The following is a 288,358-nucleotide window of genomic DNA, read 5'->3' as shown; positions in this document are numbered from 1 at the left end:
AGCCTATGATCATCTCACAGTCTACCAAACTTGTCTCGAAAGGAATTTTCACAAGAAGATGCTTCCACAAAACTTTCAGCCAGGCGACATGGTCCTCAAAGAAAACATGAAAGTCCAAGCAGATTGAGAAAATAAAGGTAAGTTTGAACCTACATGGCTTGGCCCTTATGTTGTCACTACTTCCTTCGGCTCCAGAGCCTATCAGCTATCTACACCAGAAGGAGAACTCTTGAATGATCCTACTAACATCATTCATCTCAAGAAGTTATATGCTTGAAGATCTTTGGTATACCCAGCTTTTAAAAAATATAAAAAATAGTAAAGAGAAATAAGTGTCCAATGGTGAAAACTTGGCAATTCAAGCGCCTTGGATAGGTACCTTGGTGAAAACCTGGTAATTCAGCCACCTTGTGTACTAAAGACTAATCCATTATCTATCACTATCTTATCCCTCATTCATCCACTCACCATCCAATAAAACACCTGCTTGTTCCCTTGGTGTTCCAACCAAATATCCAAAATCTAATGAAGCTTGTAAATACCTCCTATACAGCTTGTAAATCTTGTACCAAAGCTTGTATCATACCTTGTATATCCAAATCTCATCCACAACTTGTACCATATTCCAAACTTGTATTATATGCCATCTTGTGTCCCCCCTCTTGTAATTATCCTTGTTTATATTCTCGCTTGTACCATATTCCAGCTTGTAAATAATCTTGTATCCTAGTTTTTACCCTATCACGTGCACACACAAATCCTACTTCACTTAAGCTTTTCACAAAACCCTCAAATTATCCAACTATCCATCTATCACACATTGCAAACATCCAACACACTCTGAAACATTTCCATCTCACAAAACCAACACATGAACAACCTTGTACATTTGTAACATATCTTGGTCTATCAGTACATCCTTTTTAGCTTAGTACCATTGTATCTATCCATCTTTTGTGTCAGTTCATCCTTGATCAGCATCTTGCACAGATTGCACAAATCTTGGTTAGCTATTCCAATGCATCCTTTAGCTAGATCTCCTATCATCAAAGTGGTATCCTTCTCTATTCAGCTTGCCCAATGCATCACTCATCCAAATCCACCAACTTAGGTACTCTCTGATAGATCCTTGCAGGATATAGCTTTCCTCATGTCTCATCTTGGTTCATTAGTACCTCGTCCTACCCATCTCATTGGCAAACGGTTCTCTTTTGGATTTTCACTTTCTTTTGATTTGGAATCTTCCCTTTTGGGTCTTGAAGTATCTTTTCCAAGCAATCTTTTTGTTCCCTCCTCAAGTTTTCCATGATCTTCCATATCATGGTATGCTGTGAATGGGGCACTCTGAGCATCTAGTTTTGATCAAGTCTTTCATTTGTTTCTTTTTTGCTTGTGGGTTACCCAGTGTCGGTTCCACGTTGTTTCCTCCGAGTTTCATGTGTGATGCTGGGGCAATCCTTGTGTGTTTTTTTCAAGTCAGTTTGTCATTCCTTTGGACGGTTGGTGACATGGCCTTGATGCTCTTGGTAACCTAGGAAATTAACCAACAATCCTATAGAAAATCTAGTGCTCAACTACATGGTGGTACTTCTCTTTGAAGTATCCCCCCACTCAAAAAGATTCAATGGATTCCCTTCATCTCCATTATCCCCCATCCATATCCAGGATCTGTCTCTCCTACCCCAGCTTATGCATCAATATCTCTTTGAATCAATCTTCACTTTTAGCTTTAGGGATCCACAATCCTAGTCTTAGGGATTCACCAATCCAATCAATCTACCAAGCCTCATCTTTTGAGATCCATAATCCTAGTCCTAGGGATCTCCAAAGCCCATCTTCTGCCAATTTGACTCTTTGAAATCCTGTTGCATCAGCTTTATAATCCCCTCATCCTTCTCCCTATCCTATATTTATTTTTATAGTGCTCCACTTCTTCATCCTCCACCTTCCCTAAAGTCTAAAGCTTGCTTCCTCTTGTGCATCTGATTCTCCTTTATCATTCTCTTATAGTGAGAGTTTGAGCTAATTCAGCCCCTTCTCTTTGCCAATCTAAGTCTCCTTGCTTATCTTAGATTCTTGTATTTTTCAAGAAGCCGTCGAACCTCATTTTCTCTCTCCACCGCCTTGTTGAGGGGGCATCCCATAGTCTAGTCTCTCCTTCTTATCCAAGACTAGGGCAACTTTGTTGCTAAAACATCTTCCTTATGTCGTTTATATTCAAACTTCTTTGAAATAGTGTTATCTCAACACTATGTCAAAGAGGGGCAAAATGTAGACACCTAAATCCTTTAAAAAAAAAGTATTTTTATTTTCTAAAAAAGTCCTTGATGACATCATCATTTATTATTTATTTATTTATTTAATTAATTTATTTATTTTTATGCCATTAAATCCCTTTATCTTATTAAAAATATTTAATTAAGGAATCCCTCCCAAAAATGTTTAAATCTTATTTAAACATTATTTCCTTATTTATTAATTATTTAATTAATAAATTGACCAAAAATCCCAAAATAAATAATTTATTTATTTTTTGCCCAAAACTTGGCCAATTTTCTTAAGACCACTAACCTCTTCCAAAATCTTCTAATCCTTCTTTAATTTTGATTAAAGGCTAATCCCATCATTTCCTACCCCTAATCCCAACTCAAAATATTTAATTAAGATTAAATTTTAATCCTCGTGTTTATTAAAAATACTTTAATAAATATCTCCTCAATCCAAACCCTTGAAATAAATAAAACTTTATTTATTTCCTAAAAACCTTATTTATCCTCATCCTAAGAAGTTCTAGACTCTTTTAGAAAGTCTTCATCCTCATCCAAAGCCTAGACTCTTCTAGAAGATGTCAATCCTTATCTTTGACCCTAATCCTAATCCCCCCCCTAACCTTGTCACATTCCCTAAACATGGGTTAAGACTTGCTAACCCAAGCCAAAGCCAACAAATATCTCCTTCTTCACCCACCCTCATTAAATGCCATCCACTTGCCCATCTCTAACAAGCCTAATCTAATCTTAACCCAAGCCTAATCCAAGCCTTAATCATTTGCACATTCCTAAGTCAAGCTTAAGACTTTTTTAATCCAACCCAAGTCAAAATATCTCAACTCTCTCACAAATATCCCAACCATAAAACTTTATGAAGCCCACAAAGCCATAAATGACTCTTGCAAGCCCATTCATTGCTCTTACAAGCCATTATGAGGGTCTTTATGAGCTTTGAGCCTCCTTTGTTGACCCCTCAACCCCTCTTGCTCTAACCAATGACCCTGTGACATGTGTCACTCCCCGATTGGCTGTAAGGAAGCACAATTCATGTGCTCTCGTCTCATTCAATCTAAACCTTCCATAAGCTTTCTCCCATCCTTGCATCCTAGCCCTTGATCCCTCAAGCCCTTTGCCTATTCAAGGAATCCTCTCCCAAGCCATTTTAACACAATCACCCATAGTAAAGCCATAATGCCATTTTTGAGATCAAGTTTTTGCATCAAAAATCCATCCATCCACATCCAAATTCCAAGAATCCATTGAAGCTAGTTTGAGTACCTTGAGCATACATCCTAAATCCATATCCAAATTAGACACATCCATAAATCAAGAGAACAATCTCATTGAGAGAGCCCCTTAATGGCTCATATTCTCATTTGAGGGCTTCTCTTTGTCTATCTTGAAGTTTATGTTAATATAGTTAATGTTAATGCTTTTGTTTCATTAAGTTAAGTGTTTCCTTGCCATACTAAATTAGTGTAAACAGTGTCAAAGTGTTGTGAATGTTTTAATTTTTTCAGTTTTTCATGCATACAATTAGATCAAAATATATATGAAGGATTAATTGGTGAAATAAGAATAAGTTTTATCGGTTCGTGATTTGTTAGGAATAAGTTGTCTCAACCTTGGATAATTCCTATTCTTATTATTTGTTTTGTAAAATGTACTTCTTGCAAATAATGTTGATGTGTCAGCATCTTGAATTGTGTATAAGAAGATCATAGCTAAAATGGTTATGATAGATTCCTATGACACGTAAGAGCTATGTTAGGAAGATTCAATGACAAGTGAAGACATGTGGTAACTAATAAATTTGAGTACTGTACACTCTACCCAAATAGTGGAAATTTTTTTAGGGTTCCTAATTTCTCAGAGAATGGTTAAACCCTAATACAGTTACCTATGGGAGTAGCCCTAAAAGTGAAGTGCATGTTATAAGCATTTTTAGGGTTGCAAAGAGGTTAGATGCGAAAAAGTGTATTGTTGGTACTATGAGTTGCTACTAGAGTCTTATGTTGTCATTGTTGAACTTGCATTGCAAGTGTATTATAACCTTGTGTTGAAGATAATACATTGTGCAGGTTTTGGAGGGGTGGGGTTGTTTTATCAAAAGGTATTTCCCCATCGGCAAATCTTTGTGTTATGTGTTTCTTTCTCTGTCTATTTTCTTTATGCTTGCTTGGCTAAAATATTGTTGTTTACATGATATTGAATCTGTAAGTGTAAAAGATTTTAATAGGATTTTCACCATACTTCTCTTAAGAGATTAGTGTAGGAAGCTATTTTTGCACCTGAGTTTCCTTACATGATTCACCCCTCTCCTCTCAGTAACCTAGCCTATCCTATATTTCCAACATATGCTTGGTATTTATGCACATCACATGATTTTTAGATATGTTTATATAACTTGTGTTATCATAGAATACAACAATAGGTTTAGTGATCTCTTCCTTCATTCCTTTCAATAATTTCTTTATCCACACTATGTTATAACAATTAACTATTGCTACTACATATTTAGGTTCAGCTGTAGATTGGGAGATGCAAATTTTCTCCTTTCTTAACCAGGAAACTAGTCTCTTTCCTAGAAAGAAATCTCCACTACTTGTACTCTTTATATCATCAACATTTTCAGCCTAATCTACATTAGTATACACTTTAGTTCAAACTTTTCATTCTTCTTGTAGTACAATTCATAATCCTTTGTTCCTTTTAGGCATCTTAGTATTCTTTTTACAACCATCATGTGATTCTCCTTAGGATTTGTAGAAAGTCTAGCAACAATCCCAACTAATAGTACAATATTTGGTTTTCTATGAATACCATATTGTAGCTTTCCAATCATTGATCTATAAAAGGTTTTATTCACGTCAGTAGAATCATCATTCTTTGAAAGTTATGTCTAGTAGACATGGCTTTTCCTACTGGTCTTGTGTCTTTGATACCAAAAGTCTTTAGTATCTCCTTGATATATTTTTATTGAGTAATGTAGATACCTTTCTTCATTTGATACACTTGCAAGACAACAAAAAATTTGATCTCTCCAAACATAGACATCTCAAACTCTTGCCTCATTTGATCTATAAATGACTTACACAATGCATCCTTTCCTCCAAATATGATATCATCAACAAATATTTTTTCTAATAATAACCTTTTTTTAGATTCAATCTTCAAATAAATATTTCTATTGTCATTTGTCCTTGCAAAACCAAACTTCACTAGATATGTGTGCAACCTTTAATACCATGCAACTTACATTACATATCTCTTTTTTGGGTCAAAAAATCCTTCAGGTTGTTCAATATAGACTTCCTCTTCTAGAATTTCATTCAAAAAATGTAGCCTTGACATCCATTTGGTATACTTTGAATCAATTGTAAGCAACATATGCAAGTAGAGTTTTCACTCCTTCCAATCTTGAAATAGTGGAAAATGTCTCCCCATAGTCAATACCTTCTTCTTGTGCATATTCCTTACAAACTAATCTTTCTTTGTTTCTTGTGACTTCACATTTTTTATTCAGCTTCTTTCTAAATACCCACTTTGTTCCAATAACATTCTTGTCCTTTGGTCTAGGTACCAATTACTAGTTTTGTTCTTCTCTATCTGCTCAATCTTGTCATTCATTTCTTGAATCTAGATTTTATTATCCAAAGCATCCTTCACTGATTTGGGATCAAATTCACATTGTAGACATGTATCATTCCTTAGTCTTTTTTGTGTCATAACTCTAGAGTCTTTGTCTCCAATGATTTGATCAAGTGCATGATGTCTTCTCACATATTTTTCTAGTGTAGGCTTAGGTCTTCATACTTCTTCTTCAAGTTCATCTTGGATATTAACTTTAGGTATCACTTCTTGTATTCTAGCTTGTTCTTTTGGTTGTTAGGAAATCACTTGCTAATGCTTGAAAAGTTCTTCCTTACACTTGGCTTGCACTTTTTGACGCTTGGAACCAATTCCTAATGCTCAATATGCTATCGGTGTAACTTGACATGCACTTGTTGTTGCTTCCTAGAAAATTTCTTATTAGGTTTAGGTAAGGTTCTTGGCTCATCTTTATTAATGTATATAAAACTTCTCTAGTCTTAAGGTTCCTTCTTATATTCAATTTCATTCTTATCTGCATATTCATCAACTTTCACATTAGCACTTTAGAAAACTTTGTTAGTGTTAGAATTCAATCACTTATATGTTTTTCTTTTAGTGGAATATCCTAAGAATATGCCTTCATCACTCTTTGCATCAAGTTTTCCATTCCTATTATCTTGAACAATATATAACACTTTCTTCCAAAAACTTTGAAATATTTCACATTAGGTGCACAATTGTACCATGACTCAAAAGGTGCAATAATTGTACCTTTCTTGACTTATGCTCTATTCAAGATATAAATAGCTATACTTACAACTTCTCTCTAATATTTAGGTGCAACATTATTCTCCATCATAAATGTCCTAGCATAGTCCATGGTTGATATGTTCCTCCTTTTAGCTATACCATTCTATAGACGGGTCCTTAGTGTAGAAATTCATCTCTTGATTCTTCCATTATTGAGAAATGTGTTGGATTCCCTAGATATGAATTCACCTCCTCTATGAGATCTTAGACACTTCAAGATTTTACTTCTCTCCTTTTAAACTCTAGCCAAATACAACTTAAACATTTGAAATGCATCATATTTTTCTTTAAGAAACATCATAGTCATCATTCTAGAGTAGTCATCAACAAATATAATAAAGTATTTGTCACCATAGTATCTTTGTACACCAATAGGTCCACAAAAGTTAGTATGAACCAAATCTAAAATAACATTAGAAGTATAAGTCTTTCTCTTGAAACTCAACTTTTTCATTTTGTAAAAATTTATCTCTTGATTCTTCTATTATTGAGAAATGCGTTGGATTCCCTGGCTATGAATTCACCTCCTCTATGAGATCTTAGACACTTCAAGATTTTACTTGTCTCCTTTTAAACTCTAGCCAAATACAACTTAAACATTTGAAATGCATCATATTTTTCTTTAAGAAACATCATAGTCATCATTCTAGAGTAGTCATCAATAAATATAATAAAGTATTTGTCACCATAGTATCTTTGTACTCCAATAGGTCCACAAAAGTCAGTAATGAACCAAATCTAAAATAACATTAGAAGTATAAGCCTTTCTCTTGAAACTCAACTTTTTTATTTTTCCCAATTGATATTTTTTACACATCATATTATTAGGTTTCTTCAATCATGGTAATCCTCTTACTTTCTTCATCTTACTAATTCTTACCAAATTGTCAAAGTTCACTTGACATTGTGTTTATAAGCATGTATCATCAGATAGGTCTAGATAGAACAAGTTAACTATTTCTCAGTTTTCACTTACAATCAATTCACATAAATAATTTTAGATCTTAGCCTTCTTATGTTGAAATTCATTTTTTTAGCCTAAATTGTTCAACTGTACCATACTCAACAAATTGTAATTAATTCCTTCAAACCAATAAGAATTATCACATCTAATCTTATTAGTAAATTTTATTGATCATTTATCTTTGACAAGACATGGTGCATCATTAACAAACTTAACTCTAGCCAAATACAACTTAAACATTTGAAATGCATCATATTTTTCTTTAAGAAACATCATAGTCATCATTCTAGAGTAGTCATCAACAAATATAATAAAGTATTTGTCACCATAGTATCTTTGTACACCAATAGGTCCACAAAAGTTACTATGAACCAAATCTAAAATAACATTAGAAGTCTTTCTCTTGAAACTCAACTTTGTCATTTTATAGAAATTTATCTCTTGATTCTTCCATTATTAAGAAATGTGTTGGAATCCCTGGCTATGAATTCACCTCCTTTATGATATCTTAGACACTTCAAGATTTTACTTGTCTCCTTTTAAACTCTAGCGAAATACAACTTAAACATTTGAAATGCATGATATTTTTCTTTAAGAAACATCATAGTCATCATTCTAGAGTAGTCATCAACAAATATAATAAATTATTTGTCGCCATAGTATCTTTGTACACCAATAGGTCCAAAAAACTTAGTATGAACCAAATCTAAAATAACAGTAGAAGTATAAGTCTTTCTCTTGAAACTCAACTTTGTCATTTTTCCCAATTGATATTGTTTACACATCACATTATTAAGTTTCTTCAATCATGGTAATCCTCTTCCTAATTCTTACCAAATTGTCAAAGTTCACTTGACATTGTGTTTATAAGCATGTATCATTAGATAGGTTTAGATAGAACAAGTTAACTATTTCTCAGTTTTCACTTACAATCAATTCACATAAATAATTTTAGATCTTAGCCTTCTTATGTTGAAATTCAATTTTTTAGCCTAAACTGTTCAACTGTACCATACTCAACAAATTTTAATTAATTCCTTCAAACCAATAAGAATTATCACATCTAATCTTATTAGTAAATTTTATTGATCATTTACCTTTGACAAGACATGGTGCATCATTAACAAACTTAACTCTACCTCTTTTTATAATGTTCTAAAATGTCAAGCTTATTTTTATTACTAGTCATGTGATATGAGAAACCATTATCAATTATCTATATATCAGCTTTACTCACATATGAAATAAGTGCATTTTTCACATCTTCATTAGAATCATCTTCCACAAAAACATAAACAACTTCTTTATCATTACTATTGGACTCATTATCAATCTCTCCTTCATCAATGTAACAAGACTTCTTACCATTTCCTTTCTGGTATTTGTATCTTTTGTTGTCTTTTCCATCTCTTATTCCTTTGAACTTTTTGTCTTTTCTTTCATCCTTGTCATCCTTGTCAAGACATCTTGCAACAATATGACCAACTTTATTGCATGAAAAATAGATTATAGGGAGTTTACCTTTGAATTTTCCTTTGCTTCTTGGTAGTCTCCTAGCCATTAATTCTTCAAGATCCTCGAGACCATCATCAAAAAATTCACTCTCACTATCCTCATACTTTCCTTTCTTCTTCTTAGACTTTTGTAAAACCAATTGTGACTTGAAAGAAGATTCAATAGTAGGGGTATTGAAATTATCAAAATTTGGCAATTCAAAAGCAGTAAGTCTACCAACCAGAATATCCAAGGTTAGATCATTACCAAGAGTACATCTTAGTACTCATATTTTAAACAACCTAATATCATAAATAAGAAGTAAAGTTCTCAATACCTTTTTGATCATAGTCTCATCACTTATCTTTCCATTAGCTCCTCTAATAGCATTCACAATGTCTTTGGTTCTTCGAACATACTAAGCAATGTTCTCACCATCTACCATCTTCATGTCATCAAAATTTCCTCTCAAGCTTTTTGATTTGGCTCTTAGTACATTCTTATCTCCTCCATAGATCTTTGCAAACTTTTCCCACATCTTCTTTACAGTATTACAGTCCTTTATGTTATTAAACTCTGAGTAACTTAGAGAAGATGCAATCTCCAACATTACATTATTGTGCTCTTATTTCTCCTTTATCTAATAGGTTGTCATAGGATCATGTACTATCACACATTAATTTTGTAAGTAGAATACTACTCAATCTCCAATTCTAGAAATGCATAACTTCATCAAACTTTTCCATGTAGGGAAGTTCTCCTTGTTTAACTTGGTATCTCCATTCTATACATCTTTATCTTTATCTTTAAGTACCTTCAAACTTTTCACTACAAGCATTACTTCTTTGATACCAATTGTTAGACTAATTTAAAATAACTAAGAGGGGGTAGGGGGATGGGGTAGGGTGAATTAGTTATCCTCAAGTCCAAATGTACCAATTAAACTTTTGAACTCATCAAATAACTTAGATCTAATCTTTAATCTGCTTGGTCTCTATCCAAATTATCAGTAACATAAACTTGCAATCTACTATCCCAAAAAAAACTCTCAACAAAACATCTCAAATAACATCCACACAAGTAAAATACTAGGATTAAAATGGAAACCCAATTTGGGAAAAACCACTACTAACATGTCACCAGTTTTTCACTCTTTTAAAGTGATCTCTGTTAGGAGCCTACCTTGTTAAAGGTTACAATACACACTATTAGGTGTGACCCTATTAAAGGATTTAATCATCTTATTAGGAGTCCCCTTGTTAGAGGACTTAATAATATTACAATAGAATGTCACCTTGATTAAAGGATTTACAAATGATTTCTAAGTCAACCTTGATTAAAGGATTTTAATTGATACAATGGTTAGAAAGTAACATCATTTTGATCTGATAAATAAAACCTGCTTTGAAAATACACATCACAATGTAGCTCATCTACTAACCCTCTAACTAAACTCCATTCATGTCTCCATCACTCTCTCTGATCTTTTTGGAAAATCCTTCAAGCAATCACCCTTCACCTCAACTTCTCCTTCTTCTTCAAAACCTTTTGCTCTGATTTGCAAAACAACAACTTCTAATCTCTATTAGGTTAATCCTCATGCCTCCTTAAATAGGAAACTTTGATCTTTTTCCACTTAAATACCACTGTTGATCTTAGGTTTAGGTCAAATTCATCGAATCCTTCCATAATTTCATTTCATCCATTTCTTTCTAGAAACTTATCACAACTTCTCTTTGAATCCATGACTAGAAATGCTCAAACATAATTTCTCTTGCATCAAATAATCCATCTCATCAATCCTTATCTTCAATATGCTTTACATGTTTCAAGAATTCAATTGTGTTGATTGGGAATTTTGATTCCTTGACAAAATATCAATGTTGTCACTCGATCAATATTGTGTCCCTCAACCTCGATCATCATTAGATAACTTGTTCATCACTAACCATCTTTCTTGGCTTACACTAACTTTTACTGGTCCAACTTTTTTGATACTCTATCTTTATTGGTGCTCAGTCGATGCTATATTTGCTTAGCTTCTGTTGTTCACTTGGTTGACATTATCACAACTCGACTTCAAATATAAGTTCATTAATATTTTTGTTTGAATTTCAATTTAGCCTATTAATTTGATCTTTCATTGATCATATCTTATAGGCTTCAACTCAACTATCATCTCTAGGGTATGTGTAGGATCATGGTGTACCAAAAAGTGGCAATTTGAAAAATATGTAGTTCTAAAATGCCTAAAAGCATTTCCAAATCTATTCCAACTTTTTTTCCACATATCATAACACCAAAAAAGAAAATTAATACCTTTATAAGGCCTAGTATATCTTTGGATACTAACCCTACATGGTCAACTTAAAAAATGTCCCAAAAATGTACTCTTGGCCTATTCTTGTGTGTTTTTTACTTCAAACATGTATCTGACGACTTTTTTCTTACCCAAATTTGATGAAACAAAAAGGGTTTCTTAAGAATGCTCTTAGATTTCCATAACTATATTGTTTGTCAAATTATGAGTTTAGTAAGTAATTATTACTTATTTTATGATGGTATTATGTATAAACTATTGATTGACACACTGATAGAAAAATAAATATAACTTTCAAATGATACAACATTCTTGAAATCCAAAAGATGCATCACATTCTATGTCTCTTTTCTACAAGGAAATAAATAAAAATTAAATTTTGTTGAGTTTTGAATTATTTAAGATGGTTAGACATGAGAGTTTTTTATTCCAAAAATAATATAGTAGAAAATTCATAGTTAATTAATTATTTAGAATAAAAATACCCAAAAATATGTGTCACATCGAAGCATGAGTCTACTTCTTATATCTAGAATCTTATTGAAAAATATTATTATTTGATTTTGATTAGGGTGGTCTGACATACATCTACTTCTTATTTTTGTCCTAAAATTTTTGTACTGTTGCATTAAATTTCAAAATTTTGACCAATCAATTTTTTTATTTTTTAAGATAAGGCCTAGTATTTTAGAAACTAAATTCAATTTCTTATAGATTCTTTTCTCTTACCTTTTTGATAGAAATTTTATAAAAAGTTGAAAATTGTACATCAAGTTGACATAACCTTGATTATTTGACTTTGCATTACCACTTAAGGGCATAGTTTGGTTGATCATGATCCTACACATACCCTCCACCTAGTATTATGATTAAACAACACATTATTTTCTCAAAGTCCAATTGATCAAGTGCCCATTGTAACTTCTTGTAACTCAAAATTTCCACTATGTCTTTTCCTTATCTCTTCTTTTCGAATCCTCTTCATTGATCATCTTGATATGACACTCTACTCAAGTAGCAACTGTCTCACCAATAAGGTTTGACATCAATGAAAACATAATTTTTTTTCCAATTTTAGTTTCCAACATTTGCATACAAAGTCTTTAATTACAACAATAAGGCTACATAAATTCTTTATCTCATGAGCATATTGTATTTGTTTATTTGAATGTTGTGTTTTGTGCAATTTGGTATTTGTGTTTTATCTTCTACTTTACATAACATAATAAATATATATTAATTTATGGTATTACAAGAAGCCTATACATATTTTAGAGGCATTATATATATTTATATTTTCCTACGAGGATTTAATGATAAAAAGATCTAATTATATATTTTTAAATATGTCAGTGACTTAGAAAATGGGGAGTACAAAAACCTATGAGTCATTGATATTTTAGATAAAAGTAAATTAGTTTCATGCATTCACCTACCTTTGAGCTATCCATAAACTTTTTTCTTGAATGGAATATAGCAATAACAATGGAGTAATTGATACGTACAAACATTGTTTCTCAAAAATATTAACTCACAACCTTTTTGGGTTATTGAATTTTCCTAAATATGGATGACACATGGGTGAAATTTTAAAGTTTCATCACACAACAAATCAACCTATCAATACAATTGTATTCAAGTATTTGCAACTAATAGTTATGTTGCATCAACCATAAATTCATTATAGCTACATTAGATATTTTGTGTAATTTTTTAAACTAAGATTATCCACTAAATACAAATGTAACATCACTTTAGAGCCAATTTATCTTACAAAATGGAGAAAAAAATGCTTGCACAAGTCCATATATAAATGATGATTTAAAATTGTAAAAATACATTTTTAGATCTAAATACTACTTTCAAAAAATATGAAGTTTTGATAGTTTATTCAATATTTATGTTTATAGAACACTAAAAGTGGGTCATCGACATCAAAATATAGAGTTGATCATCATGTCAAGAAAAAAATTTAAGTTTCTTAAAACAGGATGCACCAAAGAGCTTAAATGACAACTAACATAATTTTTTTCTAAAAAATATTCAATAGTTATAGTTGAGACTAGCAATGAAATCCTATCAAAATAGTTATATTTTTAGTAATTATTAAATTAGGGAAAAAAATTCTCCATGCACTAAAGTTTCAAGTTTTAAAAATATATAAAAGTTGAAGGAAATAAATTACTATACAAATAGGGGCATTCCACTTTCTTCAAATTTTAAAATTTAATTAGAAACTAAAATATTATTTTATATTTTAATTGCACATAAATATTTTTAAATCTTTTTTCAAAATGTAAATATAAAATACACTAAAATATACATTTAAATAACTTACATCATTAAAAAATTAATCATTCTAGGATAATTCAAGTTAAAATGTTAGATTACTATTGATTATTTCCTTATAAAGTGTGATACAACTTTGAACTTTTAGATTCACATAATTTATATTGTTCTTACCATTTAGTGAATGCAATTCATCATAGTTCATAGACTCAAACTTATTTTATACATGAACAATTAAATGTCATGTCTTAAAGCACTAATAGTTAAACATAAAAGAAATGATGTTAGTTATTTGATACATTGGTGGATTTATGATAGTTGGCAAGGCCAATTCCGTTGTAATAATTTTGGAGCTTATCACACCATTAAACTAGCTTATATATACTTTTATATATATATATATATATATATATATACTTGAGAAGGATGACTCTCAACATTATATATATATATATATACTCGAGAAGGATGACTCTCAACATTTTATATATATATATATATAAGTATATATAAGCTAGTAGCAGTCGCCACGAATATGGAAGATATGATAATAATTTTAATATTATATATATATATATATATATATATATATATATATATATATATATATATATATATATATATATATATATATATATATATATATAAAAGTATATATATCTAAGTTTAACCCTAACCCTAACTCTAACTCTAACTCTATCTCTAACTTTAATTCTCCCCCTAACCCTAACCTTAACCCTTTATAATCCTAAATTTAATGCTAATTCTAACCCTAACCCTAATTCTAGCACTAACCTTAAGCCTTCCTATAACTCTAATCCTAACTCTAATTCTAACTCTAATGCTAATTCTAACCCTAAATCTAACCCTAATTTAAACCCATATTCTAACTCTAACCCTAACTCTAATTCCAACTCTATCTCTAACCCTAACCCTACCCCTACCCCTAATTCTAACCCTAACCCTAACTCTAACTCTAACTCTAACCCTCACTATAATTATAACTCTAACTCTAATTGTAACCCTAACTCTAACCTTAATCCTACTCATAATCCTAATCCTAACACTATATATAATGCTAATACTAACCCTAACACTATATGTAACTCTAACTCTAATCCTAACCCTAATTCTAATCATAAACCCAATCCTAATTCTAACCCTAACTCTAACTCTAAACCTAAATCTAACCCTAAAGCTAGCCCTAACTCCAGCCCTAACCCTAAATCTAACCCTAACCCCAACTCTATCTCCAACTTTAACTCTAGCTTGATCCCTAACTCTAACTCTAATTCTAACCCTAACCCTAACCCTAACCCTAGCCTCAATTCTAGCCCCAATTATAACCCTAACACTAACACTAAAACTAACAGTAATTATAACCCTAACCCTAATGCTAACCCTAACTCTAACCATAACCCTTATGCTAACCATAATCCTAGCCCTAATTCTAACCCTACCTCTAACTCCAACTCTTGTTCTAATTCTAATTCTATCTCTAAATCTAGCTCAAATCCTACCTCTAAATCTAACCCTAACCCTAACCCTAACTTTATTTGTAACCCTAATTCTTTCCCTAACCCTAATTATTACCCTTACCCTAACTCTAGCTCTAACTCAATATGTAACCTTAATTCTAACTCTAACTCTAATAGTAACTCTAATTCTACTCCTAATCTTAACCCAAACCTATATAACCCTAACTCTAACCCTAATTCTAACCCTAACCCCAATTCTAGCTCTAACCCTAACCTAATTGTAAACCTAACTATAACTCTGTTCCTAACTCTAACCCTAACTATAACTCTAACTCTAATTCTTACCCTAACCCTAACCCTAACCCTAACCCTAATTCTAACCCTAGCTCTAACTCTAATGCTAATTCTAATCCTAACCCTGATTCTTACCCTAAATCTAACTCTAACTCTAACTCTAACCCTAACTCCAACTCTAACTTTATCCCTAATTCTAACCCTACCTCTAATTCTAACCCTAACTCTAACTTTGACACTTTTTGTAACCCTAACCCCAATATTAACCCTCACCCTAACTTTGACTATAAACCTACCCCTAATCCTAACCCTAACACTATATATAACTCTAACTCTAATGCTAACCCTAATATTAATCCTAATCCTAGCCCTAACTCTTACCCTAACCCTAAATCTAATAAGGTAACTTTAACCCTAACCCTAATCTAACCCTGATCACAATTCTATCTCTAACTTTAACTCTAACTCTAACTTGAACCCTAACTCTAACTCTAATTCTAACTCTAACTCTAATTCTAATTCTAACTCTAACTCTAATTCTAATTCTAACTCTAACTCTAATTCTAATTCTAATTCTAACTCTAATTCTAATTCTAATTCTAATTCTAATTTTAATTCTAATTCTAATTCTAATTCTAATTCTAATTCTAATTCTAATTCTAATTCTAATTCTAATTCTAATTCTAATTCTAACTCTAACTCTAATTCTAATTCTAACTCTAATTCTAATTCTAACTCTAATTCTAATTCTAACTCTAATTCTAATTCTAATTCTAACTCTAACCCTAACTCTAATTCTAACCCTAACCCTAATCTAACCCTGATCACAATTCTATCTCTAACTTTAACTCTAACTCTAACTTGAACCCTAACTCTAACTCTAATTCTAACTCTAACTCTAATTCTAATTCTAACTCTAACTCTAATTCTAATTCTAACTCTAACTCTAATTCTAATTCTAATTCTAACTCTAATTCTAATTCTAGTTCTAATTCTAATTCTAATTCTAATTCTAATTCTAACTCTAACTCTAATTCTAATTCTAACTCTAATACTAATTCTAACTCTAAGTCTAACTCTAATTCTAATTCTAACTCTAATTCTAATTCTAATTCTAACTCTAACCCTAACTCTAATTCTAACCCTAACCCTAATCTAACCCTTATCACAATTCTATCTCTAACTTTAACTCTAACTCTAACTTGAACCCTAACTCTAACTCTAATTCTAACTCTAACTCTAATTCTAATTCTAACTCTAACTCTAATTCTAATTCTAACTCTAACTCTAATTCTAATTCTAATTCTAATTCTAATTCTAATTCTAATTCTAATTCTAACTCTAATTCTAACTCTAATTCTAATTCTAACTCTAATTCTAATTCTAACTCTAACTCTAACTCTAACTCTAACTCTAATTCTAACTCTAATTCTAATTCTAACTCTAATTCTAATTCTAATTCTAATTCTAATTCTAACCCTAACTCTAATTCTAATTCTAACTCTAACTCTAATGCTAATTCTAACTCTAACTCTAATTCTAACTCTAATTCTAACTCTAACTCTAACTCTAATTCTAACTCTAACTCTAATTCTAACTCTAATTATTTCTCCATGTTGATGTGAGAACATTATATATTGTTGAATTTTTAATAATGCTAATGCAATTTTTATTGCAATGATTAAGAATTGTAATCAATAAATCTCCCTATCATTCTAACCCTAACCCTAATTTAACACTAATTTAACTCTAATTCTAACCCTAACCCTAATTTAACCCTGATCACAATTCTATCTCTAACTTTAACTCTAACTCTAACTTGAACCCTAACTCTAACTCTAATTCTAACTCTAACTCTAATTCTAATTCTAACTATGACACTAATTCTAATTCTAACTCTAACTATAATTCTAATTCTAATTCTAATTCTCATTTTAATTCTAATTCTAATTCTAACTCTAAGTCTAACTCTAATTCTAATTCTAACTCTAATTCTAACTATAATTCTAATTCTAACTCTAATTCTAACTCTAATTCTAATTCTAACTCTAATTCTAATTCTAATTCTAATTCTAACCCTAACTCAAATTCTAATTCTAACTCTAACTCTAACTCTAATTCTAACTCTAACTCTAATTCTAATTCTAACTCTAATTCTAACTCTAACTCTAATTCTAATTCTAACTCTAATTCTAACTCTAATTCTAACTCTAACTCTAACTCTAATTCTAACTCTAACTCTAATTCTAACTCTCATTATTTCTCCATGATGATGTGAGAACATTATATATTGTTTAATTTTTAATAATGCTAATGCAATTTTTATTGCAATGATTAAGAATTGTAATCAATAAATCTCCCTATCATTAAGGAATCCATTTAGACTTATGATTTTCTTTCTTAATTAATATATTTAGTAGCCACATATATAATCTAATTAAATAATCACAATATAAAATAAATATATGATTCGTTTATTTTAAATTAATCACTAACTTTAATAAAATAGAAATTTTATTGATAAGGTGAACTTCTTGTCCGCATCAACGATTAAATTTAATCATGAAACATTAAAAATATAAATATTTTGAAACATGCAAATATAAAACTATTATGAAACATACAAATCTAAACATGGAAACCAAAAGTATTTTGAAATATGCAAATCTAAAACTAATTCTTACCCTAACCCTAACCCTAATTCTAACCCTAGCTCTAACTCTAATGCTAATTCTAATCCTAACCCTGATTCTTACCCTAAATCTAACTCTAACTCTAACTCTAACCCTAACTCCAACTCTAACTTTATCCCTGATTCTAACCCTACCTCTAATTCTAACCCTAACTCTAACTTTGACACTTTTTGTAACCCTAACCCCAATATTAACCCTCACCCTAACTTTGACTATAAACCTACCCCTAATCCTAACCCTAACACTATATATAACTCTAACTCTAACACTAACCCTAATTCTAATCCTAATCCTAGCCCTAACTCTTACCCTAACCCTAAATCTAATAAGGTAACTTTAACCCTAACCCTAATCTAACCCTTATCACAATTCTATCTCTAACTTTAACTATAACTCTAACTTGAACCTTAACTCTAACTCTAATTGTAACTCTAACTCTAATTCTAATTCTAACTCTAACTATAATTCTAATTCTAACTCTAACTCTAATTCTAATTCTAATTCTAACTCTAACTCTAATTCTAACTCTAATTCTAATTCTAATTCTAATTCTAATTCTAACTCTAACTCTAATTCTAATTCTAACTCTAATTCTAACTCTAATTCTAATTCTATCTCTAATTCTAATTCTAATTCTAACTCTAACCCTAACTCTAATTCAATCCCTAACCCTAATCTAACCCTGATCACAATTCTATCTCTAACTTTAACTCTAACTCTAACTTGAACCCTAACTCTAACTCTAATTCTAACTCTAACTCTAATTCTAATTCTAACTCTCACTCTAACTCTAACTCTAACTCTAACTCTAACTCTAACTCTAACTCTAATTCTAATTCTAATTCTAATTCTAATTCTAATTCTAATTTTAATTCTAACTCTAACTCTAATTCTAATTCTAACTCTAATTCTAATTCTAATTCTAACTCTAATTCTAATTCTAACTCTAACTCTAACTCTAACTCTAACTCTAACTCTAACTCTAACTCTAACTCTAATTCTAACTTTAATTCTAATTCTAACTCTAATTCTAATTCTAATTCTAAACCTAACTCTAATTCTAATTCTAACTCTAACTCTAATTCTAACTTTAATTCTAACTCTATTTCTAACTCTAACTCTAACTCTAATTCTAACTCTAACTCTAATTCTAACTCTAATTATTTCTCCATGATGTTGTGAGAACATTATATATTGTCGAATTTTTAATAATGCTAATGCAATTTTTATTGCAATGATTAAGAATTGTAATCAATAAATCTCCCTATCATTCTAACCATAACCCTAATTTAACCCTAATTTAATCCTAATTTAACTCTAATTCTAACCCTAACCCTAATTTAACCCTGATCACAATTCTATCTCTAACTTTAACTCTAACTCTAACTTGAACCCTAACTCTAATTCTAATTCTAACTCTAACTCTAATTCTAATTCTAACTCTAACTCTAATTCTAATTCTAATTCTAATTCTAATTCTAACTCTAACTCTAATTCTAAGTCTAACTCTAATTCTAATTCTAACTCTAATTCTAACTCTAATTCTAATTCTAACTCTAATTCTAACTCTAATTCTAATTCTAAACCTAACTTTAATTCTAATTCTAACTCTAACTCTAACTATAATTCTAACTCTAACTCTAACTATAATTCTAACTCTAATTCTAACTCTAACTCTAATTCCAACTCTAACTCTAATTCTAACTCTAATTCTAACTCTAACTCTAACTCTAATTCTAACTCTAACTCTAATTCTAACTCTAATTATTTCTCCATGATGATGTGAGAACATTATATATTGTTGAATTTTTAATAATGCTAATGCAATTTTTATTGCAATGATTAAGAATTGTAATCAATAAATCTCCCTATCATTAAGGAATCTATTTAGACTTATGATTTTCTTTCTTAATTAATATATTTAGTAGCCACATATATAATCTAATTAAACAATGACAATATAAACTAAATATATGATTCGTTTATTTTAAATTAATCACTAACTTTAATAAAATAGAAATTTTATTGATAAGGTGAACTTCTTGTCCGCATCAACGATTAAATTTAATTATGAAACATTAAAAATATAAATATTTTGAAACATGCAAATATAAAACTATTATGAAACATACAAATCTAAACATGGAAACCAAAAGTATTTTGAAATATGCAAATCTAAAACTAATGTAAAACATGCAAATGTAAAACTAAATTGAAACATGCACATTAAAAATCTGCAAAAGAAATGTATTATCAAATATCTAAATCAAAAAGTTTTTGAATCCTAAATCTAAATCAAACATACAAGGCTAAACTATATGAAACTTTAATCTACTCCTGTTAAAAAACTCTAATTGCTCCAATAATTTCTATCTCTTCCTCTCTGCAAAAACACAAAATGAAAATGAAATAAAGAGCATTTGTTTTATAATTTATGAGAGAACCCTCATATCTCCGAATAGATTTCTTTTGACTCTATTATGATGCAGATAGAAGTAGGAGGAAAATTGGCAACAAGTAGAGTATACAATGTTTTGGTGACTTTTATACTAAGTAGATGCTCCTAACCCTTTTATTGTACAAATAATACTATCCATGTAGTTTATTTTGTAATTTGAGAATGATGGGTGTTTGAGGCTATTAAAAAAATGGCAAGTTTCCCCTTTCAACTATGTACATTCACTAAATTTTTAAAACCAATGAAAAGATATTAGTTTTGGTATATTGATACTTTTGTTTGCACATATACAAATTATAGTGTATGCTAAGTGTTAATATTCAACAGAGATGTTTAATAATGCTACATATGATTGAATTTATCAAATGCAACTAACATTTCTTAATTCATCTTATGTCAAGCTATTTTTTATTTCAAGATAATTAAAATATTAGGTTTGTGCGTTAGGTAATGCATGACTAGTTTATGAAATTGTCAAGTAATACATTGCATCTTTATATATACATATATATATATATATATATATATATATACATATATATATATACATACATATATATATATATACATACATATATATATATATACATACATATATATATATATACATACATATATATATATATATATACATACATATATATATATGTACATATATATATATATATGTATGTATATATATATATATGTATGTATATATATATATATGTATGTATATATATATATATGTATGTATATATATATATATGTATACATACATATATATATATATACATACATATATATATATATACATACATATATATATATATATGTACATATATATATATGTATGTATATATATATATACATGTATATATACATATATATATATATATACATGTATATATACATATATATATATATATATACATGTATATATATATATACATACATATATATATATGTATGTATATATATATATATGTATGTATATATATATATATGTATGTATATATATATATATGTATGTATATATATATATGTATCTATCTATATATATATGTATATATACATATACATACATACATACATACATACATATATATATATATATATATATGTATGTATGTATGTATGTATGTATATGTATATATACATATATATATATATAGATACATATATATATATACATATATATATATATATATATATATATGTATATCTATATATATGTATACATACATATATATATATATACATACATACATATATGTATATATATATGTATATATATATATATATATATATGTATGTATATATATATACATACATATATATATATATGTATACATATATATATGTATATATATATGTATACATATATATATGTATATATATATGTATACATATATATATGTATATATATATGTATACATATATATATGTATATATATATGTATACATATATATATGTATATATATATGTATACATATATATATATATGTTAGGTAATGCATGATAAGTGTTTGAAAAAAGGAAATAACATACATTTTTTATTAGTAAATGGCCGTTTCAAAATTTTATTAAATTATAAAGTTATTACATAATTTTTGCCATGTTCAAAGTGTAGGCACTAGGGGAAAAGAATAGGGAAGAAAACCCCTAGTCTAGCCTAGGAGAGGGGAAATTTCCTCCAATACAAATATTTAGAGGGCGTACCCTCCATTTATAGTGGCCAAAATAGATGGTAAATGTGGCATACCAAATTTTACAAGTGCCTCTAGGTGAGGAGTTGTAGCTGACATATAAGCCCTTAAAAAAAGTTTAAAACAATGGGTTGGAGAATAACATAAAGAGTAACTAGAGAGCATTGGGTGACAAGTGCCTATTTGATGGTATAACATATATGGAGCCTTGCAAAACTAAGAAAAAAAGAAGAAAAACACATCCATGGTGGAAGGGAGGGTTAAAGGTTTCCCCTACCTAAAAATTTTGAAATCATTTGTCAATGTAGATAATAATCGAAGGCCTAGAACAAAACAATAAAAATGATATGAAACAAAATATCTCCATATCCATATTGGCACTTGAAATGATGTTTCTCATAAGGGGATATACTAGCATGTCCACATTATTGGGGACATACTTCAAAGAATACATACACTCAATTCAACATCATAATTATGATATAGAACTTAAAACCTAGATGAAAGCAGAGAGAATCTCCATTGAGAAATCATAAAACTAGGCCCAACTTAGTTCAAAGTATCACATACTAGGATAGAAGAGAAATAATTATCACAACCTTACAAAATATCCAAAAATAAAACCAAAATATTACTAAGAAGAATATATATTTTCAATATATAGCAAGAAGATATTAGATCTAGCGTACTCCAAATCTATGTCATAGAAATTGAGCCATTATAAACATGAAAATACATCATCACCTTAGGAGTTTTAATTTAAATTAGAGCTATACTGAACGTCCTTAGCCTTTTAATAAATCAATAAGAAGATTGTATTGTTATAACGGGACCTAGTTCCCATAAGATATATTCTCATAATCAAAGCATATAACAAGAGGACTTAAAATTGATGCATAAGAGCCTACCTAGGGGAGGAGAGGGGGAAGACACCCTCGTGCTTAAATATGGACATAGAAGAATCCTTAGGGGAGGAGCCTCAATAGGAAGACTCCTAAGTGAAATATCCAGGAGTATCTAGAATGTAACAAGGTGAAAAACTAATGAGAGCATTCTTCCTTTATAACAATTCAATAGATAATTCATAACTCAACTAGGTCCTAAATTTAAGTAATGCAATTGATATGGGGTGTGGAAAGGGGTATGGGGATAAGGGCTCCTTATGAACCAATATTCAAATTAAGGGATTCAACTTTTTTTTAGGATGACCAACATTTCTTCTAAGAATCTACCAAATCCCCACAACAATGAATATATAAATTTATAATGAAACTCATAAAACTTCATCCACAACAAGGGGATCCATAAAACATTTCAGTACTAGAGAAAGGCCAAAATATATAGCTTATTTTGATAACAATAAAAATAATAGGGCAATCTAATCCAAAACTGAAGTACTTGCATCAAAGATGAATATATAGACTTTGTTGAACAAGGAGATATAAAGACATGCATACTTCCATAGTTGAGTTTAATGCCAATTTTTTTTTGTAACGTAACCCAAATATAGAGGCACCAAAAGATGACAATAAATCTAAACCATTTATCTTTTAGGTAAAATGATGCAAGGGAAGGTAAGAAACAATTAGGGCTAGAGGCTCACCTGATTTATCATCCACCTTGTTGAGTTAACAATATGGAAGAAAACACATAGAACAACACCAAGGAGAGAGAAAACAAAGATCCTTATTGATTCATAAAATATCAAAAAATATACCTAGTTGTAAGGCCTTTTGAGTTACAACCAATGCAATGATAAAAAATACATCAAAATGTATCCAACATGATCAAGTTACGATCAAACATCTAGACTCTAGCTCACTAACTTCTACAATCCTCCTACTTGATCTCTTTCCGAAACCTAAACCAGACCCACTACTTAGACTTGCCAAAACAACTTACAAAATGTTCTAGATATTTGCATAAGAGAAGGTCAACTTCATAATATCCTATATGCATCCCAAGGCATGATCCTTGCATTAAATTTACAACACAAACTAAATAAATAAGTCAACTTTCACTAAGAACCAAGCATAGACAAAATCGATCAAAGAAGGAACTGAATATCAAAAGAAACCACCAGGACCACTCAGAACATGAAAGAACTCAATGATCATAGGATCTTGACCAACATAGGAACTTGGTCGATATTGAAGCTCAACAATACTGATGCTTGACAACAACTACAACTTGGAAAAAACTGACAGAAAGAAAAAAATAAGCATAATCTCAAGACAACCCAAGATGCTCTTGTATTAGATAATCAGAGTTGAATGAAATGATTCTCCTAAATCATGAAGACATCACAACCTAAGATGAATCCAACTCATATTGAGAAATCCATGTAGCATCTTCAACTAGTTTGTTCTTCCACTTTACCAAATATTCATCATAACCTTTTCCTCTTGTGCTCTTACCAAATCTTTGATCCAATACATGTTCAATCTCTTCAATCTATTTGTTAGGATAATCACATGGTGCAACAACTTTATCTTCTAATTCATAATACTCATATAAATTAGAAATATTAAATATAGGAGACATATCCATGTAATGAGGTAACTCAATTTCATAAGTATTACCAATGTCAAACTTCCTCAATATTCTACAAGGACCAAACTTCTTCATTTTCACATTATTGTATGTACCAATAGGAAATCTACCCTTCTTCAAATGAACCATCACCTCATCACCAACTTCAAAAACATGATATCTTCTAGACTTGTTTGCACTCTCCTTATAATTTGGATTACTTTTTTCCAACCTCAATTTAGTTTTCTCATGTAAAGACTTCATAACATTAGAAAATATTTCTCCTTCAACAATTATTTTCTCTTCACCAATGATATCCCTCAGATATGATATACCTCTAGGTTGTATTCTAGTAACAATATGAAAAGGTGTCTTCCTAGTAATCTTACTCATAAAATTATTATATTCAAACTCAGCTTGTACCAATACCATATCCCATTTACTAAGTTTTATCTCCAACTAAACATCTTAGTAAATTACCCAAGCTTCTATTTACAACCTCCATCTGTCTATTTGTCTAGGGATGGAATGCATAACTAAACTTCAGCTCAATATTCATTTTCTTCCACAAAGTCTTCCAAAAATAACCAACAAATTTGCTATCTCAATTAGAGATAATGCTTCTAACAACCCATGCAATCTAAAAATATTTTTGAAGAAAATCTATGTAACATGAACTCTATCAAATTTCTTCTTACATGGTATGAAGTGCACCATCTTAGAAAATCTATCCACAACAACGAAAGCAGAATCATACCCTCTTGCTATCTTAGGTAAGCCAAGAAAAAAAATCCATACTAAAGTCACTCCAAGGTTTCTCAAGAAAAATAGGTGTATATAATCTAGTATTCTGACTTACTCCCTTTGTAACTTGACAAACTCCACAAAAATTTACAAACTTTTGAACATCCTTATACATTGGTGACCAATAATAATCATCTTTAAGAAAACTCAATGTCTTATCAATACCAAAGTGTCCATCCAATCCACCATAATGCTTCTCCTTAATATATTAATTCTCATATAACTTCTTGGTATACACAACCAAATTCCTTTGAAAAAGATAACTTCATGATTAAAATATTTTTTATACTTAGTTGATTTGATAGATTTTTTGCTCTACACTCTCTCTACTCCTCAAAAACATTAGGGTCAGTATCACAAAAATCCTTAATCTTATCAAAGAAAATAAATTCATCCTTCATCTAGGTAAATAAAGAACACCTTCTTCTGAATGCATCTACAACATATTTAGTGACTCCACTTTTATGCTTTATCACAAATGTGAAATTCTACAAGTACTCAACCTATGTCATATGTCTTTGATTCAATTTACATTGACTTCCCAAAATACTATGATACGTTATGATCAGTATAAAACACAAATTCTTTAGGAAGAAGATAATGTCTCCACTTCTTCAAGGCTTGAATAATAACACAAAACTCTTGATCATACACATAATACTTCTTTTTAGTATTATTCAACTTCTCACTAAAGAAAAAAATAGTTTTACCTTCTTGACTCAACACAACTCCTATTGCACTACCACTTGCATCACAGTCAACATGAAATACCTTATTGAAATCAAGTAAAGCTAATATAGGTAACTCAACAACCTTTTGTTTCAAAGCTTCAAACATCTTATCAGCTCCATGTGTCCACTTGAAATTGTTTTTTATCTCCTCTCATAATGTCACCCATAACATTACAAACAAAACTGAAATTCCTTATGAACTTTTTGTAGAAACTAGCTAACCCATGAAATAATCTTACCTCACTCACATTCTCTAGTTTAATTCATTCAAGAATTTATTTAACCTTCTTAGAATCCATCTTCAAACCATCAACTAAAATCACCAATCCCAAATACACAATCTCCTCTTGCATGAATGAAAACTTCCTCAAATTAATCAATAATTTATCCTTCTTCAATCATTGCAACACTTGCTTATTATGCTCAAGATCTTATTCCTTAACCTTATTGAATATTAGAATGTCATCCAAATAAACAATCAAAAACTTACCCAAGAACCTCTTTAGAAGCTCATTCATCAACCTCATGAAAGTACTTAGTGCATTAGTAACACCAAAAGGCATAACCAACCAATCATACAAACCATATTTTGTTTTAAAAGAAGGCTTCCACTTATCACCCTCTCTAATTCTGATATGATTATAACCACTCTTCAAATAAATCTTGGTAAAGTATTTTTATGCTCTCAAAAAATCCATTATGTCATCCATCCCTAGAATAAGAAACCTATAGTTCACTGCCATCTTGTTTTTAGCTTTGGAATTAGTATACATTCTTCATTCTCTATTCTTCTTAGATGCTAATACAATAGGTACAATGCATAGACTCAAGCTTTCTCTGATCAAACCTTTATGCAATAACTCAAGCGCTAGTTTGTTAAGTTCTTCATTCTCAGTAGTTTTTAATATATATGGTGCTTTATTTGGAAAATTAGCTCTAGGAATCAGATCCATACAATGACTTATACTCCTTGTGGGTGGTAAACATCAAGTATATCTTTGCAAAAATCTCCTGGTATTCATTAAGAAAAATTTCAATATCTACTAGTACTCAGCTATCATTTTCATCTTTTTTTTACACTTGACTTCTACTATATTCTATCACTCGTCCATTACTATTTTATGTTACTTGGCCATTACTATCACAACTCGATCCTCTAGGAATTACAAAAAAGAAAACTTTGTTCCTCTTCATGTCTTTCTCAAATTCTTTCCCACTAATAATGCAAACTCTAACACTAGTTCAATTTACCTCATCTAGGAATTCAATCAAAGAAAACAATGTTTTCTTTCTTCTATTCACCCAAAGAGTATATTGATTCAATCTGCCATCATGCACAACATGTCTATCATATTACCAAGGTTTACCCAATATAATTTATGACAACAATCCATAGAGATAATATCACACAAAACTTTATCAAAGTAGTTTCCAATCTTAAATTTTACAACACATTTCCCACTTACAAACAACTTATTTTCATCTTTGATCCATGAAACATGATAGGGTTTAGGATACCTCAATCTTTCCAGATGAAACTTTGTAACTAGCTCCTCAGGTGACAAATATTTTGAATTGTCACTATCAATGATCAATTTGCAACATTTTCCTTCCATCTTACATTTAGTTTTGAAAAATGCTTCTCCTCATAAAAGTCCTTCATCAATTTTTGCATTGCAAAAGATTCTCCTTACCATAAAAATTTCTCTATCCTTAGGCCCACTAAGAGAACTCATAAACTCACTTTGAACTACAAAATTTCGATGACTACCCTCTAATTTACTATAATATTTACACTCAAAAGCTCTATATCCTTCTTCACCACACTTGAAAGAAGTACCATGAAAACCTCCTCTAGTGTAAGAATTGCCTATTCCTTGGTAAGAAGTAGTACCTCCTCAGTAAGATCTACCACCTCTCAACCTTGTTTTGCCTTTATCTTCATTTTTCCACTTTTTTTTTCCCTTTATCTCTCATGAACTTGTTAGATATGCTACTTTCTCCATAGGATATACCTTTTCCTTGCTGAAAGCTATCACTTCTACCTCTATCTCTTTGCTCATACTTCTTTGTTAAGATCTCCTTGACCTTCAAGGAATATTGGTATAATTCTTCCACATATCCAATTTAACAAATATGATCTCATCTTGAATTGGATATCTCAAACCATTTAGGTACCTTGTAACTATCTTAAAAACATCATCCAAATGTCTAAATATGATATTCAATTTGTAGAACTCTTTAGTGTACTCTTTCAGACTCATGTACTTTTCTCTCAAATTTTGCATCTTCCTCAATAGGTTCACTTGATAATTAGAAGTGAGGAACTTCTTCTTCAATTTATTCACAATTTTCATCCAGGTCATGTTAATTCTTTTTTATTTCTTTTCCTATCAACTTGCAAATACTCTCACTATAGTGAGGCATGACCCTTCAACTTAGTAACAACTATTTTCACCTTGTTATAAAGAGTGCCTTTAGACTCAAAGACTTTCTCCATCTCATAGATCTAATCCATTAAAGAATTGGTGTCCAATCATCCATCATAACTTGTCACTTCAACAATAGGCTTTGAATGTGCCCTAGATAGGACTAGCAACAATATTTCCTCATATAATTCCACCTCAAGATCAATATTAGGGTTTGGTTCTCTAGGCACTCCTTTTTTATCACTAACATCATCAAGAGATACTCCTCTTATATAGTTTGTCTCAAAAACATCTAATCTAGCTACAATTTGTCTTAACATATCCATTATGGTATTATCAACATTTTGTTTGCGTTAAACCATTTTGACAGATAGGTTCCTACAAGATTGTAACCATTTGCAAGTTATAAGTAAAATCTATAGATCTATTTCCCTACAACCAAAATCCATTAGGGTTCTAAATGAACCAATATCCACAAGGATGAACCTCACTCAAATACCACCTGATGCAAGGGAAGGTAAGATAAAATTAGGGCCAAAGATTCACCTAACTACTCATCTACCTCGTCGAGTTAATAAAATGGAACAAAACAAAGAGAAACAACAAATATCCTTATTGATTCATCAAATATCAACAAACAATCCTAGATGTAAGGCCTTCTAGGTTATGGCCAATACAAAGATTAAAAATACATCAAAATGCATCCAACATAATAGAGTTGCGATCAAATATTCAGACTCTAGCTCACTAACTTTTGCAATCCTCCTACTTGATCTCTTTCCAAAATCTAAAGTGGACTCTCGACTTATGCTTGTCAAAATGGCTTACAAAAGTTTCTAAATCTTTACATAAGAGAAGGGAAACCTCATAGTGGTTTGCACACATCCCAATGCATGACCCTTATGTTAGAGTCATAAAACTAACTAAACAAACAAGTCAGCTCTCACTAAGAACCAATTAGAGACAAAAATGGTCAAAGAAGGAATTGAGTATCTAAGGAAACCACCAGGCCCAATCGGCACATGAAGGAACTTGGCAATCATAGAAGCTTGACCAACATAGAAACTTGATTGATATTAGAGCTTGAAAACACTAGCACTCAACAACAACTACAACATGATAATAACTAATAGAAAGAAAAAAAGATGAGCAGGATCTCAAGACAACCCATGATGCTCTTGCATCACAAAATCCCAACTAGAGATCATGGAGAACCCAAAAAGAATAAAAATATTAAAGGAAAATAATATTGAATCTTCTCCCCAAATTTAACCATAGATAGGGGATGGGAAAATACAGTGAGCCATAGATAAGAAAAAGGAGAATCAATCACAACTTCATGCAAGGAAATCAAATATGAGACTAATGGGTTTGTTGCAGAACTCTAAAAAATACAAAGCCATTTCAAAAGTTAGAAAACAACAATAAGCCCCATGACTACTTAAAATGATAACTCCAAAAAAAATTAGTATAATAAGTGCATTTATTTAGAACTTAAAATGAGGTGGAGATATAATATCAAGGTGTTAATTAGTATCAAAAATGCTATTATTAAGAGGTCAAAAGGAGTTACATAGATAGTTTCAAAAGACAATATTATGTCTAACAAGAGTACAAATTTGTTGAGAGTTTAACCAAAATAAAATAAAATTAGCTTCTAGGTCACTTTACTTGTCATCCAAAGATGTTTTGCCCTCCACTTCATTGTCACCATCATGATCAATGATTAGAAACCAAGAAATCCCATGCCATGTAGGAAGGTTGCAAATGTTCATAACATCCAAAAGAAACCACTAGCTTAGGTGGATGGAAGGGATTCTTGAGTTAAATTCTACCTCATTCTTGATAATGAGGATGAGCTTGACTTCAACAACCCTATTCAAAGTGCTAATTTTGCTATGGTTTAGAATGAAAAGTTTGGCATTGATTTTATTTAGGATTATATCCAATTTGGCCACCAAATGATCCTTGAAGAGACTATTGTAGTGCTCTAGAATAATCATTTTATCCCCACTAGCATGGAGAATGGTTGAGACAAACATTGCTACAATTTCTATGTTGGATTTAGGCCTTTCCTCTAGCATGGAAAATTTATTTCTGACTATCTTCCTTACATCACTAATAGTTAAACCATTGAAAAAAAAATTATACAACATCAACCTAAGCTTCCTCTCTAAAATTCTTCCTCATAATTGCAAGAGGCACTTAATTGTCTTCATCTTAATGTTAGTGTCCATTTTTAGAGGTGAGCATAGTAAGAATGAGAAGAGCTATATAATTTATTTTTTCCACAAAGTGTGAGATTTATCTAAATCAATTAAAAAACCAAGGGATATGACATCTTGTAAAATGATCAAATAAAAATGGTAATGCTACCAAAGGTAGGGATCACATAGATCTTTGCACCACTAGGAATAAGAGTAAGAAACAATAATTCCCAAAAGAAATGAAAGCCTTTCACTTAAATGATTGGAAATAATTATGAAAAAAGATGGGAAGGAACAAGAAATGGGCTAAGGATAGGGGTAGAAATTAGGTAAATCTTTGGAGACTATAGTTAACCGAAATTTGAATAGATGGGTGTCATTGGCCCCTAAATGTACGAGTCCACTAGAGAATTACCTTCTTGATAAATATTGATGATTTTGTAAGTGTTGGGAGGTCTAAGAAAGTTAATTATTTTTCTAATCTAGAGTTAAGGGACCCATTGGGGGTCAATCATTTTTGGAGGGCATTTAAAATGATATGACAAGTGTCAAATTTTCAATTTTTAGGATCCTACAAGTTTCTAAGCCTTTCAAAAGAGCTCTATTTCAATAAAATTATTAGTGAAGGGAGATATAAGTTTAGCCCCATGGGCACAAACTTTACCATGTAAATCATGGAAAATGAAGCCAATTCCAATAGTCTAAGGATTAACCATAGATGCTCCATTAAAGTTGAGTTTGAACTATGAGGAGGGAGAAGGAGTCTATATATAGTTCTATTGGTTTTCTTTTGTGGAGGAACCACCCTTTCCCATACAAATTGGGGTAATGAGGCCAAACCATTCCTTCTTCATGAAGGCATCCCACTCCAAAAAAAGGCATTCATGATTGGTAATAGAGAGAAGTCTATTTTTAATGTTCTCCACAATGATAGTTGCAATATTGTTACATGGAGAGGAAATATCCATTGCAATGTCTTGAAAGATTCTTTAATTATGTTCCTTCCATATTCCCATAGTAGGATTGACATTGCCATTTTCTAAAGAGCACCATACGTATTGTTGTTGGACTTGGTGGGGCAAGCTTTGAGATGGCTAAAGAGATTAACTAGGAATATTGATTGATAATGCAACATTTTACAAATCCAAGCCCATGATCATTGGGTAGAAGGGAAATGAAGAAATAGGTGATCTATTGATTTTTCATCCTTTTTACAAAGGACACAATAGGAAGGCCCTTCAAAGCCAATTATCCTGAACCAATCTTCTATTATGATTCTATTTTAAGTTTCATTCCAAAGAAACATTCTAACCTTTGGGAGGCATGCTTTGTCCCAACATAGGTTCAAAAAAAGCTTAGTTTGTGTCCAATGCATTTGAGAGGATATAGCTTTATATTCATCTTTAACACTATATATTCCAAATTTAGCAACTGACCAAATTAATTAATCATTAGATACATTAGGGAAGACTTGCCTACCCTTGAGAGTATAGACAAGTATAGATATTTCCTTTGGGGAGATGGCTGCATTTTCCCATGATTTCCATCTCCAATTGAAGACATGATAATTGATATTTATATTGATATCATCAATAAAATGAGGCCCCAATTCTATTGTCATGGAGTTGATGATATTGGCAGGAATTATTGATTTAAGGGGACAATAGTCTCCCCAAGAATCTTCCCAAAATAGAATTGATTAGCCATTCTCAATATCCCAGGTGAGATGTTGGCTAATGATGTGTCTATTATCTAGCATGAAATTCCATACTCTAGATTCTTTAGGTAGAGAGTTTGTTCTAAAAATGCAAAGGGGGTCTAGTGTGGAAAGCTACTTATGATAGATAATTTTAGTGGATTTCCTATTGGATTTTTTGAATAGTCTCCAAACCAATTTAGCACCAAAAGATTTTCTTTTCCATAGTAGATTTATGATTCTAAGAACCCCATAAGAGATTGTTTTCTAAATGATATCCCACTTGATAAGGGCAAGCTTCTTTTGGTAGGAGACCCCCTACAAAAAGAATGTTCCAGTCTTCTTTTCCAATTTCACACTAGATTTGGAGGTGAAGGGGAGGCATGAAATTTGGTAAGAAGGAAGGACCAAAAGGAGAGATTTGATCAATGTCAAATGACTTGCATTGGATAACCATCATGATTTCCAGCTATCAATTTTGCTATCCATGTTCAAAATGATGTGGGACCATGCCTTTCTTGACTTTGTACCCTTATCCAAGGGAATTCTAGGGTATTTACAAGGGAAGGACCCTCTTCTATAGCCTAGGATGTTGTAAATATTATTTTCAAGATGGGGGTCTAAGTTAATGATAAAGACTTCAAATTTATCTAGATTGATGATCTATCCAGAGGCCCTCATATACATCTCAAGAATGTTCTTAAGAGATGTGGCTTCATCTATAGAGAAATGGGGTGGCATAACAATGTCATGAAAAAAAATTTGGTGGGTAATATTAGGGATCCCGTTAGTAACTTTGATTCTATGTAAGGTGTCTAATTTATGAGAAGAATTGTTGAGTTTTCCAAAGGCCTCTACCATAATTACAAACAAGAAAGGGGAGATATGATCTCCTTGCCTAAGACCTATGGACACATCAAAGAAACCTTTAGGTAACACATTAATGAGAATAGACATATTGGGGGAGGAGATTGAACTAAATATAAGATAAATACATTGTCTAGAAGATCCAAATGCCTCCATGCACTTACATAAACATGTCTAGTCCACCTAGTCATATGCTTTTTGAATACCTAGTTTAAATAAGGTATAAGGGGTTTTTTTGGCTTGCACTAAGTGGATGATTCCATGAATGATGATAACTCCATCAATTATGTATTAGATAGTCATAAATCATGTTTTTTCTTTTAAGATAAATGGAGGGAGAATTGGATTCAACCTATTGGCCAAGGTTTTGGTGAGGATCTTGTAGATTGTGTTACACAAGGCTATAGGTCTAAAATATCTAAATTTCAGTTCTTCATTATTTTGCGGAATGAGGGTAAGAGAAGTATGGTTTATTTCTTTTAGAAGATTTCCTAAATTTATGGTACTCTTAATGGCTTTCTAGGGCTCATCACCCATAAAATGGCACCACTATTGTAAGAAGCCATCTTGGAAATTATCAAGGCTAGGGGCCTTATTTGGGTCCATATGAAAAAGAGACAAATTTAATTCTTTTTTAGTAAACTTCTTTTTTAGAGAAATATTGTGTTCATTTGTAACTAAATGGGGAATATTGTTCAACAAGGTTGATTGGGTTAGGAGATCTAAAAAATTATAATTATTGAGAACCTCCTCAAAATAGTTAATAGCCTTAGAAGCCATGGATTTAGGTTATTCAACTAAAATTCCTTGTGATTTTTTGATTTCAATGATTTTGTTTACTAACTATCTCAATTTGGAATAATTATAAAAGAACTTGGTGTTTCAATCCCACACTAAAAGACAAGATTCTTTGGATTTTGCTTCCAGAAAAAATCTTATTTTGATAAGATCTCATCTTGTTTTATCAAGATTTATTTTTTAGGAAAATAAAGATGATTATCCATGCCTCTAATCAAAACTTTCCCATTTAATTCCATGATATCTATTTCTATTTTATTAAGTTTTTTAAAAATCTTGTTGAAGGGGTGTTTATTCCACTCTTTGATCTTCAATTTTAGGTGTTTTAGGTTTCATACAAAACAAACCATTTTGGATCCTTGGAGAAAAACTTCATTCTACCATATTTGTAGAAGGGAAAGGAAGTTCTTGTATAGGAACCACATTTTTTCACACTTTAAAGGATTTCTACTTAGTTTGGCTTCTCCAAAGATACCAAGCCTAATAGGGAAGTGATCAAAGCTAGAAAGATGCATTATGTCTACTAAAAAATAGTAATTAAAGGAAGCTAGATCTCTAAAGAAAAAAATATTTTCACCCTTTGTGCTATGAGGTTCAGTCCAAATCTTTTATTATTCCAAGTTCAAACCCCATTGGTTGTGTGAATATATATGAGGTTACAAGACAAGATCCTCTAGTTGAAATTACATGATGCTTGGTTTAGGGACCTAATACCTATATTTTCTTCCTCTAAGTTAGAGATGGCATTGAAGTCTCCCCCCAAAATGATGTTATAATCCTAATAAACCAAGAGAAAGTTGGTTAAGTCCCCCTAAAGCTCAGCCTTCCTAGAGGATGAGATGGTGCCATAGATATTGAGAAAAATAAAGGATAAGGGGGAGGAAAATATCTTTACCCACCCACTCATACAGTTTGGATTTCTTTCAATAGGGGTGAAGTGGAATGGTTTAGGTTTTGATAATCAAGAAAGGCTTCTAAAGGTAGAGATGATAGGATGACCCCATACCTTCTAGATTCTAATTCTCTATTCAAGTCTTGCAAGTTCTTCTACTTGCAGCTTAGATTCTTGGATAAGGATAATGTCTAAAGCAAGAAGTTTAAGGCAAAAATGTAGTAATTATTTCTTGCAGGGGGTGAAAAAAGCCCTTATATTATAGGATGTGATCTTCATTGAGTAGGTGGAAGGCCCTTCCCCTTTCCATTTTTAAAAAGAGATGTGATTTTGGCCTAACTCCTAGCTTGACCGTCTTGCTTCCTTAAATTTGGTATAGATTTCCTACCTCCTTTCTTTGTAATTTTGCCATAGTTAGGATATTTCTCTCCTTTCAAATTATAATTAAGCTAATAAATGGTAGAGGATAAGGATTTTTTGAATTCATGGATCCTAAATCTAATTTGAAGCCAGATGGAGAATCCATATCAATATGATACCTATAGTTTAGCTAGGATTGGGATGAGGGGAACACATAAGTTATGAGTAATCATCCATTTGTTTGATGTGAAGCACATTATAGACTGATTCTAGTTTCATCAAAAAAATTTCATTGTCAATTTGATTATGAGAGGGAAGGTTGATCATAGGTTGGGCCACATGCATGTGAGATTCAAGGTCATTCGATCTAAGAAGTTCTTGTTGAACTTCTTTATGGGTGTATGTGAATTTCCCCATTAGATCATTGAGCTACACCACTATTGTTTGAAGGGAATTTCTAATGTATCTAGCCTTAAGTTTAGTTACAACATCCAACTTATTAATATTTGGTGGAAGAGGAACTTGGGTGGGATTAGTTAATGGGGGAGGAATAAATTTCTCCACATCCAATAGGGATAGCCTAAATGAGAGGGGCTAGAGATGGGGCACTGAGGAATGTTTGCCTTACTATTTTTAAGATCATGAGAGGGGGAGGAGAGGGGGTTGATTTCTCTAGGTTGGGATTAGAACTAGTTGAATTGTTGAGACTTCTTGAGTTGGTGATGGGGAGTGGATGTGAAAACAAAGGAGACATTAGGAGGAGATATAGGTTCTTGGATAACAAACCCTCATGTTAAAATAGATTTGATCATTGGGACAAAGGTTGAGGATGTCACTTTTGGAGGTTTCAAATTCAAGGAGTGTAAAATTTTTTAAGGGGAAGTAAATTCCTCCAATAATGATACCCTATTATCATCAATATCGCCAAAATAAGGTTTTGAGAAAATGCAAATTATTTCATTGTCATTTGTTATGGTAATCTTTGACCACTTGAATCAGTAATTAATGAGAAGGAGAACTTTATATTCTTTATGCTCAATATTAGGGGTTTTGAACCCTAAGAAGGAGCCCAAACAATCCTTGATGCTATGAATTGAATTCATATTAAGAACGTCAAAGGGAGTATTGAAACATTGACATTTGTAGAATTTAATGGTCTTAAATATCATGGCATACAAGACTTTTCACATGTAATTAGGTCTTATTATCATACTTTTGACATGTTCTCCACTGGTTTTGAAGCCAAGTGACCAAATCTCAGGTAAGTATGTGCTCAAAATAGCTTTAGGGATGATTTCTTAGAACACTAGTTTCTTTAAATTTGATATTTTTCTATAAGAATACATTTTTCTAAAATATTGTTACCTTAAAGAATTGTCAAATAATCACCAATTTGTATTCTTCTTTGGTTCTATCACTTTTTATTCACCTAAAAGATATTAGTAAAAATACATGGTATTTTATGAGTGAATTTACAAATTTGAAGTTTACATTTACCTAAATAATGCATTCTATGATTATATTCAGAGCTTTGATGGAGTATAAATGAATTAAAAATGGTACCTTTTTCTCATTAATGTCGAAATATTTTAAAGAAGGGATATATTTGTGGTGGAAAAATATAAATTAGAATTTCCAATATAATGGAGCAAGATCCATTCCAATTCCAAATTGTATCCTTTTTCTAAGTCAATGATTTAAAATGTGCACTATTTATTAGTTTTCATTACATTTTCACCATGGTATATAAGTTTTCTTATACACAATGATTTTGATATTTTGTGGGGACTTCAAAATACACTAGTGATATGGAGAAATTATGGACTCATACATGGAAGCTTGTTCACATCTTTAAGACCATGTTTCATTAATGATTTCTTGGGTAGTTCATTCATCTCAATTTTACATTTGAAAATTGACTATGCAAATTGAGGAGTCACATGGTAAGTTAGAAGAGCTAGTGTAATAAAAGGATTGAATTATGCACAAGTATGGGGCTCTATTCTCACATTTGTTTCATTCCTAAATGTTACAAAAAAAAATAAAAATGTATAAAATGGAAGTCATGTGGATCCTAAAGGCTTGTATAATTTCACTTCTTATCCTTCGTGCTAGTAGTATTATTAACCACCAAGATTTTTTGACCAGTCTATGCAGTGTTCCAACTTTGAGAAAAACTTTGAACTATATGCATTATGGTGCATACAAATAAAATGTCTCAATTTTAAATAAAAGAAAGGCTTGAATCTAGAATTTCTACAATGACTTTATAGGATGGATTTCTTGAATGGATGAGGGTAGATCACACCATGATATCCATACTTGTGTCAACATTGGGACATGATTTAAATTCTAGTTATCACATAGGAGGCCTAAGTATTTTGGCATTATAAGAAGCATCCGGAGTCATCTTTGAAATTTTGAAGAAGATTTCATTTATCATTCAATGACTTGTGTCTCCTCTCTACTAGAGCAATCATATGACCTCTAAAATGCTCAGCTTCCAAGCTTCCATGTGGACATTTCTTCTACACCATCTCTAATAATAGATAAAGGCTGCACATTTAGTATGATTATTATATGATATGTTGGAATAAGTATATGAGAAAAAAGATACTTAGAAGAGGGGTGAATTAGGATCTTAAAATTTTATCTTCAAAACACATAACATAAATCCACACATAATTCATCTCATAGATCTATCATTAAAACTGAAATGTTGAAATATAAATGAAATACATCACATTTATAAAGAGTTAAACACATAACACAATGATTTGGTAATCCATAAATACTTCAAGATGTAGGTAAAACTGGGGTGGGGATGAAACCCACAAATCTTCACTATTGCAACAATAAAGTTAACCTATTAGGGTTACAATATTTGATCATAAGATATGATCTACCCTATGAGGGGTCTTCCCTATTAAAATATTAAGAGACTAGTAGGTCTCACCTTGATAACAGATTTTACACTCACAATGAAGTAAGGACTATGTTAGGAGGTTTACATAGGCCTATTAGGACCACTCTATTAAGAGATTTACCCTATCTGAATTAACAATAATTGTTTCACTACCCGACCCTCAGTTTTCTTTGTAAGTTGATCTTTGGTCTCCTCTTTTTTATAACTCTAATTTGATATCCTAATCTGATAACTCTATTCAATCCTTTACTACTTTGATTTCTCTCTATTTTCTCTACTTTTAGACTTTGCCTTCACTCCTTGACATGCACATACACTCCTACACATCTTGACAACCTCTATGTTTGTAGGGTTAGAATCCTCCTTAATTAGACATTCTATGAAGGTTCTAGATCTTGATCAATGGATTATACTTCATCATCTTTTGTCATTTCCATCTCATTTTCTAATTGGTTGAATTGCACACTTTGTGATCATTATCTTCTATAATGACACATGATCAACATCTTAGTTGGCTCTTCAAATATTAAATGTTATGTAAAAGTCAGACAAAATGGTTTACATATGTGTTTTCTCCATTACAAACTTATATGTCAACACTGAACTACTCATCACTTGAATGCTCTAATGCTTGGTCATATAAACATCTTCATGTTGTTACTCAACTTCTATATATCTATTTTCTTAGCACTTAGTAACTTGTCAACATGCTTCGTCTGTACTATATTTCTCATCTCATTCATCTTCTTGGTCATTATTGAATACTCAACAATCACTATCCTACTCTATATAAGCTTTGAATGCTCGACCTTTACTAGATAACTCAATTACAATGATGACCTTGTAATCTTTCCTAGTAAATGACTAAGTTTTTGGACACTAATTGAAAACATAGGCTTAGAGATAAAAATATCCCCCTTTGACATTAGTGGCAAAAAAACTTGGTCTTGAATAAAATAATCATGTCTATAAAAAATGAATACTCCTCCTAAGACCATGATGTTTGCATTGACTTATTCTTTATCCATATCCCCTCTTATTTCATATCCCCCTTCTTTTCATTATTTCATATCCCCCTTGGTTTTTGCACTCATGGAACTTGGGACTGGAGAGGGTAAATGATACTTATCAAAAAATTTCTAATGATTTACCACAATATTAGCATAGCCTTTATTCCATTTTCCCTATATTTGTTCAAAAATTTGAAACTGAATCTCTAGTTTGACAACTAGATCAATTAATCCTTCAATATGTGAAAAATTTGTCTCTTTCTTCAAAATGTCCTTGGCAATAGAGACTACCTTCTCAATGATCTCTATATGTAGCAATAACTAAAGTTTAATCAACATGAACTTTTTCTTGATCTCAATATCTCTAGCTATGAGCTCAACTAACCTCTTTTGACTGAATGTTAGTTTACTGTAAGAAGATGAGATTGGACTTGTAATCTTTCCCAATGTGATAAAATTTTCTCCTATGTCCACATAGAATATCTCTGATGAGGGTGTATTATTTTCTATAAAGAAATCAATAGCACACAATGTCAAATATAAAGAATTGATGGTAGTCAAAATTGTTTCTAGCTTAGTGATTGTTGTAGAAATTTCAGCTTGTTTTTGTACAAGTTCTTGTGAAACTTTATGTAGAACTTTGTGCTCCATTATTCTCTTAGACCATTGTAGTAATTTTTTATTTGTCTCTATGTCATTTGTCTGGATTTTATCAACTAAATAGACTAGCTGATCCAAAATTGTATGTTGATTGTTCACATCTATGATCCCAAATGCATTTGTAAAAATATCTTTGATAATATGTAGTACCTATCTTCTCTTCTACTCTCTTCTTCTTTGTTGTTCTTATTTTGCCTTATAAATTAACAAGGGTTTCAACTCTTGTATCTACTCCAATGTATGATTATTTAAATCATACTTAGGTAATGTAATTACTAGATCATCATCTTCCTAACCTGCATTAGTCACATCTTAAGATCATGAGGGTGTATCACTTGGTAGTGATAATTGCAATTGTTTACCATTTCACTCAATCTTGACTTTGGCTATAGCACTTGTGTAGAATCACCTATTGCATAGGTGTCACATTTGTAGGTTTAGAGCCTTTGCACTCAGCAATTAATAAGAGCTTGAGTAGCTTTATGTTTTACTTCATCTTCTATCGATTTAGTGCATGAGTCTTTATCAAAATTTTCCTCCTGTTTCAAAATAGGCATACAAGTTTGTGATGTATATTTAATTAAAGTATTGCCAAGTTACTTAGCACTTGTATCCTTTATAGCTAATATGACATTAACATCATTAATCTTCTTGACTTCAAGCTTTGATACTCAACTATCTTTAAAAAAATTAGGTTAGTAAAAAGTTTTCTTGAGTCATTTATTAAGCCTTGAATTTGCTCTTTTTTTAGTGTATTTGGATTAAGTGGAGAGGTGTCAATGACATCTTCAATCATGACAACCTCTTTCTATTCACACCTATTGAAAAGTTGTTGAATCTCCTTAGTTATCTTGGCAATTTCCTATTTGTATTCATCCTCAAATTCTATAGCATCTCTGCCTTTCCTTACTTCTATAGATGGAGTAAGAACTTCAAATTCTTCCTTACATATTTGAATACACTCTTTCTATACTTTATGAGCTTTATTTTTCAAAACTTTGTATTCCATGTCCCTTGGTATAAAATTTTTGACAAAATATTTAAGGGTTATAGACATACAAGTCTTCCCTAAATTTGGCATAGCTTATGCCAATGTTGTCTCTCCAATTTGATTCTTCGTGGAAAATTCCCACTTCCACTTAGCATCCACTCTTTTATACAATCCCATTGGAAATCTAGTTCCTAATTCTAGGGATGTGCACTTGAACTTGATCATCATGTTAAACTTAACTTGATCATCATTATTCAAGGAATTTTACAATGTCTTTGAATCCAAAAATACTTTTAGATTCTACCATTTTTTTCCATATCTAATCCACAGTCATTGGAGGGAGTCTCTTCACTATGCGTAATTTTCTAGTTTTATCAAACTCTATCGTTTTATCATCTTCATCCCCTTCTTGTGCATTGATCATCTTTCTCTTTGGCTTTATATGGATTTCAATTGGTTTCCTCTTCTTGGATGGAATTCCAATTAATATCTTGGTAGAGGGTTGTGTAGTCCTTTTTTTGGTGATGATCACCTTTCCCTTTGGCCTCTAAGGTGTCACCATTTCTTTCATGTTCTTCTTTAGGTCAACTTGCACCTTAGATTCTATAACAATGACCTTTTTCTATTTGGTGACTCTTGGCTTGACATTAGCAAGCTATTTTCCTTTGCATTCCTTAGCTTCTATAGGTTGTTCAAACTCTTCTCCTTATTCCTTAATACTAACCTTGGCAACCTTTCTCTTTTTCTTCCCTACTTTAGGTGTGCCAAATTTTTTAGTCATCTCAGAAATTATAGTCTCATACATGCCAAATTTCTTGGCACTAGCATCTATATCTTTTTCCAAAAGTGTAGTAACTATTGTCTTTACCTCATTTACATTTACTTCATTGGGAATTGGCCTTAGCCACCCTACCCTCAAAAAAATTATTTGTACATACACAAAATTTGTGTCCACAATGAAACATACTTCATCATAATATTTTTCTACAACTAACTGTGTAATTCTCATTCTATTCTTCATTTTAACCTTGAATTCTTCAAATTAGTTGTCCATTATAGCTTAAAAATTTTCTCCCAATCTACTTATCAAATCACTTAGCTGCTCCACAAAAGTTCTATTCCTATGCCATGAAACTATTCCAATAGTAGGAGAAAAATTATGTACATAGAAAAATATGCAAACTAATAGGGATCCAAACTTACAAGAGGTTTTCTATTCTTTTCTTACTACTTCTAGGTTATCTGTAAGTTGGTGAAGTTAGAGCTCAACAAGATCATATGAATGATCCTTCTTCACAATTTTGTAGCCCAAATCTACCACTACATAGGGCATAATTTTCAATCTACTAGATTGATAGAACTTGTGTGCAATCACATGAATAGAAAATTCAATTAATGGGTCCTCAATTCCATCAATTAACATTCCATGACCATTCTAGTTTGCCTTGGTTATATTTTCAATTTCGTTCCTTAATCTGCTCCTTATGCTCTTTGGTTGATCCAATGTAGGATACTCAGTTCCCTTGTGAATGATTTTCTTGTTGAATTTAATTGGCCTACCTTCTAGCCAAATTTTCATGTCATAAACTTGGCTAAGTACAATCTTAATTCATTCAACTTTAAAAACTTTTAGAAATCCTAGGGCATGGGTAAGCCCTTTCTCAACAATGATCTTATATTCTTCGTTTAGGCTCCCATCAACACATACCTTCTCATTAGTTGTTCTAATAATGAAATATTTGATTTATCCAACTTTACATTGATAGCACAATCTGAAATCTTGAATGATCAAGACTCTGGGTGGAATTGATGATAAAGCTTCGATGTCATCAATATTGTTTTCAATATTAATTGAATTTATGAAGTTGGGTGAAGGAATTTGATCATTCCTAATGATTTGAGCACTACTATCCTTCATCATTTCACTTCTAGATGTCATTTCAAGATAGGATTTTGAAAAAACCTTCACAAATATCTTCACTAAATATTTAACTTGGCACTAAGAATGATGCTTACTTTGTTTTATATATTTATTGTTAAATTGTTTTGATGCTTTTGCTTTTTTTGCTAAACTTTCTTTGATCTCCTTGAAATCTTCTCATAAACTCTTTGATCACTTGGTGAGTGCAAATGAATCATCAAATTTGATAAATTCCTTTAATCTTTTAATTTAGGTTTGCAATTAATGTCTGTGTACTTGGTGTATGACAACTAGCTTAGTCTACATTTCAACTTGGTCAAAGTTATTCACTCGGTCATATCTAATTCACTTGGTTAGTATGTTATCTTCCTTGATCACTCAGTCTATACTGCAAAGCTCAACCAATATAGACTGTACCACTGATGCTTAGTACTTTACTATTTTCTATTTCTGATAGTTCTTAATGCATCTTTTCTTATGAATATATGAACCTCTATCACTTTTATGCTAGGATCTGATGTAAAATATAACATTGAGTATATATTCCCTACATACCTTCTTTCTTTAGTGAGATGTAGTGTAATCAGATGATCCATTAGATTGGGTGACTATAGTTTCATCTTCTCTATTGCTTCTAGCTCTTACTATCTCCATCCATGTTTTCTTTCCTTTAGGTTTATCACTTCCATTACTTGGTGTTGGTGCTAGTGTTTTATTTTTGTAGTTTCTACTAATGTGTCCAACTTTGAGACAATTAAAACATATTATCTGTCCATTTAGCCATTTCTTGTAGTTACCTCTAAAATGTGCTTTGATGCAATTCTCTAAAATGTGTCCATATTCTCCATAATAGTGACAACTATACCATTTATTGTAATCCCAATTGTAGGAATTGTCTGTTCTTGTTGTATGATCTTGTTTTTCAAGTAAACATTTTGACTTTTTCTTAAGTCTACATGTTGGACTAACCACCAAAATTTCTCTTTGGGATTCATGACATGGCTTAACCACCTCTTTTGTTCTATAAGTTTAGTGGTTGTATTAGGCATTAACATGTCGATCTTTTGGTGCAATGATAACTTTAGCTCATAACAAGTGGTATCAAAGCTTGGTCACAAGTTCAAATTGCCTTGGGTAATGCTAAGGGATTGTTGGACTAATTTCCAATGTTCCCCTTCGGGATTTGTGACATGGATTAACCACATCCTGTGTTGTATAAGTGTAGTGGTTGTATTGGGCATTGATAGGTCAATCTTTTGGTGCAACATCAACTCTAGCTCGTAACACTGCACTCATGACCTCTATGTTCATTCTTTTAAAAATTATATCAATGACCTTGGAATTTAGATATATTTCTAGATGAGTCACTATTCTTTAATTAACACTCATGTCCTTCATGTCCTGCTTTCTTGCAATTAAAACAATTACCACTTGGTTTAGGTTTGGGAATTTTCCTACCATTTTTTCTTCTATAAACATTGTCTGTGTGACCAATTTTCCCATAGTAATGGCATGTAGGATTTCCTTTATATTTTTCATTCCTCTATTCTCCACTTTTGGATGATATTTAATAGATGAAGATTCTTTGTTGTATCCAAGTCCAGAGGTGTCTTTTGTTCTAGGTGACTTCATCATGTCTTCAAAGTGCTTTGTTTCTTCATTTGGTTTTTTTAATCTCTCTATGAGTTCCTTTTCATGCCTTAACTCACTTTTTAATTTCTCATTCCATAACCTTAGATTTGTGATCTCCAACTCTTTTCTATTTGCTTCTTGATTTGAAATTACTAACTAATTTATCATGTCCAACTAGTTATTTGTAAGCTCATATACTTAAAATGATATTTCTTCAAGTTTTCTACCCATCCGTGTTTTGTCTTCTTCATCCATAATCTTGTCTTCCATTTCTTTCTCCTTTTTTTTGATTGCTTCACAAAGTGTAACTAATTGAATTTCTTGTTCTTTCATGAGATCTTTTACTTGTTTTACTAGGGAACTGTTCTTCTCTAGCAATTCTATCATTGCTTCATCATTATTACCATTCTTTCCAGTATCCAGCAGTCCTTTTATGCCAACTTCTTTGTATTGAGTGTCATTTAGATAAATCACTATCTCTTTTCTTCTTTTTAGGGTTTTCCTTTACTCCTCTTTTGTTTCCAATTTTTGCAATATGATCTAGATTTCAATCATCTGATTCTCAATGATCTTTCAAATCTTATACACTTCCATCTCCATGATATTATCCTCTCAAGATGTTAGACTTACTGACAATAGAACTGATCTCTACTAACAATTTTTGGAATACTTATATTGGAAACAAGATATTGAGAGGGGGGTGAATCAAGATCTTAAACTTTTAGCTTCAAAACACATAACATAAATCCACGCCTAATTCATCTCATAGATCTATCATTAAAACTAAAATGCTAAAACATAAATGAAATACATCTCATCCTTAAAGAGTTCAACACATAACACAATGATTTGGTAACCCAAAAATACTTCAAGCTGAAGGTAAAACTGAAGTGGGGATGAAACCCACAAATATTCACTATTACAACAATAAAGTTAACCTATTAGGGTTACAATGTGTTATCATAAGATATGATCTACCCTATGAGGGGTCTTCTCTTTTAAAATCTTAAGACTCTATTAGGTCTCACCTTGTTAAAGGATTTTACACTCACAATGAAGTAAGGACTTTTTTAGGAGGTTTACATAGTCCTATTAGGACCACTTTGTTAAAAGATTTACCTTATCTCAATTAAAAATAACTGATTTAGTAATTAACCCTCAATTTTCTCTACAAGCTGATCTTAGGTCTCCTCTTTGTTGTATCTTTGATCTGATCTCCTAATCTTATAACTATGTTTAGTCATTCAGTTCTCTAATTGCTCTCTATCTACTCTACTTTTAGACTTTTCCTTCACTCCTTCACATGCACATATACTCCTATGCATTTTGATAGCCTCTATGATTCTAGGGTTAGAATCCTCCTTAAATAGACATTCTGTGAAGTTTTTAGATCTTGATTGATGACTTATACTTGATCATCTTTCAACATTTCCATCCCATTTTTTGATTGGTTGAATTGCATGCTTTGGGATCATTACCTTATATAATTATGCACGATCAACATCTTAGCTAGCTCTTCAAATATTAAATATTATGTACAATTTGGACAAAATAGTTTACATATGTGTTTGTGCCATTACAAACTTAGATGTCAATCCTAAAGTACTTAGAACTTGTATGGTCTAATGTGTGGTCATATAAACATCTTCACGTTGTTACTTGACTTCTATATACTTGTTTTCTTAACACTTAGTAACTTTTCAACATGATTTATTTGTTATTAATAATATGTAACTAGCTCAAAACATATATCCACATTCATCAATTAAGCATCTCAAGCTTCTTTTTAGGTATTTTCTCAAACAGTTGAATGCCTTTTCTATTCACAATCTGGTATCTTAGGCTTTGTATTAGATGGTTCATCAAAAAACTAATGGCCAAGTGTGCATTCTTTATCATTCACAACTTTACCAACTGCATTTCCTTCTATGTATGAGGCTTATTACATCTCACCCATTTCTCATTCTACAATGGTGACAAGGAGTGTGATCTACGAATTAGGTCCATCTCTCATAGAAATGGGTCATGACCAATTGTAATGACCTAGTTTGAATCATTCTAGATGAAGAAAAAAAATATTTGATAAAAATCCCAAACCCTTGGTACTTTAATGGATGCCCCTTCACTATTCAAAAAGTGCCCATTTTGTTATAGACATGGAAGATGGTGGTTTGGTTCTATGCCTCTGCATTTCATATGCCTATCTAGGCAGATCATGTAATGGCTACCATACTTTAAGCAAACATTAAAATGAGACAAGATAGCTTTTAATTTCATACCTAGCATGAAGAGAAGATGTTGATTGAAAACACATATTAATAGGTTGTAGTTGTGTTTAGAGGAAGATTTATGTTTATGTTGTAGCTTGAGTACATACTGAAATCTTCATTGAACTATTACACAAGTCTTAAAATTTGCAAGATGGTGATGAATTACATCTTCTCCTATTGTGTAGATTGTTGATATTTTAGTGTTAAATTTTGGTCTAGTGGTTGTAGTTTTTTTATTGAAACAACTACTAGACATTAAGTAGATTGACATATTTATTGAATCTATCTACTATTATGTAGATTACTTCTTTTTGGGTGTTAATTTTTTGTCATGTTGGTTGTAGTTGTAGTTTAATTGAAATAAATGTTGGGCATACTTAATGAAGAATATATTTTAGATGGTGCCATCAAAATTATTTTTCCTTATCATAGAAATGAGTGGCACTTTAGACTTGATTGTGCATCTATTTTAACCTCTGACGTTTTGAAATTAGTAGGAATATTGCATCAATTTTATCTTCTTGCGCAATGCTTTTCTTCCTTTTGATTTTGTCTAAATACACAAAAGAAATATAGAATTAATGGTAAACCAATGGAATCTTGATGATTGGCAATGTTGTGCATTGGAAGATTATGTTAGATCCTATAGTGTATCTTTGTGGCTAGGAATTGAGAAGCAAGTTTAAATGAACTTCTTTTTATTTAGTCTAAATATGCAATCTAAAACTTTTATTTGATTTGGTTTTGTTTACTTAAGTATAGGCTATGGATATATTGTTGTCTCTATACCAATGGTGGTGTACCCTTTCTGGACAACTTTTTTTGCTTCAATGATGTTTTTGTGCTATTGTCTTTGTTTAACAATTTCTCAATATTGTCCATGACTAATAAGTCTACTACTCAAATAGAATGTCTAAGTTGGAATTAGTTATTAGAATAAAATCTTCCACTTCCATAGTTTTTCTTTCGATATAGTAGCTGCAAGCACTAACTCGATACAAATATTTTTCATAAACTTCTAAACTACTTTCTTTGGTTTCAAAAATAATTTTATATACCAATCTTCAAATGAGTTGGACTTACACTAAAAATATGTGACTTTATGCTATTGGCTCCTCAAGAAATATTCCTTTAATTTATACCAATGTTATATGCCCAACATAATCTTTCTTAGAAATAACAAATGCTCTAGTATTGCCTTTTCACATATAAAAAGTATAAAGCTTGTAATAGCGTCCCAATTTCAATAGATTAAAATACCAGCTTTAGAATAGATTACTACAAATCAACTAGTTTTTCAATGTACTAGTTATCCTTCCAAACTACAATCTATCCTCTACTCCAAACAAATGAACTACATTTTTTTATTGCTCAGACACACTCTCATATACTAATAGGAAAACTAGCTTTGATACCAATTATAATGTTCCCAAATAAGATCCTTATATTTTGGAGAGGAATCGAAAATATTTTGTTTTTGGATACCTCCTCTCTCCTTGCTTCTCCCTTATTAAATATCTAATATTCCTAATGGTCGTGTCCTTTGAAACTTATTTTAATAATTAGAATATAATTAATTTAATAATCTATTAAATTTCATAAATTTATTGTTATTAGTTATGTTCAATACATTAATATTATAGTATATGATCGTTATATGATATATTTTTTATTATTACATCAAGATAACTATAGTTATTATTATTTACTCATAATATAATTATATTTTATTCTTTTATATTATTTTAATAATTACTTATTATTTAACCCTATTAAAGTGGGGATATCAATATTTATTCAATATTGTTTTCTTACATTACTATATTTAATAATTATTTAATATCAAACCTTATTTTAGTGGGGATATAATAGGATAAAACCCACAAATCTTCATTATTGCAACAATAAAGTTAACCTATTATGGTTACAATGTATTATCATAAGATATGATCTACACTATGAAGGGTCTTCCCTATTAAAATCTTAAGAGTCTATTAGGTCTCACCTTGTTAAAGATTTTACACTCACAATGAAGTAAGGACTTTTTTAGGAAGTTTTCATAGGCCTATTAGAGCCACTTTGTTAAAAGATTTATCCTATCTCAATTAAAAATAATTGATTCAGTACTTGACCCTTAATTCTCTCTACAAGCCAATCTTAGGTCTCCTCTTTGTTGTATCTTTGATCTGATCTCCTAATCTTATAACTATGTTTATTCATGATTATGATATTACTATCAGGATTTAACTGTCTGATTTTGAGTCAAAATCATTGATCCATGATTCATGAGTGGTGATTCAACATGAATCCATCTCTCATGAGAATAAATGGAACACTTAGGACTCACTGGATCTAGGTGATGTACCAGGACTTCTTGGGAGGTCACCCATCACAAAGTTTCTTCCATGGTTAAACCCAAAGCTTGCAACCCCATTTACAAAACCTTCTCTAATTTCTCTCTATCTACTCTACTTTTAGACTTTTCCTTCACTCCTTCACATGCACATACAATCCTACGCATTTCGACAACCTCTATGATTCTAGGGTTAGAATCCTCCTTAAATAGACATTTTGTGAAGGTTTTAGATCTTGATTAATGACTTGATCATATTTTGACATTTCCACCCCATTTTTTAATTGGTTGAATCACACACCTTGGGATCATTACCTTCTACAATGATGCATGATCAACATCTTAGCTAGCTTTTCAAATATTAAATGTTATGTAAAATTTGGCCAAAATAATTTACATATGTGTTTGTGCCATTACAAACTTATATGTCAATATTGAACTACTCAAAGTTTGTATGGTTTAATGCTTGGCCATATAAACATCGTAATGTTGTTACTCAACTTCTATAAACTAGTTTCTTGACACTTAGTAACTTGTCAACATGCTCGGTCTCTACTATATTGATCAACTTGTTCGTCTACTCGATCGGTACTAAATTCTCAAAAATCACTATCCTACTTGGTATAAGATTTGTATGGTCTGACTTTACTAGATAATTTGATCACATTAATGACCTTGCAATCTTTCCTAGTAAATGACTAAGTGTTTGGACAATAATTAGAGACATAGGTGGTGCAACAGCACCTAGGTAAGCTTGTGAAAGACCTAGGGATCCTAGAGTATTTTTGCTTGTAGTGGTGTTAGCCAAACCACTAGGTGAATTATAGGTCTAACCTAGTCCTAGGTTGAGGTTAGCTAAGTTGAGCAAGTTTTAAAAGGTCTAAATTGCTAATAGTTGCTTAATTAGGCTATTTGGAGAATTTTTGTGTTTTGGAGGCTAGAATGGTAAAATAAGAATTTGAAGGGCCTTATTATACATTTTATAGCCATTTAAGGCCTTTGGTAAGGTTTTACATCATTTGGAGCAAGTGTGAGAGTCAAATGCTAAAAACTGCAAAACTTGCTCAAAATTTCTCAATGTTGTCATTCACAACATTGACAACTTTTCTTACAATCAAGAAACTTTTCAGTTGGATCTTTGTAACTATCCAAAGTAGTTGGGATAGGTGTGGGGATGTGTTTATAAGGCCATCCTTGACCTCTTGGTAGGGTTGGAACTTGGAGAAAATTCTGGTTGTACAAACTAAACAATAAGTTTAATATCACAATTTTATGCTTTTGAGTTTGTTTGGCATTCAGTGGACTAGATTAGGATCTTTTGTGCTTGGAAGTGTTAGATTAGATTGATTTTGAATACTATACAATGCTAGTTTGTGACTTTGTAGAATTTTGGTTACTTGAATAAATTATTTTGGTTTTTTCTATTTTGTTGTTTTGAACCTAGTGATTGAGCAAAATGGAGTCATAACTCCCTCTCCCACTGAAGGATCTGTATGACCTCTTGGGATTTGGGAGATGACTCCTTTTACATATTGTATAGAAAAGGAGGGCCCTTGGAAAGCAAGGCAAGTTATTTATTAGTGATACCCCAGGTGAGCCAATGATGCATGGCTAGGGATTACAGTCAAGTGCAAAGGTGTTTGGATGATTGAATGTGCATTATAATATTATAAATAGATAATAATGAGAGGGGAGGAGGGGTGAATCAGTATTCTACAAAATTTTTCCCACAAATGAATATTGTTAATTACTTTATAACTTTCATATGAAATTAAACCAACAATGTTGAATAGTAAATATAACCATGCACATAGAGAACTCATAACACCATGATTTGTTAACTAGGGAAACCCTGGCCAAAGGAAAACCTTGGTGGGGATGATTACCACTAAATGATTCATTAAACAATAGAACCATGTTAAGGATATTGACCCTTTTAGGAGTTTATGACATATAGTGTCTCAAGTCCTTATTAGAGAACTAGGACTTGTTAGAAGCCTCAACCCTATTAGAAGTTCATGGATCAAATACAATGTATGCTAGAAGAGTCCACTACCCTAATATGAAATTATACAATTTAGTTCTTCACAGGAATAGATATACATACAATACTCTCTATCTATTGTATTTCACACTTGCTTCGATCATACATTAGATGTAGTTCATATATCATCAATCAAAAATCTTGCATAGATCATACATATGTCCCATAGTTCATCATATATCACACACTTATCTTTGCAAGATAAGATCTTTACTTATATCTCTCATATTCATAATTAACTTCTTAGTTGGACTTCATGCTTTCAAATGCTTGACATAATATGTAATAAATTATGGAATAATATCTAGATGGTCAGCTCATCATGACTTAGTAATTATTTTGTTACCAAAATAATTCCTCAAGTTGTGCAATCCAATTCTCTTCTATGCTTTGTTTTGCTCTACCAAATACCCATACTGTTATTTCAATGATATATCACATTGTACTATCCATACACACCTATACACTAGTATACATCATCATGAAATTGTCATATATCTTTTCTTAACTATGCATAAGCTAACTCTCAATGAGTCATCTATACACATCACATCTTCTCTCTATGCTACTATAATCTATCTAACACTTAGAAAATTTTCTATCTATAAATGCATAAATGAAATATTCAATATATGTTGCAATAAATGACAACACTCAATAAATCTATCTAATTGTATTGCCAACAATCTCCCCCTTTGGCAGTGATGGAAACATTTGGAAAAATTGGCTAAGTCCCAAAATAGTGTCATATATAATAAAAAACAAATAAAAGTAACTATAAAAAATTTCTTTCAAAACATAACAATTTTATTCATGTTTTGATGGATCATTAAATTCCTTATATCTCCTTTATATTGATAAATAAATGCGTAAGTGTAATCCCCCTTACATATACAATACATAAAATTCTCCTTCTACATATTACTACCCCTTTGACATCAATGGCATAGGTGTCAAAAAATTGTATTCTCAAAACTAGGTGATCTACTACTGATTATCTTGTCAATTTGGAAAAACAATCTGCAAAATTTTTTATAGCCTATCTACTTCCTTCTTCTAGTTTTCCTTTACTAAATTAGAAATTCTGATCAGTGTGCATAGTGCATAGAATGCCACTTCAACTACACTCAAGTTAGTATATGAAAACTTGTCATAGGAGGTCATTGCTACAAGACATTCCTCCAATTGCCTCTATAAAGTATTCAACTTAGTTGAAAAAATTTCTCTAAGACTAGAGAAACTCTTTTCTACCTTCTATTTGTCATATTCCAAGCCTCTAATCACACTATGGATCTTCTCTACTTATGTTCCGAAAATCTTCAATCCTAGTCTCTAGGAGTAGTAACTTCACAGTGAGTGATTCAAGTTCACTCATCTTACCCATGATTTGACTCTCAAAGTTAGTTAGGTATTTTTATGATAGCACACACTATCCATACAACCTCTTCCCTTCATCAATGTATTTTCTTAGCTCATTTATGCTTTCTTCAAGCGCCTTTAAGTCATTTCACATATTGGTGCATACTATATCAAAAAATGATGCATCATGCTTCACCCATACTTGCGCTAAAGCTACTTCTACTAGAGTTGTGAAATCTTCATCAAAGATCTTCACCAACTCCTTGCCCTTTACTTGCAAGTCTAGATTGGCTACAGTTGTAATAACTATCTTCTACATTCTATCCAAGACTTTAGTCAATGTCTTCTCCAATGACTTTATAGATTTTTTCTTTTCAAACAACTTTCTCAGCAAGCTCATTAAACCTTTCTGATCATCATCATCATTTGATGGAACTAGTATTGATGTTTCTATTATTTCTATTATTGGAGTTACTATAGGAATAGGTGTAACTACTTTTAATTCTACCTTCTTCTTCTCTTCCTCAACTTTCTTTTTCTCTTCTTCCAATCTTTTAGCTTCTTTCCTAGCATCTTCTTCAACTTTCTTCCTTTCCTCTTCTTCTTTCTTCTTCTTGTCTTCTTCTTCTATCCTCTTCATCTCTTCTAACCTCTCTATCCCTTTCTTCTTCTCTTCTTCATCTTCATTAGAGCTAGAGTGAATTGTTATATTGTTGATATTGCCAACAATATTTATTCTATATCCTACACAAGGATTATCCTTTGTATCTATAGTTTTGTGTGTATTGTCCACTTGCATGGATTTAGTACCCATAAAAATATGCAGTGGTGAGAATGTTTGTTGTTGCTCTTTTTCTTCTCTCTCATCATTGGATGGTCTGTGTGCTTCTATACACATTGGGCTATTAGGCTTAGATTGTGCACTCATCTTAGGCACTATAGTCATGAATTTGAAAGTTGCCTCTATTGTCTCGTTCCTAACATCCTCATAATTGCCTCCCATTAGAATAATTTCTCTTCTTTTGTTCCTCAGCAAAAGCTCAATACCCTTCAAAATTATGTTTGAGTCCTCCTTAGAGTTAACTTCACAAATTTTATTTATCATAGTGATCCTCAAATTCAGATCTTCTTCTAATACTCTCTTCTTCCTATTAATTAGACTATTAAATATGCCTTTAGGTATCTAATTTTGAATGTTCTTAAACTTCTTATTCCTCAAAAACATGTTTCTTACAATGGCATTTCCTAACTACCTTCTATCCATACTATTATATAGATTATAATACTTATTTAAATATACAAAAATGTCATCACTAATGATTTGCATGTTTAGGTTATGTACCTTTGGTTTCCATGCCTTCTTTTCAGTTGCATTTTTTCCTTCAAATGCATCTTACACTACTGGTCTATCTCTAGCTTCATCCTCAAAACTATTAGATTCACAAACTTGCATCATTTTCCTTCTCTTTCCTAATTCACTAGTGGTCTACTTGACCCTTTTCTTTGGTGAAGGCATAGGTTCTTGCTTCACCTTTACTAATCTCATAGATTTCCTTTGTACTATAGGTGCTTCCCCCTCTTGCTACTTCCTTGTCTGATCACTTATTGTTCTCATAGGTCACACTTGTGCAACTCCTACATATGGTGCAATAGGGGCCTATGCATGAGGTTGTGCTATTGTCACACCTTTCGAAGGTCCTACTACAATAATTGGGGTTGCTACTAATAGTTAAAACTATCATCTTGCTCTCATTTCCATCACAATTCCTTTGACCTCATTGAATTCCTCTATAGTCATGCTAGATTCTTTAAGGATAAAATACATCACCTTTTCCACTTTCTTCTTGCTTTCCTTGCTATGTAGTTCAAAGTGACCTATTCTTATTTTATCCTCAAAGGTTCCTCATCCAAGGCACTCTATCTCCTACTTAGATTAGAGTATGATCTATGCATACACTTCTATGAGATTAGTGCTCATCTCATATCCTATGGGTTTGACATAGTTCAAGAGAGTAGAATCCCCAAAGGAGATATCCAAACCACCAAAAAATAATCACATAGTGGAAACAACACAACAAAGCAACAACAATGCAAGATCTGATACCAAATCAATACTCTTTATTCATAGATAACTGATTACATGTAATATGCCTAGTTGTAAAGCCTTTCAGGTTAGGGCCAAATACAAACAACAATTACAATACCCGTTCTACAAGATCTAGATACCACACACCAATTCTAGCTAGTCTAGATACACAAATGGATAAGAACACTAAGAAGAATTCAAACTTGTACCCTTAGGTGCACCAAGCAATCCTCTAGTTCCTAAGCCGCTACTCTAGCTCTTCAAAATTTACATCTACACTTCATCCCCTTCTCCAAGTTGGATGATCACTATTGCCTAAAGACTCCACAAAACCTCTTAATTATACCTAACTAAGCCACAAGTCAGCCCAAATCATTACAAATTAAATTAAATCCCTTACATTAAATATAGGCTGAGCCACAAGTCAACTACAAACTAAATTAAATACCCACACAAATTAAATTCCAAAAGTCAGCTCATAGACAACTTGGCACCAATAGAAACTAAGACCAAACCAAGTGTCAGTAAAACTAAGATGAGCACTAGTAAATTCCCAAGCATTTCCAAGCTCCAAAGACCATGTCAAGTTCTAGAGACCATGGTGAGTTCCTAGACCATGTTGAGTTCCATAGACCATGCCAAGTTCACAGACCATGCTAAGCTCCATAGACCATGTCATGTTCCTAGGCCATGCCGAGTTCCTAGACCATGTCAAGCACTAGTATCTACCAAGCTCCACAACTTTAAGCTAAAATCTCTCTAGACATGTAAGATTGCAAGAAAGCCTAGGATGCTCTCGCATCAGACACCCCAAGTTTGAAAAGATGTTCTCAGTAGCTGGAAGAACATCTTTTGGAATTCAACACATAAATCTCAAATTGGATCTTCACATACATATCCTCCAAGTCTTCAACTTGTACATTCTTTCCCTTGTTCTTGTTTTTGTTCTTCTTTACATCCATCCTCAATATGCTACAAGACTTCTTTCCATGCTAATCTCTAACCTTCTCATAATTTTTCAACTCAACTTGAGTGTCGATACTCAAATTCCTCCTACCAAGTTCTTCTTTCTATAAAGGAATCAGGAAAAACTTTCAGCCACCTTTCTCAATAGTAAATACATTCATGACACAATCATGCACATCCCTGCAATCATACTGCCAAGGTCTACCAAGTATCACATGACAACTATTCATGTCCACAATATCACACAACACTTGATCCTTATACTACCTAATTTGGAAATCAAAAAGACATTTCTCCCTCACTTCCAAAACATGTTCACCTTGCAACCAACCAATCCTATAAGGATAAGGATATCTCACTCTCTTCAAACCAAGTTTCTCAACCATCTCCCTAGCAACAAGGTTATTGGTACTACCACCATACACAATCACCTTGCAAACTTACCACCAAAATTACAAGTCTTAAACAAACTAGTCCTCTAACAAGAATCCAATATCCTTTGACCAACCAGTACTCATCAAGCCAATAGAACCTCCCCTTGCTTAGGCTAACTATCCTAGACTACAACCTCATTCACAATAGCAGTTGTCCTACCAATCAAACATTCAAAAGATCTATTCCCTTCTTTACCACATTTGAAACAAAGACCTCTGAATCTACCTCCACCTATTCTTCTTTTCTTCTCAACAATTTTTAGTTCACCTTCAACACTCAGTTTAGCTTGTGCCAAGTTATCCTACTTCTCTTTCCCTCTAGCATTACCTTGATTGTTCCTCTTTAACTTATCCTCTACCTTTAAAGCATAATGATAAGCATTCTCAATTGAAGAAATATTCATCATATCAACCTCATGCTAAATATTGAATCTCAAACCATTAATGTACCAAGCTACCTTTTCCTTTGATAATTCTCTATGACTAAAATAAATAGTCAACTTGTAGAACTCCTCAGTATAATCTTTCATAGTCATATCTTTCTATTTCAGATTGTACAATCTTTTAAACAACTCAAGTTCATAATCAATAGGAATGAACTTAGCCTTTAACTTAGTCACCATCAACCTCCATCTAGAAATCTTCATTTCACCTTCCTCATTTCCACCAAAGAGGAACATGTCCTTACAACTTAGTTTGTGTCAACCTCACTCTAAGTGGATCCTCAAGCTCAAAGTAGTCTTCCAACTCACCAATCCAATAAATCAAGTCTCCAGGACTCAAAGTTCCTGAGAAATTAAAAATGCTTCAACTTCAACTATGATCCAGGTCTAACAAACTCACCATCCCTAGTTCTAATAGGTCTCTCCACATGATCAATTTTTTCCTCACCACTAGATGTAGCAACTTCATAGTCTTCAAAAACTTCCTCATAACTACCTTTAACACCCACATGCCTAGGTACACCATATAAAGAACTTACAATTTCACCAATCATGTAACTCTTCATCAATGCAATCTCAAATCTGAACTCTACACTAATCTTCTCTAAGATCCTTTATTTCACAACATCACTAAGATCATAAGTTTCCCTAAGGTCCAATCTTCTTGGAGGCATCATCCAAAATTTTAGAAAGCCAAGCAAAAGATCCACCAATCTCAAAGATCAATCAGCCACAAGATCAACCTTCTCAACAAGTCTTGGTGTAAACTACATTAGCTTTGACAATCTGTCCACACACTTAGGAACAAACTTTTCTCTAATACCTCCTAATGAGTGCAAGGCAAGAGAATCCCCAAAGGAGATGTCCAAAAAACTAGCAAATAACCACACAATAGAAACAATAGAACAAAGCAACGAAAATGGAAGATCTGATACTAGATCAATACTCTTTATTCATAGATAACTGATTACATGTAATATGCCTAGCTATAAGGCTTTTTGAATTAGGGCCAAATACAAATAACAATTATAATACTAGTTTTGTAAGATCCAGTTACCAAACACCAATTTGAGCTTGTCCAAATCTACAACTAGATAAGAACACCAAGAAGAATTCACACTTGCACCCTTAGATCTACCAAGTAATCCTTTGGTTCCTAAGCCCCAACCCTAGCTCTTCAAAATTTTTATCTACACTTCATCCCCTTCTACAAGATGGATGATCACTACTACCTAAAGACTCCACAAAACCTCTTACTTATACCAAACTAAGCCACAAGTCAGCCCAACTCATTAAAAACTAAATTAAATCCCTTATACTAAATATAGGTTGAGCCACAAGTTGGCTACAACACTAAATTAAATACCCACACATAAATTAAATGCCAAAAGTTGGTTTACATACAACTTAGCACCAAAAAAAACCAAGACCAAACTGAGTGTTAGCAAAACCAAGCTGAGCACTGTAAATTCCCAAGCATTGTTGAGCTCCAAAGACCATGCCAAGTTCCAGAGGCTATGTTGAGTTCCCAGACCATGCCAACTTCTATAGACCATGCTAAGTTCCCAGACCATGCCAAGTTCCATAGAGTATGCTGATTTCTTAGGCCATGCTAAGTTCCCTGACCATGTCGAGCACTAGTATCTACTGAGCTCCACAACTTTAAATCCCTCTAGACATGCAGGATTCCAAGAAATCCTAGGATGCTCCTACATCAGGGTTCAATAAACTCAAACATTGGTACCATAGCTTCCATATATGTATTACCTATCTCCACCATGAAACATAACCCATCTTTATATTTATCTACCATTGAAGGAGGTATCCTATGCCTTCATTTTATCTTCAACTAGAAACTTTTCCTCATTCTATCAATGTTATCATCTCTTACATTTTCCAACTTTGATTTGTAGCATTGAGTTACCATCTTCATTGTTCACTCATTTCTATCCCAATTCATTACTCCGAGAAACTTCCTTGTAGCATAGAAAAACAAATGAGTTAGCAGGGACTCAAATCTAAAAATTGTGCTCTTTGTTTTCTTCACTTTGCCAATGTTGTCCAATAATTACAATATGATAATCTCACATAGATTAACTCTTCTCTCTTGAACTACCATAACATAAGCCACATGTGAAAATCTAACTAGTACTAAGTTAACCCTTGATCCATCATTGAACTTGTACCCTAATATGTTGCTTAATAGCTTTATTCCTTTATCTTGAATGGAGTCTACCTTCATGTTTCTTCCATCAAACCTAGTATTTAGGTTCATCTCAACCATCTTTCTTACATTCTTATCATTGACAAGGTTACATCCCTCATTAAGGTAATTGTAGATAAGTATTTGCACATCACCTAGCCATAAAAAATCATTGTGTACCATACTTAGAATAATTTGGGTCCAATTGTGATTATTGAACTCTATATAAAACATATACTTAACTAGATTCAACTTGCTTAGGTGTGCATACTCATATTTCAAGGATAGGTCACTATTAAATGTGGTTCCCAAGTATTTGTGAATATCTTCATCTCCTCTATTCACAATCTTATAGTGGATATAACTTATGATATCCTCAACATGAAGAACATTCTCTAGAACTTGAAAAAATGCACCCAACAAGTCATCCAAAAGTGATACATATGGATACTTCTTGAATAGTTACCATGGCCTATCACTCACATCATAGATAGTTTGATTGGCTATTGTAATTCTATTGTATTTAATGAAGAACAACTTACCTTTAGCTTTACAAAATACCTTAAAAATCATGTTCAGGGCTTCTGCAAATTTATGCTTCACGAACTTCTCTTTGCACTTCAATTCACTATCAAATTTCTCCTCAATTTTCTCAAGACACTTTGGATGAACAATTGGTACACACAATCTTGCTTCATGTGATCCTTAAATCATTTCAAATCACACTATGCATTAAATGTGTATCTACCACAAATTCAAATACTGTCTATGTTTACCAGTAAGCTTGATTTCTAAATTCCTTCTTACTGAGATCATATCTAAACCTATACACTTGACCATAGCTTTCTCTCTATGTCCTTAACCTTTGTTAACTATGCAACTTCCAATTCTCTCTAACATCAATTCTAGCCAATTAATGCACTGCCTCTTCTAAAATTTCTTTATTTTAGTAGTATGACTTTAGTATTGTATTAGGTGCATCAAACTATTGTTCCTCCAAAATTGTATAAGAGATTTCAAGATCTTTAGTTGTCACAAATGCTTCTTTTCATTCATCAACATGTTCCTTAATTGCTTCCTTCTAACTGTTGTCACTACCATTATCATTCCTTCTATCATTTATGTTTTTTTTCCTTCTATTATTAGGATTCCTATTAAAATTCCTTCTATCCATTCTACAATATCTCACTATGTGTCTAAAGTTATTACGTAATTGACATACAAGTGCATTTTTTCTCTAAATAGTTCTATTCTTATTCTTAGGTGCTCTTCAATTGCCTCCAATGTATCCAAGATTGTTACACTTGTAATTCACAAAATGGTTCTTCTCTCCACCATTGGATTTGTTTTGTGATCTCCTTCTTTCATTACCTGTAGGGTTAGTATTATAAACATTCTATTATTTGCAATATTACCCTCAAACATAGGTTTCTTATATTCTACTACTTTATGTCTATAACCATGACAATAATAACAATAGAAATTAGTAATAGCTTTAAAATATTTACCTGTGCAATCTCTTTTCATATGTTCAACTTCATTACATATGAAGCATCTACCTTTGAACTCACGTCTTACTTTCTTGGGTGGTTCATCTTGCTTAGGTTTATCAACTTTCTATGTTATCTTAGGTTCATCATGTTTCTTTGATAAATAAATTGATTCTACTTCCTTTGATACTTTAGTAGATGTGCTTGATTCAACCTTACTCAGTTAGATTCCTTAGAGGATTCAATAATTGGATCTAGTTCTCTTTTGATTTCAACTTTCTTGGCTAATTTCTCTCCAATCAGATATCCAAGACTTGTCTTTTCATAAGAACATCTTTGGTGAAATATTTGTTGATCTATCTTCTCACTACTAGAGTAAAGTTTCTCTTAAGTTTTTCTTAGCTTGTGTCAATTATCCTTTCACAATGATATTGTACTTTTCTAATTCTACATGCTCAATCTTGATAGTATCTAGTTCAAATGTAACTTGACTTAAGTGTGATCTAAGGTCTGCATTTCCTGTTTTTAGTTGAGGTTCATTCTTGCCACCATTTTTCTTAAGACTCAGCTTAAGTTCAAAGATTTTCAGTTCATGTTTCAAAATCTCATTTTCTTTTTGAAGTTTTCCTACTTCATCATTGTCACTAGTTTACACTAGTTTACACAATTGATTCCTTGCTAGATTTTAGATCATCAATTATGTCTTTTAGTTTACCAATGAAAAATTTTGCATCTTGATATCTATCTTTTGAGTTATTGTTGTCACAAAAGTTTGCACCCATTCCTAAAGTCTTACCTAAAGACAACCTTGTGAAACATGGAAACAATCTCCAAGCTATGGGACTTGAACTATGAGATTGAGTCTCCAGAGAAGGTTGGCTTCCTTACTATCAGGGTGCACCTAACTACTCTTTGAGAGGAAAAGGGACAAGGAATGCATGAAAATAAAACTACCTAACCTAATCTAAAGGGTGGTGATATACCAAAATAGTTTTTTTAATCACATCTCTACCTAAGAATGCACTATTTATCAATATAATCTCAAAATATGCTGATTCAATGTTTATTTTGACTCAACAACCACATATAGATCAGAAATCAAGTTGATATTACGAGGAAGGGACTTTACTCCATAACATTCAAAGGGGCAATAATAGATACTTGCATGCAGATGTAAGAATGAAAACAAATACATCAACAAAAGTAAGAATGTTTTGCACTTATATTGATGGAGAATGAGGCACAATAGAGATTACATTAATTCATAGACAAAAGGGAATTACAGTAGAATACTACCACTAGAGAATCAAAAAAAATGAATGACCCTAAGAAAGGTTACGAAATCTTCTTTTATAGTGCAAGCATAACTCAAATAGCCTCTATCCTAAGGCAAAACTCAACAACTACATTTAAGTTTGTAGAGAAAAATCACTAAAAATCTAGGAAAGATCTAATCATGGTACACATCTAGATGTAGAAAAATTATTTTATTTACCAAACACAATCTTGAGGAGATAGAAATGAGAGCCATTAACGTCCTGACTAGGTAGATGGATAACTAGTCAGTTAGGGGAATATCCTTTGGATTTGTCAGGCATGGATATTGATGAAAGTGGTTTTGAATGACCAAGAATATTAGATTTTCCATTAAAAGTCTATCTTCATTATTAGCATGCCAAATCAACCATGTCATTGGTCAATTAGAGTCAACCCTCAAGATCTGCCATGTGGACCAATCATATTTTATCATTTTTCCACCTAGCCATTCAAACTTATGTTGACCCATGTCTTACCCTAGTCACATCTCCACCTTTTTACCTTTATTAATTTTTTACCTTGCAAAACCATGAGCTTAGTCAAACTAACTATTGTTATTACTTCATAACTTGTCTCCAACATTTCTTACTAGCTGTTGTGACCCAATGATTGCATGATTCTAAGCCTTCACATTGTCACCATGGTTTTCTTGGCTAACAACAAATGTTAGTGACCCTGTGAACCATGGGGACCTAACTACCAACATAAAATTCATGTTGTTGTAGTTTGAACCTTAACTAACATGAAATGCTCATGACTTTGTGAATATGATCTTAACTACCATCGTTAACTGCTTACTCTCCAGCTAGGCCAATTGAGACACATGTCCACCTATCATTATGTTACCATGGATAATGACCTCACATCTTTGGTTAGCAACATAATGATAATGCTTGATTTGCATTCAATCTTATGGTCTGAAAGATGTATTGACCATTGTCAGTTCCTTGACTAATGAAAACACTACCCTATGCAAACTCATCTGACATTATTTCTTTTTCCTATGGGCCACAATGGAAATAGGACTCACACATCCATTTACAACATCATCTCTATCTCAATATATATTTTCATTGTACATTTTTCCTTAGCAACATAGTGACATGCATTGATCTCCAAAAGATCAGTCAAATGAGAAGATGTGAGCTTGATAAAATTTGTTTTAACATGTGATCGCTTAAAGAATTAGGAAATAAAGTATAACCTAAGGTTTTAAATATATTTTTCATAACATTAGGGTATTTTAATGTTTTAATAAATATGACCATTGGGCATGTTTGATAGAAAAACTTAATTTTTGGTGGGAGAGCAAAGATGACTAACAATAACCACACAAAAATACTTAGGAAAAGTCCCCAAGTTTACAAAATTGATTAAATACACATAGGAGAGATAAACAAGACCTAACACAAACTCCTAGATTGATCTACATCATGATCACATGCTACATTCATTGAATGCACCAAGTCAGCTAATCCAACCTACAAGAACTCTATCCCTCAAGCCATAATACCAAACATTAGAAAAAACTAAAAGCATTGTTGAGCAACATAGTACATGTCAACAAATAGTATATTCTAAGAAACATAGTATATGCCAAGAAATAGTATATGTCAAGCTCCTTCAATGAATGAGGACTACAATGACCAAGTACCTTGTTCAACACTACACTTAGTGATGATCGAGCATCCACCCTTCTTCTTCAATCAAGTTTTCCATCTCCAAGGCCAAAATTGGTCCAATATAAAGGATTTCTAGATACCCTAGGATGCTCTTACATTAATTTACCACCTCCTTGACTCATCCACAATATTGAGAAATAGTTTCACCTTTTATCATTCTCATTGCATCAAACTTGCCTTCAAGCTTTTTGATTTTTCTCTTAAAACATTTGTGTCTCCTCGATAGATAATCTATAGTATATCCCACATTTTCTTGGTATTAGTGCACTCCTTTATGTCATTAAACTTGTTATATCTTAGGACTAATGCAATCTCCAAGACTACTTGACTGTGGTCATATTTCTCTTTCATCTATTTAGCTGTTAGAGGTCTTGCTATCTCTACATATGCATGTTTAGCATAGTTGTAGACACTTAAAATTGTCCCAAACACTATATTAATTTATTTAATATTTCCTTTGACATTATAATTAATTAATTATATTTGTCATATTCTTCTACTTATTTAATTAAATAGGTTCACTTTCCTAATGTATTTAAATTTAATTTAAATACTTCCCCCCTAATGTATTAAATTTATTTAATGCATAGTGCTCCATAAATCCCCTTTTAAATAAATTCTATTTATTTAATTCCCTCCATTCCATTAAATTCTCTAATCCTATGATTAAATTAAATCCTATCTAATTTAGTCTTAAACCTATCCTAAAACCTAGTCTACACCTATCACTATCATCCTTCTAAGCCTACCCACTACTTAATCCCACTTATTTATCCTAAAACACCTTGCTAAACCCCTTTTATCTCCTAAGTGTGTGCTCACACATGTGTGAGAAACCCTTCAAACCTTTCACACATCTTACACCTTTTTCCCCCACTCCTTCCTTTAAGTTTGTTCACACATGTGTGAAAAACTTTGAATGTTGACCTTTGCATGGCTTGTCTCCTTAGCCCATGTTTTTTTCTTGTGGCACCTATGTGGATGCCACCTCCCCAAGGCATCTCTCAAACCTATAAATGGAGCCCTTATCTCAAGCATTTTTTATCTCCCTCATTTGTATTGTTATCATGCTAGTGTGATTCTAGAGCCTTTTAGAGATTTGTATGCCTAGAGCTAACCTTTGGTAGTTGTTTTCATTACTTAGATTTCTAGTTTAAATTAGCTTTCATGGTAGTATGATATTCTAGGTTTCTTTCTTACATTGCATTTTCATCTCACATCTTAGAATCCTTTGAGGTTTGGCTCATTGATAGCTATTTCCTCAAGGTATTCTCCATACATTTAGTCTTAGATTCATCTCATTTTCCATATCATTTATTACTCAAAAGATTCAATAGTTGTGTTTTGGGAGAGCACATTTACATCCCTCACACTTGAGCACACCAAAAAGGCCTCTTATGGGCACCCTTGTTGGGTTGCTTTGAGGTTATGTGGGGACTTTTATTTGTGGTTGCACAAGTAGTTAAACTCAATTAGACTTAGTGGTTTTATCAATCTTATTTGAATCTTGAATGCATATGCTACTAACATTTTCTTGTTTATGCATGCTTTCGATAGGTTAGGTTTTCCCATATACAATAGTGTATTGCTCCTTCTCCAATTCTTGCCAGGTGCAACTTCATCAAAATTTTCCATTCAAGGAAAGTCTCCTTGTTCAACCTCGACACTTCATTTTTGTACATCTTGATCTTTAGCTCCAAGTACCTTCAAAATTTTCTTTTGAAGTACTAGGCTCTAATACCAATTGTTAGAATAATTTAGAATAATTGAGAGGGGGGTGAATAAGTCATCCTCAAGTCTAGATGTACCAATTCAATTTTTAATCACTTTAAATACTTCATGTATAATCATTAATTAACTCAGTCACTATAGCAAATAATCCAAAACATAAAACTTGCAGTCCATTGCCCTAGTAGTAACAAACTTGCATATGTAAATCATTAACAATAAAACATCTCAGATAAATCCACACAAGTATGACACAAAGATTTAATGTAGAAACCCAATTTGGGAAAAACCATCAGTAACATGTCACCAATATTTCACTCTATGGAAGTGAGCTCTATTAGGAGCCAACTTGTTAAAGGTTACAAAAAAAGGTTGTTAAATATGACCTCATTAAAGGATTTAACAACCATGTTAGGAGTGTCTTGGTTAAATGGATTTAAAACATTCCATCAGAATGTCACCTTGAGTAAAGGATTTTAAAATTATTGTTAGGTCAACGTTCATTAAAGGATTTCAAACTGATACAAAAGTTAGAAAGTAACAATAGGTTGATCTTAATAATTACAACTCACTTTACCAATACAGATCACAATGTAGCTCATATGTTGATCCATCGATTGAGCTCCATTATCATCTTTGTCTCTAATCTTCTTGGAAATCCTCCAAGCAATCACATTTCACCTCTTCATAGCTCTTCTCATCCTCCTTAAGTTCTCTAGTTAATAGCATCAACAAAATATCTACTTGTGAATCTTGATTAGGTCACCCTTATGCCTCTTTAAATAGGTAGTTTTGATCTTTTTCCACTTAAACATCATCATAGATCTTAGTATTGGAAACAATTCTTCAATTATATGTTGTCATTGATGTTACACAAATGTAAAATTCTTAATTCCTAACAATTGGTATCAAAGAATTTTGTGCTTGTACGAAAGGTTTCAAGGACTTAAGTTAAAGATCAAGATGTCATATAGAAGGGAGATTCCCAAGCTTAATAGAGATAATATTTCAGCATGGTGAGAATTGATGATTCTACACTTATTAAGAATTAATGATATTAGTATGTTCTACTTGGATACAAAATATGTGCTACCACCTAAACCTATGATTATGGAGCAGATAAAAGAGGCAAATGATCACAATATAATGATGATTGATATAGCTTCTTCTCTCAATTAATTTGAATTTAATGATGTTAAAGATTGTCCTACTACATTTGAAATGTAGAAAAAACTACATAAAGCCTATGGAGGTGATAAAAATGTACAAAGAGCCAAGGAAGAAAGTTTAAGAGGAAATTTTCATGAAATGAAAATGAAAGAAGGTGAAAATATTGTCCAATACCATTAAAGCATCATAGAAATTGTGAGTGCAATTAGAGCTACAAGAGGAACAATAACTGATGAGACAATGGTCAACAAGGTACTGAGAACTGTTCTTCCTATTTATGCAATTAAAGTTTTAACAATCCAAGAGATGACATGCAATCATAAGAATAATATAACTTTGGATGCACTTGTGGGAAGATTAACTACTTTTGAATTCAATAAATTGGATAACTATGCTCCTAATTCTAGCAAATCTGAATCTGCATTCAAAGCCAAACTAATTCTTGGTAGAAAAGGAGAAAACTCAAAAGGAAAACATGAAGATAATGAAGAATAAGATGAATTAGATGAAGACCTTGAAGTCATTGGAGCCCTACTTGCAAAAAGAGTATCAAAAGGGAAAGAAAAATTTAGAGGCAAAATTCCATTGATTTGTTTCTCATGTGAAGAGGTTGGTCATATTGCTACAAGATGTCCAAAAAATGAAGAAAAAGATGAGAAAATAAATAGTAGGTCCAAAGAAAAGAAAGACTTCAAGAGCTACAAGGACTACAAAGAAAAAGGTAAGAAAGATTGTTAAATTTCTAGAGGTTTTGATAGTGATGATAATGAAGAAGAGGTAGTTTACAATGTTAAGGATGAATCTAGTAATGAGGAAAATGAAAAGATGTCACTTATTTCTCATGTTAGAAAAAATGATACATGGATTATAGATAGTGGTTATTCTCATCACATGACTACTAAAAAAAAATTGAACATTTAGAGCACTATGATGGTCGAAGTGTCAGATTTGGAAACAATGAACCATGTTATGTAAAAGGAAAAGGAATCATAACATTAATTAAAGGAATCAAATGTGAAATGCCTACTAGGTTGAAGGATCAATACATAATATATTTAGTGTAGAAGAGTTGAACAATATAGGATACAAGGTAGAATTCATGAATGGAAAATCTAAACATGGAACAAGAAACTTGGTTGGGACTGGCAGTCAGACAAAAGCTAACTTTTTTTACCTAGATCTCACTAAAAATACATGTTTATTAGCTCAAATTGAGGAAATTTGGTTATGTCATAAAAGTTTGTGAAATGTTAAATTTGATAACTTGCTTACCATAAGAAAGAAAGAAAAAAGTAAGAGGCATACTATTTGTGAAGAAACTTGAGATGGGCATGTGTAAACAATGTCAAATTGGAAAGATGAGCAAAAAAGGTTATAAAAGTATTTCTTTCAATTATAAAGAAGTTTTGTAACTAGTTCATATAGATCTATGTGGACCAATAGGTATAGAAATCTACTATGGAGACATATACTTCATTCTATTTTTTGATGATTATTGTAGGATGATGACTGTAATGTTCTTAAAAGATAAATCTAATGTTTTTTGAAAGTTCAAATGGTATTTGGCAAGAGTTAAGAATGAAACAAGAAAGAATATGAAATGCTTGAGATCATATAGAGGAGGTGAACTCATTGCAAATGAATTCAATGAGTTCTATAATAAAGAGGACTCAAAAGACATGTATCAACACCTAGAACTCTAGAGCAAAATGGTATAGAAAAAAGAAAGAAAAAATCTATCATGGAATGTGCAAGAACACTAATTACTAAAAATAACATTGTACTAAAATACTGGAGAGAAGCAATCAATGCAAAAATTCATAGACTTAATCAAGTTCAACTAAAGAAAGTTACAAAAAACCCTTATGAATTGTGGTATGGTTACAAGCTTAATGTTTATTATCTAAGATTATTTGGAAGAAAATTCTATATCTTGAAAAATGAAAGGAAATGAAATCTTGATGCAAAAAGTGATGAAGGTATATTCCTAAGGTACTCCAATAAAAGTAAGGCATACAAATGCTTGAATCTTGCTACTCACAAAGTCATAGAAAGTACAAATGTGAAGATTGATGAGTTTGCAACATGAAGTGAAGAATAGAGAAACAAAGAGTTTGAAGACTAGAAATTTTGTTTACTATGAGGAGGAACTTGAGACTTTACCATAGTCAACTAAAGCCAAGCAACAACAAAGTGAACCTAGAAAATCCCTAACAATGCAACCCAAGTCACAAAAAAAGGCACCAAAGTCATAAACAAAGGCAACCAAGTTAGACACAGAGGTACCCAAGTCACAGATAGAAGGTACTTCAATAACAAATAGAGGCACCCAAGTTATAGCCAAATCAACTAGAGGATCCTAAGAAAAAGATAGAAGATCATGGAGAACCAAGTGAACCAAGTTTAGATTCAAGAAAGAAAGATCCAAGACTTGAAAAATATGCTAGAAGACATCATGCACTTGATTAAATAATTGGAGAGACAAAAGGTATATTGACAAGGAATAAATTAAAAGGTAAATGTTTTCTTAGTGAATTTAAACCTAGATCTATAAAAGATGCTTTAGAAAATGAAGGCTGGATAGAGAAAATCAATGAAGAAATTGAGAAAATAGAAAAGAATAACACCTAGTCTATTGTACCTAAACCTAAGGATAAGAATGTGATTGGTACAAAATGGATATGCATAAATAAGCTAAATAAAAAAGGAGAAGTAACAAGGAACAAGGCAAGGCTACTATGCAAAGCTTATGCTCAAGAAGAAGGTATAAACTATGAAGAAACATTTTCTTCTTTTGTAAGACTTGAAGGAGTTAGAATACTTCTAGCATATGTTGCACAAAAGGGATTCAAAGTATATCAGATGGATGGAAAATCAACTTTCTTGGAATAAGTCTACATTAAACAACCTGAAGGTTTCATTGATCCAATCGAAAGAGACATTGTATGTAAACTTCACAAAGCTTTATATGGATTGAAGCAAGCTCCAAGAGAATGCTATGGAAGGTTGCATAGATATTTGGTAAGAATTGGTTTTGAAAAGACAAATGATAATAGTAATTTTTAGATTAAGGAAGGACCACAAGACAAGATATTACTTGTAGAAATATTTGTGGATGATATCATATTTGGAGGACATGATGTGTTTGCAAGTCATTTTCTGAAGAAATGAGGAAAGAATTTGAAATTTATTTTTTTGGAGAGATAATATACTTTTTCGGTCTACAAGTTCATCAAATGAAGGATGGCATAATCATTACTCAGTCAAAATACATGAGGGAAATATTAAAATCATTTGGAATGGAAGATTCCAAACCAATTGGAATACTTATGTCTATTAGATGCAAACTTTCAAAGAATCATGATTCAAAGGAGGTAAGTTAGACTACTTATAGATCAATGATTAGGAAACTTTAGTATGTGGTACACATCAAACCTAATATTTCATTAGCAATTGGCATAGTTGCAAGGTTCTCTAATAATCCTAAACAAAACCACATGATGGTAGTAAAATCAATTCTAAGGTACCTAAAAGAAAGTAAAGATTGTGGTTTATGGTATAAGAAAGGAGGAAATTTTCAGTGAAAAGCCTTTGCTAATGTAGAGTGGGCTGGAAGCATCGATGATAGAAAAAGAACTAGTGGAGGAACATTCTTTCTTGGAAATAGATAGTATCTTGGACAAGAAAGAAGAAGATTGCATTTCTCAATCAACAAAAGAGGTATAATATGTTGATGTAGAATTCAATTGTTCTAACATAATACGAATCAAGAGATTATTGTCAAAAATGAAGGAGGAAATCAAGGAACCAGTGGTTATCTATTGTGATAGCATAAGTGTAATCAATATATCCAAAAGCCCTTTGATGTAGACAAAGACAAAACACATCATAATTATCATTTCCTAAGGGAATTAATTCAAGACAAAGAAATGAGATAGGAATATCTGAACACCAAGGAGAAGATAGTAGACATATTTACTAAGGCATTACCTAAGGATGCATTTATATGTCTTTTAGTGAACAGTTTTTCCCATAAAGTTTGTATATAAAAATAGAGAAAAGAATGTAAAGTAACAAATGAATTCCTATCTAATAAGCTTAGGAATTCTTTACCTAATATTTTCTCAATGAAAATAGGCACAACTAGCTTTATTGCAAATGGAGTTTTCAGTTCAAAAGGATTTAACAGAAAGATCTTTGCAAAAGAAACTATCTGCTGAAAGTGCTGAAACAACTTATTTCACTTCATCAATATGAAACAAACTTTAATGCAAAAGAACCACTCAACTTTAACTATCAAAATGATCCACATAATTGAGAATTAAAGCATCAAGTAGGCAATATAAATCCACTAGTTTCTCATAGCATTTCCCATACTCAGAATTCACAAACTCAGAATCGATAACAAACATAGCTCAAATCTTTAACTAGCATTTATAGAAATACTAACTGAAATAAGCAGATAACAGTATCTACTCACAAAACCTTCAACTGAGATTCAAACTATAGAGTTTCAATACATCTGCATAAATCCAGAGTTGCTACTTCTAAAATTGAAACCAAACCATAAACAAAAATAGTTCTGTTTATTGGTCTGCCTGAGAGAATCTAACCCTTAAAACAATACAAATTATTACATTTATAGGCAAAGGGACTGGACCAAAGCCAAAATTACCCCGCCACGAGTAGATTGTCTTTTTTTGCTAAGTTAAAACTAATCTTTAAAAAAAAACCCAGAAAAATGTCCAAGAAACTGTAACCAAACATTTTCAAGCGTAATCGCTTGTCTTGATCATGCCGAACTGTCTCCACTGGCTATGTTTCTCGCAGTCTTCCATGTCTCATAGGTAGTTGAAAAGGCTAAAATAACTGACTAATGTGGCAAGCCGATGTAGGCGAATCTCTGTTTCCAAATCTCCTTTATTTTCTTTAGCTCAGCGGCCTTTTCCTCGTGCATTTCCAGGTGTTTTGAGTTGATAATCAACATAGCTTCCGTATGTACCACGTTGGAGAAATCCTGCCTTACTGGTGTCTTTTTATCCTGCCATTCCTAAAATCTCTTCTGCACTTCCTTAATTATTTCATTCGATTGGGCCACGGAGTCATCATCCTTTCCCATAAAATGTTTGGCAAACCATTTTAAATCATTTTGGATGATCTGATGAATAACTTTCAATTCTTGCAGAGCTTCCTTGACTTCAGATATTCCCTAAATTAATGCCTCATTTCTCCATTCAATGCAGTCTTTAATGACATATAGAACTTTCTCATCAAGACCTACTACTAGACATTCAGTGAGAAACTTTTGCAAACCAAGATCTTGCACATCTTCCAACCATATGACTACTTTAGACCAATTATTCCTTTCCTTTTCATACACATCATTGCTTGTTTCCACCTTCTTGGTAATATTCAATATTTCCTTTGATGCCTGGTCTAAATGGCCTATATGTTGGACAGTGTTATGCAGAACATCCAGCACCCACTCACCTGCTATTTTTTCCACAACCTTGCACTTATGCAAATTTTTAAGTGATTGCTGATTGACCATAGAGGATACGTTGACAATTGTGGACATCTCGCTTATAGGCTTGACTTCGGGGTGAAGTGTGGCATTGATGTACTAGGCCATGCTCTTGATTTTTTCTTTCATCTCCTATTTGTCCTGGCTATCCTTCCATACTCTTTCAACTATCTTTTTATTAGACACCTCAAAGAATTTCATATCCATCTCACGGTTTGCCTTTCCAAGGTCAACCTTGGTTATCGAATAATCTTGAGGAGCCACAAAATTGCAAGCACTTCCATCAGGTGGTGTGGCTATTTCTACTGTCCATCGCCTTGAAGCTTTGTCAAAGTTGATTCTCGACTCTGTCCTTGCTTTCTTCACTTTAGGTGTCTTACCTAGGCATTTACTAACCAGCTCATCAATTGGCATGGAGATGGCAACAATGCTTCTTTTCTTCTCCACAGACATCTCTAGCCATTTGGGAGTTGCCTGTTCTTTTTCTGCAGTGGAGTGACATTTGGCCAGAACAAGTTTACCCTGTTGATTGTTGGCAGTCGCTGCCAAGCTCTGAGACTCTGGTAAATTATCTGCCATGGGTGGGTCTTCCACTGCTTCGAGGTCCACAGTTATGGTGCTTTGGCTTTTAGCGATCCATGCCTTCTTTGTACTCGAGCGAGTTATCCTTTTACTTCTCAGAGTTTCCTCTTGAACCTAAAGTTGAAGTGTTTTCGGGGCTGCTTCAAGTTCGGCTTCAAGTGGACCTGCAACAAATTCAGGAGCACTTTGATTAGTTTGCGTTTGGGGAGTCTTTTTATCTTTGTTCCTTGAAGATTTCTTAGAAAAGCTGGGAGTGCTTGCCGCCTTCAACTTTATCCATTTGGCAGTTCTGGCTATTACATCCTTGGAGCAAGCATACACATCATTTTCTTCTCTTTTCTCCCAGTCAATTTTTGGAATTGGCATGCATTCAACTTGATCTAAGTAAAATTGATCAACTATTTCGTTTGAATCATCATCTTTCAAACCATAAGTATCCAGCTCTATATTGAACATGATGACTTGCTTGATGGTTAAGCGTGACCACAGTCTCTTCCTCACCTCAAATTCATTGTGACAATTTGCCCAAAAGTCCTCTAGCTGTGGGGAGTGAAACAGAGCAAATGCATTTTTGACATTGTCTCTAATAAAGCCAGTGTAGTCAAAATCCAATCGAGGAGTGAAAGGTTTAAGACACAAATGGGTCAATGACTTGGTTGACAATAGAGCTTCTTTCACACTAGGGCATCTATAATGTCCAATCTCAATTGGGAAGAAAACTGAAGAGGCCTTCTTTGAAATTTGAAAGGATTCAACAAGAGAAGCAAACTGTCTACACATTTCTACTAGCACCATGGAGTCTGAACAGTAGCGAGGCAATTTCAAGGGTTCACCAAGAAATCCACCTATTCTAATATATGTAAATCTAGGAAACTGAATAAAATAACATCCATAAATCTAAACAGCTTGCATGGCTTCCTTTGACATTCTATCACTTTCCCACCCTTGCAGCTCAAATACCAACTTCCCCAAAAAGGCATCATTTATTTTCTTAAATTCTTTGCACACTGTGTCATCCTAGAGGTCTTTATAATATTGATAGATAGGCATGTCATCAACCCTGGGTGTATGCAGAAGATAATCCCAATCTTTGGACGCTTCCAGAATGTAAATTAGATAGGAAGACAGAAAGAAAGGACCACAGTTGGTAACATTAATCAAGCCTTTATGCAAATTCTCGGCTATGAGGTCTGACCAATTGATGAACTTGACTCCCTCAACTATCTTCTGAATAAAGAAATACATCCAGGATTCCCAATAGAAAGCATGCTCATTTCCTTTAATTCTATTCAACGAGAAGATAATATCTGCAATCTCCTTGATAAAATGCTCGATCGTCAATGGTTTAAGCAGCCTAGAACCCCCTTCTGCAGGCTTCAAGAGCTAGGACTGAGCAATCTTTGTGTCATAGCTGGTTTTATTTGCTACATATAGGCACTCAGCCTCCTCAAATGTCCATGGCTCATAGGGTTCTTTATGAGGAATCCTGAGGGAAAAATTTACATTGTTTCTGCTAATTTTAACAACTACTTCCCTCGATGATTTTTTAACGCACCCAAAAACAGGGTCGAAATGGTTCGCACACTCAAGGATGCATTATGGTTATGGGATAGCAGCAGGAAAAGCAACGGCCTCTATCAACCCACTCTCTACTAATCTCTGGTAAATAGGGCTTAATGGCATGTTTCTAGCTCTCTCTATTATCTCAGATGGGTTTCTATTTTCTAAGAATGTGTCTCGAATTTCAGGGAGTGAGCTGAGCAAAGGTGGTTTTTCTAACTTAGGAAACTTTGGACGAAAGAGTGTCATGACTGTTAAAATAGGCTAAGGCTAGAGGTGGCCCAAAACAAAGCAAATACAATTGAAATGTATAAGGGAATGAGAAAAAAAAAATGCACTTACAATTCAATAGAGACTCAGCCTACAATTCGCCCTTCCTACCCAGTATGCTGAAATTCCTATGAAGAAATTGCAAAGAGTGAAAAAAAAGGTCAAAAATTAATGCATTTAAAGGCAAGCTTGTGCAAAATATTACAGAGCAGATTCAGTGAGTAAGGGCAATAATTTCTCATTAATGTGGCATGAGCAGGGAAGGACGCCGCGTGTGATTCGATTTACTCATTCCCTCAAATCCGCACGTACGTAGCTCAATTGGATAATCATGTCGTAACAATATTAGTCTTTTCTAATTTTTGTCGTAGCTTGAGCACGTACCACCTTAGATATTTCTATTTATGACTTGGCATGCCTCGGGAAGTGTTGTAATGGGACCCACCTTAGATCTGATTCGGCGACTCAAAACCTGCAAACAACTTATGTTAGTGCACAAAATCAATACTAAACTTGAAGTTTAAGTTTTGGAGGGACGGGTTTCAACTTCTACTTCAGCTTAAAAAAAGGGAGGCACGGGGGAAAGAAAGCTAGATTGGTAGATGAAAACTATCACTGATCTGAAGTTGAAGTCGAAGTGAACAAAACTTCAAGTTCAACTTCCATGATGAGAATGAGACCATGACAGCAAACTGCGTTAAAACTATAAGTGCTAACAATGTCTAAGAGGTAAACTAGGGGTTATTCTCCTATCTGATGCACACTAAAGAAAAAGATGGTGATATATCAACAAAATTTCAATGAAGATCTATCAAGTTGATGTAGTTTTTCACACTTCAAGTGTGAAATGCAAAGCATATTGCATATGAATTAGTAAAAAAGGTACATAGTAACTTTGAAGTTTGTATCCTTTGGCATTTGATGTCAAAGAGGGAGAGTTTAGTATAAAAATGGATATTTGATTTAGTGTCAACAAGGGAGAGTTGATGTAAAGTAGAAAGAGAAAGAGTTTTTGTATCTTAGAAGAAAAATATTCAGATGATGGAGCATACAAAAAAAAAGGAGAAAATAACAAAATTGTTGAAAATAATTGTGTATTGTGTAATTTCTTTGATGTTACACAAATGTCATATCATTACCAGTCAATGTATGTTAGGCTCACTTGGGCATTGAAGATAGTTTCTTATGTTTGCCGAGCATTCCAAAGTTTTCCTAGCTCAGAAGGCAATATCTACCAAGTTCACTCAGTTGTCAAAGGAAAGTTTGTAGAAGTCAAGTGTTAACCAAGCTCACTTAGTTAATGATGGAAATGATGGATAAAACTATTGTTAACCGATCTCACTCAGTTACCATAGGAACTTTGTGGATATGTTAACCAAGTTCACCTTTTTAACACAAGAAAATCATTTCTAAGTTAGTTTCTACTGGGCATTGTTAACTAATGAAAGATTTTCTTGTTTTGGTATATTGAGTTTAATTGATTTATTTGTTGGTTCTAGCCAACTGAGGAGATGAATATTAAGTATTTTAAGTTGTATTCAAGCTGACTTGACAATGTGTAAAATATAAATATAAGGTCAACTTGAGGATTGAATGTGTGGAACATAATAGAAAATTTGAAGATGCTTAGAGGAAGTGAACTAGAAGGATAAGCAGAATATCCTTGTTGAGCTACCAAGATACATTTGATCATGAACGATCAAGTGTGCAAGCCAAAATTGAGATATGTAATTAGAAATTTAGTTGCATCAAAAATTAGGTTATCTCATTGTTACTTTATAACCATCATAGCAGTGATATAAATCTCTTAACAAAGTTGGCTTAACAATTATTTGTAAATCCTCTAACAAGATGGCATTTCTAGATTGAAGTGTCTAAAGAGATATCATAAGGCCACTACTAATGGGGTGATAAAATAATCTAATAGGGCCACACCTAAAAATGTGATTTTTAACCTTTAACAAGGTTGGCTCCTAACAGGGCTCACTTCAGAAGAGCAAAAATTGGTAAGTAGTTGCAATTGGTGGTTTTTTCCAAATTGGGTTTCCACGTTAAATCTTGGTGTCACTTGTGTTCATGATATTTCTTTTATGTGTATGAAACTAAGTTAAGTAATATTAATCATAGATAACATCTTAAGATTTTCATGTTAAGTAGTTGCTGAGTTATTTCAATGTTTACAGAGCTACAACATTTTCTAGTATAAATCGAGTGTGTATGTGTTTGTTGGGTAATAGAAGAATTCGATTTAATCAGAGTTTATGTTTTGTATTAAAATCTAAGGGATATAGGATTCATCTTAGTGGTAACTTATTCATCCCTCCCCTCTCAATTACTCTTATATTTCCAACAATTGGTATCAGAGCTTCTTGGTGCTTGCAGATAAGGTTTCAAGGACCTAAGCTAACGATCAAGATGTCTTATAGAAGAGAGATTCCCAAGTTGAAAAAAGACAACTTTGTAGCATGGTAGAAGCTTATGAAGTTGCATCTAGAAACCATTAGTATTTAAGCTTTAAAATACTTAAACACTACTTACACAATTCCTACTAGTACAATGACTATAGAAGAAATTGTTTAAAAGAAAAATCATAATATCATGATGATTGACATAGCATTAGCTCTTAACTATGTTGACTTTGATAAAATCCAAGGATGTGCTACTACTCATGAAATGTGGACCAAACTGAAGAATATCTGTGGAGGTAATGAAAATGTAAAAAAGAGCCAAGGTAGAAATCTTGAGAGGTCAATTTTATCAGATGAAAAAATTACAAAATATGTTGAAAGAATCAAAGCCTTTGGAAGAACAATTGAAGATGTAATAGTGGTAAGAAAGGTACTCAGAACCTTTCTTCCTATCTATGCAATTCAAGTGTCTACTATTCAAGAGACAAGATGTGATCCAAATAAAAATATAACTTTGGATGCTCTAGTTGGAAGATTGACAACATTTGAACTAGATAACTATGATAATTATACTCCTAGTTCTAGCAATCTTGAGTCTATATTTGAAGCCAAGGTATCACTCAAGAAGAAAGTTAAAAAGCCTAAAAGAAAACAATCTGAAAGTGAAGAGGAAGATAATTTTGATAGAGATCTTGAATCCATTGAAGCATTACTTGAAAGAAGGTATCCCAAAGGCAAAGGAAAATATAAAGTTAAAATTTCTTTAATTTGTTTCTCTTCTGAAGAAGTTGGACACATTACTACAAGATGTCCAAATAGAGAAGACGAAGTTGAAAAGAAGTGCAACAAGTATAAAGGCAAGAAGGATTTTAATAACTTTAAGGACTACAAGGACAAAGGTAAGAAATCTTGTTTTATAGCTAAAGATTTAGATAGTAGTGAAGATGATGAAATGGTATTTATTACTATACAAGATGAATCTGGTGATGAAGGGGATAAAATGGCACTTATCTCTCATGTTAGAAAAAATGATACATGGATTATTGATAGTGTTTGCTCACATCATATGACTAGTGATAAAACATAATATGAACACATGGAACATTATGTGGGTGATAGTGTTAGAATTGGAAATAATGAACCTTGTTGCATAAAGGGAAAAGGTTGTATCTCACTAACCAATGAACTTAGATATGACAATGCTTATAGGGTTGAAGGACTGAAGCATTATCTACTGAGTGTGGCAAAATTGAATAACATTGGATTCAAGGTAGAATTCATGAAGGAGAAGGTCAAACTACTAGATGGAAAAAGAATTTTGGTTGGGTTCGGCAAACAAACAAAAGGTAACCTATTCTATGTAGATCTTAGTGAAAGATTATGTTTTATTGCTCAAGTAGAAGAAAGTTGGTTATGGCACCAAAGGTTATGTCATGTCAAATTTGATAATCTAATAATGATAAGGAAAAAGAAAAGAGTAAGAGGTATTCATAGCCTAAGGAAACCTAATTTGGGTATATGCAAAAATTATCAAATGTATGATGGGAAAGACAAGTTTTAGAAGCAAGAACTATCATTCTAAAGAAGTCTTGGAGCTAGTTCATACAAACCTATGGGGACCTATTGGAATAGAGAGTTATAGTGGAGATAAGTACTTATTTTTTTTGTTGATGATTATTCTAGAATGATGAATGTAATGTATCTGAAAGAAAAGTCTAAAGCATTTCAAAAATTTAAGTGATATATGGTAAAAGTATAGAAATAAACTACAATGAAGCTAAAATGTTTGAGCTTAGATAGAGGTGGTGAATTCATTTCCAATGAGTTCAATGAATTATACATTGAAAAGGAATTAAGAGACAAGTATTAGTCCCTAGTACACCTTAGTAGAATGACATAGCTAAAAGAAGGAATAGATCCATCATGGATTGTGCAAGAACCTTAATGATAGAAAAGAGTGTTGTAATCAAATACTAGAAGGAATCAATTAGTATTATAGTGTGTACCTTGAATAGAGTAAAACTAAAAAAAGACTCAAATCAAACTCCTTATGAACTATGGTATGGATACAAACTTGATGTAAGTTACATGAAAGTATTTGGTAGCAAATGTATATCTTGAAGGAATCTAGAAAAAGGTAAATTTGATGTCAAAGGTGATGAAGGCATATTCCTAGGATACACCTACAGAAGTAAAGCATACAAAATTTTGAATTTGTCAACTTATAAGATCATAGAAAGTACACATATGAGAATTGATGAGTTTGTTGAAAAAAGTGAAGAAGAAAGCCATGAAGATCCTGAGGATTACAAAAGGTTTGTTTACTATGAACTTGATATATTGCTAAATCTAATTGAAAGTTAGGGGGCCTCACCTCCCAAGTTCCCAAAATATCCAAAAGCTATCAAGTTACAACTAGTGCAACCCGAGTCACAGTCTGAAGGACCCAAGTTGTAGTTAGAAGCTACCAAGCTAGTGGCAGAGAAAATCAAATTAGATGGAACTAAGTCATAGATAGTGGGATTCAAGCTTGATATAGAGGCTCATAAAGAGGTTAGTAGAATGAATTCACAATCTAAATTACCTATGTTAGCAAGATATGTCAAAAGGCACCATGCACTTGATTAGATCATTGGAGACAAGTTAGGTGGGACAATGATAAGAAACAAATTGAAAAGTATATGTTTGCTCATTGAATTTGAACCTAGAAATATTAAAGATGCTTTGGATAATGAAAGTTGGATTGAAGCTATGAATGAAGAAATAGAATAGATAGAGAAGAATAAGACCTGGACTCTTGTTCCTGGACCCAAGGATAAAAATGTAATTGACACAAAGTGAGTATCTAGAAATAAGTTAAATGAAGATGGAAAAGCTTCTAGAAATAAAGAAAGGTTAGTTTGTAAAGGTTATACTCAAGAAGAAGGTATTGATTATGGTGAAACTTTTCCTCCTGTTGTAAGATTAGAAGATGTTAGAACTTTACTGGCTTATGCAACACACATGTTTAAATTTTATTAAGTGGATGTAAAATCTACATTCTTGAATGGAATTCTTGATGAGGAATTCTACATTGAACAACCTAAAGGTTTTGTAGATCATAGAAAAATAGACATGGAATGTAAATTACACAAGGCATTATATGGTCTTGAGAAAGATCCCAGAGCTTAGTATGAAAGACTTCATAACTACTTGGTACAGATTGGTTTTCAAAGAACAAATGCTAACAGTAGTTTGTATATCAAAGAAGGACCAAACAAAAGGACCGTGTTGGTAGAAATATTTGTGGATGACACTCTATTCACAAGAAATGATGACTTCTGCAAGGAATTTTTAGAAGAAATGAGCAAAGAATTTGAAATTTCTATGTTTGGAGAGATAAAATTCTTTGTTGGATTGTAGTTCCAACAGAAGAAAGATGGTATCTACATTACTCAATCCAAATATATCAACGAGATGCTAAAGAAGTTTGGAATGGAAGATTCAAGACTAGTTGGAATACCTATGTTTACTAGATATAATATTTCCAAAAATGATGATTCCAAAGAGGTAGATTAGACCACATACAAATCAATGATTGGAAAATTACACTATATAGTGCACACAAGGCTTGATATTGCATTAGTAATTGGTACGGTGGCAAGATTCTCAAAAAATCCCAAAGAAAATCACACGATGGAAATCAAGAGAATCATGAGGTAGTTGAAAGGTACTGAAGAATATGGATTATGGTAGAACAAAGGAGGCAACTTGGTTTTGAAAGCATTCACAAATGTTGATTGGGCAGGAAGTGTTGATGACAGAAAGAACACCGGTGGTGGAGCATTATTTCTTAGTAAAAGACTAGTCTCCTAGACAAGTAAGAAGTAGAATTGTGTTTCTTAGTCCACATTAGAGGCAAAATATATGGAAGTAGTAGTTAATTGTTCAAATGTTGTTTTGTTCAAGCAACTGTTGGTAGTTATGAAGATATAAATCAAGGATCCAATGGTTATATTATATGATAACACCAGTGTAATTAATATATCAAAGAATCCTGCGATGCATACAAAATCAAGTAAATTGCTATAAAATATCATTTTTTGAGAGAATTTGTACAAGATAAAGAGGTAATATTAGAATATGTGAATACTAAGGATGCATTTTTGTATCTAAAAGGTAAGTTAGGGGTCATTCCCCTATCTAAAGCTCACTAAATGAAGTTTAGTGATGCATCAACTAGAGCATGTTGAAGATCAGTCAGTTGATGCAGTATTAATAAGGGCACATTGCAAATGAATTAGTACATGAGGTATGTTGATATTTACTGAATATTGTCTTTGGCATGAGATGTCAAAGAGGGAGAATGTTGTTGTCATATATTGCAAAATTTTTATAAAGAGGGAGAGTATATACTTCCAACAATGTTAGAGAGGAAGAAGTTGGTATGATATCAAAGAAGGAAAGTTTTCTATCAAAAGAAGATGTTGAAGATAGAGTTTTTCTAATAGAGGGAGAAACTGAAGGCAAAGAGGGTTCACACTGATAGAGGGAGTTCTCATGGATGAGAATCAAAATGAAACTAAAGATATGTTACTTACTTTATTCTTGTTCTAAAAATTTCATTGTGTTATGACATGTTGTGTTACCATTAATGCCCAAGAGGGAGATTGTTGAAAACAATTGAATAATTATATATTATCTTTGATTATATGAAAATATCATATCATTGCAAGTCAGTGTACTCTAAGATCACTCAAGCATTGAAGACAATTTCCTATGTCTGTCGAGCATTTTAGAGCTTTCCTAGCTCAAAAGTTAGCATCTACCAAGTTCACTTGATCATCAAAGGAAAGTTTGTAGAAGTTGAGTGTTAACCAAGCTCACATGGTTAATGAAGGAAATGTTGGATAGGGCCAGTGTTAACTAAGCTCACTTAGTTACCAAGGGAACTTTGTGGATATGGAGTGTTAACCAAGTTCACTTGGTTAACATGGGAAATAATACTTGGTTAACATGGAAAAATTATTTCTAAGTTAGTGTCTACTGAGCTTGGTCAGCTAATGAAGCATTTTCATGTTTTTTCATATTGAGTTCAATTGATTTGTTTGTTGGTTCTAGCTGATTGAGGAGATGAACATTAAGTATTCTAAATTATATTCAAGCTCACTTAACAATGTTTAAGGTATAAATATAAGGTCAAGTTGAGGATTGAATGTGTGGAACATAATAGAAGATTTGAAGATGCTTAGAGGAAGCGAATTAGAAGGATAGGTAGGAAATCCTTGTTGAGATGAAAAGATACATTTGATCAAGAAAGATCAAGTATACAAACCATAATTAAGATTTTTAATTAGTAATTTAGTTGCATCAAGAATCAGGTCATCTCATTATTACTTTCTAGCCATTGTAGCAGTGATCTAAATTTCTTAACAAAGTTGTCTTAATAGCTATTTTGTAAATCCTCTAACAAGGTGACATTTTTAGATTGAAGTGTCTATAAACCTCTTACAAGGCCACTCATAATAGGGTGATCAAATATTCTAATAGGTTCACACATAATAGTTTGTTTTGTAACCTTTAATAGGGTTGGTTCTTAACAGGGCTCACTTTACAAGAGTGAAAATCAGTAACTAGTTGCAATTGTTGGTTTTCCCAAATTGGGTTTCCACATTAAATCTTGGTGTCACTTATGTTCATTCTATTTATTTTATGTGTATGAAACTAAGTTAATTAAAATTAATCACATATAATATCTTAAGATTTTCATGTTAAGCAGTTGCTGAGTTATTTCAATGTTTATCAAGTTAACACATTTGCTAGTATAAACTGAGTGCTTGCGTGTTTGTCAAGTAACAACATAATTTAGTTTAATCAGATTTTATGTTTTGTATTGACATCTAATAAATATGGGATTTATTTTAGTTGTAATTGATTCACCCCTCCCATCTTATTTACTCTTATATTTTCAACAAAAATTGCACAATAGAATATTGACAAATGTAAGAAGGATATCTCATGTGGAAGAAGTTGAGATAAATCCAAGCATAATTTTAGAGAGAGTTGGTATGGATGAGAATCAAAATGAAACTAAGGATATTATCTAATTTCTCATACTTTTATTATTATATGGTGACATTTTGTGTTTCCATGAATACCAAAAAGGAATTTTGTTGGAAATAATTCTTCAATTATATATTGTCACTGATATTACACAAATGTTAGTATTAACTAAGAAATGAAGAGTTTTGAGTGTTAACCAAGAATTTTTAGTTTTACCCAAGCACTTAGGTAATGAAGATCATTTTAGTGTTAACTAAGCATTAGGTTAATGGAGGATATCCTACTAGCACTATTAATCAAGTTGTTGGGTATCAAAGAACTTGTAGTGTTAACCAAGCATTTAGTCCTAGTATTGATTAAGTGATAACATAATACAATTGTCAAATAATTAATTGTTTGAGGGTGACCATTTGGATTTTTATTATTTATTTGAAAGGGTATTCAAGCTGAATTATATTAGTTTATTAAATATATGAAAGGTCAAGTAGTGACAATAAGATGTACAAGTAGAATGTGGACTAAGATGAATATGTGAGAAAAGGAAAAATATAGAGCAGGAAAGTGTGGAATATAAGCTACAAAGAACATATGATTAGTAAGGATCCAGAAGTCAAGCCAAAATAGAGATCTAAATCTGTAAAGAAATTTTATTCATAAATCAGGTCAAATTGTTGTTACCTTCTAACCATTGTAGTAGTAAAGAAATCTCTTTAAAAAGTTTACTTAAGAGTCATTTTAAAAATCCTCTAGTAAGGTGACATTTCAAGATTGAAGTGTTTAAAGACCTATATCTAGGCCACATCTAACAAGGTGGTGTAAATCCTCTAAAAGGGTCATACTTAATAGTATATTTTGTAACCTCTAATAGGGTTAGCTTTTAATAGGGCTTACTTCATAAGAGTGAAGAATATTGTGACTAGTTTCATGGTGGTTTTTCCAAATTGAGTTTTAATGTTTAATATTGGTGGTATCTATGATCATTTTGTTTACTTAATGATTTATACTTATGCAAATAAGTTACTAAATGATCAAACATATTAATGTTAGAATATATAGTCCACCAATATAACTAGGGGGGTGAGTTAATTATCCAACTAATATCACAATAATCAACCTTATTAAACTTTAACCATATGAGCAATATAATTAGAAACCATAACAAGATGCTTATACACAATAACACCAGATATGTTAACTAGGGAAACCCTTGATCAGAGGGAAAACCTTTGTGGGGATTGTCCCACAACATGATGTAATAATATATATATATATATATATATTCCTTGATAGAGGATGGACCTTGTTAGAAGTATATAACAATATTCAGTACATATCGTTTCCTATTAGGAGACTTTGAATCCTTTTTAGGAGATTCCAACCATGTTAGGAGTTGTGGAAGATAGATGGACCTACTATCTAAATAGCTTTAGGGAAAGACCAATGAGTCCACTATCCAAATGATGTCTATATTATTCCTTGTAGAATAATAGAAATGAATATTATTGCTCCTTCCTCTTTCTCTATCCTATCAACCAGACTTTTGCTCCTTCTAATCATCTAACTAGATCACAAATCTCATATCCAATAATCCTTTGGATTACTTACACTCACCAAATACTCTTCTCCTTGTTTCACTTTGTACTCAATACAATGATCACAACACTCTACAATATATTTTGCAAACAAGGAAAGAATCTTTTCCTTTATACTACATCTTCAAAATAATTCCTTGAGTTGGCCTTAAGGCTTTCCTAATTAATTAATTCATAATTAAAATTGCACTGTCTGCTCATAGTCTACGAAAATTCTTACACATGAAACACTAGGGCTTGCACATTTGTTGATATTATCATCAAAATATCTTATGGCACTAGTTGACTGCACATCTCCATATTATATCTCTGTCATATGATATAATACAAACATTAGAAATCACTTCTTAGGTACGCTTTCTCTATATTGCTCTCTATAAATCATACATATCTTCCATACATATTTGACTAAGGTACGGTGCATTGAACCATAACATTAGGACATTGTATTGAACATTTCCTTGAATGTGTATCATCAAAAAATCAAAACATTGTTTGTAAAACTAAGATTTTTGTCTGCTACTTTGCCAGTCTTCAAATACTTCTAATATGTTGACATCAATGACAAATACATCATGAATGCAATATGTCAATACTCTCCCCCAATGTATTATCATCAACATTCATGCTAAAAGTATCCCCCTTTAGCATTGATGAAAACATAAATGAAAAAAATCTAAGTTCCAAGAATACCAAAATAGTACTTTGTTGCTGCTACAGTTGTTTTCATCTTTTCAAATCCTCTTCATCAATAAAATCTGAGAACCTCTGGAACACTACTCTATTCTACATCTTCTTAGGATCAACAATAGTTTTTCATGGTAAATAACTCACAACACATCATAATTTCTCATGTTGCATATCTCCTCCATAGAGATATTCCTCCTTTCTTACATGAATTTTTCTAAATCTCCCTAATAAAGTAGATATTTTCATGCACTTTTCTCCCCCATATGCTTAGAAGATGTTTCTTATGCATAGTCTCCCCCATTGACATCAATGACAAAAGTCTCATTATCTCAATTTACTACTACTACTTCAAGTATTCATTTGTCTCAAGTGTCCAAAGACACTATTCAAGACCAAATACTAAGAGTCCTTAATGACTCAACTCATCATAGATACTCCCCCATATAGGAAGCATGAACATTCAATCTAGTCTAAAAATAGTGCTCTATACCACAAGAATGATGCAATCTCTACATCATCTACTCTAAAGTAGGTAGGGGCATAACCCCAAGCATACTTCTCAAGTACTCAAATGTACCTTTAGGTAATGGATTTGTAAATATATCTACAATATAAGATTCTTTAGTAGTCATACACTCAAATCTAATCTCTTTCTTGATTGCCTTCTCTCTCAAGACATGATACATAATAGATTTGTGCTTAGTCTTAGAATGCAACACAAGATTATTAGGCATAATTAATGTACTTGTGTTATCATAGTATATGATAATAGGTTCTATAAACTTAATCCTAATATCCTTCAACATCTATTTCATTCACATAACTTGATTACAATTATTTGCTACTACAACATACTCTACCTTAGCCATACTCCGCAAGTTATAAACTTATTTCTTTCTTATCCAAGAAACCAATCTTCCTCCAAGAAAGAATGCTCCACCACTGGTGATCTTTCTTTCATCCATACCACCTATCTAAACCGCATCTATATATGCACAGAAAGTGAAATTACTCAATCTTTCATACCATATTCCATAATCACATGTTCCTTTCAAATATCTAAATATCCTCTTTATTTCTATATAATGATACTCCTTAGGATCAGCTTGAAATCTAGATACAATCCCAACTATGTTTTCTTAGTCTATATCTAGTCTTGTGTGAGTTAGATACTACAAACCTCCAATCATAGATCTATACTTCTTCTTCTCAAATATAGGTGTCTCATCTTTGTTAGATAACTTCTGACTAGTTATCATGCATGTACCAACATGCTTACAAATTTTCAACCCAAACCTTTTCAACAAATCTTTCAATTACTTAGCTTGTGAAATAAAAAATACCATCACTATTCTACACAATCTGCAACCTTAGGAAAAACTTCATTTCTCCTATCATGCTCATCTCAAACTCATTCTTCATTTATTCAAAAAAATTATCACTTGCTTCATCATTACCTCCAAGTATTATGTCATCAAAAAATATTAATATTATCAACAAAGCATTCTCAATTTATTTCAAATACAAGTTACTATTTTTCGCACCTTTAGAAAATCCAAGGTTTACCAAATAGTTGTCCAAACTTGCATACTAAGTTATAGGTGCTTGCTCTAGTCCATGTAGAGATTTCTTTAGTCTATATACCATATATTTTTCTTCTATTAGAGGGAGACTATCAGGATTCTCAATGCAAACCTCTTCTTCAAGTTCTCCATTTAGAAAGGCTAATTTAGCATCTATCTAATGTACTTTGAACTTCTTATTCACTGCATAAGCCAAGAACATTCTTATTTCTCCCATTCTAGCTATAGGGGCATATGTCTCTTCATAGTCTATTCCTTCTTTCTATGAATATCCTTTGCACACTGTAAGCCTAGCCTTGTTTCTTACAACTTCATCTTGTTTCTAAATACCCATTTGGTTCCTATAACATTCTTGTCTTTAGGTCTAGGAACTAATTACCATGTTTCATTTTTTACAATCTATTATAGTTCTTCATTCATTGCTTGAATCTAATGATCATCTTTACATGCTTCATCTACAATCTTAGGTTCCACTTGAGAAATTAGATATAATTCCTCATTAACTCTTTTTCTTGTCATCGCACCTTTGTCTTTGCTTCCAATTATCTACTCTATAGGGTGATTTTTTATCATCTTTCCATTAGACGTAGGAGTTTCCAACTCAACTCTTATTTCATCTCTTGGTTCAAATATTTTTTATCCTCTTTTCTTATAAGTTTGTACATCATTTCATAGATTATTATTGGTCTCAAAGAAAACTTCCACATTCTATCTAAGAATTCTAATATTATCTTCTTCATTATTTGAATTGTAATCTAACATCTTTTCCTTGGTTCCAAACTTTTCATCAATCTTTACATTTACACATTCAACTATTGTCTTAGTTCTATGATTAAAACATTTGTATGCCTTTCTTTTCAATGAATAGCTAAGAAACATACCTTCATCACTTCTTGGATCAAACTTGCCAATACCATCAACTATCTTAATGTAACACTTTCTCCAAAATATTTTGAAATACTTAACTAATGGTGAATAACCAAACCATAATTTTTAAGGTGTTGTGTTCATACGTTTTCTAGCTTGTAGTCTATTCATATTGTATACTATTGTATTGATTTCTTCTCTCCAAAATGTCTTAGAAACATCATTCTCAAAAAAGATTTCTCTTCCTACCTTTTCTAATAATATGTTTCTTCTTCCCACAATCCCATTTTGTTCAGGTGTCCTAGGTGAAGATAATTGTCTCTTGATTCCATTCTCTTTAGAAAACATGTTAAAATTTCTAGAGGTGAATTCTCCTCCTCTATCTAATCTCAAACATTTTATCTTAACACCATATTCATTCTCAACTCTATTCTTAAATATCTTAAACTTCTCAAAATCTTTATACTTCTCTTTAAGAAATGCTACCCACACCACTCTAGTGAAATCATCAATAAAAATCATGAAATACCTTTGACCATAGAATCCTCTTATTCTAAGAGGGACCACTCAGATATATGTGAAGAACCTCCATCTTCTTTGTGCTTGTGAACTTCTTGCTAGGAAATGATATCTTCTTCTTCTTCTTAGCCAAAATACATTCTTTGCATATAACATTAGTAGGATTTATTATCTTGGGCAGCCTCTAACTCCAAACATGCTACTAAATTTCACAATATTATCAAGTTTATATGAAAAAATATCCTATGCCATAACCAACTATTATCTACTTTTGCAACCAAACATGTTATTTTAGTAGAATTCAACTATAATACATTAGCTCTAAACCTAGTTCTAGTTCCAATATTACCATCTTTATCATTGGTAGTGCAAGTCTTTTCTATGAATTACAATGGATATGCTTTATCCACCAACTATCCAACACTAAAAAAATTATGCTTTAATCCATCAACAAAGTAAACATAATCAATGTTAGTCTTTCCATCTAAAGTAATGAATCATATTCCTATAATGTGATGGGCTACATTGTTACCAAGTCTAACAATACCTCCATCATAGTTCTTGAATTTAACAAACTTATTCATATCACCATTCATGTGATGTGAACATCCACTATCTATTATCCAATAATATTTCTTTTCAACTTGAAAAATTAGAGCCTTTTCTTCTCTAATTTCTTTATCAAGATCATCTTTCTTAATAGCTACAAGTCCTAGCTCAACATTACTTTCACTCTAACATTTTTCACCAGATTCCTCTTCTTCATTAACATAAGGACAATTCCTAGGTCTTCTAGGATTAAAATTTTCCTTATACTTTTTCTCTCTTTTAAGACACTTAGATGCATAATGACCAAACTCATTACAAGTCCAACATTTAAATATATTCTTACCATCTTTTTCTCTTCTCACAAGAAGGGCTATACCTTCTTCAATCTTCTTATCTTCATCATATTTGGTTAAATTTCTACTAGAAAAATCTCCATGTACTTATGCTTCTAGAAAAACTTGGTCAAATATTTAAGGCACTAAAATTTGTCTCCACTCTTGTCAGTTCTTTTGATTGTCTCATACCTACTTTTATTGCTTTCAATCTTCCAAGCAACGTTTCCCTAATAAACTCCTTAGTACAGGTTATAAGTAGCTGATTCATCTAAGATACTTTCTTGAATGATGGTGTCAAAGTATTTGTTGGCTCCTAATTTAAAAGATTTAAAAATAACCAAGAAACTAGACCAATACATCTAAGGCTAGTAATTTCCTATAATGGATGCACTTGATTGCTGATCTTGGGCCAACTATAAGGTACAATTTATTCTTCTTCTTTAGGCTCAGCAAGACCCAGGCAAGTGGACCTCAAATTCTTTATATGGTACTAGTGTAAGGCATATAACTGAATGTAGATAATAGATAAAATCCCTTAATCTTCTATGTTTATCCAAGCATTCATGGTCATGAAATAGTTAATAATAGAGTACATGAACCTAATAAACCAAGTGAGGGAAACTCTTTTAACTCTTAAACATAAAGGGAAAGATATTTGATTAATAATTTGGATCTCAGCATAGCCTGAGTATGCAACAACAGAGAACATGCAACCTCTATGCGAACCAATCCCTTATCCATTGAGCATCAAATAAACCTTAACATAGAGATGGATATCCTAATATACTTGTATATCTAGACATCTGATCTATCTATCTAATTTGCAAATAGACATCAATCTTCATAAAAACTCTCATACTTATGGTAATATCCTCCTGGTGTAACCTATAACCTTGTCAATGTAAACAAGCATTTACATGGATCTTTGTTCCACTAGAAAATTTATCTAGACATACAATAGTAAAGGATTGCAAATGAGTTTAAGCTCTTCATTCTAAAACACAAAAGATTGCAGATAATAGAGGAATGAGATGTGAATCAGAATGAAACTCAAAGAAATGAAGTTCTTGTATTAATTTCCTTGAAACCAATACATCATTTGTATATCAAAACTTAAAAAATACACAAAAAGATGACTGTGTAGTATCAAATGCTTCAAAAGAAATACAATACTACTATTCATAATAGAAGAACATTGAGAATGGTATCATAGTAGTTAAGAAATTCTCCAACTCTAGAACCTATTTGGTCTCACAATCCTAAGAAAATCTCAAAAAATTGGAACCCCTACAATGAGTAGAGAGGAAAAATATGTAGAATAGAAGATATTTTAGGATTTAGAAACTGAAATTAACATGTGTCCCACTAAGATGTCTTCAATTTGATGTTGTTGAAACTAATCTTCCCTCATCTTCCTTTCATCAAAAACCATAAATGATGTGAAAAAAATCTAATATATCCCTTTAAGTACTCTACAAAATATGTCTTGAAGAAAATATCAGATACATCATAAACTATGCTAGAGCTTCAAATCTAATCTTGGCTTGTCACTTTTGCTTTTTGCTGACAAAAACTTCATTACTTCCATCTACCTTCAAATCATTCAATTTTACTTTTACAGCTGCTCAGGGAGTCAAATATGATGTAATTCTAGCTATATTTGATCTAATTTCATATAAAAATATAATTTTGCATTTTTCACTAAGAAGCCCCCAAAATTACAAAACCTCTTCTAGCTGCTTCCAATGAGTGCCTATGCAAAAAATGAAAGAAAAAATGGAAAGTTCATTTCTTCCCAGTTTCGATGGTATATTACACTGCACAATTTAGACAAAAATTGTGCCCTTGAGGTTGATTCAAAATTCTAGCTCCTGAACCATGAACAATCATTAAAATGAAAAATTTAAAAGTCTTTATAGTCAAAACTATAATAAAACTTAAATTCCTTTTAATCTTCAAAATTTGAACTTATGCATTGAAATCTTTGATATTTTCATTTTTTATATTCATTTTATATTTCCCCAATCCACAGCCTCCCAAATGTCAAATCCTAATTCAACAATCACTATTCAAGGTAGGCCCCACATCCATCTTCCTCATTTGAAATATTTAAACATTATTATAAGTCAAATGCATTTCTCATAAGGTCTTACCCTCTCATTTTAATCGTCCTGATCACACAAAGGGCACATCATAGCATCGAAGACTTCAATGTTGCCATTTCTGAACTCACGACAAACTCACTTTTCCATTTTCATTTTCGTAATACCACAGACCATCAAAAATTATCCCACGACCATATGCCAATCATAGTGTTGGGGCCTCAAACTTTCCCTCTCATGATACTATTATTGTCATAACATTGAAAACCCTCCATCTCCCACTTCACAATCCGATGATGAGCACTTGGAAACCCAAGTCAAAACTTTGTTTGACTTTACACACAAGTTGGCCAAATGGGCCCCTCCAAGTGTGCATCCACATCATCCTCAAGTGAATTGCTTTAGTTACTTAAAAACTATGCTTTTGAGGTTATAAACTTAAATGTTCTCTCCCACCCATCCAATGTGGGACAAACAAAATGAGCAATCCACTCACATTGATGCTTCTCCTCTATTTTAAACAATATGCTGCTATGAAATGTGAGGTGTTCTGCACTTACATGAAGGTGGGTGCTATGTTGTTTTCTTATGCTAGCTAGCTTCCTCTATTATTAATGTCACCTTCCAACCTAGAGGATTTTGCTGTGTCCTCCCCTACCTTCTACTAGTGCCCTTGCTCCAAACAACTCCCCCTCCTATTGCATGTGGAGCTCCTCTCTTCTTGAAATGACCAACAAATCAAAAGGCATCCCTTCATTGCAATGGAATCCTCTACAAGCAGCTATGGATGTCTTTCTTAGCATGGACATGGGCTTCCTCTCTAATGTGGGGCTTTCTTGAATGTTGTGGTGGTCTTCATCAATGTAGAGAAACTTCAAAACATAGGTTGCTCTCTCCATTTGTCATGGATGTTGCCTCCATTTCTCTTGTTGTAGGCTATAGTTCCTCTTTCCTACACCTTGTGTGGACTACCTAGTATCCCTATTTCTTTGCATGGACTGCCCTGCATATGGAAGTCACCTCAGCTCTACAATGTGGGGGCTCCTTTTATTTATGTTAATGCATCATGCATTTAATGCCTAGCTAGTTGTAGGTTACTCCTTTGGTAGCTTAAACATGACTACTCCCATATTCTATTCCTATGTTGTGGTGGTGGTCCTTCCTGTGAAGATTGACTATAAATCTCCCTCCACCTTTCAATGTCGTGCCTTGATGTGGGAGTTCTCATATGCCATGGACACTATGTTTATATGCTTTGGTGGTCATTGTTTGCATATGAAAACCTCATCTTTGCCTTTCAGCCATGGAAATATGTTGCTGAATTTTAATTTTTGTGTCATTATATGATCTAGAATGTTACAAAGTGTCAAAGTTAGTGACAACTTGTCACATATTGTTTGCCTTGTATGTAACACCACATACCCAATTGATATCGAATGTTGATAAGTACATATTAGATGTTAGCACTCTTCATCCTTTTGAAACAAGATGATAAATATATAATATGCATTATATTGATTAACAATATCATATTCCCTCCTCTAAAACATCTTTAAATTCCCTCGAGCTCTATCAATCCTAGTGGATTCAGTCAGGCCCAAAAGTGGCTCTGACTAAAAAAAATTTGTTTTCAAAAAAATGATATTGTAAAGTGATCCAATGATCACCTCATACTAATTGAAATCAAAATTGAACACTGAATCATCATTTAAAACTCATTTTATCACTTTAGGAAAACTTTTCTTCGCTAAAAAGAAGGCCTAAAAACTAGCTATAAAAACTGACCCAAACAGATAATAGGACCCTGAAAGTTGATACGTTGTTAGTCTATTCTACTTTCTTACATCCTACCAAATATCATCTCATGATGACATCAGGGTCAAAAGATATCGACCTCCAAAGTTACCTAGTTAAAATTGTTTGCAAATCAACTCGTCAAAAAACTAGAAATTGTGTTTCATTTGAGCCTTAAAAACAGGGCAAACAAATACTTGAAGGCTTGAAAAATAGGGAACTAGTTCATTTCTATGAGGGGAATATAATTTTATGATTTGGACTTATGAAAAATCACAAGATGCATTTGGCGAGCATGCAAAGTGGGCTTCTTAGAATTGTAGGACATGAAACATCAGTGGAAAAGTAATTTTTGCAAATGGAATGGCCCTGGAAAAGTGTGCAAACAGATTCACAAAGACTTGAAAACTAGAACACTTGAATTATTTTTGGAGTATAATGTAGGGGTATAAACTATTTGATCCAAGAAATCACAGATTCATAATTGTAACATCCCAAATTGGGGTATTGACCAATCTGCATTTCATGACATCAGTAAAAAGTTATAAATTACATTCAGAATTACATTTGAAAATTGATCAAATAGATTCTTAATAAGCTCAAATATGGAGCATAGCAAGTCTCTAGCCTCTAGAATATGATGCAAAATGAATTTTCTTATTTGGGTCTTATAACCAGTCAAACAGGGCTACCCAGAAATATGAACAATTTGCAGATTTACAACAAAGGCAATTGACCAAATTTGAGACATTCAAAAGCTAGTCAAAACATGTCAAAATGACTTGAAACTTGGAACATAGGTTCTCTCATATGCATACTAAACATCCTCAAAAATTAAAGTCATGAAACATTACCGGGTGAAAGATATTCAAAGGAAAATTGGGCTTTTAGTTGTTGTTTGACACTTCGGTAGAAAATGTAGAACTGAAGACTACTCAAAATGGAACTTCGCATACTAGCTCAGAATGTCAGTTTATCATCATAGAATGCATATGTAGGTTGAATGCAAGGTTTTAGAAATATAAAACACCTCTTAGACCTTAATATGAGAGCCAGGTACACAAGAAAGAAAATGTGTCTTTAGGGCTCAAAGCAACCTAAAATTTGGAGTGGACACTCAAAACATGAATGCAAATTTGAGTCCCATCAATGGCTCTATCTGGGGATACATGCCCCTTGTGGGCATGGCAAGAAATAAAATCTCTAGAGGAAGCAAACCACTTCAAAAACTTTCTCGAACAACTTGTAATCACCTAAAAATGGTCATCTAGACTATTAGCCCCCTTTTCAACATTTTGGCTAAATTAATTTAATCATTTACCTAGACCAAATTGCTAATAATTAATTTATTTGATTATAACCTATAGTTTGACTATGCCATCTTAAGTTCATTATTTGATTAAAAGAACATGTCCCCTTTTAATTAAATAAAAGACCCCATTCTTCTAACCCACTTAAAGTGCACACATAAAGTCTTTTTTCTATTTTACAATTAAAAGAAAAGGCTTGTGAGACTTTTGTCTTATATGACAAGTTAACTTATATTCTATTGGTTGACTTGTGTGTGCACATGGATCACTCCTCTTTTCAAATTCCACCGTTGATCATTCACCATCTTCATCTTGATCTCTACCATCCATACATCTTTCAAAGGGAGAGAGCTTTCCCCCTCAATCCATCCATCTTTTGAATATTGTTATGCTGCAGGTTTTCTAACAGGTTTCTTGGGAGCTTTGTGGAGAACTTCTCACTCCTTGTCTAAATTCTCTCATTCCATCATATTAACATAAGATCATATGGAATTCTTAGCATAGTTGCATGTTAGTTTAGTTTTCATTCTTGCAATAATATCACATAGCATAATATTTGATTTTGTAATACTCTCATTCATGCTTAGCATAGCTGCATTTTGCATTATCATCTTAGCTTAGTTTCCATACTTGCATTGCATTCTTGAGGGACTCCTTGGGACATTTGCATTCTTGCATCTTGTCTTTGGAACCTCCCATTGCATGGTTTACTAGCAAGAAGAGTATCTCTAAGGCTCATCTGAGAGCCCTTGAACTTGAAATACACTCTCTTGCACTCCGTAGATAGGGAGCTCTAAGCTACCATCCAAGAATTCCAAACTCATGGAATCATTTGGATAGAAGGGTTTAGAGTGGGACACTTTCGAGTGTACATTTTTGGCGCCCACCATGGGGCTTGAATCAAGTTTCTAGCTTCATTTGCTTTTATATTTCATTTTTAATTTTTTACAGCAGCATATTAGATCTAATCAAGTGCTTTTGTAGAATTATCACTTGGATTTTAAGGCCAACCCATAAGTAGATTGGTTTGAAGGCCAAAAATCTAGTTGGTTTAAAGATTTGATAATATATTTTAAACCACTTAGAGTTTGGTTCTAAATTTTTTTTTGCAGGTTAAGTATATGTTCAAAATGTCTCAGTCTGTTTTCAAAGAATTTTGACATGATTTGTGGAAGTTATGATTTTTTCTTTATTTTTTATAAAAAGCTATTTCTGATTGCAAATCAGCTCATTTTTTGCAAAAACTTACATTTTCAAAAAGCCTTTTGAATTCTAATGGGGGTTCTTTCTTTGTGTTTTGAATTTTGAGGTGGTATTAGGGATCAAAAACTCGATTTGATAAATTTGGCCTATTTTGACAAAATCTATCTCTAGGGAGCAAATGAAGAGATTTTTTTGAATTTCTTGCATTTTTGGAAATCTCTCTAATTTTTAATAGGGGTTTATTCTTTTCATTTTTATTTTTGGATGCGAAATCATAGCAAACAAGTCCAATATTGTTGACTAGGTCAAAATCAAAGAGTAAAAATGAGAGCATTTGTGATTAACTTGCACTTTCTTTACATGCACTTGGTTGGAAGATAAATTGGATTTTTGAGGCAACTCACCACTTTTTATTGCCAATTTTTATGTTATTTCACACTAACTTTTGGTGCTAACAAGTTGTGATTACAGGTTGCCATCCTTATGAAAAAAATTTTGAAACATTGCATAAAAAGAACGCATGTCAAAGCTTCAAATGCACAAGGGCTACTAATAATTGTTTGCAAGGCTGCCCAATGCATAAAAACCCAAAAATTTTTGCTTTTTTGTTTTCATGTGTGGCATTGACTAATTTTTCATTTTTCATAGGCACATAAAACATGTGATTGGAGTCTTTTGGTAATAGGAGAGTATGCTCTTCACCCTTGTGGTGAATCAAAAATCTTGACTTGCCATTTGGTTTCAAAAGAAAGGGGTAACTAAATCTTCTTGATGTGTTTGGAAAAAAATGATTAGAATAGGAGAGTATGCTCTTCACCCTTGTGGTGAACCAAAAATCTTGACTTCTAAAAGTTGATCCACTTTGTGTAGTTAAAATCTTTTAGAGGGCCTGCTCTCGGACAACCTGAGAGGAACGACCCAAGTGGGGACAAGCCGATTACCTAGCTCTTCCAACCCACTATAAACTCAAGGCTACCAAGGATACAAAATTTTGGTAGACATAGTATTTGTCTTTTCCAAGTGTGATTACTTACGGGATTTCAACCATAGGGAGATCACTAGGCAAGAATGCTTAAGGTACTCTTGTGATCGCGAGATCGGTTACTCATCACAAGGTGAGGTGTCCCGTAATTGGGAGCAAGAGGAACAGTATGAATGGAAGCCTGATCTAAAAACTGTAAGTTAGTAACTACCTTTTTTTAGCCGCTCAACTTCTTGGTGCAAGGATCGATCCTAGTGGACTACCCGGATCACCCCAAGATTTACACTCACCATATGTGTTCCCTTGGTTGTGCTTATGGCACTTCCATGAAAAAGCCAATATCTCTTGTGGGAAACCACTTGGTGTGAGGCAAAGGAGCATCAAGCGTGGGCCAAGTTGTTGATTAATGAACCATGACTCTAAGGTAGATTGCTTGGCTATTGTTTTCAATATTTTGACTAGTGTGAACGTTCTTACAACATAAACATTCTGATAAAAAATTGTTAGGAAGGTCATCCTGATATTCCAAATGCGTATTGACAAGGTTGTTTTTACCCTTGATCAATTGTTTTGAGACATGTTACAACACTTACTATTTGCAAACCTTGCTGTTTACTGATACGAATTGAAACAAAATGCTATCTGGTTGAAACGACTATCTGATTGACAAATTGAAATGAACTTCAAACCAAAAATTGACTTTTTTTGCACAAAACTGGCACTCTATCGCACGCTTTCACGAGAAATATCGCACAACATTTTTTTCAAAAATTATGTCGCATGTTAGTAGTAAATTTCTATCGCACTCAGTTCAAATATTTGTCGCTTAGATAAAAAGTGTCATACCCTTGTTGAAATTCTGTCGCGCGACACTATTTTTGAACTTATGTCGCCCTCCTTTTGAGAAAGTATCGCCTAGAGTCATTTTGGGTCAAAACAAAGTTTGCAGTTGGATTTATTTGGTCTAAGGAGCATCACACTGGTCACCCTTGATCTTGGCTACGTATCAGTGTGTGAAGAATTCGTCCTAGGTTGAAAAGATGGGTTTAGTTCATCAAATGTAAGTCTTGAAACATCTTGATGAATCACTTGTCAAAATTCAGCTATCCGCTATTGAGCTTCTTGCTCATCCGCTCAGCTCGAGTCACCTGTGCTGTAAGATCTTGAGCACTGTTTGACAAGCCATCTATCACATTTTGACAAGTGACTAGTCTTGGTCGTAAAAGCTTCAAATTTGGCTCGCTTTTCATGTCCTACTAAACAAAGGCAACTCTTTACATGCTGATCACAACTAGATATCAAGTTGGTAATGGTAGCCACACACCTTTCATTTTCAAGCAATTGGAAACACCACCCAAACATCCTCTCAAATAACCTTGTGATAAGAATCTTGAATTTTCTCAAACAAAAATGGCCAACGTTCGACACAACCCACTTTATAGTTTTGAAAATCCATTTGGTACACCTTTTGAGACACCCCAGGATATGAGTGGTATAGTCAATATGGTGCACCCTAATGAAATTAAACGTCACTTAGAAGAACAAGCACGTGAAACCCAAAAGACTTTGGAGGCTATATACGCTAGGGAGAGAGAAAATCAACAAGTTGAAACTGACAATCAGGCACGCTATGAAGGATACAAAGGAACTTGTCCTCAAAATCCTTTTGAGAACAATGATGGTAATCACATGCCTCCAAGGACTCCTAGAGCTGCCACTGGAGCATGTCCTTCACCTAAACCATCTCATCATGATAGTGATGAAGAAGTAACTAGCGAAGACTTGATCAAATTTCAACAAGATGGCTTCACCCAAAAACTAATGCTCAGAGCTTTAGAGGAAAATGGAGACCAATACTTCCGATACATGGCAGCTAGGGGATGGAAACTCCCTCAAGGTTTTAATGTTGAACATATTATTCCAAGATGAGAGCCCACTGAGGCTGAAATCTTAAGTGAAGAAATACATGAACTCAGGAAACAATTTGCACAATTGCAAACTTCAAAAGAGCCTCCTAAGACATCATTTGTTGAATCAATTTGTGCTCTTCCATTTGATAGGAGTCTATACAAGCTGCCATTTCCTAAGGATATAGAGTTTCTAAGTATGACAAATATGATAGAAATGGTGACCCTCACGACCATGTGAGACATTTCTATGCTATTAGCATGGACTTTATCCATGAAGGCACCTTTCTTATGCATTTTTTTCATAGAAGTCTAAGAGGAAAAGCTATGGAATGGTTCGCAAAATTAATTCCTCCTCTTAAAACATTTGACGAACTTGTGCAATGCTTCATCCAGCAATATTCATACAACATTCAACATCCTGTGACTATGCTAGACTTATACAACATCAAACAAAAACTAGGAGAATCTTTTGCAATATACCTTCAATGATGGAGATCTTTATACTCTTGGTATCCTCGGCAAGTGCCTGAGGCTGAAAAAATTGACATTTTTGTCAATACGCTTGTACCCAAATTATACTTTGATCTAAGAAAATAGTTATTCACATCCTTCAACGCCATGGTAGAAAGTGCATATCGCATTGAGCATGTTGCTATTAAAAGAGGTGACATTGCCATAAACAAGGATAGAGTTAACAATGGAAACGGTAAAGACAAAGGAAAACCTTGGAACAAAAATAAGTAAGTTGTCAATGACGAAGTAGTAGACACTCCTAAGACTAAGGAGCCTGTGTTTAACCTTTCCAATGCCATCTATGCAGCAAAGCAACAAGAAGGTTGAAAACCACAACCCTTTGACAAAGGCTCTAAATTTGCGAAGAAGCGATGTGTTTACACACCTATGGTCAAACCTTATGAAGTGGTTTTAAAAACCTTAATTGCAAACAAATTGGTTACCTTACCAGACAACTCATGTCCTTACGATCCACTCGTTAGACCTCCATGGTGGAGAGAAGATCATACTTGCAGCTATCACCAAAGTAAAGGACATAACACAGAGAATTGCTTCAAACTCAAAGATGTAATTCAAGACCTCATCGAAGCTGGAAAAGTTGTTATAGATGGCCTTGTTAAGAATACTGATCATAAGGCTTTCCAAAAACCATTACCTGAATATGAAAAGGGTGAGACCTCAAGGACAGCTACCAAAGAGAATCATGACGCCAAAATCAGTTATGCTTACGCTAACACTGATAATGTTATAAGCATGCTTGAGCCCATTGAATACATATGTATGGCAAGCTCCAAAAATGAAAACTGGCCAAATTATGATGCTAAAGATGAAAGACCAAGAGTGGTCTTAAGGACATGATCCACTCCTCAAGATCATACTGATACTAGACCCAAGATGGTACTCTAAGTGGCTGAGTCTTCATCTTCTCAGGGTGAACCACTTAACGCTGTCACTAGGGGGCAATCTAAGGTTGTCCTAAAAGTTGCTAATGATCCTAAAAATTCTTCATCATCTAAGCAAACAATTACTTCCAAGATCTCCAACTATGATCTTGTTAGCTAACTGCAACGCACACAAGCACAAATCTCCATTTTTGAATTGCTAGAGTTATCTCCTTTGCACAAGGATATCCTTGAGAAAGCTTTACGTTCTGCCAATGTTCCCATAGATATTGATGCAAAACGATTCCAAGCTATGGTGAACCACATCTCCTCAGCTCTATCTCACCTTTTTTGAAGAAGATGACTGAGCTCTTAGTCATCCTCATAATCTTGCTCTTCATGTCAAAGTTCTAATCTTTCGTACCCGCGTCCGTCGAGTCCTGATAGATAATGGTGTAGGGTTAAATATCATTTTGTTCAATGTAATCCAACAATTGGGCATGTCTAAATTTGCTATCGATCCTAAGCGCAAGATCGCTATAAAGGCCTATGATGAGGTGGAAAGGCCTTCTAAAGGTCTAATTGTACTTCCAATCAGAGTTGGTCCAGTTGAGAAGAATGTCATTTTTCAAGTCTTAGACATACCACTTACATAAAACTTGTTGTTGGGATGGCCATGGATTCACGATATGCAAGCAGTACCCTCTACATACCATCAGTGCATTAAGTTCCCTTTTAATGGTACTGAAGTAGTTATCCCCGGTGAGAACTCCATGTCTATCAACACATTATCTTCTGTTGAAACACTAGTCCTGCACAATCGCTCTTCTCATGGGCTAGCACCATCTTTCACAGAATGTGAACAAAAATTGAAAATGATGAGCCTTGGTATGGGCGAGTACACTTTGGACTCTATTGCTGCCTTACCAATTTCCCCTCGGTCCTATGGGAAACTAACTATTGCAAAGAAGTTTTTTGCTTCTGCTATGACACTTTTTGGCACTTTTGTGCAATCTTCCCTACTATTGAAGGTAGAGAAGGAAGAACAAGCCATTAGGGATTGGATCTACAGAGAAGAGGAAGACAAGGAGGTTACAATGAATACCCCTATTTCTCCCAAAAAATATGGAAAAGGCTATAAATTTCTGACAAAAATGGGCTACCAGGGCCACGGGTCCTTAACTGGTTGTAAGAATGCTCTAGTTAAACCTTTAAGTCACACTCAAGGTCATGATGCTTGAGACACTACTGTTCTAGGCTTTGGGCTAAATAATAATACACCAAATTGTGATCAAAGATTGCTCATGTCTAGTGAATCGGAGGATGATGACTCTCCCGTAATTGCTACTACTGCACAAGACAAAGACTTTGTTCCTCTCACTTCCCTCCTTTGGGGAGAAGAAATAGTGACTGCTAATAATGAAGAAGCTTCTACCTCCCAACAACGGGAACAAGAAGGGTCTACTTCTGAGATCATAAATAGAGGATGAATTAGGTAGAATATTGTTCATCTCATAGCTAGGGGTCAAAGTATAGATTCTCATGAGTATGAGTGGGAAAGCCTCTCTGATGCATCTTGCGAGCTAGGGGTGGATTTCATTCATGCCTATGCAACCCAACCCGATGTAGTCAAATGGTCTAGTATGGGGTCGGATGAGTTTGACTCACAACATGTCTCAATGGATCACGCTAGTTCCTCCAGGACTATTCCTGAGCTAGACTCTTTTGTGACATTTTCTATAGGCTCAACTTCAAAGGTCACCAGAGATGACTCCTTCCATATCAATCACATTGAAACTTCTCCCTCACTCTCACTAATTTACCCAGATCTCATAGATTGGTCTATCCAAAATCAAAGACCTGAAATATGGTCTTTCCAAAACGACTATGAGATCGTTTGTTATCTAAACACAATTGAACCTATAATTTCTTCCACCAGTGAACCCACGGTTAACATGATAGAATTAGATATCAAGTACCTCAGTCAAAAAATTAAAAGGAAAAATAAGCGATCAGATGGCAAAAACCACATTGTGGCAGTGTTTGATCCTCAAAAAAGTAAAAATAAAGGCGTATATAATGGTGAAAACCTCTCTGAGGCACCTGCGGATGAGGTACTTGGTAGTCTTCCAAGCTATTTCCAGGATAGATCTTTGGTTCTAGTTGAACCTACATAGCCTATCAACATGGGAATAGAAGAATGTCCTCAGATTATCCATGTAGCTCAATCTTTTTCAGATGAAGAAAAGACATAGTTTGCTCAATTCTTTCAAGACAAGAAGGTCAAATTCAAATGGACATACTCTGACATGCCAGGGCTTGATACAGATATCATCATGCATCACTTATCAATCTCACCAGATGTCAAGCCTGTCAAACAGAAGTTGAGAAAAATGCATCCACATGTGGCCCTACTAGTCAAGATAGAGTTAGAAAAACTATTGAATGCAAACTTTATTAGGGCCATTGATTATGCCGAGTGGATTTCCAACATTGTACCTGTCTCCAAGCATGACAAATCCATACGAGTTTGTACTGATTTTAGAGATCTCAATAAAGTGTGCCCCAAGGATGACTTTCCACTACCAAACATCGATATGATAGTGGACATGACTGCGGGTTATGAGATGTACTTGCTCATGGATGGATATTTTGGGTACAACCAAATAAAGATAGCTCCAGCAGACCAAGAAAAGACAACCTTTACATGTGCATGGGGTACCTTTTGCTGGAATGTCATGCCTTTTGGGCTCAAAAATGCTGGCGCTACATATCAAAGAGCAAGTACAACCATCTTTCATGATATGATGCATAAAAATATGGAAGACTATGTTGATGACAGATTGGCAAAATCAAAGAAACGAGACACACATCTCAAAGACCTTAGTTTGATATTGGACCATATGGAACAATTCCAACTTAGGCTGAATAAAAAAAAGTGTGCCTTTGGTGTCACTTTTGGAAAATTGTTAGGTTATATCATTTCAGCAAAAGGCATTGAGGTTGACCCTGAAAAGGTCCAAGCTATCATGGATATGCCTCCACCAAAGACTATCAGTCAGCTTAGAGGTCTACAAGGACGGCTACAATCCATAAGAAGATTTATCTCTCAATTAGCTGATAAGGCTCAACCTTTCAATAAAAATCTGCATAAAGGATCTACCCATATTTGGAACAGTGACTGTCAACAAAGCTTACATCAAATCAAAGGCTACTTGGAAAAATCACCAGTTTTGATGCCACCCATTTTGGGAAAACCTTTGATTCTATACATTTCAGCTACAGATTCTTCTCTAGGAGCACTCTTACCCCAAAGTGATGACAAGGGTAAAGAAAGAGCCATATACTATATCAGTCAAACTTTGGTGTCTTATGAACTAAATTATACAAGTATAGAGAAGGCATGCCTTGCTGTAGTTTTTGCCTCCCAAAAACTCTAACATTATATGTTGACCCATACAGTTCACTTGATTGTCAAGATAGACCCTTTGAAATATCTATTAAGTAAAGCTGCACTTACTAGTCGCCTTGCTAAATGGATGATGATTCTTTCCAAATTTGACATTCAGTATGTTGAACGTAAGGCAATCAAAGGACAGGCCATAGCTGACCAGTTGGATGACTTCCCACTTGAAGATGTAACACCTATGCAAATTGAGTTTCTAGATACCTTGATCATGTACATTACTGACAGAACATGGAAGATGTTTTTTGATGGATCCTACACACAGAATGGAGCTGGAGCAGGGATTTTGTTTGTTTCCCCTCATGGTTATACAATTCCAAAGTCCTACAAACTATTGTTCCCATGTACAAACAACATTGTAGAGTATGAAGCATTAACAAATGGGATCAAAATGGCCCTTGAATGGCAAATAACTAAGTTACACATCTATGGAGATTCTCAACTGGTTGTAAACCAAGTGAATAATGAATATCAAACAAAGGATGACAAGTTGATCCCTTATAAAAAGTTGATAGATGCTCTAAGGAATTATTTTACCTTTGTAACATTCCAACAGATTACTAGAGCAGAAAACAAGGTTGTTGATGCTATGGCCACCTTAGCATCTATCCTCCAATTACAAGAACATGAATCACAATTTGAGTTCCTGGTGGAAGAATTGCATCATCCAGCCTATGATTCCTTAGATAACCAGGTGATCTACACTGTTGTGGGTCATGATTCCTACCACTATGCGGCTATTTTCTCCTACTTACATGATCAGGTTATTCTTGAAACCCTCACGCGCAACCAAAAATGCCAACTCCTTCGTAATACCTCACACTACACTTTGGTCTCTGGTGACTTGTATAGGAAAGTCTAGATGAAATGTTGCTTAGATGTTTAGAGCTAGAAGAGTTCGAGAAGGCACTTACTGAAGTCCATGATGGCATTTGTGGGGCACATTCTAATGGCCTTGCACTTGCTCAAAAACTGCTTAGGATAGGTTATTATTGGCCCACCATGCAAGTTGATGATGTGCACTATGCAAAGTCCTATCAGAAATGTCAGCTCCACGAAAACTTGATACATGCTCCCAGGCGAGAGTTAATCCCTTCTGTGACATATTGGCCATTTCAAAGATGGGCCTTTGACTTGGTAGGAAAGATTCATCCAAACTCATCCAGCGGTCATAAATTCATCATCACAGCAACGGAGTATTTCACTAAATGGGTTGAAGCTGTACCATTATCTATTGCTATAGGCAAACATGTTTCCCTATTTATATTGAATCACATCATTTGCTGATATGGTATCCCATCCTCTATTGTTACAGATAATGGAGGGCAGTTCAAGAATAAAGACTTAAAATAGCTATGCAAAATGTTTCAAATTAAGCAACACTGGTCCTCCATTTACTATCCCCAAGGGAATGGCCAAGCCGAGGCCTCTAATAAAACACTGCTGAAAATCCTACACCGCACAGTTCACAAGTCTGGGAAAGATTGGCACTTGCAAATAAATTCGACACTTTGGGCCTATAGAACCTCTATTCTTACTCCTACAGGGGCTACACCCTTTTCTCTAGTCTATGGCTCTGAGGCTATTCTCTTGTTAGAAGTCGAGATACCTTTCTTGTGTGTCTCCTTACATGAGTTAATAACCGATGAAGACCATAGAGCTATGCGAGTACAGGAATTAAAGACTCTGGATGAATGTCGCAAGGCTGCTTTTGATCACATTAGAGCTTATCAGAAGCTCATGTCTACACAATATAACAAGAAGGTTCACCCCCGTGAGTTCCAAGTTGGTGAACTCGTGCTTAGAGAGAATCCCAAAAATTAGCAAAATCGAGAACATAAAGGGAAATTTGAACCTAACTGGTTGGGTCCTTACATTATCATAGTAGCATTTGGGTCTGGTGCTTACTAGTTGTCTACTTCAGAGGGAGAAGAACTTGCAGAGCCTATCAACATCCTACACTTGAAGAAGTTCTATACTTAGAGGCTTGTCGATCAACTATCTTGTATATATCTATGATCCTGAAAAAATCCTAAAAATCAAAAAATGTCCTGAAAAAATGATCATCTTAGTGAAAACCTAGCAATAGGCACTTTGGTGTATCAAAAAAAAAAAAGAAAAGAAAAGAAAAGAAAAAAGTCCTAAAAAAATCTATCAAGTGGTGAAGACCTAGAAATAGGTGCTACTTGAAACCCTTGCACCTATGTCTATCAAACTCAATCATCCACTTCGCTACACATTTTCTAACTTGGAATTATTTCTTGTCCTCATCTTGGGGGCATAGCTACTTAGCCTATTGAGGTATCCTTGTGCATTAGGGTTTCTTTGACAACTCTCAAAACAATGTTTCTCAACACTACCCCCACCCACTTTGACATCAAGTGTTTTTCAACACTTTATAGATAGTTTACCTACGGTCTCCAATGTCGTGATATTTCTCACTATCATAATCAAATCTAGAAGAAATTGCCAAGTGACTTACACACACTCAATTTAACACTTCAATGATTGAGCTATGCTGATCTTTATCTACTTTGTGTGTTGTCTATGATGATTTCTTTGCCATGTGTTCCCTCCCTAATAGTCTTTCGAAGATGTCATTGACTAGAAGACTAGGGGCATGGGGCATGTCTTCTTGATTTCTACTTGTGGGTATAATTTGTTTGTCTATAGTGTTGTAAGCATTCATGCTTGTCCTATTCAACACTTTGACTTATAAATGTATCATCCTTGACTGTTTTGCAAGACCACACTCAGGGTTTATCTTGGCACTTATGCCTTGATACAGGTGTAATCTTGCTAAATTAAACTTAGGGAATCTAATCACGTTGTTATCTTGACTTACATGTCTTTGATGCTTAGATTGGATTTCCACATACCTATCTGATCTCAATCATATTCATATCCTCATAGTTATACTAGTGATGGTTGTATGATCCCATGATGTCCCTAATAAATGCTCAATGATGAAATTAAGAGTCTAAATGTTATGCACTTCTTGCTGGTAAACCACTTTTCATATTAGCTTGCATTTTAGGTTCATTTTCTAGCTTAGTCTTACATTCTTGCATATGGGGAGAGCTCTCTCTTCATCTTTTCATAGACATATCGGCTAACTCCTTTCATATATTTCTTTACTTTGTTCTTATTCATGTCCTTTACCTTCTTAATCTTTCACTTCATCTCTTTTCTATCTTATCATCACATTATATAAAGTTTTGACCTATTAAATAATTTCAACGTCGTAAATTCATTTTCGGGATCGAAATCCAAATTCGAGTTCATCTTGATGGTCAAAATTGTCTTTTTAAAATTCTACTTTCTTCTGAGCAGTTAGCTGACCTTTTGAGGTCGAATCTCTGAATCATCATTGGGGCATCTTCATTTCTTCATGTCTTCATCATTTCCATACTTCATATCTACTTCAATTCATTGTTTCATGTCTAAAATCACCTTTCTACTCATTTCAACCTAATTTTTATGCTATATCCTTCAAGGTCAACTCTAGTCAAACTGGGGCATTTTATCAGTTTCTTATAGTCATTCTTGGGTTCTAATCATCTATCTGTCATCTTGGACATTGCTATATTCTAATTTTCTCATTTCTAGCCAATTTTTTGCATCCTCTTACCTCATTTTCATTTCGATCTCGAGGGGGCAGAAATACTCTATCATTGCTTAGGAGCATTTGTTTGATCTTCTCACTTGCTCTCACTCTATCCACTTTTCTAAGTGTTAGCATTCTTCTTGAATTTTGACATCATCTTTTCCTAGTGTTCAATACTACCACTATCAAGCTGTGCATTTAGGACTTGCTATCTTTTTCTACATTTCGTTCTTAAAAATCAGATATCTATATCTATCACCGCCTACTTGGCTTTTTATTTTCTTTGACATAATGTGTTCCTAGATCAATCACGCATTAGTCAAAGAGGGGAAAATGTAATCACCTAAAAATGGTCATCTAGACTATTAGCCCCCTTTTCAACATTTTGGCTAAATTAATCTAATCATTTACCTAGACCAAATTGCTAATAATTAATTTATTTGATTATAACCTATAGTTTGACTATGCTATCCTAAGTTCATTATTTGATTAAAAGAACATGTCCCCTTTTAATTAAATAAAAGACCCCATTCTTTTAACCCACTTAAAGTGCACACATAAAGTCCTTTTTCTATTTTACAATTAAAAGAAAAGGCTTGTGAGACTTTTTTCTTATATGACAAGTTAACTTATATTCTATTGGTTGACTTGTGTGTGCACATGGATCACTCCTCTTTTCAAATTCCACCGTTGATCATCCACCATCTTCATCTTGATCTCTACCATCCATACAATTTTAAAAGGGAGAGAGCTTCCCCCCTCAATCCATCCATCTTTTGAATATTGTTATGCTGCAGGTTTTTTAACAGGTTTCTTGGGAGCTTTGTGGAGAACTTTTCATCCCTTGTCTACATTCTCTCATTCCATCATATTAACATAAGATCATATGGCATTCTTAGCATAGTTGCATGTTAGTTTAGTTTTCATTCTTGCAATAATCCCACATAGCATAATATTTGGTTTTGTAATACTCTCATTCATGCTTAGCATAGCTACATTTTGCATTATCATCTTAGCTTAGTTTCCCTACTTGCATTGCATTCTTGAGGGACTCCTTGGGACATTTGCATTCTTGCATCTTGTCTTTGGAACCTCCCATTGCACGGTTTACTAAAAAGAAGAGTACCTCTAAGGCTCATCTGAGAGCCCTTGAACTTGAAATACACTCTCTTGCACTCCACGGATAGGGAGCTCTAAGCCGGCATCCAAGCATTCCGAACTCATGGAATCGTTTGGATAGAAGGGTTTAGAGTGGAACACTTTCGAGTGTACATTTTTGGCGCCCACCGTGGGGCTTGAATCAATTTTCTAGCTCCATTTGCTTTTATATTTCATCTCTAATTTTTTACAGCAGCATATTGGATCTAATCAAGTGCTTTTGAAGAATTATCACTTGGATTTTAAGGCCAACCCATAAGTAGATTGGTTTGAAGGCCAAAAATCTAGTTGGTTTAAAGATTTGATAATATCTTTTAAACCACTTGGAGTTGGGTTCTAAATTTTTTTTTATGGGTTAAGTATATGTTCAAAATGTCTCAGTCTAATTTTCAAAGAATTTTGACATGATTTGTGGGAGTTATGATTTTTTCTTTATTTTTTATAAAAAGCTATTTTTGATAAAAAATCAGCGCATTTTTCAGAAAAACTTACATTTTCTGAAATCTTTTTGAATTATAATGGAGGTTCTTTCTTTGTGTTTTGAATTTTGAGGTCGTATAAAGGATTAAAAACTCGATTTGATAAATTTGGCCTGTTTTGACAAAATCGATCTCTAGAGAGAAAATGAAGAGATTTTTTTGAATTTCTTGCATTTTAGAAAGCTCTCCGATTTTTAATAGGGGTCTCTTCTTTTCATTTTTATTTTTGGATGCAAAATCATAGCAAACAAGTCCAATCTTGTTGACTAGGTCAAAATCAAAGAGTAAAAATGAGAGCATTTGTGATTAACTTGCACTATCTTTGCATGCACTTGGTTGGAAGATAAATTGGATTTTTGAGGCAACTCACCACTTTTTATTGCAGATTTTTATGTTATTTCACACTAACTTTTGGTGCTAACAAGTTGTGATTACAGGTTGCCATCCTTATGAAAAAAAATTTGAAACATTGCATAAAAAGAACGCATGTCAAAGCTTCAAATGGGGACAAGCTAATTACCTGGCTCTTCCAACCCACTATAAACTCAAGGCTAACAAGGACACAAAACTTTGGTAGACATAGTGTTTGTCTTTGCCTAGTGTGATTTCTTATGGGATTTCGATCATAGGGAGATCACTAGGCAAGAATGCTTAAGGTACTCTTGTGATCGCGAGATCGGTTACTTATCGCAAGGTGAGGTGTCTCGTAATTGGGAGAAAAATGAACACTATGAACTGCAGCCTGATCTAAAAACTCTAAGTTAGTAACTACCTTTTTTTAGTTGCTCAACTTCTTGGTGCAAGGATCGATCCTAGTGGACTACCTGGATCACCCCAAGATTTACACTCACCATATGTGTTCCCTTGGTTGTGCTTATGGAACTTCCATGACAAAGCCAATATCTCTTGTGGGAAACCACTTGGTGTGAGGCAAAGGAGCATCAAGCATGGGCCAAGTTGTTGAGTAATGAACCATGACTCTAAGGTAGATTTCTTGGCTATTTTTTTCAATGTTTTGACCAGTGTTAATGTTCTTGCAACATAAACATTCTGATAAAAAGTTGTTAGGAAGGTCGTTCTGATATCCCAAATGCGTATTGACAAGGTTATTTTTACCCTTGATCAATTGTTTTGAGACATGTTACAACACTTACTATTTGTAAACCTTGCTATTTACTGATACAAACTAAAATGAAATGTTTTCTGATTGAAACGACTATCTGATTGACAAATTGAAACGAACTTCAAACCAAAAATTGACTATTTTTTGCACAAAATTGGCACTCTGTTGCACGCTTTCATGAGAAATATCACACGACATTTGTTTCAAAAATTATATCACATGTCAGTAGTAAATTTCTGTCGCACTCAGTTCCAATATCTGTCCCTTAGACAAAAAGTGGCGTACCCTTGTTGAAATTCTGTCGCGCGACACTATTTTTGAACTTATGTCGCCCTCCTTTTGAGAAAGTATCACCTAGAGTCATTTTGGGTCAAAACAGAGTTTGCAGTTGGATTTATTTGGTCTAAGGAGCATCACGCTAGTCACCCTTGATCTTGGCTATGTATCAGTGTGTGAAGAATTCGTCCTAGGTTGAAAAGATGGGTTTAGTCCGTTGAATGTAAGTCTTGAAACGTCTTCATGAATCACTTGTCAAAATTTAGCTATTATTTTATTCTAGCTATCCGCTATTGAGCTTCTTGCTCGTCCGCTAGGCTTGAGTCACCCGTGCTGTAAGATCTCGAGCACTGTTTGACAAGCCATCTATCACATTTTGACAAGTGACTAGTCTTGGTCATAAAAGCTTCAAATTTGGCTCGCTTTTCTTGTCCTACTAAACAAAGACAACTCTTTACGTGCCGGTCACAACTAGATATGAAGTTGGTAATGATAGCCACATGCCTTTCATTTTCAAGCAATTGGAAACACCACCCAAACGTCCTCGCAAACAACCTTGTGATAAAAATCTCAAATTTTCTCAAACACAAACGGCCAACATTCGGCACAACCCACTTTATAGTTTTGAAAATCCATTTGGTACACCCTTTGAGACACCCCAGGATACAAGTGGTATAGTCACTATGGTGCACCCTGATGAAGTTAAACACCGGTTAGAAGAACAAGCACGTGAAACCCAAAAGACTTTGGAGGCTATATACGCTAGGGAGAGAGAAAATCAACAAGTTGAAATTGACAATCAGGCACGCTATGAAGGATACAAAGGAACTTGTCCTCAAAATCCTTTTGAGAACAATGATGGTAATCACACACCTCCAAGGACTCCTAGAGCGGCCACTAGCACATGTCCTTCACCTAAACCATCTCATCATGATAGTGATGAAGAAGTAACTAGTGAAGACGTGATCAAATTTCAACAAGATGGCTTCACCCAAAAACTAATGCTCAGAGCTTTAGAGGAAAATGGAGACCAATACTTCCGATACATGGCAGCTAGGGGATGGAAACTCCCTCAAGGTTTTAATGTTGAACATATTATTCCATGATGAGAGCCCACTGAGGCTGAAATCTTAAGGGAAGAAATAAAGGAACTAAGGAAACAATTTGCACAACTGCAAACTTCAAAAGAGCCTCCTAAGACATCATTTGTTGAATCAATTTGTGCTCTTCCATTTGATAGGAGTCTATACATGCTACCATTTCCTAAGGACATAGAGGTTCCTAAGTATGAAAAATACAATGGAAATGGTGACCCTCACGACCATGTGAGTCATTTCTATGCTATTATGATGGACTTTATGCATGAAGACACCTTTCTTATGCGTTTGTTTCCTAGAAGTCTAAGAGGAAAACCTATGGAATGGTTCACAAAATTAAGTCCTCCTCTTAAAACATTTGACAAACTTGTGCAATGCTTCATCCAGCAATAGTCATACAACATTCAACATCCTGTGACTATGCTAGACTTATGCAACATCAAACAAAAACTAGGAGAATCTTTTGCAATATACCTTCAACGATGGAGATCTTTATACTCTCAATATCCTCAGCAAGTGCCTAAGGCTGAAAAAATTGACATTTTTGTCAATATGCTTGTACCCGAATTATACTTTGATCTAAGAAAATAGTTATTCACATCCTTCAACGCCATGGTAGAAAGTGCATATCGCATTGAGGATGTTGCTATCAAAAGAGGTGACATTGCCATAAACAAAGATAGAGTTAACAATAGAAATGGTAAAGACAAAGGAAAACCTTGGAACAAAAATAAGTATGTTGTCAATGACAGAGTAGTAGACACTCCTAAGACTAAGGAGCCTATGTTTAACCTTTCCAATGCCATCTATGTAGCAAAGCAACAAGAAGGTTCAAAACCACAACCCTTTGACAAAGGCTCTAAATTTGCGAAGAAGCAACATGTTTACACACCTATGGTCGAACCTTATGAAGTGGTTTTAAAAACCTTAATTGCAAACAAATTGGTTACCTTACCAGACAACTCACATCCTTACGATCCACCCGTTAGACCTCCATGGTGGAGAGAAGATCATACTTGCAGCTATCACCAAAGTAAAGGACATAACACAAAGAATTACTTCAAACTCAAAGATGTAATTCAAGACCTCGTCGAAGTTGGCAAAGTTGTTATAGATGGCCGTGTTAAGAATACTAATCAGAAGACTTTCCAAAAACCATTACATGAATACGAAAAGGTTGAGACCTCAAGGGTAGCTGCCAAAAAGAATCATGACGCCAAAATCAGTTATGCTTACGCTAACATTGATAATGTTATAAGAATGCTTGAGCCCGTTGAATACATATGTATGGAAAGCTCCAACAATGACAATTGGCCAAATTATGATGCTAAAGATGAATGACCAAGAGTGGTCTTAAGGACATGATCCACTCCTCAATATTATACTGATACTAGACCCAAGGTGGTACTCCGAGTGGCTGAGTCTTCATCTTCTTAGGGTGAACCACTTAACGCTGTCACTATGGGGCAATCTAAGGTTGTCCTAAAAGTTGCTAATGATCCTAAAAATGCTTCATCATCTAAGCAAACAATTACTTCCAAGATCTCCAACTATGATCTTGTTAGCCAACTGCAACGCACACAAGCACAAATCTCCATTTTCGAATTGCTAGAGTTATCTCCTTTACATGGGGATATCCTTGAGAAAGCTTTACATTCTACCAATGTTCCCACAGATATTGATGCGGAACGATTCCAAGCTATGGTGAACCACATCTCCTTGCCTCATAGAATATGTTGAGATGCATTAAACACTTCTCCCACTTAGTGCAAAAATATCACTGGATGGAAAAACCTTTTCTATAACTCACTTTCCTAAAAAGGAAATCTCAAGCAGTGGAAAATATCTTAAATGTGATGCTTACAAATCTCTTCAGTGATATGAATAAGAGTAGATTCAACTCTCATCTTGGTTTAGTAACACTTGCATAACATCACACACATTTTTTACAACCATTGCCAAGGGCCCAAGATGACTTCTTCAAACCTGCATTGCAACTATTGCAACCTTCACAATACCCTCAACTTCACAATTACAGTAGTACAGAGATATAACTTTGAGTCACCACTCACTAAGTGAGAAAAGATTTTTCCAGCTTGCACAAAACAACAACCTGCTCCAAAATTTACAATAGGTATTTGAAAACTCGCACAACCTTGGAATTTCACACCCTTAACAAAGTGAACAAAAACTTAATCTTGACCCATAGATTCACAACAGTGACTCTGTGTTCACTTATCAATTACTAATCTTCAAAGTTACTATTGTCAAGAATAAGGCACAATTGAGAGACAAAAATCTAGTAGGGAGATGAAAAAAAACATACAATTCCTTACATCTGTAATAATTTCAATATGTCTCTCCCTAGCAGAGTCACCATTTTGTTGGCTCCTAATTTAAAAAATTTAAAAATAACCAAGAAACCAAACCAATACATCTAAGGCTAGCAAATTCCTATAATGAATGCACTTGACTACTAATCTTGGGCCAACTATAAGGCATAATTCCTTCTTCTTCTTTAGGCTCTATAAGACCTAGGTAGGTGGACCTCAGATTCCTTATATGGTACCAGTGTAACACATACAACTAAATCTAGATAATGTAATACCCCAAAATTGGCCCATTGCCATTATACCAATTCTAGTCTATTCTAACCAATCCTAAGACATATTCTAATAGGCAATTTTTATTCTAATTATCACTACTTGACTTGATTGTCAGATGGAAAAAACCCTAATATGCATTTATCATATTTTCTATTTAATCCCTATAGTACTCACTCATATTAGCCACATTAAACCTATTTTATTTAAATTTAATTTAATCAAAAGTATTCATACTTTATTAAATTAAATTATATCCTAAGGCTAATGTCTATGGGGTTAAATTTATTTAATTTAATAAATATGCTTATTTTAATTGATTAAATGAAGTTATTTAATTAAATAGGAAGTCATTCTTAATTAATTAAATGAAATTATTTAATTAAATAAAAAAGGTATTTATGAGAGAATATCTCATTTTATTAAATTAAATATTATTTCTAAAATCTCCTCTTCAGTTCTAAATCAAAACTTCGAGTGAACTACTTCTCAAAATTAGAATCAATCCAATTAACTTACTCTCTCACTCATGGAAAGTTTAGTTAAGTGCTCATCACACTCAGATTAGAAACAATTCACTTCACCTGCACAAGGAAGTTTCCATCTTAACTGAATCTTTGCTTCAATCCTGACCATTGATCCAAGTTGATCTCACCTGTTGATGGATTCCAGGAATTCTATTTAAGGGACTCATAATTCCTCATTACAGAGGTTGAATCTTTTTGCTATCGAATTGCTATTAAATTTCATGCTCACTTTTGCTCACACATTTTCATACATTCATTCTTTTAGCTTAATCTCATCTAGTTCTTAAAAATGCATATGGTTAATCTAGTTTGATTTACATGTTCTTAGATTAATTGCATCTTTCATATAGAGTAATTGCATATCATATAGATTAATTTCATTTCTTTAAATCCTTCATTCTTAGAGGGTCTAGTTGCTTACACCTCAAATCTAAGGATATCTAATAAGAAAAATCCCTTTAGATAGAAGGCAACAGGTCACCTTGTTAGACTATTCTTCGGTGAACAATCTCATGTTCATTCCGAGATGAATCTGCAAATAAGGACCGTGTTGAAGTGTGTGTGTTAATAGAGGCCACATATTCATGCATACATTTATGGCGCCCACTATGGGGCCGAGAAAATCAATTTCTTAGGCCTTCTCTTCAATTTTTAAATTTATTTTCAAGCTCTTTGTCCGTACAATTTCATACGAAATTCTCGAATCTTTGCATGAGATAATTCATTTTTGTGCAAGGATTCTAAATCTTAGCATGAAGATTCTTTTTCGGTTCATGCAAGAAAGTGCCCAAGCACCCGTGTCTTTGCATGACACCTTATTTCCTCGCATGGGCCATAAAAAGATTTCACACTGCTTTTCTAGAGATCTCGTGTGAGATCTTGTAATAGCAGTCTCTGTTTCAAGCATTTTCACTTTACGATTTACTCAATTTCCTTAACATACTTTTCTTGGAATCTATGTTGCTTTGTTTATCTAATCTTTTGCAGCTTAACTCTTGTCTATAGAATGATTTGTCAAAGATTCCTTATACAACCCACTCAAACATGGACTAACAGTTTGCCTGCAGGACGATTTCCAAAGACATGTTTGACGAAGACCAATTTTAAAACCCATGAAACAACATGTATTATTTATTTCTTTCCAAACATAGATTAATTAGGGGCTTGTGAACTTTCTAGGGTGCAAGATAGAAGAATAGGGGATTATGCTCTTTACCACTTGGAGGTCATGACCAAGGGTGAATTAGAAACCTAGACACTTCTGAAAGATGGTATTCTGGAGAAGGCAAGTAGCTTAGTGATTCTCTAGTACAAGTCCTTTTCTATGAAGAGATGATGATTTCCTTTTAGGGAATTAGAATCTTGAGAAAGGAACAGTCTATATTGATTAAGCTAAGTCAATAAATCAACTTGTTTTGTATGTTTCGGCAAGAAAGTAAGGCAGAGGAGTATGCTCTTTCCCCTTGAGTGAAATCAAAAACCTTGACCCTTGTGATCAAACCACTAGTTCGAGTCAATCCTTTAGAGGGCCTACCAGAGTTATCCAACCTCTAGGAATGACCCAAGTAAGCACACTCCTTTCGCCAGAGATTCCAACTCACTATAATCAAGATGCTTTGTAGAGAAAAAGACTCCAAAGCCGGATTAATTTCTTTCCCTTGATTCTTGATGTTGCATATCAAGGGCAAGCTCTATCTGTTGCACTGGCCGGCACTGGCCCCAATCTTGCTAAGCAAATGTGTGTACTTTTAGATGCTAGTGTGGGCTACTAGTCTCAACTTTTCTTGTAGATCCATTGGGAATTAATATGAATGGAAGCCAAGTAAAAACCTTGTAGTTAGAAGCCACCTAGTTCACTTCTGAAAGAAGGCATATTCTTTGTGCAAGGAGGGGGAAGAATCTCTCTTGTAGAACTCACCATAGGCATGCTACTAGATGTTTGAAGGTGGTATATGTGCTCATCCCCTACCACAAGGGTGCTCATTCAACATATACTATTAAGTCCTTTGAATATACTAAAAACACCAGTGTCCTCTAGGGAGTGACACAACTATGTGAGGTACACGCATGCGCATAAGATGTGGGACAATGGTTTTTCCTTCTCTACCAATTTTTGTTTTTAGGGATAAAAACATGTTTTTTCTCAAGTCATAAATAAGTCCAAAAATATCTACAACAAACATAGGTCAAGACTCCCCTATCCTGTCGAGTTACTTTGCCCTCGACAAGACTATTTTCGACTACTGTTTGCTTCCCACTATCTTGTTCAAACACATTGCCTTGATTGAATCTTGAAATATTGTCCAAATGTCTTACTATTAACCTCACTATCTATCCAATCAAATTTTTCTGACAAATCTATCCAATCTGTCTGAACAATTTGAAAATCTCTTCAAAATCCAACGCTATTGTTAATCTAGTCTTGATTTTTGACCATAGACTGGTACTTTCTCACACAAGAATTCATCTCTTAGCATGAGATCTTTTGTATACCCACATGAGATCTTGCCACTATCTTAGCTGTCCTACAACTTCTTCATGCGAGTCATAGAGAGTCCTCATGTGAAATTAAACTATTATCATGAGTCTTCACGTGACCTAGTGAGCTTACTCACGTGGCTTCTAGAGAATCTTCATGCAAAATCTTGCTCTAAAACTGTCAAATTAGTCAGTTTGACCAATTTGTGATCTTTATCCAATCAATTTCCTACACTGAGTTTTCCTTTTTTGTCTATGCACAATCCTGAATAGTGGCATTTAGCTGAACCAAAGATTTGTGATCTGCATTTTGACTAGTCTTATCTTTTACTTCTCCAGATTCTTGTTCCTTAATGCTTGTCATAATTCATGTTATGATAGTCATAACCTTTGGCTATTCTAGCCTTCAAATCAGACTACCCATGCCTTAGTATATAGCATGTTTTTCTTACCCTACTGAGACTCAGTCTTAGTGCAGTCCTTGTCTAGGTTCTTGCTTCTTGTCCTTGTATATGACTATCACAATTAGGAGTGACAATGTGTTTTATCCTCTTAGACTTAGAGGAGGTCATGCTAGGGGTCATAATCATGGAAGAGGTCACTTACCTTTTGTTATAGAATCTATATCTAGTTCAGGTAGTGAGGCATCTTCACGATCTCCCTCACCTATTAGGTCACCTTGAATTCAACGAACATTTTCCATAAACTTACAATAAATTAGGAATCCTTTGTACCAAGAGGACACTGAGATAGGTAGAGGTCCTATATCACAAAACATGATGTCTAACTCCTTTTTCAAAGGACCTTTTGAAACACAACACACTAAAACTAAACACATTTCAACAATGACTAATCGTAAACCTAAACATGGTAGTTATAGTTGACATGAAGAACCACCTAGGAATGACAAAGAGAAAGAGAGACCATGACACCAATGAGGAATAGGAAGAGGTGGAAATATTCCCTAAACACATAGCAAAATGTCAAAGAGACAAAAACTTTCAAAAGGCCATGGGAATCTGAAATCTCCCTTTTCTGATTTTATATGATATTTCAAGCCTCTAATCAGATATTTAAGATCAAACAACCAATCTTTCAAAGATCCACCAATTTCTCAATAAACCCCAAATCGGGTATGCTAAAAATAGTGCCAAAAACTTCACAGCTTCACATATTATTAGTAAATCTGAAAGTGGAAATTTTTAAAGAAATTTCAGCAGCATAACAGCCTAAAAAATGACATTTTTACATCTATATAATATTTACACAACAGCTCCCAAACAGAGGATAAAAACAATGCTCATCGAGCTCCCGAAAACAACATAGAATAGCCCGAAAACACCACAAAAACACTAATAAACTATCTCAGAAGTTGAACCACATCCCAATACATATATTCAACTCTATTTTAAAATCTTAAATTATGAAATACAACAGCAAACCAAACTGATATGAAATACTCAACTGAAAACACCAAACTCTTACAAAAAACACACTTGAAAACCCACAAATCTGCACTGTTCAGCACAAAGGAATACTTTGTATGAGCATGCACATGGAATGGCTTCAAAATCCCATCCTTAGCCTTCCTGGAAACCTGCAAACTCCCATTCTTGGGTCTCCTTCTCCATAGGTTTGGCAGCCTCTGAAGAACAACAAAGCAATGTGCAAAAATCAAGTTCTGGAATCCACCCAAAATGCCTCCAAACCCCTTAAAAGAGGGAATAACCCTAACTCATGTCCAAGAGGGCTTAATAAACATATTTTAATAATAATCTTCATTTATTAGTCCATTAGCTTCCAAATATTATCCTTTTTTTCCAAAACTTCACCTTTTTGGGCCTGCCTGCCTTAGCAAAGATTATTATTTTCAATTATTTGAAAAGGGGACATGACAAGTCCTCCCCTCCCAAATATTACTTCCTCTCAAGCAATGGCTAAACAATAAACCAATCAATCCACTTGGATCCCAAATGTAGTTATGAACTATACTACTGCCAATTAACATAGGCTCCTACAATATCCTCTACAATATGACCAAGAGGAATCCATAATCAAACTGACAATTACAGCTCAACCAAACTCCAAAATCACCACTGCCATAGTCAGAAACCCATGAGACGCAAACTCTTAGAACATCAAAACCCAATTAAAGTGGACAAATCAAATTACCAACATAGTAAATACCATCAACGCATCCCACTGGCCTATATAGAATGTACAATCCAACTCTGCAATAATGGTGAATGCTCTTGAATGAAACTGTACCAAGTATGGAGAATCCACATGCTGTACAACTCCTACAGTCAACACAACTCTGTAAATCATCAGCCACTATCTCATAACCATAACTCCCATGCATTGCTAATGGTGAAAAGACATTACAAGATAAAGAGTAAGAAATGGAACCCAAACCAAATTTTCCATGAACAAGTGATATAGCCCACTGTGACTGACTACCAGCTAAGTTAGGAGATGTCATAGCCAAAGGAGTAGAATTAGTAACAACAACTGCTGAAGCATCACTCCCAAACTCTTGCTCTAAGTCATGTATTATCAAGCTGTCAACTGCAGAACCTATCACCATGTCATGCCCATCACAACTCTCATCCCGAGGCATCAAACTGTCCCATAACTGATGACAAGCACTAGGAACCAAAGTACATCTTTGTATCATCATCTCATCAACATGGTCATCAAAGGTAAATTGATGAGCATACCTCATAGTGTAATGCCAATAGAATGCACCAATCTCAATCAGTGGCTTAGACTGTAATCCAAATGAAACTAATTGCAATTGATCATTAACCATGTTGGAACTTACTACTACCTCCAAAGATATCACCAAGGGAGTAGTATTACTAGCAAGAACCATGCCAATTTCCAACTCACCAACATCACACATGATCTTTGATACATCTCTAGTCTCTATGCCATCAGTACTAGAGGCCACCACCATGTCAGGCATACAACAATATGCTACAACACCCAACTCAACTGAACCTGACTCTAGTGGGAATGAACCTGATATGCCAATGTTAGTATCAAGGATGGATGCATCCCCATCTCCACTATCTCTGACAATCTCAACCATGGACATCCTCGGATCACCAAATACCATAGCTTGTGACTGTATAGAATCAAGTAAAGACTGTAGTCACTCTAACTCCATGGTCACCTTAGCCAAATGAAACTATGACTCCTTGAAAGCCAACTGCGTACTCTCAAGAGTCTCAGAAGTCACCTCAAGCTACTCAGTAAGCTCACTCACCTCATCTTCCTTGGCCAACAATGCATCATATGTTGTACTGCCCCACTCCATAAGATAATCTCTGTCGGCTACCAACTGCATATAATCCTGTCTCAAAATCTAGATAGCCTCCCATAAAGAGTGGAACTCTATCAAGGAAAGATAACTGCCTCCCTACTCATCACTAGTAGGAGAACCCCATCCATAAACTGCTAACAATTGATGAGCAGCATCGAAATGTTGGCAAGCGATAGCAATGTCTCGCTCACTAATTCTCAACTGATTAGGCACATGATGGCACTAGCTTGACTGTCTCCTAAAAACCTCCTCTGATGCATTGTCTAAAGGAGTATCCTCAAAGTTACTAGTCTCTAGATTATTACCATCCATATCCTGTGAATCAACTCTAAAGCTCATATCAACAAACAGAGTATCAAGAACTATAGCACTGCTATCCAACTCCTCTGTACCAAAAGAAACTGCCAAGGAAACTAAGTCTTCAAAATTGCCCACTACATCCTCTTGGATGTCATCAATGCCAATATGACCCTAGGACTCATCTATACACACTACCAAATATGAAAGATCATCAACACATTCCAGAAAAAATGGTCGATTGGATATATGAACAAAGCCCAACACCGGTGTATAAAAACTAATACCAACATTGGACAAGCTGCTATCACAAGAAAAGACAACACCGTGCAATCTGCTAATCAAATCCATGATAGCACCCAAACAATCACTGGTACCAAAAAGTGTTAAAGATTTCCAGTCAACTGAATCCCAAACACCAATATAACAATCTTGAGTCCATATCCGTAAACTAGAATCAGCTAGTAACTCAAGCAAACTCCTCACCTGAGTAATATGACCAATACCAACTAAATCCACATACATGTCATGATGAGATAATGTAGTCACAATACTGTCTTCACTCACCTTTAGCTGGTGGGATAAATCATGTGAAGTACTATTAGCCTCAACCTCATGTGACAAAGTATCTAACTATGCCTGGTACTCTCTCTCAGAAAAGTCATGAATGCTCAATGTCTGCTCATCTCTACCAAGTATCTCACCATCATGCACAACAACATCCTCATAATCATCATCCTTGAGGTCAAATCTATCTATCACTCTTTGACTAAAATCATCAAATGTAGTTACCTGATCATGACCTTGAGTAGTCTTTCCATGATACCACCAATCATAGGCTGCATCTTCCAAGTGTAGACTTGCAATTAGAACAGCATCACTCTCCTTCGTGGGGTTAAGTGTGAAGAAGGTCTATAATTTTTGTAGCCATGATCTAGCTGAAATTTTATTTGTTCCATCAAAAGTAGGTGCTATAAACTTGCTTATTTTATTTTTGAGCTCTCTTCCACTTATGTCATGCTCCCTTTTGTACTCTTTCTTGGGCATCAAAGTGTTCATCATATCCACATATTCTCTAAAAGGAACTAAACTATGAAAGTCATCATCTAAACCATTGTAAGTAGCTCTTAATGCAATCAAGTTACCTGTAACCTCTTCCATTGGATTAAGGGTTGGATTTGGTACTGGTGGCTTATCTGCATGTAGAAAAATATTTTTTGTTGATTGAGAGGGTGTGATTTTCAGATTTCTTGACTCCTCTGAAGTGCTCCCTTTCTCATTAATAGATGCAACTCCTTGCAATTTTTCTATCAATATTCACAAAGCCTCTCTAGTTTCTGCCAAACTATCCACTGTTTGCTTCTAAGTATTTTAGATGTCTTGGAAGAATTTCTTTGCCATCTCATCTGGATCAGCCATACTTTTCCCTTCCTTGGATTTTGTACTTTTACTTTCAACTGGAGGTTTGATCAAAACTTCTTTATTCTTTTCTTGCTGCAAATATCTTTTTTCTCTTTCACTTAGTTGCATGCGACCATAAATTTTGACATGCAACTGATTAGAAGTAACATGCAATCATAAATTATGACATGCAAGATCTGGGTAGTTGTCAAAACTGACATGCAAGCTTCTACAAACCCTTAGGCTGGCAAGATCATGGCTCTGATACCATTGAAATATTTCTTTTATGATTTTATATGATATTTCAAGCCTCTAATCAGATCTTTAAGATCAAACAACCAATCTTTCAAAGATCCACCAATTTCTCAATAAACCCCAAAAAGGGTATGCTGGAAATAGTGCCAAAAACTTCACAGCTTCACATATTATTAGTAAATCTGAAAGTGGACATTTTTAAAGAAATTTAAGCAGCATAAAAGCCTACAAAATGACATTATCAGATCTATATAACATTTACACAATAGCTCCCAAATGGAGGATAAAAACAATGCTCATCGGGCTCCCGAAAACAACATAGAATAGCCTGGAAACACCACAAAAACACTAATAAACTGTCTCAGAAGTTGAACCACATCCCAATACATATATTCAGATCTATTTTAACATCTTAAATTCTAAAATAAAGCAGCAACCCAAAATGATATGAAATACTCAACTGAAAACACCAAACTCTTACAAAAAACACACTTGAAAACCCACAAATCTACACTGTTCAGCACAAAGGCATACTCTGTATGAGCATGCACATGGAATGGCTTCAAAATCCCATCCTCAGCCTTCCTAGAAACTTTCAAACTCCTATTCTTGGGTCTCTTTCTCCACAGGTTTGGCAGCCTCTGAAGAACAACAAAGCAATGCGCAAAAATCAAGTTCTGGAATCCACCCAAAATGCCTCCAAACCCCTTAAAAGAGGGCATAACCCTAACTCACATCCAAGAGGGCTTAATAAAACATATTTTAATAATAATCTTGATTTATTAGTCCATTATCTTCCAAATATTATCCCCTTTTTGTAAAACTTCACCTTTTTGGGCCTGCCTGCCTTAGCAAAGATTATTATTTTTAATTATTTGGAAAGGGGACATGACAGAATCCTACTCAACAAAGAAAAAGAAAAGTACTTTCTCAAACTTTCCCAAGAGGGAGCTAAGTTGCCTTCTTATTTCAATGTGGAAACCATTATCACGCCTGAAGAAGAAACTAAGACTTCTAAACTCCAAAAACAATTGAAAATTATGCAAGACCAACTGGCTCAGATGATGCATGAGAAAGAGAAACCCACGAAAACATACACATTGGATGCTCTTTGTCCATTTCCATTTGACAAAAGCATAAACATGCCACCTTTCCCATGAGGTGTAGAGCTACCCAAGTATGACAAGTACTTTGGTACTACTAATCCCCAAGATCACTTGTTAGAATTTGGTGCTTTTTCTATGGAGTTTATACACGATCAAACATACCTCATGCATTTATTCCCTAGAAGCCTAGGTGGTTAGGCTTTGGAGTGGTTCCAACATTTACCTCCTGGTATAAAGATGTTTGACAAAATTGCTAATCTATTTGTCCAGCAGTATTCTCATAACATACAACACCCTGTCAATATTTGAGATCTATGCAACCTTAAGCAGAAAGTTGGAGAACCTTTTCTCACATTTCTCCAATGGTGGAGACAACTATACACTAAGTATTCCCATAAAATTTTAGAAATGGAGAAGCTTGACATTTTCATTGATAATCTCCTACCTGATTTTGGATATAGAGTCCAACTTCAAGGTCCACATACCTTTGAAGACATGATCACACAAGCTATCTGTATTAAGGAATTTATGGTCAAGAAAGGTGAACTTGCTCTTTAGAAGGATGCAAAACAAAGTTCTACTTCCAACAGGGATAAAACCAAATATGTCAACAAGAATCAAGAAATTGTACATGATGGAGTCATTGACAATGTCACTCCGAAACCTGCTAAAGCTACGTTTAATCTCACAAATGGCCTTAAAGTGGCCAAAAACATTGAGAAACCTCCTCCTGACAACAAGACATCTAGGAAAAAATTGAGAAATTCTTGGGCCACATGCCCTAAGTGAGAATACACACCCTTGTGTGAACATCTTGATGTGGTTTACAAAACATTACTACAACACAAGCTTATTTCCCTAATGGACATTCCTCATCCCTATGATCCACAACCATGTCCACCATGGTGGAATGAAACCTCATTCTATGAGTATCACCAAAATAAGGGACACAAAACTAGCAACTGCATAAACTTGCTCCATAAAGTCTAGGACATGATTGATGCTGGTGATCTTGTGTTAGATGGACATAACAAAAACTCAGACCATAAGGCATTCAAAGAGCCTTTCCTAGCTTATGAAAAAGGAGAAACTTTGAAACCACAATCCAACAATAAGGTCAACTATGCATATTCCAATAATGACAATGTCATCAACATGGTTGAACCTATGGATTTTGAATACTGTGACATTATTACCATTAAGGAAAAATAAGATAACAAAAAGCCTAAGACGCTATTTTTCTTGAGGGGCCCTACTCTCAATATAATGGATAATATGCCCTCACAACACTATGCTAATGTTGTCACTCAGTCTCATGCCAAGTTGGTGCTCAAAGGCCCTGTGCCTTTTACTTTTGATCTTGAACAACACAAAGACAAAGCCCTTACTAGTCCATCTAGTAAAGGTGCCAAACCCATAACGAACTTGATGACAACCAATTATAGTGTTCTTGATCAATTGAAATGAACTAATGCTTAGATTTCCATCTTTGAGCTACTTAAAATCTTGCCTACTCACAGGCAGATTCTGGACAAAGCCATCGTTGAGGCAAATGTTACTCAAGATCTTGATCTTGAGCAATTCCAATCCATGGTAGGTCACCTAACCTCACCTTATCTTATGACGTTCTCTGAGGAGGATGATAACTCGCTGAGTCACCCACACAATCAACCTCTACACATCAAGGTTATGATCCATCAGACACATGTTCATCAAGTACTCATCGATAACAAAACTGCCCTAAATATTATCTCTGCTACTCTCCTTAGACAATGAAATTTTTTTGAGGACTCTATTGATCCTTGACATAAGATCACCATCAAAGTGTATGATGAAGTGGAAAAAAAGTCTCTAGGTCTATTGGTTTTACCCATTTGTGTCGGTCCTATAGAAAGGGATGTCACCTATCAGGTGCTAGACATTCCTTTACCATACAACATTCTCTTAGGATGGCCATGGATACATGAGATGCATGATGTGCCATCCACATACCACCAATGCATCAAGTTCCCATTTCATGGCTCTAAAGTTACTATTCCTGCCACTACTAGCTATATCTATAATATGCTCAAAGTTACTAAAATTTTTGTCCTTGCTAACCATGAGTCCATTAATTATCACGACAATAAGCTGAAACAAATTGACCAGTCATTCAAAATGAAAGAAATTGGCATGGGAGAGTACCACATTGAACCAGTGCTATCATTAACATCTCTCCCAAAGTCTCCTCGGCATTATGGGAGACCCTCAGAGGCAAAGAAGTTGTTCGTGCTGACACCCCAGACTAAGTATAATGGCACTTTTGTCAAGGCTACAGTTCCCTTAGAATATGAAAGTGAAAATAGAGCCATTGTTGCACGGATTTACAAAGAAGAGGCTCCAATAGACTTAACAGAGCAAGCTCGAGAAATAACTCCTGAGAAATATGGGCCTGGTCTTAGGATTATGAAGCATTTTGGTTACAAGGGAACTAGCCCTATTGAATGCAATAATAATGGCCTAATTGATTCCATCAAAGAAACAACTCCAAGCAATAGTGATACAACTAGCCTAGGATTTAAGAAGGTCCCTTTCCATTTGGGACCAAATAAATTCATTCCAAAACCTGAGAGTTCATCTGGAAATGAGTCACCAGCTGAGTTAGGTACTCGAGCAGAACAATCTGATGATGAGGATTCTTATCCTCATCCTATTCCTCATGACCTCACTAAATTCTTCGCTGAGCTAGATGACTTCATGCCATGTATTAGCACTGTAGATGATACTAGTGAATCTTCTAAGGACAATACTGAGCAACTCAAATATAATTTAGAAAAGGGAAAATCTAGTTAGTCATTCCATATTGAGTATTTGTGTAAGAACCCAAAGGATGAAGGTGAGTATGCCCCTATCACTATTGGGGAGTTCTATAGTCTCTCGCCATGAAACACTGACTCTAAGGAATATGAGTTTGACTCTCTTTCAGAAGCAACTATTGATAAAGACATTGATCAAGTGCATGTCTATGAAAACCAAATTGAAGTGGATGAAATGTCTAGGGTTAGGTTGCATAGGTCTAATCCAACTAGTTTCCTAGAGTTGCCAATTGTTGATGTTCATACTCAGAGGCATTTGAACACACCTATGGACGAGGTCGCCGTAGGTCTCAAATTGGTGGTCCAAGCACTTAATCACTATACTTTGAACACAATTGAACTAGCCCCTACTCTCTTACTCACACATCCCAAGCTTATGGATTGGAACCTTAATGCATCTAGTGAAGTCCTCACATTTCAGAATGACTATGCTCTTGCTTGTTACCTAAACGCTATTGAACCTGTAACATCTTCCACCAATGAGTAGAGTGTCAATATTACTAAGGCTGACATCAAATATCTTAGTCATATAATTAAAAAGAAAAATGCAAAAGGTCTGATGGTGAAAACCACATTGTGGCAGTGTCGAAACCCAAAAAAGTAAAAAAAAAAGACGTATCCAAGGGTGAAAACCTCCCTGAGGTGCTCGTGGATGAGATATTTGATGCACTTCCCAGTCACTTTTAGGAGAGATCATCAATGTTAATAGAGCCAATGCAGTCAATTAACCTGGGCACAAAAGAACATCCTCATATGATACATCTAGCACTGTCACTGTCACCTGAGGAAAAGGAAGAATTCATTACTTTTTTCAAAGAAAAGAAAATAAATTTTTCTTGGACATACTTTGACATGCCAAGGTTGGATCCTGATCTTATCATGCATCACTTGTCCATAGCACCAGGCATCAAACTAGTTAAATAGAAGCTTCAGAAAATGAATCCTCATGTTGCATTGCTTGTCAAAGTGGAACTGGAGAAACTTCTAAAAGTTAGCTTCATTTTCCCAATTGATTATGCTAAATGGATATCCAATATTATTCTAGTTTCCAAGCATGATAAATATATCAAGGTTTGTATAGACTTCCGTGATCTTAACTTGGCATGTCCTAAAGATGACTTTCCACTCCCTAATATTGATATGATCATGGACATGATGGTTGGCTATGAGATGTACTCACTTATGGATTATTTTTATGGATACAATTAGATAAAAATTGCACCAGAAGACTAGGAGAAAATAGCTTTCACATGTGCATGGGGAACCTTTTGTTGGAATGTGATGCCATTTGGCTTGAAGAACGTTGGTGCTACATATCAGCGGGTTGTTATTACAATTTTCCATGATATGATGCTTAAGACCATGGAAGACTATGTTGATGATACCTTGGTCAAAAGTGCTAAACAAAATACTCATCTGCAAGATTTGGGGCCCATCCTAGATCGTATGGAAAAATTCAGTCTTCGGCTCAATCCTAAGAAATGTACATTTGGTGTCACATCAGGGAAGTTGCTGGAATACATCATTTCTACAAAAGGAATTGAGGTAGAACTGGAGAAAGTACAAGTAATAATGAACATGCCACCACCTCAAAACATCAGCAAGATGAGAGGACTACAAGGAAGGCTCCAATCTGTTTGTAGGTTTATCTCACAATTGGAAGATAGATCACAACCCTTCACAAAAACCTTAAATAAGGGTGTAAAATTTAATTGGAGCCAAGATTGTGAGCAAAGCTTAACACAGATCAAACAATATCTTGTCAATCCGCTGATCCTGATGCCTCCTATTCATGGGAAGCCTTTGCTTTTATACATTTTAGCCACTGAAATGTCTGTGGGAATCCTATTGGCTCAAGAAGACAATAACAACAAAGAAAGGGCTATTTATTACTTAAATCAGACATTGATCTCTTATGAGAAGAACTATAGCATTATTGAGAAAGCTTTCTTGGTAGCTGTCTTTGCTTCCCAGAAGTTGAGACACTACATGCTTGCCCACACTACATGACTCATGGCTAAAATAGATCCACTAAAGTACTTGCTCAGTAAGGAAACTCTCACAAGAAGATTGGCTAAATGGGTTATGATACTCAATGAGTTTGATATTCAATACATTGAACACAAGGCTATAAAGGGACAAGCAATTGTAGACCAGCTGGTTGATGCACCCATACAGAGGCTTCTTCCAATGAACATTGATTTCCTAGATGAGTCGATTCTAACACTAACGCACCACATATGGGTTATGTTCTTTGACAGGTCCTTCACACAACAAGGATCAGGTGCTAGATTACTCTTTATTACACCACAAAGATACTCATTGCCCAAAGCATACAAGATTATAATTCCTTGTACAAACAACATTGTTGAATATGACGCTTTGATCAATGGCATGAAAATCACATCTGAATGGAGATGGATCAGTTAGATATCTTTGGTGACTCTCAAGTTGTCATCAACCAAGTTAATGATGTGTACCAAACAAAGGATGAGAAACTAATTCCTTACAAGTGCATGGTTGATGACTTAATGAAGTATTTTTCACACATCACTTTCCAACAACTTCCACGAGTAGATAATAAAGTAGTTGATGCCATGGCTACTTTGGCCTCCCTACTACAAATGTCTAAAAATGATCTCCGATATGAGTTCTTGGTGGAAGTGTTACACTAGCCAGCCCATGACACCCCTAATTCTAAGATGATATGTTCTATTATAGGACAAGAATCATCCCACTACCATCACATTTATTCCTACCTTTGCAATCAAACCATTCTAGAAGGTCTAACCTAGAATAAGAAACGTTATCTAATCTATAATGCTTCACACTATGTCATTAATTCTAACGATCTATATAGGAGAGGTCTCGATGGAACACTCCTTAGGTGTTTAGAACCTGAAGAGTCCAAATTTGCACTAATTGAGGTTCACGAGGGCATTTATGGAGCTCATTCCAATGGCTTGAAACTAGCTCGCAAACTCCTTAGAGCTAGTTACTACTAGCCCAAAATAGAACAAGAAGCTATCAAGTATGCGAGGTTCTGCAAGCAGTGTTAGCTACATGGGAATCTAATCCACACTCTAGCTCTCTCTACTATAATATCACCATTTCAACAATGGTCCTTTGACTTGGTGGGAAAGATCCACCCAACCTCTTCTAATGGGCATAAGTTCATCATTATGTCTACAGATTACTTCACGAAGTGGGTAGAGGTAGTACCTCTCACAATTTTTGATGGAAAAACTATAGCACTTTTTATCACAAACTACATCATCTATAGATATGTTGTGCCATCCTCAATCATTACTAACAATGGAGGAAAATTCAAGAACAAAGACCTCAAGGAACTATGCAAGAAATTCAAAATCACACAATAATTGTCTTCCATTTATTACCCCCGAGGTAATGGCCAGGCTAAAGCATTCAATAAGATGATCCTCAAAATCCTTCATTGCACAGTCAGCAAATCAGGGATAGACTAGCATCTCCAAATCAATCCAACCCTATGGGTATATAGGACAAGCATTAGGACCCCAATGGGCATGACTCCCTTTTCTTTGGTGTATGGCGTGGATGTTATGCTTCCAATAGAGATCGAGATTCCTACCTTGCGAATCTCTATGAAGGGCCCTATTATTGATGATGACTACAGGATAGCTCGGCTTCAAGAGCTTGTGTTACTAGATGAATGATGACAAGTGGCATGTGATAATCTACGAGCATATCAACAATGAATGGCAAGAAGCTACAATTGGAGAGTCAAGCCATGTGATTTCTAGTTGGGTGATCTCATCTTGAGAGAGAACCCTAAGAATCAACAATAGCGAGTCCAAAAAGGAAAGTTTGAACCGAATTGGCTTGGTCCTTACTTCATTACTACAATATATGGATTTGGCACCTATTAGCTTTCCACAACTAAAGGAGAAGTGCTTAAAGAACCTGTCAACACTCTCCACCTGAAGTGGTTCTATAGTTGATCTAACATCAGTAAGCTCTTTGTACATATCTATATGTCCTGAAAAAAATTCTAAAAATTAAAAAAAAAATCCTAGAAAAAAATTGTTACCCTAGTGAAAACCTAGCAATAGGCACCTTAGTAGCACCAAAAAAAAGTGAAAAATCTCAAAAATACAAAAAAAGTGCCATTGGTGAAAACTTGGAAATAGGCATCATGGTAGCAAGAAAAAAAAGAAAATCCTACCAAGAAGGTGAAAACCTGGTAAATAGATGCCTCTTGTTCCCAATGCTCCATCTGGCAGCGCATCTTCTAGCTCTCTGTACAGTTGCTTTACTACTTTTTCTACTTTTCGCTCATATATCCATGGATTGAGTCATCTCATAGCTCAAGAGCATTCCCCTTCAATGTCACTATTTTTGAGATTCTCCTCATAGAATCTCCTTCGCGATAGTCACCAGTTATTCTGGCTGTGTCTTCCTACTGTCGCTAGTGTCATTATTTTTTGAGATTCTCCTCATAGAATCTCCTTCGCAACAATCACCAATGGTCCTCATTGCATCTTCCTACTATCGCTAATGTCACTATTTTTTGAGATTCTCCTCATAGAATCTCCTTCGTGACAATCACCAATGGTCCTCACTGCATCTGCCTACTATCGCCAGTATCCCTCATTTTCAAGATTCTCCTCATAGAATCTCTTTCGCAACAGTCACTAGTTGTTTTAGCTATTTGCCTACTATTGCTTGGGTCACATCTCTAGATTCCTCTATGGAAGATCTCTCTGGCATCAGTCACCAGTCATTCTGGCTATGTCTATCTACTGTTGCTCAATCTTTCTTAGGTTCTTCATTGTGAAGATTCCCCTTTGACCTTAGTCACTAGTCGTTCTAACTATGTCTACCTACTGTTGTCACCCTACTAAAGAGATTTCTTTCAAACATGTTCTAGACATTGACACTTGACATCAATCCCAAAAACATTAAACTCAAAAATGTTATACTCGTTTGGATATGCTTAGCATTTTCTTTATTTTCTTTGTTTTGCTTTATCATATCTCCTTGAGCAACTCGATAATGTCATCTTTGACTAGAGAAGTAATGACTGGGGGCATGATCTTTTCTTTTTTTTTTTTCTGGTAGTTTAGCTCCAATTAGTTGACATATTCCTATGAGAGTGGTGTCCACTATAAGAGCCTCCATCTCGCATTGGATGGCCAAGTGTACCTCAACTCCTTTTATATGAGTACATCAATAACATTGGTACTTCTCCTTGTCTGTTGGAGTGAACTCTTAATGCTATAGTAATATCTAATACTCATCCTACTAAGTGAATGCAAGGGTAACTATGAGTACAAAGTATGAATGTTGTCCTAGGATATAGATGTGAAGGCCATTGCAGACATACTATTTATTGATTTCTTAGCATAAGAAGGATCTTCCATGTGTTTGGTGTGCCTTTCATGCAAGCAACATTCAGGTCATCCTAGCATTTATGCTTTGATGCTTATGTTAACTTGCTACATTAAAAGGGACAAATATTCTAGTCATTCTGGCTTCTTGTGCCTCCAATGCTTACATTTAATCTTGGCAAACCCATAACATATGGTCTATTCATATTCCCATGATTGCAATGTCAATGGGAATTGTATAACATATGAACTTTGTTCTATATCCAATGATGATAAATTGTTAAGGCTTGGTAACCAGACCTAGGGTTGCATTTAATATAGTGTTGAATTACATAATTGACTTGCATAAGTACGCAATTCAGTTGTGATTTTGTCTCTATTTTTCATGATGAGGGGTTTGGGGGTTTCTTCAAATATATCTAGATCCTGCATGACTACACAAGCATTTGGTTCATTGATTCGTGCTCCTCAATGGAATACTTGTCACTATCAAGAAAAACACGCAACACCACATGAGATGTCAATCCATTTCCATGTGCATTGTATCCATTTACTCATAATATCTACTCTACATGCTCATAATCACATCATATAACATCAAAATACATATGCATTCATATCAAAGTAAAACATACATCTCATAATCATCATATTGACATCTCATGTACATCAAAGTGAAGCAAACACAGACAACGACATGTACATGATGATACTCAACTCAAAATCTCATATATATATATATATATATCAAAAAAATGGGTCAATACAAAAATGGGCACTACTCAAGTGCTATCAATCAAAATGATACAAAATGGTGCTGGCACACCAATCAATACATAGCTAGAGATCGAAAATTAAGATTTAGGCACACAACATCTAACTCTATTATATACTCTCATCTCCATGAGGAGCAAGAGTAGGAGTAGTAGGCAGAGGAGGAGGTGGTGGCATGTTAGGTCTCGCATGAGGTCGTGCACCTCCCGACTCTCATGCATACTAAGAAAACCATTGTACCTACAGAGCCTCATTAGGCACCACTATCGAATATGCAGTAAAATAGTATGTTGCTCAGACTGACTGTAAGTGGACCTCATCCTATAACATCTTTTCTCTCTACTTAGTAGTCTTGGCATGCTCTCTCCATCAATCGATCTCCCATTTCCACTCCACCAGTTGTGCATCACGGATAGCTACCTGTATCTATAGCTCTCCTAACTATCAAGAGGCCTGATGAATCCACTCTTGGTGGTGTTGCACTATGTCTTGTGTTCCAATGGTAGGCTGATTAGGAATATCCTCATCTAGTATCTCAGGTGGCTGCTACTATGGTGGAGCTTGCTACTATGGTGGTGCTTGCTACTATGGTGGTGCTTGTTATTGTGGTGTCTGCTCCTCAGTCCTTGGCCTCCATCACCGATCGTGCTCTACCCCACTACCTCCAACCCCTAGGTCTAATCTCATCTATCATGTAGGGATCTCTACCTGCCTCACCCTATGTCACACCTTTGGTAGTGGATCCTATGGTCCCTATGATGGGGGAGCCTACTACTACTACATTGGTACCTACTCTAGAACTGGTTCTGCTCTCCCCACTGGGTCTGTGAATCATGAGAAAGGATGACTGATCAAATATGCCTAGTATGTAGGTGTCATCCCTACATCAAAAATCTTAGGGAGATAATCCCACTGTGTCACAACCAAGTTGCACACATCTATCATGGATCGGCCTAGGTCTAGTCGTGGGGGCCACTGTTGCTCTACATCCTTCACTAGTCTGGTGTAGGTGCATTACTCATGTGAGATGTTCTGTGGTTAGCCATACTGTCACCACACCCATGAAATCACAAACCACTCTATGATCTAAGATGTCTGGCCCAACAATGGCCACAAAAAACACATCTAGCCTAGCTCCCTCAGGGCATCATCACAATCCTCCATCTCTCGCCAAGGCTACCATAAGATGAAGACTAGGTCATCGAGATGTGCCCGCTAGTGCTCTGTCTTACCCAAGAAGAAAATATGCCCTTGATATGTGTAAACATACTTCCCCATAGGCTCTCAAGCATCCTCATGAATGGGCCTACATACAAGAAGATGCTCCCATGCCTAGATTTGCAAAATGTAGACTCCTGCTGCCATAGTCTTCTTCCCATGGAAGACTATCTCATGCATCTCGTGGAACATATGGGCCAGTATGCACTGACCCCACCCAAATATCTTAGGGGCCTCTACCATCCATCGAAGCATGACCCCCCAACCACACTCTAAGATATGATGCCCCCTATCTAGCACTAAAAAGTAGCTCAAAAATATTGCCATCACTGATGCCAATCTATGTGTCCACCCATAGGTATGCACAAGCCCATCCCAATGGATGGCTTGACTGCTCGATAGATCCCTCTTGAACACAATAGATAGTGCCTCTATACTTGCTTGGGGCACCACATCATAAATCACACGTGCTCCATGGAATGGGATCCTAAGTATCCTCCATATGTCCTCTGGGGTGATGGTCATCTCCCCCACTGGCAAGTGAAAGTTGTTTGTCTTCGAATGGAAATGCTCCACCAAGGCTATGAGCAAGCTGGGATTCACCAACACTGCTAAGATCCGACATAGAGAAGATAAACCCAATCGAGTGATATGTTCCCTATCAAAATCATCAAAGCTCCGCAACAAATCTCCACATAGTGGATAGTGCGATCTAAATGAAACATCATCAAAAACCTCCTGCACACACACAAACAACAACGATAAGAAAATGATCAATACTGGGTTGAAATGACAGCAAAATGAAAACAAAAATGCAAATTTCATGCCTAAAAATAAAAATTCACCTCCACTATCACAAATTTTTGCATGCAGATCTTAAGATCTCATGCAAAGATATCAAGATCTCGCATGAAGTTTCATTTCTTCGCGTGAGCAATCTCTTCATTGTGTGAAGAACAAAAGTCTCCCGCACAATGATTGAGCAAGACTTCTAATTCTTTGTGTGAGAAGTGGGTATCTCCTATGCGAGAACAACCACCACCACTCACGAAGAAACAATTTGTCTAGTTTCTTCATGTGAGAAGAGATTGTCTTCATGTGAGAAAGGACAGTCTCACACGAAGATCAATTGACCAAGTCCTAAAACATGCTACAAATGCAATAAATGACATCGTAATGAGTGAAAATAAAAGTACAAAGGTGGGAAATCGATGACTCACTGGAGGTCCATGGTCTATTGGCCAATTGTGTTGTCAGGAGTGCTCAAAATGATGATCTCTCACATTCACTACCATCTTCCTCTCAGAGCTACTATTCACAAAAGACAAAATGCACAAATGATTTGAAAATGACCCCTTGGGCCCTTATATAACTGTTGACCTAATTTTTCAAAGTGCTTCGATTTGCACAGAAATCACCCCCTAACTAATTTGACCATTTTGAATCCATTTTCAGGATCAAATTTGAAATCTGACACACCTCAGTGCTTAAAAAATGCATTTTAAAATTTTGAGACTGACGCGATCGAATGCTTGTGCAGTCCAAATTTTTCTAATACTTTCTAATTATTAGAATCTTTTCAACTTAAAATTCTTCATGTCTTCAAAATTTATTTTTGAAAAAGTCAACTCAAGTCAACTATGGTCAAATTTGGTCAACTTTTGGTCAAACTTGGTCTTCGAGACCTCAAAATCATTGCAAATCAACTCTAAATTTTCTTCTGATCATTTTGATCTCTTCTATATTCCACTAAATCTTGAATTTCTTCTATATCTCTCAACATATTACTTTACATCATATTTCTGGTGTCATCTTTCAATTTCACTCCCAAGGGGGTAGGATGATTACATCATTGAACTTGAAATTCAAATCAATCTCATATCCTTATTTCTCAGGGCATCTCGTTCCCATCTCATGTCCTCATCACTTGGGGTATCTCATCACTTAGGGCATCTTATTTCCCTCCTTTTGACATCTTGTTATCTATTTCATCTTGTAATCAATTGAATACAGGTATCGGGACAATCTAAACCTTGACTCCTAAGGATCAAGCCTCATCCTAGGGATGGTCCTATGACTCATAAATCAATCTTAGGCATCTAGATGTTCTATCTGGATCCTTAAAGTTTAAGCTCCGTTCTAGAGATAATCTTTTAAATGCTATCAATCTCATGTATCTAGATGTTCTATCTGGACCCTTAAAGGTTAAGCTCCATTCTGGAGATAATCTTTTAAATGCTATCAATCTCAAGTATCTAGATGTTCTATCTAGATCCTTAAAGGTTAAGCTCTGTTCTGGAGATAATCTTTTAAATGCTATTAATCTCAAGTATCTAGATGTTCTGTCTAGATCCTTAAAGGTTAAGCTCCATTCTGGGGATAATCTTTTAAATGCTATCAATCTTAGGTATCTAGATGTTCTATTTGGATCCTTAAAGGTTAAGCTCCATTTTGGAGATAATCTTTTAAATGCTATCAATCTTGGGTATCTAGATGTTCTATTTGGATCCTTAAAGGTTAAGCTTCGTTCTAGAGATAATCTTTTAAATGCTTATCACTCTCAGGTATCTAGGTGTTCTATTTGGATCCTTAAAAGTTAAGCTCTGTTTTGGAGATAATATTTTAAATGCTATCAATTTTAGGTATCTAGGTGTTCTATTTGGATCCTTAAAGGTTAAGCTCCATTCTAGAGATAATCTTTTAAATGCTATCAATTTTGGGTATCTAGACATTCTGTCTGGGTCCTTAAATGTTAAACTTCATTCTGAAAAAAACCTTTAAAATGCTTATCAATTTTAGGTATCTAGTTATTCTACTTGGATTCCTTTGGATTAAGCTCTGTTCTAGAGATAGTCCTTAAAAGCTTATCAATTGGTCTTTGTATCATCAACTTCAGAACCAATCTTATCTCTTGATCTTCACATCATGCTTTCTAATTTTCTTTGAATTGAATGTGTTGCTCACACATTCATTCAAAGAGGGGCAAAATGTAATACCCCAAAATTGGCTCATTTCCATTATACCAATTTTGGTCTATTCTAACCAATCCTAAGAGCTATTCTAATAAGCAATTTTTATTTTGATTGTTGCTACTTGACTTGATTGTCAGATGCAAAAAACCCTAATTTGCATTCATCATATTTTCTATTTAATCCCTAAATTACTCACTCATATTAGCCACATTAAACCTATTTGATTTAAATTTAATTTAATCAAAAGTATTCTTACTTTATTAAATTAAATTATATCCTAAGGCTAATGTACTATAGGGTTAAATTTATTTTATTTAATAAATATGCTTATTTTAATTAATTAAATGAAATTATTTAATTAAATAGGAATTCATTCTTAATTAATTAAATGAAATTATTTAATTAAATAAAAAAGGTATTTATGAGAGAATATCTCATTTTATTAAATTAAATATTCTTTCTAAAATCTCCTCTTCAGTTCTAAATCAAAACTTCGAGTGAACTACTTCTCAAAATTAGAATCAATCCAATTAACTTACTCTCTCACTCATGGAAAGTTCAGTTGAGTGCTCATCACACTCAAATTAGAAACAATTCACTTCACCTGCACAAGGAAGTTTCCATCTTAACTGAATCTTTGCTTCAATCCTGACCATCAATCCATGTTGATCTCACCCATTGATGGATTCCAAGAATTCTATTTAAGGGACACATAATTCCTCATTACAGAGGTTGAATCTTGTTGCTATCAAATTGTTGTTGGATTTCATGCTCACTTTTGCTCACACATTTTCATACATTCATACTTTTAGCTTAATCTCATCTAGTTCTTAAAAATGCATATGGTTAATCTAGTTTGATTTACATGTTCTTAGATTAATTGCATCTTTCATATAGAGTAATTTCATATCACATAGATTAATTGTATTTCTTTAAATCCTTCATTCTTAGAGGGTCTAGTTGCTTACACCTTGAATATGAAGATATCTAATAAGAAAAATCTCTTTAGATAGAAGGCAATAGGTCACCTTGCTAGACTATTCTTGGGTGAACAATCTCATGTTCATTCTAGGATGAATCCGCAAATAAGGATCATGTTGAAGTGTGTGTGTTAATAGAGGCCACATATTCATGCATACAGATAATAGCTAAAATACCTTAATCTTCTATGTTTATGCAAGCATTCACAGTCATGAAATAGCTAATAATAGAGTACATGAACTTGATAAATGAAGTTAGAGAAACTCTTTTAACTCTTAAACATAAAGGGAAATATATTTGATTGATAATTTGGATCTCAATATAACCCAAGTATGCAATAGTAGAGAACATGAAACCTCTAAGCTAACCAATCCCTTATCCATTAGGCATCAACTAAACGTTAACATACAGATGGATATTCTAATATACTTGTTTATCCAGATATCTGATCTATCTATCTAACTTGCAAATAGAGTACATCAATCTTCATAAAAACTCTCATACTTATGGTAATATCCTTTTGGTGTAACCTATAAACCTATCAATGTAAACAAGCATTTACATGGATCTTTGTTCCACTAGGAAATTTATCAACACATACAACCTTAAAGGATTGTAAATGAGTTTAAGCTCTTCATTCTCAAACACAAAAGATTGTAGATAAAAGAGGAAGAAGATGAGAATTAGAATGAAACTAAAAGAAATGAAGTTCTTGTATTAATTTCCTTGAAACCAATACATCATATGTATATCAAAACTTAAAAAATACACAAAAAGATGATTGTGTAGTATGAAATGCTTCAAAAGAAATACAATACTATAGTTCATAATAGAGGAACACTAAGAATGGTATCACAATACTAGGGAAATTCTCCAACACTAGAACCTATCTAGTCTCACAATCCTGAGAAAATCTCAAAAAATTGGAATCCCTACAATGGGTAGAGAGCAAGAATATATAGAAGAGAAGATATTTTGGGATCTAGAAACTGAAATTGACATGTGTCTCACTGAGATGTCTTCAATCTGATGTTGTTTTAACCAATCTTACCTCATCTACCTGCCATCAAAAACCATAAATGATGTAACATAATATATGATATATCCCCCCTTTAAAATACTCTACAAAATATCTCTTGAAGAAAATATCATATACATCATAAACTATGTTGGAGCTTCAAATCTAATCCTGGCTTGTCACTTCTACTTTTTGCCAATAAAAATTCATTGCTTCCATCTACCTTCAAATCATTCAATTTTATCTTTATAGCTACTCAGGGAGTCAAATTTGATGTAATTCTAGCTATATCTAATCTTAATTTCATCTAAAAACATAATTCTACATTTTTCCCTAAGAAGCCCACAAAATTACAAAACCTCTTGTAGAAGCTTCTAACGAGTACTTGTGCAAAAAATGAAAGGAAAAATTGGAAGTTCATTCCTTCTTGGTTTCAATGGTATATTACACTGCACAATTTGGACAAAAATTGTGCCCTTGAGGTTGATTCAAAATTTTGGCTCCTGGGCCATGAACAGTCATTAAAATGGAAATTTAAAATTTTTTATAGTCAAAACCATAATAAAACTTAAATTCATTTTAATCTTCAAAATTTGAACTTATACATTGAAATTTCTAATATTTTCATTTTTTATATTGATTTTATATTTCCACAATCCACATCCCCCAAGTATTGAATCCTAGTTCAACAATCACCATTTAGGGCAGGCCCCACATCTATCTTCCTCATTTTAAATATTTAAACATTATTATGAGTCAAATGTATTTCTTGTAATGTCTTACTCTCTCATTTTAATCTTCTCGATCACATGAGGGGCACATCATAGCATCAAAGACTTCAATGTTGCCATTCCCAAACTCAAGAAAAACTCACCTTTCCATTTTCATTTTCATAATATCGTAGACCATCAAAAATTATCCCACAACCATACACCAATCATAGTGTTGGGGCCTCAAACCTTCCTTCTCACAATACTATGATTGTTGTAACATCAAAAACCCTCCATCTCTTGCTTCATGATCTTATGATGAGAACTTGGAAACTCAAGTCAAAATTTTGTTTGACTTTGCATACTAGTTGGCCGGATGGGACCCTCCGAGTGTGCATCCACATCATCCTCAAGCAGACTGGTTTAGTTACTTGAAAACCATTCTCTTAGAGTTATAAATTTAAATATTTTCTCACACCCATCCAATGTGGGACAAACAAAACATGTAATCTACATGCATTGATGCTCCTCCTCTATTTGAAACAATCTACCACTATGAAACATGAGATGTTCTGCACTTACATGAAGGTGGGTGCTATGTTGTTTTTTTATGCTGGCTAGCTTCCTCTATTATTAATGCCACCTTCCAACATGAAGGATTTCACTATGTCCTCCCCTACATTCTACTAGAGCCCCTACTCCAAACAACTCCCGCTCTTATGGCACGTGGATCTCCTCTCTTCTTCAAATGACCAACAAATCAAAAGACCTCCCTTCATCGCGTGGGAATCCTCTGCAAGAAGCTATGGATGTCTTTCTTTGTGTGGATGTGGGCTTCCTCTCTAATGTGGATGCACACTTGGATTTTATTGCCAATGTGGGGCTTCCTTGAATGTTGTGGTGGTCCTCATCAATGTAGAGAAACTTAAAAACATGAGCTGCTCTCTCTCTTTGGTGTGGATGTTGCCTCTATTTCTCTTGTTGTAGGTTATGGCTCCTCCTTCCTGCACCTTGCATGGACTACCTAGTGTAATCACCTAAAAATGGTCATCTAGACTATTAGCCCCCTTTTTAACATTTTGGCTAAATTAATTTAATCATTTACCTAGACCAAATTTCTAATAATCAATTTATTTTATTATAACCTATAGTTTGACTATACTATCCTAAGTTCATTATTTGATTAAAAAAACATGTCCCCTTTTAATTAAATAAAAGAACCCATTCTTCTAACCCACTTAAAGTGCACACATAAAGTCCTTTTTCTATTTTTCAATTAAAAGAAAAGGCTTTGTGACTTTTGTCTTATATGACAAGTCAACTTATATTCTATTGGTTGACTTGTGTGTGCACATGGATCACTCCTATTTTCAAATTCCACCATTGATCATCCACCATCTTCATCTTGATCTCTACCATCCATAAATCTTTAAAAGAGAGAGATATTTCCCCCTCAAAGGATCCTCATTTTGAATATTGTTATGCTGCAGGTTTTCTAACAGGTTTCTTTGGAGCTTTGTGGAGAACTTCTATTTCTTGTCTACATTCTCTCATCCATGGCATCATGACATTCTAGCTTAGCTTAGCTTTCATTTTTGCATGTAGCTTAATCTCACATATCTTAATAAAGGTATTGTAACACTCTCATACATATTTTAGCATAGTTTCATCTTGCATTTTCATTCAAGTTTAGTCTTCATTTGCATTGCATTCTTGAGGAACTCCTTAAGACATTTGCATTCTTGCATCTTATCTTTGGAACCTCCCATTGCATGGTTTACTAGCAAGAAGAGTATTCCTAAGGCTCAGCTAAGAGCCCTTGAACTTGAAATACACTCTCTTGCACTCTGTGGATAGGGAGCTCTAAGCTGGCATCCAAGCATTCCGAACTCATAGAATCATTTAGATAGAATGGTTTAGAGCGTGACACAAATCTAGTGTACATTTTTTACGCCCACTGTGGGGCTTGAATCAAGTTTCTAGCTCCATTTACTTTTATTTTTCATCTTTGATTTTTTATAGCAGCATATTGGATCTAATTAAGTGCTTTTCTAGAATTATCACTTTGATTTTAAGGCCAACCCATAAGTAGATTGGTTTGAAGGCCAAAAATCTAGTTGGTTTAAAGATTTAATCATATCGTTTACACCACTTAGACTTTGATTCTGAAATTTCGTTTACAAGTTGGGTATGTGCTAAAAATGTCTTAGTCCAATTTTCAAAGCATTTTAACATGATTTGAGAGAGTTATAATTTTTTTATTTTTTTTCATAAAAAGCTATTTCTGATCGCAAATCAGCGCATTTTTTGGAAAACTTACATTTTCAGAAAGGTTTTTAAATTCTAATAGGGGTTATTTCTTTGTGTTTTGACTTTTGAAGTCTTATTAGGGATCAAAAACTTGATTTGATAAATCTAGCTTATTTTGACAAAATTGATTTCTAGGGCGAAAATTAAGAGATTTTTTTGAATTTCTTGCATTTTTGGAAAGCTCTCTAATTTTTAGTATGGGGCTCTTCTTATCATTTATGTTTTTGGATTCGAAATAATAGCAAAAAAGTCTAATCTTGTTGACTAGGTCAAAAGCAAAGAGTAAAAATGAGAGCATTTGTGATTAGTTTGCACTTTCTTTGCATACACTTGATTGGAAGATAACTTGGATATTTGAGGCAATTAACCACTTTTTATTTTAGTTCTTTATTTTATTCCACACTAACTTATGGTGCTAAAAAGTTGTGATTGCAGGTTGCCATCCTTATGAAAAAAATTGAAACATTGCATAAAAAGAACGCATGTCAAAGCTTCAAATGCACAAGGGCTACTAACGATTGTTTGCAGGGCTGCCCAACGCATAAAAACCCAATTTCTCTTGTTCTTTACTTTTACATGTGTGGCATATATTAGTTGTTTATTTTTAGGCACATTAAAATTTACAATTGGGATCTTTTGGTGATAGGAGAGTATGCTCTTCACCCTTGTGGTGAATCAGAAATCTTGACTTACCATTTGGTTTCAAGAGTAAGAGGCAACTAAATCTTCTTGGCATGTTTGGGAGAAAATGATTGGAATAGGAGAGTATGCTCTTCACCCTTGTGGTGAACCAGAAATCTTGACTTTTGAAAGTTGATCTACTTTGTATAGTTAGAATCTTTTAGAGGGCCTGCTCTCGTACAACCTGAGAGGAACGACCCGAGTGGGGACAAGCCGATTACCTGGCTCTTCCAACCCACTATAAACTCAAGGCTACCAAGGACACAAAACTTTAGTAGACATAGTGTTTATCTTCGCCTAGTGTGATTGCTTATGGGATTTCGACCATAGGGAGATCACTAGGTAAGAATGCTTAAGGTACTCTTGTGATCGCGAGATCGGTTACTCATTGCAAGGTGAGGTGTCCCGTAATTGGGAGCAAGAGGAACACTATGAACGAAAGCTTGATCTAAAAACTTTAAGTCAGTAACTATCTTTTTTTAGCCGCTCAACTTCTTGGTGCAAGGATCGATCCTAGTGGACTACTCGGATCACCCCAAGATTTACACTCACCATATGTGTTCCCTTGGTTGTGCTTATGGCACTTCCATGACAAAGCCAATATCTCTTGTGGGAAACCACTTGGTGTGAGGCAAAGGAGCATCAAGTGTGAGCCAAGTTGTTGAGTAATGAGCCATGTCCTTTAGGTAGATATTGCTTGATGTGTTCTCAAATGTGCTAGACCTGTGGAAATATTTGGAACATACACATGATGATATTTCTAGGGATTTCTTTTAAGACATCACATATGCTTGTATCATGCAAGGTTGCTTTGTACCTTGCTTGATTTTTTGAAGACTACTCCATGTGTCACTATCTTGCTTGTAAAGAAATTGCTTTTGAACATCAAACTTTCTATGCTATCAACTATTGTCAAACTTTGTCAACCAAGTCAAAACATCAAATGCAAACATTTTCTTGTGTTGCTTGCTAAGGGGAGTCTCATCATTTGACTTTGGTTTGCTATGTGTCTAGTTCTTGAACATGCTTAAATTGACTCTTTGGTCTTAGTGCTCTTGGTCTTTTTGTCTTCATGGTCTATGCATGCTTTCGAGTTATCCTTTTGCTAAAATGGTTACCTTGATTTCTTGACAAAACTCTTGGGTTGGAAAAGTTGTTCACTTGTCACCCTACTTGCTCTATTTATTTTGCTATTTGGGCATCTTGCCTAGCTATTGACTTGAGTCGTTCATGTCGTAAGTTACTTGGACATATTGTTTGACAAGTCACTTTAATCTCTCTCTAATATCTTGGCAAGTGAACACTCTACCTCCTATAGTTTCAACATCAAGTTATCTTCTAGACTATTTTATGCTTGGCTTTGCATCTAAAAGTATGGGATCTAAACCTTGTGCTACCAAACTTCAACCAAATCTAGATGATCATGATATCCTCCATGTCACTAAAGAGTTTCAAGATCTATATGCACAATACAAAGAACTAGAAGAGATAAATGATCTTTCTTACCTTCATTTCTCTAAGTGCATGAAAAAAATGAAGTCTAAACTTGAGAAAAGGTTAGAGGAGAAGATTGCATCATTACATGAATCTTCCTTAAGGTCTTTACATGCATTTAAGTCACCTTCTTTGAGGTCATCCTCTTCTTCTAGGTCTACATGCTCTACTTCAAGACATCAAATGTCTTCATCTTCTAGATCTAAAGACCTCTTTAGAGAACAAGCAAGTGATACCTCCTTTGAGCCTATGCTAAAATTTCATGATGGACCTATCTTTGACCAAGCCAATGATGAAGACATGTATGCATGCTATTCACTTGAGAAACAACAAAAGGACTCTAGACATACTTCTAATAGAACTTTTTCTCCCTTGGAAGATTCTTGTGATGACACTTTGCAAAAACTTCTTAGCAATAAGATCATCATGTTACCTAAGTCTAGCTCATATGGAAACCCATTCTTGGATATCTATTGTGCTTATCATCAACATAATGAGCATAGTACTTTAGATTGCATTGAGATAAAACATAAAATCCAAGATCTTATTGATAATGGAATTATTGGAACCTCTAGTGATTCATGCGATGAGGATACTTTTCTTGAGCAAGATTACATTAATGAACCTATGCTAGTAGCAGCTCTATTACATCTTCCACTTCTTCCAACACTCGTGCACCTCCCAACACTTCAAAACTTTCCAACATGCCTCCATCAAACAAAGAACCTAATGCTTTCCACATTGACTATGTGTATCCTCAAGGGCTATCTCTAAAAGAAACTCAAGCTAACCTTCATTTGGCTGCAAATCTTTTCCATGCTACCAATCCTAAACATCCTCAACCTTCATGCACTACTCCATTCACTCTTCATTCTCCCGTGTCCTTAGAAGTGGCTCCATGTCAAGAGGACTATCAAAAAGAAAAAGCTATAAATGTCAAGAAAGATCAAGATCAAGCACCCTTTCATCTCTTTCAAGATTTTTCCCCTCCATATCCTATATCTTCTCGACCTCCTAAGTTTGATGAAGATACCACTTCCATTATCTCCCTTGAGCTTACTGAAAATTATGAGAAAAGTTCTCTTCCTATGCTATACAAGACTACTTGCCAGGATCAAAGTATCCCCTCATGTTCTACTTCTCCATATCCACTTCAAAATTTTACTCAAGCTTCAAGTGCTTTTATTAAAAATTTTGTTCCTATCAAAGGTACTCATGAGCCTATTGATGGCTTTGACCATGTTGCTCACTCTAAAGATGTTGATATCCCTTCCCACTATCCCTTTGCATCTTCTAAATCTATCATTGGTCCTTATACATCTAAGCTAAAGTATTCAAACCTTCCATCCATATTGGGGCCTTATGTTCCTCCATCTCCTACATTCACTCCTAGCTCACTCCCTAGCCCTCCCATCATACCTCAAGATCAACAAAGACACTCATCCTTGATGACTTTTCACCCATCTATACATCTAAACCAGTCATATCAGCCTTATTCATCCACAAATCCCAAGTCCTTTGGAAGTGAGAATAAACATAAGAATCCATCAAAAAATGAAGATCACTATGTCCTATTTAATCGACATGTGAATGCTAAGAAGGAGAATGCACAAAAGAGACCGCAAAGGTCCACTATTAAAAAAGCTAAATCAAAGAAAATATGGGTTCCTAAACCCATTATTGAAGAAATGTGTTTTGAATTATCCAAAGGAAAATCTAAAGCTATATGGATTCCCAAGTCTCTTTTAAAAGACTTGAATATTGAAAATACTTCAAAGTTGACATTCAAGCTTCCAAAGGCTTCTATTCCATCTTCTTCCAAAAAATTTCCTAAAAATATTCCAAAGCCTTCCACTCCACTTTTTTCCAAATCTTTTCTACCACCTCATACATCTAAATCTCAAGCTATTTCATCCATGATTCCTCCATTGTTCCAATACCCTTCAAGGTGTGTGTCAATGTTGATCTTGTCCAATATTTTAGCTACCCACATGAAATCCTCTAAAGTTTACACCTCCTTTCTATACATGAACTCTTATCCTCCATATATTCTTCCTACTACCATTTCCCTTTCATCACCCTATCAACATCTTTGAGCATACCTTTCTATGGTCTTGTCTTATCATGACTTATCTTTCCTATAGGAGCACTATCTAAATTCAAAAAGCTTGAGCTCTTTCTAAAAATTCAAAAAAAAGAAGAAGAAGAAAAAACAAAAAAAATGAGAAAAAAGAAAATGTGCCTTGGTGAAAACCACTTCTTGTGGCACCTTGGTAGCAAAAGTAAAGAGAAATAAATTTATCCTATGGTGAAAACTACTTCTTGTGGCACCTTAGATAAGTACCATGATGAAAACCTGGCAAACAGGCATCATGCGTAATTCTTCCATCATCCATCTATCCCTTCTTCTCTCTTTGATCTTGACAATGTTGAGCTATCTTTTCATATTGGCTATCTTATCTACTGGATTTTCTATTGTACTCTCCCATTCACTCATAGCCTCTATCTTGAGCTTTATTCCTATTCCTCTATCCCATTTCTATCCTATCTAGTTGACCCCTTGGTCTTGATCATAATAAATGAAACATGGTTCTCACAGGTCTCTTGACATGGCTATTTTTTGGACTACACGCTTTCATGCTATCTTACTCATTAGCTTCCATCGCTTATCTTATATGCTATCACACTTATTGGCTTCACCACTTATCCTACATGCTATCTTTCTCATTACTTCCATTGCTTATCCAAAACATGCTTCATATGACTATTTCACCTCTTTCCCTAGATTGGGTACTCTTGAGGAGTCAGTCCTTGAGGATCACTTTCACTTGCTTCATACTCTTTTTTTCATCCATCTTTGCTTATCCACTAGCTTGTTGCTCCATCATATCCTATACCTTGCTAGACATTGGGAGAAAATGATGTGATTTTTCTTGAGAACTAGTGATCTCTAAATTATTCTCAAAAATTCTAAAAAAAATCATATATGATGCTGAAAAAATTCTAGAAATCAGAAAATGTCTTGAAAAAATGATCATCTTAGTGAAAACCTAGCAATAGGTGCTTTGATATATCACCAAAAAAATCAAAAAATTTAAAAATACAAAAAATTGAAAAAAGTCCTGAAAAAAAATCTGTCAAGTGGTGAAAACCTGGAAACAGGCACTACTTGAAACCCTTGCACCTATGTCTATCAGTCTCAATCACCTATTTCACTACACATTTTCTAGCTTGGAATTGTTTCTTATCCTTGTCTCGGGGGTACAACTGCTTAGCCTATTGAGGTATTCTTGTGCATTAGGGTTTCTTGGACAACTCACAAAACAGTGTTTCTCAACACTTCTCCCACTTTGACATCAAGTATTTTTCAACATTTTTTAGATAGTTTACCTACGGTCTCCAATGTCATGATATTTCTCACTATCAGAGTCAAGTCTTGAAGAAATGGCCAAGTGACTTACACACATGCACTTTAACACTTAAAATGACTGAGCTATGCTGATATTTATCTACTTTGTGTGCTGTCTATGATGATTTCTTTGCCATATGTTCCCTCCTTAATAGTCTTTCGAGGATGTCATTGACTAGAAGACTAGGGGCATGGGACATACTTTCTTGATTTTTGCTTGTGGGTATACTTTGTTTGTCTATAGTGTTGTAGGCATTCGTGCTTGTCCTATTCAACACTTTGACTTACAAATGTATCATCCTTGATTGTTTCACAATACTGCACTTGGGGTTTATCCTGGCACTTATGCCTTGATACAGGTGTAATCTTGCTAAATTAAACTTAGGGAATCTAATCGTGTAGTTATCTTAACTTACATGTCTTTGATGCTTAGATTGGATTTCCACATACCTATCTAATATCGATCATATTCATATCCTCATAGTTATAGTAGTGATGGTTGTATGATCTCATGATGTCCCTAATAAATGCTCAATGATGAAATTAAGAGTCTAAATGTTATGCGCTTCTTGCTGGTAAACCACTTTGCATATTAGCTTGCATTTTAGGTTCATTTTCTAGCTTAGTCTTCCATTCTTGCATATGGGGAGAGCTCTCTCTTCATCTTTTTGTGGACATATCGGCTAACTCCTTTCATATATTTCTTTACTTTCTTCGTGTTCATGTCTTTTCACCTTCTTAATCTTTTGCTTCATCTCTTTTCTATCTTATCATCACATTATATAAATTTTTGACCTCTTAAATAATTTCAATGTCCTAGATTCATTTTTGGGATCGAAATCCAAATTCGAGTTCATCTTGATGATCAAAATTGTCTTTTAAAATTCTACTTTCTTCTGAAAAGTTAGCTGACCTTTTGAGGTCTAATCTCTGAATCATCACTGGGGCATCTTCATTTCTTCATGTCTTCATCATTTCCATACTTCATATCTACTTCTATTCATCTTTTCACATCTAAATCCTCTTTCTACTCAATTTGACCTAATTTTTATGATTTATCTTTCGTAGTCAACTTTGGTCAAACTGGGGCATTTTATCAATTTCTTATAATCATTCTTGGGTTCTAATCATCTATCTGTCATCTTGGACATTGCTATATTCTAATTTTTTCATGTCTAGCCAGTTTCTACATCCCCTTACCTCATTTCAATTTCGATCCCGAGGGGATAGAAATACTCTATCACTTCTTAGGAGCATTTGTTTGATCTTCTCACTTTCTCTCACTCTATCTACTTTTCTAGGTGTTAACATTCTTCTTGAATTCTAACATTGTTCTCTTCCTACTATCAGGCTGTGCATTTAGGACTTGCTATCTATTTTTGCATTTCATTCTTTGGAATCAGATATCTATATCTATCACCGCCTACTTGGCTTTCTATTTTCTTTGACATAATGTGTTCCTAGATCGATCACGCATTAGTCAAAGAGGGGCAAATGTAATCACCTAAAAATGGTCATCTAGACTATTAGCCCCCTTTTTAACATTTTGGCTAAATTAATTTAATCATTTACCTAGACCAAATTTCTAATAATCAATTTATTTTATTATAACCTATAGTTTGACTATACTATCCTAAGTTCATTATTTGATTAAAAGAACATGTCCCCTTTTAATTAAATAAAAGACCCCATTCTTCTAACCCACTTAAAGTGCACACATAAAGTCCTTTTTCTATTTTGCAATTAAAAGAAAAGGCTTTGTGACTTTTGTCTTATATGACAAGTCAACTTATATTCTATTGGTTGACTTGTGTGTGCACATGGATCACTCCTATTTTCAAATTCCACCATTGATCATCCACCATCTTCATCTTGATCTCTACTATCCATACATCTTTAAAAGGGAGAGAGCTTTCCCCTGCAAAGGATCCTCATTTTGAATATTGTTATGCTGCAGGTTTTCTAACAAGTTTCTTTGGAGCTTTGTGGAGAACTTCTATTTCTTGTCTACATTCTCTCATCCATGGCATCATGACATTCTAGCTTAGCTTAGCTTTCATTTTTACATGTAGCTTAATCTCACATAGCTTAATAATGGTATTGTAACACTCTCATACGTATTTTAGCATAGTTGCATCTTGCATTTCCATTCAAGGTTAGTCTTCATTTGCATTTCATTCTTGAGGAACTCCTTGAGACATTTTCATTCTTGCATCTTGTCTTTGGAACCTCCCATTGCATGGTTTACTAGCAAGAAGAGTATTCCTAAGGCTCAGCTGAGAGCCCTTGAACTTGAAATACACTCTCTTGCACTCTGTGGATAGGGAGCTCTAAGCCAGCATCCAAGCATTCCGAACTCATGGAATCATTTGGATAGAAGGGTTTAGAGTGGGACACTTTCGAGTGTACACCTAGTATCCCTATTTCTTGCATAGACTACCCTGCATATGGAAGTCACCTCAAGTCTACAACATGGGGGCTCCTTTTATTTAAGTGAATGCATCATGCATTTAACGCCCAACTAGTTGTAGGTTACTCCTTTAGTGGAATAAACATGAAAGATCCCCTAATCTATTCCTATACTATGGTGGTTGTCCTTCCTATGAAGATTGACTATAAATCCCCCTCCACCTTTCAATGTCATGCCTTGATGTGGGAGTTCTCATATGCCATGGATGCTACATTTATATGCTCTGGTGGTCATTGTTTGCATATGAATACCTCCTCTTTGACTTTGAGTCATGGAAATATGTTTCTAAAGTTTAATTTGGGTGTCATTATATGACCTAGAATGTTACAGAGTGTCAAAGCTAGTGCAACTTATCTCATATTGTTTGCCTCGTATGTAACACCACATACCCAATTGATACCAAATGTTGATAAGTACATATTAGATGTTAGCCCTCTTCATCCTTTTGAAACAAGATGATAAATATATAATATGCATTCTAGTGATTAGAAATATTATATTCCCTCCTTTGAAACATCATTAAATTCCCTTGAGCTCTATTAGTCCTAGTGGATTCGGTGAAGCCCAAAAGTGGTCCAACTAAAGAAAATTCATTTTCAAACAACTGATATTGTAAAGTGATCCAATGATCACCTCATACTGAATGAAATCAAAATTGAGCATTGAATCATCATTTAAAACTCATTTTATCACATTAAGAAAACTATGCTTCGCTAACATGAAGGCCTTAAAATTGACTTTAAAAATTAATCCAGACAGGTAGTAGGGCCCTAAAAGTTGACATGTTGATAGTCTGTTTTGCATTCTTGCATCTTGCCAAATATCATCACATGATGACATCAAGGTCAAAAGATATCGACCTCCAAAGTTACCTAGTTAAAACTATCGGCAAATCAACTTGTCAAAAAATTGGAAATTGTGTTTGGTTTGAGCCTTGAAAATAGGGCAAACAAATACTTGAAGGCTTGAAAATTGGGGAATTAGTTCATTGCCATGAGGGGAATATAATTCTATGATTTGGAATCATGAAGAATCATGAGACACATTTGGCGAGTATGCAAAGTGGGCTTCTTAGAATTGTAGGAAAGGAAACATCGGTGGAAAAGTATTTTTTGCAAATGGAATGGCCCTGGGAAAGTGTGCAGATGGATTTTTCAAGTCTTAAAAAATGGCACACTTGAAGTATTTTTAGAGTAGAATGAAGGGGTACAATCTATTTGATCCAATCAATCATGGATTCATAATTATAACATCCTAAACTGGGGTACTGACCAACCTGCATTTCATGACATCAGTAAAAATTTATAAATTGCATTTGGAATTGAAATTGAAAACTGATCAAATGGATTTTTTAGAAGCTCAAATCTAGAGGATAGCAAGTCTTTGACCTCTAGAATATTATGCAAAATGAATTTTCATATTTTGTTCAACTTGTCAAAATTTATAATCGGTCAAATAGGGCTACTCAGAAATATGAACAATATGCAGATTTACAATAGAGGCAACTGACTAACTTTGAGACATTCAAAACCTAGTCAAAACATGTCAAAATAACTTGAAACTTGGAACATAGGTTCTTTGATACACATACTAAATATCCTCAAAGTGGAAAGTTATGAAACATTACCGAGTGAAAGATATTCAAAGGAAAACTGGGATTTCTATTGTTGTTTGACACTTCAACAGAAAATGCAAAATTGAAAACTACTCAAAATGGAACTTTGCAAACTGACTCAGAATGTTAGTTTATCATTATATAATGCATATGCAAGTTGCATGCAAGGTGTTAGAAACATAAAACACCTCTTAGACCTTAATATGGCAGTTGGATACACAAGCAAGAAAATGTACCTTCAAGGCTCAAAGCAATTCAAAATTTGGAATGGACACTCAAAATGGGAATGAAAATTTGAGTCCCATTAGTCTTCAAGATCTTCCACATTATCATCTTGAAATTCACATATCCAATTCTTCAATCTTATCTTCAAAAATAGATTCTAATGTTGTCAAAATCTTATGAGATGTTTGAAGTGACTTTACCTAACTATAATCGTTCTCTAGAAGAGATGATAATAAAGCTTCTCTGGCTCTCATGTTACACATGAATAAATTTCTCTCTGGTTCACTACATTCTTCAATCTTCTCTTCTTTTATAATTATTTTTCTGCTTTTAGTCAAAATCCAATAACCCAAATCCATACATAACAAATGAGTCTTCATCTCCTTCCAACTATCATAGTCAAAGATCAATGAACCCACTATCCAAATTATCTTTGTATTATTCCTTATAGAATAATAGAAATGAATAGTATTGGTCCTTCCTATTTCTTTTTCTTATCAATCAGACTTCTACTCCTTCTGATCTTGTAACTAGATCAAAAATCTTGCATCCAATAATCCCTTCGATCACTTACTCACAGTCACCAAACACTCTACTCCTTGCACTTCACACTCAATTCAATGATTACAACACTATACAATCCATTTTTCAAACAAGGAAAAAATCTTTCCTTTATGCTTGAGGATTTCCCAATTAATTATAATAAGATAATTAATTAATACATAATTAAAATAGAACTTTCAGCTCACATTCTATGTAACTTCTCACACATGTGACACTAGGGCTTGTGCATTCTTTCACATCATCATCAGATTATCTTATGTCACTAGTTGATTGCATATCTCCAGATTATATCTCTATTAGAAAATATAAAACAAACATCAAAAACTGCTTCTTAGGTACTCTGTCTCTATACAACTCTCTATAAATCAGGCATATCTTCTATACATCTTCCACTTAGGTACTATGTATTGAACCATAGCATCAGGACATAGTATCAAACATGTCCATGAATGTGCCCACAAAATCAAAATATTATCCATACAACTAAGATCTTTGTCTACTACTTTTTTAGTCTTCATAGACTTACTACTATGTTGACATCAATGACAAAAATAGTCATGAATGTAACATGTCAATACCCTCATATGCTTAGGATACTCCCCCAATGTAGTATCATTAGCATTCATTCTAACAATTAATAATCAATAGATTATTTTGTTAACTGAGTGATAGAGATATCTTAGTTATAACCAAGCTGGACAATAATACATGATCAATTAAAGTTTGATCTAACATCTAGGGATAGGGAATTATTTTTTGTGGTAACTGGTACACCCCTCCCCTCTTAGTTACATTCTTCATTTCCAATACTTAGGATTTGTTAAAATTCATCAAATCCTTCCATCAATTTGTTCTTCTACTCCCCTTCTAGATACTTCTCCAAAATTCTCTTTGAATCCTTACATAGAAATGCTCAAACACAGTTTCCCTTGAATTCAGTGCTCCACATCATCCATCCTTATCTTCAACACATCTTATGTATTCCAAGAATTCAATTGTGTTGGCTAGAAATCAAGATTCCTTTACAAAATAATTTTTTTTGTCACTCAACCAACACTATGTTCTAACACTTGGTCATCACTAAATTACTCGGCCAGTACTAACTGTTCAACTCAACACACATTTTGATACATGATCAATATTGATGCTCAAAGTACACTATATTATTCTTGGCTTATATTTTCGCTCAGTCAACACTAGAATAATTCATCATATACTTCTAATTCCTTAATCTTCTACTCTTTTTCTTGATCAAGCCTATGCATTTGGTCTTTGATTGATCATTTATTCTAGGATTCAATACAACTATCTCCTCCACTTAGGTTATGATTAAACAATAAATTTTTTTGGAAATATGGTAAGATAGATGTCTTGATTATTTTCATTTATGGAAACATATATTCAACATTTAATTTATGCATTTAGAGTTAGAAAATTGTCTAAGTGTTAGACAGTTTATGGTAGCACAAAGAATAAATGTTTAGTGTACAAATGACTTGCTGAGATTTAGCTCATGCAAAATTAAGGAAATATTCATGATAGTATCATGATTATGTGTGCTATTATGTAGATGTGTATGGACAATATGGCATGAGTTATGATTAAAATACCAGTGCGGGTATTTAATAGTGAAAATAGAGCATAGCAGAGAATTGGATTGTATGCTATTAGAAATTATTTTTGTTATGAAATACGTAATAAGTTATGATGAGCCAACTATGTGGATATTATTTCATAAGCTATTTTATATTATGTCAATCATGTAAACACATGAAGGCTGACTAAGCATAGTTTTCTAATTATGCAAGGTATAAGTAAAGAACTTATCTTGCACAGATAAGTGTCCTATCTATGATAGATAGGAAAGTGTTATGTGATGCACATTATTGTACAAAGAGCTTGAAATATTTTCAAGCCTTATGTGATGCAAGAGCTTATGTATGATCAAAGAAAGTGTGAATTATAGTAGTAAGAAAGTATTGTATGCATATCTATTCTTGTGAAGAACTAAATTGTATAATTGCATGTTAGGGCAGTGGGCTCTTCTTGCATACATTGTATTTTTTCTACCAAATCCTAATAGCATTGAAGTAACTCCTAATAGGGTTGTGGCTTATAAAAAGGACTTTAGACACTATATGTACTTCATAGACTCCTAACAATGTTAGTATCCTGAACACAATTATATTGTTTAGTGAATCATCTAGTGGGTATCATCCACATTGGGTATTCCCTTGGCCAGGGTTTCCCTAGTTAAAAAATTATGGTGTTATGTGTTATCTATGTGCATGGTTATATTTACTATTTAGCATTGTTGTTTTAATTTTATATGCAAGTTTTAAAATAATTAACAATATTTAGTAATGGGAAAAAGTTTGTAGAATAATGATTCACCCTACCCCAAAACCACCCCCCCCCCCCCCCCCCCACCACAATATTATCCATTTCTAACAATTGGTATTAGAGCCCAATTAATTTGAAGATGTTTAATAGCTTGAGTAAGATCCCTGAAAGTATGGAATAGTTGAAGAAATACCTAGAAGAAGCTCTTGAGCAGATTGACCTTCTTACTAAACAAAGAGATAACTTGAAAGATGTATATGAAGATGCAAATTTTTTCATTGGCAAGTTAAATTAGAAGACTGATGTTTTGGAATCTAGAAAGGAATCAATTATATAGACTAGTGATAATGATGAAGTAGGAGATCTTTAGAAGGAAAATGAGATCTTGAATCATGAATTGAAAATCATTGAACTTAAGTTGAGTCTTAAGAAAAATGGTGGCAAGAATGAATTAGAACTAAAAACTAGCATTGCAAATCTTTAAGTCAAGTTACATCTAAACTAGATACTATCAAGATTGAACATGTTGAGTTAGAAAAGTAAAAAATTATTGTGAAAGGAGAATTGACACAAGCTAAGCCATAGTGAAAAGATAGATCATCAAATATTTCACCAAATACCTTCTTATGACAATACATGACTTCGATATTTGATTGGAGAGAAATTCCAAGAAAATTGAAATCAGAAGAGAATTAGATCTAGTTATTGAATCCCTTAAGGAATCTAATTTGAGTAATGTATAATAAATTACATCTATTGAAGTATCAAAGGAAGTAGAATTAATTTATTTGTCAGCTAAACCTAATGAACTTAAGAAAGAAGAGCAAGTTGATAAACCTAAGCAATATGAACCACTCAAGGAAGTAAGATGTGAGTTAAGAGGTAGATGCTTCATATTTAATGAGGTTGGACACATGAAAATAGATTACATAGGTAAGTCTTTTAAACCCATTACTAATTCTCATTTTTATAATTGTCATGGTTATGGACATAAGGCAGTAGAATGTAAGAAACCTAAGTTTGATGGTAATAATGAAAATAGTAGAATTTCTAGGAATACTAACTCTACAGGTAATGAAAGAGGAAGATCATAGAATATATCCAATGATGGATTGAAATCTAAAGTAGAGAAGAATCAATTCATGTATTACAAGTGTAATAATCCTAGACACATTACAAGAAATTGTAGAGCACTTGAGAATCAAAATGGAACTAATCAGAGAAGAGATACACATGTATGTTAGTTATGTAATAACTTTGGACACATAACAAGATATTGTAGAGAGGATAGAATTAACTTTAATAGGGATCTAAACAATAGAAGGAACAACAACAAAAATGATAGAAGGCATGATAATGGTAGTGACAACAATTAGAAGGAAATAATTAAGGAACATGTAGATGAATTCAAAGAAGCATTTGTAACAACTAAAGATCTAAAAAAATCTTATATAGTTTTGGAGGAACAATTTTTTGATGCACCTAATAAGACATTGAAGTCATAGATTTTTTATGACTTGTCCTACCTAAATTAACCTAAATTAAGTAGTTTTAGTTGTGGGAGTGCATCAGTTGGCCAAAAATGATGTTAGAGAGAGAGTTGGAAGTTGTATAGTTAATAGGAGGTTGAGGACATAAGGAGAAGGCTATGGTCAAGTGAGAAAGTTTTGATATGATAACAGTGAGAAGGAATTAAGAAATCAAGCTTATTGGTAAATAGAGATAGTATTTGAATCTTTAGTAGATACACATTTAATGTGCAGTACGCTTCAAAATGATTTAAGGATCACAAGCAATATTGTATGTACCATTTTTTCATGCGAAGTGTCTTGAGCAATTTGACAATGAACTAAAGTGCAAAGTGAAGATTGTAAAGAAAAATGTTGCAGATGCCCTAAATCATGTTTTAAGCTATTTTGTAAAGTTTGAATCCATTATTTCAGTGTTTACAGTCACAATTTCAATTGGTAGTTAGAATGTATATGATGTAAGTAATAGACCATGATATGAGTTCAAGAAACATCTATTTTTTTCATTATTGGATGATCCATTAGACACATTTTTGCAAGTTTTGAAAAATGTGTTACATGTTGAGGATATAAGAAGTTAGAGTCAGTATAATATAGAGAGTATAGGTGATGGAAAAATTCATTGAGACCTAGGAATCATGTTTAATAATGACTTATCCTTGAAGTCTAAGTATGCACACCTAGAAGATTTGAATTTGCCAAGATATATGTTTTATATGGAGTTTGAAAATCATGATTTGACCTAAATCACTTTTAGCAGGGTACACAATGATATGTTGTGTCTAAGGTGAGTGTGCAATCAAATCTTGATAGCCCAGTATATATAAAAGTACATACACCTTCCAAGGAAGAAGAAGAAGCAAGGGAGACACAACAGGCACCTTCACCACCTCACACTATTATGGGTAGTGAATCATGAAAGTGTATAGTACACACATAACTATGGATACAAAGGAGAATCCTTTATACAACATTTGGCCAATCCATTGTTGCCAATATCACTACATACACTAGTACTGATGATGACAAGGAAGAAGAAAAGAAAGGTAGAAGAGGAAAAGGAAAAGGGAGAAGAATAAAGGAGGAAGAGAGAAGAGGTAGAACACAAAAAGAAAGAAGAAGAAATAAGAAGATGATGCAAACAAGAAGAAAGTTGAGGAAGAGAAGAAGAGTGCAGAACTAAAAACAATTCCACTCTTTCCTATAGAAGCTCCAGTAACAACAAAAGTAGCATCAGCATCAATAGTAGTACCATCTAATCATTATGATGATCAAAAGGGTTTGATGAGAACCTTAAGCAAGCTATTTGAGAAAACAAATCTATGATGCCTTTGGAGAAGACTCTAGCTGAAGTCTTCGATTGAATGTAAAAGATAATTACCACAACTATAGTCAATCTAGACTTATAGGTAAAGTCCAAAGACTTGGTGAAGACCTTTGAAGGGGAATTCACAACTGTAGTAGAAGTAGCTTCAACACAAGCACAAGCGAAGCATGACACGTCATTGTTTCATATAGTTTGTAAAAATGTTAGAAATGATCTAATAACCTTAGATGCTTGCATAAAATATTTGAGGAGAAGCATAGATGAAGGTAATAAGTTGTATGGACAATGTGTAATGTCATATAGTTACCTATCAAATTTTGATAACAAGATCATAAGCCAAATGAGTGAGCTTCATACACTCACTACTAGATTGTAGCAACCATAGGCCAAAATTGAAGATTTTGAAGCTAAGATAGAAAAGATCCACAATGCTATTAGAAGCATTGAGTTTGATAAGGAAAAGATATTAAGGAGATTCTTTACTCTTAGAGAATACTTATCATCCAAAGTTGTCATTTTGCAAAGGTAGTTGGAGGAGTGTCTTGCAGCTAAGATTTGAAATGGCATCTTATGCACTTTGTGCACTCATCAGTATATTTGATACATTCAAAGTAAATTGGAAGGACTTTGACAAGACAAAACATGATTTTGCAGATTGCATTTCCAAAATGACCAACTGATCAATAGAAGGTAACAAAGTTTTGCAGATACAACTTTTGACACCTTTTCCATTAATGTCAAAGGGGGAGCATATGTAGAAGGAAAATTGTATATGTATATATATATATATATATATATATATATATATATATATATATATATATATATATATATATATATGTATGTATGTATGTATGTATGTATGTATGTATGTATGTATGTATGTATGTATGTATGTATGTATGTATGTATGTATGTATGTATGTATGTATGTATGTATGTATGTATGTATGTAATGTATGTATCAATGTAAAGGAGTGATAACAAATGTAATGATCCATTAAACCATGAATAAAATTGCTATGTTTTAAAAGCAATTGTGTGTAGTTATTTTTATTTGTTTTTGTTATGTATGACATCATTTTGGGACTTAGCTAATTTTCAAAATGTTTCCATCAATGCCAAAGGGGGAGATTGTTGGCAATTTGGTCCGATAGATGTGTTGATGATTGTCATTTATAGCAACATACATTCAATATTTCATTTATGCATTTAGAGTTAGAAAATTGTCTAAGTGTTAGATAGTTTATAGCAGCACGTAGAAAAGATGTTTAGTCTATGGATGACTCATTGAGAGTTATCTCATGTGTAGTTAAGGAAAGCTTCATGACAATATCATGATGATGTGTTCTAGTGTGCAAGTGTGTATGAATAATATGGCATAAGTTATGATTAAAATACTAGTGCAAGTCTTTAATAGTGCAGAATAGAGTATAGTAGAGAATTGGATTGTATGGTCTTAGGAATTATTTTGGTTACAAAATAATTACTAATTTATGATGAGTTGACTATGTGGGTATTACTCAATAAGATATTTTATATTATGTCAAGCATGTAAACACATGAAAAATGACTAAGAAAAGCTTTGTAGTTATGCAAGGCATAGGTAAAGATCTTATCTTATGTAGATAAGTGTGTTATCTATGATAGATGAGAAAATGTTATGTGATGCAAACTATTGTGTAGAGAGCATGAAATATTTGTGAGCCTTATGTGATGCAAGATCTGATGTATGATTAGAGCAAGTGTGAGTTACAACAGTAAGCAAGTATTGTATTTATATATATTCTTGTGAAGATCTAAATTGTATAATTTCATGTTAGGGTAGTGGGCTCTTCTTGCATACATTGTATCTATTCTACCAAATCGTAATAGGGTTGAGGCTTCTAACAAGACCTAGTCTCCTAATAGGGACTAAAGACACTATATGTACTTCATAGACTCCTAAAAAGGTCAATATCCTTAATAGCATCCTATTGTTCAGTGAATCATCTAGTGGGTATCAACCCCACCAGGTTTTCCCTTGGTCGAGGTTTCCCTAGTTAACAAATAACGGTGTTATGAGTTATCTATGTGCATGGTTATATTTAATATTCAAAATTGTTGGTTTAATTTCATATGCAATTTATAAGGCAATTAAAAATATTCAGTTGTGGGCAAAAGTTTGAAGAATACTGATTCACCCAACCCCCAGTATTATCTAGTTCTAAAGACATCATCTTGTCAGGTTCTAACTGATCAATTTCCTATTGTAGTATCTCACAAATCCACTTTTTCTCTAGGTCATTTTTTTAAAATTTCTTCTCAAATCCTCTTCATTAATCATCTTGATATGGAACTCTACTCATATAGCAATTGTCTTGCCAATAATATTTGACATTGACAATAACATAACAATTCTTCCAATTGTAGTTCCAACAAAAACTTGAAACTCACCTCTTTTTCAAAAAGAATTTGAAGTGGCAAGTGGAAATGAGGACATACCCATAGGATTTTTCTTAAATAAAGAAGACCAAATAGGCTCTTTCTCCTTATTACCCTGATCCACCTCACTAGATTCATGTGGAAGGCATGAACTTCACTCAAAATTCTCCACACATGAAGGCCCTTCCCTACCAGTATTTCCTTGTGGGACCCCATGAGCCACTAAAACTACAACAATATTGGCTAGAACCATAGGATCATTAGTATTTCCATCATTACCCATCTAATTTGAGTCATATTTGCAGTTTGAACCCCCATGATCATTACTCACTTCCAACTTCGCACTTGAACTCTTCATTAAAAACACTCAAAAATAGTTTAAATTGGTTGATTAATTATATTACTTAATTGTAATTATTTAATTATTAATGATAAATTTAGAGTTACACTCAATCAATTGGCTTTAAATATTATTATTAATTAAAATAATAATTATGCTCTCTAAAAGTGTCTTGCTAATTTATATAAAGTGGAAAAATAAAATAAAGTAATATTCTATAAGAAAAGTGCTTTAAGTTTGTATAAGAGGATTAAATAAATTAAAATATTCATTATTTAATAAAGTAAATGGCTTTCACAAAAATAGAGAACAAATAACCTAAGTAGGATTAGAACTCTTTATTATAGAATTTTGGTTAATTATTTCACACACAAGTTTTGGGTTCCCTATAAGGGTTTACATTTGGTATCAGAGGCTAAGTTTTTACATTGGGAGCTCTAGGAATTTGGTGTACTCACTAGATTTAAAAAGTAGTGAACTTATAACAAGATTTTAACAACAAGACTTACCAACTACAATTTGAATAATTTGAACAAAACACTTGCATGCAAAAATTTAGGAAAAGGAAAACATGAAACTCTTAGCATTTGTTTTTAAAACTTGTATTCATGTGATTATGCATTATGGTATTAGAATTTTAATGATTTTAGTATATTATGTACTTTTTTTATTTTGTAGAAAGATAGTTTCCAAAACTAGATTAGTTTCTAAAGGTCATAGCTCAAGTTGTGGTAGGGGTCATGGGAGAGATAGACATATTAGCCCTCCTTCGACTACCACAGATGATACTGTTTAGAAATAGAATAGAGAGGAAAACAATTGTGGACAACATGTCAATCCAAAGGAACCTAGCACTAGGTAGCTACTACATATTATCCTAGAATGCCTACCTATGTAGGAGAGAGTTGATCGGGAGGGGTCATAGCACTCTAGGAATAATGAGATACTTAAATTTAGGATCCTAGGAGGGGATATGTCGAGGATGGACTAGATTCTATCAAAGCCACTTAGATGAAGGACCTATTACATATCAAGATCACTCCTTTTAAGGGAGATGGTAATAGATATGATGCCGAGAACTAGTTGATTGCATTAGAAATGTGTTTTTCTATGCACAACTTTGACAATAATATGAAAGAAAGGTATGTCATCATTCACTTAGATATTTTTGTGGCCAAGTGGCAGAAAATGGAGGAAAATATTTTGGGATTAGACATGAATATTTTCACTTGGGATTTGTTCCTTGAGAGCTTCCATGATTGGGTCCTACCAGAGAAGTGGAATCAACAAAGGGATAGTGAGCTTCATAACCTAGGGAAGTTTACCATGACCATTATAAAGTATGAGCATAAATTTTGAGGTCATGCCTTACGCAAGGATCACTAATAGTTTATCATTAATGGTTTAACACTTCATATGTGGGTTAAACATCCATATTATTAAGGGAGTAAAGGTATTTCATCCTAAGAATCTCAAGAATGTGGTTTTTCATGCCATACTTATGGAAGAGAATATTACCAAGGGACATGGTGGTTTTTTGAGAGCACCTTCGAGTGGACATGTACCTTCAAGGCCAAAGGTACACAAAATTAGGTAGTAGGTGGTGATAAGAAGCCTGCATTCTTTAAGGAAACCAATGAGAAAAATAGTAGGAAAGGAGATCATTTCCTCCAACTCGAAGTAGTGGTGGTGGTATCAACTCTAGGAAATTTTGTAATTCTTAGTGCAATAAGTGCAATCAATACAACCAACTTGTGCAAAGTACCTATTAATTTTCTAGCATAATAGTCATCAATAGTCTAATGCACTAACTTTTGAAAGGGGTTCTTATAAAGGTGTGAATTATTTCTCTTGTGGATAATTTGAGCACATTTTAGCCAACTACCAACAACATTATTCTTAATTTTTTTGATAAATGCCCACAACATCTAAGTCTACAGTGGGTAATGTTGGTAGATCACACAATGTCTTTACAACAATAGAGCATCCCTAGGCTCAGCACCAATGTATAATGGTTGCTCAATACTTTTTTATATATCCTTCTATAGTAGACAAATGTGAGCTAGTGGTGGTAAAATAGGGCATAGGTTGCAAGTTGAACTAGCTTCAAGAGCTAAGGTAGCTATAGATTCTCTAGTACACCAATGTGAGTTGGACCTAGGAGAAGTCACTACTACAATAGACCTTCATATTATTCTCCTTGGATCATATAATACTATTTCAATCATGGATTGAATAGGTTTTCATGGAGCTAGAATTGGTTGTAGGAAGAATATAATTAAGTGCAAGGATGATGAGGTTAAGCATTTTGAGGGTATAGGAATTCAGAGACCTATATCCCTCTTAATGATTTTCATAATGAAACTTTAGTGGAACATCCAAAATTCTTGTCATGTTTTTTCTATAACTATGAGTGAGCTTGAAGAAGAAGAACCTAATACTAAGGTGATAAATTATCCTATATTATAGGATTATAGTGATGTCTTTCCTTGTGAGATCCGCATATTCCATAAAAGAGGGACATCAACTTTTTCATTGATCTCATTCCAAGAGAGGAGACTATCTCTAGAGATCCTTATTGGATGACTACTCAACTAGAGTTGAGTGATTTACAACTTTAGTTAAAGGACCTTTTATCTAAGGGTTTCATTAGATTGATTTTTTCTCCATTGGGAATGTTTGTGCTCTTTGTGAAGAAGAAGGATGGATCATTACTCTTGTGTATTCACTATAGGTATTGGAAAAAGGCAATAGTTAAGAATAGATATCCTTTACTAAGGATTAACAACTTATTTGATCAAATTAAGGGATCCAAGCTATTCTCTAAGATTTATCTCAAGTTAGGGCACCATCAATTGTGCTTTCATGATGCAAATATTCATGAGACAACATTTTTCACTTGGTATGCCCATTACAAGTTTGTAGTGATTCATTGTGGTTTGACAAATGCTCCATCAATCTTTATGTTCTTGATGAATAGAGTATTTCATCTTTACCTTGAAAAATTTTGTACTTATTTTCTTAGATGATATATTGATATATTCTAGATACCAAGATGAACATGAGGAATGTCTATGGTTAGTCCTATAGTTCCTTAGAGAGAACTAGTTTTATGCCAATGTAGAAAAGTGTGACTTCTTTCAATCAAAGGTATACTATTTAAGACATGTGATTTTAGGTAAGTGTATCTTAGTTGATCCCTCAAAGAAAAAGGCTATGGTAGAGTGGCTATCACCCACTAATGTGTCTATGATTCATAGTTTCATGTATTTGGCTAGATACTACCATAGGTTTATCTAAAACTTCTCTAGAGTTTCATTTCCTTTCACTTCCCTCGAAAAAATGGGGAAGAACTTTATTTGGATGTAGAAGTGTGAAGAGACTTTACAAAAGCTCAAGAAAATACTAAATAGTGCACATATTCTAGTAGTATCTAATCATTTAGGTAATTTCATGGTGTGTACTAATGCTTCCCTAGAATGGATTGGAGCAATCCTTATGCAGGGAGTATGTGTGATTGCTTATGAGTCTTGCAACAAGCTCAAGGATAATGACTTGAATTATCCCACACATGATCTTGAGTTAGTAGAATTTTTTCATGCCTTATTGAAATGGAGACATTTTATGTTGGGGCATCATTTTTAGCTCTATAGTGATCACTATGACTTACAATATATCTTTACCCAACCTAATCTAAATTCTAGGTAGAGGCGATGGAAGGAGTTTCGATGTGAATATGATTTATAGGTAAAGTATATTTAGGGAAACAAAAATCTAGTAGCTAATTATTTGAGTCAAAAGAGACATGATATATCATCATTGAATCTTAGTGTGTATTTGAGGATTCATATACTTGGTATTAGGAAATAAGTATAAATATTGATTTTGATAGACCTTTGGAGGTAAGGTTTTTAGGATTTTTTTAGAGTTAGATGACCTTCTGCATCACATGGGGAAGATTTACATACCACCATTGGATGAACTTCATACATTAGTCCTATTTGAGGTTTATTGTGCACCTTACTCGACACATCTAGGTGTCAAGAAGATGCATGGAGACTTGTGATAATTATATTATTGATCTGGTATGAAGTGTTAAATTGCTAATTCTTTGGCTAGGTGACTTGAGTGTCAAAGAGTTAATATAGAACACTAACATCCGATAGGGATTTTGCAGCCTAATCTCATTCCTTCAAAGAAGTGGGATATTATTTCTACAAATTTTATTGTAGGTTTTCCCATGAATCCTCATATATATAATTCTATCATGGTCAGTATTAATTGATTGACAAAGGTGGCACACTTTCCCCAATGAAGTCATCCTATACCACAATAAAAATCCAAAGTCTTTATGTAATATATTGTGAGACCACATGGTATTCCATGAGATATTATTTTCAATATGGATCTTGTATTCACATTCACATTTTAGACTTCCTTAGAACATGACCTTGGAGCACACACTACTATATTTGCACCCAAGGCCATCTCAATTGCGATAACCACCCATCACCTGAGTAATAGTACCAGAAATTGGCTCCTGTCAGACTATAAATTCATCCTATGGTGAAAACCACTCCCTTGTGGTGCCTTGGATAAGTAACATGATGAAAACCTAACAAATAGGCATCATGCGTAGTTCTTCTACATCTTTCATTCATTTCATCTTCTCTCTTTGATCTTGACAATGTTGACCTATAGACAAACATTTGGCTATCTTGTGAGATATCTTATGATGATCTTGTTTTCATTCCTTTCATGTTTAGCCTTCATATCTATTTTCCTCCATTCATTCTAGTCTTTCGCTATCCTTTTCCATTTACCCTTTTGGTCTTGATCTAATAAAAAAGAGTAAAATATGATGCTATGAAGTCTCTTGACATATCTACTCCTTTGGGTTACATCTTTCCCACTTTTACATTATGCCTTCTTGAATTATCCTATACTGGCCTTTCATTTCTTGTCCAAATGTTCTTTACATGACAATTTTTCCCTAGCTTGGGTACTCTTGAGGAGTCAGTCCTTGAAGATCACTTTCACTTGCTTCATACACTCCTTCCTTATCCATCATATTTATCAGCTTGTTACTCCATCATGTCCTCTACCTTGCTAAACATTGGGATTGCACGATGTGATCATGCTTGAGAGTTTGGTCCTTGTTTTTGTTTGGGGGCATTGTATATTATTTGTACATATTTATTGATCGTGAGAAAATACAAAAAAATGATATATTTTTAAAAAAATCCAAAAAAAAGATATATTTTTAAAAAAATACAAAAAATTGATATATTTCAAAAATCCAAAAAATGATATATTGCAAAAATTCTAAAAATTGAAAAATGTCCTGAAAAAATGATCTTCTTAGTGACAACCTAGCAATAGGCACTTTGATGTATCTCCAAAAAAATTATATATTCCAAAAAATAAAAAAATTATAAAAAGTCCTGAAAAAAAAAATTTAAAAAAAAAAAAATCCAAGTGGTGAAAACCTGGAAATGGGCGCTACTTGAGGCCTTTGCACCCCTGTTTCTTAGCACATGTCCTTGACACTTAGCCTTTCTCCACCATGCCTTGTCCTTGTTATCTTGGTTTGGAATTGGTCTTTGTCTAGGGGGCATAACTATGTTAGCTTTGGTTTCTTAGATGTGTGAGTCTTTAGGACACCTCGCAAATGGTGTTTTTCAACACCCATTGACATCGAGTGTTTTTCAACACTTATTGGTTTGGTCTTACCTAGTATCATCATGTGATCTTACCTTCCTGCAAGCATTTGATCCTTGTCCTCAGAACTCAGTATCAGTTAACACACTTAAATTTTTAAATGCAACACTTAATGCTTGACTTATGTCATGATTTTTTTCTCTGTGTACTAATTGTTATTGATTTTTGTTGAGTGTCTTTGTCTAATAAGTCTCTCCATGATGCATCGCTAGAAGACTTGGGGCATGAGACATGTTTTTATTTATTTATTTTTGCTGGTGGGTGTGGTCTTGAACTCTAGAGTGTCTTTTGTTGTCCCCTTGAAACACTTAGGAGATTTGAGACACCATCCTTGATTGTTTTTGCACAACTATTCTTATAGTCATCTTGGCATTTATGCCTTGATGCGAGCATATTTTTTCTATATTAAATTGGGTAAGCCAACATCAAAGTCATCTTGACCTTTATGTCTTTGATGCTTATGTTAGAATCTTTCCACATTTCAATCCAATATAAATCGCATTCATATCTTCATAGTTTCATTTGTATCTAGTGATGATTGTGTGATTTTTCAATGTCCATTAATAATGGCCCAATGATGAAAATAAGTTCTTTTACATTCTCTAATGAATGATGAACATAAAATCCTATGTTACAATTGCTCTTTTGCAAGTACACCATTGCATTTCATGTAGCTTGCATTATTAGACTTCATGTTAGTTTGCATTTTTAGGCTGCATTATGAGTTTGAGAGGGTTCTGTTACCTCTGGTTTTACCGCCAAAGACTCAAATTCAAATCCACGGCTTGTTCAACGGTTAGCCTAAAAAATTGTTATTTTAATGCCCCAACTCGCCAAAGTTTCTCTTCCGTCAGATTTTAGATGGATCGACGGTCGGCGCGATCTCGTCATCGAAAGTTGCACGGGAGATAGTATAGCGACATCGCACCCGATTGACACGTGTTTGGTGGGCCCGGTGGGTGGGTTACAATGGAGGGCGGGTCGAGAAAGTTTTTTGGCACCGCAGGCACTATGGCGCTATCGCACACCAACCGGAAAGTCTCCATGGCGACATAGCACCCGGCGGAGATGCTCACATCGGCGGGCGGGTCACGTTGCCAAAAAAATGTTGCGATGGTCGGGTAAAGTTTGGCGAGCCAGAGAAAATAAACAGTGAGTGCTTCAGACAAAATATTGGGCCCCATTATGTACCTCATCTGCCCAGTTGGCGAAGCCCGGTGCCACGGCAGCGAATCAAAAGGAACCATGCACAGATAGGGACATGTCATCGGTTGGGCGCTATGGCACTATGGGAATTTAGCCTCGATTTTCCCATAGCGACATGGCACCTGGTCGACACATGGTCACCCTGTGAGGCCAAGTCGCAAGATTGCCTGGTGGTGTTTTGCTGGGCCAGTAAGGAACCGTTGCGTGTAACCAGGCTGGAGTCTCTATCAGTACGGTTGGCACAGTCAAGATTTATGATCTCCACCGTCGAATTTGATTATGTCAATGGATGGCGCCATCTTGCTATGGCGGAGATGCGCAGATGTTATTATGGCGACATAACGCCCATCCGTCGCGTGGTGATTCTATGGATCAAGTCTCGGGTTCACCAATCAGATGATGCCATGTGTATATGTCAGGACACGGTGTACCACGGGCCCAATAGTTTTCAGAAGGGATAGCAAGTGAAGTACGATGTTGCTCTGATCGTCAGATTTGCAAAGATCTACGACTGGCGCTATCTCACCATCGGGAACTGCCCGAACTTTAGCATCAGCGACATAGCACCCGTGCGCCACGTGTCCTGGTAGGGCTGCATTTCATGCTGTCAGAAGCAGTTAGGATGGGATGACTGACAAACCAACAAGAGGATGCCATGTATTAGCGAGCTCGACGAATCAATAGAAACAGAGGGTTACGGGAGGTCAAGTTCTGTGACCGTCAGATTAGAAGACATCAACGGTAGGCGCCATCTCGCCATAGTGAAGCTGCAAGATTTTTATCATGGCGACATAGCGCCCATTTACCACGTGTCATTCAAGTGCGGTGCGGATGCTGAGTTGTCACCAGATACGATGGGCCCGAGGTAAAGACAGCACAGAGCAAGACGAGTCTTCGTGATCGTCGAATGAGAAAAGATCAACAGTAGGTGCCATGTCACCTTAGTGAAGCTGCAAGATTTTTACCATGGCGACATCGCGCTCGATTGACACGTGTCCTCACGGGTCCAGTTTTTTACGTGGCGATTAGCTAACGGCCAGCGGTTAGATGGTAGGGTGACGCGGTTAGTTCGATGAAAACTACGGAAGGACTCTCCAGGTGTCAAAACAAAGGATTACGGTTAGCCCGCGTGGCCTAGTCGGCATATAAGAAATCGAGTCGACTAATAGGCTAGGATGATTCATGAACCAAGATGCAGAGATGATCGACGTATCTTGCGATCTGATCTTCGCGATCATTTCCGACCTACCAGGAATGAATGCAGGACATAAGGACACTCCATCCATCCGGTCGATCCATCTACCATGTCAGGGAATGTTGTGGCGCCGTTTCTATCTTCTCCAGGCTCTTCTCAAAAGAAATTTTTCTTGGTATGCAGGCCAGGATTTTAATTAGATCCCCGACTGGATTCTCAAGATGGGAAGTTAACGCCAGTAGGTAAGAAGTGAATGTAACGCGGAAATCTTCAGTTATGCCTGATCTATAAAGGCAATTTTGTGATCTGTTCTCAGGGTCGATTCTTTCTGATTTTCTCTACTACTGCTTGCAGACTTGCAGTGTAAAACCCCTTTGTCTCTGAGCCATGTAATAGCCTGTATCATCTCTTTCAGCCATCAGTGTGAATGTGCATCACTTTGCCTCCCATTGGTGTATTGTTGAGATCAATGATCTGCATACTATATCTATCTTTGGCCTATTGGATAATACATAAGTGAAATCTCCTTTTCCTAGTGTCATTCAGTTGGTTTTTTCTGATCTGTATGTGATTATTGATCGATATAAGTCTGGACGTGTATGACTTTTGTATGTTATTCTGGTTTTGTAGTATATATACGGGCAGGAATGAGTCTAAACACTCTGTTTTGGTGCATCATTGCCTTAGATTAGACTAGGTAGATTTGCTTTAATGCTCTCTTTCTCCCTTTCCCTTCTGAGAATAGATAGGTGCGCCCTGACAGTAAGAGGAAGCCGGCCTTCTCCGGAGACTCAACCTCGTAGTTCAAGTCCCACAGCTTGGAGGTTGTTTCCATGTTTCACTAGGTTGTCCTCGTGCATAGGCCTTGGACAAGGGTGCAAACCTAAGTGACAATAGGTTCTCCTTTCATCTTTATTGTGGACATTTAATCAATTGTGGTCACATTTTGATCTTCATTTCCTTATTTTCTTTTGTGATCTCAATCGAAATTTCTATCTTAAACAGTTGATTGATTTTTTGGAGCATTTTCTTTTCTTATTTCTATTTCTTTCCATATCTTTCAAACTTCTATCTTCCATTTTCTTTTTCCCCACTTCTTTTCTTCTAAATCACCTTTGGGGCATAATATTTCATGCTTGATGATCTACCTTGGTTCTATGATTCTTATATCTTTCATCTTACATCAAGAACCTTATCTTTTGTTCGATTTGATCAAATTTATCAATTTGTTGTTTCTCCTTTATCTCATTTCGATTTCGATCACGAGGGGGCAGTAATTATCAATTTCAATCCTTGATTCAGTTTTATCAATTTTATCCTCGACTTTTTCAAGTTAAAATTTATTTGTATTCTTTATCCTGATGTTTTCCCAAGTCGACCACACATCTGGGTTGTTTTGTGATCCCAAATTGACCTCACACTTCAATTTCTTTCTTTGACTACATGTGTTCCTGAATCGATCACACATTAGTCAAAGAGGGGCAAATGTATGCACCCAAAAATGGTCTCCTAGACTACGTGCCCCCATTATTCAATTTATCAATTTATCAAATTTTCTAAATCAATGGTTTGTAATATTTTATTAAATCAATTCAAATCAATTTCCTTGATCAAATTCGATTTATTTCATTTCTAAGATTGATCATTTTATTCCAAGTCTTATTTAATTAAAAGAAAATCTTCTCTTTTAATTAAATAAAATAAAATCCCCATTTAATTAAAAGAAAACCTTTCTTTTAATTAAACAGTTCATCCACATTTAATTAATTAAGAGAAAAACCTCTCTTTTAATTTAATTAAATATCTTCTATTTAATTAAAAAGAACTTGCTCCCTTTTAATTAAATAAAAATCCAACTTAAATATCTCTTTTGATGAAAAAAGGAAATAAAATAAATTCTTTTTATTTAATTTCTCTACACTTAAAAATGTGATCTAAGTGGGATTTATCTTTCCACTTTCTCCTCAACCACTCCTCTTTTCTCATTGGTGGAATTTTGTCTCACATGGATCAAGCTCTATTATCCCATATTGGTTGTGAGAAGCCTCTCACCTCCATAATTTCCTTTATAAGGGAGAGCCCTCTCCTCATGTTAGACACCCATGATTATGCTATCGTTATGCTGCAGGTTTGAAGACCAATTTTTGAAGGAGTTTGAATACAAAAGCTTTTTGTGGAGAACTTCTATTTTCTTGTGTTTTTCTCTCTTGCACCCATCATGGGCTTTTAGCTTAGATCTTGCATTTATAGATTAGATTTTGCTTTCATAGATTAGATCTTATTTTCATGCATATTTGAAGATCATGGAGACTAGCATTCTTGCTTTTCCTCTTTGAATCTCTCATCTCATGGTGTACTTGCATGGGAACAAAAATAGGTCAAACTGAGGGCCTCCATTGCAAACCCTTGCACTCTATGAGTAGAGAGCTATGGATCGATTTGTGAGGGCTCATTCTTGAGTTTTCTTACATGTAATGATTCATAGAAGTGTGACAACATTTTAGCACACACTGAGAATGCCACATTTTAGGCCCTAGATATCAAAATGAATTGCAACATGATATTAGGATGTCCTTGGATTCAAGCTATGGAAGTGGTACCTTATACATATCACTAATTTTTAAATTTTTCCGATAACAATGTAGAGGCTACCCCTAGTGATCCAGACCCCTTTTGATTCTATGCTAGGCTTAAACGAACCACTGCATGTCATGTCTCAAAAAATAATGAAGCAAAGCCACTTGATTCATCTAAATATGTGGATCCCGCCAAACTCACAATTGCATTCAAAGGAAAAGTCAAAATTGAAGACCAAGGTTGTGGTGCGTATACCATGTCACAAGCCTTTCACATTAGGAAGTTATCCCTTTCTCCCAAATGATATGGAAAACCACAACTTATGTAGATCATACCTAAATTCACATTACAGAAGAAACCCTCTATGATTTTCACTAATGGAGGTGCCCTACATGAAGAGCATGTTTACAAGAACACATCTACATGGATTGAAAAGTATAAAGAAGAAAAAGAACCTACTCCTATAGCACTAGAAAATTATGGGCCTAGATTTACCATCAAGTAGAAAAAAGTGATATGATGGATGTAGTGGCTTGGGATCTCAAAAGCAAGTCATTACTAAACCTAGTACTGTAGTAGGATGACCTTGTAGCCTGGGACTTGGATTTAATCCATTTGTATTGGGCCCTCCTAATATTGATTTGAAATAATCTAAGACTATGAATGCTTCAAATGTTGAAAAGGAATCTGAGAACACCCAAAGTAAAACCAAAGAAAATGAACCCAACATTGATGATCTCGATAGTTCCTATGGCCTTGACCACATCTTTGATCCTAATGAACTACCTATTTAAAATAATGGATCAATTGTATATTTTCTTTGATGTTACACAAAATATCATATCTTTACCAGTCAATGTATATTGAGATCGCTCAAGTGATGAAGATAGTTTCTTGTGTTTGTCAAGCATTCTAGTGTTTACCAAGTTTAGAAGATACTGTCTACCGAGTTCACTCAGGCACCAAAGAGAAGTTTGCAAAAATTTCAGTATTAACCAAGATCACTTAGTTAACAAAGGAAAATTGGCATGGAACTAGTGTTAACCAAGCTCACTCAATTACCAAAGGAAGTTTACAAAGTTGCACTGTTACCCAAGCTCACTTGGTTAACACAAGAAAATCATTTCAAGGTTAGTGTCTACTGAGTTAGGTCGACTAACAAAGTTTTTTCTTATTTTAGCATATTAAGTTTGATGGATTTATTTGTTTGTTTGATCCGACTGAAGAGATGAAAACTTATTATTATAAATTATATTCAAGCTAACTTGACAATGTATATGATATAAGTATAAGGTCAAGTTGAGGATTGAATGTGAGAAAGAGAATGTGTGGAAGATAAGAAGACACTTAGAGGAAGAAAATTGGAAGGATAAGAAGAATATCCTTGTTGGGCTGCAAAGATTAATTTGATTAGGAAGCATCAAGTATTCAAGCCATAATTGAGATCTGAAATCAGAAATATAGTTTTATCAGTGATCAAGCCATATCATTATTTTTCTCTACCCATTGTAGCAGTGAATCAAATCTCTTAATAGAGTTATCCTAACAACTATTTGTAAATCCTATAATAGGGTGCCATTTCTAGATTTAAGTGTATAAAGACCTCTAACAAGGCTACTCCTAATAAAGTGATTAAATATTCTAAAAGGGTCACACCTAATAGTGTGTTTTGTAACCTTTAATAGGGTTGTCTCCTAACAGGGCTCACTTCAAAAGAGTGAAAAATCATAACTAGTTGCAATTGGTGGTTTTGCCCAAATTGGATTTTCACATTAAATCCAATTAGAGTAATAAAATATTTTCTTATTAATTAAATAATTTAGATTTAATTATTAAGTCACTTATTATCTCTAGTTTACTTAAGCTAAACTTTAGGGATATAATAATTAATTATTTTATTAGTTGTTATCATGCAACCTAGGTTTTACCCTGTTAGGGTTTTGATCTCCTTTTATAAGGATTGATCTCTTTGTAATTTTATTCATTCACTTTTGATAATAGAAAACTCTTTCTTTACTGATCAAGCATGTCTCATCTATGGATCTAGAAATTCTAGCCGCCATATTCTTTTGCTTCTCTCTTTTTGTGATAGGTTTTTGCATGCAAGTGATTCTTGGGAGTTGCAGGGTTGATATTTCATCAACTTCAACATGGTATCAAAGCTTTAGATCTTCATGCCCCTATTATGTTTATCAAAATTTTGTCTTGGCTTTCAGATCTCTACCTTTTGTTTAGAGGGTTTCATTTTATAGAGTTTTTTTGTATTGAATCTGGGGGTCATCATTTTTCAATGCACTTTGAGCCCAAACAAACATCACTGTTGAGCTCAAAGAGTGCAAAAACCCCTACTTTCATCTAAATTTGTCCAATTTGGACATAGTTGGAATTTGAGGCTAAAACTTTTGCTCCCAAATTGGACACATTTCCCAAGATTACGATTTTCTAATTTTTGACATGTTTCTTGAGGCAATGATTTTTAGATTTTCTAGGCATGCAAATCAAGATTTTTTGAAAATAAATTTTTTTGTCACGTATCCCAAGGTAGTGATTTTGTGATTTTTGGCACAAAAATTGATATTTTTTGCACAAAATTAAGATTTTTGGGCACATAAATCAAGATTTTTGTATGTTTCCCAATGTGGTGATTTTGTGATTTTTAGCATAAAAATCAAGTTTTTTGCACTAAAATAAAGATTTTAGGGCACATTAATGAAGGCAGTTTTGGTACTGAACTAACATGCTTTTTGAGACAATTTTGATATTATTTGATACACTTTTTGAGGCATTTTTGCATGGATCCCAAGGCAGTAAATTTTATATTTTGTTTTTCCAACACTTTTTTGACCTACATGTGGTTTTTTGGCCATAACTTGCTCATCCAGACTCTATTTTTCAATTTGAAAGAAGCGTTAGAAAGCTAATTTTGAGCCCGTCATGCTTGTGCAATTTTTTGGATTTTTAATGCTATTTGATGGCCTTTTTTGGATGTCAAAGTTAGAAGTTATATTTTTCACTCTAAGAGACATATTCTGAGACATTCTAATTTCCAGATTTTGCCCTAGGCACATCCCATTCAGTTTTTTGCTTTTTTGCATTCTAATGGATATCTTGGCTATTTTAGGTCTATGGATCAATTTTTTTGCTTTAGATAATTTTTCATGGGTTATACTATATATTTTATCAACCTTATGTCTATTTTGATCTTTGTTGACATCCTTTTGTAGTATTTTTGGAAATGCACTGAGATAAAGTGCAACTCTATTGCATTTTAGGATCTTGGACATCTTTATGTTTTGTTGTACTCACACTACATTATAAAGTACCTTGGAGTGTTTATATGTTGGAAATTTTTTCCATCTTCCTTTTTCAAGTGAGTTTTCCTTCCATGACATTAGCCTCATGATGTGTCAATGACACATGCTAGTATAGGTGTTTGTACTTCTTTTGCACTCTCGATGTCCCTAGTTCTTCTTTCTACATGAGATATTGCATTTAGTTTCAATGTTTATGTCTTACCTATCATCATTATAGGGGGATTATGTTGGTTCTATTACTTTTTTGGTTTAATGGAGTGAGCTATATATTTAGCATTTGATCTTATGTAATAGGCAATTGCAGTTGCTGGATACCTATGCATTTCAGTGAGGTGGATCATTGATCATATAGAAATTTATTCATTCCTACTTTTGGAGGCCATGAAGATACGTTTCTTCTTCAATCAATCAACTCTTCATGCTTAGTCTTCTCTACCTAGTCATATTCTATACAGTGTAGGTTCTTCAGATCAATAATTTGGCACTCTTCGCAGCTTCATGCTTCAGTGGTGTTCTTCATGATCATAATTTCATTCCTATCTTCTAAAACATTATTTCCATATCTTTTTGGAGTAGGGTTTTTCCCATATGGTTTTCTCTATTTCTCCTTTTATAGAGATTTTGTTGTGCTTGGGTACCTCACCAGGCCTAGTTGTCAAGATCCAATTATCTTTCAGTAGTAGTTTCTTAGTTTTTAGCTACTCCTTAAGTTTATCTTAAGGGGGGGTGTTAAATTAATAAGATATTTATTTATTAATTAAATCATTTAGATTTAGTTATTAATTCACTTATTATCTCTATTTTACTTAAGCTAAAATTTAGGCATATAATAATAATTCTTTTATTAATTATTATCATGCAACCTAGGTTTTACCCTATTAGGGCTTTGATTTTCGTTTATAAGGATTGATCTCTTTGTAGTTTTATTCATTCACTTTTGATAATAGAAAAATCTTTCTTTTTTCATCAAGAATGTCTCATCTATGGATCTAGGAATTCCAATCTCCATAGCCTTTTGCTTATCTCTTTCTATGACAAGTTTTTGTATACAAGTGATTCTTGGAAGTTATGTGGTTGATCTTTCATCAACTTCAACAAATCCTGGTGTCACTTCTATTCATGCTATTTTTTTTTACGTGTATGCAACTAAGTTAATTAAGGTTAATAACACTTAACATCTTAAGTTATGTATGATTAATATTTACTAAGCTACAATTGATATTATAGTGCTTGTCGAGTTACATCATATTGGTAGTCTTAAATGAGTGCCTCTGTGTTAACTAGGTTACATCAATAATATAGTTTAAGTAGAGTTTATGGTTTTATTTATATTGACATCTAAGGGATATAGGATTATTTTCTTTAGTATTTGACTCATCCCTACCCTCTCAGTTGCTCCTTTTATATTTCCAACAATTTGTATCAGAGCTTTTGGTGCTTGCAAAGAAGGTTTCAAGGACCTAAGCTAAATATCAAGAGGTCTTACAAAAGAGAGATTCCCAAGTTGAACAAAGATAACTTCAAGGCATGGCAAGAAATTATGAAGCTAATTCTAGCAACCATTAGTGATTCAAGTTTGAAATATTTGAATACCCAGTATAAAGCTCCTACCCAAACTTTGACTATGGAAAAGATCACTGAAAAAAGAATCATAACATTATAATGATTGACATTGCATCTAATCTTAATTATGTTTAATTTTATGAGGTCAAAGGTTGTGCTATTGCTCATGAAATGTGGGTAAAGCTGAAAGATATCTATGGAGGTGATGATAATGTGAGAAGAGACAAGGTAGAAAGCTTAAGAGGTCAGTTTAATCAAATGAAGATGAGAGAGGATGAAAACATTGAAAAATATAGTGAAAGAATTTAAGTTAGTGTTAGTGCAATCAAAGCGTTTGGAGGAAAAACTGATGATGTCACAATGATCAGCAAGGTAATTAGAACTCTTCTTCATATCTATGCAATTAGAGTATCATCTACTTAGAAAATGAGATGTGATCCCAAGAATGACATAACTTTGGATGCGCTAGAGGGAAGTTTGATAGATTTTGAATTGGACAATTATGACTACTATGTCCCTAGCTCTAGAAGCATTTATTTTTTATTTGAAGCTAAGCTTTCACTCAAATAGAAAGATGGAAAATCTAAAGGAAAAAAATCTAATAGTGAAGAAGAAGATAGTTCTGATAGTGATCTTGAAGTCATTGAAGCCCTACTTGTAATAAGATATCCCAAAGGCAAAGGAAAGTACCAATAAAAAATTCCTCTAATCCTTTTCTCTTGTGAAGAAGTTGGTCACATTATTTCAAGGTGTCCAAATAGAAAAGAAAAATAAGAAAAGAAAAAAAACAAGTCCAAAGGAAAAAAGGATTTCAAAAACTACAAGGACTACAAGGATAAAGGTAAGAAGTCATGTTTCATGGCTAAATATTCTGATAGTAGTGATGATAATGAAATGGTTTATATTGTTGTAAAAGATGAATAACATAATGAAGATGAGAAGATGGCACTTATTTCTCATATTGGCAAAAATGATACATGCATTATTCATAGTGGTTATTCTCATCATATGACTAGTGATAAAACAAAGTTTGAACATATGGAACACTATGATGGCAAGAGTGTTAGATTTAGAAATAATGAACGTTGTTGCATAAAACGAAAGGGTTTTATTTCACTAACCAATGAACTTAGAAGTGAGAATGCCTACTGGGTTGAAGGACTGAAGCATAATCTACTAAGTGTGGCATAGTTGAATAACATTGAATCCAAGGTAGAATTCATGAATGGGAAGGCCAAGCTACTAGATGGAAAAGGAAATCTAGTTGGGTCTGGTAATCAAACAAAAGGTAACTTATTCTACCTAGATCTAAGTAAAAGCTCATGTTTCATTTCTCAAGTAGAAGAAAGATGGTTATGGTATAAAAGATTGTGTCATATGAACTTTGACAACTTGGTCAAGATAAGCAAACACAAAAGAGTAAGAGGTATTCCTAGTCTGAGGAAACTAGATATGGGCATGTGCAAGAATTGTCAAACTGGTAAGATGGGAAAGACAAGTTTCAAAAGTAAGAACTATCATTAAGAAGAAGTCTTAGAGGTGCTTCATATAGACCTTTTTGGACCTATTGGCATAGAGAGATACATTGGAGATAAATACTTCATTTGATTTGTTGATGATTATTCTGGGATGATAGTAATGTATCTGAAAGATAAGTCTAAAGCTTTTCAAAAGTTTAAGTGGTATCTAGCTAGAGTTGAGAAAGAAACAAGAAAGAAACTAGTGTTTAAGGTTAGATAGAAGTGGAGAATTCATCTCAAATTAATTCAATGAATTATGCACTAAAAAAAGAATCAAAAGTCAAGTATCTAAACTTGGTATACCTTAGCAAAATGGTATATAAGAAAGAAGGAATAGATCTATCATGAATTATGCAAGAACCCTTATGATAGAAAAGAATGTTACAATCAAATACTAGAAGGAAGTAATTAGTACATCAGTTCATACCTTAAATAGAGTGTAGTTGAAGAAAGACTCAAATCAAACTCCTTATGAACTATGATATGGCTATAAACCTAATGTAAGTTACTTCAAAGTATTTGGTAGCAAATGTTATATCTTGAAGGAGACTAGGAAAAGTAAATTTGATGTCAAAGCTAATGAAGGAATATTCCTAGGACGCTCCAGCAGAAGTAAAGTATTCAAATGTTTGAATCTAACTACTCATAAGATCATAGAAAGTGCACATGTGAGAATATACGAGTTTACAAAAAACAGTGAAGAAGAAAGCAACAAAGAACCTAAAGACTACAAAAAGTTTATTTACTTTGAACTTGACACATTTCCTAATCCAATTGAAAGTTAGCAGACTTCACCTCGCGAGTCCTAATAATTTCCAGAAGCACCTGAGTTATAGCCAATGCAACCTGAGTCATGGTATAAAGGACTTGATTCATAGTTAGTGTTGTGGTATTCACAACACACACCCCATTCCTAGTTAGCAATGGGGACCCCCTACTTTTTTTGACTCCTTGAATCTTGATTCGAGAGTAGGAAGAAGAAAATTAGTTTATAAGTTGTGTCAAAAATTTGAAAAAACAAAAAAAAAATCAATCAAAAAAGAGAGAAAATCACAAAAAAAATATATATATATATATATATATATATATATAGAGGAAATAGTCAAGAAAAAAAAATTAGAAAAAAAATTCCTCTCCTCTCCTCACCCACACACATGCATGAGGCACAGTGCACTTTGCGTGAAGGAGGGAGAGGCTATAAAACATCCCCCCCCCCTTTTGTTTGTTTCATTTCATTTTTTGGAAGTTCGAAGAGGGAGAGGTGAGTTTCCCCTCCCCCCTTCCACATCACACCCTCATGGGTGCGCATGGCAATAGTCACATGCAACACCCTTTTGGGTGCATGCATGCAATGCCCGTGTGGTGCTCTTCATGGCGCTAGTATGGCACCCAAATGACGCTACAATGCAACACCTTTCATGGCATCGATACAGCACTGCAACACAATGCCCTTTGTGGTGCCTGTGTTGCACACCCGCACCAACGCAAGGGCACCCGTAGCCACCCGTCGGTGCTAGTGCACGCGTGGTGCCTACGCCTCCCTTTCATTTTTTTAATTTTAATTTTTTTTAAAGGTGTTAGTTCTAAAACTTTATAAAAATAATTTAAATAATTATAAAAACAAAAAAAATAATAATAAAACATAAAAATAATAAAAAATAATAAAAAAATAACTTTTCAAATAAAAAATGAATTTTTTTTTCTTGCTTTTGTTTTTCTCTCTATTCGATGACTAATCATATTTTCTTTCTCGTGATGCACAGGTAACATAATCAAATGGCGTCCACATCTAGGTTAACAATGAAGCTAGTTGTTTACAAATTTCAAGGCATGACCCCAAAATCAAGATTATATGATGAATACACTGAGATCAAGGATACTGACCTTGGACATATAGAAATAGGAGAATTCTTGAGAGTATGCAAAAATTATACATTGATCCAATTTGGATTAGTGAATGCAGTGTCACATCTTGTGTCGGTACAATCAACTGAGTTGATCATGACCCTATATCGACATTTTATTCTTGATGAGAGGGTAGTTAAGAGTGTCATCAAAGAAGTGGTCTTATATTTGCAACCTAACAACATCAAGAGGGTTTCCATCTTCCTAGAGGTGATTAGTTCATCTGACTTTCCTATGAAGTAGCTGAGAGATGGTATAAAGATCATCACCAAGAATCTATCAACATCATACATTCCTTGGACTTCATTGAGAAGCCACCTCGAGGAAAGACAATCAGAAAAGTGGATATGACATGGGGATACATGAAGGATGACACTGGATACTCTATTATTCTCCTAAGTAGAGTCATGGGCTTACCTGTAGTAGGTTATCTTGCTCCTTTCATGGTCAACTTCATTGAGACCATCAAACAGGTGAAGATGCCACTTGATTATGCCACTACACTTAGTGAAAACTTGTGTGAGTAGCTGAGGATGGTAAAGGACAAGAAGAAATTCTATATGACTTCTTATTGGTGTACCTACTTGCAGCAAGGGCAACAAGCTATCCTAGGTTATACAAGAAAGGTAGTATGCAGGACCCCAATGCTTGGCCATACATAGTCTATCCTTAATTGGTGAAGAAGAAGCTCTTGCCAAAGAGCTAAGAGTACACGATTGTAAATGATGTCGTCATCTTTGTCATCATTTGATTCATAGAGGGGGCCTATGGGAAGAGATTGTTCAAGGAAGCCAAGGCATAGATCATAGCTATTGGAGCATATTTCATCCAGTTTAGGACATCAACATACATTCAGGTAGGTGGTGCATCTATCAATCTGAAGAAACTCCCAAGGTACCCAAGTGACAAGTTGGTCCTAATGGAAATATCCTGGCAAATTGAGTTAGATTATGAGAGGATCAAAAGACAATGGGGACCTTGTTGGGATTGGCCTTTTGTAGTAGGAGCATATTAGGTGAAGAGAAAGTAGGATATCTTGAATTTCAAGTGGGAATGGGAGAACTACCCTCTTAAAGAGTATAACTCTCCTTGGCCATTCTTTGACGATGTTGGTAAAGTGGAAAACCTAATAGGAAAGGATTTCTATTATGAGGATGCCATTGAAGATTATTGGATGAATGCCACAAATGACTATGATGTTCACATCAAAGACTATTGTAGGATGACTTTGTATCTAGTAGAAAAGGATCTCCATTTGACCATCCTTGATGAGATAAGGCTACAAGACTCTAAGGAAATACTAGATCCCCTATTCAATATAGATAAAGTTGGTGAGAGATCCATTTTGAATGCAAAAGTTGACAGAGAGGAAGGAGATGATATCAATCATCGAGTGAGACATGTCATCCGAATGACAAAGACTTGGATTAAAAAATCCTTTGTACTTGATCCAATTCTTGATACTGTAATCTTCCATGCACATGCTCACCCAAAAAGGGGTAAGGGAAGGAAAGTTGCAATTCCTATCTTTGCACTCCAATCTCCTACTAGGCCAAAGATAGTCTACTATCTTGATCACCTTGTGGGATATTATCCCCCTCTTGAAAGGAAGGGAAAGAGGAAGAGAACCTCTCCTAAGAGGATTCAAATATAATAGGTTACAGAACATGTATCTTCTCGATAGCATGAACAGAGCTCACAAGAATCCCAAAGTATTAGAGCCTCTCAAATCTAGGATGAACTTCAATTGCCTTCTATTTTGCCAAGCCAACTTAAAGAGGGGGAAATTCTAGAGACTTCTATTCCTACAGTGCACAAAGAGCCCGCTTCTCCTACAGTTCTGAAGAGACAAAAGAGAATCAAGGTTAAGATAAATAAGTGGCAAAGAATTCATAAAATATTAGTGCCTAATCCATCTATTTCAAAAACTATTCTGGAGGAAGAAACAGATGAGGAAGAAACAGGATCAGATGAGGAGGAGGAACAAGTGCCTCTACAAAGGAGAACTCAGTTAGCAAAATCCATAGAATTGGAAAGAAGGAAGAGTGCCATGAGTACCCTACCATCCACCCAAGTAGAACCTATAGAACTCTCTTCTTCATAGGAAAAAGTGCAGCAATGGGTGAATGAACAAAGGGAGAAAGGTAAAGATGTTCTTTCCATCTCGAATTTTGATATCATGCCTGTGGGTATGGAGTTAGTTGGGGATAAGATTAGAGACACCCCTACAGGTAAACTTCAATAGCAAGACTAGATGTAGATGTCACCAAAGACACAGGGTCCTCACTTTACTCCTCAATCTCCACTGCAGGTCATGGTGGTAGATAAGGGTTCAGTAACTCCTCCCCCTTCGAGTTTAGAAGAGGAACATGTTCAAAAGGAACCATTATTACAACAGCAACTAGAACCAAAGGTTATTGATGAGCCATCATAATAGGCATAGATAGTAGAATGTGTATAACAACCTTCTTAGGAATTTGAGGATAAAACTATATGATCTATAGAGATTGTGACTATAGAAGAAGAATCCTCATAGTAGGAGACTTCGAGCAAGAGTGATAAAGGGAAGGAGGTAGTTGAACACATCCCTTCATCATCTAGAGCCAAGGTTGTAGAGAGACATATCCCAAGATGGTTTCAAAAAGAAATAATGAGAAATGCCAAGCATCAGTTTCATGCTTTAGAGGATGATATTTGTGATATTACAAAAATCTTGAACAAGCCCGAGTCTCCATTACATGATGCAATGCCATTTGTGTTTGTCACTACTCTACAGAACTAGGACTTATTTGTACAAGTGGCTCACCCTCTTGAAGGTATAGATGCATAAGTTGTTATTCTTGAGGACTATGAAGTGAAAAATATTATGTTGGGGAAAACTACATAGGATACATCTCGACAAATGATGACTATGGGAGTCAAAGAGGTTCTTAGAGAAGGGGAAGGTGTACGGCTCAATCCATTTTTAAAAGCTTTTCAGGATTGGTGAGATAGACTTGAGGATAAAGGTGTCACTATAATCATAAGAAGTTTGATTTTTCTGCATGCTACGTAAGAGAATGTGGATAAGATTGTGGCAATTTTGAGGTAGGACTTCAGCATCATGGATGAGGTACAAGTATGGGGCAAAGATTCGCAAACTCTACAAGCCATAAAAGGGTAGAGGTACCACATTTTGATTGATGTATATACTGGAGAAGAGTTAGACATGATAGACGATTGGATAGAGAAGATTGTGGATGGAAATAAAGTGATGGAAACATTGGATGATGAGATACATAGGCTCAAGGACCAAGCCCGAGAGGAAAATTTGGAAGCATAAAAGTTGTACAGTGATGCATGCCTGGACATTTTTGAAGATGAAGAATGAGATAATTTATTGTGAATTGAGGTATTCATGGAGAATTTCAAGAAGAATTTAGAGGAAGCATCTAGTAATGAAGACATTAAACAAGCCTTCAAGATAGAGGAAGCATTGTTAGAGTTGGACACCAAACTCGAAGTTTTTGCAGAGATTCGAATTGAGGTGGACAACTATAGATAGAAGGTCAAGGACAAGTATGAGGCTTTAGATCTTCTATATGTAGCTAAGATTACTGAGATGATAGACAAATTCAAGGGAAAATATCCAAACAAAGCTTTGGGGTGAAGATGAACAAAACCCAGATACCAGAATTTCAATTTTGACAGTTAGTAAAGTTTTGAGATTTTGACCCTATCAAGGTCCATAGCTCAGCAAGTCTGCAGCTCTACAATTTAGAGGTGCACCAAAAATTGACTACTAGTTCCAAAAATAGCAGTTTCCATGCATTAAGAATGTGTTTTGATGGCAATTTAACTCTGACACATGCCTATTGAAGGGCTAGCTTCTATTTTTGGCACCTCCATGCACTTCCATTTTGACTGATGGCTTCCTATTACTTTATCTGTAATGCTTTCATTGTTTGTGACATGTAAAGGGCTCATGCATCCAGTTAATGAATAAAATATGAATAGAGTCCCTCTAAGAACTAGTTAGATTGTTAGTTTGTATATATTTAGTCTGTTTTAATATTTTAAAAGCATTTTATTGCATGAAGATATCTCTCACTCTCAACACAAATTGAGAAGACAATTTCTTATAAATACCCCATTGTAAAATGTAACAAGGACCACTGTTATTATCCAATAAAATTATGCTTTTGGTGCTAGAATTTGGAGTGTAGTAATTCTTTCCTAAATGTGTCATATTTTTGTGAATTCTATTCATGAGATAGTGATTGAGCCAAATGTTTATTGCATTTTTTCTGGTTGTGTGATCTTTTAGTTATGGTGTTTGCTATAGGTATATGAATTCCAATAATGTAAGGAGCTTGAGAAGAGATCACTTGATTGTATTTACATAGCTTTTTGTCTCACATGAGCACACTTTTTATGGCCTTGAGATTTTATGAAGAGTGAAACATCATTCAATTTGTTAAAGATTCTCACTGACGATTGCATTAGTGGATTCTAGGAAGCGTTGCTCCTATTTTCATTGGTTTCCTACCAGTTTCTTCAAAGGTTTAACTCACAACATGTTGTATTCTATAGCTTATGTTCATTTAGGAATTTCAATTTCAAGTCATTTGATTTCATGTTATTTTCTTTCAGTTTCATTATTTTCTTTGCTAACCCCCTATTAGAATAGGACCTCATAGTAGATGCATTGTTAGAGTTGCATTCATAAAAAAATAATATTATTCTTTTGGTGTGATATTTTGAGATAGTAATAGATTTACTTTGATTCTGAGATAAAAGAGTCTTTGGTACCAACAAAGGCTTCCTTGTGAACACTCACATTTATCTTCTACTGAGTGGATTTTGGTATGTCACAAGACAAACATTGAACTTTGGAGTGGATCCTTAAAAAGATTTTCTTTTCAAGAGAGGAATTATGCAATGAATTCTTGCCATTGACCTCTTGCAAAAAAAATGCCCAACAGAAATGTTGCTAGAAGGAGGGCCACAAACCAAAGAACATACTCCCAAAAATGAAGAAAAATTGACAAAGTTTTGAAATTTTTTTGCACCATTGCAATAAACTGCATTCCATACAAGTGTAGAAAATACTTTTGAAATTTTTAAAAATCTAGGCATGCAACTCCTTAGGTCCACAGGTTCACAGATCTGTAGGTCTACAGGTCTACAAAACTCTATGGTGTGCAAACTCTAGAATAGTGAGAAAGTGTACTTCTATAGAGGTGCACTTTTCTCCAAAATTTGATGCAAGCTAGAGGATATTGATCCAAAATCCCCATTTTAATGAACATTAAGGTCTACTCCAAGTACACAAAAATTTCTCAAGCTTACCCACTTCTGTAAACCATGTAGTGACAAGGGAACATCCCGAGTTCAACCACTCCCTTTCAAACTTTCAACATCTTCTTCAACTCCACCTCCTTTCCAACCACTTGGTGAACCACCACATACTCCGATACCTACTCCCCAACAACCACTGTTAGCTCCACCAAACCCTCCAATGGCCTTTTTCGCTAATGTTGTAGACTCACCAATAAACTTGAGAGGTGTACTCCATGACCTCTCAAAGAATCCCAAGAAAATTTTCCCAAGGTTCATCTATGGTGAAACACAAATTGCCGAAGATCATTTCAAAGTTTTCAAAGAAATTTTCAACCAAAAGCAAGTGGCTAATGAGGATGTGGTTCTTCATCTATTTCCCTACTCTTTGGGGGAAATCACCTTCAACTGGTACATCAATTTGCCACTTGGATGCATTGGAGATGGGGATACATTCAAAAAATTATTTTTAGAACAATTCAAAACATTCATTAATCTAGCTATGATACGTCAACAATTCATATCAATCAAAAGGGACCTAGCTAAGATAGTGTCATGCTTCAACCATCGCTTTCATATGGCATGCCACAAGTTAGAAACACTATACACAATATTAGTTGAAGCCACCATTCAAATTTAATTGAATGCTATGGACCCTCTTATTGTGATCTTTCTGAGAAGACTTCCTGCAACAAATATTGACACATTGGACAAAGTCTTTGTAGAAACAATCACATTCACGAAGCAAGCTAATGCTAATGGAGGAGGAATGATGCTTCTAGCACAAGTAGTCCCTACAATGCCAACATACCCCATGGGAGAACCCACCGTGCCTAGCTAGTTCATACCTATAAACCCAGTTCCATTGCAGTAGGCATCCACTCCACAAACTCAAGCGATAACATATCCAAGGTATGAGCCCCCAAAAATAGCTTTTTTTGAATAGAAAGCAACAGTTCCTATGGAAGAAGATATCAATCTTCTTTTAGAAGTTGGTCAAAAGAAGAAGACCATGTCACAAATGAACAACAAGCTAACATGTCTTAGATTGTCACAAGGACAAAATAAAAACTTCCAAAGGAATAATGCTAGCCCCTACAACAACAATTTTGGTCAGAATTAGAATAGGAACTTCAATAATAATAGTAACAACAACAATGTAGGAAACAATGGTGCAGGAAAAAACTTCAATCCTCTTGATCGCAATAATGGCTTCCAAAGACAACATTGGCAATGGAAGACTCGACTGAATAATGGAAGCATTTTGGCTGACAACAAAAATGTTCAATGTACTGATATCAATCAGTATGATGATAGCCAGAATGTGCCTAGCAGTTATGGTTCTTACTACAATGGTAATCAGGAGGTGAATCAAAACTCACAAGTGAATGACAATCCTCCTCCTGTTCAATTCAATGTGATACTATTGGAATCTTATGATTCTACATAGAATACATAAGTGGAACAAAAAGCAACTGAGGAATTCTCATTCCCATTTAGTCAAGAACCTGACCTTCAACATGATGAGATGTTTTCCTTTCAAAATGAAAATCAAAATACATACAATCTCAGAAATAGAAAGGATCCCTTGACAAATGGATTTCCTCTTGGTTTGCAACCAACCCCACCTGATCCAAGAGAAAATAACAATTTTCCACTAGTAAGGCCAGCCTAAGGAGGACAACAGTATCAAAATCAAGTGAACATACCAATAATACTGAAGAACCCTACTTGGTCTATTGAAAAGTACAATGCAGTAGAAGATCTGAAGAAAACTAAAGCCAATATGTGCATGTTCAACATGTTGCAGAGTTGTCCACAATAAAGAGAAGCGCTCATGAAGACATTGGATAATACAAAGGTTTCCCACAATACAAATGATGTCCCTCAAAAGATGGTGTTGCAACAAGTGAATGTTGTAGAAGCGATGCCCACTATGTTCAAGGATAAAATTGAGGTACCCCCATTTTTGCTGACCATAAGGATATATGGGAAGAATCTTCACAATTGCCTCATTGATTCAAGAGCTTCATGTAATGTAATGCAATTATCAATAGGCGAAAGGCTAGGAGTTAGCCCTCAAACCTCTAACCGAGTGGTGGACAGTTAGATAAAATAGTGGTAAAAGTCATTGGAGTATTGAAAGATGTGTGGATATAGTTAACGGTTGATCCTCGGATCTAGGATATTATTGACATGCTTGTGGTTGATATCCCAAAGACATATGGATTACTTCTAACTAGAGAATGGACAAAATGTCTCGGAGGATGGTTCTCTATAGACTTCACTCAATTGTGGTTGCCATGGAAAGGATTGAACAATCAAATCAAGATAGATGCTAAGCCCAAATTGAAAACAATGATTGCAGATTACAATGCCCCAAATGAGATAGAATTCTTACAATCAAATTTGGGTTCATACAAAGTGATGGTATTGGATATGGTTCCAAACCATACACCTCAAGATCAAAATGAAGAACCTAAGGTGCCGATACCCAAAAGTAAAACCATGACATAGTTCATAGATAGTATGGTGACTAATTTACAATGTTTAGGAGAAGAAGTTGACCCCATCCTCCTCCTCCTTCTGAGATTTTGTCAATTACACAAAGTTAGTCATTATGGATTCAAATGTTCATCTTGTCAAGAAGAAGTTGTGAAGGTATTGACTCGCATGATGGAAAATAGGGATACAAAGACCTCAACAAATGAACTCACAGAAAGTCAAGATTCACTGAATTTATCCAACCTTGTTGAAAAGACTGAAGAGGAAAGTCAAGATCTAAATGAATCATACAGTGATACCTCTTCAAATGGTGGAGGTTTTTCTTCTCCTCCTCTGGGGATAATTAAAGTTTAGAGAAGAAGACGATATGTGAAAGGTAAAGAATGGACTTTAGTAGTCATTCATCCTAAACCTAAAGTTGAGGAAATCAAAGAGCTGATAGGGGAAATTTAGGATAAACAATAAAAACACACACTTCCTCTATCTACAAGTTATGAAGGGGACTCATCAAGTCCTACATGAGGAAAGTTATAATGGGTTCCTAAGAAACAATTATTCAAGGCTAAAGTGAAAGAGAAGTTAAGGATGAATAAGCATAAAGTCAAAAACCCAAGGAAAATGCAATTTGGACACTCCGCTTTGATGGTTTTAGGTGAAAGATGGGAGCCAGCGTAGGTATCAAATTAATTAACCCAAAAGGTAGATCTTTCTATGTCACATATCAATTGCAATTCAGATGTACCAACAATGGTGCAAAATATGAGGCATTAATATGAGGACTCCTCTTTGCACTCAAAAAGGGAGTCATAGCTCTCAAAATTGAAGGGGATTCCTAATTGGTCATACGACAAGTAAAATCCATATATTCTTGCAACAATAAAAGATTACTTTCTTATAGGAAAAGGGTATGGGACATATTAGATGACTTTGAGGCCTTAAACATCAAATCCATTCCAAGGAGAAAGAACATGGTAGCAAATGCTCTTTCCATCTCAGCTAGTGCATCTCAACTAGTTGAAAAGACTTTCAGTAGAATTGGTTGTTGTTCCATCCATCCCTAATAATATCACAAACTTTTAGGTCTTTTAAGATGATCAACATATACTTGAGTTTATCATGTGTAGTCATCATTTTGAGGGGTAGGAAATTGATGATACACTAGATGATAGACCTAAAGATGATGGACTTGAAGATGAAGATGGGATTTTGAATTTAAAAACTAACACTATTTTGAAAGGGATGGTCAAACTTGAATGCATCTTTGATCATGATGAATCATCACTCAATAGAAGGGAAACTCAAGAAAAGGGAATCGAAGAATGTGATTCGTACAATTTGGGTACTGACGAAGAACCAAAAATGGTACAAATAGGAAAAGTGTGTAACCAATAGGAAAAGGAGGAAATGCTCAAATTACTCACTGAGTATAAGGATGTCATTGCCTAGAGCTATGAAGAGTTGAAGACTTATGATCCTAAGATTATCACACATGACATCCTACTAAAACCTGATGCAAATCCATTTTGACAAAGACAAAGACCAGTAAATCCTCTCATTGAAACATTGATCACGAAGGAAGTAAATAATTTTTTGGATGCTAAGATCATATTTCCTATCTGCCATTCAACATGGGTGGCCAATTTGGTTCCCATGCAGAAGAAGATAGGAGAGATTTTTCTTTGTGTTGACTTTTGTAACTTGAATCTAGCATCTGAGAAGGATAACTATCCTCTACCCTCACTAGATGAGGTGTTGCAAATTATTAATGGTTCAAAGATGATGTCATTATTGGATGGTTATTTGAGATATAATTAGGTGATGGTTGACAAAGAAGATAGGCTAAAGACTACTATCATAACCAAGTGGGGAACATTTGCTTATAGAAGGATGCCTTTGGATTGATTAATGTGGGAGCTACGTTTCAATGAGCAATGGATGAAGCTTTCAAAGGATTGATAAATAGGTGTATAGTCATCTATATGGATGACTTGACTATCTTTTCAAAAGATTGAAGTACCCATATTGCTGATCTAAAACATGTATTCAATAGATGTCATAAATACAACATATCCTTTAATCCCAAGAAATGTTCATTTGGTGTTACTAAAGGAAAAATATTGGGACATGTCATTTTCAAAGTTAGAATCTCCATTGATTTGGATAGAGTTGAGTCTATTTTGAAGTTAGCACCTCCACATAGTCAGAAGAAGTTGAAGTCTCTCTTCGAAAGATAAACTTTGTGCAAAAATTCATAAGTGGATTTGTAGAGATAGTTCATCCCCTTAATGATTTTCTCAAGAAAGGAGCTAAAATAGAATGGTCCCCAAAAATTAAGAAATCATTTGAAGATATAAAGGTTGTTATCTCCACTGCCCCAACTTTGGTAAGTTTAGATATTGAGTTACCTTTCAAGATCTATTCCTTTGCTTTTGAACACTCTTGCACAGGGATCCTAACACAAAAAAGAGAGAAGGAATATGAGTGACCAATTGCTTTCATGAGTTTTTCTTTGAAGAATATAGAATTGAAATATTCAAACCTTGATAAACAGTCCTTTGCATTGATCAAGGTAGTAAAGAAGTTCTATCACTACATACTCAGAAGTAACGCATATGCAATTATACCTAATCTAGCAATAAAGATGATTTTGATGCAAAATGAACTTGGTGAAAGGAGAGGAAAGTGGATGGCCATACTTCAAGAATTTGATCTCGAGATTCAATCTATGAGATTAGTAAGAGGTCAAGGGTTGTCAAAAATGATAGCTGATAACCAAGATGGAAATGAAAAGGAATTCAAGTTTGACGATGGAATGGATAAAGATGATAAAAAAAGATGGTTGTATCACAAGTTGATATCAACCAAGGTGTGGTGATAGATGTGTGGTACCGAGATATTTTTTATTATCTCTTATAAGACCAATGCTCCAAATGGATGAATAGTTCAAAACGTAGGGGACTTAAGATGAAATGTGAGTCTTACATGTTACTTGATAACAAGTTGTATAAAAGAAACCACGAAGGGATCTATGTGAAATGCTTAGGACATGAAGAAGCTAAGGAGTTCTTTGAACATTTCCATGAAAAGTATGGTACAAGACATGGTTCAGAAAAAGCAATAGCTCACATGACTCTAAGATTGGGTTACTTTTGGCCATCGATATTCAAGGATACTTTTGAGCATGAGCGTTCTTGTCATATATGCCAAACTAGTGCTAACAAAGAGAGGCACCCAACAATGCCATTACAACTGGTGTATGAGGTGTGCCCCTTCACAAAGTGGGGATTGGATTTCATAGGTCCAGTCAATCCACCATCATCAACTAGACATGCATTCATCCTTATAGCTATGGATTATTGTACACGATGGATAGAGGCAAACACATTCAAAAATTGCACTCCTAAAGTAGTGACTGACTTTCTAGAAGAACACATTGTTACCAAGTTTGGAATGCCATTCACCCTTATGTGTGATAATAGATCTACTTTTGCATCTACATCCTTGACCCAATGGGAATTTGAAAACAAGGTCATTATCAAGTTCTCTTCAAATTACTACTTGCAAGGAAATGGGGTAGTGGAATCTACAAACAAGAACTTGATCATAGTAATAAAATGATTGTTGAAGGAGAATCCTAGGGATTGGCATACACAACTAAAATATCTCCTATGGACAGATCAAGTGAGAGTCAAAAATGCCTTGGGGACTTCTCCATACTTGCTCATTTAAGAACAAGAATCAGTGTTCCCACTCAATCTAAGAATTTTAGTTTTGAAATTCATGAGTGGGTATGCTAAGGATGTTGATAAAGTACAAATCTGATTAATGAATCTTCTAAAAATGGATGAGAAATGAATAGCTACATTGGAGCACATGGCTAAACATCAAGTGGTTGTAAAAAGATGGTTTGATAAGAGGGCCACGATCAAATCATTCAGGATGTCTAACTTTGTTCTACTTTGGGAGAAGGCAAAAGAAAATCTAGGTAGTCATACCAAGTTTCAATGCTTGTGGGAAGGTCCTTATCAAATTGTGGAGATCTTGGGAGAAAACACTTTTAGGCTCAATTCCTTATTGGGGGAATTTCTTCCTTTGTTGACAAATGGGCAGTTTTTGAAACATTATTTTGAGGCCTAAAAACAAAACAAAAAATAGTTAGATTTCATTTTTGCATTTAGCTTAGATTTTCATTCTTGTAAGTGTGTTTATTTTCACAAGTGTGTTTGCTTTCATGTTGCATGTTTGCTTTTAGTCGCACGTTTCTTTTTTAAAGTTGCATCAATCCTGGGGGAAAGGTGTACTTGAGATTTTCTCTTAAGATTTTGCTAACCACTTCTTGGTTCCATTTTTTAGGAAGAGGTATTTCTTTGTCAAAACATTTAGATGATTGTGTGTTTCACACCAACCAAGCGACAGATATTCCTTGTGGAAATAGGAGATTTTCAGTTTGAAAATTAGAGCTCTAGACCACCAAGTTTTCAACACTTTGCAAATTTAAAAAATTGATCATTTCAAGTGTTATTAAATTCAAATTCAAAGATGACAAGAAATGATCCAACCTTTGACTAGTTCAAACAAGAGGGGTCTTTTCGAAGGATTACTGAAGATCATTGTTTAGCGTGATAGTTTCCAAAGAGTTCTAAAAGAGGAACACAAGGGATGTTCATAAGAGATTGAATCCAAGAAATGACACCAATGTTCTAACTACACAGTCTAAGTGTAGTCAAGATACAGAATAAAAAAGAAAAAAAAAGAAAAAAGAAAAAAGAAAAGATAGTGTTAAGTTTGAAGGATTCTAAAGATTTGGAATGGCTAAAGATACATTACAAAAAAAAAAGTGTTTGGTATTCAAAAGTATTGTTTCATCAAAAGTAACATGTTGAACGACATGGAGTGATTATTCAAAAGCCAAAGAAATTCAAATGAATGTGGCCATCTCGCCAAGAGCCCTCAAACTGATTCTCTCATTTGATCAAGCAATTGATTGACAAAAGCCTTCATGAAGTTTTTGAATGAATAGACTAGGAGGAACCAAAGATTGTTTCAAGTTACTAGAAAACTTTGATTGACTGCATTTTGATATGTCAAAAGGAATGAATACACAATGCACACACTGATCTAGAAGGTTTTGAGTTCTAATATTTTGACTGAGAAGTCATCCGAAAGATGCTTGGAATGTTCAAAGCATGGTTGGTGTTTGACACACATCAGAGAGATGTTTGTTGATGAAGAAATGCCTTTGTCATTTCTTCCTTTCTTCAAGGCTATTTTTTGTGGTATTCACAACACCCACCCCATTCCTAGTTAGGAATGGGGACCCCCTACTTTTTTCGACTCCCAGACTCTCGATTTGAGAGTCAAAAGAAGAAAATTAGTTTATAAGTTGCATCAAAAATTCAAAAAAAAAAATCAATCAAAAAAGAGAGAAAATCACAAAAATGTATATATAGATAGAGAGAGAGAGAGAGGAAATAGTCAAAAAAAAAAATTTTAAAAAAAAAACTCCTCTCCTCTCCTCACCCGTGCGTGCGCATTGAGGAACGACGTGCTTTGCGCAAAGGAGGGAGAGGCTATAAAACCTCCCCCCACCTTTTTTATTTGTTTAATTTCACTTTTTTGGAGCTTGAAGAGGGAGAGGTAAGTTTCCCCTCCCCCTTCCACACCGTGCCCTCATGGGCACATGTGGCAATAGTCACATGCAACACCCTTTTGGGTGTGTGCACACTATGCCTGTGCAATGCCAACGTAGCACTCTTTGTGGCACCAGTGCAGCACCCGCATGGCACTATAGCATGGCTCCTACATGATGCCCTTTTTGGCACTGGTGTAGCACCCATGCTCATGCAGTGGCACCCACGACCACGTGTCGATGCTAGTGCATGTAGCGCCCACGCCTCCCTTTCATTTTTTTAAATTTTTTTTAAAGATGTTAGTTCTAAAAATTTTAAAATATATATATAAAAACAAAAAAAAACAAAAAATTATAAAAACAAAAAATAATTATTAAAAAAAATAATAATAATAAAATAAGTTTTCAGATAAAAAATGAATAAGTCCCCAAGGGGGACATTTTTTTTCTTGCTTGCGTTTTTATCGCTATCTGATGACTGATCATATTTTCTTTCTTGTGATATGCAAGTAACATAATCATATGGCATCCACATCTAGGTTAGCAGCAAAACCAATTGTTTACAAATTTCAAGGCATGACCCCAAAATCAAGATTACAAGATGAGTACGCTGAGATCAAAGATACTGACCTTGAACACAGAGACTTAGGAGAATTCCTGAGAGTATGCAACAATCTGACACAAAGGTCAACCTTGGTGTGCACATTGATCTGATCTAGATTACTAAATGCAACATCACATCCTATGTCTATATAGTTAGTTGAGTTGATCATGACCCTATCTCGGCATTTTTTTCCTGATGAGAGGGTAGTTAAGAGCATCATCGAAGAAGTGGTCTTAGATTTGCAACCTAACAACATCGAGAGGGTCTTCCATCTTGTGAGTGTTGATTAGTTCATCTGACTTTCCTATGACGTAGCTAAAAGATGGTATAAAGATAATCACCAAGAAGCCATTGACATCATACATTCTTGGTACTTCATTGAGAAGCCACCTCAGGGAAAGAAAATCAGCAAAGTGGATATGACACGGGGATACATGAAGGATGACATTGGATATTTTATTTTTCTCCTAAGTAGAGTCATGGGCTTACCTATAGTAGGATATCTTGCTCCTTTCATGGTCAACTTTATTGAGACCATTAGACATGCACAGATGCCACTCGATTGGGCCACTACACTTAGTGAAAACTTCTGTGAGTAGCTAAGGATAGTAAAGGACAAGAAGTTCTATATGACTTCTTATGTCGTCTACCTACTTGTAGTGAGGGCAACGAGCTATCTTGAGTTATACAAGAAAGATAGTATGTAGGACCTTGATGCTTGCCCATATATAGTCTATCCTCATTTGGTGAAGAAGAAGCTCTCACCATAGAGCAAAGAGTACAGGATTGTAAATGATGCCTTCATCTTTTCCATCATTTGATTCATAGATGGGGACTATGGGAAGATATTTTTTGAGGAAGCCAAGGCATAGATCATAGCTCTTAGAGAATATTTCATCTAGTTCAGGACATTTACATACATTCAGGTAGGTGGTGCATCTATCAATTCAGAGAAACTCCCAAGGTACCCAAGTGACAAGTTGGTCCTAATGGAAATATCCTGACAGATTGAGTCAACTTATGAGAGGATCAAAAGACAATGGAGACCTTGTTGGGATTTGCCTTTTGTAGTCAGAGCATATCAGATGAAGAGAAAGCAAGATATCTTGACTTTTGAATGGAAATGGGAGAACCACCCTCTTGAAGAGTATAACTCTCCTTGGCCATTCTTCAACAATGTTGGCAAAGTGGAAAAGCTGATAGGAAAGGATTTCTATCATGAGGATGCCATTGAAGATCATTGAATGAACACCACAAATGACTATGATGTTCACATCAAAGACTATTGTAGGATGACTTTGTATCTAGCAAAAAGGCTCTCCATTTGACCATCCCTGATGAGATAAGGCTATAGGACTCCAAGAAATACTGGATCCCCTATTCAATATAGATAAATTTGGTGAGAGAACCATTCTAAATATAGAAGTTGATAGACAGGAAGGAGATGATATCAATCATCAAGCGAGACATGGCATTTAGATGAAAAAGAGTTGGATTAAGAAACCCTTTCCATTTGATCCAATTCTTGATATTGTAATATTCCATGCACATGCTCGCCCAGAAAGGGGTAAGGGAAGGAAAGTCACAGTTCCTTTCTTTGTGCTCTAGTCTCCTATTAGGCTAGAGATAGTCTACCAGCTTGATCATCTAGTGGGATATTATCCCCCTATTGAAAGGAAGGAAAAGAGGAAGAAAACCTCTCCTAAGAGGATTTAGATAGAATAGGTTACAAAATATGTATCTCCTCAGTAGCATGAATAGAGCTCACAAGAATCCCAAAGTATTGGAACATCTCAAATCCAAGATGAACTTTAGTTGACTCCTATTTTGACAAGCCAACCTAAAGAGGGGGAAATTCTAGCGACTTATATTCCCACAGTGCACGAAGAGCTTGCTTCTCCTGTAGTATCAAAGATACAAAAGAGAATCAAAGTTAGGATGAATAAGGGGCAAAGAATTCATAAAATATTAGTGCCTAATCCATCTATTCCTGAAACTATTCTAGAGGAAGAAATAGGATCAGATGAGGAGGAGGAACAAGTGCCTCTACAAAGGATAACTCTATTAGCAAAAGCCACATAATTGGAAAGAAGGAAGAGTGTCACGAGTACCCCTCCACCCACCCAAGTAGAACCTATAGAACTCTCTTCTTTAGAGGGTGAAGTGCAGTGATGGGTGAATGAGAAAAGGGAGCAAAGTGAAGATGTTCTTTCCATCCTAGATTTTGATTTCATGCATGTGGGTATGGAGTTAGTTGGAGATAAGATCAGCAACAACCCTATAGGTGAACTTCAATAGTAATACTGGACATAGATGCCACCACAGACATAGGGTCCTCATCTTAGTCCTCCATCTCCACCATAGGTCATAGTGGTAGATAAGGGTTCAGTAACTCCTCCTCTGAGTTTAGAAGAGGAACATGTTCAAAAGGAACCATTATTACAAGACCAACCAGAGCCAAGGGTTACTGATGAGCCATCAAAAGAGGCACAGATAGTAGAATGTCTACAACAACCTTCTCAAGAAGTTGAGGATCAAACTACAGGATCTACAAAGATCGAGACCATAGAAGAAGAGTCCTTGTAGTAGGAGACTCTGAGCAAGAGCGATAAAGGGAAGGAGGTAGTTGAACACTTCATCATCTAGGGCCAAGGTTATAGAGAGACACATCCCAAGATGGTTTTGAAAAGAAATAATGAGAAGTACCAAGCATCAATTTTGTGCTTCAGAGGATTATATTTGTGATATTGTAGAAATCTTGAACAAGCCTGAGTCTCCATTACATGATGCAACACCATTTGCATTCATCACTACTGTAAGGAACCATGAATTATTTGCACAAGTGGCTCACACTCCTGAATGTATAGATGTAGAAGTTGTTAGTCTTGAGGACTATGAAGTGAAATATATTATGTTGGGAAGCCTACACAAGATACATCTCGATAGATGATGCATATGGGAGTCAAAGAGGTTCTCAGCCACATGGAACAGGATGATATTTAAATTAGAACACTACAAAGGCAAGTTGAGATCCTAAAGGGATATCTAGTTGAAGTTATTGGTCCTCTTAATCTTAAACACCCTAAGGAGACTTTGAATACCATTCTTATAGAAGGGGAAGGTGTATAGCTCAATCCATTTTTGAAAGCTTGTCAGGATTGGTGAGATAGCCTTGAGGATAAAGTTGTCACTATAATCACAGGAAGTTTGAATTTGTTGCATGCTACACAAGAGAATGTGGATAAGATTGTGGAAATTTTGAGGTAGGACTTTAGCATCATGGATGAGGTACGAGCATGGGGCAAATATTTGCAAACTCTACAAGCCAGAAAAGGGTAGAGGTACTACATTCTGATTGATGTATATATTGGAGAAGAGCTAGACATGGTAGATGTTTGGATAGAGAATATTGCAGATGGAAATAAAGTGATGGAAACATTGCATGATTGGATACATATGCTCAAGGACCAAGCCTAAGAGCGAATTTTGGAAGCAAAAAAGTTGTACAGTGATGCATGCTTGGACATTTTTGAAGATGAAGAACAAGAGAATTTTTTGCTAGTTGAGGTAGTTGTGAAGAATTTCAAGAAGACTTTAGAGGAAGCATCCAATGATGAAGACATCAAAGAAGCCTTCAGGATAGAGGAAGCACTGTTAGAGTTGGACACAAAACTCAGAGATTTTGTAGAGACTTGAATTGAGGTGGACAACTACAGATAGAAGGTCAAGGACAAGTATGAGGTTTTAGATATTCTAGATGTGGCTAAGATTATTGAGATAATAGAGTAATTCAAGGGAAAATATCCAAACATAGCTTTGAGGTGAAGATGAACAAAACCCAGATGCCAGAATTTCAATTTTGACACTTAGTAAATTTTGTAGATTTTGACCCTATTGATGTCCGCAACTCCATAAGTCCACAACTCCACATTTTTCATGCATCTCTGTAGGTCTGTAGCTCCTTAATTCATAGGTGTACCAACAATTGATTTCTAGTTCCAAAAATAACACTTTTTCATGCATCGAGAACGTGTTTTGATGGCAAGTTAACTCTGACACGTGCTTAGTGAAGTGCTAGCTTCTATTTTTGGCACCTCCATGCACTTCCACTTTGACTAATGGCTTCCTCTTACTTTTTCTTTCATGCTTTCTTTGTTTCTAACATGTAAAGGGGTCATGCATCTAATTAATGAATAAAATATGGATGGAGTCCCTCTAAGCACCATTTAGATTGTTAGTATGTATATATTTAGTCTATTTTAATATTTTAAAAGAATTTTATTGCATGAAGATATCTCTCACTCTAACACAAATTCAGGAGATGATTTCTTATAAATACCCCATTGTAAAATGTAATAAGGGCCACTATTATTATGCAATAAAATTATTCTTTTGGTGCTAGCATTTGGAGTGTAGTGATTCTTTCCTGAATGGGTCATACTTTTTTGAATTCTATTCATGAGATTGTGATTGAGCCAAAAGTTTATTGTGTCATTTCTGGTTGTGTAATCTTTTAGTTCTAGTGTTTACTATAGATATACAAATTTTTTTGACGTAACGAGCTTGAGAAGATATCACCTAATTGTGTTTACATAGCTTTTTGTCTCACATAAGTGCACTTTATGTGGCCTTACAATTTGATGAAGAGTGAAACATCATTTGATTTTTTAAAGATTCTCATCGATGATTGCATCAGTGGATTCTAGGAAGCATTGTTCCTATTTTTCTTGATTTCCTACTTGTTTCTTTGAAGGTTTAACTCAAAAAATTTTGTGTTCTGTAGCTTATGTCCATTTAGGAATTTCAATTTCAATTCATTTGACTTCATGTTATTTGCTTTCAGTTTTGTTATTTTCTTTGCTAACCCCCTATTAGAATAGGACCTCATAGTAGCTGCATTGTTAGAGTTGCATTCATAAAAAAATAGAAAATACAAAAATATTGTTCTTTTGGTGTGATATTTTGAGAGAGTGAATAGATTTACTTCAATTCTGAGATAAAAGAGTCTTTGGTGCCAGCAAAGGCCTCCTTGTGAACACTCACATTTATCTTCTACTAAGAAGATTTTGGTACATCGCAAGACAAACACTGAACCTTGGAGTGGATACTTAAAAAGATTTTCTTTTCAAGAGAGGAATTACACAATGGATTCCTTTTGTTGACCTCATGTAAAATGATATTCCAACAGTTAGAAGCTATCAAGTTGCAGTCAGTGTAACCCAAGTCTGAGTCTAAAGGACCTAAGTCTCAAATAGCAAGACATGAGCATGATGTAGAAGATCATGGTGAGGCAAGTGAAAAAAGTTCTAAATCCAAAGTACTTATACTTGAAATATATGTTAGAAGGCACCATGCACTAGAGAAGATCATTGTTGACAAGTTTGAAGGTACAATGGCAAGGAAGAAATTGAAAGGTACACATTTGAACCTATAATTGTTAAAGATGCTTTGTATATTGAAAGTTGGATTGAAGAAATGAATGACAAGATAGAAAAAAAAAAAGGAATAAGACTTGGACTCTTGTTCCTAGACCCAAGTTTAAGAATGTAATTGGCACATAGTGGGTATTTAGAAATAAGTTGAATAAAGATGGAGAAGTGTCAAGAAACAAAGCAAGGTTAGTATGGAAAGGTTATTCTCAAGAGGAAGGTATTGATTATGGTGAAAAAAATTCTCTTGTTGCAAGATTAGAAGGTGTTAGGACTCTACTTTCTTATGTTGCATATAAAGGATTTAAAGTATATTATATTAGATAGATGTGAAATATACATTCTTGAATGGAATTATAGAAGAAGTCTACATGGAGCAATCTAAAGGTTTTGTAGATCCTAGGGAAAAGGATATGGTTTTTAAACTGCACAAACCATTATATGGTCTCAAACAAGCTCCTAGACATTGGTATGAAAGACTTCATAATTATTTAATGAAGATTGGTTTTCAAAGGACAAATGGTAACAGTAGCCTATACATCAAACAAGGGCTAGACAAGAAGATTGTCTTAGCAAAAATCTTTGTGGATGATACATTGTTTATTGGAAATCATGATTTGTGCAAATCTTTTTCTGAGAAAATGAATAAGGAATATGAGATATCAATTTTTGGAGAAATCAAATTCTTTGTTGGCTTGTAGATTCAATATAAGAAAAATGGTATCTACATAACTCAATCTAAGTATATCAAGGAGATATTGAAGAAGTTTGGAATGGAGGATTCAAGACCAATTGAAACACCTATGTCTACTATACATAAGATTTTCAATAATGATGATTAAAAGGAGGTATATTAGACCACATATAGATCTATGATTGGAAAACTTCATTATGTAGTACATACTAGGTCTGATATTGCTCTTGTAGTTGGTATGGTAGAAAGATTTTTAGCTAATCCTAAAGAAAATCATAGGATAGAAATAAAGAGAATCATGAGGTACCTAATGGGTATTGAAGATTATGAATTATGGTACAATAAAGGAGGCAACTTAAATTTGAAAGCCTTCACTGATGTAGATTGGGCAGGAAGTATTGATGATAGGAAGAGCACCAGTAGTGGAGCATTCTTTCATGGTAAGAGACTAGTGTCTTGGACAAGTACAAAGAAAAATTGCATCTCTCAATCTACAACAACAGAATATGTTCCAGTAGTAGTCGATTGTTCAAATACTATTTAGTTCAAATAACTATTGGTAGGTATGAAGGTAGAAATCAAAGATCTAGTGGTTATCTTCTATGATAACACTAGAGTAATTGATATATCAAAGAATCTTATAATGCATACCAAGACCAAACACATTGCAATAAAATATCATTTTTTGAGAGATTTGGTGCAAGACAAAGAGGTAAGATTGGAATATGTGAATACTAAAGAATAATTTGCTGACATATTCACCAAGCTATTATCTAAGGATGCATTTTTATATCTAATAGGTAAGCTAGGGGTTATTCCCCAATGTTAAGCTCACTAAATAGCATTTAGTGATGCATCAAATGAGTATTCTTGAAGATCAATCAACTTGATGCAAATAATGAAAGGGAAAATTGCATATGAATCTATACATCAAGTACAATTAAATTTACACTATATTGTCTTTGGCATAAGATGTTAAAGAGGGAGAGTTTTTTGTCATATCACAGAAATTTAGTAAAGGGAGAGTTTTATATATTAGAAAAATAATTCTAAATGTTTGAAGATGTCAAAGAGGAAGAGATTGATGTCAGAGGGATTTTACACTAATAGAGAGAGTTCTCATGGATGAGAATTAGAGTGAAACTAAGGATATTATCCTTGCTTTTATTTAGCTCTAAAATTTCATTATATTACAACATGTTATGTTGCCATCAATGCCAAAGAGGGAAATTGTTGAAAACAATTGATCATTTATATATTGTCTTTGATGTTATAAACAATGTCATATCTTTACTAGTAAGTGTATGTTGAGCACACTCCCATGATGGAGATAATTTCATGTGTCTATCAAGGATTCCATTTTTTACCAAGTTTAGAAGAAAGTGTTTACTGAGTTCACTCGGGCACCAAAGAGAAAATTGCAGGAATGTCAGTGCTAACTGAGATCACTTGATTAACAAAGGAAAGTTATCATGGAACTAGTGTTAACCAAGCTCACTCAGTTACTAAAGGAATTTATGAAATTGTTGTATTAATTGAGTTCACTTGGTTAACACAAGAAAAACATTTCAAGGTTAGCGTCTACCAACTTGGGTTAGCTAACAAAGAATTTTCTTTTTTTTGCATATTAAGTTTAATGGATTTATTTGTTGGTTTGAGATGACTGAAGAGATGAAAACTTATTATTATAAGTTGTATTCAAGGTAACTTGAAAATTTATATGTTATAAGTATAAGGTCAAGTTTTGAGGATTGAATATGAGAAAGAGAATATGTGGAAGATAAGGAGATGCTTACAAGAAGAAAATTGGAAGGATAAGTAGAATATCCTTGTTAGGCTGCAAAGTTTGATTTGATCAGGAAGGATCAAGTATTCGAGCTAGAATTGAGATCTCAAATTAGCAAAAAAATTATATTAGAAATCAAGTACTATCATTTTTACTCTTTAATCATTGTAGCAATGAATCAAATATCTTAAAAGAGTTATCCTAACATCTATTTGTAAATCCTCCAACAAGGTGCCATTTCTAGATTGAAGTGTCTAAAGACCTCTAACAAGGTCACACCTAATAGTGTATTTTTAAACCTTTAACAGGGTTGGCTCCTAATAGGGCTCACTTCAGAAGAGTGAAAAATAGTAACTAGTTGCAATTGATGGTTTTTCCCGAATTGGGTTTCTATGTTAAATCCTAGTTTCACTTGTGTTCGTGCTATCTATTTTATGTGTATGTAACTAAGTTAATTAAGGTTAATTAAGTTTTTTATGATCAGTATTGACCAAGTTATATTTGATATTATAGTTCTTTCTTAGTTGCAACATATTGGTAGTGTTAACCGAGTGCATGTGTGTTAATTGAGTTACAACAGTAATACAATTTAAGAATATTTTATGTTTTAATTTATATTGACATCTAACAGATTTGGGATTTATTTTTTTAGTAACCAATTCACCCCTCCTCTCTTAGTTATCCCTCTTATATTTCCAACACTATCAATGTAGGATAAACACATTAATTGAACTTCACATAGTCTCCAACTCATCCAGGATCATGTGATGAAATATAATGGGACCCAAGTCCCCTTGCCTCTGAACATCAAGCTCATCATCCATATGGTAGTTACACCCATATCTTTCCTTTGACCAAAGCTTATTTAACACTGATGGTAGCATTTTCCTAATTTACCCTAAACTCATTGATTGGTACCAAGGAGGACCATCAACCTTTGTTTAGTTTGAGAATGACAATGCCATTGCAAAATTCTTTGAACTCCATGAAGATATACCAAGAGGTGACCACAAATCAATTTTTCCCATTGACTTAGAAATTATGGCATACTTTGGGAAGTCAATTCCATCTTCTAGCCACAAAATTTAAAAAATAGAAAAAATGACAAAAGTATATCTCTTGGTGAAAAATGAAAGATGTTATTTGACCAAGAAATTGTAAAACCAAAGGACATATCCAAGGGTGAAAACCTCTTTGAGGTACTTGAGGATGGAAGATTTGACATCCCCTTGTTGAAGGAAAGATCAAAATTATTGGTGAAAATGATAGAAGAGATAAATCTAGGAACACCTAATAATCCTAAGATCATAAATTTTGCAGCCTCATTATCAAAAGAATAAAATGATGAGTTTGTCAGATTCTTCCTAGAGAGGCAAATCAACTTTTCTTAGCCTTATGAATACATGCCAGAATTAGATCTTGAACTAGTCCTTCATCGCTTATCACCAAAATTGGGAGTGAAACTTGTAAACAAGAAGTTGAGAAAGATGCATCTCCAAGTAGCTTTCTTGTCAAAGTGGAATTGAATTACAGCTAAACTTCATCTTAGCATACCACTCTAAGACTAATGTCAGAGAAAAAGAGAGTTAATAATGTCCTAGAGGATATGTCGAGGATGTATATCATGGACCAAAAATGTCATTGAGAGGACTGTCTATATGGTTTAGTTTTCCTATAATAATGGGTATCATAGTTTGATTGGGATGCCACCTTTTCAAGCATTGTATGGTCATCCTTGTCACACAGCTTTTGTTAACAATTTGGATAGATTATATATGATAGATTTTTCATTTATGGAAACATATACTTAGTGTTAAGTATGGAGACAAACTTTTGGCACTAAGGCTTAGAAAATTGTCTAAGTGTCATGGAGATTCTCTATCAGTATGGGCATATTTTTGATTGGTGAGCTTCAAAGATACATTATTGACATGTGTGCAGTTATGTGGAGATAACATATTATATGTCAATATATCTATCTAAGTGTGCAAGGCAGTATAGTTAGAGTTATGATAGTTTTCCTATTGCAATACTAGGTTGACTAAATAAGATAGAGTTAAGGAATGGTATATTTTATATTAAGGAATTATTATTTTACCAAAATAATTACTTGACTAATTATAGATGACATCCTAGATTTTAACCTTAAGTAGGAAAAGTATAGTTTTATATTTCGGGACATGTGTGGAAGAATTAAGGTAAATAGTACAAAATATTATGGTATAAAGAAAATATTTGAAATGTGTGGTTAAGAGTGGTTAAGTGTAGTTATTGTGATATCTATGCTATCGTTCTATGATCAAAACACTAAGAGGTTTTTGTTTCTATACTTTTGTATATTGAATATCATTATATAGTACATTTAGTTGGCTCATCTTTCATACATTTTGTAATTTTAATAACAACTTGTAATAGGGTTGAGGCTTCTAATGAGTCACAGTCCTCTAATAAGGACCAAGACACTATATAGATGTAATAGACTCCTAATAGTGTCAATATCTTTCACAAGATATTTTTGATTAGTGGATCATTTTGAGGGTACCATCCCCACCTAGGTTTTCTCTTGGCCAGGGTTTCCCTAGTTAACAAATATGGTATTATGTGTTGCATGATTTATTTTTATGTTTATTGTTCAACTTAATCATTTTACTTATTTGTGTAAGTTATAATATTGTGAATGATATCCATAGTTATGAAAATGTATGTGTAATATTGACTCCCCCTCCCCAATATTTCCTATTTCCAATAATTGGTATTAGAGCACATTTACTTAAAAGAGGTGTAATAGCTTGAGTAAGATCTTTATGGATATGGATCAGTTACAAAAGAAACTACAAGAAACTCTTGAGAAACTTGATGTACTAATAGAAGAAAGAGATATTCTAAAGGATAAGTATGAAAATAAAAAAGATTATATTGAGAAGTTGAAAGATAATATAGAACATATCAAATCCAAAGAGAATTATAAATATTAGAACAAGGATTGCAATGAAGTTACAAGGCTTAAGAAAGAAAATGAGATCCTAAGGCATGAGCTAGAGATTACAAATCTAAAGTTGAGATTGAAGGATGATGAAGAAGAAACTGAATAAGATCTAAGATTAGAGAATGCATATTTGAGATTAAAAATGGAAAAAGTGACATCTAAACTTGAATCATTGAAGTTACAATATTTAGAAATTGAGAAGTACAATGTGATTGTGAAAGGGGAACTTATACAATCTAAGAAGCACCTTGAAAGGTTTTATTCAAGCAGCAAAAAGATTGATGAGTAGATTTTTGCACAGAGACATCCTTATGATAAGACTAGTCTTGGATACTTTGGAGGATAATCATCTAAGAGATTTGAAATTAAAAAGGAACCAGATCTTGTGATCGAATAGCCTAAACCACAGCAAGAAGTTTAGAACAAGGTTGAGTCAAGTCAATCTGAAGATGTATCTAAACAAGTTAAACAACCTAAAGAAGAAAGGGAGCACTTTCTTGGAAAGTGTTATGCATACAATAAAGTTGGTCATAGAAAGAAGGATTGCACATGCAAGTATACTAACCCTATTTCTGTTTATTGTACATTTGTTATGGTTTTGGACATAAAGCTAGTGAATGTAGGATTCTTATATTTAACAATAATAATGGTAGAATATTTTAGAAGTAAAAACCCTATAGATAATAGATATATTAGAGGGACCAATTTTGTAATAAATGGTATCATGTTTTATAAGTGCAACAACTTTGGACATATTGCTAGAGATTGTGGTGTTTTTGTTTTAAAACTACCAAGTTGCAAAACACCTAATACTAGGATGTTGAAGGAAAAACTCAATCTAAAGATTAGCTTGTTCTTGTATTCAACTAAATTCATCTAAGATCTGGACCAACTTCAATAGAATTACAAAGACTCTCTACACTTTAGACTCTACAAGGCTAAGGCAAGTGCACCTTAGGGATGGAAATGACTGATTATTTGATATTGTTCTTTAGAAAACTCATTCACCCGTACTTTTCTTTTCAGATCTATCCCCTATAGAAGAAAATGGTCAACAATCTTCTATACTTTGTAATTAACTCCTTGATTATAGTAGCTAATTATAACTTAGGGGAAAGCTATTACAAATAAGTAATGACCAATAGGTTGATTCTTCATTACAAAAAAATAAATATTTATTTTCATTTGTATGTGCTTTGTGTAACTAGATAATTGCATCAATTTATATCACAACTTATGATCAGTGCCTTATCCATTTCTATATAGATCACACTAGTAAATAATTGACCTATTTAATTGACTTGCAATTAAATTTATCAGTTGTTAACCCTACACTCCATTATTATGTTATCTCTCTCATATGACTAGAAACCCTATCAATTTATGGAAGCATTTACTTAATTATTTGAATTAAAGGTAATGATAAATTGACATACAACCTATCCTAGTTGCATTAAATTGCATGAACTTTTCTCATTCACTCCTAGAATAACATGCATATAAAAATGGAGACAGAATTTAGACATAGATATTCAAAACTCTCTCTTTGTATTAATATTATATGAAAATAATACATCACTAGTGTAACTCAAGAATAACTCAAGCCATGAAAAAATTATCATTCAAGATTCATTTTTATTCTCATATTGAAAAATTATAACAACATATAATTGACACAAAGATAACTAGACCGACTACAAAATGACATAAACACAAAAATTATACAGAGCCTTGGGAACTCACTTATATAGTGTGAGTTGCAACAAGCTCCATCCATAGAGGAAAAAGGAAAGTTGTCCTTGGAACAAAAATATTTATATGAAACAAAATTGTCATTCTTATAAAGATGCTCGAGAAAGACAAAATAGGATACATGTTTGCCTTTTTCCAGCATAATGGCTTTCTCATTGATTTTCTTGTGATGATTGATCCTGCTCCATATGTTGTTCTCTAGGTTTTGGGACCACTTCGCTTGGACGTGATATATCATGCTATGATATTTGGATGTTTATAACAATTGGTTGCTTCTCTTCTAGACCGTTACTTTGAGTGGCCATGTCTATTATTGTAGTTTTTTGCTTCTTTTCCATCTCTTCTCTTTGAATTACTACATCATTTAACTGCACCTTTTCTGTGGCAATTGATTTTTCCATATTTTATTTTTCAATTTCCATTTGCAACAACTATATTTGTGGTGAATAGTAGCTATCTACTTATCAAAAAGTGCATCACTAGGCCAGTTGAAACTTAATATTTCTTGCTTTCTCTTTAGGACATCTTTTCCCATTCTCCTTATATCAGCAAAATCTTGTTTGAAATAGTAAAAAAAAATTGTACCTTTAAAAATTCTTTGGTAGTCCTAGAAAATGAGATGTAATTTTCTTTGTTTAATACCTTATTTAATTTGATTCTCATTAGTTCCTTTAACTCATTAGCCCACTCTTCTTTTTCTCTTATCTTACCTATGACTTTGAGTGCATGAGGAAAAAGATCAAAACTTTTTCCAAGATACTTTATAATATAGTTATTTATTCTTTTCTAGAGCATGTCCTTTTTGTGATCAAAATTTATGAATTTTTTTCAATCTACTCAATACAAAAATCGATGATAGAACAACAAAGGACTATGATGGCATTATCCCTACTAATCTATTTGTTCAAAATAGGCCTCAAGGTTGCCTCATTATTGATCAATTCATTCCAAATATCTACTAATATTGACAAATCCAAGTAAAATAAGGGACAACCTACCCTATCCACTAGATACAAAATTGTATCTCTGATTTATCCTCCTTTTGAATGCCCAGTCAACATGTAATGACCATAACTTGGCCTTTTCTTCCTAAAGCTCTTAACCTATATAAACATCCAACTTTTGAGGAGTACTTGGGATTTCTACAGTTGGAATGGTATTAAAGGGTGGTACTCAGGAAGGAGGAGGAGTAATCCTGAGCTAGCTTGACTCCCTTCATATCTTGATCTTTTTTTTTTCAAGTCTAATCCTTCTTTGGACTTCTTTATTATAGGCAACTAATATTTGTTCATATTTCTCTTGTAGCTTCTATATATATTTCTTCTCTTTCCTCGTAGTAGCTAAAGTGATATTTATTGTTTCAACATTTAATTTTTTTTCCTGTTCATATGGGGCATCCTCTACTCTTTTGATAATTAAATTCCCCATTAGATCATAATCACCAAGTTTAGAAGAACTAGTCCTAGATTCTTTCTTCAATGACCAAATGACCAAGGTAGCATGTGTTAGATTGTGGTGATTGATCAGGAAAGTACTGTACATACTTCATAATTAGTGGGGTTTGGGGCATCACCTCGAAAAAAAAAAATTTGGTACTATTCGCCATTCATAGATTCACCACTAAAGTTATGGCTACGTATGGCCGACATGTTATAACCCTAAAGAGGTTTAATACTTGTATAAAAGGGTTTAGGGTTGGGTATTTTTCATTATGTTGTGATGCAAAATTGGTTCTTACAGTAGTATTGAGCTGTAAGGGATTACGAATTGTAATCAGGTTGTAATCACTGGATTGTAATAAGATCGAACTTGTTGTTTGGTGGATGTAGCCTAGGGATTGGGTGAACTACGTTAAATCTTGGTGCCTTGTGTTCATTTCTGTGTGATCTATTATTTTTTTTTATTGGTTATATTTGCATGTAGTTTTTATTTCTGTCCGTGGTTTATCCTAACAAGTGGTATTAGAGTAAGGTTGTCTTTTAGTTATCCTCTGTAGGAAAGTCTCACAGTTGAGTGGGAGTCTCACGATTGAGTGGGAGAGATGGCAGATGAGGGTAAGTTGAGGGTTGATAGGTTTAATGGGCAGAACTTCCAGTTATGGAAGATGCAAATGGAAGACTATCTATATCAGAAGGATTTATGGAAGTCGTTGGAAGGCAAAGCCAAGAATCAGGGAACTATGTCAGAGGCTGAATAGGATCTTTTAGATAGAAAGGCACTCAGAAGCATTCGATTATGCTTGGCACCATCAGTGGCATTTAATATTACAAAAGCAAAGATGACAAAAGATTTGATGAAAACCCTAGTGACATTGGATGAAAAGACCTCTACTTCAAACAAGGTATTTCTCATGAAGCATTTATTTAATATGAAAATGATAGAAGGTGGATCTATTATAGATCATTTAAATGAGTTTAATACTATTACTAGTTAGTTATCTTCTATGGGTATCAATTTTGATGAAGAAATTAGGGATCTCTTGATTTTGTGTTCTTTGCCTAAAAGATGGAATGGCTTGGTAATGGCGGTGAGTAATTTTGTTCCTGGATCTAGTACCCTAAAATATGATGATGTGATTGGTGTTGTTTTGAGTGAGGAAACTCATAGGAAATCCTCAGGTGGATCTACATCAGGAAGTGCTTTGAATGCACAAAGAAGGGGCAGAATGGCTGAAAGAGGAAGTAACTTTGGAAATTGTGGGACATCAAGATGAAAGTCAAAGGGGAGGAGGTCTCAATCGAGAGGACCAAATGATTGCTGGTACTATGGGAAACCAAGGCACAAAAAGAAAGATTGCTAGAATTGAAAGAAAAATGAAGGAGATAAATTAGATGGAGACAAGGAGGAAAATGTGGTAAGTAACAAATCTGAAGAGGATGCTTTGCTTCTGTCTTTAGAGAGTGTTGATGATTCATGGGTTTTAGATTTTGGTGCTTCATTTCATGCTACACCTCATAGAGGTTATTTCATTGATTATCTCCAAGGGGATTTTGGGCTTGTTTATTTGGGGGATAATGAACCCTGTCAGATTGTTGGAAAGAGAAAAATTAAGATTAAGTTGCAAAATGGGAATCATTGGCTGCTACATGAGGTAAGACATGTTCCAAGGCTGAGTAGAAATTTAATTTCAGCCAGGCAACTCGGTGATGAGGGTTGTGTAGTTACTTTTAATGATAAAAATTGGAAGGTTTCAAAAGGTTCCCTTGTAGTAGAAAAAGGTGTGAAAGTAGGCACCTTATATCTTTGTACAGGTCATATTGTTCCTACTACTTTGATTGTTTCAGAGAAAAATGAATGTTCAGGAACAATTGTTGTAGTTGAGCAGGGAGAACAAATAGTTGTTGTAGATTCTGATACAGTGCTATGGCACAACAAACTTGGGAACATGAGTGAAAAAGGTATGAAAGTACTTCATTCAAAGAAAGTTTTACCAGGTCTAAAATGTGTTAATATGGATTTCTATGAAAGTTGTGTGTATGGAAAACAAAAGAGAGTGAGTTTTGTAAAGACTAGGAAGGAAAACAAAAAGGAGAAATTAGAGCTTGTGCATACAGATGTATGGGGACCAGCTCAGGTATTTTCCCTTGGTGGTTCTCATTATTATGTTACATTTATTGATGATGCAATTAGAAAAGTATGGGTTTATTTCCTTAGACAAAAATCTGATGTATTTCAAACTTTTAAGAAATGGAAATGCTTGGTTGAAAATGAGACTAGTAAGAAATCAAAATGTCTCAGATCTGATAATGGTGGTGAGTATTGCAATTATGAATTTGAAGATTATTGCTCCACTAATGTTATCCATAGACAAAAAACTATTCCAAGGACTCCACAGGAAAATGGAGTGGTTGAACGCATGAACAAGACTATAATGGAGTGCGCAAGGAGCATGAGGTTGCATGTTGGGTTGCCCTAACACATGTGGGTGGAGGTTGTCAATACTGTAGTATATTTGATTAATAGAGGTCCCTCTACTCCTTTGGGTTGTGGTATTCTAGAGGAAGCATGGACTGGTAAGAAGGTGAGTTATTCTTTTCTCAAGACCTTCGGTTGTGAAGCTTTTGCTCATATAGACTTTGAAAATAGAACCAAGCTAGAAGCTAATTTAAAGAAATGTGTCTTTGTTGGTTTTGGCATTAATGAATTTGGTTATAGGCTTTGGGATTTTGAAAATCTTAAAATTGTTAGAAGTTGGGATGTCATATTCAATGAGAAAGTGTTGTACAAAGATCTGTTGTAGCAACATGAGAAGAAAGAAGATGATTATGTAGTGCTGGATGATACTCCAAAAGCTGATGTTCCAGCCATTCCTCATGATGTGCAACAACTGCAACAACAAATACCACACACTCCAGTGAATGTTAGAAGGTCAACGAGGTAAACTAGACCTCCACAAAGATTTTCTTCCTCTTTGTATTCTATTTTACTTACTGATGCTAGTGAACCTGAAAGTTATGATGAAGTTGTGTAGGTGGATACTAAGATTCAGTGGGAGTCTACAATGAAAGATGAAATGGACTCTTTGCTACAAAATAAGACATGGGATCTATGCAAGTTGCCTGCAGGTAAAAAGGCTTTACAGAATAAGTGGGTTTATAGGTTGAAAGAAGAGGAAGGAGGTAAGAAAATATTTAAGGCCAGGTTAGTTGTAAAAGGATTTGCACAGAAAAAGGGAATTGATTTTGATGAGATATTTTCTCCTGTTGTTAAAATGATTTCTATCCATACTATTTTAAGTTTTGTGGCTACTGAAGATTTTCATTTAGAGCAGTTGGATGTTAAAATGACCTTTCTTTATGGTGATTTGGATGAAGAAATATATATGGCCCAGCCACGAGGATTTGAGGTCAAAGGTAAGGAGAACTTAGTGTGCAAATTGAAGAAAAGTTTATATGGCTTGAAGCAAGCACCTCGGCAATGGTATCTGAAATTTGACAGGTTTATGCATGAGAATGGCTATAATAGGTGTCATTCAGATTATTGTGTTTATTTTAAGACGTTGGATGATGATAGCTACATTATTTTATGTCTATATGTTGATGATATGCTTGTAGCTAGGTCTAACATGGATCATATTAAGGGGCTGAAATGCCAGTTAGCACATGCATTTTCTATGAAGGATTTGGGGGCAGAAAAACAAATCCTTGGTATGAAGATTTGCAAAGATAGGAAGGACAGAACATTGATTCTATCTCAAGCTGATTATGTTGAGAAGGTGTTGCAACGTTTCTCTATGGACAATGCTAAAGCTGTCAACACACTTTACCTGGTCATTTGAAATTGACTAAGGAGATGTGTCCCAAGACATAGGAAGAGGAGGATAAGATGTCCAAGGTAGCCTATGCTTCAGCTATAGGAACCTTGATGTATGCTATGGTATGCACTAGGCTAGATATTGCACATGCAGTGGGAGTCGTTAGCAGGTATATGAGTCATCCAAGATTTGAGCATTGGAATGCTATCAAGTGGATTCTCTGATATTTGAGAGGAACATCCAATAAGTGTTGACACTTTGGGGGCTCTACTACTGATTTATAGGGCTATGTTGACTCAAATTTGGCAAGGGATATTGATACTAGGCAGAGTACTACAAGTTATGTCTTTACTGTTGGTGGGGCAGCTATGAGTTGGGTTTCTAGGTTACAAAAGATTAATGCTCTATCCACTACAGAGGCAAAGTATGTTGCTACTACAGAAGCAGCCAAGGAGATGATATGGCTTCAGTTCTTCTTGGAAGAATTGGGACATCCTTAGAAGGATAATTATTTGTTCACAGATAGTCAAAGTGCCATTCATCTTGCTAAGAATTCCACTGTACATTCTAAGACCAAACACATACAGTTGTGGTACCATTTCATTCGGTCAATTTTGGAGGATGGACAGTTAAAGCTGGAGAAGATACATACCAATGAAAATCTAGCAGATATGTTGACAAAGGTTGTAACAAGGGAGAAGTTGAACTCCTCTTCAGCTTTGGTTGGTCTTTTAGACTGAACATGAATAAAAGAATAGGAGAGTCCAAGGTGGTTTGATCCAGTGGGAGCCCCATGTGGTAGTGGTATTGCTACAAGATCAGTCTCCAAGTGGGAGATTGTTGTTTAGTGTGGAGCTTGATCAGTCCCCAAGTGGGAGATTGTTAGATTGTGGTGATTGATCAGAAAAGTATTGTACATACTTCATAATTAGTGGGGTTCGAGGCATCGCCCCAAAAAAAAAATTTGGTACTATTCGCCAATCATTTTGGTACTATTCACCATTCATAGTTTCACCACTAAAGTTATGGCTAATTATGGTCGACATGTTATGACCCAAAAGCATTTTAATACTTGTATAAAAGGGTTTAGGGTTGGGTATTTTTCATTATGTTGTGATGCAAAATTGGTTCTTGCGGCGGTATTGAGCTGTAAGGGGTTACAAATTGTAATCAGGTTGTAATCACTGGATTGTAATAAGATCGGACTTGTTGTTTGGTGGACGTAGCCCAGGGATTGGGTGAACCACATTAAATCTTGGTGCCTTGTGTTCATTTCTATGTGATCTATTATTTTCTATTATTGGTTATATTTGCATGTAGTTTTTATTTATGTTCATGGTTTATCCTAACAACATGATCTTCACTTTATTTAGTACCACTAAGTTCCTTCCTCTTTTGTTCTTTAGTTTTCAACTCTTTTGTAATAGTATTAAACAACATTGCATCCGCATTGTCCCAATTTGGAAGAAGTAAACCTCTAGCTAATTTGATCATTTTTCCTCCCTTCTTCAAGAGTCACATCAGTAAACTCTTGCATCATCTCTTCCTTGATCTCAATCTATATGACCAAGTCTTTTTTCTCTAGCTACTAAGTTTTCTTTTTGTTACATCTTTCCTAAATATTTTAAATGTTTGTTCTCCATGAAAATTGATAAAAGGACCTTGACTTAATGAAATTATCTTCAAAGAAAAATTCATGGCTAGCCTACTCAATTACAGGATCTAGCTCTTTCCCTTTGAAATTAGTAACATCTAATCCTAAGATGGGTAGGAGGTTCATTAGGGTTTCCTTATTCTAGTTCTATTGTAGTAATAAACACTCCACCCTAGGCTTTGAGTTGCTCAAATTTTTCACTAGTAAGTTGTTCTTCTCCTATACGTAAGGGGGATTAGGATGGTATTTATTTTTCTTCTTATAACACCAGTTTTCCTTCTATTTTTTGCCTCTTTGGCATTGGCTCCAAATACCTCCCTTCAAGTTGAATTTTCCTTGTAGAGAACTGGTTCATGATCCTACCTTTTCCTTTCCCTTATCATTAATATGCTCTCTAGTTCTATCTATGTTATAACCACTTTTCTTCTAAATAATCAATTTTCTTATACCTACAATAGGGGTAAAAGATAATATTTTCATTACCTCCCTTTCTCTATCAAGGTAAGTACTGATAAGGAGGGCTTTCTTTTCATTCATAGTGTCCATTATCTCTACAGAAGACATCATTGAATTATTTACCTTGTCAACTAATGTCTTGGCCTCTTTCAATGGACTATACTCCTTTTAAAAATAATAAATGAACTCCAATATTCTAGAATAAACTCTCCACTTTTCCTTTTTTATTTCTTGTTCTTTTAGGAAGAACTCATTGGCTATTACATCCTCTAAAAAATAGAATTCATGCTACCAAGCTTTAGCCTTGATCCTCTATCTAATTTTTTTTAAAAATCCCTCACCATCATTGAATCCAAGATGAGAAATTGGGATTTTATAAGGGTTTAATATCTTATAAAGAAAAATCCACCCACCCTTTGTAATTGCAAACTAATGGGCAACGATACATGACAGAAAAATAGAACCCCTTGATCTACCAATTAGCTCTACCTCATCCAACCCACCTATTTGCCACTAAATTCCACCTAGTCCTACCTTAAAAGGTACTTGGTATGGTAGCACATGTGGGGTTTCCTAGAATCCATATACCCTAAAAATAGTAGATACTAGATATGAAATAATGTCTGCCCAATTATACAATTATGCGATACTTTCAAGCTATCAAGGGAATCCATGGGTCTAATAAAAATCCAATAATAATTTGGATATCCTAGGATTGTCATCTAACAAGAGGATCCTCAACCTAGATGCAAAGTATCTATCAAATCTTACAAAGTTGGCCTCTTATGCATGCCAAGTTATATCTACATTCCACAATTGGACTTTTAGAGGCTCTCCTTCATGTTCCCTGGTTAATTCCATTTATCTCTCAAAATTTTGAACTCCCTTAAAAAGAATCATATGCATTGGTATAGAGTAGAGACCAAAAGTTTTTTCAATTTTTCCTTTGGCAATCCCTATCAATCCAACATGGATTTCTTCAACAAGAAAAGATGCAAAATCAAAAATAACATCAAGCCCAAAGGATGAAATTTGAACCATCATATACATAAACTTTATGGGCATGAAATCTTGCTCATCTTCACCAAAAACCCTACATAGAGACTTTCATATGTCTATGGCCCTGTAATTAAATAATTGCTTCTTATAAGGTTCCTTAGTTGAGGTTGTGAATAATGATAAATTTCTAATTGTGGCCAAATGTCCTTTCAATGCCCCTTTCCTAATTTGATCTTTTTTGGACATATATTCTTTCTCCAAACCCTAAAAATCAATCACCTCATGGTATTGTGAAGAAGGATCCATTCCAAACACATCTTGAATTTCTTCAATAGTCACTTTTATTAGGATTCCTCTATTTGTCTCTCCTAAAATTTGGTCTATAGGGTCATAATTTTGGGCTATAGAAGTAAGGAGGTTTGAGTCCATAAAAACTCCTAAGACTACTAGCTTCCCTAGGTCAAAATTTTAGGTATTGCCACAACAAGTGAACAACTTCCTTTCAAAGAACCATTTCTCAAACAATTGTAGTCCAATTTTGGATGTTGTTACATCTAGGGTCCAATTCACTCAACTGCTCAAAAAAATCATCATGAATATTTCTATGAGTGTAATTCCTTTTCCTAGTGAAACCCTTCTTTGGAGGCATTATAACTATTAGATACAAGATACCTGAATTCTATTTTGTAGGTGGAGAAAAGTACTTAATGTAGACACCTAAATTTGATTACATAACTTTAGTAATCCTATTCAATCATCTCCTAAGGCATCCTTAATTAAGTATTTAATATTTAATTAATTTATTATCATCCCCTAGTTAATTAATTCAATTAATCAATTATAGCCCAATTGTTAAATCAAATGACAAATCCAAAGTCTAATTATCAATTAAATCCCTATTCTCATATTAAATTAAATAAATACATAAAACTATTTAATTTAATCCCAAAAATCCCCCTTGATTTAATAAATCATTTTAAATCAATTCCCAACCCCTAACTATACCAAAATCCCTACCATTAGCTAAATCCAACCCGTTGACCCATGCAAACCCCACTTAACCAACTAATTGACCTACCTTATAAATGCTAGCCCACTTGCATCTCTCTAACATGCCACTTGCACCCTAATGCCCTCCTAAGCTAAGTCGAATCCCTTCCCTAAGCATGTGCACAACTTTAACCAAGGGTTAAGAAAGTCTTAAAACAAACCAAAGTCAAAGTTCTATCCTATCCCTCTTACATTCCTATCCAAGAGCCTTAAAGAATCTTACATGACTCGAAGGACTTTTAAAGCCTTTTACACCTATTTTTCCACACTCATCCTCCCTTATCCTCCCTCATAACTCCCTCTGGCCACCTATCTTGACCATCTTCCCTATCTAATCCCCTTGTGACACTTGTCACAAGGCTAGAGCTTTGAAGAAACACAATCCATGTGCTCTCTTCTCCTTACATCCTGGCCCTCCTTAACCAATTCCCCTTCCTTGCATCTTGACCCTCCATCTCACTACCCCTTGTCCTATTAATAAAACCCTCTCCCTTCACAAACATCACCAACTTCTATGCTAATTTTATAATGCTATTTTGAGAGTCTAAGGACTATCAAAATACCCTTATAAGGGCAAAAATCCATCCACACTTACACTTTGAGCTTATCCTCCATTGAAGCTTGAGCAACATTTGAGCACACCTCCCATCTTTTGGAAACATTTGCACATCAAAGGGAAGATTTCTTGGTTTAAGAGGTTTGCACATTCTTAGGCTACTTTGGTACTTTAATTCCCTTTCGTCCAACAATATATGTGTGTTAAATCTATTTGTTTTGAATGCTTTGGTTATTCATTGTATTCTTTAAGCACTAGTTTTATAGTGCTACATTTTGGCATGCCCACTGGGATGAACCCACAACCACAGGGTGAAATTTATTTATTTATTAATAAATAAATAAAAAATCTCACCTTCTCTTTTCCTTGTATTTTCGTTATATTGCAAGTTTTCTTTAATATTTATACAGTTAATGTCCAAAAATAATAATAAAAAATAAATAATTTTGTTACACTTTTTTTGTGAAAATTTTGTAAAAATATTTATATTCATATATATGTATTTTAAACAAATAAAAAAAAAAATTAATGTGAAATTACGTTGTTTTTTTGGGGTCACATGGATTTTGGCCCCCAAAATTTTAAAAAAAAATTGTAGCCGCCACCAAATTGCCACTCGTGACTCTCACAGCCTATGTTATCTATTCCTACTACAATTTTTGGCCTCCACCTACCACCGTGGCTCGTACTTCCTTCTCTATATAGCCACTTTATTGTTCCTCCCACACAACCCTCCACCACTACCGGTACCCATTTCCCACTACCTTTCCACCCTTTTTTGTTGCCTCCACAACCTCTAGCAGGCTCCTCACATCTTGCAACCTTTCAAGACTACGACCACTACTACAACTTTGGCCACCTCTATACATGTGGCACCCATTCATTACGTCCCAACAACTTTAGTAACACATTAGCATGCTAAGTAATTGTCTAATCATGCATAGTTAGTGCCCATTGGATTTGCCATGTCAGTAAGTATTTTTTTACCTATGATAGCCATATGGTTGTCAAATTTAAACTTGTAGTTTGGTGATGCTAACACTGCATCAACAGCCTTCTACATGCCCTTTCTAAAGCCTTAAGAAGCAATTTTCAATGTTTTGCTCATAACTTAAGCATTTAGACTCTATTTTTAGAAAATGAAATATTGTCAAAAAGTTGGTTCTGAGCCCATCGTGAAGGTGTTGGTTTAATTCAATTTGGATGCTGACTAGATACCTATTTTTTCTATCAAAGACCAAACTTTATTTTTAACATTTTCATTGCAAGGTTATTTCACTTTTTATTTCGATACCCTAACTTGTGGTTTTGTAGGGATATTTGCTAACTCATGCATTGTAGGTTGAAGAATTCTAAGAAACCACTAACCATGTTTCTTGTAGGTTTTCCATGTTTTATTGCTCTTGGAAAATAAACTTGAATGTTTGAAAACTTGTCTTTAAATGCATGTTGCTAAAATCAATCTTGAATGCCATGCACTAAAGTCTAATGTTTTCATCAAAATGCATGATAAACACTCTTGAATTTTTTAAGGGATTTGAAATCTTTAGAATGCATGTTCAACAATACTCTTGAATGCTAAAGGTTAAAGAGAATGAATGTGATAAACATTTGATTTTGGGTATTAAAGAATATTGAAAATCAACACACTTCAACTTTGGTGCTTAAAAAGAACTTCATTCAATCTTGAATGCTCTAAAGCAAAAACATTCTTATTCCCTCCTCTTTAAAGCTTTCATGCTTGATTTAATATTTGTTGACTCGATTTATTTTGTTGACAATGTTGTCAAGTTGGAAAGAACCTTTAAATGCTAATCACATGTGTCTTCAAGTCATAAAATAGTGCATCTAAAAGCTTCACAAATAGAAATGAATCAAATGCCTTCCATGTTTTGAGATTACGCCTTCTAGCACATCTTGGTCTTCTCTATTTTCTACAACTTAAGATGTTAAAGTACATGAAACATATACCAAAAGTTGTTAGCAAAATCATCTTCAACAACCTAAGAGTGCTTCTAGTGAGTTGATCCACCTCTAGGAAGTGCATCCCCTTTGGTGAGACACTCAAACCGGTAAAAAGTCTGGCCAGTATATAAATGAGGGGAAAGGTAAAATTTTTTGCTCTACCATGTAAGTTCAAGTAGTTTGTTTCTAACGGTAACCTAAGGTCAGAAAGTTTTTCCACAATTTTAGCATGTCCAGAATAGATTCTTAAGTGGATCACATATGTAACAACTATTTGGTGAGATGCCACAGACCCATGTACCACCCTATTTTAGTCATTCTCAATTTTATCCATGGTATGTTCATTCATGGTGCAAGGTAAACAATATCCCTCAAGATTACTCACCATCATGCTCCCTTGGTAGAGGAATAAGGCCACTTGGGTTTCATCTTGAAGGGTTGTTTTTCCCACAGAAGTGGAACTTCTATTTGTCATGCCTTGAAGATTCTTTGATGTGTATCATTTGTTGATCAACTCTTGTATCAACTCACCTCTTTGATTATAGGGACATATTGCACTAGAACCAAGAGACATCAAGTTGTGGGTTGTTGAATATCATGTTGCAACCAAAATTTGACCTTATGGATAAAAACTATGTTTGAATTGTCTCATTTCTGCTCAAGACCTATGAAAAATGTTTGTAAAAACATACACAATTTCTATGGCTACTATCAAATCATTTTGCTAAAGAGATCACTTGTTTGTCTTTCTCAAAGTTGCTTTGTCCTTTGAGAAATTGTTTGCCCATAATCCATCATGTCAAAAAGATTTGATCCTTGTTATTTCAAAAAATAGTTGTTAGCAAGTCCATTTGCAACAACTTTTGTGTCATTGGTTCAACTTTACCTTTTTCCAAACTATCCTTGTTATCCAAAAAAAAACTATTAACCAAATCCAATTACAAAAAGAAACCTTTTTCTCCTTGGTTCAAATTTGTCTCTTTTAAAAATATATCCTTGTTACCTATCCTACTTGACCGAAATCAACACTTTTGTCTTCAAAATAAGTCCTCCTTACCTTTGTTCAAAAGGATTGTTACCAGGTCTATGCAAAAAAAATCCTAAGCCTAGTTTGCCACACTTTACCAATTTATCATTTTTGGACACTTAGCTATTCCTCAATTGATTCATGTTTCCAACCCAAGGTTAAAAGGTATACTTAGCATAGTCGCTACCTATAAAATCCCATAGTTGTGAGAAGATCTCCTCAAGTTATCTCATGTCAAGCCAAACCAAGACCAAGTTCAGAAAATCTAAACTTCCACAAATACCAATTTACAAGGAAATAGAAGAAAAACACAAGAAGTATACCCCCAACCCAAGGATCGCTAAGCTAGACCAAGTTGAGATAAACAGTGTGAACATTGCACTACAAACTGAGTGGGATTACAGAATTCAAAACCTAACCCTCCAAAGATGTGTCAACCATAGCCCTATTGATAACTCTAGTGTTACTTACTCTGATTAGGTCTTTCCTTTTCCACACACACTTATTCACTTATCTCCTCATAGGCTTATTCTTTCACATGGATCCACCATCCCATTTAAGCAATTGATAGGATCATCTCCTTTCCCTTTTGTCATCAAACCTAGGTTTTAAGTAATCCTCCAAACTAAGCATCATTAAGCCCTAGTATCCTCCATTATTTTAGCCTGCACTTTGAAACATTTAGCATCACCTATTAGGATTTTCTTCCCTACAAAAATCTCCATCCATCTCACTATCATAGTTGTCTCTAAACTAAGAATTGTTTAAGATAAACCATCACTTGTGTCCCACATCACCTTGAGAAAAAGGTTGAGCTACACACTTGATCCCATTTGTCTTCGACAAGGTCACAAGGCTACTTTAGGTTTTGATATCACCACCATATTCTTAAGCTCACACATAAGGGAAACACAATCTCCTTTACCTAGTATCATATCATTTAGGCTTCCTAGATATCACTAAAAACATTTTCACACATCTTTCTTTGCATATATGGTAATACCTCCATTTTAGTCATAGTTAGATAAATCATCTTTTCACATACAATTATCATCATCCTTTTTGCATTCCATCTTTAGGAAAATTAGCATTTCATGCCACCTACCACACATTTCGATAAGAATAAATAGAAAGAGAAGGACATGGATCCTAGTATTGGTAGTAGCATAGCTAGGGCTCAACCATACCCCATAGTTTCCATGACACCACCAAATCCACCAGCACCAACTCTTGAAGAAATAGGTTCTTCAATAGATATTGATGCTTTGATGAACCAACCTAGACATGTAGCCATTCTAAATGCCATCATAGATCAAAATAGGGATACCATCATGAAAAACATCTTAAGAGACAATGTTGGTGCATTTGATTTTACCGCCCATCAACATTATAGATCCATCACATCCTCTATTTGATGGCAACCACCATCTGTAGGGTCATATGTTCCTCATGATCCTTTCTTTTCACCAAAAAATGGGTACCAAATAGCACAAGCAAAACCAACAGACCCATATATCCCCTCAACACAGGTCACTACTCCCATTCCACAAAACACTCAACCCATTCTCACTCAACCCTTAGTTCATACCACATCTTAACTAACCACAAGTGTATCATCTATGTCTACTTCCACCACCCATGTCCCTACTTCACAATATACTCCTTTTTCACTTAGTAAAATGACATTTTCCTTAGCATATCAAAACACCTCCAATCCATTTACTAGTACCATAAACATTCAACCTACATTCCAATACACTATAGGAATTCCTCCATTAGGGTTGAATACTTCATCTTCCATCCACCCAACATCACTATTAATCCATTTGTCACTAGCCAAAGTACTTCAGCCTCTCTTCCTTTAGGACCCTCGAGTTTTGGTATGGCACAAGGGCCTACCACTAGTATCCCCTTCAACACTACCGCCATGCCCATACCTCAGTCACATTCATCCCTTCCTCCTCAAGTATATTCACTACCATCCATTACGAACTATTTTTCTATGCCACCCCTAGGCAATAGCCAAATCAACCCTCCATTGCAATACCCAATTGTGAATACTCTTCCTCACATCAATTACCTAGCACCTATTACTACTCAATTGTTTTCTCAAGCAAGAACACAACCCACATATATTGGGCAAGGTATACTCTCCCAAAGCATAGCCCAAGTATTACCTAAATTACCTTCTTTTCAGCCACAGTCATCACACTAGTAGTCTGCCCAGGCATCTCTGTAGAATTATCTAGTAGGGAAACAACCTCACACCTATATTCCTCAACAACAATCTACCTAGCAGATGTAGTAGTATGCCCAAACTACATTCCAACAACCCATAACATCCATCCCAATAGTATTACAACCTATTTTTCAGCCACCACCATATGGAAGTCATGGTTTCCCATATCAACCTTTAACATCTGCTATGTATTCTACACCAAGGGTACCTAGACCAAGGACACCCATTACCCTACCTATAAACTCTGAATGGGAAGAGATGAAAATTCTCTTAAGGCCCTCAAGGATGAGATAGACTCAAAAACTTTAAAATTCAAAAATGATTATCCATATCCATTTGACAAAAGCATCACGACAACACCTTTTCATAAACATTTTGAGATCCCCAAGTTTGATAAATTTAGAGGGAAAAGTGATCTAGTTATGCATGTCAAAGAATTCTATATGCATTGCCAAGACGTAGCCTATAATGATGTATTCCTCATGCAACTTTTTCTAAAAATCTTAGGAGGACCATCCCTTGAGTGGTTCTATCATATACCCCAGGGCACCATTCAAACCTTCACTAATCTTTCTGAAGCCTTTGTGGCTCAATATGCTCATCTCGTTGAGACTAAGTTATCTATAGTAGACTTATTTCATACCAAGAAAAAAGGAGGAGAAAGTCTTATAGAATAATTACAACATTGGGAAACCCTCACAACTAGGATCTTATGTACCATCTCCAAATGTCACCTTGTCAAAATGTTTATCAACAATGCACATCCTAATCTTTCCCATCACATTGTTATGAACTATTTACAAACATACAAAGACATTAAGGAAAAAGGGATGGGACTTGAGCAAGGGCTCATCAAATATGGTGTCATCAAAATTTACTAAGAAAACACAAAGGACTGAGGTCCAAGCAATGGTAAACCGTGCTATTGGAATAAAAATAAGAACATAGTTATTAATGGCATCACCAACACTTGACATGTTCATATCATCAGGGCCACAACCAACATTCCCACCACATTTTGTCAACAACAACCTTATCAAAAACAACCACCTATATATTATCAACCACCTATGCAAAACAATCATCAAGTACTGACCCATCAAAATCAAACTAATGCCATCACACTTTTGATTGGACCTAAACCATGTGTTTAGAGATAACCATGAATATACACCCCATTGGGGGAGCCTCTTGATGAAATATTTGAAAAACTAGCCAAGGACAACCTTGTTCAATATCTACAAACACAATCCTTGGAACCAAACTAGTCTAGGGCATCTTGGTATAAGGATAATGAGTTTTGCAAATTCCATCATGTCAAAGGACATACCACCCTCAAGTGCATGCAACTCAAGGACTACATCCAAAACCTTATTGATTAGAAGGAGATCATAATGTGAGTACAAGCCTCACCCAACACTAGATTATTGATGTACCAAAATGCTTTTCCTCCCCACAACACAAACGTGAGTAAAGCACTACAAAAACTCTTGCCAATAAACCCAATACCACTCAAAAAAAATAAGGAGATAATTGAGACAAGTCTCAAAACTATGCCTCAGCATACTTGGACTATGGGAGCTTCATTGGATGTATATCACAAGTTGAACCTTCTATCAATATTATAAATGTTAAAATCCCAAACACCTACTCTATGGTCACTACTCAACAAGCTTGACTCAATATAGCTAGCCCATCCATGTCTACACCATCAAGACCACCTCCATCCAAAATAGCTTCATTAGGATCACCCTCATTAGGACCATAGTATAATATCTTGGAACACCTTGGAAATACATGAGCTCATATTTCCATTCTAGATCTCTTAGGAACAAGCCCACTTTATCAAGAGATCCTCGACAATACTCTCCATGAGTTACGTGTCCCCACTAACATAAATACCACTGAGTTTCATAACATTATTGGTCATCTTTCCACATCATGTGCTTTGTCCTTCAAGGCCTCAAACATCCCAACAGTTGAATGTGATCATATCATTGCACTTCACATAACAGTCATGATTTTTGACTTTCCAGACAAATGGGTCATGATAGATAATGGATTGGCTTTAAATCTATGCACTTTAAAATTCATCAAATAGGTATGATACACTAAGGAAAATATCATTAATGAGGTAATCACCATCAACGCATATGAAAACTTAGAGCACGCCACTGAAGAAACCATCTTGCTCCCTCTCAGAGTTGGCCCCACCACTCAAGAAATAGTCTGTCACGTAGTTGATCTTAACCTTCCATACATCCTGCTCCTTGGTCGACCATGGATTCATGCCATGAAAACCATTCCATCCACATAACATCAGTGTGTCAATTTTTTGTATAATGGCACTAAGGTAACCATCCACACAAATCCTAAATGCTTTTCTTATTGTAATGCAGTCAAAGCTTCATACACCAACCATCACCTTGGAATTGAAGTTTACCACACCATGGTCAGTTACTTTGGCATCTGCCATGATCTAGATACCATTTTAGCCTCCACTCTTTCCATGGTTAAGATCAACTACCAAGGTTGTGGTGAATACAAAATCACTCATGCTTTTCCTATAGGTGCTCTACCACTTGATCCACATACTCAAGGGTGCCAAAAACATCAAGGGCCAAGGATAGATATTGCCTTTCAACTCAAATAGCTAGGCCCTACCACATATATTACTAAGGGTGTCCTCGATGGAGAGGAAACCATGCCAAACATTAACACATGGCTATACAAGGAACCACCTCTTAAAAGTGAAGAACTTCTTGATCACTTTAAGCAAAAATATCCCTAGTCACATTGCCTTGCCACTGAGCAATGGGATTATCAAGGAGGTAGTTTGGACTGTCTAGAATCAGGCATTAGGCAGCCTATCAATGCATACCAAGAAAAGAAAAATAAATTATTAGGCTATGGACTCCCCATAATTGGGGGCACTATGAAAGAAGGTCATGCCTTCACAAACATCAAAAGCAGTACTATTGAGGTTGAAGAAATTACTAAAGAGGTTGAAAAGTAAGCCTACGATGATATTTTCCTTGACAAAATTATCCTAGGAGCCTCTGTGCTCTACCGATTATCCTTAAATCTCATAGACCTACCACTTGCTCACCCCAAACTCATTGATTGGGACCAACCAAGTGTTGTCCATGTTGACGAATTCTCTATAGAGCATGAACTCCTTAAATTCATGGGGACAGAAACACCACATAAATAGTTGTTACCACCATCAACATATGTCTACAAACTAGACCCAGTAGGTTACTTTTGGGAGGAAGAAATCTCCAGTCATAAAATTAAACTAAAAAATGAAACAAAAAAGAAAAAAAGAAAAATCAAACCATCCTCTAGTGAAAACTCCTCTGGAGTGCCATTGAATGATTTAAAAAATAAAAAGAAATCAAAGGACATATCTGATAGTGGAAACCTCTTAGAGGCACTCAAGAATGGAGATTTCATCCTCCCCCCACAAGATCATATCCCTCCCATATCTTTAGTCTTGATAGAGTAAACTAGACCGATCAATATTAGTATGAATGAGATACCATAGATCACATACATCACAACATCTCTACCACCTGAGTAGGTGGATCTTCTCATCAAAGTCCTCTGTGAAAATGTTGGTTTCTTTGCATGTTCCTATCAAGACATGCCAAGGTTGGACCCCAAGTTAGTAATCCACCATTTGGCCATAGATCTAAAGGCCAAACCAATAAAGCAAAAGCTCTGTAAGATGCACCCTAAAGTTTCTTTTTTGGTTAAAACAAAGTTAGAAAAATCACTAGAGGCAAAGATCATTCACCTAATTGACTATTTAGATTGGATCTCCAACATGATATGACTTCAGAGATCTTAACAAGGCTTTCCCAAAGGATGATTTCCCATTACCAAACATAGACATGATTGTTGATCTCACTATAGGCCATGAACTTTTATCACTCATGGATGGTTTCTCTGGATACAATCAAATTTAGACAGTGGAGGAAGACCAACATAAGATAGCATTTAGCACCCCTTGGGGGACATTCTATTATAACATTATGCATTTGGGTTAAAGAACATTAGTGCAACATATCAACATGCCATGATGATCATCTTCCATGACCTCATCCATAAAACCCTTGAGGACTATCTGGATGATATTTTCATCAAATCTCTTAATGCCCTTGATCACTTGTCTCATCTCAAAGAAGTGTTTGATCGATTGGCTAAATATGATATCATGCTCAATCCTAAGAAATGTGTCTTTAGCATTACCTTAGGAAAACTCCTCAAGTTCATCGTATCATGGCATGGTATTGAGATTGATCCTAAGAAGGTCAAGGCAATCATGGATATGGATCCTCCTAAGATACTTAGACAACTTTTCTCTCTTCAAGGAAAACTATAATCAGTTAGGCAATTTATCTCATAGTGTGCTAACAAGTGTCAACCATTCACACATTTACTCAAAAAAGATAAAAATTTAAGGTGGGACCCCATTTTCCAATGCAATTTTGAACTAATCAAGAAATACTTGGCTCATCCACCTATTTTGGTTCCCCCTTTTGCAGGTTGCCCACTCATATTATACATCACAACTACCCCCATAACACTGGGTGCTCTTCTAGTGCAACTTGATGATACAGGAAAGGAAAAGCCTATTTACCGCATCAGTTGTACTCTAGTTGGATATGAGCTCAATTACACACCAATGGAAAAGGCTTTCTTAGCTATGGTATTTGCCACTCAGAAGTTGTGTCATTACATGTTGAGCAATACTGTGCAACTAATATCCAAAATTGATCCATTAAAGTAAATGTTATCACACACAGTACTCATGGGGCACTTGGCTAAATGGGTCATGCTTCTCAGTGAATTCAACAAGGTCATCAAATGATAGGTTATAGTAGATCACTTGATAGATGCACCTTTTATTGAGGATCACCCTCTCATTATGGAATTCCCAAATGAACACCTTTGTTTAATAGAAGAACAACCATCCTAGAAGCTATACTTTGATGGATCTTACACATCCCATGGCTCTGGTGCCAGCATACTCTTGGTCACACCTCATAGTGATTACATTCCTAAATATTTTAAACTATAGTTCTAGTCTACCAACAACATCTTAGAGTATGAGGCCCTTATTTTAGGACTCAAAATAGCAGTCAAGTGGAACATCACAGAGCTACATGTCTTCAAAGATTCACAACTCATTATCAAACAAGTCCTAGATGAATATCAGACCAAAGCTGACAAGTTGCAACCTTATAAAGAGTTGGTCGATCAATTCAGAGAACATTTTACTCAAATACAATTCATACAGATACCCAGGTTGCAAAATAAAGCTATGGATGCCATGACCACTATTGGGTCATTTTTAGAGATCTCACAGGAGACTACATAGTATAAATTCTTAGTTGAGCAGCTACATGAGCCTGCATACAAGGATGATGAATCAACATAGGTATGTGTCTTGGTTGGTCCCCAATCCCCATGGTACCATGAAATTCATGCTTACCTACAAAATGGTATAATATCTCCCCATCTCACACAAACCCAATGCTAGAACCTTATTTCCAGAGTATCTTGTTATAAAATCATAGGTCAAACCCTATATTGTCATTGCTATCATGATACTCTCTCTCAATGTTTAGACCAAAACAAGGTTACAATGGCCCTCAAAGAGATACACACCAAACATTGTGGTGCTCACACAAGTGGAATAGTTCTAGCTAAGAAAATCCTTCAGGCCAGATATTATTGGCCTAATCTAGAGTATGATGCATGTGACTTTGTGAAAAGGTGTCTACCCTATCAACAACATGCTAATCTAATTTGAGCCCTAGCTCAAGATCTACAACCTATTGCACCACCATGGCCATTTGCATGTTGGGGGTTTGACCTTGTTGATGTTATAGCACCTCTCTCTTCATAAGGACATAAGTGGATAATCACCACCATAGATTATTTCACTAAGTGGGTAGAGGTAGTCCCTCTTATTACTGCTACAGGAGTTCAAGTATACAAATTTATCCTCTATCATATCATATGTTGCTTTGGCATCGCAGCTACTATTTTTACTGACCACAGAGGTAATTTTGAAAATCTCAATATGGAGGAATTATGCACTTCCCTTCATATCAATCATCATTTTTCTAGCCCATACTTCCCACAAGGTAACATTCAGGTGGAGGCAACTAATAAAACCCTACTCAAAATCCTAAAGAAAGTTGTCAATGATTTCGGCTGTGATTGGCATTTACAAATCAACCCTACCTAATGGACCTACCATGCCTCATTCCATACATCCACAAGCACAACCCCATACTCCCTAGTCTATGGTGCTAAAGTAGTATTACCTATTGAAGTTGTACTCCCATCCCTAAACATTTCTTTGGGAGGATAGATATTAGGTGAGGATTACAGAGTGGCTAGACTTACCCAGGTAGATTTACTTGATGAAAAAAGGCAATGAGCCTATGACCACCTCATGGTCTACTAGAATCGCATCAAGAAAAACTTCAATAGGAAGATCCATCCACACCAATTTTAAGAAGGAGACATGGTTCTCAAAGAAAATATGAAGGTCAAAGTTGACCGAGAAAAGAAAGACAAGTTCATGCCCACATGGCTTGGTCCTTACATGGTCACAACATCTTTCAGCTCTAGGGCCTATCAGTTATCCACACTTGAGAGTGAAGTCCTGAATGATCCCACCAACATCATTCACCTCAAGAAAATTGATGTATAAAAATCCTCAGTGTATCCTACTCCCTCAAAATGAGAAAATGGAAGAAATAAATAAATAAATTACATACATACATACATACATACATACATACATACATACATACATACATACATACATACATACATACATATATATATATATATATAGTAAAGAAAAATAAGCATCCAATGGTGAAAACCTAGCAAGTAGGTGCCAGGTGTGCTTAGCCTTTTCATTATCTATCAAATCTCCCCCATCGCCCCTTCATACCTCATTGCCCATCTTCCCATTTTTCAAGGTGTTCCAAGAGTTTCATCCTCACACTCCACCACATCATGACATTTCTTTTCAGCATTCATCAGCTTAAAAAAACCTACCTAGATAGTGTATTATACTATAGTTCACATATCTATCCCATCCTTGTACCCTACCACATGTATCATATCTGGTGTATTTTATCCTTGTACCCTACCACAGGTATCATATCAAGTGTATTTTATCCTCTGTACCATGTCTATGTATCACATCCTTGTAACAACAACAGTATTCTATGTATCATATCCTTGTAACAATAATAGTATTCTATGTACCATACCTTTATAACAATATCAAGCTTTGTGTATCATACCCATGTAACAATAAACGTAATGCATTGATACTATCTTCATATCCTAAGCTTTTCCCCATCATATGCACACTCAAATTTGTAGCATAAGTTCTTGAGTCATCTATCCAATTTATAGTCATTCTTGTACATTTTTTGAGCCTTATATATATATATATATATATATATATATATATATATATATATATATATATATATATATATATAGTAAAGAAAAATAAGCATCCAATGGTGAAAACTTGGCAATTAAAGTGCCTTGGATAGGTCCCCTAATGAAAACCTAGCAAGTAGGTGCCAGGTGTGCTTAGCCTTTTCATTATCTATCAAATCTCCCCCATCGCCCCTTCATACCTCATTGCCCATCTTCCCATTTTTCAAGGTGTTCCAAGAGTTTCATCCTCACACTCCACCACATCATGACATTTCTTTTCAGCATTCATCGGCTTAAAAAAACCTACCTAGATAGTGTATTATACTATAGTTCACATATCTATCCCATCCTTGTACCCTACCACATGTATCATATCTGGTGTATTTTATCCTTGTACCCTACCACAGGTATCATATCAAGTGTATTTTATCCTCTGTACCATGTCTATGTATCACATCCTTGTAACAACAACAGTATTCTATGTATCATATCCTTGTAACAATAATAGTATTCTATGTACCATACCTTTATAACAATATCAAGCTTTGTGTATCATACCCATGTAACAATAAATATAATGCATTGATACTATCTTCATATCCTAAGATTTTCCCCATCATATGCACACTCAAATTTGTAGCATAAGTTCTTGAGTCATCTATCCAATGTATAGTCATTCTTGTACATTTTTTGAGCCTTAGAGTGAAACCTCGTGTCAGTAGTTTGTTGTCTATAGAAAGGTATAGTTTCCAATTTTGTCCTCATCCCAAACATACTGTCACTAGGTCCTTATAGGATGCATCCTTCCTCATCCTTAACATTCATGTGTCAGTATCCCATTATCCTAAATCTCTTTGGCAAAAGGTTACTTTATCATGGATTTATTCTTTCTTCTAATTTTGGTTTTCCTATGTATTTTTATTTTCTGTAGGTCATTTCCAAGTGATTTGGGTTATTCCCTCCTCAAGGTTGCCATGATCTTTTATATCATGGTGTGCTGCAAATGGGGCAATTCCAGAGCAAGGTTTTGATTAGGTTTTTTTCATCTTCTTTTCTACTTGTGAGTTAGTTAGATATGACCCTTGCATAGTCCAAACATGTAATCACTTGTGTTTACATGGTGCACTTGGGAAATATCATTTCCTTGTGGGTTACCCAGTATTGTTTTCACTCTGATTTCTTTGGGATTCATGTGTAATGTTGGGGTAATCCTTGCATGTTTGTTTCAAGTTAGTCCTATGTAATATTGATACAAAGGCCTTGATGTTCTTAGTAACCTTGGCATATTTCAAATATTCCTATATCAAAATAAGTGCTCAACTATATCATGGTGCTCCCCTTAAGACATCCCTACACTCAAGCTTCAATGAATTACTTCACACTTCCATCCTATCTAAACATCCCATCTTATCCAAGCATCCCATCCTATCAATGCATCCCATCCTATCCAAGCATCCCCTCCTATCTAAGCATCCAATCCTATCAAGAAATCCCATCCTATCCAAACATCTCATCCACTCAGTCCTACAATCATGATCCACTAGTTTTTTCCATATCATAATCATCACTCTTGCATCAATCATAATAATAGCTCCTACATCAATCATAATCATATCTCCTACATCAATCATAATCATAGCTCCTATATCACTCATACTTTTAGTCATACCCAATCATAATCCTAGAATCACAATCTCCCCAAGCCTACCATCTTCCAAATCACTTCCTTGGGTTCATTTTTAAGCAGCCAATCACACCCCCTCCCCCTGTAACCAGCATTCTTAACCATTGGTTATCCTTGCACACAATGTTTTCCTTTATATCATTTTCCATAGTGAGAGTATGAGCTTCCTTAAACCCCCTCTATTAGTCACTCTTTGCCCTCCTGCTCACCCTAGATTCTTGTACTTTTCAAGAAGTTGTTAGGCCTCACCTTCTCTCCCTGCCACCTTCTTGACGGTGCATCACACAATCCATTCTCTCCCCTTCTATCCAAGACTAAGGCAACCATGTTTCTTTCAAAGTCTTCTCCACATCATTTATATTCAAACTTCTTTGAAATAGTATTGTTCCAACACTATCTCAAAGAGAGGCAAAATGTAGACACCTAAATCTAATTACATCGCTTAAGTAATCCTATTTAGTCATCTCCTAAGGCATCATTAATTAAGTATTTAATATTTAATTAATCTATTATCATCCCCTAGTTAATTAATTCAATCAATCAATTATAGCCCAATTGATAAAATCAAATGACAAATCCAAAGTCTAATTATCAATTAAATCCCTATTCTCATATTAAATTAAATAAATACATAAAACTATTTAATTTAATCCCAAAAATCCCCCTCGATTTAATAAATCATTTTAAATCAATTTCCAACCCCTAACTATACCAAAATCCCTACCATTAGCTAAATCCAACCCATTGACCCATGCAAACCCCACTTAAACAACTAATTAACCTACCTCATAAATACTAGCCCACTTGCATCCCTCTAACATTCTACTTGCACCCTAATGCCCTCCTAAGCTAAGCCTAATCCCTTCCCTAAGCATGTGCACAACTTTAACCAAGGGTTAAGAAAGTCTTAAAACAAATCAAAGTCAAAGGTCTATCATATCCCTCTTACATTCCTATCCAAGAGTCTTGAAGACTCTTACATGACTTGAAGGCTCTTTAAAGCCTTTTAATCCCATTTTTCCACATTCATCATCCCTTATCCTCCCTCATAACTCCCTCTGGCCACCTATCTTGACCCTCTTCCCTATCCAATCCCCTTGTGACACTTGTTACAAGGCTAGAGCTTTGAAGAAGCACAATCCATGTGTTGTCTTCTACTTACATCCTAGCCCTCCTTAACCAATTCCCCTTCCTTGCATCCTGACCCTCCATCTCACTACCCCTTCCCCTATAAATAAAACCCTCTCCCTTCACAAAGATCATCAACTTCTATGCTAATGTTATAATGCTATTTTGAGAGCCTAAGGACTATCAAAATACCCTTATAAGGGAAAAAAATCCATCCACACTTACACTTTGAGCTTATCCTCCATTGAAGCTTGAGCAACACTTGAGCATGCATCCCATATTTCAAACAAATCTACGCATCACAGGGAAGATTGCTTCATTTAAGAGGTTTGCACATTCTTAGGCTACTTTGGTAGTTTAATTCCCTTTCATCCAATTGTATATATGAGTTAAATCTATTTGTTTTGAATGCTTTGGTTATTCATTGTATTTTTTAAGCACTAGTTTTACAACTCTACACTTACTTGGTTTAGTCAATTCATTTCTAGTTTATGTTGTATATTGTTGATGCGAAGGCTCTAACTTCAACTCAACTGACTAACAATTCTTCAACAATAAGAACACTTTTTTTATTTGACAATCTATTTGATGAATAAAATTTCCAATATTTTAATTGTAACCTTCATATTAATTCACATGACAAGTCTTAATTTCTATAAATGTGTTGTAGAGAACAACATTGCATGTTTTCTTTAAAAATTTGAAAAAGGGTCATTGATTAACAAAAATTTGATGTTTAGAATATAATTTACACTTTGATTCATCTTTCATTTTTTGACTTGGTAATCAAACCAATCACATTTTGACACATGGACACCTTTTTACCTTGTAAGAACTCCCCATGTATTCCTTACATGTCCTAAGACACATGTAAGTCTGTCATTATGTCACATGGACTAAACATTGAGAAACTCCTGCTAATGACACAGTGACAGTTGTAGATCTTCCACAAATCTGATGATCAAGAACAAGGCTTAAACTTTTCTTAATAGTGGGCCACCCATGCTATGTGTCATCATGTCACCATGTCATTAAAGTTAATAATCTTTCACTTTGGGTTAACAACATAACAACAACCTTTGATCTACCAATTAATCTGACAGCTAGAAAAAGACTTTGTTATAGAACGTGATGGGCCCAATGAGACACACATCATGTTGGCACTCTGTCATTATAATTAAAAGGCATACATCTTTCCATAATGATGAAATGACAACTGTAGATCTTCCTTTTGATTTGAAGATTCATATAATTTTCTTTAGATATTTTGAATGATGGCTCAAGAAGCAAAAAGGTCCCACCATTTCCATGTGGAATGTTGTCACTATGTCATTATAATTAAACAACATGCAACACTTTTTGACAACAAAATGACATCCATTGATTACCCTATAGATCAATGGTGAATAGAATACTTCAAGGACCTACCTCACTTTGTAGAACAACCAATTAAACATGAACACCTATCATCTCCTCTAACATCCTTACAAGAAGAAAAAGGAAATGTCCCACAAGGAAGCATGTCTTGACATCCTTATGTTGCATGGATTAAAAACTATGCAACTTCTATTAGCAAAATAACAATGGCCTTAAATTTTAATCTTGATCTTCGGTGGTGGTTTTTCCTAAAATCTTACCCCAGCTAGGTCCCATATACATGTGCCATGTTGTCACTATGTCATTATAATTAAAATTTCTTCAATTTTCCATAACGACAAAGTGACAACCCTTGATCTTAAAGAAGATAAGGGGTTGTTGTTATCCAACCATACCTTTGATTCAAGAAAGGTAACTTGTATAGGAAAAACAAGGATTAAGACTAGACCTTAGGTTAATAACAAGTTTGGGACTAGGGTAGGGTAGAAATGATGCTAAAAAATTTCAAACTAATGCAAGAAAACTTTATAATAAGAGGAGTTTGCAAGATGTTTTAGGGATTTAAAAAATTCCCCTACACACTTTGAAAATGTGGACTACATGGGTAAAAAAATTATGAAGAAACTAGGGCACAAATGACATTTGGGCAACAAAAATTAGGGATTTTTCTAGGGCATAATCAATAAAAAGATACATAATCCATGATTTAAACTAGGTTTTTACTACAAATTTGTAGATTTTTTAACATGTGAAAAACTAGGCCAACAATGGCTCTATCTAGGGACAATGAATATGACAAATTCATGCAAGTGATCAGAATTTTTGGGAAAAGTAGACCACAAACTTGATTAAAAATGACTTCTTCAAAGAGAAATGCTCAAACTAGGGAAACAAGTACATAAAGAGTCAAACCACATATGTACAAGGGATTTACAAAATTTACAAAACATAACTATTGTTCATGGAAGGAAAAGTATCTTCAGTGGAAGTAATTCCTCAAGAATTATCCATGAACTGGCAATTCAAGAGTGTCACCTAAAATATAAGAATCTTCACCCCATGTAGAATCAATCACATAAGGACCTAACCAAATAGGATCAAATTTACCATGTTTACCTTTATCCTCAATTATTACATTCCACATTAGAACTAGATCTTTAGGTTCAAATTGTCTTGGCACTACTTTCCTATCATAGAAGAGCTTAGCTTGCCATTATAGTTTTACATTCCTAACAAAGGCTTCTTTTCTAGTTTTTTTTAGTCCTATCAGCTCATCCATTATCTCCTGCATGTCATAAATAACATCATCATCATACATCTAGATGTAATTATATAGACATATCAAATTATTTTGAAGTGTCCTTGCTTGGATTCCATAAACTAGGTTAAAACGTGAAACACCTATTGTCTTCTTGATAGTCACTCTATCATACCACACTGCTTAGTGTAGCTTAGAATCCCATGCTTCCTTATCATCCAAAGTCCTCTTAATGACTTTCAAACATCTCTTACTCATAGATACAACTTTTCTATTTTCTTGTAGATGATATGGGGATGATGTTGGTCTTATAATACCATATGTGTCACAAAACTTGACAAATTATTCTGATCTGAAACACATGGCATTATCAATCACAATTTTTTGAGGACACTCAAACCTTGCTATGATGTTGTTCGATAGAAATTTATTCACCACTTTAGTAGTAGCATTCCTAGTAGGAATAGCCTCTACCCATTTTGTAAAGTATTCTAGTGCAACCAATATCTATGAGTAACCACTACTAGATTTGGTTGAAATCTCACCTATGAGATCTATGCCTCATTGCTGAAAAGGTGTCTATACTTCCACTAGTTTTAAAGGAGTTTTCCTTGAGAATTTTAGTTTTCCTACAAGTTTTTGGAAAGAGTCACACTTTTTGACCAAAATTTGTGCATCTTTGAATAAGCTAGGCCACCAAAAACCTACTCTCATTATCTTGTGTGTAGTAGCCTTTTTTATATAATAACTACCACATACCCCTAAATGCATGTCATTTAATACCTTTTCAAATTATTTTTGATCAATACATATCAAGAGTATCCCTTCAAAATTCATCCACCATAGACTTCCATTAATGATAACATATCTAATGGCATGTAGTTTTATAGTTCTCCTTTCATTGTTCAGTAGGAGGCATGGGGCTTCCATGTGCTACAAGTAATATATCACATTCATATACTGTCATATCCCCATTTTAAGATAGGATTTTAATAAATATTAGATAATACAATGTTATTAAATAAATAATAAAGCTATACTAAAACTAATACTAAAATATAAAACAAGAAAATATTGTAGAAAGTATGTTAACTTTCTAAATAGAATTTAATAATAAATAAAATAAACACAAATAAGTAAGTAAATAAATAATATAACATAGAATAATATAAATTAACTAAATCTAATAAAAAGTCAAGAGATGTTTAACAAATAGACATGACTCCTTAAAATTAAGACATAAAAGGGAGAAGAGTTTATTTTAGAGAGGAGAAGAAAAAGGAAGAGAAGAAAAGAGGAGTTCAAAGAGGAAAAATGGAAGAGGAAAGCAGTATGTGGAAAATAAGGAAGTGACTTTCTAAAGAGGTATCAATGGTATTGAAAACATATGGATCTTTTAAAGGGTCATATTATGAATAGTTGTGACTCTTCAAAAATATTTTGATTATAAAGTATTTGGACCTTTTTAAAGCATTTTAGTTATACAGTGTCATGATTTTTTCAAAGGATTATAATGATGAAGTGTTGTGACTTTTCAAAGGATTTTTATTATGAAAGGTTGTGACTCTTGGAAAAGGAGAAAAAAAAAAAGTATATTTTGTCCTTTACTTATAATTAGAAAATAAAGAATTTTGGAAAGAAAATATAGAGTTGAGATATTCTAGAAGGAATAATTCATTAAAGGGCCAATTAGGGATAGAGCCACATAGACCAAGGAAAGAAGAAGGTAAGAAAGATATGTTTATGGATTATATTTATTTATTTATATTTATGAATTTATTTATATTAATGAATTATACTTGTGGATAATATTGTGTTAACCTATGAGGTTAATACCATACTTGTAGCATGCAGCATGTGAGTTATTTAAGATCTCCATAGTTTGTCATGGCAAATAATCAACCTACTAGAATATTTTGAAGTTGCCAACATATGCATATGTGAGTAGCCTTGGATAAAGGATGCCCATCCAAGAAGAATCTTAAGGGGTGCACTCCCAAGAAAATGACAAGGTAGCTATGAGCTAGGAAGCCTGAGTTGGAGATGTCCTTAAGATTGGGGTTAAATTGGAGGGTAGAGTAATATAGTTAGTTTTGTTTTAGATTATGGTAAAAGAAGGTTTTGAAGGGACCCCGAAACTATTTAACAACTAGAGAAAAGATAAAGAATTAAAACCACCAGGAAAGAAGTCCTGAAACCAACAACAAATTTAGGTTTTACAGGGACTTGAAACCACAAACAAGAACCCAGGTTTTATAGGGACCTAGAACCACTAAAATAGTTTAGACCAAAAACTAGTAAACAGAACCAAAAACTAGAACCAAGTATGACAAACAGAAAATAGGACCAGAATAGGATAAAACATTAGAACAAAAACCCAAGCCAACTATTGTAGCTCTATAATCATCTTGATAGCCTCTTTACCAATCATAGAAATATCCTAGATGGAATCAACAACCGAAGCAGTAACATCTTTTAGGGGTTTCTTCCTCGATCTCTACCTAGTTCTTTTACTTGGATCCTCAGGAGATATAATTTCTTCATTGACTCTTTTGCCAAGGCTTGTAGCAGCAACATAGATACTAGAAGTCACCTATTCGATCCTTGTTCCACTTTCCTTGATAAGCATTCTCAAATTTTGCTCATAGTTTTTGAGTTTGTTAGGGATATCTCCCATTTTCTCTTCCAAATGGCTGATTTTGGCATGATTGGTATCCTGGATGTGTTGCAGAGTTTCCACTTTCTTCTTCAGCCCCACCAATTCCTTATAAATCCATGAATCAACACAAAAAATGGAGTCATCTTTGAGCTTGGCAGAATGTAAGAAGGAGAGCTTGGTTTCCCTCTATGGAGAATCAATGGTACCATCTGCAAACTCATGAGGAGGGGAGCCAACCATATCTACATGTTCCTCCCTATCCATCTATTCCTCCTCCCTAGTCTCAACAGGATTCTCATTCTAAACAAGGTCCTCCTTGTCATGACCTCTAGTCTCTATAGTAGGTAAGGTAGGTGTAACCATGTGATCCTCCTCTCTCACCTCAATAAGATTCACAATAAGAATACCTTTTTCTTTAACCCCTCCACCAAAAATAGTTTGAATGTCCTCCTTCTCAAGGTTTCTCTGTTCTAAATTTCCTCCACTTATGTCTTTCTCACTCCCTTTCTCAATTTTTCCTTTGGTCTCCGGATATCCTTCCAAATTTGCGCTAAAATCCCCAACATCCATACCATCCTCTTCCTCATAGATATCATTCTTTGAGCTAACAATATTCTTAGACTCAGAAACCTCTTCCACAACTTGTTTCTGAGTATTAGAGGGTTTACATTTGGGGTCCTTTTCTTTTCCTTTTACATCGCTCTCCTTCTTAATTTTTTTTGAGTGAGAACCCTTATGTTTTTCAGAAGGGGTAGAGGATATAGATTTATTTTTGCAACAACCTTCTATGAGAAGAATCAAAACTTCATGCAAAATAGGATGAGACTCCTTCTTCCTATGAGCATGCAAACTTTGAAGCAAAGAAAACCACAAATAGAAAGGGAAAGAAAGTCTATCCTTCTGCCTGAAATGATTGAGAAAAACAAAATGAAATTTATGAACCCTTTTATTTCTACCATCAAGGATGAAATAATCACAAATGCAACATAACACATCCTACCAAATTTCTTTTATTTGCTCCACATCAAAGAAATCTCCGTTCTTCTCTAGTTGTTTCTCCTCAGCATCTAACTTTGGAAAATTTTTGTATGCAGCATTGGAGATACTGGTCTGTTTGGTGAACTGAATGCTAGCCATGGGGAGCCCTATGATCTTAGCAATAAAGTCCTCCATTAAATTCATAGTGACTCCATGAAGAAGGACCCTCTTAATAGACTAGTTATTAAAAAAGGCAATCGTGAAATGGGGTTTAAAACCATGCAATTTCTCTAGGTAACTGGTCACCTTCCCTTTCTATAAGATGTTCCAAACTTCCTTTTGAGCCTTCCATTCATCACACTTTTTAGGTTCTTGCTTCCATGGTTCACCCCCCATATTCAGAAAATAGATAGAGCCAAGTTAAAATAAAACCAAATTTTTGTCACTTGAAAAGGAGCTCGCTTTTTCAATGATACGTGCAAAGGCCACATTACATTCATATGAGTGTACTTCCTTGGGGAGGGTGGTCTGATAGTCATAAGGTCACTCCATAAAATCATTAAATTTCTAATCCAAGAAAATTTTTCCCACTTTGGAATGAATGGCATCATAATTAATGATAGCTTTTAAATCAATGTGCTTGTTTAACTCATCAATCCACCTCACCTTATATCCTAATTGTACTGCATGATTGGGTATCTAGTTAGCAGCCCCATTGGCCTCTTGATAAGTATGGGAAATGAAAACTTCTTCAAATTTATGTATTAGGGATTTGATCTCCATCACCATTGCTTCTATCGTCCATGAAATTGAATTTTTATTATTCAAAATGTTAACGATATTCAAAGAGTCACCTTCCAACCATAGATTAGGGTATCCTAGATCAATTGCAATCTTTATAGTGTACAGGGTAGTAGTAGCTTTAGTAATATGACTATTAGAGTGACCTATAGGAATTGCAATCACATCTATTACATTTCCCACATGATCTCTCAAAACTCCTCCACATCCCGCTCTTCTTGAATTGCCCTTAGTAGCTCCATCAAAGTTCCCTTTAATCCAACTGTTAGGAGGAGTATTCCATCTTATGGTCAGTCTTGGATTATTAGTTTTTAAATTAGGATCTTCAGATAAAAAAGGAGTATCAAATTGAAATGTTGGAACAATTTTCCCCTGAGCAATAAAATTCTCCTTGAAGGCTTTAATGATATTTTGTCCAAGCACCCATCTTGGTAATTCTTTATTTTTGCATATTCTATTATTTCTCTCTTTCCAAATTCCCCACCAGAGATGAGGAAGAGTTAATTTCTAGAGAAATTGAACATTAGGGTCCTTCGAAGGATAATTCCAACTTTTAAAAGAAAGTTCAACATTGTTTTGGTGAACCCAGGTCAAGCTCCAGTAGTTAAGAATCTCAGCCCAGACTTGTTGAGTATAAGCACAATTCATAAACAAATGATCTCTATCTTCAAAACCATTTTTACATAAAGAACACCTATTAACCACATTAATGCCTCTTTTTTGTAGATTTTCCAATGTCAAAATTTTATTTTGAAGCATTAACCAATAGAAGATATTAATTTTGAGTATGAGACCCTTAATCCAAGCACCACAAAGGATGATTGCCCTTTTCCCTAGAAGAAAAGTTAGTAGAAACTGTAGAAGTTGTAAATAGGCCACTTGGATCAGCATTCCATATTATCTTATCTTCAAGAGACAGATAAAGAGAGACAACATTTAGAGACAGTTGAATGTTATTGAAACCTTGATCAATATCGGATAAATTCACCCAGGAATTATGCTGCCAATAGTGAGACACTAAAATGCCATATCTCTATTTGCATATATCAACTTGAGCCTTATCCTAAAAATCTTCAATCAAAGGATGATCCTTTAACCAAACATCTTCCCAAAATCTCACCTTGTGCCCATTTCCAATTTTCCAGGAGTACCCTTTTACAAGAGTCTTCTTTGTCCCCTAAATAACTCCCCATATGATAGAAGGATGAATAACATTAGGAGAGGAGAAGAAATTAGCTAGAGAATTAACATTGAAAAGGTACGTATGTTTCCAAATGGTACTCCATTCCTTGTTATCATGATAAGTTTTCCATCCTTGTTTAGCCAAGAGAGCTTTATTCATACTTCTAATTTTCCTAATTCCCAATCCTCCTTCACTGAAGGGCTTACAAACTTGATCCCAAGAAATTAAATGCATTCCTTTTTTTTCCTCAGTGCTAGAACTTAAAAAATTTCTTTGAATTTTTTTAATAGCCTCTGCTAATTTTAAAGAAATTATGAAAAGGCTCAAGGCATAAGTAGGTATGCTTTGGAGAAAATATTTGAGAAGAATTAATTTACCTGCCTAACTTAGAAGATTACCTTTCCAACCTACCAACTTCTTGTTAAATTTATTAATGAGATCAACCCAAAAGGAATTAGGGACTTTCAAGCCTAGAGGAAGACCCAAATAGGTTGAAGGGAGAGACCCTATTGAACAACCAAGGATCTTAGCAATTTTATTTTGTCTAGGAATAGGGGTATTGAAAAAGAAAACAACACTTTTATTCCAATTAATCAATTGACCTGAGGCTGAAGAATATAAATTAATAGCTTGCTTAAGACTTCTGGATTCCTTAACTTCAAATTTACCCATAAAAATAGTATCATCAACAAATTGACCATGCAAACAAATAAGAGGGTGGGAAGAGGGTTGCAAACCATTAATGACTCCTCTTTGGACCAAATCCCCAATATATCTCCCCAAACAGTCAGCCATAATAACAAAAAGAATGGGGGATAAAGGATCTCCTTGTCTCAAACCCTGAGAGGGATTAGAAAAATGAGAAGAGCTACCATTAACCAAAACCACAATAAAGGAAGTTGAAATCAGCTAAAGAATGACACTAACAACCTTTTGGTCAAAGCCAAAAGCATATAAAAATTTTGAGAGGAAAGCCCAATCAACTCTGTCATAGGCCTTGGCTATGTCAACTTTCATAATAAGCCCTGATTATTAAAACATGACAAGGAATGGATATTCTCATGATCAAAGATAACATAATAAAGAATTTATCTACCTGCGATGAAGCCATTTTGCTGATCAGAAATGATCGAAGGAGTCACTAGGAGCAATCTGGAAGTGAGCACTTTAGAGATAATTTTATAGAAAGACTTACAGAGGTTGATCAGTCTCAACTAATCAGGAGAGTCAACTCCATTTTTCTTAGAAATCAGGCAAAGGAAGGTAAAATTTATTTCCTTTAGCATCTATTTTGCTCCATAGAATTCCTTCACAGCATCACAAACATCTTTTCCAACAAGTTTCCAAAGTTTCTAGAAGAAAAACATAGGAAAACCATTTGGACCAGGTGCTTTGTCTCCTCCAAGACAGCAAACAGTTTTAAAGATTTTTTTGTCCTTTGGAATTGAGCTTAACAATTTATTTTGTTCCTTCATAATCAATGGAGTAATCACTCTTAGGAAATCAGTCTGATTATCCAAATTAATATTAGGGTCAACAGTCATTAGAGAAGAGAAGAAACTCACCATTTCAATCATAATGTTCTTATCCTCAATAATTTTTAAGTCTTCCTTTTTAAGATGTGAAATGTGAGTTTTGACTCTGTGTTTAAGTTAGTTTTGTTATTATTGTGATTCTAACCATTATTTTGCAAGAATTACTTGTCTCAAATTAACCCTAATAGTGGGGACATTACATATACCAATTACAATAATCTATATAACATGTGTTTGATTTAAGGTCTTCACATATAAGATTTATTTGGTTAGCATCTAAATTTGACTAAGCCATCAATTTTGCTAACCCTTGGCATATCACTAACTTAGTGGTCTAGATGTCAATATTAAATTCCTAAATCTTTTTAATCCATCTTCACCTCCTACCAAATAGCTTCTATTGAGAGAAAATATCCTTGACTACTACACTGGGTACAAATGCAATAACAATAGCACCAACTAAATATCATTTGAAATCTTTTATAGCTTTGACCAAAACATAAATCCACTTTTCATTAATTTCATATTTGAGTTCTATAGGCTGAAGGGATTTTCTAAAAAATGCAATTGGTTGCTCATAAACATCTTTATTTTTCTAAAGTAAAACTATTGGTACACTATGGAAAGATGCAAAATAAAAAATATGCATGGGCTTTTCATAATTTGGTGTCCTGAGGATTGGTGCATTTTTAATAGCAATTTTAATTTCCTAAAAAGCTATATTACATTCCCAACTAATGGTTGCTCCTTTCTTGAGCATCTTGGAGATTTGTCTACTAATCTCAGCAAAATTAGTTACAAATCTCCTTAAAAAATTTACTTGTCCAAAGAAAGACTAAATTCGTTTGACATTCTTGGGATTAGAAACTCTATCAATTGTTGTTGCTCTTTTAGGTTTAGTCTTAACTCCTTCTCTAGATACTATGTGACCAAGAAATTTCCATTCTATCACTCTAAAAGTAAATTTCTTTGAGTTTAAAGAAACCTCATACTCTAAGGCTTTGATAAAAATCTTTTCCAAATTCCTACAATGGTCCTCGGCCTTTTTTGACTATGTTGTGAGATCATCTTGATATACAACCATAGATTTATTAATGTGTTCCTTAGATACTACATCCATGGCTCTTTGAAATGTTCCTCCTACATTAATTGGGCCAAAAGACATCCTAACAAACACATAAGTCCCCCAAGGAGTTGTAAAAGTTGTTTTGAATTGTTCTTTTTCATCAACAAGGACCTGGTTACATCTTGAGAAACCTTTCATCATTGAAATCAACTCTAAACTAGTGACTTATTGTACCATGGCCTCCATATTAATCAATCCATAATTGTCTTTCAAAGATGTAATATTTATGTTCCTAAAGTCAACATATAGCCTTATATCACCATTCTTTTGTTTGACTAGTACTAAGTTTGACACCCATGAAGAATGTCTGATAGGTTTGATGTTCCCTCCATCCCTAAGCTTCATAAGTTCTTCCTACATTTTAGGGGTTAGAGTAGGATCTATAGTTCTCTATTTTTGTCTAAATGGCTTGGAATTTTCTTTGAGGGGTATTACATGCTGAAACAAATCCTCCCTATAAGCCTTAGGTTCATCATATGACCATGCAAAAACATGCCTGAATTTTCTCATCAAATCAATCAAAGACTTCCTAATTGCAAGGGATAAAGTCTTACCAATATATACCTTTTTAGGAGATTCAATAGTGCCAAGATTGATCTAATCAAGTTCCTATGACTTTTGATTGCATCCTATCTTGGTTATCAAAAACACTTTATAAAACCACTAGTTCTTTAGGTATCTTATTTATTTTTAATTGTAGGATTTACTAGCCAAAAATAGTTTCCTTTATGTATGTTGTTTCAACCAAATCACTACAGTACAAATATTGGTCATGATAATTATCCTCATTTAGAAGGAAATTCAAGATGTCTTTGTCATCTTCAAATACTTGCCAACTTTCTACAATGTCAGGAATTGATGACCTATTTCCTATTTCAATCTTAGACACACCAGCAAATGATATGTCATCTAGTTTGATTGATACATTAACCAATAGGTCAGCCATCTTGTTGTTACTTTTGTCCATCAAAGAAATTCCAAAGGCATCAAATATTTCTATTTGGTCCCAAACAGAATTCTTATATTGTTTTAGCCTTTTATTCTTGGAGGCATATATCTCCTTAATCTGAGACACAATTAACTCTGAGTCACGAATAACATGCAATTTATTAATTCCATGACTTGATGCCACTTTTAATCCAAATAAAAGTGCTTCATATTCTCCATTGTTATCAGTACATGTAAAATTTAAGGTAAATGAATGCCTAAAAGTTTTCTTAACTAGAGATATAAAGACTACTCTAGTTCTTGGTCCTTCTCAGAATTTGCTCCATCAAAATACATAGTCCATAGGTTTTGAGAGTCAAAACAACTTGTTACCTCTTGTGCAATCAATGGGGGTGATTTTTCAATTTCTTGAATGATAAGTTCAGCTCTAAAATCATTAGCCTTAGTATCCAGAAAACATATAGCATATTTATCAACAATATCTTCAAACATATGAGTGACCCTTGGTTCTCTATGAATTTTGATAGCTTTTTCTTCTATGTGAAAAGTAGCATAAGAAAATTCGCACTATAGGCTATCTACCATTGAAGCACTCTATTTTCTAGAGAGTAAAATTATATAATGTAGAGGAATATCAACTACTAAGATAGTCATAGTCAACTCAACAATAGGATAGGTAGCTAGTCTAAAAGGTAAGTCATTGATTGTACCTATGATAGGCACTTCCCTTACATCTATTGCTCTACACCTACCATGTTTAGCATCTACTTCCAAGCTGAGGGCTTCCATAACTTTGAAAGGCATAATAGTGTTTGATGCTTTTGAGTCAATCATGCAATTTTAAAAAAAAAATCCATTTATGACTAGACTAAGAAAGAAAGGATCAATTTCTTCTATTTAAGCTACAAATGAATTGTCCAAATACATTTGGGGTATTTGGGACTTGACTCCTTTATCTTCACTATCCTTTATTATGAGTGTTATTTATTGCATGACTATCAGTTCTTGTTCAACAACATTACTATTACCTATCCCACCTAACCAAGGCAAAGACTTATTTTTTTATTCCTCTATCCTAAACATCTCAAATAAGGAAACTTTGATAGTGATTTGTGACAATATTACAATCATGTCAATAGGATCATAGATATTAAGTTTAACAAAATTACCTATAGTTGTTGGTGCTTGAATAGAAAACTCTACCACTTGTTCGTTAATATTAGAATTAGTTTTCTTTTCTAGTGTATTTACCTTGATTGTTTCAACTTCTTGAAACTATATTTTCTTTTTGGGTTCCCACTTTTTGTTCTTACTATCCTTGGTCTTAGTTGTCACTAGATTGTCCTTTTTATTTTCATCATTCATTTTATGAGTAATGTCTTTCATGAAAATACCAGATGGCTTACCAACATCATGTTAGAATATTGGTTGGAAGCATGAATGATGATGACATTCCTATGGGGGAGTACTATAGATATGTTACTATGATGATATGTTACATTCATGACTAATTTTGTCATTGATGTCAACATAGCAATTTTCTATGGTATCTAATAGAAGAACAATGAAAAGCTCATTTTGGTATGAATGGCTAGTTAAGTATTCTAACTACTTGAGGTTATGGGAGATATTTTTAGTATCTGGTATATGTTGCTAATGTTAGAAGAAGAAAGGATAAGTCTAGAAGAATTGATATAACTTTTCGTGGTGTGTGTTCTAAGATAGAGTTTACATAGGTATGTTCTGGAAAACTTGTTATATTTCTTAGAAAATTTAATATTATGAGGATTGAGGTTGAGGAAATAAAGAAGCCATATTGAGGATAATGTGGCTAAGCTTGCTTGTCATAATATTGTGTGTACAAAAAAGTTATTAAAGTTGCAAGGTGGAAGGTTAATGTCATCGCTAAGTGTAATGTTTTTTTAATGTGGTCCTATAATAATTAATTGAGAAGGTATAACAACTTACTTAGGGAATTTTTTTATGGACTCAATATAAAGGAAGGACATTTTTTTTTATCATAAGTGTGGATTTGAATTATTTGAAAAGCAACAGTAAGATCAAAATGCAAAGTTGAGCAAAGTAGTGTGGAAGTAAAGGAAACTTCATTGTCAAGGTTTTGTTGAGTAATCCAAGGTTTAGTATTTGGATCTGAGGTTCATGACCTAGTCTACAAGGTCTAATAGTGATTGGTTTAGTTGAAAGAATAGATGAAAGAGGAAGATAATAGTAAATTATTTGTTTGATTAGTGAGCTCTTCTTGTAGTTGAAATTTCATGTTTGGGTAGTGGGCTCATCTTTCATGCATTGTGCTACAACTCCTAACAAGGTTGGCACAACTCCTAACAGGGATTCAAAGTGTCTGAACAAGGACTCTATGTACTAAATGTTGTAATAGATTCCTAATAGGGTCCATCCTCTAACAAGAAATATTTATATTAGTGCATCATCTTGTGGGCATCATTCCCACCAAGGTTTTACCTCTGATCAAGGGTTTCCCTAGTCAACATATTTGGTGTAATTGTCTATGTGCATTTTCTTATGGTTTTTGTTTACTTTGGTTGAGTGGTTAAGTTTTTTTTAAAAAGATAATGTTTTAATTTCTAGATAACTGATTCACCCCCACCCCCTTTAGTTATCTTGGTGGACTATTGCTTCTAACAATTAGTATTAGAGCATCATGTCCTTGAAGATAAAGTTTAACAACTTTGAGAGATCAATGGTGAACATATTTAGGAAAGATAGTCTAAATTTTGATGAAACAAATTATGACAGTTGGAAGGAAAGGATGAAGACACATTTGTTTTGTATGGGTCCAGGATATTGGATCTTGACAAAATTAGAGAAGACAATCATTGCTAAAACAAATTTGGAAGTTTTCACTGAGGCAAAAAGAGATCTTTTCATGTGTAACATGAGAACTAGAGAAGCACTATTGGCTACACTTCTTCAAATTGAGTACAATTAGGTAAAATCACTTGCTGCTTCACATTTGATTTGGAAAGCTTTGGAAAATAGTTTTGAAGATGATGCACATTCTAAGAAGTTAAGGCTACAAAGTTGGATTTGTATGTTTCAAGATGCTAAAATGATGGAAGATGAATCTATAAGAACATATATAGGTAGGATATCAAAAATTACTGCAGGTATTAAAGGTCAAGAAGGAACCAAAGAAGATGATGAGGTTATTTGGAAGATATTGAAGACTCTAACACTACCATTTAAGTTAGTAGCTCAAATGATACAGTTGTTGATATCTTGTACCAAAAATTTCACAAAGGATACATTGCTTGGAAGACTAGAAGTAGTTGAGAGTGAACTTAGATAGTCTAGAGGATTGACCAAAATAGAGATAGCTTTTAGTGCCTTAAATATTTCACCTAATTTATCAAGGAGCACAAGTGCTAGAGGAGATTTTTCTAGTAGCAGCAGATGTTGAAGGATATAAGGATAGAAATCAGTGAACCTATTGTCATACATTGTGACAACACAAGCATAGTAACTATGTTTAAAAATCTAGTGTTACATTCAAGGACTAAGCACATTTCTATTAAATATCACATATTGAGAGAAAAAGTTGCAAACAAGGAAATTAGATTGGAGTATGTGAGCACTAAATAGTAGATTGTAGATATATTCACTAAGCCTCTTCCCAAAGAGGCTTTTGAGTATTTGCAAGGTATGCTTGGTGTTATGCCTTTTCCTACATGAAAATAGAAAATGCAAGAGTGCATTAGTCCAAGGTAATAGAGCACCATTGTTTGTCTGGACTAAATGTTGATGATTCTTGAATGAGGGAGTATCTTTGATAGATAGAGTCATCTAGAACTCTTGTTGATATTGTTTTGAATAGTGTCTTTTGACACTCAATCTAGTAAGTATCAATTGTTGCAGAGATGTTGGTTGATGAAACGTATGACATTAATGTCAATAGGGAAGAATATCTCATGAAAAACATTATGCAGAATAACATTTGGAAGAGAGCACATTGAGGTATATCAATGGGGGAGAATGATTGATGAAGAGGATTTAAAAAGATGAATAGTCTTTTGTTGATATTCTTAGAATTGGATGTTTTTCATCTATGTTGCCATCAATGCCAAAGGGGGAGATTGTTAGAATATTGGTTGGAAGCATGAATGCTGATGATATTCCTATGGGGTGGTATTGTAGATATATTACTATGATGATATGTTACATTCATCAATGAGTTTTTCATTGATGTCAACATAGAAATTTTATGTGGTAACTAATAGAAGAACAACAAAAAGATCAAGTTGGTATGGATGACTAGTTAAGTATTCTAACTACCTAAGGTTATGGAAGATACTTTTGAGTATTTGGTATATGTAGTTAACATTGGAAGAAGAAAGGATAAGTCTAGAAGAATTTATGTAAGTTTTGGTGATGTTTTTTCTAAGATAGAGTTTATAGAGGCATGTTCTGGTAAACTTGTTATATCTCTTAGCAGATTTGATATTATGAGGATCGTGCTGAGGACATGAAGAAGACATGTTGAGGATGGCATGGCTAAGCTTGCTTGTCAAAATATTGCATGTACATAAATTTATTCAAGTTGCAAGGTAGAAGATTAATATTATCATTAAGTGTAACGTGTTCCTAATGTGGTCCTATAATAATTAATTAAGAAGGTCTAATAGCTTACTAAGGGAAATATTTTATGGACTTGGTATAAAGGAAGGACATTTTATTTTATAATAAGTGTGGATTTGAATTATTTGAGAAGCAACAATAAGACCAAAATGTGAAGTTGAGCATAGCAGTATGGAAGTGAAGGAAACTTCATTATTAAGATTTTGCTGAATGATTCAAGGTTTGGTATTTGGATCCAAGGTTTGTGACCTAGTCTAAAAGGTCTGAAAATGATTGGTTTAGTTGAAAGAATAGAGGAACGATGAAGATAAGAGTAAATTACTTGTTTGAGTGGTGAGCTCTTCTTGTAGTTGAAATTGCATGTTTGGGTAGTGAACTCATCTTGCATACATTGTACTACAACTCCTAACAGGGATTCAAAGTCTCCTAATTAGAGGGACTCTATGTACTAAATGTTGTAATAGACTCCTAACAAACTCCATCCTCTAACAAGAAATATTTATATTAGTACATCATCTTGTGGGAATCATTCCCACCAGGGTTTTCCCTCTGATCAAGTGTTTCCCTAGTCAACATATCTAGTGTAATTGTCTATGTGCATTTTATTATGATTGTTGTTTACTTTGGTTGAATGGTTAAGTTTGTTTAAAGAAGATAAATGTTTTAATTGTTGGATAATTGATTCAACACACCCCCCCCCCCCCCCCCCCCTTCTTAGTTATCTTGGTGGACTATTGTTTCTAACACATCATTGTTAATAGTTTTGTTTCTTAGATTGTAATTACTATGCACTTGGGCTATCATTTCTACAGTAATCTTGGCAATCTCTTCATTTGATGGTTTCCTCAAATTCATGTGATCCACACCTGACAATGTATTGTATATCCTATCTTCATCTTGATCTTCATTCACCAAAAACACTCAATGATGGTGCAACTAATATACATTTCTCTAATTTACAACATAATTTTTAAAATATTCTAAGTTATATTCCTCACCATCATCACAAAAATTTATCATATCACATCCTACATCCTTATGACTCTTTTCTTTCTCTCCTTCTTCATTTTGTGCATGCTAATTTACAGAAAAGGACTAAGCAACTGCACAATAGTCAGTAGAATGAGGGGACTAGCACACAATACACTAAGGCACATCATTTGACATGTTCACATAATTTATTTATAGTGGATCTAGTGTACCTTTATTTTTAGTGCCTTGAACAAGATTATGTATAGGTTTACCATCTTTCCATTGTGTAGTATAAAGATAGTTCCACATCCTACACTTCCTATTGTAGTTGGTGTTAAACTAAGGTTTATCACCAGTGCTTTTCATATTGGCATGATTTGCTAATGGATTCAAGTTATTCTTTAGCAAGTTTAAAACTTGGCCCATTGTGTCATCCTTAGGTTTCTTAGTTGTAGCAAATTTGTGACCTTCTTTCTGATTACCCATTGGATTAAACAATTTTGGGTCATCCCTTCTTCCCAACTTACCAGAGGCTTTTCTATTATTCTCAATATTTATAGCCATCTTATAAGCATCCCTCAATCTCCTAGAATCTTTATCTCTAGGAGTATAAGCCATCTTACTATCAAATGCATTGAAGTAAGTTATGAGACACACATCTTCCTCTAGCCTCATTACTTGGAATAATTTTTACATTCCCTTTTGAAACCTCACATTGAAATCAAAGGTTGAGTCATTTGGGCTATTTTTTTATATTATTGAAATCATTCAGCATAAAAAAAACTTTGGTATTATTACCATGCTTCTCCTTAAAAAGCTTCTCCAAATCATTCCATGAGCTAATACTATCATCAAGTAGTCTCTTAAACCAATCTCTAACATCCTCTAACAATTATTGAACAAATAACTTCATTACTACATCCTCATGTTCTACTTCATAATGATTGAGCATGTCAATGAGCTTCCTAAAGTGCTCTTCACCAATTATGGTATTATTGCATGAGAATTTTATGATCGTATCTCTTAGATCATTTGAAATAGGATGGGGGAAACTAGGAACACCTAAATGATATTTTCTTGTATTTTTCCATAGAAATGGGTCTTCTCTAAAAACTAGTAACTTTTTATGTGCTTGGTCTAGCCCCTTGAGTTTGTATAGAGATCTGAGGCTATTGGACTTGCTGAGTTACAAGTATCTAACTACTTATAGTAGAAGATGTGGTAGGCTGACTAAGATATGTTTTGGCTAGCCATTGCTAGTCCACAAGTAGGAACAGAGGGTATGGCTTGTGAGGATAAATTTGGCCAAGATGTTAAGGAAGAATTAGATTTGATAAACTATATTTTCCTTCTAGTCTCAACTATATGGGCCTCATTCTCAACCTTTTCAAGCTCTTTGGTTAAGTCTTCACTTTCCTTTTTTGCTTTATCTAAATCTAGATCTAGTCTTCACTCATCAAAGACATATGAATGTAAATTAGAAGATATTTCTTCTAATTTATTATTTTGCTCCTATAATGCAACCATTCTCCTAAGTAGGATATCTCTCTCAATGAGATTATTCATAGTAACTTGTTCTTTCTATTTCTCCAAACATATGTGTTTGGCTTCTTCAATTGCAACCTTTTTCTTAAGAACTTTGATTTTTGAAAATAATTCTTCTAGATCTATAGAAGTGGCTTTTGAATCTACTAGGTCATCCAAATCTATGAGATTCCTTTCCACATATGGAAGTTGTCTAGGATTGAATCCAGTATCTAGAATACATTTATATCCCCACCTATGGTGTAATGCCCTACCAAGGGATCCAAAGAATTTCACTAAGTTTGCCAAACAATTTTTTTTTAAACATGAAAGTAAAACCATTCATAACATTCGCAGAAACAATAGGAACAATTCAAATGAAAGTAAACATAACATACATAACCGTTACATTCTTTAAAGATCTCTTAAAGTTGTATCACATCTAAGTTAACTATTCATCTAACATCACATCCTTAGCAATATTACAACCAACATTCATAAATTACATTTTCAATTGCTCAATCATCCACTGTACATGCCACAAGGTATGAAAGGCTTAAAAGAATAAACATCCGTGTAAATAAATTACATCATCATCCAATATTAATCCATGAGGCAATAACATAAATGAAACCACAAATCATACATCATCACATAAGATATAAACATCCATCATAAAAGACAACCATATATTACAAACATAAATAACTAAGTGCACAGTCCCTCCCAACCGTAAATAGCATCATTAGACCATCGTGGATCCTAGCCATCCCTCCATGCATAACATTCCAAATCACCGAAGAGATCATTAGTATTAACATAGTAGGAATCTCACACCTAAATCATACTACATCAAATACATAAAGTAATCTAACATGCAAGTATAAGCATAAGATAACATCATCTAACATATGCTAATCATCAATGAAAGGATACATACCAATAAATAAATCCATCATAGGGTATATTATCTATCATAATGATCCAAGAATAGAATGAAGATAAATACCAACCAAGAATACTCCAGCCACGATGTCTCGAATGGATCTCAAATGATAAGAGTGGAAATACACTACCACCTGACCGCATGGATCCTAAGTGGTCCACTCCCACCATGTTGAGGAGATAATCTCAAGTCCCAGATAGGCTATCACATAACAAAAGTACCCTCTAAGTCTAGGAATCCTAAAAGTATACTAACTCAAAGGTTTCATCACAAAACTGACATCTAATTTCCAAAGGCACACAATGACATGTAGGAAACCTACTATGCAAGTGGGAAAGTGTCATCGCATTTATCATGTACAAGTTACCCTAGTAGTTAGCTAAACTCCACGGGTCCATATTGATCTCATGCAGCCACTAGTATCCTCTCATACTAATGAGGCATACTATGGAATGCAAGGTCGCAACCATGCATTCTCTCTACTCCTATCCTAGTTTGTACAAGCACTCAAGGCATGGGCGAGAACCAAAAAAATTATCTTTTTAGGTTCATTTAATCCCCATTTAGTGTGTAAATGTTATCACTTATTAACCAAACTTACAATGAGTTACCCTGGTAGCCACTTAGGGCCCCGACCCCCATTGCAAGCCACTTTTCGACACTACAAGTAGATTACCTACCCTAAGCTCATGGAATCATAAAATCACCCTAGTCCTATAAAAGCGACTGGAAAAAAATCCAAAAGATAATCCATAAAAAGAATCATCAAATATCCATGATAAAAGCATCAAATATCCACAATAAGAATCATCAAATCTCCATGAGCATCTGAAAAGCATCCATAAAAAATCATGACCACAACAGTTCTCTATTGGCAACTGAAGGTGTCACTGATAATCATAAGTATCCATTGGTTCTCAATAACCAAAATATATCTCAAAATAAATCACCATATCCATTGGTTCTTCAACAAGCAACCAAGAATATCTCAAAATCATACTGATCAAAGACTCCAAAATGGTTGAGTCAAAACATGTCACAACATGACATCATCAAGAAATAAATTCACCTTTTAGTCCCATCATGGTGACTAGAAAGTAATCCAAGGATAACTGATCAATGACTCAAAAATGATTAGCTCAAGTGTCTCATACACATACATCTCAGCTTCACACATGAAGACTGAAAAGCAATAACAATCAGTAAATACAAATATTTTATAGAGCATACGATCACATTACCATGGTTGGGTTTATAAAGAGCGAGACCAAATAAGATCAACATACCATCACATCTCATAACCCCCGAGCCTTTGGTAACAACCTAAGACTGGTCAACACTAGTCAACCCAAAAACTCAAAACAAGAAGCATATAGAATACACAATGCAAACACATGTTTTGGTTTACTAATATCACATGAATGAGTTAAGTGTAGAGGTTTCTAGTTTTTGTTTCAAGTATACTTCAAGTGTATAAGATTTACCATTTGACCTACACATCAACCCATTTGTTCCCCCGATAGCATTATCTTTCTATTATTTTAAAATAATATTCTAAGAATAGCTTAAGGGTAAATATTAAATCATTTGAAACTTAATAAAATCATTCACTTTATTTTGCTAAGATCAATGTTACAAATTGAATGAATCTTCAACTTTTAACATAAATCAAGGATCATTATTCGTCTAAATTATAAGAGAGCCAATTACTAGTCTTCGAATAAGAAGATTATAACTTTATTAAAATGATCAATTTAATCAATCAATTAACATAGGTACACCATCCATGACCTATTAACATTATAATAGTTCTCAATTAAATATTACTAAGTCTCACTATTAAAATATCTAAGGTCATTATTCAAGTCATGAGAGTACGACTTGTCAACTTCGATATACATACTTCACAACTTTGCTAGAGGAATCGATATTAGCATATCAAATAAAATTTTATTACATAGCTTAATTATTAATCAAATCTAATTAACTCTAATTAATTTAATTAATAATTACATATCCATGGCAACGTTCCAATTAATATCAGTTGACTAATAACTAACTATAATTTTGTAAGTTAAAAGTCAACTATAATCTAGTACACAAATATTTATATTCATAGTTCAATAATAATAACTTGTTAATATTTAATAACAAGCTATATTGGGAATCTTATTAATAAATCTATAATGACCACATTCGTCATTCTTTCAATGAATACTAATATTTCCTTGATAAAACAATTAAAACTCTATTATCAATTAAATCTAATTAATTCTAAGATTAAATTAACTAGTAGCTATGTCAATAACTGCATGATTATCAGCCAATAATAGTTTTGTTCATTAAGAGTCAACTATGTATCATAAAAAATTATAATAAATCCCCAATATTAATATCTCAACTAAATACCTCCTATGTTGGTTGATAAATAGATTAATTATACTTCTTCTACTATTAACTAATCTTAATTAAATTAGATTAGTTAATAAATCATATAAAACTAATGCATAAAAATAAGATTATACTAAGAGAAGATTGCAATAATATCTTTAATTCATTCCATGCTTTGATATATTATTTTTGTGAAGTTTAAGCATAAAGAACTCTTGGTTATGGGAAATGGAGAAATATCTATCCTTGAATAAAATAGTCCCAGTACGAGGGCCATATTTCCCTAATGAATTGTTGGATCGGGCTGAAATTGAAATATGTTGGAGAGGGCCAAGTTGCACCAATTCTGACTAGAGCGATCAAATAAATTCAATCACGATAAAAAGTTATGAATGACTGAGTTTGGGTCTATCCAAGGGACAACGACAGGGTAGTTTGTGATGAATTAAGAATTTCTCTTAAAAGGTAATTGTTTTCTAAATTTACCCATTCATCCATCTAATAGGTTCGTCCGTACACATCTAAAAATATAATTTGATGGAAAGATTACATCTAGCCATTCAAATCTTCAACTTAGAATTTCTATTTTAATTTCAAAATCTTGTCTATCTAATTTCACAATATAAATTCAAACCCAAACCCAATTCAAATCTAATTTATTTCTTAAATTGAAGCTAGGGTTTTCTAATGAGATCTCTATTGATTTCTTTTGCAACCAAATAAATACATATCTAGATTCCAATTTCAAATTACAGATTCAATCATAGAGAAGTTTCAAACACATATAACAGACACAATGAAGACATGAAGAGAAAGAGTGCAAATGGAATAAGAAAAAATCACGAGTGCACCTAGACACTGATGCTAATTTGACATGCCTCAAAAGTCCATAGTAAAGTCTCTTCCTTCTCCAACATTCACAATTCCTCCAAGATCCAAGCCAACCAAAATTTTCACGAGACTAGAAGTGCTAGAAGAAGTATAGAAGCATGTAGAAGTATATGAGCATGTAGACATATATGAGCATGGAGAAACATATGAGCATGTAGAAGTGTATGAGCATGTAAGCTTGAAGTTTCCATTTAAGCTTGTCCAAACACACTAGGAGAGCCTCTATTTAAAAGCCTCTAAGACGCATCTAGAATGTGTCTAGAAACAACTAGAAGATAAGCATGACAACCAAGCATGAGTCTTCTCCAACCTTCTAGATGAGTCATAAGGTTGTAGACACCATGTGCTCAAATAAAATGTTAACTCCTAAGTGTAGACAAATTAGTGCATTCTTAGAGTGCAAACCCCTGTGTAGTCTACATGACAATTCTTGAGAATTTGCCAACTCCTATGTGAGCAAATATAAAATAATGCACATTAACTAATATAATATATAATTTACTCTTTTCAATTTAATTTATTTATTTATTAAATCTCATGCACTAACTTTTATAATTCCACTTTTCAATCTTAATATATTTATATTTTAATCACATGAAATGTAGAATCTTTAATAATTTTAAATATATTTCCCACTTTTAAATTCATTTTCAAAACTTAATTGCTAAAATATTTTTTAGCTTTAATAATAATATTATTTAGTCATTTATTTAAAAATGAACTCCAAATATATAATTATTAAAATAAATGTTGTCACATTCCAAATTTAAACTTATAACTTTTATTTTCAAATTTAATTATTTTATTTAATTAATTAAATAAAATAAATATTAAAATATCATATTAATTTTCTATTAAATTAAACCATTAATTAATTTTTTTAATTAGGCTTAATTAATAGAAAATACATCAAAGACTCATAAAGGTAAAATATGAAAATCCATCATAGCCAAAATACATACAAAATCAAACCAAGGGTTAAAATCACGAATTACATCATATGACGTATTCGAAGGGTACTCAACTCAGATACTTGTCCTAATTTTCAAGTAGGACAAATGGCTTAAAGAGTTGGGATTTAGACTTGAGAATTTATCTCCCCTCTCTTATCATTGAGATGATGTGATAGGGTACACTCATCTTAGCAATTCAGGGAAGTCGATACCCGGTACTTGCAACCTGCATAAAAATCATGCATGTACAAGCACAATATATACTAAACTAAATAGGCAATGGCAGGAAGTGGTACATCGTGTAGATCCTGACTAGCAGGTGACTACAACTCCCTTCATTAACCACATCAGAAATGCCATACAAAAGAACAAACACGCACACCATACACATGCAAGTATGGGGTAAGTATCCATAAGAAAACACATATGATAATAAATCATCTAACTAATCATCATCAATAATTGCAAACACTGTAATAATCATCATGCATACATGAAATGTAAAGTACCAAGTAATCTCATCACATATCAACTGAATCCATAGCACATATTTGATAGTCTCAAAACAATGCTGCTAACCATCAACATAGAACTAGCCCTAAAAGAACTTGACAATAATAACAATAATGTGACCTAGGGGTAGGCACTACATATGGTTCATTTCCTTCATGACATTCGGTCTAAAAGGAATATCCCCTATAGAAGACACATTCTTATCATGATAAACTCTCTCTTCTTGCAATGTGGTTGTGAACATCTCTCCCAAAATTCTCATAGTTTCTGATTTAATATTTAAGGAAGAAGATTCTTTGTCTACCATAGGTAGGTATTGAGAATGGGCTGATACAGTACCTCTAGGTTTCTAGGTGGAATTAGGATCTATCTTCTTTTTTTCTTGGTTTTCCCTACCTCCATGTGGTAATTCTATGTACAATGGAACTTGAAGATTGGTCTTTGTAAATGCTCATGTACTTTTCCTCTTTTCTACCATTTTTTGTTAGAATTAATTGAAATATATAGCACTAGCTACAAAACCTTCTGACTTAGTTGCCACCCTTTTTGAGGGAAAAATTAAAAACTGTGGGACTTTGCAAAAAATATGGGAAAATAAAATTTTTGAAAGTAATTCTGACACAACAGGCCAATCCAAAGACTTTGAAGATTGCACACTCTTGGGGATATAGATTCTAGTTGGTAGATAAGGCACCATTAGAAACAACCCATGTCATACTCTCTCTGTTGTATTGGAATTTCTCAAATTCTCAAGGTTTGTCAAGAAAAAGACCAATATATGAACAATGACAATGATTGATATTCATACTAAAAAATCATACAAATAATATCAAAGACTATAGTGAGTCATTCAATAACTTTCTTTACAAAACTCCCCAGTAGAGTCACCATTTTGTTGATGTTCCAAAACTACCAGGTTGCAAAAGACCCAATATCAGGATGCAAAAGACAAAACTCGGTCTAAATATTAGCTAATTCTTATATTCAACTAAATTCATCTCAAATTTGGACCAACTTCAATAGAATAAAAAAGACTCTCTACACTTTAGACTCTATAGGGCCAAGGCAGTGCACCTCAGGGATGGAAATGACTGATTATTTGACATTATTCTTCAAAAAACTCATTCACTCATACTCTTATTTTCATATCTATCCCCTATAGTAGAAAATGGTCAACAATCTTCTATACTTTGTAATTAACTCCTTGATTAGTAGCTAACTATAACTCAAAGGAAAGCTATTGCAAATAAGTAATGGCTAGTAGTTTGATTCTTCATTATACAAAAGTAAATTTTGATTTTGATTTGTATGTGCTTTGTGTAACCAGATAATTGCATCAATTTGCATCACAACTTATGATCAATGTCTTATCCATTGCTATACAAAGTCACACTAGTAAATAGTTGAATTTTAATTAAATTCATCAGATGTTAACCCTACAATCCATTCTTATTATATCCCTCTCATATGACTAGAAACCCTATCAATATATGGAAGCATCTACTTAATTATTTTAATTAAAAGAAATAATAAATTGGCATACAACCTATCCCAGCTGCATTAAATTGCATCAATTTTGCTCATTCAATCCCAAAATAAGAAGCATATGAAAATGGAGACAAAGTTTAGAGATGTAGATATTTAGAACTCCCTCTTTGTTTTAATATTCTATGAAAATAATCCATCAGTGACGTAAACCCAAGAATAACTCAAGATACGACAAATTTTTTATTCAAGATTCATTTGTATTCTTGGATTGCAAAATCAAAACAACATACAATTAACATAAAGATAACTAGACTGACTACAAAATAGCATAAACACTAAAATTATATAGACTTTGAACCCTTCTCTGGCTTTGGGAGCTCACTTATATAGTGTGAGTTGCAACAAGCTTTAGGCATAGAGGGAAAGTGATAGTTGTCCTTGGAACAAAAGATTTATATGAGACAAAACTATCATTCTCACAAAGATGCTCGGGAAAAGACAAAATTTGATGTTTTTTTTCCTTTTTGTAACAAAATGGCTTTCTCAACATTAATTTTCCTATGGTGGGGCCAATTTTGTTGTAGTAATTTCTTGTAAATCTATTGCATCTAATGATTGATCCTACTCCATCTATTATTCTCCAAGATGTGGGACCACTTGGTTCACACATGATGTATCATGCTCTGATATCTAGATATTCATAACAATTGGCTTCTCTTCTTCCATATAATTAGTTTGTGTGGCCATGTTTATTTTTGTATTTTTTTGCTTCTTTTCCATCTCTTCTCTTTGAACTACTGCATCAACTAACTACACCTTCTATGTTGCAACTGATTTGTCCATATTTTAAGTTTCAATTGCCATTTGCAACAACTATGTTGCTAGTGAATAGTCATCTATCCACTTGGAAAAAGTGCATCATCAAGCTAGCTAAAACTTAATATTTTTTGATCTCTTTTTAAAACATATTTTTTCATTCTCCTTATATCAGCAAAATCTTGTTTGAAAGAGTCAAAAACAAAACCTGTACAACTTCTGCAGTGGTCATAGCAAACTAGATGTAATTTTCTTTGTTTACTACTTTATTTAACCTAATGCTCATTAATTCCTTCAACTCATTAGCCCACTCTTCTTTCTCTCTTATTTCACCTATGCCTTTGAGTGCATGAGGAAAAAGATCAAAACTTTTTCCAAGATACTTTATAAAACAATTATTTATTCTTTTCTAGAACATGTCCCTTTTGTGATAAAAAATTATGTGATCATTGGATTGATCAAACATTTTTTCAATCTTCTCATCAAAAAAATCAATGAGAAAGCAACAAACAGTTGTGATGGCATCATTTCTACTAATCCATTTGTTCAAAATAGGCCTCAAGGTTGCCTCATTATTAATTAGTTTATTCCAAATCTCTACCAATCTTAACAGCTCCAAGTAAAATAAGGGCCAACCTACCCTGTACACTAGATACAAAATTGTATCTTTGATTCTATCCTCCTATTGAATGCCCAGTTCAACATGTAATAACCATATCTTGGCCTTTTGGTCCTTGAGCTCTTCAACTATATAAACATTCAACTTTTGAGGAGTGCTTGGGATTTCCATAATTAGAATGGTATTAAAGGGTAGTACTAGGGGAGGAGGAGGAGCAATCCTGAGCTGGCTTAGAAGAACTAGCCCTAGATCCTCTCTTCAATGACTAGATGACTAGGGCAGCATGATCTTCACTATATTTAGCACCACTAAGTGTCTTTCTCTTTTGTTCTTTAGTTTTTAAATCTTTTTTAATAGTATTAAACATGATTACATCCAAAATGTCGCAATTTGGAAGAAGTAAAACTCTAGTTGATTTGATCATTTTTCTCCCTTCTTCAAGAGTTACATCACTAAACTCTTGCATCATCTCCTCCTTGATCTCATTCTATATAACCAAGTCTTCTTTCTCTAGCTACTCAGTTTTCCTTTTGTTACATATTTCCTCAAATTTTCTAATATTTTTTCTCCATGAAAATTGATAAAAGGCCCTTGAATCAATGAAATTATCATCAAACAAAAATTCATGGCTAGCCTGTTCAATTACATGATCTAGCTCTTTACCTTTGAAATCAAAAATAGCTAATTCTAGGTTGGGCATAGGATGTTCATTAGTACTTGCTTCTTCCATTTTTTCTATAGTAATAAACACTCCACCCTAGGCTCCAAGTTGCTTAATCTGTTCACTAATAGGTTGTTCTTCTCCTATGTGTAGGGGGGATTGGGATGGCATATATTCATCTTCTTGTAACACTAATTTTCCTTCTATTTTTTTTCCTCTTGGGAATTGGCTCCAAAGGCCTCTCTTCAAGTTGAATTTACCTTGTTAGAGCACTGGTGCTTGATCCCACCTTTTCCTTCCCCTTGTCATTGATCTGCTCCCCAATTCTAACTATGCTATAACTACTTTTCTTTTAAATAGTCAATTTTCCTATACCTACAATAGGGGTAAAATATAATCTTTTCATTACCTCTCTTTCTCTATCTAGTTAAGTACTGATAAGGAGAGCTTTCTTTTGATTCATAGTGTCCATGATCTCTACAAAAGTCATCATTAACTTATTTACGTGTTAGCTAATGTCTTGGCCTCTTTCAATGGACTATACTCCTTTTAAAAATAATCAATGAATTCCAATATCCTAGAATAAACTCTCCAATTTTCCTTTTTTATTTCTTGTTCTTGCAAGGAGAACTCGTTTCTTATTACATCCTCTAAAAAATAGAATTCATGCTAGCAAGCTTCAGCCTTGGCCCCCTGTCTAAAAATTTCAAATAATCCCTCACTATCATTGAATATGAGATGAGAAACAACCATTTTATAAGGGTTTAATATCTTATAAAGAAAAATTTAGCCACCCTTTGTAACTACAAACTGATGGGCCACAATAAAAGATGGAAAAATAGAACCACTTGATCTAAAAGTTAGTTCTACCTCTTCTAACTCACCTATTTTCCATAGAATTCTAGCTAGTCCTAACTTAAAAGGTACTTGGTAGGGTATCACATTTGGGGCTCCCTAGAATCCATATACCCTAAAAATAGTAGATACTAGATATGGAATAATGTTTGTCCAATTATGGGAGAATTTCAAACTGTTAATGGAATCCATAGGTCTAATAAAATCCAATAACAATTTGGGTATCCAAGGATTTTCACCTAACAAGAGGATCCTCAACCTAGATGCAACATATATGTTGAATCTTACAAATATGGCCTCCTCAGCATCCCAAGTCATATCTACACTCCATAGTTAGACTAGTACAGGTTCTCATTCATGCTCTCTAGATAATTCCATTTCTCTCTCAAAATATTGAACTCCCTTAAAAAGAATCCTATGCATTAGCATAGAGTAGAGACAAAAAGTTTTTTCAATTTTTCCTTTAGCAATCCCTATCAATCCCACATGGATTTTTTTAGAAAGGAAAAGATGAAAAATAAAAAATAACATTAACCCCAAAGGATGAAATCTAAACTATCATATACATAAACTTTATGGGTATGAAATCTTGCTCATCTTCACTAAAAGCCCTACATAGAGACATGTATATGTCTATGGCCGTGGAATTAAACAATTTCTTCTTAAAGGGTTCCCTAGTTGAGGCTGTGACTAGCGTTAAATTTCCAATTTTGACCAAATGTCCTCTTAGTGCCCCTTGTCTCATCTGATCTTTGTGGGACATATATTCTTTCTCCAAACTCTAAAAATTGACCTCATGATATTGCAAAGAGGGGCCATTCCAAACACCTCTTGTATTTCTTTATCAATCACTTTTATTAGACATTCTTTGTTTGTCCCTCATACAATTTGAGCTATAGGATCATAATTTTGGGCTAAAAAAGTAAGGAGTTTTGAGTCCATAAAAACTCCTAGGACTATTAGCTTCACTAGGTCAAAATTCCAAATATTACCATGAGGAGCAAACAAATTTCTTTCAAAGAACCATTTCTTAAAAAATTGTAGTCTAGTAGAGAACCCTTTTCTACCTTCAACCTAGCACTTAAAGGGATTAATTTTTTCATCTATACAACATTGTTAGTGATTCACTCAACTGCTCCAAAAAATCATCATGAATATTTCTATGAGTGTAATCCCTTTGCCCCGTGAAACCCTTCTTTGGAGGCATTGTTGTTGGATACAATTGTTAATTATGTATTGTCTTTGATGTTACACAAATGTCATATCAGTCATTAGACAGAGTCTACCGAGCTCAGATGGTTAGCAAAGAAATTTATAGTGACTATCGAGCATTCTTGAACATTACAAAGGTAAGTTAACTTTTACCGAGCTCACTCGATAAGCAAAGGAAAGTTAGCTTTTACCGAGCTCACTCGGTAAGCCAAGGTAAGTTAACTTTTACCAAGCTCACTCAGTAAGCAAAGGCAAGTTAGCTTTTACTGAGCTCACTCGGTAAGCAAAGAAAAATTAGCTTTTACCGAGCTCACTCGGTAAACAAAGGAAGGTTAGTATTTACCAAGTTAACTCGGTCTCCGAAGGAAGTTGCAAGGTTTTTAGTGTTTACCAAGCTCCATTTGGTTAACACTGGGGAAACATTCTAAGCAATGGTCACCGAGCTGGGTTGGGCAGTGAAGAATTTTATTGTTCTAAAGAATTAAGTTTAATGCAGCCGACTGATTTATGTTTTTCAGTTGATTAAGTCAACTTGACAATCTATAAGGTATATATGAAAAGTCAAGTTGTGAATTCAAAAGTAAGGAAGTGAATGGATGTAAAAAGTGCGAGCAAATACATGAGAGAATGTTGAGGAAGAATTTGTCATCCCTATGAAGCTGCAAAGTTGCATTCGATTAGTGAGGATTTAATGAAGCAGAACAGAGATCTGTATTCAACAAAGATAAGTTGCATATATATTAGATCACTTCATTGTTTCTTTCTAATTATTGTAACAGTGATTCAAAATCTCTTAACAGAGTTGGTTTGACAGCCATTTTGTAAATCCTCTAACAAGGTGACAATTCAGTTGAATTGTTTTAAAGACCTCTCACAAGGCCACCTCTAACAAGGTGATCAAATCCTCTAATAGGGTCACACCTAACAGTGTGTTTTGTAACCTTTAACAGGGTTGGCTCCTAATAGGGCTCACTTCAGAAGAGTGAAAATTGGTAACTAGTTACTTGGTAGTTTTTCCCAAATTGGGTTTCCACGTTAAATCTAGTGTCTCTTGTGTTCATGTTATTTCTTTATGCATGTATGTTAATCACTTTAAATGCTTAATAAAGTTAACAGAACATCTATCAAGTTTCAGCATTTATTTGTGTGGTTACCAAGTGTCAGCAGTAGCTATATTTTAAGACATCTAAGGATCTATAGAAATAATTTTTGTGGTAGCTGATTTACCCCTCCCCTCTCAGTTACTCCATCTCTATTTCCAACAATTGGTATCAGAGCTTTTGGTGCTTGTAGGATAAGATTTCAAGGATCTAAGCCAAAGATCAGGATGTCTTATAAAAGGGAAATCCCAAGACTTAACAGAAATAACTTCTTAGCATGGAAAGGACTGATGAGATTTCACCTAGCATCCATTGGTGATACAGGACTAAAGTACCTTGATGAGAAATATGCAAAACCAGCTGGTACACTATATGTCAATGATATTGCTGAAAAGAAGACTCACAACATTATGATGATAGATATAGCATCTGCTTTGAGTTATGAAGAATTTGATGATATCAAGGACTGCAAATCTGCCTTTGAAATGTGGGAAAAGCTGAAAGAGATATATGGAGGAGATGATAATGTTAGAAGAGCCAAAGCAAAAAGTCTGAGAGGACAATTTGATCAAATGAGGATGAAAGAGGATGAAAACATTGCAAAATATGTTGAAAGAGTTAAAGCATGTGTCAGTGCAATCAAAGCTTTTGGTGGAGATATCAGTGAAGAGACAGTTATAAGAAAAGTTCTTAGAACTCTCCTTCCCATTTATGCAATTAGAGTCTCTGCAATTCAGGAAAGAAGATGTGAAGCAAATCATAAGATAAATCTAGAGGCTATAGTTGGAAGATTGACTACATTTGAACTGGACAACTTTGATAACTATGTTCCAGCTTCAAAAAACATTGAATCAGCATTTGAAGCCAAACTTTCATTCAAGGAGAAAGGCAAAAAAAAATCTCAGTCAGAAAGTGAAGATGAATCAAACCAAAGTTCAGATAGTGATCTTGAAGTAATTGAAGCCCTTCTAGCAAGGAAATATTCTAGAGGCAGAGGAAAATGCAAAGGTAAAGTACCCCTAATCTATTTTTCATGTGAAGAAGTTGGTCATATTGCTGCTAGATGTCCAAAAAAGCAGAATAAAGATGAAAAGAAAGATAAAAAAATAGAATGGCAAGAAAGATTTCAAATCATTCAAGGACAAAGGTAAGAAAACATGTTTTATGGCTAAAGATTCTAATGACTCTAATGATGAAGAAGAAGATGAGATTGTCTATATTGCTGTGAAAGATGAATTTGATAGTGATGAAGAAATGGCACTCATTTCTCATATGAGAAAAAATGATACATGGATCATAGATAGTGGTTGCTCTCATCACATGATGGGCGACAAAACTAAGTTTGAATACTTTGAAGACTATGATGGTGGTAGTGTAAGATTTGGTAACAATGAACCTTATTGTATAAAAGGAAGAGGAAGAATCCCTCTAACCAAAGAACTTGTATGTGATAATGCCTATTGTGTAGAAGGACTAAAGCATAATCTATTAAGTGTGGCACACCTACTCAATAATGGAATCAAAGTAGAATTCATGCATGGTAAAACAAGACTGTTGGATGGGAAAGGAAAGCTGATTGGATCAGACACTCAAACTAAAGGTAACTTGTTCTATCTTGAACTAGGTGAATGTTCATGTTTCATTGCTCAAGTTTAATAAAGTTGGTTATGGCACAAAAGGTTGTGTCATGTAAACTTTGATAATTTGGTAAAGATAAGCAAGTTCAAAAAATTAAAAGGCATTCCCAACATAAAGAAACCAGAGGTCGGTCTATGCAAAAATTGTCAAATTGGAAAGATGGGAAAGACTAGTTTTAAAAGTAAAAACTATCAGTCTGAAGACATATTAGAAATTGTGCATATTGATTTATGTGGACCTATTGGAATTGAAAGCTATACTGGAGAAAAGTTCTTCATTCTTTTTGTTGATGATTACTCAAGAATGATGACAGTCATGTATCTAAGAAATAAATCAGAAGCATTTGAAAAGTTCAAATGGTATTTGGCCAGAGTAGAAAAGGAAAAAGGAAAAAGATTAAAATGCTTGATATCAGACAGAGGTGGAGAATTCATTTCACAAGAATTCAATAACTTTTGCATTGAAAGAGGAATGAAAGGATAGGTATCAGCACCTAGAACACCCTAGCAGAATGGAATAGCTGAAAGAAGAAACAGATCCATCATGGATTGTGCAAGAACATTAATGATTTATAAGAGCATTGCTATTAAATATTGGAAGGAAGCAATCAGCACTACAATATATACCTTGAATCGAGTACAGCTGAAGAAAGACTCATTCAAAACCCCCTATAAGTTATGGTATGGCTATAAACCTAATGTAAGTTATCTTAAAGTATTTGGAAGTAAATGTTACATTTTGAAAGAATCTAGAAAAGGAAAATTTGATGTAAAAGGTGATGAAGGTATATTCTTTGAATACTCATGTACAAGTAAGGCATATAGATGTTTAAACTTGTCTACTCACAAAGTCATAGAAAGTGCACATGTGAAAGTTGATGAGTTTGTAGAAAGGACTGAAGAAGAAAGCAAAAAGGAACCAAAAGATTATAAAAGGTTTGTCTTCAGTGAACCTGATACAGTACCAATTACATCAAAGAATTAGGAAACTTCTACTCCTGAGTCATTTGTAACCGAGTTACAAGAAGTTCAAATCGAGCCGCAGCAAACCAAGTTAAACTCAGTATTTATTGAGCAAATATTTATCGAGCAAATATTTATCGAGCCAGAATAGAAAGAGCCTAAAGTTGAAATGCAAAAAGATAATAATGAAATCCATTCAAAAGGCAAGGAACCTGTATTATCCAAGTATGTCAGAAGACATCATTTAGCATATCAGATCATTGGAGATAAATCTGAAGGAACCATGACAAGAAATAAGCTGAAAGGTACTTGTTTACTTGCTGATTTTGAACTTAGAAATGTCAAAGATGCATTGGAAAATGATAGTTGGATTGAGGCTATGAATGAAGAAATAGAGAAAATAGAGAAAAACAAGACATGGACTCTTGTACCCAGACCTAAAGACAAAAATGTAATTGGAACTAAGTGGGTATTCAGAAACAAGTTGGATGAAGATGGTAAGGTATCAAGAAACAAAACTAGACTAGTGTGCAAAGGATATGCTCAAGAAGAAGGAATAGGCTATGGAGAAACTTTTGCTCCTATTGCAAGATTGGAAGGAGTTATAACCTTACTAGCATCTACTGCTCGCAAGGGTTTCAAAGTTTATCAGATGGATGTCAAATCAGCATTCCTCAATGGTATACTGGATGAAGAGGTTTGCATTGAACAACCTGAAGGTTTTGTTAATCCAGATAAGAATAACATGGTCTGCAAATTACACAAGGCATTGTACGGTCTGAAACAAGCCCCTAGAGCATGGTATGAAAGATTGCATAACTATCTTATTCAGATTGGTTTTCAAAGAACTAATGATAATAGTAGCTTGTATATTAAGAAAGGACCAGATAATAAGATTGTCTTGGCAAAAATATTTGTAGATGATACTGTTTTCACGGGGAATGATGATCTGTGCAAAGAATTCTCAGAACAAATGAACAAGGAATTTGAAATGTCTATGTTTGGTGAGATCAAATTCTTTGTTGGTCTTCAAATTCAATAGAATAAAAATGGTATCTACATTACTCAATCAAAGTACATCAAAGAGATATTGAAAAAGTTTGGAATGGAAGATTGTAAACTAGTTGGGACTCCTATGTGTACTGGATTAAAACTTACCAAGGAAGATGAATCAAAGGAAGTAGATTAAACATTGTATAGATCTATGATTGGAAAATTGCAGTATGTAGTTCATACAAGGCCAGATATTGCTCTTGCAGTTAGTATTGTAGCAAGATTTTCAGCAAAACCAAGAGAAAACCACTTGATGGCAATCAAAAGAATAATGAGATATTTAAAAGGAACTTAGGAGTATGGTTTATGGTATAAGTTTGGAGGAAATTTGGATTTGAAAGTATTTACTGATGTTGATTGGGCAGAAAACCTTGATGACAGAAAAAGTACAAGTGGAGGTGCATTCTTTCTTGGAAAAAGGTTGGTTTCTTGGACAAGCAAAAAGCAAAATTGTACATCTCAATCAATAGCAGGGGCAGAGTATGTTGCTACAGCAATAAACTGCTCTAACATTGTTTGGTTTAAACAATTGTTGGAAGGCATGAAGATGGAAATCAAAGAACCTTTTGTTATGTTCTATGATAATACAAGTGCAATCAACATATCTAAGAATCCAGTGATGCATTCCAAAACCAAGCACATTGCAATAAAATATCATTTTGTCAGAGAATTGGTGCAAAATAAAGAGATTAGATTGGAATATATTCATACAAAGGACCAAATTGCTGACATATTCACAAAACCATTAACTAAGGATGCATTCTTGTATCTAAGAAGTAAGTTAGGGGTCACTCCCCTATCTGAAGTTCACTAAAATAAAGTTCTAGTGATGCATCAACTCATACCAGATTGAAGATCTATCAATTGATGCAACATAACCAGGAAACATTGCATATGAATCAGTACTAAAGGTACACTAAAATTCATTTGAGTTTGAATTGTCTTTGGCATGTGTTGTCAAAGAGGGAGAGTTTATTACTGTCATATCTCTCTGAAATTTGTTCAAAATAGAAGGAGATTACTGTAAGAGGAAGAGTTTTCTATCTTAGAGGGAGAATTTTTATATTGACATGTTGTGTTGCCATATAAGTAAAAGACTTGTTTTCAAATTTCATTTCTACTATGACATGTGTTTCCATCAATGCCAAAGAGGGAGATTTTTGGATACAATTGTTAATTATGTATTGTCTTTGATGTTACACAAATGTCATATCAGTCATCAGACAGAGTCTACTGAGCTCAGATGGTTAGCAAAGCAATTTATAGTGACTACCAAGCATTCCTAAACATTACAAAGGTAAGTTAACTTTTATCGAGCTCACTCGGTAAGCAAAGGAAACTTAGCTTTTATCGAGCTCACTCGGTAAGCAAAGGAAAGTTAACTTTTACCAAGCTCACTCGATAAGCAAAGGCAAGTTAGCTTTTACCAAGCTCACTCGGTAAGCGAAGAAAAATTAGCTTTTACCGAGCTCACTTGGTAAACAAAGGAAGGTCAGTATTTACCAAGTTAACTAGATCTCTGAAGGAAGTTGCAAGGTTTTCAGTGTTTACCAAGCTCCATTTGGTTAACACTGGGGAAACATTCTAAGCAATGGTCACTGAGCTGGGTCAAGCAGTGAAGAATTTTATTGTTCTAAAGAATTAAGTTTAATGCAGCCGACCGATTTATTTTTTTCAGTTGATTAAGCCAACTTGACAATCTGTAAGGTATATATGAAAATTCAAGTTGTGAATTCAAAAGTAAGGAAGTGAATGGATGCAAAAAGTGCGAGCAAATACATGAGCGAATGTTGAGGAAGAATTTGTCATCCCTATGAAGCTGCAAAGTTGTATTCGATCAGTGAGGATTTAATGAAGTAGAATAGAGATCTATATTCAACAAAGATAAGTTGTATATATCTTAGATCACTTCATTGTTTCTTTCTAATCATTGTAACAGTGATTCAAAATCTCTTAACAGAGTTGGTTTGATAGCCATTTTGTAAATCCTCTAACAAGGTGACAATTCAGTTGAATTGTTTTAAAGACCTCTCACAAGGCCACCTCTAAAAAGGTGATCAAATCCTCTAACATAGTCACACCTAACAGTGTGTTTTGTAACCTTTAACAGGGTTGGCTCCTAAGAGGGCTCACTTCAGAAGAGTGAAAATTGTTAACTAGTTACATGGTAGTTTTTCCCAAATTGGGTTTCCACGTTAAATCTGGTGTCTCTTGTGTTCATGTTATTTCTTTGTGCATGCATGTTAATCACTTTAAATGTTTAATAAAGTTAATAGAACATCTATCAAGTTTCAGCATTTATTTGTGTGGTTACCAAGTGTCAGCAGCAGCTGTATTTTAAGACATCTAAGGATTTGTAGAAATAATTTTTGTGGTAACTGATTCACCCCTCCCCTCTCAGTTACTCCATCTCTATTTCCAACAATTGTAACTATCAAATACAAGATATCCAAATTCTATTTTGCAAGTGGAGAAAAGTACTTACGTGGTTTAGTCAATTCGTTTCTAGTCTCTATAGTAGATTTTTGATGTGAATGCTCTAAATTTAGCTCAACTAAGTAATAATTCTTCAACAAGCAATACACACTATTTCTTCAACAATCTATTTGCAAAATAAAAATTTCCAATCTTTCCATTGTAACCTTCATATTAATTCACATGAGAACTCTTTAATTTCCTTAAATGTGTTACAGAGAACAAGGTGGGATGTTTTCTTTTAAAAATTTAGAAAGGGTCATTGATTAACAAAAATCTAACAATTAGAATACAAATCATGATTTCCTTCATCTTTCATTTTCTAACTTGACAGTCAAACCAATCACATTTTGACACATGGACACATTTTTACCTTGTAGACACTCCCTTTGTATTGATTACATTTCCTAAGACACGTGTTAGCCTATTGCTATGTCACATGGACTAAACATTGAGAAACTCTTGCTAAAGACATAGTGACAGCCATAGATCTTCCACAAATCTGACAATCGAGAATAAGACTTCAAATTTTCTTGAAAGTGGACCACCTATGCTATGTGTTATCATGTCACCATGTTGTTAAATTTAACAATCTTGCACTTTGGGTGAGAAACATAGTGACAACCTTTGATCTACTAGTTGATCTAATGGATGGAAAAGACTGCATTATAGAATATAATGGGCCCACTAGGACACACTCATGTTGTCAATATGTCATTATAATTAAAATGTCTACATCTTTTTATAATGGAAAAATGACAACAACAGATTTGCCTTTTGATCTAACGATCCCCTTAATTTTATTGAGTTATTTCGAATGGCATCTTGAGAAGAAAAAAGGTCACACCATTTCCACTTGGCACACTATCGCTATGTCATTACATTTAAACATCACACAAATTTTGTTGGAAACAAAATGACATCCAATGATTACCCTAGAAATCGATGGTGAATAGAATACTTCAAGGACCTAGCTCATTTTGTATAACTACTAATTAAACAAAAACACCTATCATCTCCCCTAACATCCTTACAAGTTGCAAAAGAAAATAGCCCACAAGGATACGTGTCTTGACCTCATTATGTTGCATGGATTGAAAATCATGCATCTTTTGTTACTGACATAAAGATGGTCTTAGATTTTAATCCTGATCTACAGTGGTGGTATTTTCTAAAATATTACCCTTGCTATGTCCCATAGACATGCATCATGTTGTCCCTATGTCATTATAATTAAAATGCCTTCAATTTTCCATAACTATAAAGTGACAACCCTTGATCTTAAGGAAGATCAAGGGTTGATGATATCCAACCATAACTCTAATTTAGGAAAGTTAACCCATGTAGGAAAAATAGGGATTAAGACATGACCTTAGGTTTGTGAGAATTTTCCTTAGGAAAAAATTACCCAAGATCAAGAAGCTCAAGCACTAGCACAATATGGAACAATAAAGAATGATCAGAATAACAATATGAAATATAATTGATGTACGTACAGACTAAGAGTGCCTATATATAAAGGCCTCTAGAATGACTAGGAGTGAGCAAAGTGATAAGACTCACAACTAAGAACATGTCCACCAAGAGTGGATTATCCTCCATTGAGCATAGAAACTAGTGCGATGATGAGAGGATAAGCTTACATAGGTGTGTCATTTAAAAAGATGTTGTAGACACCATGTGCTAAATTAGAGTTGCTAGCTCTCATGTTGTCAACAAGATAACTCATATGAGTACACAAACTCCTAGATGTCTAACTAATAAATAATAAAATAATTCATTATCCTAAGTAAAGTTAAGAAAAGTGTAATAATAATTAATTATTTACACCAACATCCCTCTTTAACTACAACTTAGGAGAATACACTTAAGCTTAAGAAAGCTATAATGAAAGTGCATGATGGGTCCTAGCTACTAGGCCATGTTACGTACCCATGTACAAATGCAATGCAATCTCTTTGAAAATGGAGAAAGAGGGAAAATCTCATGGGAAAAACCCTACCCCAAAAAGAGAGACAAAGAAAAATGATGCATGGATGGATGGAGTAATTAAGATCCCCTCATTACAACATACACCATGTATATACAACAGAGAAGTATGAGAAGGACAAAACCTCATAAGAGGAAAATATCCCCCCCCCATAAGAGAGAAGAAGAAGATGAAGAAAGGAGACAAGATAGTCCCCACCCCCCACCCCGCCCCCGCCCCAATATGTAGAATGTTAATCAATGATAGTTTCTCCAAGATGAATGTAGAAGTTGATCCTTGACTGCAAGATAATGTTCCTCCCGTTAGGAAGAAACAATGTCATAGGTACATATGAGATGCTTCCCCAATGTGTAGAAAGAATTCTAAAGATAAATGGTGTCTCTAAAAACTACTCAGTTATCCCTGTGTTGATATTGATGGTCACCCCTTCCAACACTGCTAAAAGGAACAAGTTCAGATCTAATAAGGATTGATTTAGAACATTTCCCAAAGAACCAACTATCTTCTCAAATGATATAGAGACCTCTTGCAACTATTGTACATAAGGATCCACAATCATATCAACCTTGTAAGATTGGTCATGTAGAGAATGGACAAGAGGGTTAGAGTGCTCACAACAACTAAAGAAGGATCTTCTTCATCAAAGAGAAAATTTATATTATTAATAATGTCTCCCAAATATTCTATGTATGACTCCATAAACAAACCTGAAATCTATGTTGTGTAGTCATCCCCTGATTCTACAATCAAAAAACAAGGTGTACCCAATTGTATTGAATTACATGGACCTACCACTGTAGCAATGTATGCATGTGGAATTTTCTAATGTTATGACCTTTGCCTACATCTATCAAAAGGATCCCCCACAAATGAACCTATTGAATCATTATCACAGTTGTCACTATCAGTTTCCACAATGTATTAAGTATGGAGAGGATTAGAGGATAAGCTAGGTGAACTTTCCTCAAAGTGAACTTTCCTCTCTATGAATATCTCATGAGTCTCAAGATCCATAAGTCTATATGCCTTAACATTTTTTTCATATAAAATGAAAGTAAAAGGCCTTGGTGGTGGTGTCTTGCATTCCCTTGAAGATATGTATGCCCATGCTGGACAACCAAAAACTCTAAAGTGTCTCACAACTAGTTTTCTTCCACACCATGCATCAAAAGGAGTCATTCCATATAAGATATTATGAGGAGACCTATTAAGGATGTTATTAGCACTGCTTATAGCTTCGACTTCAAGTGATGGATCAAGAGACTTAGGTTGAATCATGCAACTTGCCATTGACTTAAGATTTCTAATCCTCATTTCTGCTACACTTGTCCTTTGTGAACTAAATGCTACTAGATTTTGAAGATAAATACCCTCAAGTTCACAAAAGTCTCTAATTCTTGAGTTCACATATCTACTTTCATTGTCCAAACAAAGAAACTCGATGGCTTTACTTGATTGCCTATCAACATGACTCTTCAAGGCTAAAAACTTATCAAATACTTTGTTCTTGTGATTAAGAAAGTAGACCCATGTGTAGAGTGAAAGGTCATCAATGAAAGTGAAGATATAGCAACCCTTGCTAATTGATGTTACTGCAAAAGGGCTTGCTAGAACCGTGTGAACCAACTCAAGAACAACTGATGCTCTTTAAGACTTCCCTTTGTCATTCTTTTCTTCTAGATGTATATCCATTGAACAAGTTGAATATTCACCTATAGAAAAGTTGATTGTAGGTAGACCTTTGACCATATTTTTGAGCTAAGTTGATGAAGATGGAAAAAGGCAAGATGACCATATCACTCATGCCATAATTTAATTTGTAATTGTGAATGTGTCAATAAGGCATGTGAAGGAGACTTAGGCACAAAGTGGGAGAAAGAATAAAGCCTTGTGTCATGATTAACTTTACCCATTGCAACCAATGAATCATCCTTAAGATTTTACACCATTATTGAATCAAGAAGGAACTCAACTTTATTGACACCTCCATAGTGAGTGATTTGGTAAATTGAAAGGAGATTAGTGCTAAGGTTAGGAACATAGAGAACATCTTTGAACTCTCCATTTTCCATCTCAACTTGTCCTTTCCCTTCAACTTCCACTTGTGTGTCATTCCCTACAAAGTGTAAGGTACCTTGGAATGCTTTAATGAAAAAAATGTCCTTTTGAAGAACCCATATGATCTGAGGCACTTGAGTCAAGAATCCATTCCTCTAAAGAACTTGAACTTGCTATAAATGGTTGCCCTTTTTCCTTTTAAGTGGATGGATTTGAATCCTTGGAAGCATTTGGCACCTTGATTTTGTTCTTCCTAAGTAAGTTTTCCAACTCATCTATTCTCTTAGTCTTGCAATGATGGTCATTATGATTTGGTTTTGTTCAATATGCACAAAATAGTTTATCCTTCTTGTTGTTGTCTCATTTCTTGTTGGAAGAATAATTTCCTTGTTGTGAGGAGGAAGATTTTTGTGTCTCTTATTGTGATTTTTTCTTCCATTTCTTTTTCTTTCTATTGGTAAAAAATTTTCCAACTTGATTGGATTAGTTCTCATTACTAGCCACTAATATTTTAGACTTGGATGACTTGAGAATTCCCATATCTATCAACTTGGATTGTTCCAACATCAACATTTTTGTAAATGCATTAAATGAAGGCTTAGTGAAGGCACTTCCCATGGTCAACCTATGAGTGTTGTAACTCAAAAAAAAGATGCATACTTTGAAGGTAGACTCTTCAATATGTGATGAATCAATCTATCATCCTTCATGGGATTATCACAATCCTTAAATAGTGCTCTCAATTCATTGTCTTTGTTGACATAGTCTTGAATTGTGTCAAAATTCTTAGGATCCAATAGAAGTAGATCATCCTCAATTTGGAATCCCTTTTCCTCATCCACCTTACCATACAACCCTTCAAGTTTCTCCCAAGAACCCTTGACATCCTTAAAGCTAGAAATATGGAATAAGACATCTTTATGAGCACAACTCCTAATAATTCTTAAAGCCTAGTTATCTTTAACTTTCCAATCAACTTGTGCATCAACATCAATGGGTTTTACAATTGTACCATCAACATATAGATTTAAACCTTTTTTCATTAGCCTACTTCATACAATATATTTCCATGTAGTATAATTGTGTGAAGTTAAAAGTGGAGCTTTAGGTGAACCAATGATGCAAAAAATTAAAAGAGCACAAGAGAGAAAGAGAGACACAAGAACACAAGACACCCCCCCCCCCCCAATTCACTCAATCAAAGAACCCCCCAAAAATGATTCTTTTGGAACTTTATGTGCAATGCATTTACAATAGGTCACTTGTCAAAATGGACAAAAGTGTGCTTTTGATTTTTTTGTTTACAACCTCCTTTTGGAGCTCAAATTTGGTACTTAGCAATGCAGCTTAGATATACAAAAAAATTGAAGTTTAATCAAAGCAATATAATGTAAAAATGACCTATTTCTAAAAGTGGTATTTCTATCCACACAATCCTATAATGTGATTGCAAATCTAGAAAATAGATGAAATATTATGCACTTTAAAAAAATGGAACCTAAAAATGTGTCCAGATGAGCCTGAACTAAGCCTTTGAAGTTGCAAAAATTAGGATTTGCAATTTGTAGGAAAATTTAGGAACAAAGATCTCAAACATCCCACACCAATGTGTAGATCACAAAATTTTACCCCAAAAAAAAAATAAAATTCTCAAAAAAAGGAGTTCGTATGAGGAAGATATCACTGTTTGAAAATCACCTCTGCAATTATTTTTCTTGAATCACTTGCGTCGCACCTCCAAAAATCAATTGACTCTAGATTTCACCTTAGATGTCTGATTTTGATGAAACAAAAGTTCATTTGGGGATTTTTTGACCTTTCAAATATGATGATAATATCTGATTTGCACCAACAAGCTCTAATCTTATAACTCTCCTACTAGCCTAAAAGGCCAATTTTTTCACAAAATTTTAGAAATGAAATGCAAATCTGAAAAAAATATATTTGCAAATCTGAATAAAAAAATGTGCGAAGAAGTCAATAAAATTGCAAATCTAAAAACTAATTGCACAAATCTAAAGAGATTATACCAATTCTACAAGTCAGGCCTTCGAGTTCTGATTTGCAAAAAAATTTCCTCAAATTTGACTATGGCCTAGGGTAGGTAAATTTATAGTCAAAATTCACTGAATTGATGCTTCGAATGTAATGGTGAGGTCTACTTTGGCTCTAGACACTCCCAATGACTGTGATACTCCCAATCTGAATCGAGGTCCTCCGAGAGGTGAAGCAAAAGTGGTCTCCAATGGCTATGTGAAGAGAAGCTCCCTCAACTCTGATACCATGTAAGAATTTTTCTTGGGAAAAATCACCCAAGATCAAGAAGCTCAAGCACTAGCATAATATGGATCAATAAAGTATGATCAAAATAACAATATGAAATTGAATTGATGTACATACACACTAAGAGTGCTTGTATATAAAGGCCTCTAGAATTACTAGGAGTCAGTAAAGTGATAAGAATCACAATGAAGCACATGCCCACCAAGAGTGGATTATCCTCCTTTGAGTACAAGTTAGTGCTATGATGAGAGGATAAGCTTACATAGGTGTGTCACGTAAAAAGAAGTTGTAGAAACCATGTGCTAAATTAGAGTTATGTGTTGTGTTGTTAACAAGAAAACTCATATGAGTACGCAAACTCCTAGATGTCTAACTAATAAATTATAAAATAATGCATTAACCTAAGTAAACTTAAGTAAAGTGTAATAATAATTAATTAGTTACACTAACTAGGTTAATAAAAAGTTTGGGACTAGGGCAGGGTAGAAGTAACACAGAGGAGTTTCAAACTAATGCAAGAAAACTTTATAATAAGAGGATTTCACAAGATTTTGTAGGGATTTAAAATATTCCCATGCACCTTTTGAAAATGCAGACTACATAGGTCAAAAAACTTATGAAGAAGCTAGAGAAAAAATGACATTACAAAAACAAAAATGAGGGATTTTTCTACAACATAATCAATAAAAAGATACACACTCCCTGATTTCAATTGGGTTTTTACTACAAATTTATAGATTTTTTAACATGAAAAAAACCAGACCAACATTTGGATTATAGATCAATTAGCCAGGACCTAGATATGGAAACAATGTGATAACATGTCGTATTTTCAACAAATTGGGTCACAAGGCAAGATTTTGTAAGATGAAGAATGTGAAAATGCGTAGCAACATGAGAAACCCAAAATTGAGAAGGAATGTGAACAATGCCAAAAGGAATGAGAATAAGAGCAACAGTCAGAAAGAAAATGTGAAAGAACATGTCAAAGATCTTAATGAAACATTTGTTAGATCTAAGAATCTAAAAAGTTCGCATGTGCCATAAAATCAGTCAAGTGAAACACCTTAGAACAAGATGAAGTCAGTAATTAATGCTAATAAACCATTATCTATTTGACCAACTTATTTCATAATTAACCAAAGAAATTATCATGAGAAAACTATTCAAACCATTAGGAAAAGATATGAGATTTGGGAACTTAATATGAAGTAGAAAAGGATTCAAGGAAGCTATGGTTAAGTGATCATGTGATTTTGAATTCATGTGTGAGTGTGTAAAGAGAAAGAAGTTCTCTAGTTATCACTAACAACTTTTTGATACCTGCATACTTACACAATTAATGTAGAAGTTAATTGGAAGTGATTTAAAGGTAAAAACTATATTTATGTGTACCATTTGATTGTGTGAAGAATTAAGGAGTGGTTGAAGGAAAATTTAAGATAATTCAAGTGAATTGAAAAAAGGTTGAAGGTGATAATAGCAAGCCCTAAAATCATGATTTCTAAGGTAATTCTAATCTTGCATAGTCAAATTAAGAAATTGTGATCAATGCATTATAAGTTAAGATGGAAGAATAAATGATTCATAATGTAGAGGACATCCCTATACCTAATGCAAAGATAAACCCTATTTCTCTATTGGGAGACGACCCAATAAATGCATTTTCACAAACCTTGAATGAAGTTCTATATTTATAAGACACCTGTGGTTATAAAAAGTGAAAACTTGAAACTATAGTAGAAGGAAACATTTCGGATGAATTTGATAAATTTTACAATCAAAACATATCATTCAAGGAAGGCTTTTATCCCTAGGTCAGAATGAACTAGTTAATTATCTATTTTACTATGAATTCAACAATAAAGAATGAGAGATGGCAAGCTTTGGAAAGGGAGGGAAGATAGGATTTGAATATTTGAATCCTAATCAAGGTGGGATTTCTCTAGAATGTAAGAATTGGGCCCCTGGCTTGGGACATGGGTCATAGTAAGAGGACAGTCAGGGATCTTTGGGTACAGGGGACTAGGTGAAGAAAGATAATGGGGACCCAAATGCTCCCCCTGAGGTTTTGGACAAGATTCCTTTTGTCCCCAAGGTGGGCCTCCCAAGACCTGTTAAATGGTCATCGCTTTTTGGTGTCAAGCCTACAGCTAAGTCCTCATTCCTAGCTGTTAAGATTCTCCCTGGGGCTGAGAAAGGATCTTGTGCTATTGCCATTTTGGATGACCTGGTGGATCAAAGCATAGTGTTAATGGCTTCTACTCTAGTGGGAAATTTTATAGGTCCAAGGCCTAATATAGATTTCATTAGATCTTTTATTAAGAAGAAATGGGCTCTCAAATGACAAGTCTCTATCACAATTATGGGAAAAGGATTCCTGCCCTTTGACTTTTCTTGTCTAGAAGACCTCAAAAACATCTTGTGTTAGGGACCATGGATGGTTGTTTAGTCCACCTTGCTTCTCTAGAAGTGGACTTCAAAGATGAATATGAATGACTCGTTCTTTGAGCAAGCACCTATTTGGGTAAGGCTTCCAGAGCTTCCCCTAGAATTCTAGAACAAGGACATTTTTGTGGGGCTAACCAACTCCTTTGGTGAGCTCCTTCCAACTGACCTGACTACAACCTCTAAAAGATGCCTCACCTATGCTCATATTTGCAGAGGAGTAAGGGAAGGAGTGGACATGCTGGAAGTTGTGACATTCCATTTAAAGATGGGAGTGGATGTCCAACAACTAATTTATGAGATGGTGCCTTTTGCATGCTTTCTCTATTTCAAATTAGGACACAAGGCCAACCAATGTCCAAAAGCCAAAGTAGCCAAAGTTGAGAGGCACAAGAGTAAGTCTATTACTAACTTAGGGAAAGATAAGAAAATGGTTTGGAAATAAAAGATGACCAAAAATCTAGAGAACTAGGTAGAGGATGTGGGGAAGACGAAGACTCTTGATCAGGAAGGAGATCTAAGATATATAGGCAGTCAAGAAGCAAAGGAGTAAGGCCATAGAAGTGAGAGATAAAGATTCATTATCTATGAAAGAGCAAGAAGCCAATATTTTGGAGGACCCTTAGATGGTAAATAGTTTCACACTAGAACCTATGGAACCAACCAATGGAATAGGAGGACAAGATAGTCTCCCCCTCTTAGTGCAACAAGTAAAGGAGAAGAGGTGAGCTAGTCAGGAGAGGGGTTGGAGATGGTGGTTGAGGTGCACAATCAAGGGCTCTACTTGGATCTCCCTTTGGCTCCTCGGGTGAATTTGCTAGTTCCCTCTTATTTGGGGATGAAGTTTTTGGAATTGACCAATAACTCTTCCCTAGAAAAAATTTTAAAATGGGAAGAATGCATTGATAGTTGTTCAAGGAAAACAAAAGGAAATTGTTCTATGGTTAAAAGGAAGAAAAATCATGACCATCCCCCAGTGTCACTAGCAACAACTAGAAGAAAGGTTAAAGATGATGTTGGGGTAAAACCTAAGACATTAGGTAGAAAAATTTTAGCCAAGTAATGCAAGAGGAGGCCAGAAGGAGCTTGGCAGATGGGAGCCAAAGAACCATTAAGGAATGCTCTATTAAAAAGAAATAAAGATCATATCTTGGAACATAAGGGGCCTAAATGGTGCCCATAAATAGGAGATAGTTATGAATTTGATATCATCTGCTTCAAATATCATCTAAAAATGGATCCCTAGAAGAGATGCTCCACTTTGTCATCATGCAAAGCTCTACACTGCCTGAGAGGTTATGGATCTTATTTCTTCATTTCAAAAGTGGTAGATAATATAGCATCCAGTAGCCAACAAAATGTATATTGAATCTCAATGCGATTCAAGCCACGGTGACCATGATAGTTATGATCATATAACTATCACACAATTGAACTTGACACAAATTAGTTCAAACTTCCATCATCATGGATCTGATTAACCTCAAAGATTTGTATTTATACTGCACTAATAAGAAAGAGATATGCTCCAATATTTATGATACTCTCGATGCTACATATATGCTTTGGCATTTATCGATTCCAATGAGAATTTGGGAAAAGTGGAAGGAAGAATCATCTAGTGGAGGATATTTTAGTGGTCAAGTACTTGTTATTGGAAAATGAGACTCTACATAGTACAAGTGTGAGGATTTGAAAAATATCACTATCCAAAGTCAAGAAGATAAGAGTGATAAATCTAAATGTAAAAAAAATGATAAAACCTCCAAAGGTTCTAACAAACATTTTTGAAGCCTTAGTTAGAACTGTGCATGTGGATAGTGCATATTTTTTTGAAAAAGTTTGGGGATGACTTCGAGCCCTTATTAAATCCTTCACTAAGTGTAGAGGAAAAACCTTCTACAAGCAAAGCTACAGTCACAAAAGAAACCCAAAGTTCAAAAAAAGAAAGTAGAAACATGCAGGTGCAATGAAAACAAGTCATTGATAAGTTAACCTCTGAACTTGCTAAACTATCATACAAGTCCGATGTCTTAGATAAGATCTAAGTAAACCTGAAGTACAACTTCAAGAACATAGATTTTCTACAAGAATCATTTTTAAAGCCCTTGGAAATCCTAGGTTTAGGCACTAGTGTTCAATATGATAAATGTAGAGATACAATAAGAAAATTTGGTCTAAAGTCTTATGAACCAATGGAGTCTCTTGGGGATTCATTCTTTAAACTAGCAACAACAACATATTTGTATAAGACATGTCCCAAAGAGAAGGAAGGAGTGTTTACCATTTTGAGATCAAATGGATATTGCAAATCAATGCCATCCATGCTTTGGGAAAAATAATAGCTTCATATTCCAACCTTAACCATCACGTTAGAAATTTACCAAATATGAATACAGTCTTCAATCTCAGCATTGAAGATATTTAGGGCATCAATCAGTCATCAAATCAACAAAGGAAATGGCTACATAAAAACATTTGCATTGATGCTAAAGTGATATATTCAAAATTGAAATATGTGTAAAAAGAATGGAATCTATTAGGGAATGATTCAAATAATCATTTGATTACTTAGATATCCAATTTTTCATCTGGACATTAGAAACAATAATGAGGATTGAGAATAATAGTTTAATTGAATATTTCCTAAGTGGCATTTTAAGGCAAAGAATAGAACAAAGTGAACACCCCTGAGTACTATAGGAGGATCGAATAAATAAATAAGTGACATAACCATCCAATGATTAGAAGGAGATAATATATTGTTTCTACCATTGAGCCACAGATATTTGGTCAAATAAATCAAATCAGATTATCGTTGGAGCACCTTCATTCAAAATGGAGAAAAACTACAATTATTGCCTCTTCCAAGGGAAGACACAAAGATGTAGGAAGCATATAAAACATAATGAATATTATCCAATGCAAGCATGGAGATTTAATGGTCTGTGATCACAATGGTTAAAACATTAGATATGAGGTTTCATTACATTATGAGCAAAGAGAATTAAAGGGACATGGGCACGTACAGATAGTCGACATCAAATCTGTGAATTAAAATGAAAAGAAAAAGGACAAGACAGGCATCAAACTGAAGCATAGAAGACAATGCTCCCCATTCACAAGGACTGAGGAGAAATAGGCACATGGCTTGTACCTCCAACATAGTAGAGAAGACAACACTCTGCACCAGTCAACGTCACCCACATATCACGTCATCCATGCAGGAAATAAGGTGAAGGTAAAAGGAAATTTTTTAATATATTTTAATATTGGTTATGATATTAAGGGCATGAATATATTTTAATGTTAAAGAAGTAATTTAAAGAAAAAAATATTTTAATATTAATTATGTTGTTAAATAAATAAATAGGTCTTAATATTAAAGAAGTAATTTAATTATATAAGAAAAAATTATGTGTAGTGTTAACTATATTATCAAAGGTGCACTTTAGTATATCAAGAGATTAAAGTTATTAGATGAACATGTTCTTTGAAATTAAATAAACATCTAATCAATATAATTGATTAAGAAATGATAATGATTTGAAACAATCCCAAGAATTGCATTCAGTAAGAGCTAGGTGGATAAGAGGGTAGAGCTGAGTCCTAAGGCAAGAGGAGGGAAAAATACCCTCTCTTGGGTTTAGGTTTATCAAGCTATGGGTCCCCACCACAAAATTTGAGGATTGAGGTATGGTGTAGCATCTAGGCATGGTGAGAGATGCAAGCCTCACATTTGAAAGGCAGGGACCAAGGTCTTGTCAAGCCTTTAATGTGGTGTCCTTATCCAATCTCTGGATGACCTAGCCTATTCATACAATGTAATAGTCTAAGAAGGGAAAATATACATATATAAAGAATCAAGCATGGTTAGAGATGGAAGGATCAAATTTGAAAGGAGGAGACCAAGGTCTTGTTAAGCATTTAATGTGGTGTCCTAGTCCAATCTCCAGAAGACCCAGCCTATACATACAATATAATCGATAGGACATAAATATGGACATATATGAAGAATCATTTTGATTAAATAACATAATAATTGATTGGTTGGGAAATTGGGACAATATTATAAGGCCTTACAAGTAGGAACATTATAGTAGAGCAAATTCACCTAATTAAAACTATTAGCTTCTTTTGAAAGTATATTTATATGTACTAGCTTGTATCCCTTGGTGCAGGTATATGGATGTGTATTAATGATTATGTGGTTGCAGATTCACAATCAAGGAATTGTATATCATGTGTGTTGTGTGTCTTCATCATGTCTACTTCATTTCTTCATGCATTAATGTGTCTTCTTCGTGTATGCTTCATGTCTACAAGTAGTAATATATTTACTTCATGCATTATGATATTAATTGTATGCATACCTAATGTATTCTTGCATCTTAGTGTATAACTTGTTTATTGACTTCACAAGAAAGGTTTATTATAAATGGTCATTGCTTGAGGACAAGGAATTTGAGGAAGGGTGGATTGTCATGTCCCCAAATTATGGTAATTAAATAGTTTTAATTATTATAAATAAATATATATTAAATTATTATAATTTCATGGTAAATAAATACATTTATAAAAATATGTTACTGGGTAATAATTGATAAAATAATATGATGAAAATTAATATTAATAAATAAAATAGTAATAATAATATAATAACAATAATGTTATAGTAAAATTTATTATCATATTATGATATTACATTAATATGAGAATTAAAATATTTAATATTTATATTAATATTAATATTATCAATATAATTAATTTTATCTATATTGTTAATATAATATAATCATATTGATGATTATATTATCAATATAATACAATTATCATTAGAAAGGACACAACCCTTCTTATTTCAAAAAATATATAGGAGTGTAGAATCTCATGAAAGGACATAGAAGAAGATAGGAGAAAAAAATATAGTAAAATACATGCAGAGTTAGGATTTCTAAATTAATGTCCTAATGGAGGACATTACATTTAGGATTTGGACTTGAACACTATCTCCCCTCTTTTACCATTGAGATATTGCAATAGGACACACTCATCCCATTCATTCAAAGAATTTGATGCTTAGTACCTACAACCAACATAAAAGATGAGCATGCACATATGTAATATACATCTAAACTAAATAGGCAATGGAAGGGAGTGGTGAACCATGTAGATCTCAACTCATAGGGGACTATGATTCCCTCTCTCAACTACATCAGATACATCAATGTATGCGCACTATATACATGTAAGTATGAGGTAAGTAACTAGAAACCTATATAAATCATCCATATCCATCATCATGAAAAAAACTATAATCACTATGTGAAAGCATATAAAATACCATTGTCAAATGAATAACCATGATCTACAATAAACACATGTAATGTCTCAAGTACATAATATCTCATGATGTATATTTTTCCAATATGAACTAGTGCCCACCAACCAAGCAACTAAGTATTACTGAATCAAATAATATATGCATGAAAATTGGCCTAAAAGAGCTCAACAATATAACTGAAAGCAAACTATGAGTAGGCACTACATCCATCTTGTAGAGTAAGCTTGCTCCTAGAAGCTTATAAATAAGTAAGGATATAAATTCCATAATCTCAATGCATCCTCCCAAGTTATTGATGACTCATCTGTAGGGTCCCATTGGACCCTTACCCACTGTATGATTTGACCCCTAAGGGTCAAATTCTACTATTGAAGAATGCAAATGGACTCCAAAGCTAGCTTCGCGTCCTCTACTTGTGATGCATTTTAACCATGAACATGTATCACATTAGGAATATACTTTCTAAGTACAAAAATATGGAAAACATCATGACCATGAGCTAAGTTGGGCGACAATGCAAGACAATAGATAATTGGACCTATCCTCTCAAGAACCTCATACAACCCCACAAAATGAGATGCTAGCTTCAAACCCTTTCCTTAATGGTTTGGACTCTTCCACAGATGTACTCTCAAGAATACCTTACCCCCAACTAAAAACTATGTTAGGATTAACCACTGACAAAAGTAACAGTTACATGCAAATATAATCAATATCAAAAAATAATAAATTGCATAGAAGAGAACACAAGACACAAGGATTTAATGTGGTTCACCCAATCCCTAGGCTATGTCCACCAACAACAAGTCCAATATTATTATTATCTAATGATTACAATCTGCAATCCTTACAACTCAATACCACTACAAGAAGCTACAATATTACCATACATTATAAAATCCCTTACCCTAAGCCAATTCATACAATTTTTTTCACTTACAAAATTAGGGCTAGAATAATTTGTCCAATAGAAAAATAGCAACTAATACCCTTTAAAATAGTAGGATCATTTTATGCTTTGGGGAGCTGCCCCAAGAACTTGTAAGGGGCACTGTCCCTTGACCTCGTCTTGGGGGCACTACTCCCAAACCCCCATAGAAATAATTTGGAGGGAAATTGTATTGAGAAAACCTATGAGTCTAATTTGGCTCCACATCCCAATAATCTACTTATAAGTCCTATGAGAATCTACATACTTCTTTTTTCTATCATGTGTTGTGGCCACATGCTCTCAGATGCACACAACCTTTGATCCATTATTTTGAAGCATCCTAGAACCCAATAGATTGAGATCCTATAATCTATCCCAACTCAAAGGTGTTAGAAATAGGAAATACTGAGAGTGGGGTGGGGGGTGAGTTAGTATTCTACAAAATTTTACCCAACTATGGATACCACTCACAATCTTGTAGCTTGCATGAATAAGTAAATTGATTAAGATGAATAGTAAACACAACCATGGAGAAATGCAACACATAAAACCATATTTTTTTAATTGGAGAAATATTGACCAAGGTAAAACCTTGATGGAGATGGTACCCACAAAATGATCCACTAATCAAAAGTATCTTGTGAAAGATATTGACCCTATTAGGAGTCTATTACATCTATATAGTGTCTAGGTCCTTGTTAGAGGAATATGCCTTGTTAGTAGCCTCAACCTTATTAGGAGTTGTTATTACAATTACAAAATGTATGCAAGATGAGCCCACTACCCAAACATGTAGTACATAATGATATTCAATATACAAAATTATAGATACAAAAACCTCTTTATAAATATTGATATCTTCAACATTTAATATGATCTTTGTATCTTGTTGTGCCAACATTGCATATAGTATCTCTTATTGCTCCAGTCACAAATTTTGCATCACAAAACAATAGCATAGATATCATAATTTAACAAGGCTTAACCTTAGATTTTCAATATTTCCTTTATACCATAATATTTTTTACTATCTACCTTCATGCTTCCACATGTATCCAAAATATAAAACTATGCTTTCCCACTAAGGGTTAACATCTAGGATGTTGTACCTAATTAGTCAAGTAATTATTTTGGTGAACTAACTAATTCGTTAATATAAATTATGGCATTCCTTACCTCTATCCTATTTAGGCAGATCAGTACTAAAATTGGAAAAACTATCATAGCTTTGTTTGTGCTGATCGTACTACCTTGCACACTTAGGTATGATATCATGACATTTTACTATTACTAGGTAACTATGCACTATTAAAAAGACATTTTTTTTAAGGGTAGAACCTATAATGGAACAATCACTATTTTTTCAATGATGTCAAACCTGCTACCTTCTAGTGAGATAATTTCTTTTTTGGCTTGAATACTATCATGTGGTTGATTGATGAAGAGGATTTGAAAAGAGGACATAACAAGAGAACCTAGAGAAAGGTTGAGTTATTTGGTGTATAAAAGAAGCACTAATACTAAGTAATACATTGATACTATGGTGTATTTTTTATCTACTTAAAGTATGAAATGAAAGATTACTCAAGCAAAGACTAGAAGAAAATCAAGCAAGAAAAGCTTCTGTCAAGCCTTGCCAAGTAGTCAGTGCAAGTCGAGCATACAATAGTTGAATCCGAGTGAAAATCAAGAGGTTCTGAGCAAAGAAGACAAACAACCCAAGACAAGTAAATGTTAGTATATGCCAAGTAAATTTTAGTTGGTGTCTACCATCAATAAACTTTAGTGTTTTTTGAGTGAACCAGTGTTGGCCAAGTGATAAAATAGTGTAGATGTCGAGTGTTAGCAAACAATGTTAAATCAAAGATTTGACAAATTTGAGTTGACTAACTTGATTTCTTGAATTGTGTGAAGCATGTGGAAGATGACTATGATGAGTTGGTGGCATAGATTTTAAGGTAAACCATTTTGAGGTGAATTCAAGAAATATTTTAGAGGAAGTTTCTAAAGGAACTTAAATGGAAAAGTGGGTAGATTCATTAAAACCTACCTAACCCTAAAATAGACAATTGTGGTTAAGTGATAAAAGATCTAAATTATCTATTTATAAAGATAGCTAGTTAGAAGAAAAGGTTTTCATGTGTGAGAACCTAAGGAAGACAAGGAGTCTAGGGTATTGCTTCATTTAGTGGTCGAATAGAAGAGATTGCAGTTGGCATACAAAGCAAGAAGGCTTGAGGGGATGAATGCTTGAAGGGTGAACAAGCTATCAGAGATGAAGAGTATGAATGCTAAAAAGAATGGAGGAAAAAAACAAATATCTATAATCTACAAGTGAGTTGTAATTTTTTATCATATCAAGTCCTACTATTGCTTTCTAAAAACTATACTAGTGTGGGTAAAATCCTTTGGATTAAGGTTGACCTAACAATCATTTGTAAATCCTTTAACCGGGAAAAATTCTAGTGGAATGTTCTAAAGTCCTCTAACAAGGCTCACTCCTAATAGGATGATTGAAATCCTTTAACCAGGTCATATTTAATAGTGTGTATTGTAACCTTTAGCAGGGTTGGCCTTTCACAGGGCATCACTTCACAAGAGTGAAATTGGGTAGCATGTTACTAGTGGTTTTTACCAAATTGAGTTTCCACATAAAATTCTTTTGTCAAATTGTGTGAATGTTCTTATGGTATTTCATGTTTACATTTCTGCAAAGTTGTTTTGACCTAGGATAGTAACCTACTAAGTTAAGGTATTGTATGATCTAATTGATGCATGCATGTTAAGGTTTTATGGATATGGATCTGATTAGAACTGAAAAGTTTTATTTTTACATTTAGACCTTGGATAGTTGATTCACCCCACTCTTAGTTATTCTAAAGAATTCCAAAAATGGGTATCAAAGCATTGGTGCTTGAGAGGAAATAGTTTAAAGGTACTCAAAGCTAAAGATCAAGATGTATAGAAAGGAGGTGCCCAAATTGAACAACAAAAATTTGCTCCATGGAAAATTTTGATGAATCTACATCTAGGAGGTCTTAGAGACTATGAACAATCTACCATACCACTAAGCATGCTGATGCTACTGGAACCCTAACTACCAATGATATGTTAGAGCTTGCCTCTACCCTAAGCTACTCAAAGTTTGAGGAAATAAAAGAATGTGACACTAAAAAGAAGATATTGGATGCCATTGAGATGATCTATGGAGGAGATAAGAATGTTTTGAGAGCCAAAGCTAAAAGTCTAAGGAGAAAGTTTGATGACATGAGAATGCAAGAAGGTGAGACAATTGTTCAATATTTTACAAGAATAAAAGATGTTGTGAATGCTATCATAGGAGCTAATGGTATGATTGAAGATGAGACTATAATAAAAAGTACTAAGAATACTACTACCTATCTATGCTATTAGATTCTCTACAATACAAGAACTAAGGTGTGTTCCTAGTAGTAATTTGACCCTTGAAGGACTGATGAGTAGACTCACTTCATTTGAACTCTCTAATTTTGATAATTTCAAAACTAAAAATTTTGAATTTTCTTTCAAAGCTAAACAATCATTAAAGGAACCTAAAGAGAAAAGACAAAAGTCAAACATGTTTCTAGTGATAGTGATATCGATGAGGAGGATGTCGAAGAGCTTGAAGCATTGTTGGAAAGGAGATTTCATAGAGGAAAAGAAAAATACAAAGGTAAGCTACCTATCATGTGATTTAATTGGAATGAGGTTGCTCATTTTATTGCTAGATGCCCAGGGAAGAAGAACAATAGAAATGGAGAAAAATTCAGAAGTAAAAGAGATGAGATCAACAATGATTATAAAGACAACGGAAAGAAGTTTAGTTACATTATTGAGGAAGAAACTAAAGATGAATCTAATGACCATGATGATAAAGTTATGTATGTTGCTATGAAGGATGATTCTGATGAGGATGAGGAAACTACATTGGTGTCTTATGTGAGCAAGAGTGACAAATGGATCATTGATAGTGGATGTTCACATCACATGATTGGAGATAAAAGTAAGTTCATTACTGTTGATTATTATAATAGTAATAGTGTAAGATATGCTAATGATGCACCCTATCTGATCAGAGATAAAGAATCAATCAAAAATATCATGTGTGACAATGCTTATTATCTAGAAGGACTTAACTATAACTTGTTGAGTGTGTCACAACTGATTAGTTCAAGTTGCAAAGTTGAATTTGAGAACAAGAAAGAAAATATCTATTATAGTGATGGGAAACTAATTGGAAATGGAGATTAGATTATAGGTAATCTATTTCATCTATACATTAATGATGCTACTTGTCTTTTTGTAGAATTTTGTCATGCCCTAAATTTATGAGACAAAACACAACGAACTTTTCTTTTTTTTTGAAAAGTGAACTAGAAGTATTATGTATCGATCTTTACTTGTTTGAATGTTCTATTCAAATTGTGAGGTGTGATCTAATAGTTAGGTAATGTTATCATATTAAAATTCACATCCTATTCTTGAAGTGAGTCATTAATTATGTGATTGTGAACCATAAACTTTTGCATCGGTGTGGTTATAATTGTTTCGTAGTTGTTTTTGTGAAGATGTTTTACCACTAGATATTTTAAATCATTTATCATTTATTCATTCTCCAAATTATATGATGTATTACAATTTACTAATCCCTTGTTATTATCTAGAAAATATACCATTATTTTTTAATGAAAATAAATAAGGTAATATGAAAATTCAATCAAGAATTATGATTCTTATATTATTCCTCCACTTAGCAAATTTATGTTTCTAACTAGAAAGCATTACCTAATTACCAACTACTTAACAATTACTAACACATATACTTACCAATCTATTAATAAATCCTACCATTCTATGTTGATTCACTATAATCACTGAATCTATATTTTCTTAAAACATTGAATGTCTACTAATCAACTTTATCCTACTAGCTACTAACCCTATTCACACCTCTTCCTAACTTACAAATATGAATTTAAAACTACACCCAAATTTCTTATTGCCTACAAAACTATATTAATACCAACCATCTTACTAATTTAATTATTACCCTTACATATACTTATCCATCTAATAATACCTATATGTATGTTAGTTACTTTATAATTACTATATTTACCCTATGATCCAA

Source organism: Cupressus sempervirens, chromosome 3 (genome assembly GCF_028749045.1).
Source record: "Cupressus sempervirens isolate cs-2001-9-10 chromosome 3, ASM2874904v1, whole genome shotgun sequence".
In the NCBI taxonomy this organism is placed as follows: Eukaryota; Viridiplantae; Streptophyta; class Pinopsida; order Cupressales; family Cupressaceae; genus Cupressus; species Cupressus sempervirens.
The sequence above is the reverse complement of the archived record's forward strand: the minus strand, read 5'-3'. Positions refer to the sequence as shown.